Source organism: Elephas maximus, chromosome 13, assembly GCF_024166365.1.
Source record: "Elephas maximus indicus isolate mEleMax1 chromosome 13, mEleMax1 primary haplotype, whole genome shotgun sequence".
NCBI lineage: Eukaryota > Metazoa > Chordata > Mammalia > Proboscidea > Elephantidae > Elephas > Elephas maximus.
The window spans coordinates 38908548-39144833 of NC_064831.1; the positions used below are offsets into that span (position 1 = coordinate 38908548).

The window sequence follows — 236286 nt, forward strand, 5'->3', positions numbered from 1 at the left end:
TTTTCTTTCTAGGTGGTGGTGAGATCCTCTCCTCCCACCTCTAGGATGGCTTATCTTAAGCCTGGCGAGATGGCAAAACTAACCAACCCCTTCATTAGGGTTCCATATGCCTTATTTGTATAGTCCCACTCAATCTTTGTGTGCTAGTCACAAAGAGTATGGGTAGAAGGGCCATATTAAGTAAAGCATTGCACCGTACCATTCCCACCCCAGCCCCTGTTGTACATTTAGACACGCTATCAATTATAAACTAATCGTGAATTTAAATGAGTTAAGTATTTAAATAGCTTTCAGTAAGATGCAAGCTCTTGACCAAGGAATCTGAAATAGGAGAATGTTAACATATTTATCATTTTTTCAAGTATTCACATGTTTATTTTGTTTTGTTCATTATTAGACAAAAGTAACTGGGTAAAGTCTAAGGTGTCACCATTAGAGCCTTTTAAGAAAATGATCAGGACTTGTTGCTATGATATTTGTTCCATGAGGGCAAGGGCCTTCATTCTTCTTTCATACTGTAGACCCAAAGCATAGTTGGCATAGCATAATATCAGCCATTGCTATGCATGTAATGTTAGTATTATTATTACTATTGTTAAGTGTTGAGTAAATTTTGTGGTGAGTTGAATGCAGATGACCTACACGGTAACTAAAAGGGCGACAAAGACATTCAAAATCGCAAGCGATTGAAAGCATTCATACAAAGCACAACGAGACAGCTAGACTTGTCTTATGACTTTAATCCTTTCAAGGTAAGATTTCAAACCAAGATTTTTTTAAACATTATCAAAATTTGTATACATGAGTGTTGTTCTGTTTGGGTTTTTGGTGTGAACGCATTGCTTTCTGAATTCAAAGAAAGTCCTGGTTTATAAAATAAATTTTGTTTTTGATGTTATTCTTACTTTTTTGCCTCTGTTTTAGACAGTGATAGAGCAGTGTTAAAAGCTAAGGGGTGTTTCTCATTCAAAACTGTACTTTTCCTTAGGCCCATAATGTAGACTTGAAAGTAGTCCAGCGTGGGTTACGATTTATGCCAAACAATTCTGGGCCATTTATTTTGTTTCAGGCACAACAATAGAGAAGCGGAAGGGAGAATAGGTTGGTTTAAAACAAATCAAATCACAAAAACCTCAATAAATGTTTTGCAACTGAAATTTATAACTGAATGAATGCCGCGATGTCTAAAATTTCTGCTATTAAAGTCACTGCTCTGGGATAAAGCATGGGAAATCCAGACAGCATAGATATTATATTCAAATAGCTAATGTTGCTCCAACTTTTCCTCTAGTAACCAAAGAAAATGAAAACATATCCCATGAGAATCTGGAGATAGAGTCTGAGGAAGTTTCTGGGCAAAATTTCTTTGAGACCTTGCGTTTAGATTTAAAACCAATGCAAAGCTTGGCCCTCATGGCATATTCGATACTGCCATCAGGAGAAGCAGCATAATAGTTATCGTGCTGAGGGCTTTACCTACAGGATTCATTTAAATTCCACACCAGTCTCATGAGCTGAGTACAATACTGGCATTATCCCCATTTTAGATGAAAAACGCCAAGGCACATGGTATATCTATACATATCTTAATGAAAACATGTTTCAAATGATTTGAAAATTAAATTATTTAACTTTCCCCCCAAAATATTTGAGTGAAAGGAACATTCCAGAAAGATAGCCATCTTTATTCTGTGACGTCTTATATTTTCTTGGTACTTTATATATATCCGTATTTGAAAAAATATGACAGCAAGCTGTCTGTACTGCTGAAGATATTTGCATTTAGTGGTTAATTTACTTCCTGTCGTTGTTTAAAAAAAAAAAAATTTAATTATAACAACAATGCATGCGTCCCTGTTGAAAACTTGGAACATAGAAGAGAAACAATGAACAACATTCATTATTTCATTGGCTACCTCTTTGGGGGAATAAAAGCACGCGGAGGCCATGGAAATGGAAAAAAAGAACAGTTACATTTTGAATGAAGAAAGAGTGTAGGGCCCCATTCATCAGGAGAGAATCAGTTTGGGTGGGGAACCACAGTGGATATTTCTGGATGCTAACGGGAGCAGTACTGCTGAGAGTGAGAACCAGCACCAAACGTGCTGGGAGTGGTGTTAGCAGAAAGAATACGGAAGATGGCAAGAAAGGGGTCCTAGAGAGAAACGCTACCCATTTAGCATTTTTGCTTAGGTCATCCCTAATTAGTTCAGAGCATGGAACTAAGATGATCCTAGGTCCTGGGGGACCAAGACTTTCCTTTAGGCAAGTGATTTTGCTTTACCTTTTTTTTTTTAAATTGTACTTTAGATGACGGTTCACCAAACAAACTAGTTTCTCATTAAACAGTTATTATACATACTGCTTTATGACGTTAGTTAACAGCCCCACAACATGTCAACACTCTCCCTTCTCGACCTTGGGTTCCCTTTTACCAGCTTTCCTGTTCCCTCTGCCTTCTAGTCCTTGCCCCTGTGCTGGTGAGCCATTTTAGTCTTGTTTTGTTTTATGGGCTTGTCTAATTTTTGGCTGAAGGAAGAACTGCGGGAGTAACTCCATTACTGAGCTAAAAGTGTATCTGGGGGCCATACTCTTGGGGTTTCTCCAGTATCTGTCAGACCAGTAAGTCTGGTCTTTTTTTGTGAATTAGAATTTTATTCTACATTTTTCTCCAGCTCTGTCTGGGACTCTCTATTGTGATCCATGTCGGAACAGTCGGTGATGGTAGCTGGGCACCATCAAGTTGTACTGGACTCAGTCTTGTGCAGGCCGTGGTAGATGGGGTCTGTTAGTCCTTTGAGCTAATCTTTCCCTTGTATCTTTAGTTTTCTTCATTCTTCCTTGCTCCCAAAGAGGTGAGACTAGTGTTGTATCTTAGATGGCTGCTCACAGGCTTTTTAAGACTCCAGATGCTACTCACCAAAGTAGACTATAGAGCATTTTCTTTATAAACTATGTTTTGCCAATTGAGCTAGATGTTCCCCAAGACCATGGTCCCCACAGCCCTCAGCCCAGCAATTCAGTCCCTCAGGGAGTTTGGATGTGTCTATGGAGCTTCCATGACCTTGTCTTGTGCAACTGTGTTGGCTTCTCCAGTATTGTGTACTGTCTTACCCTTCCCCAAAGTTACCACTTATCTATTATTCATTTAGTGTTTTTCCACCCCCATCCCTGCCCTCCCTCGTAACCATCAAAGATTGTTTCTTTCTGTTTGGGAAACCCTGGTGGTGTAGTGGTTAAGTGCTAGAGCTGCTAACCAAGAGGTCGGCAGTTCGAATCCGCCAGGCGCTCCTTGGAAACTCTACAGGGCAGCTCCACTCTGTCCTACAGGGTCGCTATGAGTCGGAATCGACAGCAGTGAGTGGGTTCATAAACCTTTTCATGAGTATGTACAGTAGTGGTCTCATGCAATGTTTGTCATTTTGTGATTGACTTATTTCTCTCAGCATAATGCCCTCCAGGTTCCTCCATGTTATGAGATGCTTCACGGGTTCATCATTGTCCTTTATCGTTGTGTAATACTCCATTGTGTGTAGGCACCATAGTTTGCTTATCGATTCATCTGTTGATGAGCATCTAGGTTGTTTCCATCTTTTTGCTATTGTGAACAATGCTGCAATGATCATGGGTGTGCATGTGTTTATTCCTGTGACGGCTCTTATTTCTCTATGATATATTCCTAAAAGTGGGATTGCTGGATGTATGGTATTTCTATTTCTAGCTTTCTAAGGAAGCACCATATCATTTTCCAAAATGGTTATACCATTTTGCGTTCCCACCAGCAGTGCATAAGAGTTCCAATTTCCTCGCAGCCTCTCCAACATTTGTTATTTCCTGTTTTTTTGATTCATGCCAGTAATGCTGGGGTGAGATGGCATCTCATTGTGGTTTTAATTTGCATTTCTCCAGGGGCTAGTGATCGTTAGCATTCCCTCATGTGTCTGTTGGCCACTTGAATGTCTTCTTTGGTGAAGTGTCTGTTCATTTCCTGTGCCCATTTTCTAATTGGATTATTTGTCTTTTTGTTGTAGAGGTATTGGATTTTCTTGTAGATTTTAGAGATCAGAACTTTGTCTGATTTGTAATAGCCAAAATTTTTTTCCCAGTCTGTAGGTTCGCTTTTTACTGTGTTGGTGAAGTCTTTTGATGAGCATAAGTGTTTAATTTTTGGAAGATCCCAGTTATCTAGCTTATCTTCTGGAGTTTGTGTATTATTGGTTTGTATCCTGTTAATGCCGTGTATTAGAGTCTCTAGCATTGACTCTATTTTTTCTTCCATGAACTTTATACCTTTTGGCTTTATATTTAGGTCTTTGATCCATTTTGAGATAGTTTTTGTATATGGTGTAAGGTGTGGATCTTGTTTCCTTTTTTGCAGATGGACATCCAGTTTTGCCAGTACCAACTGTTAAAAAGACAGTCTTTTCCTCATTTGATGGACTTTGGGCCCTTGTCTAAGATCAGGTGACTGTAGATGGATGGAATTTACATCTGGGTTCTCAATTCTGTTCCATTGGTCAATGTATCTGTCATTGTTCCAGTACCAGTCTATTTTGACTACTGTAGCTGTATAGTACATCCCGAGGTTAGGTAGTGTGAGTCCTCCTACTTTATTCTTCTTCTTCAGTAGTGCTTTACTTATCCAGGGCTCCTTCTCCTTCCATATAAAGTCAATGATTAGTTTTTCCATCTCTTTAAAGAATGTTGTTGGTATTTGGATGGGGATTGCATAGTATTTGTAAATCACATTGGGCAGAATTGTCATTTTCACAATGTTGACTCTACCTATCCATGAGCATGGTATGTTTTTCCATTTATATAGTGCTCTTTTGATTTCCTGCAGTAGTGTTTTGTAGTTTTCTTTGTATAGATCTTTTATATCCCTGGTTAGACTTATTCCTTAGTATTTTAATTTTTAGGGGTTATTATAAATGGTATTGTTTTCCTGATTTCCTTTTCATTCTTCTTTTTATTGGTGTATAGGAAGCCAACTGATTTTTGTATGTTTATCTTGTATGTGTATGTGTATCTACTACTCACACTCTGTTGAATCCTTCTATTAGCTCCAGTAGTTTTCTCGTGGAGTCTTTTGGGTTTTCTATGTATAGTATCATATCATTTGCAAACAGGGACAATTTGGATGCCCTTTATTTCTTTTTTTGCCTTATTGCTCTAGCTAGTTTTTTTTTTTTAGGACTTCTAGCACAATGTTGAATAGGAGTTGTGATAAAGGGCATCCTTGTATTGTTCCTGTTCTCAAGGGGAATGTTTTCAGCCTCTCTCCATTAAGAATGATGTTGGCTGCTGGTTTTGCATAGATGCCCTTTATTACGTTGAGAAATTTCCCTTCTATACCTATTTTATTGAGAGTTTTTATCAGGAATCGGTGTTGGACTTTGTCGAATGCCTTTTCTGCATTGATTGAGATGATTATGAGATTCTTTTCTTTCCTTTTATTTATGTGGTGGATTATGTTGACTGATTTTCTAATGTTGAACCATCCTTGCATACCTGGTATGAATCCCACTTGGTAGTGGTGTATTATTTTTTTCATATGATGCTGAATTCTATTGGCTAGAATTTTGTCGAGAGTTTTTGCATCTAGATTCATGAGAGATACTGGTCTATAGTTTTCTTTTTTTCTGGTATCGTTGCCTGGTTTTGGTATCAGGGTTATGCTGGCTTCAAAGAATGAATTTGGAAGCATCGCTTCCTTTTCTATGTTCTGAAATAGTTTGCGTAGTACTGATGTAAGCTTTTCTCTGAATGTTTGGTAGAATTCTCCAGTGAAGCCATCTGGGTCAGGGGGTTTTTTTGTTGGGAGTTTTTTTTTTTTTTTTTTTTAACTTTTTCAATCTTCTCTCTTGTTATAGGTCTGTTCAAATTTTCAACATCATTTTGTGCTAGCTTGGGTAGGTAGTGTGTTTCTAGAAATTTCTCAATTTCCTCTAGGTTTTCAAATTTGTTGGAGTATAGTTTTTCATAATACTCTGTTATGATCCTTTTTATTTCAGTTGGGTCTGTTGTAATATCCCCCATTTCATTTCTTATTTGGGTTATTTGTGTCCTCTCCTGCTTTTCTTTTTTCAGGTTGGCCAGTGTTTTGTTGGTTTTGTTTTTCGTTTCAAAGAACCAACTTTTGGTTTTGTTGATTCTTTCTATTGTTTTTCTGTTCTCTATTTCATTTATTTCTGCTCTGATCTTTACTATTTCTTCTGGTGGTTGTGGGCTTTTGTTTGTTTTTGGTGTTCTCTTTCTATTTGTTTGAATTGTGTAGCTAATGTTTTGATTTTTTCCCTTTTTTTTGATGTGTGCATCTATCGCTATAAATTGACCTCTGAGGACTGCTTTTGCTGTGTCCCAAAGGGTTTAGTATGATGTATTTTCATTCTCATTTGATTCTAGGAATTTTTTTATTCCATATCTGGTTTCTTCTATTACCCAGTGGTTTATTCAGTTTCAGGGTGTTATTCAGTTTCCATGCAATTGATTTTTTTTCCTTATTCTTCTTGTTCTTAATTTCTACCTTGATGGCATTGTGGTCAGAGAAGATACTTTGTATTATTTCAATGATTTGGATTTTGTTGAGGTTTGCTCTGTGACCTAAGATGTGGTCTATTCTGGAGAACATTCTATGTGCATTGGAAAAGAATGTATACTTTGCAGGTGTTGGGTGGAGTGTTCTATATACATCTATGAGGTCAAGTTGACTGATTGTACCCTTTAGCTCTTCCGTATCTTTGTTGAGTTTCTTTCTAGATGTTCTGTTCTTTACTGAGAGTGGTGTATTGAAGTCCCCTACTATTTTTGTGGATCTGTCAACTTCTCTTTTCAGTGCTGTTAGAATTTGTTTTATGTATTTTGAAGCCCTGTCCTTGGGTGCATAATGTTTATTATGGTTATGTCTTCATGATGAATTGTCCTTTTAATCATTATATAGTGCCCTTCTTTTTCTTTTATGGTGGATTTTTTTTTTTAGGTCCATTTTATCTGAGGTTAGTATTGCCACTCCTGTTCTTTTTTGGTAGCTGTTTGCTTGATGTATTTTTTTCCATCCTTTGATTTTTAATATATTTACATCTTTGTTTCTAAGGTATGTCTCTTGGAGACAGCATACTGATGGATCCTATTTTTTTAAATCCATTCTGTTGCTCTCTGTTTCTTTATGAGCGCATTTAGGCCATTTACATTCAGTATAATTATTGATAGGTGTGAGTTTACTGCTGTCATTTTGTAATGCTTTCTTTTGTGGTGCCGACGTTTTCTTTGTTCCTGTAACTTTTCTGTGCTGGATTCCTTTTGTTTGTGGATTTTTTTTTTCTTTTGTTTTTGTAGATTTTGTTTTTATTGAGACTTTATTTTTCTTCTATATTTTGGTGAGTAGGTTTGTTAACTTTCTTTGTGGTTACCTTGAAATTTACCCTTTCTTCCCAGGCTTGAACCAGTCTATTATTACTTGGTATAGCCTTGCCTTCCTCTCCATTGGAAAGTTCTATACCTATACCATTTATTCCCTCTTTTATTGTTCTGACATTGTTATCATGTGCCTATTAACCTCTCTAGTTCCCTATTGTAATTCTTTTAGATAGTCCTTGAGAGTTAATTTCCTAGGTTGGTACCTGGCTGGTGCAATCTTGCATCGTAGCCTTAGGCTGTGGTCTGATGTTGCTTGTTCTCTCACCAAAGGACTCCCTTTAATAATTCTTGTAAGTGTGGCTTGGTTTTTACATCTTCCTTTAATTTCTGTTTGTCTGGAAATGTCCTAATTTCACCAACACATTTGAACAAGAGTTTTGCAGGATATATTATTCTTGGTTGGCAATATTTTTTCTTTCAAGGTTTTGTATATGTCATCCCATTGCCTTCTTGCCTGTATGATTTCTGCCGAATAATCAGAGCTTAATCTTATTGTTTCTCCTCTGTACATGACTTTTTGTTTTTCTCAAGCTGTTCTCGGGTTTTTTTTTTTTGTCTTTGGTTTTAGCGAGTGTGAGTATGACATGCCTTGGTGTTCTTCTTTTGGGGTCTATCCTATATGGGGTTTGTTGAACTTCTTGGATGGTCAGCTTTTCATCTTTCATGATATTAAGGAAAACTTCTGTCAGCAATTCTTCAATGATCCACTCTGTGTTTTCTGTTTTCTCCCCTTGTTCTGGAACTCCAATCACTCACAAATTTTTACTTTTGATTGTATCCCACATAATTCTCAGCATTTGTTCATTCTTCTTCATTCTTTTTTCTGATTTTTCCTCAGAGTTGTATCCAAGTTTTTGTCTTCAGTTTCACTGATTCTGTCTTCCATCATTTCAAACCTGCTCCTCAGCCCTTCTATGACACTGTCCATTTCTGAAATCTTGTTGTTTATCTTTTGGATTTCTAGTTGTTGTTTTTGTATGATTTCTAGTAGTAAATTTATTTTGGCATTTTGTTCCTGAATTCTTCCATTTTTTTCTGTATGTTTCATGAATTTGCCTTTTCCAAGAATTTGTCTATTTTTTCCTCATTTTTGACTGCTTTTTGCTTCAACTTTTGGAGAGCTCTGAATATTAGCGATTTGAATTCCCTATCACGTAGTTCTAGTGCCTTTTCTTCTAATGGAAAGTCACCTGGTGTTTTATTTTGGATGCCTACTGGAACCATCCTGTCCTTTTTCTTTTTATGTTTTGATATTGTATGCTGTCTTCAGGGCACTCAGCAGTTATTTGCTTCATTTATTGATTGTAGATTTGTTTGTTTCATCTTACTTTTTTTATTTATTTGGTTATGTCTGAGCAGGCAGGCCGTACATTCTTTGTTTTTGCTGTGGGCACAATACTTTTCACCTCCTTGTCCAATGGGCAGGGCTAGTTGTTCAGCTATGGTGCAGCAGGGCAGTTCCAGCTGAAAGGGAGGGGCTGGGATAGGTTGTTTGTGGCATGTACTGAGGCCAACAGTGAGGGCTATGAATCAATGCAGGGCAGGTTCTGGTAGGCCCTGCCAGTGCTGCTCTTGGGTGTGATGTTCAGTGCATGGTGCAGATAGGCAGGTAGGAGTGGGAAGGTTGTGATGTGTGGAGCTAGAATGGGTATGGGAAAGAGGAGAGAGAAACAGGAGGCAAAAACAAACAACAAAAAAGTGCTTAGGAGCTTGCTGTTGGAGTGGAGAGGTGAGAAACCGAGAAATGGACACAAACAAAAGGGAAAAACATAAAGTAAATAAATAGAAATTAGAAAAGAAAAGCCTGCATGGATCCCACCAGTGCAGCTGCGAGACTGGGAAAGTGGCTCCCAGGCTGCGCAGTACAGCCCAGCTAGAAGGGGTAGGAGATGTCATACAGTGCCAGGTATTCAAGAGACAGGGAAAGAAGGTAAGTATAGAGAGATAAGAAACTGAGAAATGAAGAAAGACAAAAAGGAAAACAGAAAAAGAAGAAAAAGAAAAGAAAAATACATGCCCCCAGGGATCCCACCAGTGCAGCTCCGGAGCCCCGAGAAGTGGCTCCCAAGCCACACAGTACAGCCTGTCTAGAAGGGTTTCCCAAGCCTTGAAAACAAACAAAAAAAGTTAAAAAATAAATAAGCCCTGGGGATCCCACCAGCGTGATGGTGGGCTGGGGAAGCTGTTCCCCAGTCAAGTGGTGCTTCACAGCCTTTCAAGAAGAAGCAAAGATGGCACGCATAGCCAAGTGTTTGAGAGAAAGGAGGGAGAGGTGTTGAGAGGCACCGAAGAAACCAAAAGAAGCGGAAAAAAAGCAACAGCGGCAACAAACAGATGGCACTCCAGGAGCTGGCCAGTGTGGGTGGGGTGAATCCATGCTGCAAGGGGCCGAAGCCACTGCCTCTCAACCAAGAGATAGAGGGTGGTGGGAAGCAGAGGAGGCTGACCAGTGCGGGGAGAAGGATGAAGGGTGTGAAAGCATATATTGCTGGTTACCAGGTGCTCTGTCTCCTGCTGGAAGCTCTTGGAAGTTGCTTTCCTGTACTCTGTATCCACCGGTCTCTGACAGGGGTCCAAGAGGGCGAATCTTTGCTGTGTTAACTGATATGGGGCCACTGCACGTATGTCTCCTTGCTCTCTTTTCTCTGTCAGTTTCTGATTCCATTTGGTGCTTGGCTGAGTTCTTTATCTCTTCATTTGATGCTTAGGGTTCAAGGACTGACGTTTGTCTCTGTTTTACTTAGTTTTTCAGGTCTTTGCTGTGGAGGGATGGCGTGGTACTTCTGTCTATAGTGCCATGATGGCCAGAACCCTGGTTAACCATGTTTTAATGTTATTATGTGTTTAGTATTGGGCTGTGGCCTATTATTACCTCTCACATAGCCTCATTCCCTGTTCTCAGAGCAGACTGCCACATCTTTCTCCCACAGAGCAGCTGGTGAGTTCAAATTGCTGACCTTTGGGTTAGCAGCCAAGTGCTTTAACATATACATACATATATATATATATATGTTTCAAGACTGAACATATATATATATATCAATTTTATCAGAAATAAAGAAGGACTAACTAAAATAAACCATGGAGTTCTGTAAATGATGAGGTCAGGGGTAATCTCTCTATTTGTTCACCATGGTATTCCCGGTGCTTGTACAGTGCCTGGCACATAGTAGATCCTCATTAAATATTTGGTGAATGAATGAATGAAAAGAGCTTGTATTAGTCTGGGCCCAGGCAGGGAACAAAATTAACTCCTAGATGATTCAAATGAAGAGCCTTTAGGGAAGGGACTACTTACAGGGACATGGGTAAAGTTGAGGGAACATATGAGAACTAGTGAGATGTCAGGGACTAGCAAATGTGAGAAGCCATTACCACCGCTTGGGCTGAAGGAATGGAGGAAATGATGTATCTAAAGTCCAACGAAGACTGAGCCATGCTCAGAAGCTGTAGTTACGGAGGGACAGAATTACAGCCCCAGATAAGGCATCAAAACAGGGAGGGAGAAAAGAAATATCTGCCCCTTCTTCCCTTCCACCCTTTGATCTCTTAATGACTATTGGCTGAACCCCACTGAATGGTCAAGATAACAAGGAAGCTTGGGTGATGCAGTCAATCAAGGCCAGCTCTAGGACACAGAACAGGCAGAGTAGGGAGAAGAACTGGGGAGGCAAATGTAGAAGAACAATCACAGTGCTACCTCCCTAGAGCTTAGGGGAAGCAACGTCCATTTCTGTATGTTACACTCTCATTACTTTTAGAGATTACTTTACTCTCTTTAATAACATAATAATTCGTATCAACGTGGGAGCTCAGACTTGTCTTTCAGGGATCTGGAAACAGCATTTCCCGAGAAGAGCACCTGGTATGTGGGTTTACGCCTTCCCTATTAGACATAACCCGGAATGTCTTGTCCCCTAGGGCATGATGTGTTGCCCATCTGTTTGTCGGGCTTTCTGCTTGATTGATGTAGGGACATCACTGGCCTGATGTAAAATATTAGTCATCTAAATGAATGTCTATAGCCCCAAGTGAACGTGTTCTAATTACAAGGCCTTGAGCGATTCCTCTCCTGAGCCGTGCCTCGGTTTCCCTAACCTAAAGTGAAGAAAGAAATGTCCAGAGAGCTATTGTGAAGACGAATTAGATAGTTCTTGCTGATATAATATGATCTTTATTCTTTTTTTTTTTTTGCTATGTGTAACTGTGTTGACAGACACAAATATTGCTGAACAAAACATGCTTATATTATGCAAAAGTCACAACAAAGCTTCCCATGGGTACCCTACTAGGAAGCAAACTCTCAGAGGAGTTGGAATATGTAAAAAAAGCAGTCAGTAACCCAACCTTTCTCTTAAACAACAAACAACCTGGCACAAATGGAGCTTGAACCCCCTGGGGTGCAGATTTCTAGAGGCATGACCTTTGGAAATTACATAATTCTTGTGATGCCTGTTGTCTTTTTCAGGACACTTTTAATAAGAACTATATGGCAGGTGTGCATCAGGGTTGTATCCTTTCACCATACTTATTCAATTTGTATGCTGAGCAAATAATTAGAGAAGTTGGACTATATGAAGAAGAACATGGCATCAGGATTGGAGGAAGACTCATGAATAACCTGCAACACACAGATGACACAGCTTTGCTGTTGAAAGCGAAGAGGACTTGAAGCACTCATGAAGATCAAAGACGACTGCCTTCAGTATGGAGTACACCTCAATGTAAAGAAAACAGAAATCCTCCCAACTGTACCAATAGGCAACATCATGATAAACTGAGAAAATATTGAAGTTGTCAAAAATTTCATTTTACTTGAATCCACAATCAATGCCCATGGAAGCAGCAGTCAAGAAATCAAACTACATATTGCATTGGGCAAATCTGCTACAAAGACCTCTTTAAAGTGCTAAAAAAGCAAAGATGTCACTTTGAGGACTATGATGCACCAGTCCCAAGCCATATGGTATTTTCAATAGCCTCATATACATGCGAAAGCTGGTCAGTGAATAAGAAAGCCCAAAGAAGAATGGATGCCTTTGAATTATGGTGTTGGCAAAGAACATTGAATATATGATGGACTGCCAGAAGAACGAACAAATCTGTCTTGGAAGAAGAAAGGCCGGAATGCTCCTTAGAAGTAAGGATAGTGAGATTTCACATCATGTACTTTGGACATGTTATCAGGAGGGACCAGTACCTGGAGAAGGACTTCATGCTTGGTAAAGTAGAGGGTCAGTGAAAAAGAGCAAGACCCTCAATGAGATGGATTGACACAGTGGGTGCAACAATGGGCTCAAACCTAGCAAGGATTGTGAGGATGGCGGAAGACAGGGCAGTGTTTTGCTCTGTTGTACATGAGGTCGTTACGAGTCAGAACCAACTTGACGGTACCTAGCAACAACATATGGCAGCCAGTCCTCTGTACTCTATGGGAAAAAGACAAGAGCCAAAGAAGCCTCCACCTGTGAGGCTTTTGGACAATAAAATTTCCATTATGCAACTCCTCGATCATACCGTAACTCCACACTAACTTGTTAATCCATTCACCAGGGTCTGTTTACTGAAAGGACACTTGCTGAACCAGTTGTGCTTCAGATCCCAGGATAAGTATGTGTACTGTACTTTGACTATTCTGTTCCTTTCTGTTTTTTTCGAGCAATTTGTAGGAATTGTTTTTTGTCTCAAACATTTTGGGAATTTCGCCCTTTTCCCCCATTGTGCCTCAGATATGGACTCCCAAATGCATCGTGGAAGGAGGATGAATCTTCTGAAGCCTGCTGCTGTCAGAGAGTCTGTCCTTCCGTTGTGACAACCCCCTTGCTGAACTGCCTCAGGGAACTGGGCTGGAGGACTTAAGCTTAATGGATCTGCATTGATACATTGATGTCTTTCCCAGACTACCTGTGAGCCCCATTGAAAGAATTTATAAGACAATGGCCAAGGCTAAGTGTACTGTTGGCTAACATTAAAATGGGATCTGAACCTTGGCTTCATAAGCACTTTTTTACGTGTAGGTATAAACATTTTATTTTGAAGTGTTTGCAGGGTTTCTACTCAGAGGATGTTACACTCCCCTCCCCTGCCTAATTTCTTAAGGGTTACCAGTTTTTAATCAAGAGTACCTATGTTCTCAACAGAGTTTATTTCCATGGTGTGTGAAATAAGCATTTTTGTTTGTTTTTTGTTAAAGTTTCTAGCCCTCATAGCTACACTTCATTCACATTTAAAAGAACCTTCTGGAAGGTAACCAAACAATATAAAACCCATACTAAATTTTCCATGTATAATATTTAAAAGCACTCAGTTCCATTATTTTATATGTTGCTACGTCAAATGCTTCTAAGTTCTGCATTGCAAAATTCGTTTGCTTAAATCCATCAAGAATGCACAAATATGCCTTCCCATTACCCTGTTTTAGCTCTAATTTTCTGGAATAGTGGAGGACTCACTAGTCAGAGCTCAGCCAGGAATATCACTCAACGTTTCTGTCTCTCCAGTTTCTCATCTGTGAAATACCAGGGCTTAGCAAAGTCACCTGCAAAACATCTTCTGGCCTTAAAGTTCTGTGATTTTAATTTTCCTCCTTATTAAAAAATTAAAGTATAAGATTAAACGATGAAGAGAGGGAACATAGCTAACCCCCATGTAGAAGGCATTACCAGTTGCTGTTTGATATGAAAGGACATTAAATCCAAAAAATGATACAGCCAATCTCCCAACAACCAAAAAGACACAGTTGGAGTTCAAGGTAAGTTGGTCCGACTTCTCATGAAATACCCAACTACATAAAATCTGGCATAAATATGGACAGAGGCAGCTGTGGAATTCCAGGGATGGAGGTAGACTAGTGTGACTAGAGACAGCAGAGAGAGGTATCATCGAGGGGAGAGTAACAGGAAAATCCACAGGGAGCTTTTTGGTTGATTCCTGCTGTTATTTTATTTGGGGATCACCAAAAATCACAAGGTGGCATTAACGCTTCAGTGGTATAATTCTTGCCTTCCATGAGGAGACCCAAGTTCAATTTCCAGCCAATGTACTTTATGCATAGCCACCACCCATCTGTCAGTGAAAGCTTGTTGTACTGTTATGATGCTGAACAGGCTTCAGTGGAGTTTACAGACTAAGATAGCCTAGGAAGGAAGGCCTGGCAACCTACTTTCAAAAAATCAGCCAATGAAACCCTATGGCTCACAATAGGCTGATCCTGTTGTACGTGGGGTTGCCATGAGTCAGGGCAGCAGCTAACAACAAAAATCCTGAGTCTGGGTGTGTGATGACTTTGTCATTTGTTACTCTGATAGCATTGTGCCATATAGCACTTTTTCCAAGAAGGAGGTTGCTTGACACGGAGGTTGCATCAACAACCTTAACAAGATGCCCCGGGTGTAGGAACCACAGTTCTGGGGAGCAGACTCGACAAAGGAAAAGAGAGATGTCACAGAGAAGCTGAATCAGAGCTGATTGCAGCCAGAGAAAGGGGCTGAGAGAAGCTATAATGCACACAGGGACCGGCAAGGAGACGGCAGTATGATTTGAGGCAGGTCAGAGGGTGACCGGGTCAGGCAGGAAAATAGTACAGAAAGTGATCAGACGAATCAGTTTGGAAATGCATGTAAGTGGGGAGCAGCTGCTCAGGGGAGATCTTAACCACGTGGATAATAAACAAATAAACAAAACCACCCAAAGAAACTGGTAGATGCTAAGAATCCTGGCAAATAATGATCAAGAGGCAAGAGCTTCATGCCCATTTGGATTGGAGTCAGGTGCAAACACGAAGGATTGAATGATCCAAGCATGAGAGCTAGATATACCAGGTGAGGGGCGCATAGGCCACAGAGATCCAGGATTCTCCTAGTCTAAATATTACATTGTATTCAGAGTGTTCACGGGGGGCTAAGCGGAAGAACTACTGGGGAGATGTTTAGGAGAAAGTTTTCTAGAGCACAAAAATGCCCAGAAGCGGTTCCTTTGCCAGGTAGTCTGCCAGGTCATGTATTTGTGTATCAACTGCTCTTGAAAGCATGGTTTGTCCAAATTGTGACAAAGCTTGCTGATCCCAACCAGGCTCCAGCCTCCTAAGAACGCAAGTACAGATCACAGCAAAAGCCTCCCCCTCTGAGAAGTACGGCTGGTCATCGTCACCAGATACTGATTTATAACACGTGAGGTCCGGGCCAGGAGAGACGCCAGACCCCTATCTGTGCTTTGGGACGAGCACTCATCATTTAAAATGTCAAGCTTGGAGCACTTTGGGGCTAAAGAGTGTCCCTGCCTTAACTCTTGAGGCAGACAGCTCAGGCCCTGGGAAAGAGGGAGGGATTCTCACTGGTTTTACTTTCCTGGAGAACTAGAGGCCAGAAGAGACTTGGGCTCTCTGTTCAGAGTAACCAGCCTCTCTGTGTGGCTGAGCAACCTGTTCCAAAACTGAATAGACACCCATTTCTCCCTGCATCTCATAAGAGGTCTCATCCAGGAAGTGCGGCTGGGGGCATATGGGTCCAACTCTCAGTTCCAAGGGCTTCATTTTATGGGCAGGGGTAAGCTTCTGTACAACCCGATTCTGAGACCTCTAGTAAAAGATCCCTAGAAGCTCTTTTTTCTCTTTAACTGCATCTTAATTTCTAGGGCAGTGGTTCTAAGACTTTTTGAAATCAGGACTCCTTAACACTCTTAAAATTTATTGAGGACTCCAAGGGTCTCTTGCTTATGTGGGTTATGTCTATTGATATTGACATTAAAACTGTGGAATTAAAAAAGTTTTTTTATTCATTTATAAATAGCAACAATAAACTCAATGTTGTTAGTTTTTGTAGAGTCAGCTCCAACTCGTGGTGACCTTATGTATAACAACAAGACATTGCCCGGTACTGCACCATCTTCATCATCATTGGTATGTTTGAGTCCATTGTTGAGACTATTATGTCAATCCATCAATAAACTCAATACAAGTAACATATTTTATGAAAAATAACTATATTTTTCAAAACAAAAAATGTAGTGAGAGGAGTAGCATTGTTTTATATTTCTGCAAATGTCTCTGAAGTCTGGCTTAATAGAAGACAGCTGCATTCTTGTATCTGCTTCCACATTCAATATGTTGGGACATGTTGCTTTGGTTGAATATGTACATGAAGAAAGTTGAGCCTCACACGTATGTAATCAGAAGAGGGAGGAGTATTTTAATAGCCTTTTCAGATAATTGTGGATATTTTTCGCTGGTACTATACGAAAACTTGATGAGCGGTAGTTTCTTAAAAGTTACTTGCTGCACACCCATGTTTATTGCAGCTCTGTTTACAATAGCAAAAAGCTGGAAGCAACCAAGGTGTCCATCAACGGATGAATGGGTAAATAAATTGTGGTATATTCACACAATGGAATACTACGCATCGATAAAGAACAGTGACGAATCTGTGAAACATTTCATAACATGGAGGAATCTGGAAGGCATTATGCTGAGCAAAATGAGTCAGAGGCAAAAGGACAAATATTGTATAAGAGCACTATTATAAGATCTTGAGAAATAGAAAAAACGGAGAAGAACACATACTTTTGTGGTTACAAAGGGGGGAGGGAGGGAGGGAGGGAGAGGGCTTTTTATTGATCAATCAGTAGATAAGAACTGCTTTGGGTGAAGGGAAAGACAACACTCAATACAAGGAAGGTCAGCCTAATTGGACTGGACTAAAAGCAAAGAGGTTTCCGGGATAAAATGAAAGCTTCAAAGGTCAGCGGAGCAGGGGCTGGGGTCGGGGGAACTTGGTTTGAGGGGACTTCTAAGTCAATGGGCAAAATAATTCTATTATGAAAACGTTCTGCATCCCACTTTGAATTGTGGTGCCTGGGGTCCTAAATGCCAACAAGCGGCCATCTAAGATACATCAATTGGTCTCAACCCACCTGGAGCAAAGGCAAAGGAAGAACACCAAGGTCACACGACAACTAAGAACCCAAGAGACAGAAAGGGCCACATGAACCAGAGACCTACATTATCCTGAGACCAGAAGAACTAGTTGGTGCCCGGCCACAATCGATGTCTGCCCTGTCAGGGAGCACAACAGACAACTCCTGAGGGAGCAGGAGATCAATGGGATACAGACCCCAAATTCTCATAAAAAGACCATACCTAATGGTATGACTGCGCCTAGAGGAATCCCAGAGACAATGCTCCCCAGAACTTCTGATGGCACAGGACAGGAACCATCCCCGAAGACAACTCATCAGGCATGAAAAGGACTGGTCAGTGGGGGGGAGAGAGATGCTGATGAAGAGTGAGCTAATTAAATCAGGTGGACACTGGAGAGTGTGTTGGCAACTCTTGACTGGAGGGGGGATGGGAAGACAGAGAGAGAGGGAAGATGGCAAAATTGGCACGAAACGAGAGACTGAAAGGGCTGACTCAATAGGGGGAGAGCAAGTGGGAGAAGGGAGTAAGATGTATGTAAACCTACATGTGACAGACTGATTGGAATGGTAAATGTTCACTTGAAGCTTAATAAAAATTAATTAAAAAAAAAAAGTTACTTGCAATGTGGAATCTGAAATCATATCAATGAGCTTTTCATACTCTCCCATTAAAATCCATTGGCCTATTTTGTACTTTAAATGGATTTTTGACTATAGCATGATTTTGCAGCACCAAGCATTGGCCATTTGGAAAATACTGGTTCACTGAGTTATGCAGATCTTCTAAAATGTTAACACAGTATTAAAAAGTCACATTTTTTAATATCACCACCAATATCATCAACAAAATCTCTAAGTATCAGGAAGCTGTTAAACTCACAGTAATGGAATAAGTTACCGAAAATTCTAATTTTCACTTGAAAGAACGAATATCATTGTCAAAAAGTACTATCCATTGCTTTACAGACTTACTTCATTCGTTTTTTGAGAAATACATGAAAAAAGAGGCTATTTCAAACAATCTCAGCAGTGATTTTCCTTGAGACAACTGATGTGCTTTGGTATGCAGCAAAATACTTTATATGTACCAACCATTTGGTCACAGAGAATATTCAAAAGTCTTGTACACAAGGGTAGAGATTGAATAAGATTAATAATTTTTACTGCTTCATCAAGGACATTCGTAAATAAACCTCCCCCTCCCCCAAGGCTGGTGAAAAACGCAATGACTATCGATATACATTTTGGTGCCACTGCCTTGATTGTGCTAAGGTACCAACAGGTTTACCTACCATTGATTTTGCATCATCAGTGCCAAAGTGAAGACGGAGAAAAAGGCAAATAATGTCTTAGTATTATTATAAAGACAGTTTTGACTGCATGGACATCTCTTCAGACCACAGTTGGATGAATGCTATTCTAGGGGAAGTGTTCCCACTGTTTTCCCCCTCTTAGCAATACTTGGGCTAGGCTAGAATTTACTCCTGTGGGAGTGGGTGTTTATGAAGCATCTTTTTAGAATGAACACTTTTGAGAAAATCTATTTTAATCTCACATTTGAGAGGTGATGGAGGTGGGGGAGGAAGGAGTACTATAATTATTAAGATAAAATATGCTTTTAAAAGCTTGATCCATGAGGGTGAGTCAAATTGAGAATTCCAATCTGATGACTGTGATCAATAATAATCCAAACTAATGGTTCGTGTGTACGTGTATCCAAAATGCATATGTTCCTGAAATTATTAATTTGATTTTGAAATCCACTGGAGTAATCTCCAGCTATTTCTCTTCCTGATAGTTGAGATTAGTCTAATGTTAAAATGAGTTTGTGTTTCCTGAGCATTCAGCAATTGTGGATGCGAGAAAGTGCCCTTGAAGAGTGCTTTGTAGCGGACAGATACCAACCTGAGATTTAAACAGGAACTAGTTGTCCTTATTTCCATTTTCTATGCCGCATACTATTTCAAGTTATTTCTGGAAAGAGGTGGAGGTATGAACAAGTTCGTTCAAAAAGAAATACTCTCTGCTGTTGGTAGATCACATATACAATTAAAAGTTGACAGATTTGTCCGCATGCACTTAAAAGGCCCCAGGAAATGTACTCTGCTTTGAGGAAAGGCCTAAAGTGTGTTTTCAATTATAGTTGCAGTGATTAAGTGCTCAGCTGCTAACTGAAAGATCAGCAGGTTGGCAGTTTGAACCCACTAGCGACTCCACGAAAGAAAGATGTGGCAGTCTGCTTCTATAAAGATTACAGCCTTGGAAACCCTGTGGGGCAGTTCTTCTCTGTCCTAGAGGGTCACTGTGATTCAGGACTGACTTGATGGTAATGGGTTTGGCTTTTTTCTTCTTTTTTTTAAAGCATTTTAGAGGGTTATAGCGATTCAGGAAAATGTGGTGGTGTGTCTATGCAGAATAATAAGCCTGAACATTCCAGGCAAAGGCTCCAAGGAAGCAGTGGGGGACTGCTACACCATTCTGTTCACCCCACGCTAATTTTAAAGATCCTGCTCACGCAGGGCAATGAGTCTATTTGGAATGAATGGGCTCTGATAAGAACCCACCCGGAGGCACCTTGGAAGACAGGCCTGGAGATCTGCTTTCTAAGGGTCACAGCCTTGAAAACCCTATGGAGCAGTTCTACCCTGCACACATGAAGTCGTCATCAGTCAAAATCAACCCGAATGGCAACTAACAACAACAACGACAACTTTAATTTCAAGTCCAAAGCTATTGAGAATATTTGAAGGCATGGCAAGATGAGTTTGATCTAATGTGAAAGATAGTCCTATTTCAAATTATAATGCAGGGACACTTAACTATCAATTTTCTTAGACCAACATTTGAGGAAGAATTGGTTTAGATGACATCCATTTTCAATTTGACTACCCTCCACTCTGGGTTTTGATTGGAATCAAGCATGTGTTTCAAAACCCGCTTCAGATAACATTAGTTGTGATGGGTAAGCTAGAGCTTCTGGGAAGTTGGCAGGGAGGGGTTTATCCTGAGATTCATTATCAATGAAAAAACATCTTTTGGGAGATACAGCACACTTTAAGCTTTTCTAATAAAGCATTCAATATAAAGTCTTATTGTTATTTTTTACGAGGTGTGTAGGAACATAACCCCCACCGCCCTTGTTAACACACCACTGGAGTTGTGAGAATTATGTCAGAGCATCAAAGAGCCATTAGTTATCTATGTAAGTGAATATAGTGTCATTGTCATGTTCTATATCTTCACTGTGCCTCCACCTACTTTGGTGAAAAAATCTATTTTAGAATTGATAGGAAAATATTTAACATAATAAGATGATGAGTCAGGGGTTTTTTTTTTTTAAACTGAAAAGGGAAGATGTACTTAAATAATGCACCTTTTTTTTTTTTTTTAGCCACATCTGACTCATGACATATAATGTATTCTGCTAAGTTCAAAGTTTCCTCTTACAAAGAGAGTTTTATGAAACAACTCTTCTTCAGACCATTTTTTGCTTCAATTATAGTAGCAGGTTTTGGAGTTTAAATCATTAACAACCTCTGAGTGAACTTTTATCCAAATGACTGCAAGTCACAAAGAGAACAGTCCTCTTTCACCAAGTGCCTTTTGTGCTAGAGTGAGACCCGTCCTTTTCTATTTTTCCCCTTTATGTGTCTCTTTGAAGAAAGATGTGTGATTTGTAAAGTAATGAAAGTATGTATCAGTTAATGAAAACTGCTATATTGGGCTCATAAGGCACACTGGAATGGCTTCAGGGTAAGCTTCATATACCTGCATTATAGCCGGAAAAAAAAAGTAAATTTCAGAAGTCAAGATTGCTGTGTGCACTGTAGGAGTATCCTGTAGCAGTTAAATCAACCATCAGGGGTGACCTAATCTTATTTTCCCCCTTTTGTCAAGGAGCTGTAATTTTCATTTAGGCAGTATTTTTCAGTTTTAACTCCATTGGGCACGCCAAACAGGGCACTTACGCCATCAACCTAGTTATTGATTTCACCATATGTTATCTTTTTTATTTTTAACATTATTTTTATTGGAATGTCTTTGGAGAGTGTGTGGGAGACTGCAACTACCAGAAACTAAAGGTGATGGGGTGAGAGAGTAATTCTTTTGATGACAAAAGCCCGACAAATTTTATACAGAACAAAGTGTAGTTTAATAAACAAAAGAAAGTTAAGAGACAAATCTATTTACTTTTGAAAACCAGTAAGAATAATGAACTAACCGTTGTTTGAAGAGTGGGAAAAACTTTTTCCCCCCTCGATTCGGCGACTAGCGGGATAAATTCGAAGAACTCCATCCCACCCCCGCGCGCGCGCCCCCCATTCTTTCCCGACTGAGCAGTTGCAAATCCGAGGCTGAGTCCGCCCTGGGAGCCTTAGGGCACCTTCCTCTTTGCTCTCTGTGTGTGTATGTGTGTGTCTAGCTCTCGCTCTTTCCCTCAGTCTGTGCTTCTGTGTGTGTGTGAGTGTGTGTGTGACAGAGAGAGAGAGCGCGAGAGGAGAGCGAGCGAGCGAGCGAGAGAGAGAGCAAGAGAGCGAGCTGTGAGCTGTGCTGCCGCCGCCGCTGCCCTTTGATCCCGACATTAGTGTTAGGGGCTCGGAGACACAGAGCGCGGCCATAGACACCGCCGCACCGGCACTCATTTATTTATACCTCCCATCACACACGCGAGCATAGGACACACACACACTCACACCTATTAGATCCGTTTCCATTGAAGAATATTACGCTCGGGGACAAGCCAGGTGCACGACCAAAAATTAAAAAAAAAAAGAAAAAGAAAAAAAAAAAAAAAAGAAAGGAAAGAAAAGAAGAAAACCCCTCTTCTGGCTCCAGGAAACAAGCTTCAACCCATTGCACACACCGGAGAGAAGGGGTTTCCCCCTGCCCGCCCGCCCGCCCGCCCCCCAACTACCTCCCCGCTCCTGCCAGTGTCTGCCTCTGCCCCCACGGGGGTTTATTTGATCTCACATTAACCAAGGAGGAGAATGTGAGAAAAGGGGGAAAATGCCCAGGAGGAAGCAGGAGCAGCCCAAGCGCCTTCCCTCACGTAAGTCATCCCTTCTCCACCTCCTCTCGTGCCATTTTCTCGCCCTCCCTCTCCTCTCTCTCCCTTCCGCAGCCTCCTCCGTTGTTTTCTGCATTAGTTTAGGGTTACAGAGGTGAAACTGACAAAGACACAGCCCGGGTTACTCCTCGTTTAGGTCTATGCTGAGGCAGCCATGTTGGTGATGATCAGCCCCGTGCCCTTTCTATTCTCTCTCTCTTTTTCTTTCTTTCTCTCACCCCCCCTCTTTTTTCCTTGAGATCGGGCTTTTTTCCCTTTTCCTCCCCCTTCCACCTTCTCACTCCGGTTGCTGGGGGTAGGGGGCGCGAGAAGAGAGGTGGGGAGTAGTGTGGATGCCGGGGTTTTTATCGCGGGGTGGGGGGAGAGGTTGGAATCTTAAAAAAAAAAATTCCTTGTGGTTCCCAGTGCTGGAGGGTCGGGCCGCGCGGAGGGCTGGGGGCCGTGACATGGCGTTTGGGGGTGTCGGGGCGAGGGCGCGCGGCCGCCCGCCGGGGACGGGATCCAGGGAGAGGTCCGTCTCCGGCTAAAGGTTGCGCCGGGGTTGGTCGGCCCCGGAGCCCGCGGCGGCGGCGGCGGCAGGAGCAGGAGGAGGCGGAGGTGGAGGCGGCGGCGGAGGAGGGGAGTCGGGGGCGGGCGAGGCGGGAGAGGCTGGGGAGGGTGTGGGGGCACCGCATACAAACACACGGGGACACACGCGCCGCCGGGCGGCTGCTCCCGCGGCGCCCGGGCAGGGTGCGCGCCCGGGCGCAGGGGGCGCGGGGCGCCCGGGCGGGGGGCGAGGCCGGGCAGCGGCGGGCGGATGTGGGGTGCGGGAGCTGCGCTGAGGCGGAGGCAGGAGGCAGGGCGGCTCGCGGCGCGCGAGGTCCCTGCAGAGCCGAGGGGAGGGAGGAGCAGGGCTCCTGGCCGCAATAAAATGCGGGGTCAGTCGGATCAGACGGAGCCGGGCGAGACTCGGGCTCTCAGACCTCCCTGGCCGGCGAGCCTGAGCAGAGTCCAGGACTAAAGTGCATCACAAGCCTCCCCGGCTGCAGCCACACACACCAACTGGAGACTCATACCCGCCAGCACGGCCCGGTCCCCTTCCCCTCCTCCACCCGCGCCCCCGGTCGCTCTCTGCCCTCCCTCCTGCTTTTCTTTGCGAGACTCTTAACTTTTCCCCCCACTCCCTCTCCAGCTCACCCCCCCCCCCAATCTTTCTCCGCTTTGAGTGTTCCGAGATGCTGCTAAAGCTAAAAGTGAAGGAGAAAGAAGCAACTAAAAATATCCCCCGGGGCCGCCCGGCTCCTTGAATGCACAGAGGAGGGGGCAGGGGAGAAGGCATGGGGCGGGGTGACCGGGAGGAGGGGACGCCGGAGGCGCCGGAGGGAGGGGTCGGGGGAGACGGAGGGTCAATTTTTCTCCCCCCCCCCCCACTGCTCCCCTCTCCCGGCGGTTTGGCCCTGCTCTGCGCCCGATCCTGCAAAACCCGGGCTGGGGGCGGGAGCGGAGCCGGAGCGCCCGCCCGCCCGCCCGCGTGTCAGGCCGACGTGGTCGGTCACCTGAAGTTCACGGAGGGTGGGGGAAGGGTTAAGGTTATGGTGTCTCGGGCTCGGGTTGTGTGTGAGCGTGTGCGTTTCCGCTGCAGACAGGCAGCGCAATCGATCTCCCCCTCGCGAAATATCCGCGGCGGTGCCCGCCCGGGGGACAGGGAGGGGGCGCAGGCTGCTCGGGCCGGGCGCCCCCGCCGCTCCGTGTCACCCGGGCCGTGGCCGAAGTGGCCAGCAAGGGCACTTGCAGGCAGCCCGCTCCGCAAACATTCCTCTTTCTTTCTCCTTCCCGGTACGCAGGAGTCGACGCACAGGGCTTGGGTTGTGTGTGTGGTTTTTTTCCTTTCCTTTAAAAAAAAAAAAAAAAAAAATGCCCCTGTGCAGTCCTTTCTTCGTCTGCCCGCTAGAGGTTCTGAGGATAATATCACATATGTAATATATATGCACATAAAATCACTCTCAGGCGGCTGAGTGTGTAGGGAAATTCTGTGTGAGGAAGGAGAAGGAGGTGGAGTTGGGAAGGGCGAGTTGGGAGGCTCCGCGCTGCGATTCACAGAAAACTCGCAGCAGTTGGTGGAAGAGTGTGTGTGTGCACATGGCCGGCCGGCCACAGTTCCCAGCTCCTTTCGGGGGTGTGTGGGAGGAGGGAGAGGAGGCAGGAATCCTGGGGGGGCCGGGGGAGGCTTCCCCTGCTCAGACAAAATGGGCTTCAGTGTTCTTTGCGAACTTGCCCTTAGATGGCAACTTTGGGAGCTGATGAGCTTGTATGTGAAAACCAGGGCGGTGAGGTTATTTGGTCATTTTCCTTTCTTCTCCATCTGCTTTGAAAAAAAAAAAAAAAAACAAACTGTTGGCGGGGTTAGAGGGAGGGTGGGAGAGGAGAAGGGATTTTTCTGTTTCGGCTGTGACGGAGATGGAACGCTTTCCCTCCCGTGGTGTGTAGCGCTTTCGGGCAGCTGCAGCCTGCCCTGCTGGTGACCTTGACCCTGACCTGGTGCGACTACCCTCTCTGTCTGAGAGGAAATTCAGGCTCCATTTTAGCTCGAGTGCTTGATGGGCCTCTCCTGCACGTTGGTGCCTGATGATTAAGTTATATTTTGAGAGTGGGTTCTCCCATCCTGTTCTCTGATACTGTTAGCCACTCACTTAAAAAAAAACTCCTTCTCCCAGTCGCATAAAGGCACTTTCACTGAAGTAAGAAGCAATTGCCTCTTGGAAACAGTGTAAACGTCCCTCCAGTTTTGAAAGGGGAAGCCTTAATTTGCGAAGCTTTTCCACTTACCTTTGCGTTGAATGGATTTTTGTGGACATGCGCTGCGTTTTCTTCCCGTGGTTTACACGTGTTTTGTAGGCAATTTCATTTGGGCTAAAAGTAGCTTCTGGGCAAATGGTGTATTTTGCAATTCAGTCACAGTAACACAAAGCTTACTAAATGCTTAGTGAATCCTGAAGAAATTTTTAGTGGTGTGGAGATTTAATAAATACCGTCTTTTATAAAATTAGTGTTAATTTGTATTTAATGCAGAATAGAATTGTGGGCCTTAGTCCCAGTTCTAACGCTAACTCTGTTTTTGTTTGGGGAGGATTTTTCTTTTCCTAGAGAACTGTTCTGTATTAAAGTTAAAATACACTAAATCTAGGGATTCAAATCTGGGTAGGGATTCAAATTGCTGTAATGGAAGTCATCGCAGGATTTTAAGAAGTTATATTGGGGCAGAGTTAAGATTTGACCCTGAAAGAAAGAAGCGATGTGTATAATGTGGGGGTGTGGGGGGCTCTCTGAAACCCTGTTGGTGTGGTGGTTAAGAGCTATGGCTGTTAACCAAAAGGTCGGCAGTTCACGTTCACCAGGTGCTTCTTGGAAACTCTATGGGGCAGTATCTACTCTGTCCTGTAGGGTCGCTATGAGTCAGAATTGACTCTACAGTAACAGGTTTGTTTTTTTTTTTTTTTTTTTTTTGTGTGTGTGGGGGTACTCAGAATGAGATGGGTAAATTGTTCTTGAAGCCAAAGAGCCCTTCTAAATAAGTACAAAAGTTGTGAACAGCCACTGTTGATACATGGTTTTAAGAATCTGAGGAACCTGTAAACACACATTTAAAAAGTTAAGGTTAAAATACAAAAAGAGAAGCTTGTAAAACGTGAATCTGTAGAAAATTTGGGATGCTTTCCCCTCTTGCTTCTGCATCCCCCCAACAATACAACTAAAGATATCTAAGCATAAACCACTGTGACCTGTGCACTGTTTCCATTTGTTGAATCTATTTATCTGTTATTAAATATGATACTAGCCAGGCACAGACTGGATCTACAAAGCCCACTGCCCTCCCGCTCTGTGGCACAGAACACCAAGGAACCTGGAAGTTCCACCCTAGAGTGGATTAGTCCTGGAAATCCAGTCTAGCACTTGGTATTATCTGATACCAAGTCTGGGGTGAGCCTCAGCCCCTGGCACGGTGTCCCAGCAATTCCCTAGGCTGGGCTTCGGCCTGCTAAGGTTTCCTAGCTCCTTCTGTTCAACTAGACACCCATGGGACTGTTCAGAACCGAATTAGCTTTGGGGATGGGCAAGCCTTTAACCTGACACTACTAACCTAAGCTTTAGGTTTCTGATTTAAAATTCTACACAGTCATTTCCTCCTGGGCCTCTGAAGTTTTTGTTCTGTTTTGTTTGGTTTTTGTTATATGGGCCTAATTCATATGCAGAAAAAAAAAAAGTGTCCTCCACAGTTGAGTGGTGGTCCTACTGTCTACAAAGCAAAAAGAAGTTTTTCATTAGCTCTTGGAGGTGATCTCCCAAAAGGGTGTTAAACCTATATTCTTTTTGAGGATTGGCTTTAAAAATTATTACCGAAAACCTTTATTGCTTGGCTTGGTGGAAGCTCTTTGGGGCAGTTCTACTCTGTCCTATAGGGCCCCTATGAGTTGGAATCGAGGGCAACAGGTTTTTTTTTTTTTTTTTTTTTTGGTGTAGCAATTATCATTTTAGGATTTAAGTATGACTCTGCTGCTTTTGATGGCTTTTTTACAAAGTTCTTTCTGCTAGCAAGGTCAAATGCCATGTTCAAAAAGTGTCCTAGAGGCTGTTTGAGCTATACCATGAAATTTTCTTTAGCAGAGCCCTAAACTTGATCCTTAAAATTGTTTGTCAGCAAGCAAGAGGAAAACTAAGACTGCTGCCGTTTGCTAGGCATGGGACTGGGCACTTTATGAACATTATTTTATTTGGGATCACAAACTGAAGAGGGGCAGGAAAAGGAAGGGCTTTCTCCTCTGTCTGTTGCGTTTTAATTCCTTCCATCATTGGTGCCATCAGAGCCTTTAAGATTTTTCTCGTTAGCTTCAATTTACCCATAAATGTGTATGAGTTTAGATGCTATTATGTTTATCTTTGGCAACTTGCCTGCTGCCTATTCCCAAGGGAGGGGGCACAAAGGAAAAGCTAATAAAACAGTTGTTTTGCTCTTCCAGTATTTTCATTGTTAACTCAGTTGTGGGTCAAGACCAGAACAGATGATTACGTTCTTCATTCATAAAACTTAAAAAAATTCTCTTTCTGTCTAGTAAAATAGAGAAGCAAAATGACTGAAAAGCAGCAGAATCCATTATTTTTAGACTTTTAATTATCAGTCTTCATGTCTGATGGGAGCCTGGATGGCACAAGTGGTTTGTGATCAGCTGCTAACTTAAAGGTTGGTAGTTTGAACCTGCCTAGCAACTGTGTGGAAGAAAGGCCTGGCAAACTGCTTCAGTAAAGATTACAGCCAAGAAAACTCTCTGGAACAGTTCTACTCTGTAACACATAGGGTCCCCATGAGTCGGGGGGCCAACTGGAAAGCAGCTAACAACCACAGGAACACATGTCTGAGGAAAGAGAAACTGTAGAAGATTTAACTATCTCTCCGTATTTATGCTTATTAATTTTTGCAGTGACCAGACAATACCTGACTAACCATGGCAGAAACTATGTGGGAAAAATTTTGAGTCTGAAATAGCAAAATATTTTATTGTTCCTGTCAGCCAGAGAGAGGAGTGGTTAAAATGCTCGGTTACTAACTGAAAGGTTGACTGTTTGAACCCACCAGCTGCTCTGCCAGAGAAAGGTGTGGCAGACTGTTTTCTGCAGATTTCAGCCTTGGGAACCCTATGGGGCAGTTATACTCTGTCCTATAGAGTCGCTGTGAGTAGGAATTGACTTGACAGCAGTGGATTTGGGTCAGTCAGAGCTAATGATTCTGAGGTATTGAGCAGCAGTCTGGATTAATACTTGGTAATAATGCATATCTATTCTCCTAAACTACCACTTGTCTGTCAGTTTGTCATATAGTGGTGGCTTGCATGTTGCTGTGATGCTATAAGCTGTGCCACCAGTACTTCAAATACTGAAACTTGCTCTTGAATGTAGAGTAGCTAAAGCGAATGGAAGAAATGATGATGTAAAAGAAGTAAACAGAAAGTTTCAAAGGGTGGCTCGAGAAGACAAAGCAAAGTGTTAATAATGAAACGTGCAAAGACTTGGCATTAGAAAACCAAAAAGGAATAACTCGTTTGGCATTTCTCAGGCTGAAAGAACTGAAGAAGAAATTCAGGCCTTGAGTTGCAATATTGAAGGATTCTATGGCCAAAAAATTGAATGAAGCGGGAAGCATCAAAAAAAGATGAAAAGAACAAACAGTCATTCTACAAAAAAGAATTGGTCGATGTTCAGAAGGTAGCACATGATCAAGAACTGACAGCCCTGAAGGACAAAGTCCAAGCTGCAAAAAACAAGACTCTGGGAGATGAATGGAATGGACAAAGTCCAAGCTGCAAAAAACAAGACTCTGGGAGATGAATGGAATACCAATTGAGATGTTTCGACAAACAGATGCAACACTAGAAGTGCTCACTTGTCTATACCATGAAATTTGGAAGACAGCTACCTGGCCAACTGACTGGAAGAGATTAATACACGTGTCCATTCCAAAGAAAGGTGATTGAGTGCAATGTGGAAATTATTTAACAATATCGTTACTATCACACGCAAGTAAAATTATACTGAAGATAATTCAAAAAGGGTTGCAGCAGTAAATTGACAGGGACCTGCCAGAAAGTCAAGCTGGATTCAGAGGATGGTGTTGAATGAGGGATATCATTGCTGATGTCAGATGGATCTTGGCTGAAAGCAAAGAATACCAGAAAGATGTTGACCTGTGTTTTATTGACTATGCAAAGGCACCTGACGGTGTGGATAACAAATTATGGATAAAATTTCGAAGAATGGGATTTCCACAACACTTAATTGTGCTCATGTGGTACCTGTACATAGGCCAAGAGGCAGTCATTGGAACAGAACAAGGAGATACTGTGTGGCTTAAAATCAGGAAAGGTGTGTGTCAGGATTTTATCCTTCCACCATACTTACTCAATCTGTATGCTGAGCATATAATCTGAGAAGCTGGACTATATGAAGAAGAACACAGCATCAGGATTGGAGAAGGACTAGTTAACAACCTGTGATATGCAGATGAGACAACCTTGCTTTCTGAAAACAGAGAGAACTTGAAGCACTTATTGATGAAGATCAAAGTCTATACATCCTTCAGTGTGGGTTATACCTCCAACATAAAGAAAACAAAAATCCTTACAAGTAACATTATGATACACGGAGAAAAGATTGAAGTTGTCAAGGATTTCATCTTACTTGGATCCACAATAAATGTCCATGAAAGCAGCAGTCAGGAAATCAATTGACGTATTAACATTGGGTAAAACTACTGTGCAAGGCCCTTAACAAGATGTATTGACACAGTGCCTGCAACTATGGGCCCAAACACAGCAACGATTGTGAGGATGGTGCAGGACCAGGTAGCGTTTTCATTCTTTTGTATGTTGGGTCGCTATGAGTCGGAACCAACTCAGCTACACCTGACAACAACAACATTCTCCTAAAAGAACACCGTGCATGTGTTCCTTATGGTAAGTTAGGTAGCACTGAGCTTTCGCATTAAAATGAGGACGATAGTCAAAACCACATTCCTTGTAATGCTTCAAAGTAATTTCTGATTAAAAAAAAAAGTTGATTTTTAATTTATCTGCGTGCTGCCATCTCACTTTGGCGTTGACACAGCTGGTGTGAGCTGACAAGTCTCTCTGCACAAAGTGTTAATAAATCATGCTGGAGAAGTATGAATTGGACAGCTTTCAGCCAGTTGTTAGAGCTCACTATGCACTTGAGATTTTAGAATCTTTGAATGGCATCTAGTAGGATAGTTCCTAGGGAGGTGTGGAAAGTCCCTGTCTTGTGAGACATGTAGAATTAGATGGCCAAAGGCTGCCGCAACACCCATGGGAGAGTGTTGTATTGGTAGAGTAACCAGGCAAGCTTCTCCTGGGGTCACAGTTTGGTTTAAAGTACACCTAGTCCTATTAATGCCAAGATGCTTTTGTAGAAAAGACCAGAATAGAAATGCACAGTGCCTGCTGGATTGGTAAACCAGCTTACTTAGTAATCATAACAGTTTGGGTTTAAATTGTATCTGGCTAGTGAGTTTCATGAAAGAGGAAGCTCTCATCCAGTATTACTAACCCTGGTCACCTCATATGCAAATTGGTATCCTGAGACTCAAAGATGACAAGGTACTCGATTAACAGTGGTGGAGCCCAAATTGCTGCTCCATAAAAAGTTTCCCTGGTTTCTGTGGCTGGTCAGTAATGCCCATCTGTGAAAGCTGAAGGGCATCAAACTCCTGAGAGTAGGTTAATTTATTCTTGAGCCTTCCTCATTTAAAGTTGCCATGTCCTCCTCCATTCTTTCTTTTTAAGTATCTGCTGGAGTGTTAGGATAGAAGGAAGGAAAAATGAACAGAACAGGTGGGAGCTCATCTCTCTGTTCTGAGTGATGTATTAGTAATTTTCTGTAATTTAATCAGACTCATCCTAGAACAAGACAATGAGAGCATGACCTGCAAAATAGGATTTTGGGGGCGTTAAAGGATTTCTAGCATAAGATTTTACAGGACCGTGGGCTTTGTGGTGAAGGAATAGATTTTGGGTTTTCTCTTATTGAAAAGAAATCCAGATGAGGCCTAGTTATTAAGATGTGTGTTTTTTCTCCCCCATAAGATTTCATCACTATTTTGCCTTTATTAACATACCCCAAGCATCCCGTTTTAGAGGTATAGATCGTAAGTGACAGTGCTGGGTCCTGTCTCTGACGTGCTCTCCTTGGTCGCCTGCTGTGCGAGGTGTAGCTCAGTAATTCATACCATCTAGGGATAAGTGTACAGAACACTTTATGGTTCATGGTAGCTCAGATGTCTTTTGTCATATTTTATAAGGAAATAATGTGTGAAGCACAGACCTTAGAAAGAGCTAAGACTACTCGATGGGCTGAAGTTTCTAGCTGCTTTCCCCCTTCTGTTTATGAGCAAGTTTTGTATTTCCATCCTCTGTCTGTAAATTACATTTTTATGATATTAGTGGATAGTCTAGGACTAGGTGCTGAAGCAAGAACCCTCTCAGATGACTCTTACCATTCTCCAAGGACCCACCTTGGGATAGCATTGCTGTAGTTACAAGGTAGTTTCCTACATTAAAATCAAACTTTGACTTGATAACCGTCTTAAGCTGCATGGGTGCATATTGCTGTTTATTTTATAAAAGCCGGCTTCACTGTGGGTAGGTACACACACACACTACACTGTAGCTAATTTTATAAAATATAGAGTGATACACGCCCACAGCCTGAGACCAGAACCTGGCTGTTAGCGACTCTGCTTTGCACAGACTGGCCCAGGGTTGAAGTAGACTGAGCAGATAGTCTGTGTGCCTAAAAAGGGTCTTGTTTTCATTATCCATTTAGCCTCCACTACTACGACCACCGAAGTTCCGTCTCTAGAGGTCTTACGTGACCAAGCCTTAGGTACTCTTGGCTTCTGTTTTTAACAAAATCCAAATTCAGTAAAGTTTTACCTGTTGGCAAGGAAGAAACGCACGGACCTTCTCTGTGGCTTGGGCCTGAAAAAGCAGACCGTAAAATAACCTCACTCACTCTCTCTGGTAATTTCTAGATGGATCAGAAAAGCGATTAACCCTGTTAGAGCTGTGGTGTGGAGGAAAAAGGAAAGGGAAGGGAGAGATGCAGATCTCAGGGTGAAATGTTCTGAGTGCTCTGAAGAAGTTGGCCTTCAGAGGGGCCTGGACAAGGCCAGAAGAAATGATCTTTTATAGGATTGATTGGCAGAACTTTGTTTATCTGAGCTTTTGAAACCAGCTACTGTATTTGTGGAGGGTGAGAGATTTTTCTGAAGTTTTATAGTGGTAGTATCTTTTGTTGCCTGGTGGTATATCTTAAGAAGCTCTTTTGTTTGTTTTGTTTTGTAATGACAGGGAGGAAATGTCATCTATGACTCTACCCTCTTTTCACTATGTCTATTGTATATGGTCTGACTAATGTAAAAACAGAGAACATGTGCTTTTTAAGTTTATAATGTAGCTTTTAAGAGTACAAACATGTGCCAGGTTGTTCATATCCCAGCCTTGCCACTAACTAGCTGTGTGACTTTGGGCAAGTTACTTAACTTCTCTGTGCCCTAGATCCCTCATCATTAAATAGTGATAATAGTGCCTGTACAGAAGGGTTATTTTAAGGATGAAGTGAGTGCATATATAAATAGAAATATTACACACACACGTGCATGCCTGAGTAGTACCTGGTGCATAGAAAGAGCTTAGTAAGTATTACCTGTTATTAAGTATATGATACACATTTCAGTTTGTTTACATTGCGATTATTGTTGTTAGGTGCTGTTGAGTTGATTTTGACTCATAGAGACCCCATGTGTTGGAGTAGAACTGCCCCAGAGGGTTTTCTAAGGCTGTAATCTTAACAGATGCAAATCTCCAGGTCTTTCTCCCGCGAAGCTGTTGGTTGGGCTTGAACCACCAAACTTTTGGTTAGCAGCCGGATGCTTAACCATTGCACCATTTCTAACCTAGAAGTTCATGTTAGTTTAGATGTTTTTTGTTTTTCTTTTTCTGTATATCTCATTAGAATGATGAGTAATAGTATGATAGAGTAAAATTCTTTTATAAAGCTATTATTGCAGGGCTTGACTAATGCATGTTTCATAGGCCAACAATATTACGTTAGACTTTCATTGTAGGGATGAGTTCCTTTGTTTATATGATTTGAATTGTGTAATAATCTTAAGAATTATGACCAGGTTTTACCATAAAGTGAGGATAGTAAATCCGCCTTCACAGACTTGTAGTGAGATTCAAATGAGAGAATAGGTATTTAATAAATGTTTATTTATTCATTCATGTATTCAATAGGCCGTCCGCTGATTAAAATTACCTGGGGGAAATTTATACTGGGCTTTCTATGTGTTACGTAGGTTAATAGTTGAAAAATTTTGCACAGCAAGAAGGAAAACAGGGTCTGCAGTTTCTAATCCCAGAGAACGAATTCAAGAGAGCACGGTGGGGTGACTGCTCGCTCGCTGGCCATCTACCTTAAGTGAGGGATTGAGCGAGGGGATGAGGTCAATAGGTCATATCTGAGGTCACAAGCTGCTGGCCTACTGTGGTATTTTGACCCACACCGTATGTTTGAAAAACCAAGATAACATTTGGAAAAGGGAGCTTTTACATAAAAGTCCACATTTTTAGCTTTTTTTGAAAACTTGGAGGAGCTGGAAGCACTGGGCCCACCTCCCCACATGGCAGCAATCTGCTGTAGTCGTTGGCGGCTGTCTCCCTTACTCCAGGCATGTGCTCGTCAGTCTGCCACTGTTCCTACCACTCGGCTGCCATGTTCCCATATGGGTGTACACCTGCCTACCTCCCTCATGTATCTTCCCTCACGGCCCCTGCAGGCATTTGGATTATTCAACATTCTCCAGCGTTCTTTGATCTTTTAATTCATCACCTAGGTGAAGGTATTGCAAACCACCTTCTAGGGAACTATCAAGAAGTAGGGAGTCCCTTGGGTGTCATAAACAGTTATGGGCTTGGCTACTAACCCAAAGGTTGATGGGCTGAACCCACCTAGAGCCACACCCCCAAAGAAAGACCTGGCAATCTGCTTCTGAAAAGTCACAGGTGTGAAAACCCTATGGAGCTCGGTTCTACTCTGCAACACGTGGGGTCCCTATGAATCGGAATTGATTCCACAGCAACTGGTTTTATTTTCATCAAGAATCAACACGGGGGCACCGGATCAGTGCGTTTGCATCCTGCCCCCCACGTTCCAGCCATGATCATAGCAAGTTAGTACAGTCCTCTACCTCCGTTTTCTCCTGTGTAAAATGGGGGAGACAGTTTAGGTCCTGTGGGAACTGAGGAAGTTTATACATGTAGATGGTTAGACCTGTGTCTGGCCCCTAGTAAGTGCACAGTAAATGCTGATGTTAGTACACTGAGGTTTGAATTCATTTGCAACCAAGGATCCCGGGTAGGATTCTTGTAACTCTACGGTGTAGTTAAGCAAACGTAGCTATTTCAAACATAGCAGTTTCTGATCACCATCAGCCAACCCAGTGATTCTAACCCTGGCTGCACATTAGAATCACCCGGGAGATTTTAAAAATACATACACCCCCAGAGATTCTAACTGGCCCAGAGTGGAACCTAGGCATGGACGTTTTTTAAAAGGCTCCCTGGGTGATTCTAATGTGTAGCCAGTGTCGAGGACCCCTGAGCTAACCAGAGCTCCCACACTCAGGTGATGTCATTTCAGCCAAAAACAAAGACATGTGATGCTGAGCCTGGACAGCTTATTGACGATAATTTGTTAGAGTCTTAAACCCTAAAAATAACTCAGACTTGACTCTGACTTTTTCAGGTTTGAAACCAGAGGCTCAGGGACCAGGCAGGAGACACAGACTCCAACCTTCTCTGTCACGCTCTCCCACCACTGTCACCAGGGTTCCTTACTAGCTTTGTGACCTTGGCAGGTCACTTAACCTCTCCAGGATTTAATAGCTTCATCTTGTAAAATGGATAATAATGCATTAACCAAACCTTCTATTTAGATGTTGCTTTATTGTTTACAAAGCACTTTCACTTGTATCATCTGCTTATGAGGCAGGCAGGGAAGGGCTCCTTCCTTCCCCAATTGGACAGAAGTGGAAACTGAGCCACAGGGAAAGGAATACACTAGATTGAGGTCACTGTTATCAGGTACTGCCATTTTTGCTCTGAGGTCTGTGAAATCTTAATGGAATCTCACAACTAGAAGACACGCCTTTGTCACCTGAAACTGTTCTCAACAACCTCCTCTGTATAGGAGGACCCCTTGGGTGCCGATGGAACGTGTCAGCTCTGTGATCCATGGAAATGGATGTTGCCAATAACACTTCTTTCCTCAAAGATTTAAGATTCCGATTTTAGACTTCAGACCAAGCAGAGGATAATAGAGTCACGTGCAGTGGCATTTTCTGGGGTTCGGGTTAGGCACTCCATATGGAGAACACTGCCTTGGTGTAATGGCTTAGAATTATGAGTTGTTTTCTAATCTCTGCTTGTTTGGCCCAACTTGTTAACCCAACAGTCCTCTGTGGAGCACGAAACACAGCTGTATTTGGGAGGAAACAAAGTGTGGGAGACCCTACGCTCCAGGAAACATTCCTGAAATGTGCTAGTGTAATTTCTCCCTTTTAGGGGAAAGCAAACTTCAAATCATTACTTAATGGGTTCTAATCTGAACTTAAGAAAGAGCGAAATCAAATTATAGTGAGCTGCTTTCTGACATTTATAGGAAGAGAGACATTTCACAACGCAGAAGTAGGGTTTAGGTTGGCTAGACCAGTAGATCGTAGTTAGAGACAAGTGCTGTGCACCAGTGGCTACTCAATACTTGCTGATAGGTGAAACATTTGTACAAAACAGGAGGGGTGAAAAAAGAAAAGCCCAGGTGTTTTCATTATGACTTGGTGTACCCCCTAAGGCTAGAACCACAGAGTCATAGAAATTACAGATACATACTAATTTATCTTTTTAAATCTGTGTTGGTTTTTAATGACAAAAGTGGTGCATGCTTACCATAAATAATTAAGACTGTGTAGAAATGTTTAAAGAAAAATGTGAAGTAACCCCAGAGATAACCACTGCGAACCAACAAGCGGTATTTAAAATTCAGCCTTCATTTGAAAAATGGATGCACTTCAGCAGAGTTAGCTGAGTTAATTTGAGTACCACATTCAGGATAAGGGCGGCAACATTGTTCTTGTAAACTGATTAGATCACATCTGTAGTACTGAATCCTAGATTGGGTGCCCCAATTTAATGGGGGAAAATTGATAAACTACTTACCAGAAGGGAGGCAACTAGACTGTTGTAGGCTCTTGAAATCATGAGGAATTAATTATTCAGGCAATTGGGAGTGCTTAATTTGAAGAAAGGAGTAGGGGTGGATGAAAATCACACATGGTAGCTACATTCAAGTTCCAAAGGCCTGTTGAGTGATAAAGGGAGTACACTCACTCTGAACTGTCATTCATCCAAAATTCTCAGCTCCTATCTGAAAACTGATACTTTATTTATTCATTCAGCAAAAAGTAACAGAGTTTTTGTGTGCCAGCAATTAGGCATATGTACAGCTGAATAAAGTATGGTCCCTGTCTTCAGGAAGTTCAAAGCCAAATGAGAGAAGCAAGAGAGAAACATAAAGATAAGCAGATAAAGTATTTTCATAAGTTTATGAACTGCTGAGCATTAAACAGAGACTGGGACCAGTAGGGTAGAAGTTACAGGGATGATAACTTTGATTTGATTAAGGACCTATTGAATAATGAAAACTGCAAAAACGAAACAGAATGTCTTATGTTTATGAAGAAGGTAGTTCAGCCATCTGTTAGGGGTAGTTTTCTAAGGACTCCAAGTCATGTGCAGTGGGTTGAAGAGGAGAAAGATCGAACTCTAAAATCATTTGGTACCATAAAAAAGAATTCTGTAAAGCAAATACTGCTTTGCTTGGGTTCCATTTTAAAACAGGAAATCCGCTCCTACAGTGGGGAGAAGCATCTTTCGATATATTGACTTGAAAACCTTTTGGGAGGAAGAATATATGGCAGCATACCTGGTGTCATGTTAGAACAAGTAATAAGGATTTGATAGCTGAGAGTTGTGTTCCCCACTTGGTGCTTATTCACTAAGGAAAAGTTTTGAGCATTGACCTGGCTCACAAAAGTGGTATAGAATGCACTCTCCACTGACAGTTGTTTTAAATGTTGACACAAAACCATCACAGAGGATAAAGTACAAATCAATATGCTAACAAGTACCAGCCAATATAATATGAATTAGATGTGTAAATGGTTGAGGAAAGGCGGAGGAAAACGGATGGGGTAAAGATTCTTGGAGATTCCGGAACCTGTTGCCTTTCAGTCGATTTCAACTCATAGCAACCCTATAGGACAGAGTAGCACTGCCCCGTAGGGTTTCCAAGAGGTGGCTGGTGGATGGGAATTGCTGACCTTTTGGTTAGCAGCTGAACGCCTAACCACTGTGCCAGATCAGTGATGTTTAAAGCATCCTAATGGAGCCCTGGTGGCGCAGTGGTTAAGAGCGACGGTGAGCTGTGTCTGCTAACCAAAAGGTCGGCAGTTCAAATCCACCAGCTGCCCTTGGAAACCCTTTGAGGCAGTTCTACTCTGTCCTATAGGGTTGCTTTGAGTTGGAATCGACTTGAAGGGAAAGGGTTAAAGGAAGAAATGGAACCCTGGTGGTGAAATGACAAAGTGGATTTAGACCTGGAGAGGAGAGGAAAGGAGAGAACATTCCAAGCTGAAGAAGTGACATTAGCCAAAAGAGGTTGAAATAAAAAGTATGCAGGAGGCACTAAGAGAAGGGACCTCACTGAGTTGGAGGGGCCAAATTGGTGGTGTAAGCGTTGTTGTTGTTGTTGTTAGTTGCCATTGAGTCGGCTCTGACGCATAGCAACCCCATGTGCAACAGAACAAAATACCATCTGGTCCAGTATGCTCAACTCCATTGCTGCACCACTGTGTATTTTGAGTGCCTTCCAACCTAGGAGGTTCGTCTTCCAGCATTATATTGGACGATGTTCTGCTGTGAACCATAAGGTTTTCATTAGCTAATTTTCAGAAATAGATTGCTAGGCCCTTCTTCCTGGTCTCTTTTAGCCTGGAAGCTGTACTGAAACCTGTCCACCATGGGTGACCCTGCTGGTATTTGAAATACTGGTGGCATAGCTTCCCGCATCATAGCAACACAAAGCCACCTCAGTATGACAAACTGACAGACAGGTGGTGGTGTATAAGGATAAAAACAAAAAACGAAACCCGTTGCTGTCGAGTCAGTTCTGACTCATAGCGACCCTGTAGGACATAGAGTAGAACTGCACCATAGAGTTTTCAAGGAGCGCCTAGTGCATTCGAACTGCCGACTTTTTAGTTAGCAGCTGTAGCACTTAACCACTACGCAACCAGGGTTTCCTTGCATAAGGATAGGAGGTAGGAAGAATACAGTACGGAGATTATGATTGCTAAGTTTGGTGGTTTGGCTATAATGCAAAAAGCAACTGTGAAATGTGACAGTTTCTTTCACTGGGGTAATAGAGATGGAGGATGATAGCCTGAAGGAGGAAAGGACCTTTTTTTTTGGCTGGAATATGATTTTTTTTTTTTTTTTTGTACTTTAGATGAAGGTTTACAGGACAAACTAGCTTCTTATTTAACAGTTAGTACACATAATGTTTTATGACGTTGGTTGCCAACCCCACGACATGTCAACACTTTCCCTTCTAAACCTTGGGTTCCTTATTACCAGCTTTCCTGTCCCCTCCTGCCTTCTAGTCCTTGCCCCTGGGCTAGCATGCCCCTTTAGTCTTGTTTTATGGCGCTTGTCTAATCTTTGGCTGAATGGTGAACCTCAGGAGTGACTTCATTACTGAGCTAACAGGGTGTCCAGGGGCCTTACTCCCGGGGTTTCTCCAGTCTTTGTCAGGCCAGTAAGCCTGGGGTTTTTTTTGAGTTAGAATTTTGATCTACATTTTCTCCTGCTCTGTCCGGGACCCTCTATTGTGATCCCTGTCAGTCAGTGGTGGTAGCCGGACACCACCTAGTTGTGCTGGACTCAGTCTTGTGGAGGCTGTGGTAGCTGTGGTCCATTAGTCTGGAAAGGACCTTTTCAGATAGGGAGACCTGTTGAGAAGCCTAATTTGGATGGCTGGCAGTGGGATGAGACCCCTGAAGGTGCCAATGGAAGAGGTGCACCCACTTATTATGGCTTCTTTGGGCTGGTGCTAGAGCCCTCAGCCAGGGTTCCCTCCCCTCGCCACTTCTCCTTCCTTCCCTCTTTGGTTCCTGACTATGGCAAGGAAAGCTCTGCTGCAGCACCTCCCTTTGAAGGTTATTAATCGCTGCTGTTTACAAAAAACAATACATTTAACATATGTGCATATAAAATGAAAAATAATCATAAAGTAAGTATCTGTAAATCTATCTCCCGAATCGAACAAGTTTCAAAACTGTTAAACCTCTCCATGTACTGTGGGTTCCCATCATCCTAAATTTTGTTTATCCTTTCCTGTGTTTGTTCTTTATACTTTTATCATGTTATTTAGTTTTGCTTGATTTTGGAATTTATAAAAATCCTAGCATACTACGTGCATTCTGCACCGTGGTTTTGCACTGTACCACTGTCTTCTAAGTTTATCCACATTGGTCCCTGTAGCTGTGGTTCGCTCATTTTCACTGTTTTCTGTTACACTGTAGAAACAGAACACGAGTGTTTGGTTTGTGTCCGCTTTTTGCTGTTATGAACAGTGTTTCTGTGAATATCATGTACTTTGGTTTGAGTGTTTTTTTTTTTTAAACCAGTTGCCATTGGGTTGAGTCCAACTCATGGTGACCCCATGTGTGTCAGAGTAGAACTATGCTCCAAAGGTTTTTCGTGGCTGTGACCTTTCAGAAGCAGATCACTAGGCCTTTCTTACGAGACACCGCTGGGTGGGTTCTAACTGCCAGCCTTTTGATTAGTAGCCTTGCCTCGCACTAAACCGTTTGAGCCACCCGGGGACTCCTTTGGTTTGAGTGTAAATTTATCTAAGTGGCTCGTTCTCAAACACGTTGGTTTCAGGACCCCTTTACCACTCCTAAAAGTTATTGATGACTTCAAAAAAATTTTTGCTTACATACATTATATCTATTGATACCATATTAGAAATTAAAACTGAGAAATTAAATATTTTATTGTTAAAAATCATGACTACAACCCATTACATGTTAACTATAAATAGCATATTGTAAATGAAAAATATATCTAAAAAAATTTAGTGAGAAGACTGATATTTTAAGTTTTTGCAAATTTTTTTAATGGCTGGTTCGATAGAAGACAACTAAATTCTCATATCTACTTCTGCCTTTTATCAATCGCAATATGCTATCTTGGATGAGTTAATCAAGAAGATCTGACCTCACACAGATATGTCATAGCCTCTTCAGATAATTATGGTTATTCTTCTTTGACACTACATCAAAAGTTAGAAAGAGCTAACTTCTTAAAAAGGTTGCAGTGTAGAATCTGAAAAGTACATTTCAGTGTACTTTTCATGTTCTGTTACATTAAAATTCATCGGTATGAGTCGGCAATGGATTTAGTTTTTTATCTTTCACTTTGAATAGATCACTGTGCATGTAACATCACACATTGGTCATGTGAAAAATATTGGCTCACTGAGTTATGTAGATCTTTAAAAAAATACCTTTGTTAATATCACCACTGATTGTATCTGAAAACTCTTTAAATACTATCAAGTTTAGTGTAGGGTACATGTTTCCCAAAACTTTAATTCTTTCTCGAAAACTCAAATATTATCACTGGCAACAAATACTATCAGTTTTTCCTCAAGTGTGAGCCCTACTTCATTCATCTTCAAAAAAAAGTCTGCCAAATGCCCAAATATGAATGACTATAGTTTAAGTTGGTTACTTTTCAAGTAAAAATGATGTTCCATGAAAAAAAAAGTTGGCTGCTTCAGCTCCCACCTCAAACAGTCACGTATGTCCTCTTCCTTGAGGCAGCTACCTTCCTTCCTTGATGGCAGAAATGCTTTTTGCATACTTGCCATTTCATGACAGACAGTACTAAAAGGATGTTTTCTCAAAGATCAATACTTCATAAAATCGATAATTTTAACTGCTTCATCAAAGACATTCTTCAGTGAAACGGTCACAATTTTTGTTGGTTTCTGTGTTTCGTTTCTTTTCACCGTGAGCGTGTGGCAGCGCAGAGTCCAACGTGTACAGCTTGGCGCCACTGCCTTGACTGTGCTAAGGCACCAGCGGTTTTACCCACCGTTGCTTTTGCATCATCAGCGTAAGTGTTAACACGGTGAAAAGGGCAAATAACATCTTATTGTTATGAAAACAGCTTTGATCTTGAGGGCTCCCGAAAGTGTCTCAGAGACCCCTACGGGTCCATGGAGCACACTTTGAGAACCACTGCTCTGAAGCAGGCAGCCACATGGTCACAGAAATGCTGAGCCTTGGAGCTTGAGCTTCTTTAGCTGTATTAGATAATGCTAGAATGAACACCTTAAGGTATATTTTCACTGAAGTACCCCAAAGGCAGAGAACCCTGAAGAAAGGGAACCCTTAGGGCCCCATAAACTAATCTGAACAGCTTCTGTGACATTTCTTTGCAGTACTTTTGAAGTCTCTTGTTCTTTCTACAAATTTGGATGAAACTATGCACTGTATTCTATTATGTATATGCGTATGTTTTAAGATAAAAGTCATGGTCTCAATAAACTTCAATAAATTTTCTTTCCCACAAATATGTACGTAAAATTGTTGCCCTGTGAAGATGCTCTGTATTTGCTTGTGGCTTTCTGTCCCCCCAGCATCCCTGTTGGAGAAGGACAGCTCCAGTGGGTTGATTTACCTTGGAGGGTGCATAGATGCATACAGAGATGCTGAGGTTTTCCAGTCTGGGGAACTGAGGGCATTTCTGGTCTTCTTGTGTTCACTTTCTGGGTTGCCATTCTCACTACCCATTAACCCACTCTCCCAACAGAGAAAAGTCTGGGTATAAATGCTAGGTGCCACCCTTTCCTCCCCGGTTGAAATGATTACTAAGTCTTGTTGATTCTGCTTCCCTCTGGCACTGCTTTAGTTTACACTGTTATTTTCTGTCTCACTAAAAACTCAAACCCGTTGTTGTCCAGTTGATTCCGATTCTTAGTGGCCCTGTAGGACAGAGTAGAACTGCCCCATACACTTGCCAAGGAGCACCTGGTGGATTCAAACTGCCAGCCTTTTGGTTGGCAGCCGTAGCTCTTAACTGTAGCCGAACTACATCTTTTTTTTCCTTCTTGTCCCGATCTCACCCCCACCCCTCCTCGGCCTCTAATCCAGTTTTCACACTGCTACAGTAGTCTTTCAAAAACATCCGTGTAACCCAGATAATCTCTTATTTAGAATCTTCTAGGCATTCACTATAAGGATGAAGTTTGCACTTCTAGACTGTACCCATTAGCAAAGCATAGAAGGCACTTTATTATCTGCCCCCCCGCCCCCTTACCTTTGCTTCATTCATGTTGAGTTATTTGTTCTGCAAGCCACCATGCCTATACCTCCTTGCCTTGGTATACTCTTTTCCCCTTTTCCCTATTTCTGGAATGTCTTCAACCATGTGCGCTGCCTGATAACCTCCTACTCAGTCTTCTCCCCTCAGTTCTCTGGGAAGCCTTTCTTGTGTCCCCTCCTCTTCCACCATTGTTCCGTCTACTGGGCAGAATTAGGCTTCCTCTCCTCTGGTTCCCATAGCACCTGGTGCACAGCTCTAAGGCAGTATCTCCCATACTGTGTTACAGTTGTTTGCTTGTCTTTGTCCTTATTGACTCTGAGCTTTTTAAGGGCATTGGCTACCTCATTTGTTTTTGTATATTCTTGTACATAACAGTACCTGGGTATATATAGCTGTTGTGTGCCGTTAAGTCTATTCCTACTCATAGTGACCCTGTAGGACAGAGTAGAACTGCCCCATAGTGTGTCCAAGGATGTAATCTTTATGGAAGCAGACTGCCACATCTTTTTCCTGTGGAGTGGCCAGTGAGTTCTGACTGCCGACCTTTCGGTTAGCAGCTAAGCACTTAACAACTGTGCTGCCAAGGCTGTTTGGTATATATAGTCGGTGGTCAATAACTACTGTTGAATAAATGAATAAAGGGAGAAGTTAGGACAGGTCACAAAATTAAAGCGATAGGTATTCCACAAACATTGTTGAATAAATGAATGAAATTAAGAATGGGTCACAGAGTTGAAGAGATAGTGTTCCATAAATATTGCTGAATGAATGAATGAAGTTAAGGATGGGTCACAGAATCAAAGGATTTTAGAGGTGGAAAGGACTTTGGAGAACATCTGCCATCTTGCTCTTTCAGAAATGAGAACACAATTTGCCCAAGCTATACAACCAGGGACGAGGGTGGGAGGTGATGAGCAGCACCGTGGACATTCATGTGAATGTGGCCTAGGGATGGCTGGACACAGTTTACGGACACCAGTGTTGGAGTTTTCTGTATTTAAAGGATATTTTTGATCAGAGGAAAGCCTGATGGCATAGTGGTTAAGTGCTACGGCTGGTAACCAAAGGGTCAGCAGTTCGAATCCACCAGGCGCTCCTTGGAATCTCTTTGGGGCAGTTCTCCTCTGTCCTATAGGGTCGCTATGAGTCAGAATCGACTCGACGGCACTGGGTTTGGTTTTTTTTTGGTTTTGATCAGAGGGAGCCCTGGTAGCACAGTGGTTAAGAGCCATGGGGAGCTACTGACCAAAAAGGTCTGCAGTTCGAATCCATCAGCCGCTTCTTGGAAACCCTATGAGGCAATTCTGCTCTGTCCTGTAGGGTCGCTATGAGTTGGAATCGACTCGACGGCAATGGGTTTCTTTGGCTTGCTCAGGGATATCATGTGCTTCCGCAGGATACTTACCGAGAAGAGCAGAAGGCCATGGCCTGCGCCACAGGGGGATACCACAGTCTGAGAGCAAGAGAGAATTTTTGTGGTTGGAAGTCTGTGGCACATTCCAGACTGTAGAGTCTTCCCTCAGCTATTGGCCGTTGTTCTCTTTCTGTCCTCAAACTGCCAAGACTGTAAGATTTTCCTGATGACTGGGCGTATTCTGTATCTGGAGTCCATGGTCTTAGCAACCAGCAGTTTCCTGTCGTCTTTGGTTGAGGTGGTTGTGATATAGAGCTGGGTAGCAATACCAACAGTTCTGAAGCAGGCCCTACTATTTAAAACATAATGTTTTCACATCTGAGATTTCTAGGTGCTTGGGAGGGAGGAAAAGGGAAAAATTATTTGTTAAGTGCCAACTCTGTGCCAGGTGGTTTACTTACATAACTCTGATTTACCTTCACAAGGGCTTTGCAAAGTTGCGGGCATTAGTACCTATTCTACAAAGGAGAGAAGAGGCTTGGAGGTGTCCTGCCAGAATGTAGCAGGGCAGGATTTGAGTAGGAGTGTCTTGTTCCAAAGCTTGTCCCTTTTTATTTTGCCATGCTGCCTCATGCTCTATGAACAATTTCCTGCTATGCAAACCAAATTGTTGCCTTATTTTTATCAGTTTGGTACATTCTTGGAAAGAAGCCTTGGTGGTATGGTGGTTAAAGTGCTTTGCTCCTAATTGAAAGGTTGGCGGTTTGAACCCACCAGCCACTCCGCAGGAGAAAGAGGTGGCTGTCTGCTTCGGTAAAGATTAAAGAAAAAAAAAATTTGCTGTCGAGTCTATTCTGACTCGTAGTAACTCCATAGGACAGGGTAGAGCTTCCCGATAGGCTTCCAACTGGTGGATCTGAACTGCCAACTTTTTGATTAGCAGCCGAGTTCTTAACCACTGTGCCATCAAGGCTCCCTGTAAAGATATGTTGTTGTTAGGTGCTTTTGAATGACCTTCATCAAAATTTTATTTGAGTGTGATATCAATGATGTTATTTGATAATTTCCACATTCTGTTGGATCATCTTTCTTTGGAGTGGGCACAAATACGGATCTCTTCCAGTCAGTTGGCCAGGTAACTGTCTTCCAAATTTCTTGGCATAGATGAGTGAGCACTTCCAGTGCTGCATCTGTTTGTTGAAACATCTCAGTTGATATTCCGTCAGTTCCTGGACCCTTGTTTTTCGCCAGTGTCTTCAGTGCAGCTTGGACTTCTTCCTTCAATAGCATCAGTTCCTGATCGTATGCTACCTCCTGAAATGACTGAACATCAACCAATTCTTTTTGGTACAGTGACTCTGTGTATTCCTTCCATCTTCTTTTGATGCTTTCTGCGATATTTAATATTTTCCCCATAGAATCCTTCAATATTGCAACCTGAGGCTTGAATTTTCTCTTTAGTTCTTTCAGTTTGAGAAATGGCGCTATGAGTCAGAATCGACTCAACGGCAATGGGTTTTTTTTTTTTTGATTTTGGTACATTCTTGAAGTTCTGTATATTTTATTTACTTAAAGGAGAAGAATCTGTAGTTTCCTAGTTTAATGCTGTCAGTTTGCAAATGTTTTGCCACAGCTACAGGACCACCCTGTATGGGAGGGAGAGCAGGTGCTGTTACCCTTTTTCATGGATGTGGGATCTGAGTGATGGGGGGCAGAGTGTACCACTTCTGTTTGGTTCATCACTGTGTCACCAAAACCCAGTCTACAGGTTAGTACATAGTAGGCTTTCCAATTTTTGTTAAACACCAGGAGTTATACCCCAAAACAGAAAACCCAAGCCCATTGCTGTCAAGTCGATTCTAGGACAGAGTGAAACCGCCCCATTGGGTTTCCAAGGCTATAATCTTTATGGAAGCACACTGCCACATCTTTTTTCCACTGAGTGACTGCTGGGTTCAAACTGCCAGCCTTATGATGAGCAGCTAAGGTCTTGTCCACTGTGCTACCAGGCCACCTTATTATATAACTAAAAAAGCAAACCTGTTGCCGTTAAGTCGATTCCGACTCATACCGACCCTGTAGACAGTGTAGAACTGCCCCATAGGGTTTCTAAGGAGTGCCTGGTAGATTCCAACCGCCAGCGTTTTGGTTAGCAGCCATAGCACTTAACCACTACGCCACCAGGGTTCTGTTATACAACTCAGTATATCCCCAATTCAGAGTGGAACCCAAGTCTCTGAGTCTCAGCTTTGTGCTCCTTCCACCATGAAACCATCCTGCTTTTTTTCCAGAGCCCTAAGCAGAGCAATGTGAGAATTAACTGTCTTATTAGCCTGTATGGGACTTGGGAACCCTCAGATGGGGCTATCTCGTAGATTTCCACACATCTAAATAAGGACAAGGTAGCACCTCAGAATAAAACCTTTCTTGCTTTCGCTTCTCTCCATTTAAGTACTTTAATATAGGATTTACAACATTTTTTGTCTGCCTGACCCTTGTTGTTGTTAGCTGCCATTGAGTAGGGTCCCGACTAATGTACAGCGGAACAAAACTTTACCTTGTCCCGAGCCATTGTCATGACTGGTTGTGGACCGGACCATTGTGCTCCATAGGGTTTACCTTGGCTGGTTTTTGGAAGTAGATTGCCAAGCCTTTCTTCCTAGTTCCTCTTAGTCCGAAAGCTCCTCCGAATCCTGCTCAGCACCAAAGCAACATGCACGCCTCCACTGACAGACAGGTGTGGTGACTGCACATGAAGTGCATTGGCTGGGAATTGAACCTGGGTCTCCTGCATGGGAGAGGAGAATTCTACCATTGAACCATCGATGCCTGACATTTACGTCCCAATAAAATGATTGAAAAAGGATTGATGATCCTTTTTATGAATTTGTAGAGTTTAGCACCAAGGAGAATTCCTGAGATCATCTAGTAAAGTGTATTTAAAACTTAAAAAAAAAAAAAAATCAGTGGATCCCTTGCTTTTTATAGAGATCTCTGGTTTGTAGAAAAGATGAAAGCAGGGTTGTGCTGGTTAGATGTTTGCTAGGTGGAGGGAGAAATAGGTAGAGGATCATGCCTCCCTTAGGATCTAGGGTTCCCTGAGGTGTGTGGTTTATAAGTCAGTGATCTTTCCTAATAGCTCATTTTAGAGATGAGGAAGCCGAGGCGCAAAGGTGGTTAATACCTCACACAAGTGGCTACTTTAAAAAGAGGATGATGGAACTTGTCACCATATAACTGAATTTTAATACTGCTTTAAAGCATTGTTCTGCTTTGATTATAAAGAAAAAGAATCTGTTTTTGTGCAGCCCCTTGAGCTAAGAATGGTATTTACAGTTTTAAAGGTTGTTAGAAAAACAAACAACAACAAAAAGCAAACAAGAATATGGGACAGAGACTGTATGGTTCTCACAAAGCCTCAAATATTTACTATCTGGCCGTTTACAGAAAAAGATTGCTAACCTTCGCTTTAGAGGTTTTAGTACTGTTTAATACTGACAATTGAATTACCCCAAAAATTTGACTTTCCCTAAGTAACTTCAAAACATATAGATTAAAATTTTAAAAAGCCTGATTAGCCGAGCATATTCACATCAAAAATCTTCTCAGACTTGTATTCCTTAAATGAACCTTAAATTACCCGATACATTTTCACCCCTCCTTTCAAATTTTTTCAAATACCTCTTTTGTGGTGGAAGCTAAACTAGTTAACTGTTGTTAGGTGCCGTCAAGTTGATTTCGACTCATGGTGACCCCATTTGACAGAGTAGAACTGCCCCTTAGGGTTTTCTAGGCTGTAATCTTTACGGGAGGAGACCAGGTGGCAGAGTTGTTAAGCGCTCACCTGCTAACTGAAAGGTCGGCAGTTCTAATCCACCTACGGCTGTGCAGGAGAAAGATGGAGCAGTCTGCTTCTGTAACGATTACAGCCTTGAAAACCCTACGGGGAGGTTCTACTCTGTCCTATACGGTCGCTATGAGTTGGAATTGACTCCACCGCACACAACAATAGCCACAATCTTTTCGGAAGACAATGGCCAGGTTTTTCTACAGCAGAGCCACTAGGTAGGTGCCAACCGCCAACTTTTCGGTTACCAGCCGTTATGCTTAACTGTTGCACCACCAGGTCTCCTAAGCTAGTTAATTAAGTTCTTACAATACGTGAAAGAATTTGCAGCTGGGGAACTACAGATAGTTCTAGAAGGTGAGTAATAACTGATGTGCTTATTCAAATACAAACATGAGGCAGTTTATAGCCTCCTGCAAGGCTAAAAACGAGGAATAGCGAATGGCTGCGGCCACTTGGGCCATATGTATGCATGCCAGATGATTTCTTTTCCTGGAGTGTCTATTGGGGTGCAGTGGTGGTTCAGCAATAGAATTCTCACCATTTATTGGGGAGACCTGGATTCAGTGCCCAGTCAGTACACCTCAAGTGCAGCCACCACTCGTCTCTCGTTGGAGATTTGTGTGTTGCTAAAACTACAGGATTCAGTGGAGCTTCCAGACTAAGACAGACTAGGAAAAAAGGCCTGGCAATCTACTTCCACAATTCAGCCAATGAAAACCCTATGAGTGACTAAGATCCAATGCCCAGGTGATCATGGGGATGGCACAGGACTTGGCGGCATTTCATTTCCTCATGCATGGGGCCTCAGGGGCCTCCCAGAGGGTAGCTAAGAACAACCACCTTGGGGTGGAGCCTTCATCTAAAACAGCAGTAGATGGTGTTCCTTAAACTCATCATCATCACTTGCTGCATTTCTAGAAGCCTCTCTAAATGTAATTCTCCATGAATTTTCTTAGCAGTTTCCTTGCTTCTTCAGAGATGTGTTTAGTGAAGGGAACTTTACCCAGAGAATGCCTCTCTTTCTCTTCTGGGCTCTGCAGTCCTGTGTCCCAGCCCGATTATTGTTGGGGAATGGAATGAATGTCTTCCCTAGGGTGTTGCTGATAGAGGACCAAACTCAAAACCAGACTCGTTCCCATTGAGTTAATTCTGACTAATAGTGACACTATAGGACCGAGTAGAACTGCCCGCATAGGGTTTCCAAGGAGCAGCTGGTGGATTCGAACTGCTGACCTTTTGGTTCAAAGCCCGTAGCTCTTAACCATTGCACCGCCAGGCCTCTGATGGAGGACAGACAGCTAGAAAACTATGCCAGATTTCTCTCAGGTGAAAGACCTAGCAAAGGTTCCTTCGTGAAACCCCCGAGTAGGATGCCCAAGAAGAAAGGAATCACCAACAGGGTTCTTCAGAGAGAATGTAGTGGATACACACTGGACGCTGAGTTCTTCGGGGACGTTAATCCAGCTGTGGTGTGTCCTGGCCCTTGGAGTTGTCTTAGTTTGTTGGTCGGTTGTTGTTTTGTGTTGTTTCCATTGTGTTTTGGCTTTCTGTCATTCACTTCTGTGTCTGTGCCAGAAGGTGGCGGGGAAAATAAAAGGAACTAACAAATAAGTAATACATTTGACCACTTGATAGCAGTCCTGGCACAAAGCCTGGTAGGAGTAAAGGTTAAAATTGTTGGCCTAAATCAGTGTTTAAAGTTAACTTTGAGTTAGGATTGTCTTTGTAATCGGTTGTCCTTTGGTGTCATAGACGCTTGTGCACACTCAGTGGATAATCACAAAATTCAGTAGCGCTAACCTTTTGTGAGTACGTGGGGGCTTGGGAGTGCCTCCTTTGCAGCTTTTGTTTTATACATATTTAAGCACTAAATACAAAGCAGTTTCATTTCCTCTCCCTGAATCTCTTATCCCCCAAGGCCCTTTTCTTTTGGGATATACATATATTTTTAGTAAATAAAGGGCTTACTGTGTGCAATTTTCCTTTGGCAGGCAGAATGCTTATGACCATAATATGTTTCATTTCAAGATGCATGATGTCAGTACTTCTTACATGCCCCACAAAGAAACGTATCATTTTATGTAAGCTAAGATTTGGATAGATAGCCATTCATCTGTCTGTCGGTGTTATTTCTTAGACTACCAGGTAAGGTATTATGTTATTAGGGCTTTTTGTTTTGTTTTAGATCTTTTTTTGATCTATTAAGAATTTCCTATTGATTTCAGGAGTTTGATAATTTATCGTTCATCTTATAACAGGTATTGGTAATGTTAGGATGAAAAACATTTATACAAGAGGAAATAAAAGTCAAGGAAGCAGATAATCGACTGATTTATCAGCCTTAGCAGATAATTTTTCTGATAACAATGTGGTAGCCATGCTAAATTTACTTCTGATTGCTTGAGGGGACAGATTGTCTATGCTTGTGTAACACAGAGGGGCATGAAAGGGTGAAGGAGCAAGTAGTCAATCCGTGGACTAACCAGTACATTTTTGGTACTGAGATTAGCATTTTGGCGAGTGGATTCCAGTGCTACTTGGAACCCTCCCCTTCTTACTAATACTACAGCTATGATGAATATATTTTTTCCTTACAGAGATTTCCAAGTAGCTCTAGGAAGAGAAGGCCTCTGTTGCTTAATGTCTTTCTTAGAATCTTTCATTTGAAAGAAATTTGGCTAAAGTTTAAAAAAAAAAAAAAAAAAACCCGTTGCGGTCAAGTTGATTCCGACTCATAGTGACTGTACAGGACAGAATACAACTGCCCCATAGGATTTCCAAGGAGCGGCTGGTGGATTTGAACTGCTGACCTTTGGGTTAGCAGCTGAGCTCTTAACCACTGTGCCACCAGGGCTAAAGTGTAGAGATAGGCAAAAATAACCTACGCGTCTGCTCATAGTCCTTCCAATATAGGTGACCTTAACACTGACCAGCAGTGCAGTCAGTTTTGTGCAATAATAATACCCAGCTTATACACAAGCAGTAACACCACTGTTTAGAATTCAGAGGTGAAGCAATCTAGAAAAAAGGTCTTTATGCCTTCATTTAAGCCTACTTATCTATTCCTAGTTTGCACACAGTTGTAGTAAGCCTGGTTATCGTTAGCTTGTGGAGACAAGAAGCCACAAATATAGAGGGAAAGGGTTCTACTGAGGCATAATAGACAAAGAAAATCTTTGGAAGGGCTATTAAGGTAGGAATAATAACGTAAAAAGCCCTGTTGCTTAGGCCATTTAATATGGGTGTAAGCTGCTAAAAAGTCCCAGTAGCTCCCAAGGCACATCTGTGTATCACACCACAATAGTAGTATTCAACAGACCATGTTTAAGTGTGTATGCAGTATAAAATCCCATCAAAATTGATAAAATAAAAATTTAAAATGTTGGGCACCAGGTGGTACTTCGGTACTTTTTGGTTACCTGAAATTTTTTTTTTTGTCTGGTTGCTTATGTTCTGTTAGATGTTCTGAAGACTTGGGTTTGGACATGACTTTGTCATTCAGTGAGCATGTGTGTTGGGTAAGCCATTTAGCTTCACGGAACCTTGGTTTCCAGTCTGTAAAATGAAGAGAGTATAGTCTACAACATAAAATTACTGCAAGGATCAAATTTGCTGATGAATATTCTATTCGTCTAACATGTTGTTGTTAGTTGCTGATAGTACTCGGTATATATTTAGTTCCCTATATGTTTTTCATTCATTCAGTATATGTCTTTTGGGAGCCTATTATTTGCCATTCACTTAATGATCATTGAAAGGCACGTGATTTAGTAGTAGACTCACTGGCCTTGGGATCAGACCTTCTCAAGCTCAAGTCCTGTCTGTTTGTAAATCGACTATAGGTCCCTGCCTAGAAATTAACTGTATGGGCTATAAGACTTTTCCATCTCTAAAATAATTTATATTAACAAAATTCAAGTTCAGCAAATAGGATTTTAGTTCTTGATATGCTTCCAGTCCATTGTATAATTCTGCAAAGTTACTTTATCCTCTGTGCTTTAGCTCTTCTTTCTGCTGATGAGGGGACAGGACTAGTACTGTTTTGTGATTTCACACAGGTCGTAATAAGATAACAGTGATAGCTGCTGTTTGTTGAGCTCTAACCACTGTGCTAGGTACTTTTCATACATGCTTGCTTTTCCAACTCAGGTACCTGTATCTCCAAACCAAGTGGGTATCCAGAGAAACACGGTGCATCCTCTTGGAGAATATACTTTCCTTGATGATTTGTGGGAAACATCCTTGTATTATTAAGTAAAGACAAGCACAGATACAGTGTAAACTAGAGTGTAGAATTTGCTTGAAATGTTAAGCTCAGACTCAAGGAAATTTGGGGCTTTCTGGAGGGAGCTTCAGCTTCAGTCCCGAGTTTCCCCAAGGGTACTGTTCTCTTGCCTTGGGTATTAGGGGAACTTTGGTGAAAAAATTTGTGAAAGAGGCTCTTTTCCCCTGTTTCATGTTTGACTCACATGTGAAAAATAGCATTGTGATTTATAATTTTGAAAATAGTACTCATTTCCAGTGCTGACAGGTGTTATTTGATGGGTAAACCCATTATGCTTTTCCATTTGTGCACTCAGTAAACAATAACTGAGTGCCCACTCTGTGCTTGGTACCATTCTAGGTGCTGAGGATACAGCAGTGAACAAAACAGTCTCTCCTCTCATGGAGCTTCTATTCTAGTAAGAGGACACGGACCGTAAAGAGTGACCTTTGAGGTGAGAGCTGAGGAGCTAAGGGAATGAGCCATGTGGCTATTTGGGGGAAAAGATTCTAGACAAATGGAACAAGTACAAAGGCCCTGAGGTAGGGCATTACTAACAAGAGGGAGTGGTAGGAGATGAAGTCAGAGGGGTACAGATTATATAGGGTCTTAGGTTAGGGTTTTGGATTTTATTCTGAGAAAGATGGGAAACTATTGTAGAAGTTTTGGAAACGAGGAATGAAATCAGACATAACATTTTTTTTTTAAAGTTTACCCTGGCTGGTGGTTGAGAATAGTGGGGTAAGAATTAAAAGTAAGGACATCAGCCAGAAGGCTACTTCCATACTCAGGCAAGGGGTGGCAGGGTTGTATACCAGGATGGTAGCAGTAGAAATGGTGGAAAGTTGTCAGATTTGGGATGTATGCTGAAAGTAGAACCAAAAGAATTTGCAAATGAATTAGTTGTAGGATATGAGAGAAAGAGAGGAGTCAAGGGTGTTTGTGTTGTTGGTTGCCTTCCGTCCACTCTGACTCAAGGTGACCCCATGTGTGCAGAGTAGAACTGCTTCATAGAGTTTTCAAGGCTGTGACCTTTAAGAAGCAGATTTCCAGGCCTGTCTTCCAAGTCGCCTCTGAGTGGGTTTGAACTGCCAGCCTTCTGGTTAGTAGTTGAGCGCTTCACGATTTGCACCACCCAGGGGATTTTGATCTGAACAACTGGAAGAATGAAGGAGTTGCCGTTTATGTCGAGATGGGAAATTTGATGAAGGCACTTGGGGAGTTCCTTGGTCAGTAGAAGATCTGGTTAAGCACTTCCTGTAAGAATATTGAAACTGGCTCAAGTACTGTTTGGAACTCACTTTGAAGATAAGAAGTGACGTGTAAGTTTTTGTTACCTTTGTTTTATTCATGGACTTTTAAAATAATAATTTGAAAATAACTGCTGTGTGCAGAGTACTCCTCTTGACCCAGGAGCCCTTCCTGCTATCTCAGCCTGTGGACTCTTACCCTCTCCAGACTTCCTCTCACTTCCCTGTGCCTTCATGGCACCTTTTCCCCAGCTGCACTGATGACAGGAATCTGGTTGTCTTCTCTACCCTGGCAGTTTTAAATAACTAGCAGTTCTTCACTTTTCTTATGGGCCACACTGGGAGCACTTGAGTTCCCTGGGCATTGATGTTTCCATGACTGTAATCTCTGTGGTTTTGTCCTGTAGAGTTGATTGTGCTCACAAGCATTTACTTCAGACAGTGGACCTGGAGCCCTGAAGACCCGAGAGGTCGCATAACTTCAGGCAGAGCTGATGTGGGAGATGTGTTTAGGCTTTCAGACTACAGAGGGACGATTTAAAAATTGGCAGATAAAACTGGCCTAAATCCAGATATGTTTTATATGTAAAATAATAAAGCTGGCCCAGAACAGCCTTATATGCGGTACAATCAACCTTTATTAAACATTACAGAGGTCATTGCTTTTGTCTTCCTGATACCTCTTCGCTCTTCCTTCCTCCGTGATCCAGATTGAGCCAACTGTAGAACCTGCCCTCTGGCTTCTGTGATAGGTCCAGGGAGGGGAACATGACCTTCAACAGGCCAATCACAGGGGAAAGGTCTCTCCCTCTCTTACTCTCCTCTTCTCCCTCCTCTTCCCCCCACCCCCGTATTACTCTCTCCCTTTCCCCCTCTCTCCCTTTCTCTCTCTCTCCTTCTTCCCTTCTCTTCCTCCCTCCCTCCCTTCATCTCTCTCTCCCTCCATTGAGACTGAAAACTGAGAACCAGTTGTAGCCAGGTTTTCAGACTCCTGGGAAAGGTGGCCTGAGAGGATGAGGCTAACCTTTAAGAGAAGAGACTGGAAGCAAATGAGAGAGAGCCCTGATGGTGCTGTAGACATCATATCTGACTTTGGCCCCACTGTGCCCGTTCCGCTGTTTGGTAGGAGAAAATTACCTGTTGCTTTATGCAGTCCTGGTGGTTTTCTGCCATTTACAGCTACAGGAGCCCTGACAAATATCCCTACTATGTGCAAGGCATTGAGCAAGAATACAACAATCACTAACCCATGGTGCTGCCTCAAGGAATTTATAATCTAATGGCTTGATTTAAAAACTAGTGAACCATGGTAAGATAATTGGCAAAATCTACCTTTAATGAATTAACAGATGGTGTGTTTTGAAAAGGAGCCCTGTGGCTCAGTGGTTAAAGCGGTTGACTACTAACCAAAAGGTAGGCCGTTCGAAACCACCAGCAGCTCCTCTGGAGGAAGATGTGGCAGTCTGCTTCCCTAGAGATTTACAGCTTGGAAACCCTAGGGGCCGCTGTGAGTTGGAAACAAGGTGATGTCAGTGGGTTTGGTTTGGGTTTGGGTGTTTTAAAAAGGAGCCTTGGTGGTACAGTGGTTAAGAACTTGGCTGCTTACTAAAAGGTCAGCAGTTTGAATTCACCAGCCACTCCTTGAAAACCCTATGGGGCAGTTCTTCTCTGTCCTATGGGGTCGCTATGAGTCAGAATCTACTCAGTGGCAGTGGGTTTGGTTTTGGGGTTTTTGGTGTTTTAAAAGTGTGAATGATTAAAAATATAAAATTAAAAATATGAAAATATTAATTTTTAATTTATCTAACATATATCACCTGAATATTAGCTTTTTCATGCTTGGGATACTTCCTTTTTGATAGTTTGCAGAGGAGCAAGCTGACATAAATGAATTAAAAAATTTTTTTGTTAAAATCTTCCTTATCCTTCAAGGTCCATTTCAAAAGCCGCGCCACTGTTGGAATTAATCATTCCCTCTTTTGTGCTCACGTAACCTTTGCTCTGTTCCTTTGTTGTGACACCGGTCATTGTGCTTGGTGTGTTTTTGCAACTCTGGCTCCTCTGTTGATTATAAACTGTTGGGGCCAGAGACTGCCCCATCTCTGAGCCTCCCTATTGCAGAGAACAGTTCCTTGAACATAGTAAATGCTCATTAAATGTTTATTGAATTAAATCAATTATTAGCACTGGTTTTGGCAGTATCTTTTGTATTGAAACAAAACAAAACTGTTGCTGTCTAGTTGATTCCGACTCATAGTGACCCTATAGGACAGAGTAGAGCTGCCCCATAGGATTTCCAAGGAGCAGCTGGTAGATTCGTACTGCAGACCTTTTGGTTAACAGCCAGGCTCTTAACCACTGCGCCACCAGGGCACCATTACAACTCCTTAAATTTTATAAAATTGTATGAAAAAGTTGATGGTGTGATTTGAGGTAAGTATTACAGGCATAAAGGAGCCCTGGTGGTGCAGTGGTTAAGTGCTTGGCTGCTAACCAAAAGGCCGGTGGTTTGATCCAATCAATTGCTCCATGGGAGAAGGATGTGGCAGTCAGCTTCCATAAAGATTATAGCCTTAGAAATCCTCTGGGGTGGCTGTACTCTGTCCTACAGGGTTCCTGTGAGTCTGAGTCAACTCTACGGCAATGGGTTTTGGTTTTTATTGCAGACATAACTGATAATACTGATAAAGATTTGTGGCATTGGAAGATAGGTATGTATATAGTTACAGATTTGTTTTAAGCGGAAAGCAAAACACAGAAGAGTTTTTTTTAGAGGAAAATGAACCAGAATGTTAGTTGGTAGGTATCAGGTGAACAAACCAGTAATCACAGGAGGGTGTTAGAAGCACTGACTGTTAGAAGGTTGGCCGTCTGAGTCAACCACAACCCAGTTATTCCTAGAATTTTGAGTCTTGTTCTCTTCAAATCCTGGCTAGATTCATGTGAGTCTGCTGGTAGGAATGGTTTGTGGGTAGATTTAGAGATGAGACTAGGATTCCATCTCTACTTGGTTCAATCTCAGCCAAAAGGCATAAAAATTAACGGGTGTCTGTATTAGTTTCTGGAAACCCTGGTGGCGTGGTGGTTAAGTGCTTCAGCTGCTAACCAAAAGGTCAGCAGTTTGAACCCACCAGGCGCTCCTTGGAAGCTCTATGGGGCAGTTCTACTCTGCTCTATGGGGCAGTTCTACTCTGTCCTGTAGGGTCGCTATGAGTCGGAATCGAGTCGATGGCAGTGGGTTTGGTTTGGTTTTTTTGGTATTAGTTTCCTAGGCTGCTGTAACAAAGTACCACAAAGTGGGTGGCTTAAAACAACAGAAATTTATTCACTTACGGTTCTGGAGGCTAGAAGCCCGAAATCTTGGTGTAGGCAGGACTGTGCTTTCTCTGAAGGCTCTGGGCAAAGACGGTTCCTTGCCTCTCCTAGCATCTGGAGGCTCCTGGCAACCCTTAGTGTTCTTGTAGAAGCCTCACTCCAAGCTCCGCCTCCATCTTCACATGGTGTTCTGCCCTCCGTGTCTGTGTCTTCTCTTTTTTATAACTACATCGGTCGTGTTGGATTGGGCCCACCCTGCTCCAGTATGACCTCAGGTTAATTTAACTAATTATATCTTCAGAGACCCTATTTCCAAACAAGGTCATATTCACAGGCAGGACTTCAACATATCTTTTTGGGGGTCACAATTCAACCCCTGACAGTGTCTCTTATGTATTTTTTCTCTATCCTGATCTTTCTGAAGGAGAATGGTCTAAATTGAGTATCAGTCCTGTTAAATACAGCTGATTAAAACTGTCAAAGCAGAAAGGATGTGAGCTGAAAAGACATTCTCTTCGGAGAATGCAGCAAGAGTTGAGGTTCTCAAGTTACTGAGTTGCTGCTTGAGAACTCAGTTATAAATAAATGTGTTAGGTAGTGGAATTTTGTTTTGTTTTCCCCAAAGAGAAGTTTTCGCCACATTGAAGCAAAATTTATTCTGCATATTTTCATTCTGTAATTGCACCATTTCTATTCTTAATTCTTTGAGTTTCTGATGAAAACAAAACAAAACAGACTGTTGTGTAAAATTTGACGGGAGCACGTGTGAACCCGCCAGTCAGGCGACATAGGTTGTAAAATTAGCGGTGGAAGTCTTTTCCTTTTCTGGAGGTTAAAAATAATGTGTTTACAAGGCAGTTATTTACATTGGCCATTTCGAGGCTTCCCCGGGAAGCCTTCTTTAGGAAAGCTGTGAAATCCACGGGGGCTGTGCGGTGGGAAGCATTTCTGGGAGCTTCACGTGCGGGGCTGGGATTCCACAAGGATTCCTCGCTGGTTGACAGGAAAATGGAGGTGTCTCGCCTCCCGGGGGCTTTTCAAATTGTGCAAGAGAGGCAGAAGTCAAGCCTTGCTTGTTTCAAAGTTTGTGGTGTCAAGCAAACGAATCCTCTGGCTTGCAGGAGGGCTTTGTTTTGAGCTTCCTGTTGAGAGAACCTTTTCTCATAATGTAGTGCGAAAGTGAATTCCTTGCAAGGGAAGGTGCTGGAAGGCCCAGCGGATGGACACTGCTGTAAGGCGAGCTCGCAGTACCTGCAGGTACATGAAGGTACCTGCTTTCAAGGAACAGCTCCTTGATGAAATGTAATGTGGAAATAGGAGCACGGCAGGCAAGAAATGAATATTTGTGTGGAAAAACCTTGTGGCCTCCGTTTTGTGAACTGAAAGCCTATTTGCATGAGCCTCTTAGGATTTTCCTCTCACCTCTGCACACCCCCACTCATCTTGTATTTTTTTCTCTGAAAGCTTCCCCACCTTTCATTTGACCTCAGGTGATGCCAGAATAATTGCACATATGTTTCTTCTCAAGTTTCTGGTCTTGCTCTTTCTAGGCCATGCGTTACAATTATTTGGGGGTTTATTATTTGAATAACCTCAATTTCAGTAGCAGCATCTTCGGAAAAGCTATTAGTAGAGTGTTAGGAGTTAAAAAAAAAAAAAAGTCTTTATGTATTTGAGTTTCCTTGCAATCCAGAAGAGAGCATAACTCAGTGGTTGCACCTGCAAAGAGATGAGGAATGGCTAGTTGAGAAATATCTGGGAAAATATTTTAGACTCAGAGAAATGCTTTGTTTGCTTGTTTGTTTTGGGCTCCTTTTTTGGCAAGATTGGGAAAGTTGCTCTAGGTGTAGATAGTAGCTTTCTGTATTATTCAACGATGTTTGGATCTTCATATCACTGCTTGATAGGACTAGAATTGACCCAGCAGGTTTGGAGGGACAATATCCTTGCCCACATGAGCATAAAAAACCAGTTACCTTCTAGTCGGTTCCAACTTATGGCAACCCTATGTGTGCAGAGGAGACCTGTGCTCCATAGGGTTTTAAATGGCTGATTTTTTGGAAGTAGATCACCAGGCCTTTCTTCTGAGGTGCCTCTGGGTAGACTTGAATCTCCAACTTTTTGGTTAACAGCTGAAGTCATTAACTGTTCACACCACCATGAGCATAGAAACCAGAACCAAAAACCATTTACGGTGGAGTTGATTCCGACTCATGGTGACCCCATGTGTGTCAGGGTAGAATTGTGCTCCACAGGGTTTTCAAAGCTGTGACCTTTTTGAAGCAGATGGTCAGGGCTTTCTTCAGAGATACCTCTGGGTGGGTTCAAACTGCCAGCCTTTTAGTTAACAGTGGAGCACTTAACCTTTGCGCCCATGAGCACAGGAAGGGGTAGGAAATTAAGCTTTGCCTTTGGGGCTTTGCCAATAGAAGTGTTTAATTCTTTAGGCATTTGAATCAGTTTTTGACCAGATTATGACAGAGAAAAGGGGCTGGAGAGGTTAGAGAATAGGAATAATGGATACTCACCTCATAGTCATTTAGCTCAAGATAAAGAGTGAGTCCTGTCCTCATCTGAGAGAACCCCCTTGCTAATTTCCAATTCAAGAAGGTGGAGGGATGCATGCCTGGACCAGGGCCAGCTGCTGAAAGCTCACTGGAAGTAGTGGTTCAGAGGCCTCTCTGCCAACTGGGCAGTGGGCTGTGCAGAGAACCACAGGAGCTGAGAGATTCGGGTTCTGGTTCCAGCATTAGCAGTAGGTGGCTCTGTGTCTTTGATTCAACCACATAACCATTAGAGTATTTAATATTCTCAATCAAATAAAACTGGCCAACTGGCTCTACTTTTTTGTGGTTCTCAAAACCCTGATTTTGTATACCTTATTTCTGGTATTAGTTGTTTCAAACCCTGGTGGCGTTGTGGTTAAGTGCTACAGCTGCTAACCAAAGGGTCGGCAGTTCGAATCCCCAGGCACTCCTTGGAAACTCTATGGGGCAGTTTTACTCTGTCCTGTAGGGTCGCTGTGAGTCTCAATGGACTCGACAGCACTGGGTTTTTTTTGGAGGGGGGGGATTAGTTGTTTCTGCATTGATTCTGGACCCAGCTTGACAATCTACAGCTACTCTACTGTCTTAGTTACCTAGTGCTGCCATAACAAAAGAATACCAGAAGTGAGTGCCTTTGAAGAACAGAAATTTATTGTCTTACAGTTCAGGAGGCTAGAAGTCCAAATTCAAGGCGTGGCTCTCCCTGGAGGTCCTTCCTTGTCTATTTCAGCTTCTAGTAGCTGTCCTCAATCCTTGGGTTCTTGGGCCTGCCTCAGTCTTCCACTTTCCTCTTCCTCCTGTGTGTCTCTGTGTCTATTCTGCTCCTTTTATAATTCAGAAGTGATTAGGTTCCGGACCCACCCTAGTCTGATATGACCTAATTAACATGAAAGGAAAACCCATATTTCCAAACAGGGTCATATGTATGGCACAGTGATTAGGATTTCAACACACATTTTGGGGGGACACAATTTAATCCATAACATCTGGTATGATAAAAGTATAGTCTAAAAGTCCTTTAAAAAACTATTGTTCTAAACAATATGTAGGGAGCCCTGGTGGCACAACTGTTAAGTTCTAGGCTGCTAAATGAAAGGTTGGCAGTTTGAACCCACCCAACAGCTTCACGGGAGAAAGACCTGGTAATCTGCTCTTGTAAAGATTACAGCCAAGAATACCCTATGGGATCACCATGAATCAGAATCAACTTGACCGCACCCAACAACAAATAATATTTAACATAAAATTTGCCATTTTAACCATTTCTAAGTGTACAGTCAATTCTGTGGCATTAATTATATCCACAGTGCTGTGCAACTGTCAAATACTATTTATTTCTAAAACTTTTTCATCACCCTAAACAGCATAAAAGTATTTCATTTTGAATCATATGTTTTCCTAAGTTAATTCATTCCATAAGGGTCCATAAATGATCAGAGAAGAGATTCTTGGAGGAGATAGTCAACTAATTCTTAATGTAATGATTTTGAAATCTTTTATTTCTCTTACTATTTATAGGATAGTTCCCTTGTGGTTCTCCTGAGGAATAAGATATTTAAGCTGAAATCAAGAAAGATGGTTTGCTAAAGTAAGATAAAATTAGTGCTGTTGTTGAAATTGATGTTGACTGCTTGGCGTTTGGTAAAAAGCATCTCTGTGAGAAGACACCAGGGAGATGAGTAGCTCAGGGTCGCCACCGACTTCAGGAAAGATGCAGAATGTTGAAATGAAGTGGGAAGAAGGCAATGTGGCAAATCATAAGGAACCAGAGTTTTGGGTTTGTTTTTTTTTTTAACAGAAAATTCAATTTTGTCTGCTTTTTTCAGCCAATTTCATTTGCTATTTTACATTTTCTTTGTAACTCAATAAAGAAGCTCACAAAGAGTTGTATAACTTTAGCTTAGTGAAAGAGAATTTGTCGTTTGTGACATTTCCTCTCTAAATAGCATGGGAAGATCAATGTATTAGCTTGTAGTTCATGCACTACTAACTCCAGCTATTCAGAAAAGTACCAGCATGTTATGTGGCAAAATTTGGCACAACGGGGACCTTTGACTCAATTCCTAAACATTTATTAAATGCTGCTAGGCATGATATGGGAAATGTAGATAATAAAATACAGTCCCTATCCACAAGGAGCAGCCTTTTAGAGGATAAGCCCACAGTGGACATAATTTAGAGTGATACAAAATCAATATAAACAAAGCATAGGAATGTTGGTCCTGCATTCATACTCTGCACAGAGTGAGCTGCCTTCTCACCACCTGCACTCACCTGGAGATGATCACCCTCATTCCTCACCTGGCTTCCAGCCTTATAGCTGGTCTCCCTCCTCCTACCCTTGTGTCTGCAGTTTGTTTTCCACTCAGTAGCCAGGATAATCCTTTAAAAATGTAAGCCACACTGTATCACTCTCTTGCTCAGAACCCTCCAGTCCTTCCCTATTTCACCAGATACAAAAGACCTATCAGTAGTTTACAATGTCTTACTGGTCTGCACAGCCCTCCTCCTCCATCTCTCACACACACACATACTCATGTTACTTCTCTGACCTCTCCTACTGCTGTGACCCTCATTCACTCCATTCTACCCACACTGGCTTCCTTGATGTTTCATGGATGTGCCAGGCATGTTTTCACAGCAGGGCCATTATAGCAGCTTTCCCGCTGCAGGGAACACTTCCCATAATAGCTGCATGGCCAACTCCTTCACTTCTTGCAAGTCTTTGCTCAAATGCCACTACCTCAGTGAAGCCCACCCTGACCATCCTATTTAAAATTGCATCTCATCTCCTACTCATTACCCACAATCTTCCTCGTCCTGCTTTGCTTTTTTTTCCCATAGCATTTATCACCCTTTGGCATCCTAAAACTAAAACCAAACCCGTTACCATCGAGTTGATTCCAACTCATAGCAGCTCTATAGGACAGAGTAGAACTGCCCCATAGGGTTTCCAAGGAGTGCCTGGTGGATTTGAACTGTCAACCTTTTGGTCAGCAGCTGAGCTTTTAACCACTGTGCCACCGGGGCTCCTCTGGCATACTACATGTTATATTTATAAATTTATTCTTTTCGTTTGTTTGTTTAACACTTCTTCCTCTTCTGGGATGTAAGCTCCAAGAGAGCAGAGATCTTTGTTTTGGTTTTGTATTCCCAGCACCTGGAACAATGCCCGGCATTCGGCAGGCACTACAAAATTATTTGTTGAATGAGTGAATGAATGAATAAACCCATTGGCATTGAGTGGATTCCGACTCATAGTGACCCTATAGGGCAGAGTGGGACTGCCCTATAGGGTTCGCAAGACTGTAATCTTTATAGAAGCAGGCCGCCATGTCTTTCTTCCACAGAGCAGCTGGTGAATCTGAACTGCCAGCCTTTCGATTAGCAGTCAAGTGCTTAGCCACTGTGCCACCAGGGCGCCTTCAAATGAATGAACAAGGAGGGATTAGTTCTGACTTCGAGTTCTAGGGAGAGTCATGAGGAGGAGAACTTTGAGCTGGGTCTTGAAGGATGGGTAGGATTGGACAGGCGGGTTTTCTGGGGAAAGACTTTCCAAACAGAAGGAATATCATGAGCAAAGGTAGAAAAGTAACCAACTTCCCAAGTGTTCCTAGAATGGCGAGGAGCCCTGACTGACTGTTGCTTTGACGGCGTTGGGTGGGGTAGTGGTAGTGGTGGGTCATTGAGTTCAGGGATAGAGAATAAAGGGTGTACTCCTAGTGGAGTGGAAACCCTCATGGCATAGTGGTTGAGAGTTCGGCTGCTAACCAAAAGTTTGGGAGTTGAAATTCACCAGGTGCTCCGTAGAAATTCTATGGGGCAGTTCTATTCTGTCCTATAGGGTTGCTATGAGTCAGAATCTATTTGACATTAATGGGTTTCTTAGTGGAATGAGGGAGAAAATTCCTAATCACTGCCTGTGATAAGATGGCAGGCATGTTGGTGACTGGAGTCGGGAGTCACGTGGGAGATACTGAAGAGCATGGGAGGTATCGTCACTTTAGGGAATCAGTGATATGATGGTTTGCTACTGACATCTGACTTGTGTAGTACTCGACTTTCCAAAACACGATCACATGCTTATTCTGATTTAAGCTTCATAACAACTGAGTGAAGTAAGTTTGGCAGGTATTTTTTTTTTACATTTTCTGATAAATTTGTTTTTCATTAATTGTATCTCATATTGGAGGAAATGGCTTCTCAAGCTAGCTGATTGACTTGCCTTAGGTCATGGAGTTAGAAAGCGGGGAAGTGGGTTCCCACAGTCTTGGGTCTCACAGACAGTGTGTGTTTGCCTACCACGCTGGGCTGCCTTTCTGATTCTGACATTCTAAGGGTATTGTGCTGATTCTTTACAAGTGTGCATACCAACTTCTTTCCATTTCCCCAGTCACTGAAAATAGCAGGTTCTTCCTCCAGTTGCTTCCTTAACAGATGCATTTTTCTCTCTCTCTTTCCCATTTCAATTTATCCTAAAGTAATTACCAGAAACATTAATGTACATAGTAGGTGAGTATGTTTTACCTTTGACTCCTTAGCATTTTTACGTTATTCTGGCTTATGTTAAAACTGATTCAGCACCTGACTTTCTCTTCCTAGACATTGCTATCTTTTATTCGGTTCTTGGGTGGAAGGGAAGAGAAAGCATGTTAACAGTTCCCTTTGAATGTCATAAGACTTGCTTGCTGCTGACACTGGGAGTAAACCCAATCTTCTTAATTCCCCCAGATGTTAGTAGGCAGGAAGAAGCGGAGGGTGAACTCAGTGAAGGAGAACACTGGTATGGGAACTCTTCAGAGACGCCATCAGAAGCATCCTATGGAGAAGTCCAGGAGAACTATAAATTGTCTCTGGAGGACCGGATCCAAGAGCAGTCCACCTCCCCTGACACCTCCTTGGGAAGTGCGACCCCCAGTAGTCACACCTTGGAGCTGGTAGCACTGGACGGTGAGGTTCTCCGAGACTCGCTGCAGTGTCAAGATCACCTTTCCCCTGGTGTGTCTTCTTTTTGTGAAGATGATCCCCCAGGTTCCAACAAGCCCTTGAGTAGCAACTTGAGGCGGCTGCTGGAGGCAGGTTCTCTCAAACTCGATGCCACAGCCACGGCCAATGGCAGAGTAGAGTCCCCAGTAAATACTGGCTCAAATCTCTCCTTTTCGCCGCCATCCCACCATGCCCAACAGCTCAGTGTTCTTGCCAGGAAGTTGGCTGAGAAGCAGGAACAGAATGACCAGTACACTCCAAATAATCGTTTTATATGGAATCAAGGTAAGTGGTTGCCGAACTCAGCCACCACCTGCGGCTTGTCCCCGGATTCAGCCATCCTAAAACTGAAAGCTGCAGCCAATGCTGTTCTTCAGGACAAATCTCTCACCAGGACTGAGGAGACCATGCGATTTGAGTCCTTCTCCTCCCCTTTTAGTTCCCAGTCTGCCAGTTCCACCTTGGCAGCTTTGTCCAAGAAAGTCAGTGAGAGAAGTTTGACTCCTGGTCAGGAACACCCACCTCCAGCTAGCTCCTTTCTGTCCCTGGCTTCTATGACCTCTTCTGCGGCTCTTCTGAAAGAGGTAGCCGCAAGGGCTGCTGGGAGCCTTCTGGCCGAGAAATCGTCACTGGTGCCTGAGGATCCTCTACCACCACCGCCTTCAGAGAAAAAGCAAGAAAAAGTCACCCCACCACCTGCACCACCACCACCACCACCTCCTCCACCGCCGCCGCCACAATCCTTGGAATTATTACTACTCCCAGTTCCTAAAGGAAGAGTTTCTAAACCCTCCAATTCAGGTAAGGAATCTTTTATTTTCAACCATCACGTCAAATCTTTTTGACTGTAAATTGCGATGTCTGATTCATTGCCTTATTCGGTTGGGTTCCTCATCCTATCTGAGGCAGGAATAAAAAAGCAAAAAGCACAACGGAAGGCTGTGAGTGAGCAGCGTAGTCGTCTTTCATGTATGTATTACACAAAGACTTCACAAATAGCTCCGGTTTTGAAAGGTAATGAATAATCTTGGAGACATACGGTACTCCTCCCTTTCACATAACTGATTTTTTTTTCCTTACCAAGTTCAGGCTAGGTCCGTGCAAGATATATTTAATGGGGGAAGATCAAAGAATCTTTGTCAGGGAGTGCATGGCATTGCTGAACGTGGGCAAAAACACTGCTTTTGAAACAGTGGACAAGGGAGAGCCCACCCCCCTGCTGCCTCCATCACAAATGGACTTTTGTAAAATTGGTAACGACTCTCCCCTAATTTATCCCAGCACATACTTTTACGTTAGCATCGTTATTACTTTTTTGTGGGATTTAAGCCTTTCTCACTTCTCCCATTCTTCTGTCATTTCTTGTCACTCAAGAACTCTAGAAAAAAACATTGTCACTCAAACATAATCAAAACATTTCCTCCAAATGCTTTATTTTCTTCAAATCCAGTCAGATTCTGAAGGAACTTATGGACCATTTGAAGCCCAAGTTTTCTCTTGTGGGGGCAGTCTTTCCAAAGGAGAAGCCGGTTTCATAGAGAGCCCTGGAGTTCACAGTTAGTTATCAAGGTAGAAATCTAGTCACTTGAGTTCTCAGGATGAAAACATCATTTCTTGTGCTGGTTTGGTTGTAAGTTGTGTGCATGATAAATTCGTGTTCCTGGGATGTATGTATGGAGTTTCAGATGTCTTTTAAGGATATCCTGCCAGACTGGAACAGGAAGTAGGCTCTGTGTGTCTTCCTCAGCATAAACACTGCCATCCTGTGTGTCTCACCAACGTTGGATCATTTGCAGCAGCATCGATGAGGAGTGCTTGGAAAGGCAAACAATTGACTGAATGATCACAGCTAACATCAATTTGATGCGTTTATGAGAAATTTCCATTTAAATTGCTGAGCGAGCTATATTCACTAATTATAATTACTTTAAAACTTGTGTTAACAGCAGAATAGAATCAAGGAAACGGATGCCTGGGACTTTGATGACTTTAAGTGATCCCAACTGTTCATTCCAGAGTTTCTAAAGTGTCAATAAGATCCTAAAAAGTTTACCAATTCTGAGTTTCATTTCTCCTCACTCTTTACCTGCCATCTGGTAAAATAAGGAGAGGAACGGCTAAAATTACAAAACAAGGAGAAGAGCAGAGGAAGCTGGATAATTTTGCAGTGCAATAAATCAGTCTTGACTTTTAAAAATTTAATTTAGGGGTAGCAGCAGGAGAGGGGTCTGGCTGTATATAATTTTGTGAATATCTTTTTTATCTGGTTCTTGCATAAATGCACAAATGGGGTTTATAATATGAATTTGTTTGGCCATTAGTTCCTTGGAAATGATCATGCAAAATTAATAATAAAATTTAGTTTACCGAAGGCTTGGAAAGAATACTGTGACTATAAAACTATGTCCCATCAAGGCCGAGCTGTTTGGGGTTTTGCTGTTTTAAAATGGTCTCAGGTATAATCGACAGTGATGAAGTATAATTTTTTCACTCAGATGACGAGATGCATGTAAAAACGAGAAAGGTCTGTGCTTCCATTGTAGGGTGGATTTTTCTGTTTGGTTCGCTCTAGGATATACACCTGAGAGAAAAGATGTGTTCCCTTTTTGGTTTAAATACACTTGAGCCATACCAACGTCTCAACAGGCTTCTCAGCAGAATTTAGTATGCGAGATCTCTAAGAAATCTTTTTTTTTTTTCTCCTTTTTTACTGAATTTATTCTATTGCTGAAACTCTTAATATTTTAATCAGTGAATGTTCAAAATGTTCAAATAGAAAGGAGAGGGAAAGGAATTGCTAGGTTTGGTCTATACAACCTCCTGCTGATTTCTGTTTCATGGTCCGTGCTACAGCTGCTAACCAAAAGGTCGGCAGTTCAGATCCACCCAGCGCTCCTTGGAAACTCTGGGGGGCAGTTCTCCTCTGTCCTAAGGGGTTGCTATGAGCCGGAACCTACTCGACAGCAACGGGTTTGGTTTTTTTGGTTTGCTGTACATCCTTCTGTCCACAACCTAAAACTTAGTGAAGCAGCTCCATTGGCAGAGCAATTGTATAAAAACTCACGCAAGAGGAAAGATTGCTGCAAAGGAAAACACGAGGGCTTTGAAATCATCACTTGAAAAATGTTCCATGTACCTGCGTGCGTGCATCCTAAATTCAAGTTCTGTTTATTATGGTATGGAACGGAAATGGGCGGGGAGACTTGTGCTCTCTTCACTTAAAGTGAATGCCATTGCTTCCCAGCATCCTAGCTAGATCTTTGGTCAAGAAGCAGTTGATATAATATCTGATTTCGGTATTTATCTTTGTGTCATGGGGAGATGATTTGGTGTTAATAGGATCACTAAGTTTTTTTTTAATCTTTTTATTAAAATTTTTTCTTTATTGTGGTAAGTATATATATATATAGTAAACATTTGCCATTTCAACATTTTTAGTTATGTTAAATTCTGTTCCTCATGTTGTACAGCCATCACGTCACCACTGTATTCCAACTGTTACATCACCCTTAACAAGAGCTCAGTTTCTCCTAAGCAGTGAGTCCCTCTTTTCCCCTTCCTTCTGCTCCTGGTGACCACCAGTTAACTTTGGTCTCTGTATATTTGCCTATTCTAGATATCTGGTGTAAGTGGGATCCATGCAATGTGCGTCCTTTTTGTAACTGAATTCTTTCACTCAGCATAACATTTTCAATGTTCATAGGAGCACTGGTGTTTGAATCTGAGGAGTGGAAAGGAAGGTGGGTCTTCTCCATCAGCCCCTTCCTGTTGTCTCTCCACACACTGTACTGTTGGTTTCAGGGAAGATTGGGGGCCTGGATTAAGGTGTAACTCGGCTTCACTAAAGAGCATTTTGGTGATGGGGTGAGAGCTGTCACCATGCTCCTAGGCATTTCTCACTCTTACTCTTTCGCTTTACCTTAGAAAGAAATCTTAGTTTAATTCAAAATAGGTATGTAGGTAGGCAGCTCTCAGTAGGGAACTGGTGGTATAGTGGTTAAGAGCTATGGCTGCTAACCAAAAGGTTGGCAGTTAGACTCAACCAGGTGCTCCTTGGAAACCCTATGGAGCAGTTCTGCTCTGCCCTATAGGGTTGCTATGAGTCAGAATTAACTAGACAACAACGGGTTTTCTTTTTGGTTTTTAATGGCTTAAAAAAAGAAATAACCAAAAAGGCCATGAAGATAAACTACACACCATCCCGATATCAAGCACAGCTTCAATTTTAAAGCTATTTCTCAAAATGTTGCAAAAGGCGGCGGGTGGGGAAGGGGGGAGGCCTATACAGTTGATTCTAGAGTTACAAAGAGATATGTGCTAGAAAAGCTGACCGTGTATTTAGTAATTTAGACACCAGCATTTCTCTGACCTTCTTTAGGTCAAGCGGAGTCTAAACCATGAAAAAATAAAGTATCTTTCAGGTCTGGTCTTAGTCTTCCTTTTTTGAACAGGATTCAGTTGTTACCAGGTCTTGATATATTTAATTCCTTAGAGAGTCCACCACTCAGTGACCTTTCACCCCACAGGAGAGACGTGACACTTGAGGAGGAGGTTTCTTTCATGTGACCCTGTGCCCCCAGCACATGCTACACGGTCCTCTAGACGTAGACGTGGTAGAGGGAAGATGATGTCCATTTGCTATAAAGATAAATGTCACACATTGACTCAATTCTCTTTGAACCTGCTGTGCTGTTGAAGCTAAGAAGAAAATAAATGGCTTTTATTTTAAAGACAAAGTTTCAGGTGCCTTGCAGAAGGCCAACAAGATTCCCAGGATGCCAGGCTCCTAGTTAAAAGAAATACAAAGGAGGACTTCAGAGGGAGCATCTCCAAAACATCTTATTTTGCTGAATAAAATTTAAATCTACTTAGAAGCAAGCTGGTTTCTCATGCAGCTGAGGGCTAAGAATATTTTCTGGGTAAATATGGGTTTTCTGGCTGCTGTTTTCTTTCATATTTATGCAGTATTATTTAAAATTATTGCAAAAGCATTGAAAGTCCAGAAACCCAGGCAACCTCTCCAGATACTCCTTTTAGGCCCATGATGATTATAACCATAATCTGGGAATGATCGCATACGTGAACTTGTTTAGAAAATTTTCTTTCTTAAAAAATTGTGGTAAACAAATACACACACACACACATATATAAAACAAAACATTTGCTATTTCAAGATTTTTTTACATGTACAATTCAATTACACTAATTACGTTTGTCATGTCATGTATCCATCACCACTTTCTGTTTCCAGATCTGTCACCCTTAACAGAAGCACAGCGCCCCCGGAAAATTCACCGTTTAATCCAGATTAAGAACTATCTGTGCTGATCTCAGTTATGATTTCCCAATGATTTGAATTTAGGCTGGCTATAGATATCAGACTTCTCTCTTAGTTTTATTGAATACTTACTAGTTAATAAAATACGCGTTGGTAATGTCAGAGTCAATAACGGTCTTGCAGATAAACCTAATGATATCCATTGCTAACATAGTGTTCTGTTGTCCTGAAGTAGCATTTGCAAGACATGTGCGGAACATTCCATTAAAATATATTAAATTTATGTATATTATTAGGGGGGAGGATGGATCATTCTACTAAATGTGCACCATTAGTCTTAGGAGGTCTGTAGTGGAGATGGTGATGATGCCTGGAGTGTGCACACCATGGGAGCCTGGCGTCTTGAAGTCCTTCTGTGTGCACAGTAAGGTCTGTATGCAGAAACTATCCCCTTGCAAATTATCTTGGTTTTCTGAAAATTGCCATGTAAGATCTAACAAGAGAAGGCTTGATTTCAAAGCCTACAAAACAATTAGATTTGTTTTAAAAATAACTACCTTGAGTTAAGGAGTCCCTGGGTAGTACAGATGGTTAACACACTCTGCCGCTAACTGAAAGGTTGGAGGTTTGGTCCACCCAGAGGTGCCTTGGAAGAAAGGCCTGGAAATCTACTTTGAAAAAATCAGCCATTGAAAATCCTGCGGAGCACAGTTCTACTCTGACACATGGGGGCGCCATGAGTTGGAATCGACTTGGGGACAACGGGTAGTAGTGGACCTTCAGTAAAGCACATCAGTTATTAAAACCCTCCATGATGGTTTCGTTACTGTTGTTTTTAACCCAATGAAGTTGTGTTGCTTTGTAAATGTGTGTACATACAACAGGGTAAAGCACAAAACCGGAATTTAGGAGGCTGGCTCTAATCTCAACCCCTCCACTAGCCATGGGACTTTAAGCATATTACCTCAAACTTTTCATCTGTAAACGAGGCCATTGGGGGATGGTAAATGAGGCCAGTGGGGGATGGTAAATGAGGCCAGTGGGGGATGATTTCCAAGATTCTTTCTGGTTCTGAGTTTTTTTGCTTTTACTTAACTGCCTGTTCCTGAACGCTTATTTGTCTGTTAACTCAAAACAAATGTTAAAATATGTCTATTTTGAGCTAAATATGTTGCTTTGAAAAATTGCTTTCATACCTACCATAAGTTTGTCTCCGCTTTGGGCAGATCTTGTCTGTTGTAGTTAGTTTGCCATATATCATTGTTTTTTATTAAGGATGTAGTCACACTGTATACATTTTTACTATAAACTGCTACAGATTCCTTTTTGGAAATAGGTGAGGTCTAAGTCCATGAATAGCAATTGAGATGTTTCAACAAACTGATGGAACACTGGAAGCATTCACTTGCCTAGGCTGAGAAATTTGGAAGACAGCTACCTGGTCAACCAACTGGAAGCGATCCATATTTGTGCCCATTGCAAAGTAATCCAACAGAATGCAGAAATTATGGAGCAATATCGTTAATATCACATGCAAGCCAAATTTTGCTGAAGGTCATTCAAAAATGGTTGCAGCAGGACGTCGAGAGGGAACTGCCAGAAATTTTAAGCCTGATTCAGAAGAGGATGTGGAATGAGGGTTATCATTGCTGATGTCAGATGGATCTTGGGTGAAAACAGAGAATGCCAGAAAGACGTTGACCTGTGTTTTATTAACTATGCAAATTATGGATAATATTGTGAAGAATAGGAATTCCAGAACACTTAATTGTGCTCATGAGGAACCTGTACATAGAAAAAGAGGCAGTTGTTCGGACAGAACAGGGGGATACTATGTCGTTTAAAATCAGGAAGGGTGTGTATCAGAGTTGTATCCTTCTGTTATACTTATTCAGTCTGTATGCTGAGCAAATAATGCAAGAAATGACTGTATGAAGAAGGACGTGGTGTCAGGATTGGAGGAAGACTCATTAACAACCTGTGATATGCAAATAACACAGCCTTGCTTGATGAAAGTGAAGAGGACTTGAAGCACTTCCTGATGAAGATCTAAGACTACAGACTTCAGTATGGATTACATCTCAACATAAACAAAACAAAAATCCTCACAATTGGATCATGATAAACAAAGAAAACATTGAAGTCGTCGAAGATTTCATTTTACTTGGATCCACAATCAACACCCGTGGAAGCAGCAGTTGAGAAATCAAATAACGTATTGGGCAAATCTGCCGGAAAAGACCTCTTTAAAGTGTTAAAAAGCAACGATATCACCTTTAGGACTAAGGTGCGCCTGACCCAAGCCATGGTATTTTCATTCGCCACATATGCTTGGGAAAGCTGGATGATGAAAAAGGATGACCAAAGGAGAACTGATGCCTTTGAATTATGGTGCTGGAGAAGAATCTTAAAAATACCATGGACTTCCAGAAGAATGAACAAATCTGTCTTGAATGAAGTAAACCCAGAATGCTCCTTTGAAATGAGGGTGATGAGACGTCATCTCACATAGTGTGGATATGTTATCCAGAGGGACCAATTCATAGAGAGGGGTATCTTGGTTGGTAGAGGGTCAGCGAAAAAGAGGAAGACCCTCAATGAGATGGATGGACACAGTGGCTGCAACAGTGGGTTCACCATAGCAACGATTGTGAGGATGGCGCAGAACCAGGCAGCATTCCATTCTTTTGTACATAGGGTCGCTATGAGTCAGAACCAACTCAAGGGCACCTGATAACAACAACAGTGAACGTCTCTCTGTTCATACATTCATTCATTCAATATATGTGCATTGATGCACTATGAAAGGCGTGCCCTCTTGGGCTAGCACTTGTTCCATTAGGACTTCCTGGAGCCTCCTGCATCTTTTTCTTCCACTCCCAGCACTTGTTTCATTCTTGACTACTGTCTTGACCCAGCCCTTTCCACTTAATCTCATTACAGTCCAGCATTTATTGAATTGTACTTTGTACCTGGCACTATTTTGGGTGCTAGAGACACAAAGGTAAGGACTTGCATGCCCTGCCCAGCCAACTCCTCCCCCACCTTCTTCTTCCTCTCCTCTTCTGTCATTTCCCTGCTGAGATGAATTCTGCATCATGGTTCCATCTCAGCTGAGCCAGGCCCTACCTGAGCAGCACATGAACTGCTGCTCCTTCATTTCCCCTTGGCTTCAGCAACAAACTACTGTGTAGGGCCAGGCCTTGAGCTGTGTGTTTATTGTGTCGTCAGTTATATGGAGCCCCCTGGGTGCCGCAAACAGTTAAAACACCTGGCTACCAACGGTAAGGTTGGCAGTTGGAATCCACACAGAGGTGCCTTGGAGGAAAGGCTTGGTGATCTACTTTTTTTTTTTTTTTAGTACGCATATTGTTTTATGACATTGGTTAACAACCCCATGATGTGTCAACACTGTCCCTTCTTGACCTTGGGTTCCCTATTACCAGCTTTCCTGTCTCCTTATGTTTTCTAGTCCTTGCCCCTGGGCTGGTGTGCCCCTTTAGTCTCATTTTGTTTTATGGGCCTGTCTAATCTTGGCTGAAGGGCGAACCTCAGGAGTGACTTCATTACTGAGCTAAAAGGGTATCTGGGGGCCATACTCTTGTAGTTCCTCTAGTCTTTGTCAGGCCAGTAAGTCTGGTTTCCTTCTGTGAGTTAGAATTTTGTTCTACATTTTTCTGCAGTTCTGTCTGGGACCCTCTAGTGTGAGCCCTGTCAGCAGTCAGTGGTGGTAGTTGGGCACCATCTAGTTGTACTGGACTCATTCTGGTGGAGGCTGTGGTAATTGTGGTCCCTTAGTCCTTTGGACTAATCTTTCACTTTTGTCTTTAGTTTTCTTCATTATTCCTTGCTCCCAAAAGGATGAGACCAGCGGGGTATCTTAGATGGCTGCTCACAGGCTTTTACTCCAGACGCTACTCTCGGTGATCAATTTCTAAAAGATAGCAGCCGTTGAAAACCTTAGGGAGCATAGTTCTCCGACACACATGGAGTTGCCATGAGCTGGAATCAATTTGACCCCAGCTGGTTTGGGTTTTTTGTTTTTTGACTGGTTGTTTAAATTTACATCTGCTCTGATGTTGAACTTTCTGATTTGGAGGGTATGACTAGAGTTGATCGTCACTACTGTTATAGAACAACCACTGTTACAATTACTTTTATTTGCCCAGTGCCTGTGTGCCATGCATTGCACACGCATTAGTATGTCTTTTATGCTAATAATATTATTGCCTAATAATATTGTTTTCTCCAGAGAAGCAAATTAGCAGCTGTCTATCCCATCGATTCTGTTAGCAGTTGGTGCAATTTAGTTTTCATTGCTTTGATACTAACTAGCTGGTGATACATGTAGGGGAAGCTGTTTATCAGGCATTTGTAAACTAGGTAAAATTATGAACTTCTCTATCCGACTGCCTCAAGAATGTGTGGTTCATTTTAGGAAAGTGGTCAGAATTCCTTCGGTTCTAGATTTGAGTAAAATTTACATCTGTCAGTTCTTTGAATGTAGTTTGGCATAGGAAATAGAATACATCCTTACTTCCTCCCTACTCTAACCAAATTAACAACATCCTATACATTTTTTTTTTTTTATATACATGTAGTATAGGAGCCCTAGTGGCACAGCAGTTAAGAGCTCGGCTGCAAACCTTAGGGTGGGCAGCTCGAATCTACCAGCCGCTCTGTGGGAGAAAGATGTGACAGTCTGCTTCTGAAAAGATTACCCATTGCCATCGAGTCAGTTCCAACTCATGAGGACCCTACAGGACAGAGTAGAACTGCTCCACAGGGTTTGCAGGGAGTGGCTGGTGAATTCAAACTGCCCACCCTTAGGTTAGCAGTTGAGCTCTTAACCACTGTGCTGCCAGGGTTCCCTGTAAAGATTACAGCCTTGAAAACTCTATGGGGCAGTTCTGCTCTGCCCTATTGTGTGGCTATGAGTTGGAATCGACTCTGCGGCAGTGGACTTATACATTTAGAGAGGGCAGTGGTGGTCCAGTGGTAGAATTCCACCTTCTACGCAGTAGACCTGGGTTTGATTCCTTGCCAGGGCACCTCAAGCACGCCACTTTTTGTCTCTAAGTGGAGGCTTGTGTGTTGCTATGATGCTGAACAGGTTTCAAGGGAACTTCCAGACTAACATGGGCTAGGAAGAAAAGCCTGGAAATCTAGTTCTGAAAATCAGCCAGTAAAAACCCTACAAATCACAACAAAACCCAGAAACCAAACCCATTGCCATCGAGTAGATTCCGACTCATAGTGACCCTATAGGACAGAGTAGAACTGCCCCATAGGGCTTCCAAGGAGCAGCTGGTAGATTCAAACTGCCAGCCTTTTAGTTAGCAGCCTGTAGCTCTTAACCACTGCTCCCCCAGAACCACTGCATCACAACGGTCCCATCTGTAGGGGTCACCATGAGTCATAGGCCAACTTGACAGCAGCTAAAAATAATATCATACTTACAGAGGAAATCCTACTAAAATATGAAATTTTTTTCTTGAACAAATAAAAACGTAAATGCTACCTAGGAAGATTACTGGCCAAATTTGAAAACTGATCACTGTATTTTGGTGAGATTTATCATTTAGCTTCAGCTTTCTTCCTTTCCTGGTATGATCAGTTACAAATTTCAAAGCGCTGTAGTCATGTAGCTATTTGGCCATGTTTCTTGAAGTGAGTATCTTGTCATTGTGAGTTTCTTATCATTTTGTGCGTCTGAAAGAATAGGAAGCACATTGGTGGAATTAGGTGAGGCAAGGGGGCTGGGGAGACGGACAAGGTTCGTGTTTTTGGTTAATGCCTTTTTATTGCCCTCCTGTGATGTGCCATGAAACCTCAGGTCAATGAGGACATCTCGGCTTTTCTCTCTTCTCCCAGACACTTCTGTAAAATTAGGCAGTTTAGGGTTTAGTTAGTGGAAAGTAGCTTCTGAAAATGGGGATCAGCGGCAGCCTGCTTGTGTATCCCTTATCAATTTGATGTTCTTACAACCACGAATAGACATCATTATCATTTTTTTCCTCTAGTTTATGGCAATAATCACACCTAGAGCCCTGATTTAGTTCTTTCTCTCAAATATGGCATTCAACTTGTAGTCTTAGTGATCATAGTATCAGGGTGGTGGAAATGACAATGAAGGATAGAAAATAGGAGGCAAAATTAGGGATCAGACTTTAAATCAGCAGAGGTAATCAACAAGAAAACCAGACAGCAGGAAAGCCATGGTGAGTTAATAAAGATGCTTGTTTATAGGATTTACACAGTAAAAGGCAGCTCTCAATCCCTACCCCCAATCAAAAGAAGAAATACTTGGGACACATCACAAGTAGAAATTCCAGACTTGAGTATATTTTTAGATAGAGCATTCTTTCTCAAGTTACCTGGTTAAATTAACCATGATTGCTTATACCCAGGAATGGATTATCCAGTAAGCAAGGTACACGCGTGCTTAATTTGATTGCATCTGAAAACCAGGTGAAATTGTGCACTGCAGATTAGTAAGTAAACACAATTAAGCCTGTGCGTATCTTGCTTACTGTAAGCCAGGCAGGCACAGTCCATGCTTCTTGGTTAATCTGTCCTTGCTTATACCTGTATGAATAAAACTACGTTTTGGAATACCTTAACTTTTTTCCAGGAGTTCTTGATTAGTGCAGGTGGTTAAGTGCCCGACTGCTAGCTGAAAGGTTGGCAGTTTGAACACAGCAGCGGTGACTCAGAAGACAGGCCTGGAGATGTGCTCCCTGAAAGGTCACAGCCTTCAAAACCCTGTAGAGCAGTTCTACTCTGCACACAGGGGGTCACTGTGAGTCAGAATCGACTTAATGGCAACAATTAACTAACAACAACTTTATTCCTGAACCCTGCCTGTTTCCATTTATTTTAAGTGGTCCTTTGCATGTGCAGACTCAGTTGACTCAATGAATAGATGTGATGATTTTAAGTTATACGCTTGGAAATATTTTCTTTTAAAAGTATAAAAGTAATTTGTGTGCTTGAAAAATTCAAATAGTACCAAACAAAACTTAGACCAGTTGATGCCAAGTCAGTTCTGATTCATGGCGACCCTGTGTGTTTCAGAGTAGAACTGTGCTCCCCAGGGTTTTAAATGGCTGTGATTTTTTGGAAATAGATCACCAGGCCTTTCTTGTGATTCAAACCACCAGCCTTTGGGTTAATAGCTGAGTACTTAACAATTTGTGCCACCAATAAAAGTTTCCCTTCCTGGCCCCTTCCTTTTTATTTTTATTGTACTTTAGATGAAGTTTACAGAACTACCTTCTCATTAAACAATTAGTACACATATTGTTTTGTGACATTGGTTACCCACCCCAGGACATGTCAACACTCCTTCTCAACCTTAGGTTCCCTATTACCGGCTTTCCTGTCCTCTCTTGCCTTCCAGTTCCTGCTCCTAGGCTGGTGTGTCCCTTTAGCCTTGTTTTGTTTCATGGGCCTGTCTAATCTTTGGCTTCATTACTGAACCAAAAGGGTGTCCTGGGGCCATACTCTTGGGGTTTCTTCAGTTTCTGTCAGACCAGTAAGTCTGGTCTTTTTTTGTGAGTTGAAATTTTGTTCTACATTTTTCTCCATCTCTGTCCAGGACCCTCTATTGTGATCCCTGTCAGAGCAGTTGGTGGTGGTAGCTGGGCACCATCTAGTTGTACTGGACTCAGTCTGGTGGAAGCCGTGGTAGTTGTGGTTTATTAGTCCTCCGGACTAATCTTCCCCTTGTATCTTTAGTTTGCTGCATACGACGGCCCCTTCCTTTTAATCCCCAGTCCTTCATGGTTCCAGAAAAATTTCATGCTAATAAAAGGGTGTCATTTTTTGTTTCATTTATCCATCCTTCTGTCCCTGCCTGCCTCCCCCCCTTTTTTTTTTGCTGAAGCATTTTAAAGCAAATCCCCAAACAGTGTATCTGTATCCGTTTGCTTGTAAATACGTCCACAATATATCTTCAACAGATAAGGACTTAGAAAAAACAAACAAAAAACCACAATGTCATTATCACCTCTAACAGGATTAACAGTTGTTAATATTCATAATATTGTGAAACACCCAGGCTATACTTGGTATACTCGTTAATTCCTTAATTATCTCAAAAGTGCCTTTTTACAGATTTTTTTTTTTTTACTTTGCTTTCTTCAAATTTGGATTCAAATAAGGGTCACACCTGGCATTTGTTTTTATATGTCTTAAGTCTCTTTTTATCCATAAGGCTTGCCCTTTTTAAACTGCCACTTGTGGAAGAAGCTGGGTCATTGCCAGTCAGGTCATTGTCCTGTAGAAATTCCCACATTCTGGATTTGGCTGATTCCGTTCCCTTGGTGTGTTTTACATGTTTCTTTATCACCTGTATTTCCTCTAAACTGCTGGTTATATAAAGGCTTGATTAAATTCAGGTTTAAGATTGTTTTTCCTAAGTACACTTCATAGATGGCGTGCTGAAAGGCACATGATGCTGTCCCGTTTGTAGTGATGGAAGATGGATCAGTGGTTTTAGGTGTTACCAGCTAGACCCACCCTTTACAAGGTTCCACATCAACCTTCCACCTAATGGTTTCAGCAGCAATTGAGTCCCATTTCTTAAAAAGCAAAAATAGAACCACCCCAGACATAGAGTTTTGTGTCTTGCTTTTATCCACGGACTCTAATATCTCGAATATGTTTTTATATCCGCACCTGTACATCTAGCTTGTTTTTTAAAATGGCTTCATATATTTAATTTTATGAGTGTATGACAGTGTATTTACCCAGTCTGGAAATCTTTCTGATTCCTCCTAATTAAGAAAGGGAAGTCTGAGCCCTCAACTCGACTTGTTCTTTCCAATATTCCCAAATGGCAGAGGTCAGTGTGGCACTGAGCAATGAAAGTTGGTAGTCTAGAAGTTTAGCAATACAGTGTCACAACAGAGACCCTGCTCTTTAGGGGTGGTGGAGGAGAGCGTGATCTTAGCTTTAGTTGAGGGCCATCGTTGGTCTGTTTGCTTTCCTGAAAAATTGAAGCATTTGTAGATGCCTGGTCGTAGCTTTTCCCAAAGTGAGCAGCAAGGCTCAGTCACAGTGCAGAGGAAAGCAGCAGTATCTTTACTGGCAACCAGAGGGACAGAAATAAGAGGGTGAAAAACCCTGACCTTGAGACCCCCTGATGGCTAAATTGGCAGCAGCATCTCCTGGAGCCCTAACTGAACAAGTCAGCACTAGGGAGTCTGAAAGTTTTCTCCATTGGAGTTCAGTTTGGGAGGTTTATAATGGCTGTTTGGTTTTTCGGTGTAGAGCAATATGCTATTTTCTGTCTCATTTGATTTGTCTATAGTTCCCTCCATCTTCCAAGTTCCAGGAATTCAGATCTGGACTCGGATCTGGCGTTTTCCTTCAGGAATCAAAGCTCCTGAGCTCAGGCTTCTCTGACTTTGTACAGTACCTTCGCCAGGACAGGCCATGTGACGTCTGTCATGGCCTCCTGAAGTAAGACTTTCACAAAGGCGGGATGACCGGATGGAAATAATTAAATGAATGTGGGTTTTTACCTGAAGAAACACGTAATAAAACTTCCTTAGGGGTAAAGTCCTGGAGTTGCCAAGAAAGAAGCAAATATTTTTAGTGTTGTTTATATACCAATGAGTGTGAATTAGTGCTGGATGCCATGTACCTTTTTGTTTTCCTCAATTTTTCTTTCTTTCTCCTTTTTCCAAGCCTCGGAAGAGGAAAGCGGAAAGCCTTTTCAGTGTCCGATATGTGGTCTGGTTATAAAAAGGAAGAGTTACTGGAAGCGGCACATGGTGATTCACACAGGTTTAAAAAGTCACCAGTGTCCGCTCTGTCCATTCCGGTGTGCTCGCAAGGACAATCTCAAATCCCACATGAAGGTAAGGCATCTGCAGACGACCTCACCAAGAGGCAAACATAGAGCACGCAAGAGGCTTTCAGGCAGGTAGAGGGACATCGGTAGAGCAGGTGGACTGCGTTGCTTAATGTAGCAAGGGAGAATAGATGCAAAGAAAGAGTGGAAGTGGGTCTCTTTGTGAAGGTATTCATATCCATTTTGCAACCAAGAACATAAAAGGCAGAGAGAATCTTTAATATCCAAATAATGTCTATAGTGTAATTAAAAAAAAAAAAAGGAAACCAAACCGGTTGCCGTTGAACCGGTTCTGACTCATGGCATCCCACATGTTTCAGAGTAGAACTGTGCTCCACAGTGTTTTCAAAGGCTGTGGCCTTTTAGAAGGGGATCACAAGGTCTTTTTTTCCGAGGTGCCTCTGGGTACATTTGAACCATCAGCCTTTCAGTTAGTAGCCAGGCACTTAACTGTTTGCGCCACCCAGGGACTCTGTATGTAGTATACAGCCAGCATTTCCTATATAGGAGCAACAGCCTAACCTTGCCTTGCATTTTCTGGGGCACTTTATGAGGAAGAGCTTGGGAAGAGCAAGAAGCAGGGAAAGTCAAGTATAAAAAAACCAAAAACCAAACCCATTGCCGTTGAGTTGATCTCAACCCATAGCAACCCTGAAGGACAGAGTAGAACTGCCCCATAGAGTTTCCAAGGAGTGTCTGGTGGATTTGAACTGCCAAACATTTGGTTAGCAGCCATGGCACTTAACCAGTACACCAACAGGGTTTCCAAGTCAAGTATAGACCCAAGTAAAGTAGGACTAGAGAGCTGCTTGACCTGAGCACCAAGGAGAGGGCTTTTGGACTTCTTCTCCTTCCTAGAGAAATTGACCCCTTCTGCTATTTTGTGAAGTCCCTGGCTGCTGGAAACAATTTATGTGCTCAGCTACAAACTCAAAGATTGGAAGTTCGAGTCCACCCAGAGGTGCCTCAGAAGAAAGGCCTGGCAACCTACTTCCATAAGGTCACAGCCATTGAAAACTCTATGGAGCACAGTTCTACTCATGACACACATGGGTAGCCATGAGCAGTGGGTGGTGGTGGTGCTATTGCTTTGCTCTTCTGCTTGCAAATCCAGAAGAACACTTAGAGTTGCCTTATTAGAGGTGTAAGGACATTGAAAGGCTTTTTGGCTTTCACTTAGCCCCATGAGAGGCTTGGGAACCATTCTTGACAAGACTGATAGTTCTCCTGCAGGTTGTCAGTGCTTAAGCTATCATAATTCCCAGGATTACACTTACCAAACGTCAAAGGACGTTGTTTTCAGTGTTCAATTAAAAACATATGACCTGGGGGCTTGTGTCTGTAATGCACGTGTAGAGAATTCACTGGAATCTATGTGCTACTGTTAGTGAGATGTGGGAGAACGTCTTTTTCTTTTTTTTTTTGATTGTGCTTTAGGTGAAAGTTTACAGGGCAAATTTGTTTCTCGTTAAATAATTAATACACAAATTGTTTTGTGACATAGGTTGAGAAGAAAAACTCTTAAGTCATACAGAAATCTTTTACAGCAGACCTCTTTAATACTAAGGATTTTGTCTAAAATTCAAGGAGAAAACTGATGAGATAAAAAGCATAGGCTTTTGAATTCGATAGACCTGACTTTAAATCTTACTATTCAACTTACTAGCTAAGTGACCTTGAGCAAGTTAGCCTTTAGACACTGAATTTTCTTATCTGCTAAATGGGAATGATAATGCTTGCCTGGAGAGTTGTCATTAGTACTTAAGAAGATCATGTCAGCAAAGTGTGTGATACAGAAAATCTTCAGTGGTAGTTAACTTCTTTCTACAAACTGCCATTGAACATCTTAATAATATTAACAACTGTCATTCTTGCTGAGTTTTAAATATGGTTTTGCTGTCAACGTTGTTTATAAAGTGTCTACTCTTCTGCCATAAAAAGTATAGTACATAATTAAGGCATTTGCTTATTTAAAAATCTTGTAGTCTAATCCTTACATAATCACTGTTCAGAATAGTAGCTCAGAAAAGATATAGTCAGCCAGAACCTCAACTGACTTTAGGAAATAGCTTAGAAGATTAAAAAAAGAAAAAATTAAATCCATGATGTAGTTTGTTTTCTATCTTTTGCCTTTTTCTAAGATTTCCCATTGCCTGGGAGTAGCCTGCCCTTCACCTTGGGAATCCACTTAACCAGGAGCCTGGTTGGTTGAATTTTATTGAACCCTGGTGGCGTGGTGGTTAAGTGCTATGGCTGCTAACCAAAGGGTCGGCAGTTTGAATCCGCCAGGTGCCCCTTGGAAACTCTATGGGGCAGTTCTACTCTGTCCTATAGGGTCAGTATGAGTCGGAATCGACTTGATAGCACTGGGTTTGGTTTGTTTGGTTTACTTTTAAGTCTTTAACCCTGATCTTCTATCAGCACTCCCCAAAGTAAACTCTTATATTTAAAACCTGCGAGGTGGATTTCATTAGCAGGATTAGACTTAAAAAAGCAATGCCTTTAAAACTAAAATTCATTTCAGCTCCTCTATGTTCAGCTATGTTCAGCTTAGGAGCTTAGAAATCAGGTCTACTGAATTTAAAGCTTCAGTGAGCAGAAAACTTGCATCCAGCCTGACACCTTGTAAGCTAGGTTTCAGCTCAGGGTCACTTAAAACAATCTATTTATAAACCCACGGAAAAAAAAAGAGCTGGGTTTTCAATAGCAGGAACTACTGACCCCGAAACTACGGGAGACGAGTTGGGTGCCTTGATGATACAGATGGCAGCCATGACGGTGTTACAGATGAGAGCCACGAGAGCTCTGTGGGTCGTAGGGTCTTAGAATGCTTTCAGAACAAATCAATAACCAGTACAATAAAGCAGTTGTGTGAAATTACTACTTTATTCAAACTCATGGTGTCCTAACCTGTTGAGCTACGACTCTGGCTTTTGATAAGGGAAGTGTGAGATAACTCATGCAAGTTTAATTTTATCAAATGGGGCACTCTTTCTTCTGCCTGCTCTCCACCTCACCTGTAGGACTTTTCTCTTTTTTATCAAAGAATTCGTGGTTTTATTTTCTAACTAGATGTACTTTCATTTTATAAATATTGGCTACACATAAATATAATGGGTGTGGTCTTATGCATGAATATCCTCTGCTATGTTCACCACAGGAAACCCTGGTGGCATAATGGCTTAAGAGTTCAGCTGCTAACCAAAAGGTCAGCAGTTTGAATCCACCAGGTGCTCCTTGGAAACCCTATGGGGCAGTTCTACTCTATCCTACAGGGAGGGTCGCTATGAGTTGGAATCGACTCGACGGCAGAGGGTTTGGTTTTTTTGGGTTATGTTCACCACTAAAAAAAACCCCACACCAGTTCCTCATAGCAACCCTGTAGGGCAGAGTAGAACTGCGCCGTAGGGTTTCCTAGGCTATAAATCTTTATGGAAGCAGACTGCCACATCTGTCTCCTGAGGATCTGCTGGGGGATTTCGAATTGCCCACCTTTGAGTTAGCATCCGAGTGCTTAACTGCTGTGCTACTGGGGCTCCTTATGGTCATCAGTAGACTACAAAAATTGATAGATTTCCTAAAAAGAAGTTTGCCTAAGAAGTGAGGGGAGTATAGCCTATAGATGATGATCTTTAACTGTATAGTCAGAAAAACTTTAATAAGAATTTCAGTTCCACAGTTTAGTGGCAATGGATGAATGAATCATTTAACCTCTTTCAGCCTCTGTTTCCATTAATAATGATCATACTACCTGTCTTAGGGGTTGTTCTATGAATTAAATGAGTTAATGCATATAAAGCACTTAATTCAATGCCCAACATGGAGAAACACTCATAAATATATCTTCTATAGTAATTATTATCTGAAAGCCATCTGGATACACATTAATGTTTATATTTAGAAATAAATCAATGCAATGGTATAAAAAATTACTCTAAAATAACTTCCGCTTTTTTCTTCTTCTGATGTCACTTTACTGTTGAGATTTTAGAAAAACTGATAAAAAGAATGTAAAATTGACCCTTAATCCCATCACCTAGAAATAATGATTATTATTATTTTGATGTATCTTTCCATATTGATTATATATATTTATTTAAGAAAAAAGGGATTATATTTTATACAGTCAACAAATGCAGGATCTCTACTGTATTCTTAGAAGGTGTTTGGTGTGGTCAGTTTTGTTAAGCCTGCCTTTTCCTCCTTAATATATTGTGTGAATGTTTTTATGGCCAGCTTTGGAAGGAGCTTGTTCATGCCTCCAGCTTCCTCAGGATTTCTTAGATTTCCATTAAGTCTTTTACAGCTTCGCTGGATGAGTCAGCTTATAGGAATTACCTATGAAATTCATAAAGCAAAACGGACCAGAAAAGGTGAGGAAGACTGCGAAGGCAAAGAGCAATGGTGAAGTAATGGCAAGAAACTGGCCTAGGCGTTCAGGAGGCTGAGGCGTCCTAGTCTTAGCTATGCCATGTAAGAAGCTGCAACTCCTCAGTAAGCCCTTTAGCCTGCCTGGTCTGTTCCCTATAACTGGAGTGGAGTAGATGTTTCCCAGAGTTTCTTCGTGCTCTGAAATACCACATGCCAAGCATAATAATAATAATGATAATGATAAAATACCAGTTTTAAAAAAAGAAAAACAGTTGCCATCAAGTCAATTCTGACTCATGGTGACCCGTGTGTGTCAGAGTAAAACTGTATAGGGTTTTCAGTGGCTGATTTTTCAGAAGCAGATTGCCAGGCCTTTGCTCCTAGGCACCTCTGGAAGATCAGAACCGCCAACCTTTCGGTTAGCAACTAAGCCCAATAATGGTTTGCACCGCTCAGGGTGCCTATTTCCTACCCCTTAGGGTGGGTGATATGTTCTGTTGGTGGGAAGTGGCCAGTAGGTAAGTGAGTCTCTAAACGTTTGTCTGGAGAGAATGAAATCCTTTATGTAAGTTTTTCTTCACATTAGAGGACTAAGAGAAGTTTTAAAGCAGGTATTAGGCTAAAGAGAATAAAAATTATAAAAGTGTTTTAATGTCAGGAGAGAAGGGGAGAAACTGCAACTGGAGGATAGAGCTAATACTTCTCTCAAAAATCAAATGTGATATGTCGTGCCTTTGGGAAGGTGTAGCTCAAATGAAATTATATGAGTAAAAGTCAACACAGCATCCCCTTTAATCTTTCAGTGATTTTTCCATAACTAAATATAGGCAGACCAGGATCTGGTAGAAAAGAAACCACATAAAATATTTGCACACAGTCCCTTTTTAATCCAAGGCTCCCTTTTGATTTTAGAACTTAGGCTTCTCTCTCTGCCCTTTGCCTTCTTCCAGAAGCTGCTTCCGGAGCTTCTGTTCTTGGATTAATTCCCCTCCTCTTTGGGGTTAATAGATTTAAGGACGCTGCTGAAATGGAATCAGCCCCACTGTACTGCTCTGAGGGACGGAAGCTTTCTGCCTCTTGACCTTTACCACCTGGTTCCCAGGCACGCTTTTGGCAGCACCTGTCAGCGTCCCATGGTGCTGTGACCCGAGGCCTCCAAGGTGTCTGCTTCTGAGAGAGCTTGGAATCTTCATGATTCTGTGAGAAGGCAAATGAAATGATCAGCTTCCACCTTAATCCCTTTGTAGTAAAAAGAACAGAGAAGGGTGATCTTAAAAAAAAAAAGAGAGAGAAGGGTGATCTTAAAAGCCAGTGACAAATGGTGTGTTTCCCTACCCTCAGTTCTTCTCACCCCCAGCAGAGAGGAAGCCATTTAATGAAGAACACTTTGCTGCAACTAAATTTAAGTTTATATGGTTATTTCTGATGAGTAAGTCATGCTTTGGGGGACCCAGAATGTTTTCTGTTGTTTTTTTCAAAAAGCCACAGTGGGGTGCTGTAGCGACAGAATCTCACCATTAACTTTTAATTTCTTTGCTTTTGTTGGTCACTTAACATTATTTAAAAGTATGTTTTGGCTGGCGAATAATGCTTTTGGATTGCATTCAGAATGCATAAACAGCTGTAGTAAAACTTGCTCTCTTGGAAAGGAAACTTGTGCCTGGGGGCCAGGTAGTACAGTGGGTTAACGAACATGCCCTTAACCTTGATTAGACCTGGGTTCAAATCCCACTGAAATCACAGCTGATAGATGAGCTATCAGTTCTGTTTTGGGGTTGAACTCCAGTCACTTGCGTGTTTGTCCAGATCACACAACTGCCCAGATAATTTGGCCCAAATCGACACAATTGGCAGTTTCTACTCCAGGGAAGGCCGGTACTGAAATAGCAGGGGTGTCACAGGTCAGGACTGAAGTGTATTGGCAGAGATGAATGGGGAAGTTAAAAGCTTACAGAGCACCTGCCAGCTCGGAGCCGAGCTCAGGCCGGTGCAATTATTTCCTCACTTTGTCAAGCACTAAATTTGGTAGTGGCAGGAAGAAAAAGTTTTTTGCACTCTTTACAGGTCATGTGCGTGGAAGACTGGAACTGGGGTTAAAAGTCTCCCTTCTTGCATTGCAAACATTGGAATCTAGAAGGTGAAATAACCACGTTGGGAAAAGTTAGTTTTATCTTGCTCAGAATACTTGGTGGGGGTCAGAGCCTGGTTTTTCTCCCACTCTACTTGGCTTTCTTCACATGTGATTTTGCTCAGGCCACTTATTCTGGGGTCTCAATTTGCCTGCCTGTGAACTGGGTATCCCCTGGAGACATTATTTTCCAGGTTCTTAATTACCTAAGAGAAGCATCTTGAAAATGGAAATGATGTTTGCGAAACATAACTAATTCTCTGGGTGACAATAATTGTGCTTTTGCAAAATTATTATTGTGAGAGGAATTATTTGACAGGTTACCTCTTTTGACCCTCAACTCGTAATTATGTAAGTTTGCATTGTGCTAGGTTTATATTTTCTCTGAAGACATCAACTGAGATTGCATGACTAGACTATTAGGAGGATTCTACCCGTAACAGCGTCCATTGGCGGCTGTGAGCGTGGCTCTAATAACGGGCTTTTAACCTCTGTGGACCCACTTTACGTTTAGGGATTAACCTCATTGCCTGGAGCACAGTAATGAAATGCTCCTCTGGTTCTTTTACTTCCTAGGCCAACCCTTTGTACTGTGAGGAGATTATTGATGAATAGTCCAGATATGCAACAAGGCGTTTTCCATACGTGCACGGTAGATAGCTCATTCTTCTTGCTTCTCCGTCAGGTTCATCAGCACCAGGACCGAGGAGAGACCTTTCAGTGCCAGCTATGCCCTTTCACTTCCTCACGCCACTTCAGCCTGAAACTCCACATGCGCTGCCATCAGCACTTCCTGAGGACAGAAGCCAAGGTGAAGGAGGAGATCCCAGACACAGATGTCAAGGGATCTCCCCACCTCAGTGACAGTGCCTGCCTGGGGCAGCAAAGGGAAGGAGGAGGGACAGAGCTAGTGGGGACCATGATGACGTCTAACACTCCAGAGAGGACTAGCCAGGGTGGGGCTGGCGTCTCGCCTTTGCTGGTGAAGGAGGAACCCAAGGAAGATAACGGCCTGTCCACCTCCTTTACCCTGAATGCTGCCGACAGGCCCACCAACCACACAAAGCTGAAAGACCCCTCCGAGTATGTGGCCAACAGTGCGTCAGCATTGTTCAGCCAGGACATCTCTGTTAAGATGGCGTCTGATTTTCTCATGAAGCTGTCAGGTACTTGAATAGGGTTGTATTCTCTCTCTCTTTCTCTCCCAGTTTTCTCATCTATAAAATGAGCTGGTAGGACTAGATGATCTCAAGGCTCCTTTAAATTCTAATAGTCTACGCTTTCATGACTTTTCTCCTTGACTTTCCTTTTTTTCCCCCCCTCAATCCTTTGGAAGTAAGCATTACTTTTGTTGGGTCTAGAAACAATAGAGACTGCTGATTTCCTTCTGATTCTTCCCCCCTTTATGGGTTCTTGTTGAGGGGGAAAGGTCACATGGTAAGCCAGATTTTTGTCAGTCAGTTGTTTTGTGTGACCTTGGACCCTGTTTAACTTGTCTCTGACCTGGGTTGTTTTTTAAAGTACTTGTATGGAATATGTCATGTTGCACACTATTCAAGTTCTTCACCGTCTTAATTTGAAAGATTTCCGAAGGACATATATACAGACAGTACTATTAGCAAGCATTAAAAAAAAAAAAAAACCAAACCCAGTGTCGTTGAGTCGATTCTGACTCGTAGCAACCCTACAGGACAGAGTAGAACGGCCCCATAGAGTCTTCCAGGAGCGCCTGGAGGATTTGAACTGCCGACCTTTTGGTTAGCAGCTGTAGCATTTAACCACTACGCCACCAGGGTTTCCCCATTAGCAAGCATAGACTTTTAAAATTCAAGTAAATGATACCTAGAACCTAGTGCCATCGAATCGATTGCGACTCATAGCGACCCTATAGGACAGAGTAGGACTGCCCCACAGGGTTTCCAAGGAGCGCCTGGTGGATTTGAACTGCCGACCCTTGAAACATTTTTAGAAAAAAAACATTCTTTTCTAACTACCTGTATGCCTCCTGGATTGTAAAGAATTATTCTTATTCATCGATATATCTTTCATCATGAAATTAAATGTGCTGCTTCTTTATGTCTATTTTCCCTTCAGTTTCTGTGCTATAGTTGTACTGTTGAGCAGGGGGTGGGGAGCTGCAGAAGGAGCACACTGTTTTTCCTGACTCTCTTTTGGAATGACAAGACATGTTGCGGGATTGTGCTACTACTCATTATGTTTTTAAAAGTATGGTTTTAAATTTTAAAGGAGTTGTGGAGGGTGGGGAAAGGTCGGTTGAGAATTGGTTCTGTCTTTCAGTGAAGGTGGCGGTCCCCACAATGATTTCCAAGTGCCATTTCAGCTCTTTGGAGATTGACAATACCCTTTTAAATTGAGAATAATTGGTCACCACCTTCCTTTAAATGGACCGAGAGCCGCATTTCACTAAATGCCATTGCCAGGTGAATTAGAGGTTCAGCATCACTCTGAAGTCCTGCTCAAGTGACACTTCACTTCCGTCTTTTGGAATATCCTTGTCTCCCCAGATCTTGGCCCTTAGGAACGGGAGAAATTGGCCTGGGAGAAACAAGGAAAGATAAAGGATGGAAAACAAGGTTTCACAGAAATGAACTGAGGAGGAAAATCGAGCAGCAGGGACTAACACAGTGAAGCACAGATGGCCTGTAATGGTAGTGAGCAAGTGACTAAGTCGCAGGACTTAAAGCATATCTGTCTGGGGCATTGAAGAACAGTGGGGTTCCTTATACCCCTTCCCTCTCCTTTCCCCCACCTTTCCATCCCAATCTAGGGGAAAATAGCTTTTTAGAAACATTGAGTTTTATGTTTTAAAATCTATGAAAAATATGAGAGGAAATGTATGTTTCCAGTTTTCTTTTTGTTACCCTGATTCTTTAGGATTTTGCCTCGAGGAAAACTGCAGTTCTTCCTTGATGGTCTCTCAGGCTGATGTCATAGCAAAGGGCCTGCTTTTCTGGGCTCCTATAGTGTAATCCTGGTGGCGTAGTGGTTAAGTGCTGCAGCTGCTAACCAAAATGTCAGCAGTTCAAGTCCACCGGTTGCTCCTTGGACCCTGTGCGGCAGCCCTCCTCTGTCCTATAGAGTTGCTATGAGTTGGAATCGACTCGCAGCAATAGGTTCGTTTTGGTTATAGTGTAATCAAGGTCCCTGGGTGGTACAAATGGTTTGTGCTTGGCCACTAACTGGGAGGTTGGGGTTTGAACTCACCCAACAGCACTGAGGACTAAAAACCTGGTGACCTGCTTCCGTAAAGATTACAGCCCAGAAAACCCTGTGGAGCTCAGTTCTACTCTGTAACACAGAGGGTTGCCGGGAGTCAGAGCAGACTCCACGGCAGTGGGTTTTTGGTTTGTTTGTTTGTTTAATGGCGTAATCCCAAAAGAAAGAATGCAAATGACACATTCATTTGGCGTAGTTCAGGAAAGAGGGTATTTCCTTACCTAACAGGCAGAGAAACCTTCTTAAAGGTTATTCCCTTTAATCCATGAGTTCAGGAATTTTTTAAACCTGGGAGAGAGTGTGGTGGGAGGGAAGGTGAGGAGAGGTTTACTTTTTGGATCACACACTGGTGTATGATACACCTTGCCTGCCGGGCCCAGCCCTGAGCACCCCACATCAGGCTGTGATTAGCATCAGGCTTGTGGCTGCTGAGAGCCAGGATTGCAGACATACAGGGAGAAATGGGGTGGTAGGTTGGGGTGAAGGATTGTGCACCCAAGCTTCATATTGTGATCTGTTTTTCAGATCTCTGTTGATGGGGAGTTGTTTATGGTTTGACAGTCAGAGTTTTTACTGACTGACCAATTGGCATATGAAAACAGATAACAAATGAACACTATTTATGCAAAAGGCCCATGCAGCTATTTTATGGCGGCTTCCTAGAGGTCCTGAAACCTGACTTGTATGCAGTGTTACCTAGCAACCTGTTATAAAGTCACCGGGGAGTGAGATGCATCAGTAATTTTTTTGTGTGTGCGTATTTGGATGTAAATGTAAACTTGGTGGCTGTGGCAGCCCAGCCCACAGGAGGAGAAGATATGTTAAAAAGAAAAGAAGGCATTTTCAGGAGAGATTTCTTTTTTTCCACTAGCTGTGGTTGGCCGGGCCCTGCAGTAGTAGCTGCTACCTGGCTGTCTCTGTGGATGTGATCCATGGACAAGAAGGCCAAATTCCTCTGCGCTGTGGCTGAGTTTCAGCCCTTCCCATCATCAAGGGTAGTGAAGTAGTGGTTCGTGTCGGGCCTTGTCCTTTGGCGTCATAACGGCGCCATTGTTCTTGAGCCGAATTTTGAGCTGGGCTCTGCCGTGCACCTGCTGGTACTATCGGGTGCAGCTGTTGGTGGTTGCCGAGTCTGTGAGTGTCTGTGCCAGCCAGATCGCTGTCTGCAAACCCGGAGCACGGTGACAAATGCTAGCGTGTAGATACGTACTTGTTACAAATAGAGAGATGGAAAACACTTGATTCTTTCTTGCCGACTTATTAAGGGGAGTTTCTCTTGCTCCTTTGACTAAAACTTAGCATAAAATGACTAAATGAAATCCAGAGGGGTTAAAATCCCTGGGTGGGATGTGACTCTGAGTTGAACCAGAATCCCCCTTTTTGAGGTTTCCTAACACATGATGGGGCCCTGGTGGCGCAGGTTGAGAGCTCAGCTGCTAACCCAAAGATTGGCAGTTCGACTCTTGACAGTGGGTCCTTGGAAACCCTATGGGGCAGTTATACTCTGTTTTATAGGATCACTATGAATCAGAATCGACTCGACAGCAGTGGGTTTGGTTTTTGGAACATATGTGATTGTGAAATAAAACCCTTTCTGAACCATCAGCTATTCTTCTGACTGAACCCACACTTAGCAGTCCTTGGTCCTCCAAGATTAATGTTGCTTCCTAAAACCAAGGCTTCCCAGGCTCAGCACCATGATCGATTTAGAGAAGAGTATGGAGCAGCCCCTATTGTTGGCTTTCTGGGCCTAGAGAAAAAAGAATTTTGTAGACTTCCCTCAGGGTTTGGGCCTAGGAGGCAGGTCTTTGATTGCCAGCCAAAAAAAAACACAAAAAACAAAAAACCCATGGCCATCCAGTCGGTTCTGACTCACGGAGACCCCGTGTGTTTCCAGAGTAGACCTGTTCCACAGGAACCTCGTTGGGTGCCATAGTTCTACACACTCGCTTTTGTGGCTCTTTCTTAGAAGTAAGATGTATGCAGGTTATTACATGTGGGGCAAGTGGTCCAGTGGTCATGTGACGGGGGGTGTCCGGGGAAGGGATCCTCCCCGCTATGGTACGATCACCAAATCAGTTGTCTTTGAGTCACCTCTGACTCATGACGACCCCATGTGTACTCCGTGGGGTTTTCAGTGGCTGATTTTTTAGAAGTAGATCTCCAGGCCTTTCTTTCAAGACCCTCGTAGGTGGATTTGAACCTCTAACTTTTCGCTTAGCAGTTGAGCATGTTAACCATTTGCAGTACCCAAGGACCCGTTGGTAGGCTTAAGTTCCTGCTAACGCTGTGCGTTCTGTTCTGTGTCCAGTAATAGTTCTTAACCTTGGCTGCACATTAGACTTACCTGGGGGGCTTTTTAAACATTGCTGGGGCCTCTCCCACTCCTAAAGAAGCGTTCGTGGCAGAGTGGCTAAGCACTCGGCTGCTAACTGAAAGGTCGGAGGTTCGAACCCACCAGCCACTCTGTGGAAGAAGATGTGGCAGTCAGCTTCTATAAAGTAGTTCTATAACCTACTTCTATAAAGCAGTTCTACTCTGTCATATAGGATCACTATGAGTCGGAATCAGCTGGACAGCAATGGGGGCTATGCAACTCCCTGTAATATTATTTAATTGGTCTGGGATAGGGCCTGGACATTGGTATTTTCTTTAAAATCCTTAAATGATACTAATGTGTAGCCAGGACTGAGGACCAGTGTAGCTATGGTTTTTCTTCAGTACGGTTCTCTTCCTTGCTTTCCATCTCAAACCATGAAAGGGAGCCTGGCGATGTGAGAGGAGTCTCAGGAGTTTCACCACAGGTTAGAGTGGACATGGAGGAGAGGTCTGGGTGAGTCACATTTGTGGAGTCCCGTGGTTTTCCTTGGGGGACCTCATGACAGGAGAATTAAAAGAAGCATGTTCCCAAGTTAGAAAGTCTCAAAACTCAACCAAAGCTGGCTGGATCATTGCATGCTTGATTAAAAGTTGCCTGTGATGGCCTTACATTATTTCTCTTTCTGCAGACTACACTTTTCAAGATAGAAAATTTTATTCTAGCTCTCCAAATTATACCCAAGCAGTTGGCAGAAACTTGGCACCTCAGCTGTTGGCTGGGAATATCTTTTTGTCCCCCGGTTTTCCAAAATAAAAGATAGAAGTCATTTCAACTATTTCTAATCTGGAAACTGGCAAAATTTTTTTTATACTGTCTTCCACGTTATATTAATTTCATAAAATTGACACCAAAATAATTTTAACTAGGAGAGGTGGATCTTTTAAAGCAGCAACTCACTTTTAGCCTCACGGAGACATTTTAAGAACAAATGGGAATGAGCTAAATTGTTTCTGATTTATTAGGAGCTTTTTTTTTTTTTTTAGCCATGAAGTGGCAAAGGTTTTCACTTACAAATGAAAGAGCGTGGGTTAATGTGTTTGGGTTGTACAGGAATCTTGCAGTTTTCCATGGGCCTCTGATCTGCAACTACCAACTATTTTACACGATTTTATGCATCTGGAGTTACTGTATAGCGTTTCTATAAGTGGCAGCTCCCCTATCTTGTTATTACCTTTGTGCTGTTGGGGAAGGAGAGATGGAAGATGCTGTTGAGCCAAGTTGTCCTCATTGCCTGGCTCTGATTGGCTTTCTGTAAAACATCTTAACAAATGAGCCTTCTTCCAAGTAAATGATCTCCTTGTGTGATTCACTCCCTAAGACTTCAGTGCTAATAGCCGGGGGGCTGTCCCACTCCCCACCCTGGAGCACGTTCCCCAGTAGGCTTATTTCTGACTGCCTCCCTTTGCAGCCCCAGCCTGGCCCCTGTTTTTAACCCTGCCTGGCTTTCTCATGGTGGGCACTCACTGATCATGTGACGAAAATTCCTTGTGTAAGAAGCTGTATTGAAGGACCTTATCCACACAGGCAGCCTGAATGCCCTTTTGAAATCTAGGATTGTATTGAATTGAGCGATACATACGAGAAGGGAGCATGTGACTTTTTCCCGGGTTTTCAGTGACTCGCTGCTCCATGAGATGAGATGAGAAGCAATCTGAGTCACAATAGGGGACAGGTGGGATGACAAGAAAGTGGAGCCTGGAGTGACACATACTGGTGCTGAAACTTGCATGGATGGAGACTTTGTGACATTTACTCACTGCTTGTTATTTTTACTTATCAACCACTTATATAGTGCTTAACCAAAAGACAAAACCAAACCTGCTCCCTGCAGGTTGATTGCCCTCATGGCAATGCCATGTGTTACAGAATAGAACTGCTCCACAGGGGTTTTTTGGCTGTGGTCTTTATGGAAACAGATTGCCAGGACTTTGTTCTTCAGCACCACTTGATAGGTTCAAACCGCCAAGCTTTAGATTAGTTGTTTTTGTTGTTGTTGTTAGGTGCCGTTGAGTTGGTTCTAATTCATAGTGAACCTATGCACAACAGAACGAAACATTGCCCGGTCCTGCACCATCCTCACAATTGTTGCTATGCTTGAGCCCATTGTTGCCACTGCGTCAGTCCACCTTGTTGAGGGTCTTCCTCTTTTTTGCTGACCCTCTACTTTACCAAGCATGATGTCCTTCTCCAGGAACTGATCCCTCCTGATAACATGTCCAAAGTATGTGAGGTGTAGTCTTGCCATTTTTGCTTCTAAGGAGCGTTCTGGTTGTATTTCTTCCAAGACAGATTTGTTTGTTCTTTTGGCAGTCCGTGGTATATTCGGTATTATTCGCCAACACCACAATTAGGTTACAGGTCCAAATCGTTTGCACCACCCAGGGACTTTATGTAGTGCTTACCATACCCATTGCCGTTGAGTCGATTCTGATTCATAGCGACCCTATTGGACGGAGTAGAACTGCTCCATAGAGTTTGCAAGGAGCAGCTGGTGGATTCCAACTGCTGACCTTTTGGTTAGCAGCCAAGATCTTCACCACTGAGCCACCAAGGCTCCATATAGTGCTTACTCTGTGCCATTTCACTAATTTGAACCTCATAACAAACCTATAGAGGTAGTATTAGTATTCCCACTTTACAAATGAAGAAACTAAGAAACAGAGGGTAAGAGATTTACCCAAGTTCACACAGTAAGCAGCAGCAGAGCTGGGATTCTAATCCAGGCAGCCTGGCTCCAGCACGCCACCCCCCAGGCTGCCTGTACCCCAAATCACGGAGTAAAGAAGGAACAAGACAGGGACTTGGCTCTGTTCTCGGCCCTTTTTGTTTATCTTAAAGTTAGAGTACCCAGCATGGGAGCCTGAATGTTCCATGTGAGATACCTTTGGAAGTTGTATTAATACGTTTAGGCTTTTCAGGAATTGTTTAGTGCTAACAGATGCCATTTACATTTCTGTAGCATTTTATAGGGTATATTCTCTTATAACCAGTGTGTACATAAGGAAAACAAGACTCGGGGTAAAATAACTGTACAGAAGTCACAACTGGGATCCAGATCTTTCTTTCTTCACTATGCTAGAGTCTACCTAGTTCTAGAATAGCCATCAGGATAATTTTTTATCTTAATGGACCCTTAGAAAAATTTATGAAGGGCTATGTTTCTGCAAAACCGAATCCAGGTCATTCTCTTCCTCGCCATAGAAGTACATTTTCTCCAAGCCCTGGTGGCACAGTGGTTAAATGCTCAGCTGCTAACCAAAAGACCAGTGGTTCAAACCCACCAGCCGCTCTGTGGCAGAAAGATGTGGCATTCTGCTTCCGTAAAGATTATAGTCTTGGAAACCCCATGGGGCAGTTCTACTCTGTCCTATAGGGTTGCTATGAGTCAGAATTGACTCAAAGGCAATGGGTTTTCACTGCGGTTATTATTGTAACTAGTTCTACTATTGTTATCAGAGCTATTATTAACCTAGTGTGTTTTCAGTGAGCCAGGCAATATGCCAACAACTTCATGAAATCCCTCATTTAACCTATGGGGTCAATAACATTAAACCTATTTTATAGACGAGGAAGCTGAGGCTCCAAAGGTTTCAACTCTGAGGGACGGAGCAAAGATCCAGCTCTGCCTAACTGCAAAGTCTTGGCTCATGACCACTTAATTAGCTATTACTTAATTTTTCTCTCAGTTGAGCGAACTATGTTTTGACCTCCGTCTGCTTCAGTGTTTATTTTCCTTGGCTTTAGACCGTGGCATTATTTCTAATGCATGATCTTTCGGTCACTAGTCTAGTTAAATTTTTTGTGTCTTCAAAATGTATCTAAGATCCGTCCCTTCATCTAGTCTATCCTGGCCATCACCTTGCACCAAGACAGCTTGCCCTCCTCACTCCCTCCCTAATGCCTTCTCCGCTGCTCCAGGCCCTCCAACACATCTCTGACAGACTCTTCTTCCATTACCTCCTGCCTCAGGTTCTGCCCCTGCCTGGCTCCTTTCTACTGAACCACTGTATTCCACTCCTCTTAGAAAGAGATTGGCAGTCTTCACTGGCTTATTGACACACTGGTCTTTTTTCCATTTCCCTGTCTTCACTCATGTTGTTCCTTGAATGTTTCCAGGGGTAAGGTGATTTGAGCCAGGGAGTGACATGTATTTTCCTTCTGTTAAGTAAAACGGAAAAAAAAAAACAAAAAACTGTTTCTACAAAAAATCATGTTACTAAAGCTAAAAGAACTATTTTAAAGCATCCCATATCCCTTACGCTCCGGGGTTCTGTATCTTTGTGGAGAGTTTCCAGCAGTGTTGTGCTCCATTCCTGTGCTGCCCTCCCCCTACTCTCTGGCCTATGCAGATGCTTGCCATCCTTCAAGGAATGCTGTAGTTCCCACTTCTTCAGTGAGGCCTTCTCCTGTTGTTCTGTCACAGTCTTTACCACTCAAGTTGGTGCTTGTCTTACTGCATAGCTCATTCCATTGCTTGAGTATTAGTCTTGCCTCTTCGACTGTGTAACAGGTTGTTAGAGGGGGGATATAACACTACTTTTATCACACCTTTGTGCCTGCCAGGGTGCATTCCTTAATAGATTATAAAAAAAGGTATTCCACTAGTCATATTCTGGAAGTCAGAAGTTTAGAAGTTGTGGTATGACTTCACTTTTTAAAAAAATTTACATATTCAAGACCAGCTCCATAATACTGGAAGAGAGAAGATGGAAGAGTGTTAAGGTCTGTGGAGGCCAGCCAGCTGTTCAAATGGTGTCTCAAGGGCTGTGAGTGTCTTAGGACTATTGTATGTCCCACATTACAGGGCCTTAGCTTATAGGTCCAAGTCTCAGAACTGGAGTCTGTCACACAGTTAGCTAGGTAACAACCTGTTCCACAACTTAGTGGCTCAAAACAATAACCATTTACTTAGCCTATGATTTTGTGGACTAGCAATTTGGGCATGGTTCAACAGTGTGCTTCTTCTGGTCTCGGCTGGGCTGACTCATCCATCTGCAGTCCGTTGTTGGGTCAGCTAGGGGCTGAATGGTTTAGGATGGCCTCAGCTGGGGTGGCTTGCTCTGCTCCACATGGTCTCTCATCCTTCAGCAGGCTAGCCTGGGCTTGTTCGTGTGGTAGCTGGGCAGGGTTCCAGAAGAGAAAGGCACAAACTCAGAAGTGACCCAACATCACTTCCACCACCATTCTGTTAATCAGAGCAAGTCACAAGGCCAGCCTGCCCTCAAAAAATGGAAAAACAGACTCCACCTTTGGATGGGAGGAGCCGCAAAGTCACATTGCAAAGCGGTAGACATTCAGGGAGGGGAGTTGTCATAGCCATTTTACAAACTGACACAACCTAGAGTTCATCAGGCTCTCTGGGTGATCCACAGTGACAAAGACCATAGAAAACTGATCTGTAAACCCAAATAACCTGTATATTAATATAAAATGACAAGTGTAACAGTCACAAGGAGGATCACTGGGACAGCGCTTCCCTAAAGAATGTTGGAAATATATTACCTAATCTTTGTTGTCACTATGAGTCTGAACCGACTTGACAGCACCTAACAACAACAATAGTCTTTGTCGTTGTTGTTAGATGCTGTCAAGTTGCCCCGACTCATGGCAACCCCATCTTGAGTGGACTGAAATGCTGCCTGGTCCTGTGCCATCTCATTGAGTGGTTGCAGATCTAACTGTTGTGATCCATAGGGTTTTCATTGTCTGATTCTCAGAAACAGATTGCCAGGCCTTTCTTACTAGTCTGTGTTAGCCTGGAACCTCGTGGACACCTGTTCAGCATCATAGCAACACGCAAGCCTCCACTGACAGACGTGTGATGGCTGCACATGAGGTACATAGTCGGGAATGAAATCTGGGTCTCCTGCATGCAAGGAAGGCCAGAATTCTATCCCTGACCCACCACTGTCTTCTACCCACTCCTCCCTTTTCTAGTTTCCATGCAGACCACTCCCCTAGTGTTCATATATTTCATTCTTTGGCTGTGGTGATAGTATGAATTCAAAATTCAGCGTTCTTTCACATTTACTCAAGGAAGGCTTGGTTGGTTTTCTCAGACTTGTCCTTCCTGCTTTTGACGAGGGAGAGGTCCTGTCTGTTAAGCTGATCGCTGCAGGTGCTACTTTTGTACATTATGCGTTGGTTTTTATAGTATCCTTTGCAGAGAAAAGCCTTATTTATTTATTTTGGAGTTCTTGCAACACAGCTCACTGTTGTTACCCTTGACCCTTCTCCAGAGGCTGTTGTCTTTCCCTTTGGCACTCTGTCTGTAATCCTAGTAGCTGTCATAGGGGACATGTGTGGTCTTGGCCTGGGTACATAGATCCTCAAGTGTGGCGAGGGATTAGCTCAGGTGGGGATTCACAAGGAAAATGAGATGGTTAAAATGTAAGTCAATGCTAATTCTAAAACGAAGGCACATTGGAGAGCAAGATTTAAAAATATTCAGCTAATGTTTTAAACATTCTATTTGAATAGAATATGCTTAATAGCTAAAAGTCATGCTCAGGCGTTGTTATTTAATTAAACCTTGGCTTTTCTTGTGATTTCCGAAGGCAGTGTATTTTTTTGTCACCCAAAGTACATCGAATTGCTGGAAAACCTCAGCTCCCCAACCTGTGCATACATACCTACATAAGTGCTTACAAGGGAACTTGGGTGGTCATAACAGCTCTAGCTTGGTAATAGGGACAGCTGAGCTCTGATTCTGGTTCTGTCATTAATGAGCTGTAATTTTCAAAAGGTCATACCATTCTCTGGGCTTATGCTCCCTCATGTAAAATAAGGAAGTAGAAAACATGAATGGTTTTCTTTTGTTTGTTTTTTAAACAGAGAAGCCATTTTTTCAAAGAAAATCTCAGATGCAAACATAATACATCAGACTCATAGAAAGTGCTTTTTTATTAAGTATAACTTTATTTTTAAGCTCCTACTCATTAATTTATTTTAAAAAGTCAAGCAATTAGAAAAAAGTTGCTATGTGATGAGCACAAAATATGACAGTAAGTGTGTTATGAGGGGGTGCAGTCGTATAGCAGTATTAGCGCCTAGTGTATTTCTAAGTATATTTTGGTGATTGCAAGAAATACTGGTTCACATAAGGAAGTGGTGGCAAGTGGAGCAGATTTTTTACAGCTCAGCTTGTCATCTCAGGATCCTGTCAATTAAATTTATTCAGATGCTTGCAAGAAGAGTAGAGTAATATAAAATTTGTGCTTCAGAGTTGACAACGTGTAGCATCGGCCCTCATTCCTTATTGTAATAAATGTCTGACAAGAAAGATAGGAAACTTTAAATTTGCACTACAGCCATTTATAATTCTATATTAACACCACTTGGTTACTACTCCGTTAATTGTTATTTGGGGAATTCACTCAATCCCTCTAGGTCTCAGCTTTCTTATCTGTAAACTGGGATAATAGTAGGGCCTACCTCAGAGGCTTGTTGTGAAGGTCAAATAAATTAATCTAGATAAACTCTTAACACCCTCCCTAGCCCATGCTAAACAAAATAACAAAATAAAACCTGTTGCTGTCGAGTCGATTCCGACTCATAATGACCCTGTAGGAGAGAGTAGAACTGCCCCATAGGGTTTCCAAGGAGCGGCTGGTGGATTTGAACTGCAGACCTTTTGTTAGGTGCTCAAGAAATGATAGATCCAGCTCTGTCTGTATATTTACATATCTCTGTCTGTCAGCTGTGATCAAAGGCTGTACCAAAACAGAAACATTTGAACCTCCCCTAGCATTTAATTTAAGGCAATTGTTCTCCCCTGGGAAATTTTGCCCCCCTCCTTCCCCAAGTGGACATTTGGCAGTGTCTAGAGACATTTTTGTTTTTCATAACTGGATGGTGCTAGTAGAATCTAGTAGGCAAAGGACAGGGATGCTGCTAAACATCCTACAATGCACAAGACAACCCCCTACAACAAAGGAATATCCAGCCCAGGATAGCAATTTAAGGCATGCATATAGGCTCTGGTAGTACTGTAATTGTGTAGTTACACATGGATACACACGCACAGGCCACTTCCTTATTAATAAGGCCAAAACCAAACCAAACCAAACCAAACCCACTGCAGTCGTGTTGCTTCTAGCACATAGTGACCCTATAGGACAGAGCAGAACTGCCCTGTAGGGTGTCCAAGGCTATGTCTTTACTGAAGCAGACTGCCACATCTTTTTCCCTAGGAGTGGCTGTTGGGTTTGAACCACTGACCTTTCAGTTAGCAGCCAAGTGTTTAACCACTGTGCCACCAGGGCTCCTACTTATTAATGACATATTACTAGAACGCTGACACTCCTGTGATGGCAGGAGAACCTGTGTTAAAACACAGGTTGTGTTAAAACAGGGCGATGCAAAACAATTAACTTGTCAGCACAAGTTAGCATCTTCGTGGTCTCCAGTGAGTTCATGTTCTAGAAATAATACAGCCAAAGGCGCACATTGTAAAATAATTGTAAAAAGTTAAACTTGAAGTAAACATTTGTTGGAACCCCTGAAGGATTCCCTAGGGTTCCTTGGAACACCGTTTGAAAACTACTGATCCGGAGTCCCTTCCAGGTCCAAGAGTCTTGGCTCTGGTTCAAAATGAAGTAGTACGTGAAATTCTCAGTGGCCTAACTTTTTCACAGAGCAGTTCAGCATTCACAAAACTGCCAGACTCTGAATTGGAAGGGAGCTCTGTCTTTTTAACCTCAAGGAAGGTGTGGTTTTCCTTCACCAGAGGGAGCAGGCTGAACAGAAGCAGGATTAGTCCTGTCACAGTTCATTTCTTGTCTTTTGCCCTGTTGGTCAGATTTTCTCAAGGTTCCTTCCTACTGCAGAGCTTTGCCTTACCTTCAGGTCACACTCCCCCCTTCCCTTTCTCGTGACCAGTGTTTAGTTTACTCTATGTCACTTATGTTGCAAAACCCATGGTTCAACTACTTAAGCCAGTGTCCTTCTTAAAGGCCCCTGGCCTGTCTTGGAGAGAAAGGAAAGAGCCAGGGCTTTGCAGCCAGGAGCCCTGGAATCTGGCTTCTTTGTGTATATATCTGTGATTGGGGCATCAGACTCTTAACCTCTTAGGACCTTACTTTCTTCACCTGAAATATGAAGATAGTACTAACATTAGTTTCCTGTGGTTGATGAAAGGATCAATCTGTGTGTGCACTATTCAAATGCTAATTGTATGTGTTATTAAAACAAAGAGTGGTCTTTAAGGAAGTTATACAGAATTTTCCTGGGGATGGGGGGAGCTTGGAAGATATCTAGATGTGAGCTGATAACATCTTACTATATAGAGTGGTTTCTTTTATAACTCATTAATGCCCACCTAGTAGAAATGGTGGAAACCCTAGTGGCGTAATGGTTAAGAATTTGGCTGCTAACCAAATGGTCGGCAGTTCAAATCCACCAGACACTCTTTGGAAACCCTATGGGGCAGTTCTACTCTGTCCTGTACGGTTGCAGTGAGTTTGAATCGACTGGCTGGCAATGGGTTTGGTTTGGTTTTGGTTTAGTAGAAATGGAAAACGGAATCATTTTATCCCAGTGGCTTTCTCATTTCTTTCTCACATTAGTTTTTACTGGAGTCCTCGAAAAAGGTAGATTCATTTCCTTTAAACGGCAGCCCAACTCTACTAAGATCATGAACTTAACGATATAGTCAATTTATAATCAGAGTGGCTTGGGTCCTGAAAAGTTTGGAACATTAAGTGAGAGAAGGGGCCTCTTGCTTTAGTGAGACTTCCTCACTGTTTCCAAAATTGAGTGTCCACAAAACTTCACCGTACATAAAACGAGATCAAGGCAAGTGCTGTGAAAGCCCTTTGCAAGTTGAGTTCCAGATATGTCCAGATCTTTTTGTGTTAGTAGTAAAAATGAAGTAAAGAAGACTGCAATGAGCCATAAATTTGTTGTGTTTCTCTTAGCAATTTTCCCAGAGATAAAAGAAAACATCTTTGATTCTACCTGTCTCTGTGCATGTTTTTTTTTAAGTAGAATAATAAAAAACGACAGCAATTATCCAGTCATATTAATTTTAAAATATAGGTTTTATGTACTCTTTTCGGTGTAAATATTTCTGGTAATTGAGAGAAAGCAGGGTAGCCTTCGTATTTCTATTGTTATATTTTCTATTTAGAAATAGTGTTTGGGAAATTAAAATTCTGGCAAAGGCATGTTCCCCACATGTTTTTCTGGTAGGTCATTAGCTATATTTACATAAAACCAGCACATTACTAGTTTTATGTCATTCTTCACATTGTTAGGATGAAAACCAGGTATGTGGTGCCTTACCCATTTATAATTGAGCAACGGAGGCTTGCCTTTATTTTATTATTATTTTTATTTATTATTATTGATTGTCTTATTGAAATGAAATTCTGTCAAATCCAGGTTGTGTCTAACAGTGATAAATATCTTTTTTTGTTGTTGTTGTTCTCCCCTTAAGTCTTATAGAACATTTTTTTCTGACTAATGCTTCTAAAAGCCACTTATATGTTCAGATAGTATCTGCTTAATGGTTGCCCTTTCTAGAAATTGGGAATTGTTTCTAAGGCCTTCATCTCTTTCATAGTCTTACCTGAGAATATAAAATTTTGAAATAAAAGATGCAGTACTAAAGCATTTAAAAATGTATAACCATTCATTTTACATTATTCCTTCCCAAAGACATGGAAATCTCAGACTGTATAAACACACACTATTTAACTACTCTTCCCTGACTAAGGATGCTTTGGGAAAGGACTTATGAAGGATTCTGGAGGAAAGGCTTAGGTAGAGAGCAGACCTTAGGAGCTGGCCGGCAGAAGTTTCCAGGAAGAGGTTAAAAGGCGCAAAGAGGAGAAGTGTGCTAAATAAACAAAGTCCTCTCGGGAGCAGCCTTCCTGGTCGAGGTCTGAAATATATACCGAGGACTGAGCTATAGAGTGTCATTATCCCCTTTGGTTCAGACTCTGATAGCATTGTCCCCGAAGGGCTAGATTTTAAGCACCTTTCTTTGAGATCTCCTGGTACTTCCTTTAGTAATGCCAGAGCCCAAGTGATTATTCAGAGACATCTAAGTAAAGGCTAAGGGGCCCGAGGTGTGCAAACAGTTAAGTGTTCAGCCACTAACAGAAAGGTTGGTGGTTCAAACCCAACCATCCTCTCCAAGGGGAAAAGACCTGGTGTAAAGATTACTGCCAAGAAAATCCTGTGGGGCAGTTCTACTCTGTCACATGGGGCTGTTATGAGTTGAAATCAACTCGAGAGCACCTAACAACAACAAGTAAACGCTGTGGTCTAGGTAACAAAGCTTTTATCTCAGAGGACTTACCCCAATCCAACGATTAGATCCAGGGAAAACACTTTTGATTGCCTTCGGTGGGACACTAAGGAGTTTTTAGTTCTGTTAAGGTGGAGTTTCTGGGTGGTGCAGTTGCCAACAACCAACAACACAACAAAGTTCTTGTTAAGGAGTCCCTGGGTAGTGCAGGCAAGGAGCCCTAGCGGCACAGTGGTTAAAGTGCTTGGCTGCTAACTGAAAGATCAGCGGTTCAAACCGACCAGCAGCTTCTTGGAAGAAAGATGTGACAGTCTGCTTCCATAAAGATTTACAGTCTTAGAAACCCTATGGGGGCAGTTCTGCTCTGTCCTGTAGGGTTGCTATGAGTTGGAATCGACTTGACAGCAGTGGGTTCAGATTTTTTTTGGGTGGTGCAAATGGTTAACCAAAGTTGGTGGTTTGAGTCCAGCAAGAGGCTCTTGGAAGAAAGGTGATCTACGTGCAAAAACTCAGTCATTGAAAACTCTGTGGAGTGCAGTTCTACTCTGACACATGTGGGGCCGCCATGAGTCAGAATTGACTTGACAGCAACTGTTTTTTTTTTTTTAAATTTCTGGTAACTGCAGATACTATTGGAGCATCAACAGATGTCACTAATTTGTGTGCCAACGTATTATATTCATTCAACAAATATACATTTTGCACCTATATGTGCCAGGCACTGTTCTAGACACTCAGGGTACATCAGTGTTAAACGAAGCCTACCTTTGAGTTGGAGGAACAGACCATAAATTGTGAACATAATTAATTATAGTCTGTTAGGAGATGATTCACCACTTGTCTGTCAGTTTGTCGTACTGTGGTGGCTTGCATATTGCTGTGATGTGGGAAAATATTCCTCAACAAGATGAATGGACACAGTGGCTGCAACAGCGGGCTCAAACATAGCGATGATTATAGAATGGCGCGGGACCCAGCAATGTTTTGTACTGTTGTACTCTAGGTCGGAACCGACTCAGCGGTACTTAGCAACAACATTAGATGATAATTATTTGGGGAAAATTAGAGCAGGGTGAGGGAAATTGTGAGTTCTGTGGGGGCGGGGGCTGTAATCTTGAACAGGATGGTCAGGGTAGAGAAAGTGATGTTTGAGCAAAGGCTTGTTGAAGGTCAAGTTAGATTGACATTCTGTTCAGCACAAGGAGCAGAGGTGGATCACAGTGTGGGGAAGGCAGCTAAAAGACACAGGGCAGGCCACTCATGGACTTGGGTTCTAGTCTCAGCTCTGCGTCTTTCTGGTAGTAAAACTTCCCCACATTACTTTAGCCCTGTAGAGTCTCCTTTTCAAATATTCTGGTCTGTGTGAATTTGCGAGTCCTTACAAGAAAGGACTTTGCATTTGTGTATTGGCTTGGAGGTAGGTGGTAGGAGGAGGTGGTAGGGGTTTGTCTGGGAATTTATTTTCATCTTGAATTTTTTTTGTTGTTGTTGTTAAGCTGGACTGGGTGTGAGGCTCATTCTGATAATCATTACTAAAACTCCGTATTAGGATAAGATCCTGTTAAAAGATAAACACACCCAATATAACCAACCTAAAGTTCCTATTAAAAAAAACAGTTCCTACTGCGTAGATGGACCTTTAAAGGTGGAGCAAGATGTCTGTGAGAGTGGGAGGTGGTAGGAAAGAGATGCTTGTCTCTCCTTTTTTGGTTGTTCCTAGTTAGTGGCTAGCTCAGTGGGTGAAGGCAGCCAGGATAGTGTGGCTGCACCACAGAATCCATCCCATAATGGGCCAGTTAGCATCTGCCCTGACCACACACTCTACACCAACCGATTGTGCTAAAAATGGGAAAAGGACATCAGTGGGAAAACTGGTGAAATCTGAATAAAATCTGGAGTTGAGTTCATAGCAATGTGGATTTCTTCGTTCTGCCAGATGTACCGTGGTTTTATAAAATGTTAACATTGGGAGATGTAGATGGGTGTGTGGAAACGCTTTGAACTGTCTTTGCAACTTTCCTGTAAGTCTAAAATTATTCCAAATTAATAAGTTTTCTTTAAAAAATAATGCCTATTGTGGACCCAGAGGTGACTTGGGCTAGAGTGGATCCTGTCACTATGACCAGAAAAACACTGCAAACCATGCTTGATTGTTTGTGGGTCAGTGGTGTCAGCTTATGGTGAAGGCAAGACTGGGATAGCTCTAGTCTGAGGTTTCCTCTTTGGCAAATTTTCCATCCTCACCTTACCCACCACACCCCAGTTTTTTGCTTTGGGCATTGCTTTTGACTCATGTTTATATTCAGTATTTTATGAGAGAATAATTGGTTGAAAGCATTCTTTTATAATAGGATTAGGTAGGGAGACCTATCCTACCTATTAGCACTTATTGGTAAGGGGGTCAGCAGCATAAACAGGAAAGAGGGCATTTAGGGAAACCAAAGAGAAAATGTCTGAAGACTTTGTAGAGGCAACGCTTCTTAAAAGCTTTTAGGTTCAACAGATTGAGAAGCCCACACTCTGGAGAGTCCTACACTCGTGGAGTGATTTGCATTTTGTGCCTGATGCCAAGCCTGTTTTGGTCAGTTGTGGTCCCTTCCTGCTGTTTAGCGTGTGATTGTGCATTGCATACTTCATTAAGTCCGGGGCAGCTTAGAGGGGGAGTGGCCTTTTATATATATATATAATCCCTTTTCTCTTTTGACAGCTGCAAATCAGAAGGAGCCCATGAATCTTAATTTTAAAGTGAAAGAGGAGCCTAAGGAAGAGGAAGCCTTAAGTGCGACCTTGCCTCCGTCCAGCTATGTGTTCAGCCCGGAATCTCAAGTGTCAGCCCCAAGCATTCCTGAGGACACACTTCAGCCGCAGGAAGGGAAGGGGAATGTGCTAAGGCGGGACATGTCAGTCAAAGCAGCATCTGAACTTCTCATGAAACTATCAGGTACTTGATATTATTCTAAAATATTCACATCCTGATCATTTCCCTAGCCAGCCAGCTGCATGGCTGCTTCTGGCTTGAGTTATAATTAATCCAGTGGCGGCAATGTCACGTTATTGCAGTGAATTTGGGAACAATCCGATTGCTTGGCTTCAATCCCTGTGTTGTAGGTGTGTGTTTGTGTGCATTAGCTGTGTACCTGTCTTATTAAATGTAGCCTTCTTTTCCTGGGTAATACTGCGTATTACTTGGAGACACTGCTCCTGTCTAAGATGTTGTAGGTCATAGTTTTAGATGGGTTCTAATGACATTCTAAGGCACTTTTGCTAATTGATCAAAATATCTATTCTTTCCTAATAGAGACCCTTGCATTTTTGATGTATTTATACTGTATTCTTAAGGACCATTGAAATAATTTTTTAATTTAATAAGCACGTCAGATGATGCTTGAAGTAATTGCCAAGAGAGTAGCAACGCAACATTTTATGAATAGGAAATTTCATAATAGACTATTATAATGATTAATTTGTGTTCTTAAGGTGAATGAATAATTCTCTACTAGTATTTAACCATAATCCTAGCCATACTCTCAAATATCAGAAAAATGGCTTAAAATATGAAATTCATGTATATTGGATTCTTATCTACCTAGTCTCCTACCTGCTCCTCTCCCCTAAGGAGCAGGTAAAAATATAGTGTCTTTTTTATGCAAAGGTATGACTTCCAGAACATGGGATGAAAAGTTTTATCAATAATAATACTTGTAAAGTCATATCAGTAGTTCACTGCTGCTTAAAGGCAGCATTTGGAAACTCTATTTAAAATGCTAATACAAATCCAAAGCTGTTCTCAGTTTGTAACTTGCTGCGTGTGGAGAATGATAGCAAGAAATGCATTAGGGAAATGCCTTCCCTCTGATCTGTAATTTCATCAGCAATTCTGACCCTGTTTCTGGTTGACCAGTAGGTTGGAAAATAAGAAATTAATAGTGACTTACTTTGTATCAAAACAGTTGAAATTCCTGTATTTGCCAGTGGGTGGGGTTAAGAATGCTTTTCTTTGGTGTTAATTCAAAATACACGAACTTCAGTGGATCATGCTTTGATATAGATAAAATGTAATATAACTGTTAAGTCCTTACTGTAGCCCCATTTTTCTAAACTTTGCAGTGTTAGTGCAGCTTCTCCTTTACAGATGGGAGGTCTCGCAGGATTGCTGAAAGCTGAAATTTTAGATTATTCAAGCCAACACATTTTAGTATGTTTGAATCCTCCCTCCTACCACAAAAGATCTCAGTAACCTAGAGTAAGCCATCTGTTGTTTTTCTGTTCAGTCTAAAGGGGTCACACAGCCTCTCTGAGTCTTCTACCATAGCACAGACTTGCATATCACAACGACTTTAACTTCTGATGGTAAAATTCTAGTGCATAATATTTCTGTCTCAGAGTTTGCCGGGCAGCCAGTACGGCGAGGGGTGGTATCGCACAAAGAGATAATATGCGAACATGAGGTGAACCCATTGCTGTGGGGTAGATTCTGACCCAAGGCAAGCCCATGTGCGTCAAAGGCATCACTGGGTGGATTTGAACCTCTGACCTTTTAGTTAGCATCTGAGCGTGTTAACCATTTGCACTACCCAGGGACTCCAAACATGAAGTAACAGCAACCCCCCAACCCCCCAAGAAAAAAAGGAAAGCATTTAACTTACTCCTTTTGGATGGCATGATTTACAACACTGAAATATACAATAATTTCATAAAAAAAAAAAATAGTGATAAATCCCTCAAATATAGAATAAGGTTCTGCAGCCATGCATGTTTAATGACATTCATGGCCAGCAATGGCCCTCCTAAATGTTTCATGTTGACTTTTATTGAGCACATGTAGTGTAGGGTTCAGTAGTAGTTGAATGGATGACATGGTCATATTTTCAAAGGGATAATGGAATGCCTCCACTTTGTAATGTGGAAATGAAAACAGGTTTGAGGACTAAGGCAACTATTTTTGTTATCCTGAAAACTTACCCCAGCATTTTATGTGCAAGGAAGTCAAGTAATACAAAGAAATATACATTGCAACCCTGCCCCCTAGGTACTTTCACAGTCTTTTCAGAAATAATCTAGGGCAGTGGAATCCACTCATTAAGTGGCATGAGCTTGGAACTCAGTCCTGCTACGCTAGCCGAACTTAGTCCTGCTATGCTGGCTGAACTTAGTTCTGCTATGTTAGCTTACTGTGCTCAAGTAAACCGGAAGGGACTGTTGTTAGGTGCTGTTGAGTTGGTCCGACTCATAGCAACCCTATAGGACAGGGTAGAACTGCCCCATAGGGTTTCCAGGGAACGGCTGGTGGATTTGAACTGCTGACCTTTTGGTTAGCAGCCGAGCTCTTAACCACTACACCACTAGAGCTCTGCAAGGGACTACTAGTTTCTGTGTTAGTCCTAAGAACAGGCGTGTGCCTTAAAATCAGAGCCACAACATAAAGAGGACTCACTCATCATTAGGTTTAAAGGAAATATTAGTGTTTCTGATAGGTCAGTGCTCTTGCAAACAAGGAGACGTTAGGAAAAAACTTCCTGGGTTTTTTTCCCTCAGGTTGTGTTTTTAGCAATTTTAATGTCCATGCCCCAGAAGACATCCAAGTAAAAGACTCGTCAGTGTCTTCAGACCCCCTTTGCCACTATCGTTCCTGCCCCACTACATTTGAGAGTAGTGGTCTGTTTCCCAAAGCAGCTGTGCAGGTTACCCAGGGCTGCTCCTTGCTCGCCTCGTCTGCTGCCCCCAAAGCCTTGCTGCAGGCATTCTTGTAAATTTGAGTCCCTGTCGCCCCCTGCCTTGTTAATTCCCCTTTATGATCTTTTGTCATGCTTGGAAGAATCCTTTTGGTCAGGAGGAGTTGGGTGAGAAAAGTACATCCCATGCATTATAGTGCATTTCTTTCCTTCTTTCACTTTTGACCCAAGGAATAGCCAAGATGAGGAATAAAAAGATTTTTCCTTTCTCTTACTTATTTCTTTGGGATTGGAAGCTGTAGCCAAGAGCTTAAGTCCTTTCAGTCTTTTCATTGAATTAATAAGAGAAAACTAGTCAACAATTTTGGCTGCTTCATTTCCAGTTTTAAATTAATTTGTGTTAACTTCTTAAAGGGTGGATGTTTGGCACGTGGCCCAGTCAACTATCACGTGAAAGTTTTCTATGTGGAGAAATCTCTGTAGGTATATTGTTTTCCAAATTTACATGTAGGTTTTATGGAAAAAACACAGATGAGTTAAAGAGTAGGCTAGATGTTTTCATTGTTTGTTTTGTTTGGGAAAATCTGAGTTTTTTTCCTTCCTGTGGCCCAAGTTCTATTTCTAGTTGTTAATTGGGAAGTCGAGTGCTTGACAGCTGGGCCAAATAAATTGATTGCCATAAAGAAAGCAACCGACTCTAAGGGAACTGCTGGATGTCTGTGACGACCTGTTGTTACGTGACACAAGGTAGCCAAAATAATCAGACTTTTCTGCTAAGCGTATAGTTGCCAAAGATAATTCCAGAAGGCTTGAATTAAGGAGGCCAAAATCCTGAAGCTAGCTCAAGACAGAGGATATATAACACTAGACAGCGTAAGATAATCAAGGCACTTATAACACACAACTGTGGTTTTCCAATGCCTAGTCACCTCACAAACTTATGGAATAGAAGTGCTATCTCAAGATGTGATGTAATGCTGAAAAGTGACATAAATTTTCATCTGCTTTGTTTCTATTGTACTTTAAGAGAAATAGCTAGAAGCAAAGAGATAGATAAAGATAAGCACTCTTGTCCCTTTTGGAGCAACACTTCTACATGGGAACACAGATATAAAATGTACCATGCATATGCTTGGGCCAGCCTCAAAGTAGCAGATAAAGTGTGTCATTTAAAACTGTGAGTTTCACACACACACACACACGAAAGTAGCTGGAAAGCTGGAGTCACTCAGAAACATTAATGAAAAGTTAACCATGTAAATATATCTAACACTATCTAACACGGTAAATAAAACGGAAACTCTGGTGGCATAGTGGTTAAGAGCTACGGCTGCTAACTAAAAGGTTGGCAGTTCAAATCCACCAGGTGCTCCTTAGAAACTCTATGGGGCATTTCTGTCTGCCCTGTCATATAGGGTCACTATGAGTTGGAATTGACTCAGTGGCAACAGGTTTGGGTTTTTTTGCTGTTATTGTTTTGGTTGTAAGGAGCCCTGGTGGTGCAGTGGTTAAGAGCTCAACTGCTAACCAAAAGGTTAGAAGTTCGAATCTATCAGCTGCTCCTTGGAAACCCTATGGGGCAGTTCTACTCTGTCCTGTAGGGTTGCTATGAGTTGGAATTGACTTGACAGCAATGAGTTTGATTTGGTTTTGGTTGTAAATAACAGAAACCCTCTTTAGCTGGCTTAGGCAAGAAAGGGGAATTTAATAGAATATGTGGGTTTGGGGTTGGTTATTGGAAACCAAGGGCAGGGATGCAGCAGGCCTCAGGCCCCCACTGGAACCAGGATGGGAGGACCACATGGAACCCAGGAAGTCTGCGCTCTCCACCCCATGCCTGCTTCACCCTGGGCTTCTACCTCATTAGCCTACCTTGATATCAATGGACTTTTTCTGTTACCCCATCCACATGGTGGAAAATGGCAATTGCTAACAGCTTCTGCATTTATATCTTGTTTAAAAGAGCAGTTAAACAGAAATTTCTTAGTCCTAGCTCCAAATTGCAGCTGATTGCTTCAGCACTGTTTGGGAACGGCCAGTGGAGGCATCAACTGTATCTAGGAAGAGGGGCTGTCAGGTAGCCAGGTAGGGTTGCTTAGAGGGAGAAGAATCCCCAGAAACATATCTTGGGGTGGGCAGAAATGGTAGTGGTACAAAACTAGAAAGATATAACACTATGTATGACCCACAGAAGTTCAACGAACAGATTATGGTAATTGCTGTTATTTAAATATTGAGTATAACGAGTGTGTTTTGACTTTTGGGTGCTGCCTACCTTTTATTGCTGGTAGAGTATTGCATAGAAGACCTGCCCAGCCAAGACTTTGCCTAGCCAGCCCCATTCTCTCTGTGCTAAGGCAGTGCAGAGTCAGCATGGTAGGGAGAGGAGTGTAAGAAACGCACATTCCTGAGCCTTCCTCCACACCTAGCTGAAACTCGGGGTGGGGCCCAGCTACCTGCGCTGTAACAAGACTTCCAAGCGATTTGGACAGCTAAGGTTGGAAAATCAATGTACTAGGAAATAGGATTCCTGGGTGGTGAAAACAGTTAATGTGCTAGGCTACTAGCTGAAAGGCTGGAAGTTTGAGTCTACCCAGAGGTACATTGGAGGAAAGGCCTGGGAATCTACTTCTGAAAAATCAACCTTTGAAAAACCCTATGGAGCACAGTTCTGCTCTGATGCATGAGTTGCCATGAGTTGTAATTGACGCAGTAGTAACTGGTGGTGGGGATAGTGGTACTGCAAACAAAACCAGCCAGTGGCCAGTGAGTTGATTCTGGCTTATTGCAGCCCCATGTGTGTCGGAGGAGAACTGCACATAGGGTTTTCAATGGCTGTGGCCCTTTCAGAAGCAGGTCACCAGGCCTTTTTTTACAAGGCACTTCTGGGTGGATTTGGCCTTCCAACCTTTCAGTTAGTAACAGAGCACTTAAGCATTCGTGCCACCCAGGGATGCCGGCGGTGGGAGTACTAGGCAATGGTGAACGGGGGAAATAAGTTTTGTCCATCTGAAAAGACTGCCTTAGGTTGAAGCTGACGGAGAACAAAGCTCTATTAAATGTACATTTTACTTTTTAAAAAGAACCATCTCTCTTCCAATGGAGATTTCTTTTTAATTTATTATGAAATGATGGTATCTGGGAACCTTTTTTAGAAGGGCACATGTACCTAATAAATCAAGATAGCGTTGGTTGTAAGCCTCAGATAATACTGCCTTTTTTTCAATGTTCTTTGGCTGTGCAGTTAAATTTCATAATTATTCCTGTGCAGTGTTGGCAGTCTTGTAGAAGAAAAAGCTCTTTTTCCCCCTAGCAAACCAAAAACCATGTTTTATATCCTAAAGAATTTCTTGAGCTAAATTAGAGTTTTTAGCTAAATAATTTCTCAGGGCAAAAAGTTATTTGCTATTCTATTGGATATTTCTCCCTTGGAAAATTGTAATCTATCAAACTTGAAAAGCAGTGTGACTTCAGTAATAATCTTTAAGAAAGGAAAATGTGTATTTTTGTTTTACATTAATATTATTTTATATTTGCCTCCTTCAAACTCATAGTCTATTTAAACAGAGGAGAGAAGATGTCAGGTCTAGTTGTACCTCGTTCCTTGTGATTCGCCTTGCTTACCTACAGCTGAAAGTAGAACGCCCTCCTAAATGAATGACCACAGGCAGGTGGACATGTTAGCAAAGCAATGGAGAGAGAGTTAAGAGTAATTCAGAAACATCATTAGAAAAGTATTTCATTCATTTATTTTTACTCATATGATCTATTTATCTTGTCAGACACATGGTGTTGAAGAATTTGGCAGCATAAAGATGTCAATGGCACAGTCTAATATTTCTGAAACTGAACACTACTTTTTTTCGTTTTGACTTTTTTTTTTGAGAGTATCTGGAGAAATTTATTCATTCCAGTACTGTACTTTTCTAAGAATTTATATATTTCAGAGCGTTGTGTTTTAGAATGGACTTCTAAATTAGTTTTTGTAAGCACCATCACATTTTTAAAAAACATTTTTATTTTGAGATGAAATTCATGTACCATACAATTTATTCATTTAAAGTGCACAACCCAGTAATTTTTGATAGATTCACAGAGCTGTGCAACCATCACCACAATCTAATTCCGGAGCATTTTTATCACCCCCCTGAAGAGACTTCAGACCCATTAGCAGTCACTCCTTGTCCCCCTGACTCCAGCCGTAGACAACCACTAATCTACTCCCTGTTTCTATAGATTTGCCTGTCCTGGGCATTCCATGTCAATGAAATCATACGCTGTGTGGTCTTTTGTGACTGGCTTCTTTCACTTAATGTTTTCAAGGTTTGCCTATGTTGTAACATGTCAGTACTTCATTTAGTTTCATTACCAAATAACATTCTGTTGTACGGATATAATAGCACATACATTATTCATTTATCAGTTGATGAACAGTTGGGTTATTTCCCAATTTTTGCTACTATGAACATTTGTGTAAAGGTTTTTGTGTAGACTTTCGCTTTTAATTATCTTGGATATACACCTAGGAGTGGAATTGCTGAGTCGAGTGGTAACTCTGTGTTCAACTTTTGAAGAACTGCCAAGTTGTTTCCCAAAGTAGGTGTACCATTTTACATTCCCACCAGCCATGTATGAGGTCTCCAGTTTCTCCACATCCTTGCCACCAACACTTGTTTTTTTCTCATTATAGTCATCCTCGTGGATGTAAGGTAGTATTTCATTGTGGTTTTGATTTGCATTTCCCTAATAACTAATGAGAGGAGCCCTGGTGGCACATTGGTTAAAGTGCCAAGCTGCTAACCACAAGGTCGGCAATTCAAACCCACCAGCTGCTCCATGGAAGAAATATGTGGCAATGTGCTTCCGTAAAGATTTACAGCTTTGGAACGGTTCTACTCTGTCCTATAGGGTCATTATGAGTCAGAATCAATGTGATAGTAGTGGGGTTTTTAAGGGTTTTTTTTTTTTAGTGACTAATGACGTTGAACTTCCCTTCATGTGATTATTGGCCATTTGTATATCTTCTTTGGAGAAATGTCTATCCATATTCAGAGCAGGAGTGCCCACTTTTTAATTGGTTTATTTATCTTTTTATTCTTGAGTTATAAAAGTTCTTTATATACCCTGGATAGAAATCTGTTACCAGATACATGACCTGTAAACATTTTCCCATTCTGAGGGCTGTCTTTTCACTTTCTCAATGGTGTCATTTGCAGCACCAATTGTAGTCGAATTTATGTTTTTCCCTTTTGCCACCTGTGAGCATCATCATCACATTTTCCATAATTCCAAAAATTTAAGTAAAAATGTGGATGTGTTTAATATGAAAACTAAAGCCTGTCTTTACCTGTATTAGAAAAGTGTAATTTAATTTTCTGGGTTATAAAGCTTGTGAAACCTTTTTTATTGAGTAATTCTGCCATAGTGGAGTTGACCCTTCTGATTTCTGGAAATCTGTGCTACAGTATTCTGCACTTTACCTGATAGCAAAACTATTTGTACATAAACTTTTTAAATGACTCTGAATGAATGTGACAAGAAATGGGCTTACAACTAATTGGCTGGATTATTTTCCTCATTGCTATCTCTATATGTTTATATAGACATACAGGAGCCCTGGTGGCACAGTGGTCAAGAGCTATGGCTGCTAGCCAAAAGATCGGCAGTTCATTTCCACCAGCCCTTCAGCCCCCATGACAGCCCTGCAGGGCTGAAGAGTCAGCAGCCCCTGGACAGTCACCTCCTGTTAAGGGCAGTTTCACCCATTGACCCCAGGTTCCTTTACAAATATGACCATTTTCCACATGTGCCATGACTTGAACTAGGTTGGGAAGCACCTGGGCAATTTAACTGGCAATCGTCCCATTTGCCCAGAACTGTCCTGGCTTTGGAGCCTTGGCAGTGCGGTGGTTACGTGTTGGCCTGCTAACTGAAAGGTCAGCAGTTCGAAACCACAAGCCGCTCCGAAACCACAAGCCGCTCCGTGGGAGAAAGATGTGGTAGTCTGCTTCTGTAAAGATTTACAGCCTTGGAAACCCTATGGGACAGTTCTCTATCCTGTAGGGTCGCTATGAGTGGGAATTGACTCTATGGCAATGGGTTTTGGTTTTATATAGGTATATACCATACTATATCATATCTGTTGCCATCAAGTTGATTCTGATTCATTGTAACTTCGTGTGCTACAGAGTGGGATTGAGCTCCGTAGGGTTTTTTTGTCTGTGATCTTTATGGATGCAGATTGCCTTTCTTCAGTGGTGCTGCTGGGTGGGTTTGAACAACCAACCTTTTGGTTAGTAGCCAAGCACAAACTTACCAGAACCAAACCCAAACTCATTGCCATTAAGTTGATTCTGACTCATAGTGACCCTACAGTGCAGAGCAGAACTGCCCCATAGGGTTTCCAAGGCTGTAGATCTTAACAGAAGTAGACTGCCTCATCTTTCTCCTGAAGAGTGGCTGGTGGGTTTGAACTGCCAACCGTTTGGTTAGCAGCCGAGCACTTACCCACTATGTCACCAGGGCTCCTTAGCACAAATTGAGGGAGAGTTAAATTTAAACAAGGAATTATATGCTTCTTATTTATTTATTTATATTTATTTTTAAAATTATTTTATTATTATTATTTTTTTGTTGTATTTATTTATTTAGCACTTGAAAACTCAGTGACAATTGCAGATATTTGGCAAGCTAACACTGTATCTTACACAAATATACAAAACAGGGAATAGGTCACTTTAATAAAATAAAATTTTGGATGTTTATATACCCAGAAAAGTATTATTATTATTTTTTTAAGTCTGTATCTGGTTAAGCTCGGAGAATATACAGGGTATTATGGACCTGAACTTTTAAGCAGGACAAAGTAAGAAATAGCCGTATACAGCTGTGGAAAGGCTGTCCTTTTCCCAGCCAGAAGAGAGAACTGGCTTATACATAACGGACTCTGGTGGTGCGATGGTTAAGTGCTTGACTGCCAACTGAAAGACTGGCAGTTCAAACCCACCTAGTGGCTCCACGGGAGAAAGACCTGGTGATCTTCTTTTGTAAAGATTACCCCAAAACCCAAACTCATTGTCGTTAAGCTGATTCTGACTCACAGTGACCCTATAGCACAGAGTAGAACTGCCCCATAGAGTTTCTAAGGCTGTAAATCTTCATGAAAGCAGACTGCCTCATCTTTCTCCCACGGGGCAGCTGGTGGGTTTGAACTGCCAACCTTTCAGTTAGCTGCTGAGCTCTTAATTGCTGCACCACCAGGGCTCCTTCTGTAAACATTACAGCCTAGAAAACCCTAAGGCAGTTCTGTTCTGTCACATGGAGTCACTACGAATGGGAATCAACAACCACCGCAGTAACTGGTGTTACACTCAGTCTTTGGATAGTAAAAGAATTATTTCACAGTTCCACACAGGGTTTACAAATCCTTGAACCTATACATCTGAGCGGCTATTGCTGCCCCCACCCCCCCCACCCCCACCTCATATGGAAGCTATTGCAGCTCACGCCCCCAGGGCCAGCACCTCCGCCTTCTTCTTCCCCTTAGAGCCCTTACTCCTTGTGGGTACCCTTTTTGCTTTCTTGACCTGGCTTCCTCCGCCTCCCACACTGAGGCCTGAGCCTCTGAAAGACTGGCGCTCAAAAGGGCTCTTGTTGTATTATCATCTCCCTGTTGCATAGCTGCATATGTTAATATAGCCACGAAAATTTGTATTGGCTTGTGTTCCCAGAAACCGGGCAAGAACTCTGAAAGGAATTTATGCTCCACCTTTTTTTTTTTCATTATAGATTCCTTTTCTGTTTGGCTGTCTCAGGACTGGGGGAGGGAGGGGTTTGAGCACAGCAGGGTGGGGGTAGGGCTGGGGTGGGAGGAGAAGGGTTCCAGGTCCTTCTTTATAATAATGAGTGGAAAAATTAAGAATACCCTCACCCCAAAAAGCCAAACCCATTGCTGTCAGTGGATTCGTAGGATTAATAGCCACCCTATAGAACAAAGTAGAACTGCCCATAGGGTTGCTAAGGATCCGCTGCTAGATTCTAACTGTCATCCTTTTGGTTAGCAGCCAAGCTCTTAACCACTGGGCCACCGTAGGAAATGTGTGTGCAGGCTGGGATAGCATGTCTTCCCCCTATTTTTCTGTGTTGTTTTCTGTTTTGGGGTGTGAAGGGTTATCTACAACACAAACTGTGGTACAAACAGAGGCTTCTAGTAAATACTGTTTGATGGTGACAACTCTAAGAAGAAGCTTTATTCCCTGAGAGATCCAGTTGCAGTGTGGATGCAAATATTTGAGTAACCAGTCAGACATTCTGTTCAATTTTTCACTCCGGGGACAAATTTCCCTGCTAGGTAGAGGCTGTGTACTTTATCACTGCATTAGGATTTCTTACACTGTTCTAGTTGTTTATAGTCCCTCCCCACCCCCGCCGCCAGCGTTTTGGGCTATATCTTACCACAGTTACGGTCTTATGAGGGAGAGAGATACCATTATTTTCCTCAACATGAGATCTAAACCATTCTCATTCTGCCGTAGTTTTTTCTTTTCATCACCATATTAACTTTTCACCTTTAACTTAGTTATGTCAAAGAAGGGGACCATTAGCATGTATAATTAAGCCCCGTGGATTCCGTGTCCATCTGGGTACATGCTGGTCCCACAGACCTACCTCTGGAGAGAGGAAATCTGTTCCTCAGTGTTAGGCAGCCTTTCCGCTGCTGAGCTGCCATGGCGCCCCCTGGGCGGAGGCTCGACTGGGTGGTGAGGCCGGGGCAGCCCAACACACAGGAGCTCTAGGAAGTGCACAGTCTGAGAGCGACAGGGCAAGGGAGTGTCTGTAGCAAGCCCAAGAGTGGAAAATGTTCACGAAGAGAGTTATTTTCCCTCGCACTCTTGGCTTCTGTTATTCTTATGGGAGGACAAATGATTGGGAAGTGATGTTTATTCCTTGTCAAAGTGTGAGGACCCATGAAGGAATATCGGTCTTCACTCCTAATAGTTCTTCTGTTTACTCTATCAATGTATATATTTTTCCACATTTAAGCCAGCCTGAGTTTCTGCTGTGATTGGATTTACTTCCTTTTTTCTAAATGCGGGATGGCCGCTGGATTCAAGTGCGTTTCCTGGTTTCCTGTGGCTGGCCATATGCTTAGTGTTGCTTATCTCCACAGCTGGAGAAGCAGGGGAGGTGAGAGATTAGCTGTGTGACCCACCACATTTTATCTGAGGTCCAGAATCGAGTGATAAGGGCCACTGTTTAAAGAATGAATGGTGAATTTGTTTCCTTACTTGCCACTACCATCCTTATCCCCATGAGCCCACCCTTCCCTCAGCATATACCACACCCTTCCCCCACAGTTGCAACCAGAAATTCTTCCTGCTATTTTGGGATGAAGGGGGCATTCATGGGGACAACCTTACCGGTGACTTCCTGTGGTCCACGTTCATGTTGCCAAAAAGTATACTTAACAGCCTTCTTAATGGAAAGGAAAAGAGGCCCTCAGCTGAGCTGAAGGATTAATGAGGACTTAAGGTGAAATTGCAGTGATTTGTGGAATTTATTCTGAGAGCTGAATTGCCCTGCCTTGCTCTGTGCGTTTGAGTATTGGTGAGGACCTTCACTTGGTCATCATTGCTTATTTAGCCAATTTTTTATTGGGAAATACGTAAACCAAGCCTGTTGCTGTCAGGTTGATTCTGACTCATGGCGACCCCATGTGTTACAGAGTAGAATTGCACCATAGGATTTGACTGTAATCTTTAGGAATATCATTACTGATGTTAGATGGATCTTGGCTCAAAGCAGAGTATACCAGAAAGATGTTGACCTGTGTTTTACTGACTGCACAAAGGCTTTGGACTGTGTGGATCATAACAAATTATGGATAACATTGTGAAGAATGGGAATTCCAGAACACTTAATTGTGCTCATCAGGAGCCTGTACGTAGAATAAGAGTCAGTTGTTCCAGTAGAACAAGGGGATACTGCGTGGTTTAAAGTCAGGAAAGATGTGTGTTGTATCTGTCCTTTTTACCGAGTCAATCTGTATGCTGAGCAGATAATCCAAGAAGCTGCACTGCATGAAAATGAACATGGCATCAGGATTGGAGGAAGACTCATTAACAACTTGCCATATGCAGATGACACAGCCTTGCTTGCTGAAAGTGAAGAGGACTTGAAGCACTTATGACAAAGACCACAGCCTTCAGTGTGGATCACACCTCAACATAAAGAAAACAAAAATCCTCACAACTGAACCAATAAACAACATCATGGTAAATGGAGAAAAAATTGAAGTTGTCAAGGATTTCATTTTACTTGGATCCACAATCAGCGCCTGTGGAAGCAGCAGTCAAGAAATCAAACAATGTATTGCATTGGGCAAAGATGTCACTTTGAGGACTAAGGTACACCTCACCCAAGCCATGTTATTTACCTCATATGCATGTGAAAGCTGGGCAATGAGTTAAGGAAGACTGAAAAAAAATTGATGCCTTTAAATTATGGTGTTGGCAAAGAATATTGAATATACCATGGACTGCCAGAAGAAGGAACAAGCCTGTCTTGGAAGAAGGACAGACAGAATGTTCCTTAGGAGCAAGGATGGGGAGGCTTTGTCACGCATACGTTGCACATATTATCAGGAGGAACCAGTCCCTGGAGAAGGACATCATGCTTGGTAAGGTAGAGTGTCAGTGAAAAAGAGGAAGACCCTCAATGGAGTGGATTGACAAAGTGGCTATATCAGTGGGCTCAAACATAGCAACAACTGTGAAGATGGGGCAGGACTGGGCAGTTTTGTTCTGTTGTACGTAGGGTCTCTATGAGTCAGAAGGGACTCGGTGGCACCTAACAACAACAGCAACAATCTTTATGGAAGCAGATTGCCAAGCTTTTCTTCCGAACAGCTGGGTGAGTTCAAACCACTAACCTTTAAGGTAGCAGTCTAGCTCAAATCATTTGCATGACCCAGGAACAGGAAATATATAAGGAGTACTTTTTTTTTTAAGAGTTGCAGGGAATAAGGAAGACAGCCGGGGACTAGGAGGATAACTTGATTGGGACAAATGCTTGTCTCCTTCTAATCACTGTGCTATCCTCACTTCCTTTTGCACCCTGTTTATCTCATCCTGATGCTGTTTAAAATTATTTTCTGCTAAAATTATTCACATTAGAAAGCTTTTCCTACCTGTTTCTCAGCTCTCTTACAGATACCCAGAGCTAAAGTCAATCCTGCCTGTAACAGTTTTCATTTACTTAGGGCTTGTTTTCCAGGTTATTGGCTACCACTCCTCTTCCCCACTGCCAGTGCCTTGGCTGTCTCATTGCTGTTTAGCACCTGCATCAGAGAGGATACAGGAAGAGAGAAAGGAAGCAAAATTAAAATGAGTCACTTATGCTACTTATAAGTATTTTGATTTAAAAAACATTTGGAAAAGAAGGTTGAAACATGGTCAGAACATTTCATGAGGATATCCGTGCTCTCCCTGTTGGAGAGTCCAGAGGGAACATTATCCAGCATCAGAAGGCCCCACCCCGGAGTCTAAAGAGTCTCACAGGCATGGTACCGGGGATAGTGCCCTGTCAATTGTTACTGGCTTTTGGCAAAAGTATGTAATGATTTCTTGGGACCCAAGGAACTCTATACTTAAGCTTTCCTCTACTTCTCATCCTGTCTTTCCAGTTCTTCCTGCTTTTTTGTTTTATTTCACTCATTCATGCAATCAACAAATATTGGTTGAACTCCTGTTGTTGTTGTTGTTGTTGTTGCTAGCTGTTTACGTCAGCCCCCGACTCATCACGACTCCATGCACAATGGGATCTGTCCGTTATGATCCATAGGGTTTTCATGGCTGATTTTTGGAAGTAGATGACCAGGCCTTTCTTCCTAGTCTGTTTTAGTCTGGAAGCCAAAACCAAAAACAGACCCATTGCCATCAAGTTGATTCCCACTCATAGCAACCTTGTAGGTCAGAGTAGAACTGCCCTATACGATTTCCAAGGAGCATCTGGTGGATTCCAACTGCTGATCTTTCAGTTAGCAGCTGTAGCTCTTAACCATTACGCCGCCAGGGTTTCTGCGAGCTCCACTGAAACCTGTTCAGCATCATAGCAACATGCAGACTGCCACTGACAGCAGAGTGGTGACTGCACATGAGGTGCACTGGCCAGGAACCTAACCTAGGTCTCACCTGTGGAAGGTGAGAATTCTACCACTGAGCCATCATTTCCCCCAAGTGAGCTCCTATTATGTTCCAAGTCCTTTGTAATCCCAGGCTCTAGGGGTTACCAAGGGGAGCAAGATGACGCCTTTGGCAGCATGGAGCCTACAGTCTCTTCCCACCCCCTCTACTGATACGCATACCTCATCCTTGTTAGTGCCTGGGCCCTCATCTTAATTGCTCTATGATGTTGTGCTCTCTTCACCATGCTTCCCAGCTTTTCTCTACCTGATGGACACATTGGCCAGTGGGAGCAAAATAATCAGGGCCTCTCCACAGAGATGGCCTTGTGACATGATACAGTGATCAGTGATATTTAGTATCACCTGAGAAAAGCATGTTAAACTTGTCTGCATATTGTAAAGCCTTTTATTACCTGGCAGTGGAAAATACTTAGAAGTTCAGTAAAACTGTCAGTTTTTGAAATAAAACTCATTATTGTGTTCCCCCCTCTCTTTGGGCATTCAGGAATCCCTCTGTCTTCCTCCTAAATCTTTGTACCTAAAGAAAGCACTGGCCAACCCATCACCTGACAAGAGATGGCCCTTGCTTTTTGGTAATTTTTTATGGCAACAAGAATTCTATTGAATCTGTCAGGAATTCTGTTTTAGAACCACACATACATGCGCGCGCACACACACACACACACACACACACACACACCCAGCATACAGGTTCATGGAAGAATATATAAACACCTATTAATCACAACAGATGAGGGTAGACAGGGCTGAGATTTATTTGGATGGCAAAGGATAATTATGTTAAATAGCTTAAGGTTAGATCAGATACTTTAATTGACCCTTTTCCTCCCCACCCGGCCTTTTCAATGTGAGGCAAGAAAATTATATTCTGGACGTTAAGTAAAAAATAGATTAATTTTTTTAAAATGAGATCATTTGGAATGTTACCAGATGGCATACATGCCGTTTAAATGCACCTTTTTAGTTAATTTCTAGGGAAATCGTTAAATAAAAAGAAAACAAGATCATCAGGAGAGGTTTTACGTTAACACTGACCGGGACACTCAGAGTTCAGCTGATAATGTCTGAGCTGCCCCACGTCATTTGCTGGGCTGGTGGAGCTCATCTCCCCGAGTACCGGTGACTGGGATTTCCATTTGTATTTTTATTTGGACAAAAGTGAAAATGAATGCAGAATTTGTTACGTGTGAAGGGCAATTACTGACTCATGGTCATCCTTCCCAGATTCCACTCCAGACAACCTTCCTTTACGACATGGGGAACTCCTGCTGTGTAGTTTAACACTAGATAGGGCCGTACCCAGGATCTAGTTGAAACACATAACTGCAATTGTGGACCTCGTTTTTTTTTTTAATTGTGCTTTAAATGAAGGCTTACAGAGCAAATTAGTTTCTCGTTAAACAGTTGATACACATATTGTTTTGTGACATTGGTTGCCAACCCCATGACATGTCAATACCCACCATGTCTCGACGTTGGGTTCCCCATTACCAGCTTTCCTACCTCCTCCTGCCTTCTTGTCCTTGCCCCTGGGCAGGTGTGCCCATATAGTCCAGTTTTGGTTTATGAGCCCGTCTAATCTTTGGCTGAAGGATGAACGTTAGGAGTGACTTTTTTTCAGTATGTGGACCCAGTTTGGTGGGCAGTCTGAAAGCATTAACAAATACCCAACTGAATGATTTCCTATAAGGACCTATTTATTGCATTGATTACTTGTATTGGGGACACTGAGGCTAATTTAAAAATCGACATGAGAATAAAACATCAAGTGCTTTGCTCCAGGGGGAAATGATAGGTTTCTTATACCCATGAAAGAGAATTTCTAGGTCTCACTAATTCTTCATTATGTTTGAAGTTCGAGTTAAGCTTTATCTCGGGGTATTTGTGTTTTTTGCAAATCCACAATACCTGGTGCTCCTCATAGTGTGTGTGCTTTTTTAATTGATCCCTTGCTTACCTGTGTCTACATCATTGTGAAATCTAACATGCAAAGCCAGCTGTTCAGATATTATTAATTCCTAGACACTGGTAATTCATGGTTTCGATGGTAGATTCATAAAGTCAGTTCTGATCATTTATCTTTGAAATTGTTTTAGGAATCAAAATGGGGTGTGTGTGTGTGTGTGTGTGTAAGGGGATGCCTTAGTCATCTAGTGCTGCTATTACAGAGATAACACAAGTGGGTGGTTTTAACAAACAGCAATTTATTCTCTCACAGTCTAGGAGGCTAGAAGTCCAAATTCAGGGTGGTGGCTCCAGGGGAAGGCTTTCTCTCTGTGTCGGCTCTGGGGGAAGGTCCTTGTCATCATCCTGGTTTATTAGCTTCTCAGTGCAGGGACCCCAGGTCCAAAGGATGCACTCTGCTCTTCATTCTTAGTGGCATGAGGTCCACCTCCTCTCTGCTCCATTCTCTTATATCTCAAAAGAGACTGACCTAATCTTGTAGATTGCATCCTGCCTCATTAACGGAACTGCCTCTAATCCTGCCTCATTATCATAGAGGTTTGGATTTACAGCACATAGGATAATTACATCATATCGCAGAATGGTGGACAACCACACAATACTTGGAATCATGGCCTAGCCAAGTTGATACACATTTTGGGGGGACACAATTCAATCCATAACAAGGGGGAAGGAACATATTTAAAAAAGCTAACCCCATCATTTTAAACAAAAATTCTCCTCATGTTTCGATTATTGTGAAACTAATTTCACTACCTAGAAGAGACTGTTTATCAAATTAATTAATTTTGCACCGGCTTTTTTGATTATCTTCCTCAAGAACATTGGCTTGGTCTCATGATTTGCTCAGTTACTTCTGAGCAGTTTGCAGTGAAATGTATGGCGATTGTGTGTCTGTGTACTGGAGGTCATTTTAGGGCTCTTCTGTTGGAAAGCACAGTTTTTCAAGATTTTGTATATTAGGGGAAGTAGAGAAAAGTCAGCTGTACCACTACCATTCCCTTTCATGGAGAGAGGCTCCTCTCTTTCCTCCCAGGAACAGATTACCAGCTGTCCTGTAGCAAAAACCAAGCCTGTTGCCGTCGAGTCGATTCTGACTCATAGCAACCCTGTAGGACAGAGTAAAACTGGTGGATTCAAACTGTTGACCTTTTGATTAGCAACGAGCTTTTAACCACTGCATGACCAGGGCTCCAGTAGGAAAAGTAGCAAACTCACCAGAGCTTGTATTGCCCCTCTCTGGGGTGTGGCAGCACCTGTGGACATACCCTCAGCCTCAGATTTCATGCCTAAGAGCAGGAATGGGAAGACTTTCCCCGTTGAGGGGCACTGCCCTCTGGGCATTGTGGGAATGAATCCAGGGCCACAGCATAGAGAAAAATGAGATTTCCTATGTGCCTTCCCACAGAGAAGAAGCATAGAATAATCTAATCCTTTAAAGGACATGAAACTTGTCTCCATACGCATGTGTTTCTGTTTCATATTATATCTCCTTAAGAGGGAGAAACGGGGTAAGGTAAAAAAAAGAGAAAAGGGAGATTAACATTTGGCATCTGAGCATCAGTTTTTAATTCTCATAAGAAAATGGAGGTCAGGGGGCTTCTGGGTACCTAGCTCAAGTTATGGGAGTCCCTAGTGGTGCAAACTGTTAAGTGCTTGGCTGCTTGCTGAACGGTTGGCGATTTGAACCCCCCAGAGGCACCTTGGAAGAAAGGCCTAGTTATCTGCTTCCAAAAGGTCACAGCCATGGAAAGCCTATGAAGCAGTCCTACTCTGCACACATGGGGCCGCCATGAGTCAGAGCAGACTTCAGTTCCTTGGCGACTGACTAGTTAGCCCAAGCTATGGGATGAGGGAGGGACCCAAGGGTGTTTTACTCCCACATTCCTTCTCTGTAAGAAGGGAAAGTTGGACATATAGTGTCTTAGTTTCCTGGTGCTGCTGTTACAAAAGAAAAAATATATATATACACACACACACATACACACACACACATATATATATATATACATATATACACACCACAAGTGAGTAACTCTACAGAACAGAAATTTATTTTCTCACAGGTTAGGAGACTAGAAGTCTGAATTCAGAGCATCAGCCGAAGGGGAAGGTCCTTCTTTGTCTCTTTCAGTGTCTGCTAAACCCTTTGCTGTTGAGTTAATTCTGACTCATAGCAACCCTATAGGACAGAGTAGAACTTACCCATAAGGTTTCCAGGGAGTGGCTGGTGGACTCAAGCTGCCAGCCTTTTGGTTAGCAGCTGAGCTCTTAATCACTGTGCCACCAGGGCTCCTCAGTGTTGACTAGCTGCTGGCAGTCATTAGTGGGCTTATAGATACCTGTCTCCACTGTGACGTGGCCTCTGTCTTCCACCACGTGTGTCTCCCTGTCTGTACTGCTCTTTTTTATAAGACTCCACTCTGAAGTGATTAGTTTTGGACTCACCCTACTGCAGTATGGCCTCATTAACATAAAAACCAAAGACCTCTGTTTCCAAACAGGTCATATTTACAGGTACAGGGGTTAGGACTTCAGCATAACTTTTGGGGGGACACAGTTTAATCCATAACACATGGTGGCACACTTTAGTGAAATAACATTTCCACTTCTGCCTCTATCCTTGATCTCTGCTTGCTTAGGTCTGGGGCTTGAGCCTCGTTCTCTGTGTGATCAAGGAAACCTAGCCCAGTTCTTCATTCCGTTTTGGTTTTAGCAAGGGCTCTAAGGGAAGGCAACGGAAGAAGCAGCTCACCTGTATGGGATACCAGTTGGGCGCTAGCACTGCGATAGGACAGTACCACGCAATCTCGTTTCTGCTTTCCTGGTCATTTGTTTTTCGTCACTCTGTCCTTTCCACCTGCATTGTTGTTCAGAAAGTGGTAAAACAAACCCTACACTTCCTGGAATCAAATTTCACACCTGGAAGCTGTCTCTATGACCAACCAGAACTTTGTCTCTTTGGGACTGCCAGGTTGGAGATTGAAGATTTTTAATTACCTGATTGAAAGGCATTATCATGCTAGAAAGTGCATTGCTTCAGCATGGCATAGTTGGAGTTGCTTTTACAGGCTCTTTTAAGCTTCTTGTTATTCTAAAATACTAGTTCAGTATCTATTTGAAATCAAATTGACAACAGCCACTCCAAAAGTTAGATAGGAAGCTTATGGGACGGTGAGTTTATGTTAATGGTGGAGGAATAATTCGGAAAAGGAGATGTGAATGGTTACACACCTTGAAGAATGTCATCAGTGTCACTGAATTATACATGTAGAAACTGTCGAATTGGTGTCTGTTCTGCTGTGTGTGTTCTCAACAATAAAGTAAATCAGTTATTAAAGTAAATAAATGCTGATAATAGTATTTTAAAAAGTGAATAAAGTCTTATGGTCCAAGAAGGAAAAAATGCAGGTAAATGTCTTACGTAACACAGATTAACCCACCCGCTGCCATTCTAAAAATGAAAAGGTAATATACCAAAAACAAAACAGAACAAAATTAAAAGGCTAGTTCAGGATCATGGTACTGTGCAGTCTCAAGAAAAAAAAAAACAAAAAACCCATTACCATTGAGTCGATTCCAACTCATACCAATGCTAAAGGACAGGGTAGAACTGCCCTGTAGGGTTTTTCCAAGGAGCGGCTAGTGGATTTGAACTGCTGACCTTTTGGTTAGCAGACGTAGCTCTTCACTACTACGCCGCCGGGGTCTCCGCAGTCTTGGGAGGCAGTGGTCAATTCTCATTGTTTATTTGATTGCTGTTGCCCATGTTTCATTCTTTTTTTGTTTGAAGTTCATTGCCTCTGTGTATGGCTATTTATCAATGGGAGAGTGAGGAGTCAGGGAAGAGAGAATAATTCTGCACACATGTGGGGTGCTATGCTCAGGTGATCATGGTGACAATCATACAGTAAATGATGGTGAGAAAAGTATAAACACCCCTCTAATACAGGAAATGGAGTTCGTGGGTCGTGCACACAGTTAATGCACTCGGCTGCTAACAAAAAGATAGGAGGTTTGAGTCCACCTAGAGGTGCATTGGAAAAAAGGCCTGGCGATCTCCTTGCAAAAAATCAGCCATTGAAAACCCTGTGGAGCACAGTTCCAGACCCTGTGGAGCACAGTTCCAGGCCCTGTGCTAAGTTTGAGGATGAGAGATAAATAGGAATCAAGCACTACCCCAGAGAGTTCAGCCCAGGGAGGGCAACAACTTTGTAAAACATTATTGCAAAGCAATCTAAGGGTAGTTCAGAGGAGGGAGAGAATGACCCTGCAGGAAGATAAAGGAAGCCTGCTTACAGAGGAGACATCTAAAGAGAGTTTTGAATCTGAAGAGGACCTTATCAGGGCATTTAAGAAGGGAAGATAAAAGATATGTAAGGTGAGGAACAGCACAGGCCTGTTGAGGCTAGTAGGATATTTCAGTATGGTGGGAGCGTGAAGATAAGTGAAGACAGGCAAGAGATGGTGCAAGGGAGGGGCATTGGGTTTAGGGCTTTTTATGAGACAGAACCACCACCTATCTGTCAGTTTGTCGTACTCTGGTGGCTTGTGTGTTGGCTATGATGCTGGAAGCAATGCCACCAGTATTTCAAATACCAGCAGGGTCACCCATGGTTGGGTAGGTTTCAGCAAAGCTTCCAGACTAAGATAGACTAGGCAGAAAGGCCTGGCGATCTACTTCTTAAAATTAGCCAATGAAAACCCTATGGATCACAATGGAATATTGTCTCATGTGGTGCTGGAAGATGAGCCCCCTAGGTTGGAAGGCGTTCACAGTAACACAGTGGCTGCAGCAATGGAATTGAGCATACCAGCGATTGTGAAGGTGGTGCAGGACTGGGCAATGTTATTCATAACGTCACCATGAGACAGAGCCAACTTGACAAAAACTAAAAACAACATGGGACAGAAACAGAATCAAGAAGAAGAACCGTTATAAGGGTGGAGGAACCCAAGGGCAGTAATGCAGAGGGGCCTCAGACAGGCCTGGAAGCAGGAAGCTCTTTGGGCACTGTGATGGTTAAAGTTGTGTATCAACTTGGCTAGGCTGTGATTCTTAGTGGTTTGGCAGATATCATGTAGTCATCTTCCATTTTGTGATCTGATGTGAGCAGCCAGTCAGTTGAAAGGGGAGTTCCCTTGGGGGGAATATATATATGGATGTTCTGGCAAAGCACGCTTCTTCTTGATCCTGCATCCAGCTTGTCATTCTCTGGCCTCCAGTTCTTGGCCAGTGAGCCAGCAGCCTGCTGTCTAACCTGCCAATTTTGAGTGTCCAGAGAAGCCTCCAGCTTGACACCTGATCCATGGATTTGGGACTTGCCAGCCTCCACAACTGTGTGAGCCATTTCTTTGAAATACATCTCTCTATATACATGTTTGTATGTATATGCTTCACTAGTTTTGCTTTTCTAGAGCACCCAGCTTAAAACGAGCGCCCTGGAAGTCTCTCAAGGCACTCCATTACACACTTCTTCTGCTCTCTTGGTTTCTGTGGCACAGCACCGTGCTGGGTTTTCCTTCCTTTCTGACCACTACTTCTTTACCTCTTTACCTTGCTTCTTTTCTTCCTCCTCTTCGTACGAGTTGGTAATTAACAGTTCTTCCCTATCCTCTCCTCTGTCCTCACTCTCCCTGGCTCAGGCCATGCAATCCCCTGGGTTCAGATTCCAATCTGTGTGTCACTAGCAAATGTTCTCTTACTGCCCATTAGATATTACTGTGTCAGTTTATCCAAAAAAGAACTGAAGATCTTCCTGCATATTTCTCTCCAACCCAGATTTTCTCTTTTCTCTACTCCTATTAATAGCATCATCCAAATCTCAGAGGTTCAAAAGTAGTAGAATTCATTGTTTTGTTATGTTTTTTGTTTTGCCTTTAATCACCTCTCCCTCATCCATGTGGCGTATTAGTCTTCTCCATGATTTTTTTTACATTGATCTTTCATTTATTTTTTACAGAGACTTTCATTCAGCCAGCCAGCAGTCTTCTCCTTCCGGCCTCTGGAATGTCGAGTGAATCTTTTGTATCCTCGTGGCCTCTGCTTTAGCTCAGGCCCCATAGTCTCTTGCTTCGGTTATTACAATCAACCCCTCTAACAACTCTTCTATTTCTGTTTCCTGTCGCTTCTAAATGCCACTGCCAGGTTGGTCTTCTGAAATGAAGCTTTGATTGTGCTGGTCCCTTGTGCAAAACCCTCAATGGCCGGTCCTCATTGATGCCCCATTCCACACAGGCTTCCTGGCCCGGCAGTGAAGGCTCTGTATTCTGTCCCTACCTACCTCTCCAGTTTTGTATCTCTGAAATATAACCCGACATTCTTTGTTAAACAATATGTTAACCAGAAGATTTGGCTTGGGCATCAAGGTTACAGCATGAAGAATTGAAACTATAAAAGTGAGGGAGTACCAAATTCTGGGAAGAGAGCAGAACTTTGGAGAAGATTTCTTGGGAGAGAGCTGTATCGTGATTTCCCCCTCATCGGGGTAGAGGGGACAGGGAAGAATATTGGCCTCTTACCCAGAGTCTAGAGAACTGAACTTAAGGAACGAGTCTGGGAAGTTTGGTGTTATCTTTTCCTCAGTTGAGGTGCATCGTACCAGACTGGTGTCAGACTTCTGTCCAGGAAATCTAGCGAGTGAAATGGGTTGGCAGCTGTTTCAGTGGCCGAGTAGAAGAGAGTTGCTGCTGGGCCTGAACTTGACCTCGTTACCTGATCACGTAAAGAGGTGACAGTTTCCCTCAACCCAGACGCAGGCCAAATGCCCACAATATGGCTGGCCTAGGTGGTGTTCTAAATGCTGTCCAGTAAGAATGCCTAGAAAAGTGATGGCACCTCGGCATAAAGGAAGATGGAAGCTGGATTCCCAGGGGTAGTGAAGAAGGAAGTGACCCCAGGCTAGAGTGAGTTCACGCAGGTGAAAGGGACTGCGAGGGAGAGATCACTGAGAAGTTAGAGGTCTCTGAGACCCCACAGGCAATTCCCCCGAGAGAAACATCTGCTGGCCTAGAGGCACAAACTCACTGAACCACAGGTCAGTAAAGACCATTCTCATGCCCTCACCTCTCCTCTTCCTCACGTCTCCTTTTCTAGTGGGGTTTGAAAGGCAAACCAGTGTGTTGGGGAAAAGGCAAACCAGAATGCAGGAAGGAACCCATCACACCTTGTTTCCACACAGCAGGCAACCAGTGGCCTTTACCTGGGAGGAGCAAGAGCTTACCCTCCAAGGAAGTTTAAACTGTGAATTAACACATGGGATTGGACATTCTGGTTTCTGAATCTAGACTGTTTTGTTCTTGCAAGGGGCTGTAAGGTGTCATATCATCTAAGAATTATCAGGAGCTTGTGTGCCTGCCTGAGTTTTCATCCAGGGGCAGGGGAAGAACTACCCCCACCAGACAGTGGAAGACAAAAATAGAGTTGTTTTTATGTTTATACCCTATGAGTCTGTTTATTCAAGGTACCAGTTCTGCGTCTTAATATTGGTCCTTCATCCATCTAGACAACATGGTATTCCCTGAACACTCCAGGTAGGATACAGTTTCACCTTTGTGGTGTGCTTCATGGCTCCCTGAACTCCTCTTCCCACACTGTATTTTAATTTTACTTCCTGTGTTACCAGTTGCCTTCGAGGTCAGCTCTAACTCATGTTGACCCAACATGTGCCAGAGTAGAACCATGCTCCACAGGGTTTCCAATGGTCGATTTTTCAGAAGTAGATCACCAGACCCTTCTTCTGAGCACCGGAGTGGACTCAAATCTCCAGCCTTTCTATTAGCCGTAGATCATGTAAACTGTTTGCACCACCTAGGAACTCCATTTCCTGTATTAGCGAGATGTTTATACTTTCCTCACCATTCATATAGATTTAAACTCCTTGAGGAAAAGAACCATTTCTTAGCTATCTACGTATCCCGCAATATCGTCTCTCATAGTACTTAGTAGACGTTGAAAGAAGATTGTAGAATGACTGATGAATGAAAGATATAGTTTGATAAGTAATGTGTATTATGAAAGTATAAAAGAGTATTATTGCATTCTTATTGCTTTTTTCTTTTTCTGTTGCCAAACAGGGTTGGAATAAGGCTCATCTGATTCACAAATCCATTCTTCCAAGGCCACTAGGTGTACATGGCATTCTGAACACTTCCAACAAGGAAATACCATTCCACACCACTCTGTCATAACTGGATTTTGTCATCTTGTTATGGGCACATGTAATTGTATTTCATTTTTTTTAAATTTAGATAATTGCCCAAATATTCACATTTATTATAGAAAAAATAGAAGATACAAAGAAACATTGCAATAAACAATCACCCACAACCTACCTCCCAGCCATAACCTGCTGTAACATTTTGTCCACTTCTTTCCAGGTGCCATGTCTTCTTTGGAATAGCAGTGTAGACCACTTGGGATAAAATGAATATTTGTCCTGTGATTTTAGGAAGAGATTCTAAAATGATTCAAATTGCGTGTGTAGGTAGAAGGCAATAGGAAAGAGTATAATCCTGGTTATGTAGATATGTCCCTGGGTGTGGGAGTCAAAGCTGAAAGTGAGTGGAAGTGATTAATTCTACCATTGTTATGTTCCAGTGCCCCAGGCAGGAGAGAGAGAGCTGCCCTGGGGACCGAGTGGGGGACACAGCAAAAACCAGTGTTCCAAGGTCAGCCTGACTTCTGACTCCTGGGCCTCTGAGACTGTGATTGGTACTAGGTTGAGTCTAGGCTAGAACATAAGAGGCTTTTTTTTCCTTCTTTGCCTTGGGTAAAAATTAGAGTGTGGCAAAGACAGTAAAGCAGTGGACAAGATCCTCCAGGGGACATTTGGCAATGTTTGGAGTCATTTCTGGACAGCTAGGAAGGTACTGAATAAGGAAGACCAAAGAAGAATTGATGCCTTTGAATTATGGTGTTGGCAAAGAATATCGAATATATCATGGACTGCCAGAAGAACGAGCAAGTCTGTCTTGGAAGAAGTACAGCCAGAATGCTCCTTAGAAGCGAGGTTGGTGAAACTTCGTCTCACATGCTTTGGACGTGTTATTAGGAGGGGTCAGTCCCTGGAGAAGGACATCATGCTTGGTAAAGTAGAGGGTCAGTGAAAAAGAGGAAGATCCTTAACAAGATGGACTGACACAGTGGTTGCAGCAATGGGCTCAAGCATAACAACGATTGTGAGGATGGCTCAGGACCAGGCAGTGTTTTGTTCTGTGAGTTAACCCAATTGACAGCATCTAACAACAACAGGAAGGTGCTGCTGGTATCTGGTGGGTGGAGGCTGGAGATCCTGCTGAATAGTCCCCACAATAAAGAACCATCTGACCCAGAATGTCAATCATACCGTTGTTGAGAAACCATGCTATTTTTTAAAAAAGGCAAGAGAACACTTGGCAATACTGCCATTTACCTGTAAGAGGAAGGACTGGAAGAAAGTACTTCATTGTTTTAGGCCTCATTTGCCCATTGAGATGTCAATTTGAAAACTCTTATCTGCAAGCCTGGAATTTATCAGGTAGATTAAGAACGATAAAGGTATTTATCAGTGTCTTGTGAGTTTTTTAAAGGTCAACAGTTGTCATAAGAAAGGGCAGAAAGCACTTCATGTGAATCATACTTGAAATTATCCCAGGTAGCTTTTTAAGACTAATTTCATTCAATTCAATGGTGTAAATAACCAGGTGGTTTTTAACCCTGGGGCAAAGCTGGGGAAACGGGGGAGGAAAAAAGATAAATAATGAAGCCTCTTTCTAGCTTTGCTTTTCATGTTGCCAAGTTTTTGGTTTTTTAAACTAAATGAGCTCCTTTCTAGTATTCCTTTGTATTTGTCCTCAGGCAGTGGAATGATTTACCCATGAAGGGCTCAGAGGCATCATTGTGTACCCTTGACATTGACCTCACTGTTTATTTTCTAAATATTAAGTACGTTGGGGGAACACAAAGAGGGAAAACATGTGTTGTGACTGTACCTGTGGGTGATCTAGCTGGAGGTAAGGGTGGCTGGCAGATCACCTAGTCCCTGGGTGGGGGGCCGGTGCTCAAGAAAAAATCAGATGAACTGCAAGTAAAGGCAAAGAAGCTAAGCATGTAACTTGGAAAGCTTTTTATTAGGTGTCTTGTTTTGTTGTTTCGCCATGGCTGAGTTGATGAACTTAGTCTGGGTGAGCTACTTCAGAGACCTGCAGAGAAAGAACCACTTGGTGGGAATGGGGTGGGGGATCTAAGTGAAATGAGACATTTGCCTGCAGTTTAGTTGCTAAGAAGCAGGCAGCTTTCCCTCGGAAACATGTGTAATATGTCAAGAAGAAAAAGAACAATTAGCGTGTTTCTTACATAAGATCTTATTTACAGCACGATGTAAATTTTAATCATTTACTTAAATATGCTCTTCTGCCTTCTTTACTGATAGTCTATAAGCCATACATGTCTGACTTTCACTAGTCTCATACTAAGGAGCTCTGGTGACGTGATGCTTCCGAGCTACGGCTGCCGATCAAAAGGCCGGCAATACGAATCCACCATCCACTCCTTTGGGAACCTTACGGGGCAGTTTTACTCTGTCACGTAGGGTCACTATGGGTCAGAATCAACTCGATGGCGATGGGTATCATTTTTTTGTTGTTGTTTTGTTTTAGTCTCATATTAAGGATCCCTGGTGGTACAGTGTTTAAGCACTTGGCTGCTAACTGAAAGATAGGTGGTTTGAACCCACCAGCAACTCTATGGGAGAGAAGTCCTGGCAATCTGCTTCTGTAAAGATTACAGCCTAGGAAACCCTCTGGGGCAGGTCTGCTCTGTCTTGTCGGGTCACTGTGAGTCGGAATCAATTCGACAGCACACAACAAGTGTCATATTTTGCAAGGAAAAGTGTAGTTTTCTGTGACCACCTACCTCACAGCAGTGAGGTTTCATCTTTCAGAATTCCTGACTGTCTGAGAGATCAGCATCTGTTTTATACTGGCTCTTATTCTGTCCGTCCATCTATCCGTCCATCTATGATCTGTTTCACTATCAGTTTCTTAGGTCTACTACAACAAGATGCCACAAACTTGGTTTTTTCAAACAACAGAAACTGTTCTCTCGTGGTTCTGGTGCCCAGAACTCCAAAATCAAGGTGTCAGCAGAGCCATGCTGCCTCCGGAATCTCCAGGGGAGAATCCTTCCGTGCCTTTTCCACCTTTTGGAAGCCTGGCTCATTAATGCATAACTCTAGTCTCTGTCTCTGTTTTACATGGCCTTCTCCACTGTGTCTGTATCTTCTGTCTTTTATAAAAACACTTTTTATTGGACTTCAGGCTTGCCTGAATAATCCAGGATGATTTTCTCTTGAGATCCTTAATTTAGTTACATCTACCAAGACCCTTTTTCTAAATAGTCACATTTACAGGTTCTAGTGGTTAGAATATGGAAATGTATTTTTGAACCTGTAAATGTGACTATTTAGAAAAAGGGTCTTGGTACAAAAAATATATATATATATTTTTGGGGGAGCCCTCATTCAACCCAGGATGTCTATCTGTCTACCAATCTACCTACCTGTCTATCTAGAGGAGTCCCTGGGTGGTACAAATGGTTAACGTGCTCGGCTGCTAACCAAAAGGTTGGAAGTTTGAGTCTATGCAGAGTGGGTAGGAAGAAAGGCCTGGAGATCTACTTCTGAAAAATTAGCCATTGAAAACCCTGTGGAGCACAGTCCTACTGTGACACACATGGGGGTCACCATGAGCCAGAACTGACTTGAGGGCAACTGGTTTTATCTATCTAGAGGAGTCCTCTTTTTTTTTTTCTTTCACTTAAGTGCTTATTGGTTTGGAAGCGTGGCCTTATTTAAAGCAATCCAAATTAATGACTGGGCTAATTGTCCCACCTTGTTGCAAAGATATTCTATCATTTAACTCCAAGGAAAGTGTGGACGTAAAGATGCGCCAACCTTGCCGAGCAAACGTATGTTTCAGGCTAGAGACCAGACATCTAATAACCAAAACCAACCAACCCACTGCTGTCAAGCGATTCCAACTCATAGAGTGACCCTACAGGACAGAGTAGAACTCCATAGAGTTTCCAAGGAGCGCCTGGTGGATTTGAACTGCCGACCTCTTGGGTAGCAGCCATAGCACTTAACCACTACACCACCAGGGTTTCCAGACATCTAGTAGTCACCCCTAAAGGAAAAACAGTCAGCAAATTGAACTGTTACTATAAGCTGTAAAATTGCTGTTTTTTCTAGCTATTAATGCCTGGGCTGCAATTAATTTTACTTCCTGGGTGGTCTTGAGTATTACTAGCTCCCAGCAAGGTGTAAAGGTTTCAGTTGAAACTGACCCTATTTACCCTTGCTTAATTTAAGTGCCGTAGAAGAAAAAAAAAATTGATCAAAGCTTTAAAAATAGAGGGAGAAAGTGTTATTAATATGCATGCTCTTATTTGGTTCACTGAAATTGAGTAAGTTAAAAAACGAGGACAGGGATTTATCATGCTACCGCTGCTAACCAAAAGGTCGGCAGTTTGAATCCACCAGCCACTCTTTGGAAACTCTCTGGGGCAGTTCTACCGTGTCCTGTAGGGTCGCTATGAGTCAGAATCGACTTGATGGCAGTGCGTTTGGATTTGGGTTTGGTGCTAACCAAAACGTCAGAGGTTCAAGTCCACCCAGAGGTGCCTCAAAAGAAAGGCCTAGAGATCTGCTTCCAAAATATCAGTCATTGAAAACCCTATGGAGCACAGTTCTAGCCTGACACATAGGGTTGCCGTGAGTCGGAATCGACTGGATGGCAGCTGGTAGTGGCGTTAGTTCTAGAAGCAATGTGGTAGAGGAAGGAGCCCACAGAAGTGGTCAGCAGACACTGGTCAGGAAACCTGCGTTCTAGATCTGCATGCCCAGGCTCTAGGCCTGGTTCAGCTGCCGTATGTGTGACGTTGGACTAAAAAAAAATTTGCTGTCAAGTCACCTCTGACTCAGGGTGACCCCGTGAGTGTCTCAGTAGAACTGTGCTTCATGTGGTTTCCAGTGGTTGACTTTTTGAAGGTAGATTGCCAGACCTTTCTTCTGAGGTGCCTCTGGGTGGACTTGAACTTCCAACAGCCAAGCACGCTACTTGTTTGCAGCTTGGGCAAGTCACTTAATTTCTTACCTCCCCTCTCCCCCCACCCCGACCTTCAATTTCCTTCCTTTTCAGGAAATCAAATGGATTAGATTAGTAGTTTTTCAAACTATGTTCCATGTGGCAAGTTGTTCTTTTTGAAACTGCGTCCTAACACAATCCTTATAAGTTGTTTCTGTGATTAGAAGCTGGGTTTGGTTCAAAATTAAGGAACTGTGCTGTTCTTGTTTCTCTTAACTCACCCATGTGCAGCGGAAAGCTACAAGGAAACCCAGATGGTGAAGATTAAAGAGGAACCCATGGAGGTTGACATCCAGGACCCACACGTCTCGATGTCACCCAGCCGGAATGTTGGCTACAGCACTTTAATCGGGCGAGAGAAGACCGAGCCCTTGCAGAAGATACCAGAGGGCCGAGTACCCCCAGAGAGAAACCTTTTCAGTCAGGACATATCTGTGAAGATGGCCTCCGAGCTTCTCTTTCAACTGTCAGGTAAACTTATGTGCAGAAAATTACAGTAATTGGAAGCAATTGGAAGGAAAGCCATTCTAACAAAGAAAAACAAAAACAAAAAACTGCATTATAGGATTTTTTAGACAGAAATCAATTTTATCACTTTAAAATGCATATTGCCACTCGAACTAATAGTTAATAAAGTGTTGCCAGTAGAGTCCCTGCCAAACTTTAATAAATAGTTAAGAATCATTTGAAATTAGAACTCTATTCAATTCTGTGCAAATGATCCCTGCTGAATGGGCTAAACGTCTCACCTCTAATTTTGTTTAGGCAGTTGATCTGATTAACAATCTTTTTTTCCTAATGTGCAAAAGATAAACTTCAATTTACTCCCACAGCGAGTGAATTACCATGAATTCCAAATTAGTTGTGGTCTGAATTAATGAGATTTTACTGTATCTTGCCAGAAAAAAAAAAAAAACAAGGGAAAGCAAAAGACTAAAGTATGGGGAATGTATCCAACTATAGCCTAGTGGAACATTTTCTGTGAACCAACTTTTCTACTCTGAATACTTGGAGTTTGAAAGTTCAGTAATCACCAGATAAGTGTCTTGCTAGAAAAGTCGAGGATCCTAATACCTAAGGTATTATTCCCTTTGTTAACTCTATCAAGCCCTGCACTGTTGGTTCCTAACACATTTAATATGCTGCTGTTCTTTGAACCTGATTGAGACCGATGATACCGTCACATACAGATTCAGTTGTAGATAAAAACACCTATCACTTGTCCATAGTCAAGCATCAGTCTACATACTGGAGTTCATGCAGCAGTAAAGTTTCTTACTAATGTTTGATCCTCTGTGTTTTGTTATGGATAATAAATTTGAAACACCCATTAAATGCCTCATTCTTTAAATATTCATTTGTCCTCCCCTCTCTTACACCTAAGAGAAATACCAGCAAAGAGAAAAGAAGAAGCTGGAGTCTGTGTGCCGTCGGCAGAGTTCACCTTCTCACTGGCCTGTTGGCCTGACAGCGCACACCAGAGCCTTGTAACTAACAGCTGGCTTTGGAAACAGTGTCATCAATCAGTGTTTTTTCAAACAAGGGCTGCACTTGCGAAGAACAGGGCAATACTGGAAAGAGTTAAGTCAGTAAATTTAATAGGACACGTAGATCTTTGCAAGCTCCAAAACACACAAGATTTTCTTTTTTAAACAGGCTGAAAGCATATCTAAAAACGATGCAACTTTTTAAAATGTTAATATTTGCCGAAGTGAGACCTTTGGGGTTTGTTACAGTCCCTATCTGGAGCAGTAGGTTATCACCATCTCCATCGGCTAAAAACTGTGTGTCTGAGTGTTCTCACCCTGGCATTGTCACTAACTGCCTGGGTGACCTCAGGCAGGTCACTGAGCCTGGATTTCCTGCTCTCTGAGAGAACACTGGCTGTGAATCTCAGTCCACCCTCATTGTCATTGTTGAGCGGACAGGAGGGGATTGTATGAGCAAGCATGCATACGGCGGCCGCAAATTAGTGTTACAGAGTGCAGCAGATGTTGTAGGTCTGTGTTTAAACTTTTCCAAAAAATCCCCAAGATTAGGAGCTTTTTACTTGCCCTGCAGTTGAAACGTGAAATGCTCGTAGAGTTGGCCAGGTTTTCTATAGATACTTAAAAGAAGCCATTCAAACCTGAGGCAGTCAGGGCCAGGCCCTAGCATTTGAACTGGATTGGGAAGGCCAGAGTTCAACTTTGGTTTTCTTAAAAGCTAATTAAATAATTTCTGACAGCTGGTAGACACAGTCCTCAAGACAGAGTAAGGGGAGGGTTTGCCTTTTCTTGTCTAATGATATTTTTTGTCCCCGGTGACATTTATCAGAATAAGTGCTCGGTGACTGCTGCACCAAGAGGTCTTAGGGCTGTTTTTATGTCTCCTCTCACCGAGGGGCCTAACAATACAGAATACTTCAAGGTTGTCATCAAAGGCAGAAGCAGAACAGTTGCAACAACTGCAGTTTTCATGCTGAATCAGAGGAAAGCAGAAGTTTTCGGCTGGCGAAAGATAGAGTAGAGATAGCTGTCTTTGGGCACACAGCTGTATGGGTGTGTGTTGACAGATACTTACTAAACCAAAAAAAACCAAACCCAGTGCCGCTGAGTCGATTCCGACTCATAGCGACCCTACAGGACAGAGTAGAAACCGCCCCATAGAGTTTTCAAGGAGCACCTGGCGAATTCGAACTGCCGACCCTTTGGTTCGCAGCCGTAGCACTTAACCACTACACCACCAGGGTTTCCGTATACTTACTAAGCCCTGATTAAAATTGGACAACGCACTTGAAATTTGTAATTAACTGTTCCCCTTCAATTGGTTTGTAATAAAATGTTTTTTTGTGGATGCTATCTATCTGCTTTTAGCGATTAGCTTTACCACTCAGGCAAGGGAGGGTGTGGATTTTTAAAAAAAGAAACCAAAAATTGACTTTCTTCAGCCCGCAAGAGAAGTGTTGGCTGGTGTTTCTGCTTACACCCTCATTGCCTAAAAGGTGTATGTTTTATTCTTTCTTGTTGCAGAAAAAGTGAGCAAAGAGCACAATCACACAAAAGAAAACACCATCCGGACCACCACCAGGTAGGCTATTTGGGAGCCCCCTCCGGTCGCACCCTGTGTGGGATATCAGGCCCGCATCATGTGTTGAACATCCTACCCAAACTGTGTTCTCACACTGGTTTCAAAGGGGTCACACCCCTCACCACCTTATGTAGTAGAACTTTGGTTGGTGGAAACAATACAGAAAGCAAAGACGCCAAGAGGGAAGACCGTAAATATTAATTAAACACCTATCAGGTGTCCCTTTGATGGGGAATTTTCAATACGTTATTGTTTTGCGTTCCTTATGGTGTTTACTGAATTAGACTTTATTATTACTATCCTTTTTTGTAGAGTGTCTTGACCTAGGAGTTTAAGTAGGTGGCACTGCTGTGGTTGGGACCTGGGTTCCTGTCTCAGGAAGGCTTCACCCAGTCAATAAACCAGGGTTCGCAGTTGCGCTCCTCACTAACTCTGCAGCCGTGGGCTGATCATTTGGCACGAAGGGTATCCCACCTTTTCATCTCACAGCGTGGTTAGGAGGGCAAAAAAAAAAAAGCAGAAGAAAGAATGCTTTAGAAAATTGCCAGAAAATCAATATCATTAACAACTGTGGGCAAGAGAGTTTTCCGTTTGCCAAAAGCAGTTTGAGGTGGTCAGCCTAGGTGGGGTGCCCATTAATCAGTCCTTATGAAGGGAGAAGGGCCCACCCGTGCTGCTCACACTCAGCCTTGAAGGCCACCCAAACCTGAGCAAGAGCCAAGGAGTGAAAATCCCACCACCCTAGAAAGGAAGCCCGAGGAAGATGCAGCCGTCACCTTTGAAGGACCCTCCTCTACCCTCAGCCCACCTTTCCACAAGATGTGAGATCACTTTGCAGGATGAATACCTAGAAGCTGGAAGAGCTAGCTGTGAGCTACCACGATGTCTGAGTCAAGGAAGTGGTCAATTGGTTTTGTATTTTTAATTCTTGCAACAAAAGATAAATGATGGTTTTCTTCTTGATACGTTATGAATTGACCTTGGAGCGGCTAATCCTCATTTGAGCCTGAATCCAGGTTTTATTTTTTTTAATTCTATTAATTGGTATATAAGGATATCCAATAATAGTAATTAAAACAGATCCAGCTTGCCTCACACAGGATTTACATAGTACCAGGGAAAGGCACCCCACTCTAATAGAAAAGAAGAGAAGGTTCAGCCTTATCACCAGATACAGTGAAACCTGTGAGAGCCGGAACTCGACGGGAATGCCTTGTTTTTCCGGGTCTCCCAAGTTTTCCACCTTTGACAGGGTGCCATCTTAACACTTTTGTGTCACTCATTTTAGTGGAAAATATTTGCATTTTCCTTCTCTGACAGGTTTCCACCTTACTCAGGTTTTGGGTTTTACAGGTTTTATTGTGTAAGTACGCAAATGGAAAACAAGTTTTGTACAGATGGTCTGTGAAATGAATTGGAAAGTGGGTCTGGGGGCTAAAAAGCTATTTTGACTATTAAGTTGGATATCCAAGTAGGAGATGTGAGTCTCATAAATTCTAGCTTACTCCCTTCTACATGTAAATCCTAAGGCTGCTTAGTAAATATGCGTGTGCCCCTGTAAACACTGATGAAATTGGCCAAATTCGTAGATATTTAAGGACTTCAGACTAGAAATAATAAATGTTGATTTTCATTTGCCTCCACAGGATTCTAGAAGTGCCATAGGCCAGGTTCCCCAGAAGCAGAGGCCGAAGTGGGCATTGGTATAGAAGTGCTTTATTGAGGGGGTGTTCCCTGAGCCTGCAGGGAGGTGATGGAGGCAGTAGCAAAACCAAACCAGTTACCGTTAAGTTGATTACGATTCATGTTGACCCCATGTGTGTCAGAGAGTAGAACTGTGCTTCATAGGGTTTTCGTTACTGTGTCCCTTGGAAAGCAGATCACCAGGCTTTTTATCTGAGCCACCTCTGGGTGAGTTTGAACCACCACCTTCCAGGGCACTGAACTATGGGTACCATGCAGGGACTCTGTGATGGAGACAGTGGAGGGAGAGAGAAGGAACTAAGCAAGGATATGGTTTTAGCTGGATCTAGCTTGAGCCTGATCCCACCAGGAGCTCTGGGGCATGAATGGCACCACAGGGTAGATCCTGCCTTGAGGGCACCAGCTTTTTGTACCCCCTTACCAGTCACTGGCTTCAGGTCACCCCCAGCAGGGGGATGTATGACCTCCCAGGTAAGCGGGCTGCAATTGGTGAGGGCATTTCTCACTGACCGTTGGCACCCAGTGTTCACAGCAACACGGGGGGAGGGTGCACTGGTGTGCTAAAGGGAGCCTGGGCGGGGCCCAGCAACATCTCCTGTGGAGGTTTTCTACTGGCTTTTTAATATTACATAATAATATTTATATCCAGGAAGGTAGGCTGTGAGTCCACATTATTGAATGTTTTGTAGGTATTCTCAGGAAAGAGGTAAGAAGAGGCTTGAACTAGCTTTAAACGAGTGAAATATGCCTCATCTTGCCTTGGCTGGAGCTACAGTGTGATTATAGAAGAGAATTTTTTTTTTTCCTGGAACCATTTGGCAAAAATGAAGCAATCCTTAAATTCTCTTCTTGCTGGGAGATTATGAGTAAGAAGAAATCCAAATCATATCTTTTGCCCAAAGCAAAGGAAAAGGTGCTTCCTGCAAGCCACTGGCACACTATGTAGCATTCAGAAATCTGCTACAAGATTCTTGGTTTACAGTTCTCCTACAAAAATCCTCGGCACGTTTTTATTCTTCCTTTGGGTATGCAACTTGCTCAATTAGCCTATCCCCAGGTGTATCTCTTTTTTACCTTCTCACTTCATCACTTCAGGTGGAATAGAATCAAGCTGCTTTGTGCCAAAAAACCCTCTTTCACTTGAATTAACAGATATCAGGGACAGAAAAAAATGCCAACTCTCTCTTCTGATTCCTGTTTTAGAAAGAGCACTTATTTTGTATGTACAAGGTCAGCTTGCGGATTATGTTTTAAGGTATGATTTATCAAGCTCTCTGGAAAGATTTACATCCAGCCTTAAAATTTCTGTACCTGCAGATTCTTAACAGGAGCCCTGGTAGCTCAGTGATTAAACACCCAGCTGCTAACTGAAAGGTTGGCGGTTCAAAGCCACCAGCTGCCCCTTGGGAGAACGATGTGGCGTCTCCTCCCGTAAGGATTTACAGCCTTGGAAACAATGTAGGGTAGCTCTACTCTGTCCCGTAGAGTTGCTATTAGTCAGAATCCACTCGACAGTAATGGGTATAGATTCTTAAGATGTTTGGTTCATTATCAAATTTTATGTGCTTGAATTCGTGGAAGAAGCTGACTGTTAAGAACAATAGCTCATGATGGGAATTATGTTCAGAATTTTCCTTGTTTGAGAGTTTACGAGGCACATTTACGATAGTTTAATTACGAAGGGCAGCCTTGGAATGCTGGCCTCAGCATAGTATTGAAGGCCTTTCCAAATGTTGATCCCTGAGTTCTTCCACTCACAAAGCTCTCTTCCAAGGCCCTCTATACGCAGGGGGGTGACAGAGAAGAAAAGACGTGCACTACTGAAGAAAAGATGATTCTTTCCATGTCCTTTATAAACCCACGACTTCCCCCACAGTTGTTTATCATTAGTGATCTCCACTCTCTTTCCAACCACAAGAACTAAGGAAAATGTAGCAACCCAAGATGAAACACTGTGGAGCTTGGCATTCCAATGCTATAAGCTTTCCAGTGAGACATGGGGGTGCTGATTTCCATACTTAGGCACCCAGAGAACATGAAACCCGTTGATGTATACAGTTAATGCTCCGTCTGTTAAGTGCTCTTCATTAAATCTTCCCTCCTCTCATCTGTCGGCCGGCAAGTTTGCTGTTCGTTAATATCTGTTACAAGATGGGCAGGGAAAATGATGTTAGACAGCATTCCTTGTTAGCATTTTTTTTTTTAAAGTTAGGTGAAGCTAAAGGTCGAAAGTAATAACTAGCGAGTTTCTGGATCATTGGCTCCCTACCTGTTTTTTTTTTTTTTTTTTTTAAGTCTTATAATGGAAAATTTCAAACATAGAAGTAGAGAGTGTGAACCCATCACCCAGTTTTAACAATTATCAATTCATGACCAGTGTTGTTTTACCTATTCCTTTGTTCGACTTTCTCCCTCCCCCTAGATAATTTTAAAGCAAATCCCAGGCATCATTTTAAGAACTGACTTGAGAAAACCTATGTTGTTGTTATTTTCTTAATCCTAAGAAATTAGGCTCAGCTGCTTAAATTAGAATCATCTTCCCAAAAATAAAGGAGAAAAACAGTCCGCCAAAGTACACCACATAACCAGGCAGAAAAATCAATCTACTTAGCAGCTGGGATGGTTAGACCATGAGGTCCCTGGTCACTAATGCTGGAGCCTCAGCCCTTCTGCCCTTGTTTGTGCCCTCAGAGGGAGCACCTCTACTGAACCAGTCCCTTAGGTGGAACTTCACTGTAATTGCTAAAACAGTAGTTCTTTTACCGGTTTAACCTTAGAGTCCAGAAAATTCCATCTAAGTATCCAGAAGGCTATGAGTCTCCGTTGAGATAGTGTATGGACTGAGTGTTCTTAATGCCATTCTGTCTGACAAATGAGATGGAGCGAGAATCCTGGCCAAACCTGAGAGAATGGAAGGACTGAATACTTAGAAGACTGATAAGATCCTGATTTTTTATATTCCCTTCCCAGTACAAGCCTTGGTTCTGCAGGGAGCAGAGAGCCAGCTAATACGATCATTTGTAGATGAAAGTATATGGGGCATGATATCATAACAAGATCCCAAGGTTTAATGGAATAAAAAGAAGATCTACATCTTTTGACATGGACCATCACCCAGCCAGATGCTGGATAAGATCGAAATAGGAAAATGGAACTCTAGAGTAAGAATCGAATAGCTCCTGGCAGGTGAATTGGACAAGCTCAATGTTGTGTAACACCATGAACGTCAAACAGTGGCTGCCAAGAACACTCTCTTGGTTATTTGTTCTCTCTTTTCCCCATTAATAATTCAGTGCCAATGGGGTATAAGATTGCAGGCCTATAAGAAAAACTTCTCACACCTGGCTTGCTTTATTCCAAAAGCAAGGAAGCATTTGCCTGGATTCTCCTTGTCTCCATTACTAGAGCAAAAGCAGAAGTGGGAAAATCCGAGAAAGGTAGACTCGTGTCATGCTGTTCAGACCAACATTTAATTTGCCCAATTTTCAGAATCCGAAAAGCGAGCTATTTTTCTGTGATTTGGATAATGGCACTTGCAGTGTTTACTAAAAGATATATTCACTTTGAAGTGTCCAATATATTTCCTGTGCGATGGTTTGGATGCATGTCCTTAAATATTTATGATTCAGTAATAGAAATTGCACAAATTTGTAAAAGCATGATGCGCTGCTTCAGCTCATGCAATTTCCCCTTTACGTTTCTTTGGATGGCATACGAAAATAATGCTCTATTACTTTACTTAGAACACCGGATTAAACCCAAACCAAACCCATTGCCGTCCAGTCCATTCCGACTCAGGGCGACCCTATAGGACAGAGTAGAGCTGCCCCATAGGGCTTCCAAGGCTGTAGATCTGTATGAAAGCAGACTGCCACGTTTTTCTCCTGCAGAGCAGCAAGTGGGTTCAAACCACCAGCCTATCGGTTAGCAGCCTAGCGCTTAAGTCCTGACAGAAGCAACTAAGAAAAGAAACGGGAGAGCAAAGGAAATTGGGGATTTTGGAGCAGATCCACATATATTCTCTTTACCCTTTAGATTTACACACTGAGAGTTCTATTTCCAAAGAACAGAAGCTGCTACTTATTTTAAGGAGTCCCTTCAGTTAGGACATACAATTATTTTTTGGTGAAGTCAAGGCTGCTGGTGGTCCATATGGTGCCGTTGCAAATTTTTAAAAGATGCCCTTCTTCAGGACACTGCCATCTGCTGGGATACTGTCATAATAAATGTATAAATCTTTGATGTTTGTGATATAAATCATGCTCACTTAGGTAAGGTGCCTTTGTACAGTACACAGTCTGCACAACTGTCTGCAGCTGCCGTGACACAAATATTGACTTGAGAATAATTTCATTAGAAATGTATCTTTTTCAGCTTATCTTTGAGTTTTCATTTTTCAAAGAAATGAAAACTTATTCTTAAAAACATCCCTCAGATTATGAACAAGTTCTGTTCCAAAGTCTGTCTTTAAGCCGAATTTATACGTAAATCGGAACAGCTAGGTACGGTTCCTATCTAACATCAGTCAGATGTTTGTCTTAGCATATAGTATATAATATAAAGTACCTTTCTAGCATAAAAACATTAAAGAGACACTTCCAGATACACTAAAACATGTTTAACAAAATAATATAGTAATAATAATAATGTTTTGATATGTGTTGCAAAGTAGTGTCCCTTTGTTATTACGAACCACAGTATGTCTCTCACATTTTTCATATAATAGGCTTATGGGGTGTTGGTTTGGAATTACGGCATGTGTGTAAGTCGGTCATTCATAACCCAGGATTTCCTGTAGATAATTTTTTATACGTATAGGTTGAAACTGCTTTGTACGTTATTGCCATTTGACGTTTTTTTTTTTTTTTCCCTCCCCTTCTCAATTCACCAAGCCTTTCTCAGTACTTTTATCTAGTATATACTCCATTGTCCTGTAGATATTACCCTCTGCTATTTTTACTCCCATTCGTGACCGCCACACTGAACCATTATAGTTGAAACAATATGCCGCTAGAACTGCTTAGGGTCATGTCACTCTGAAGAGGCAAGTTTAAATGGCCTTTACAGAATCTGCAGAGAGCTGGGCCTTTCTTTTCTTCACTTCCCATGGGTACTCCCACCTTTATTTCTACTGGCTTGCCACAGTATTCGCAATGAATGAAGTGTAAATTTGTAAGTCGACTTCCAGAACCTATATTCTCCCTGGGGCAGCTTTGACAGATTACGTGGGGCGACATGGCCGGGAGGGCTGTGTGGTTAAGGTGCTGGCTTCAATCCTGTTCTTATTTGGAATTTTCTCTCAAGAGTATCTCCATGATTGTTACTAAGAATGTATCAAATATTCACGCCTTGACCTCTGTTTAAGGAGGAAACAGCCTCCCAGTTAACATTGCAGGCAAAGGGAATGTTACAAAGGACTGCCCCCTATTTCATTGGCATTCTCTACAACTTCCATATGATGTAGACTCTTGTGTTGCTGCAGAGCAATACTAAGTTAATCTGTCCTCTGCTCACCTCATCAGAATACCCGTTGTCTTTGTTTATGTAGAAAGTCAGGTCCCACCGGGAGATCCAGGTCCCTGCACAAGCTGACATTTTGCCTATCTGGACGTGCAGGACTGACTTCCTTGGTCTGAGGTTGGCCCAGGCTCCCTAGCCTGGCCTCCCCAGAGTGGAAGCCCTTGACAAGGCCTGGCATTGTGCTCTTGTCCTGAGAAGTTTCCTGGCTCCACAATAGATGAATGCTAGAGCTGCAGCAACAGGAACTTGTTCCTTGAAAACCTGGTGTTAGGTTGTACGCATTGGCCTGCCTTTAAGGCAACCTCAGATATAAGGCACTTGTACTTTTCAAAGGAGGAAATGAAAAACATGACATATGTATATATATAAAAAATTTTTTTTTTCCTGAGATGCTCTTATTTTTCTTCTACCATAGTTGGAGCAGCTCCTTTCTTCCATAACTTTCTGCCTTCTGAGGCTGGAGCTGACAGATACACTGGTAGGATCGTAATTTAGATACGGTCGTTCCTGCCCTGTGTCTTTACAACCATCTTCAATTATATAGTCCCTCAAGCTTACTCCTTAAAAAGATAAGAATCTCTTCAGAAATAAAGGATCCTGAACAGTAAAACTTAATCATTTTCTTTAAGTTTCAAAAATAACTTTATTTCCAGACAAAAAAAAAAAATTGTCATTGAGTCGATTCCGACTTACAGCAGAATAGAACTGTCCCATAGGGCTTCCAAGGAGTGCCTGGTGGATTTGAACTCCTGACCTTTTGATTAGCAGCCAAGCTCTTGACCACTTTACCACCAGGGCTCCCCCAGACAAGATAAACTAAAAAACCAAACCCATTGCCTTCAAGTTGATGCTGACTCCTAGTGACCTGTAGGAGAGAGTAGAACTACCCCATAGTTTCTAGGGAACGCCTGGTGGATTCAAGCTGCCGACCTTTTGGTTAGCAGCTGACCTCTTAACCACTATGCCAACAGGGTTTCCTCCCCCAGACAATACAGGAGAGCATAAAAAAAGCGGGGGAGGAACAACCATTTTTATAATCCTGCTGTGGAGCCCTGGTGGTGCAGTGGTCAAGAGCTCGGCTGCTAACCAAAAGGCTGGTAGTTCAAATCCACCATCTGCTCCTTGGAAACCCTATAGGGCCGTTCTGCTCTGTTCTGTGAGGTCACTATGAGTCAGAACCTACTCAACCTCACCTAACAACAACAACATAGGCCTGCTACCCAGAGAGAGCCACTGCTAAGGTGGTAGTGTGGATCCTTGCTGAATTTTTTTTGTCTATTTATATAGGTATACGTTTTTATAAAAATTTGGATCCTACTATAAATAGTTTTGTCATCTTCTCTTTTCAGTATATTTAAGAACATCTTTTCATGTCAGTAAACATAACCCACTATTATTCTTAAGGTTTGCTTAGTATTCAGTGTTTGCTTGTATCATTATTTATCTAATCAGTCCCTTATTAAAATTATTGGATATCAAAGGAGGTTTTTACACAAGTTGTTGCTATTAACATAAACAGTGCTGGGATAAAATGTTCTACACCTATCTTTGGATGCTTGGTGAATTTTTTTTTTCCTATAGAATAAATTCTAGAAGGGAACTGATGACTCAAAAAAGCACTCACATTTTTTCACTTTTGCTATGAATTGTCAAATTGATTTCCAAAAGGGTTGAATCTACAATTCTACCAAAAGCTAATGAGAGAGAAAAAAACAAAACCCATCGACATCAGATTGATTCTGACTCATAGTGAATCTATAGGACAGAACAGAGCTGCCCCATAGGGTTTCCAAGGTAGATCTGTACAGAAGCAGACTGCCATATCTCTCTCCTGCAGAGCAGCTGGTGGGCTCAAACCACTGACCTTTCAGTTAGCAGACGACCACTTTAATTGCTTTTCCACCAGGGCTCCTGGTGAGGGAGAAAGGGAGGACATATTTCTAAGGTCTGATGAATTTTACGCTTTATTATTTATTTTGGAGCCCTGTCGTTGGGTGCGTAAATATTTATTATGGTTATGTTTGTTTTTTTTATGTCCTCCTGGTGTACTGACCCTTTAATCACTATATAGTGTCCTTCCTTATCCTTTGTGGTGAATTTTTCTTTAAACTCTATTTTGTCAGGGATTAATATTGCCACTCCTGCTCTTTTTTGTTTGCTTGATATGTTTTTTTCCATCCTTTGAGTTTTAGTTTGTTTGTGTCTTTAAGTCTACGGTGTATCTCTTGTAGGCAGCATATAGACAGATCGTGTTTTTTTAATCCATCCTGCCACTCTCTGTCTCTCTGTTAGTGCATTTAGTCTGTTTACATTCAGCATAATTATTGATAGGTAGAAGTTTAGTGCTAACATTTTGATTTCTTTTTGTGTGTGTATGTTATTGATGGTTTCTTTGTTCCACTTAATTTTCTGTGCTGAGTCATTTTTCTTTCCGTATTTTCTTTTCATCTTTTTCATTGTCATTGGTTTTGTATTTGCTGAGTCTTTATGTTTTTCTTGTTTTTTATTTTGATGTGTAGGACTGTTAGTTTCCTTTGTGGTTACCTTAATATTTATCCCTATTTTTATAAGTTAAAAAAAAAAAAAAGTTTAAACCAATCTTTAATTCTTTATATCACCTTGACTTCTGTCTGTGAGGAAGATCTATGACTACATTATTTAGTCCCTCTTTTTTGTTTTAATGTTGTCATCTTTTACATATTGACATCTGTGTTTCCCTAATCCAGTGTTTTTGCTTTGTTTTATTTTTGTGACTTCCCTATCTGGGTTGATATCTGGTTGCTCTGCCCTGTGTCCTAGTCTTGGGTCGTTGTCTGATGTTATTGATTTTCTAACCAGACAACTCCCTTTAGTATTTCTTGTAATTTTGGTTTGGTTTTTACAAATTCTCTAAACTTCTGTTTGCCTGGAAATGCCCTAGTTTTGCCATCATATTTGGGAGGCAGTTTTGCTGGATATATAATTCTCGACTGGCAGTTTTTTTCCTTCAAGGTTTTATATATGTCATCCTATTGCCTTGTTGCCTGCGTGGTTTCTCTTGAGTAGTCTGAGCATAGTCTTATTGACTCTCCTTTGTAGGTGACTTTTTGTTTATCCCTAGCCGCTCTTAAAATGTTCTCTTCATGTTTGGTTTTGGCAAGTTTGATTATAATATGCCTTGGTGACTTTATTTTGGGACCTACCTTGTGTGGGGTTCAGTCGGCTTCTTGGATAGATATCTTCTCATCATTTATGATATCAGGGAAGTTTTCTGCCAACAAATCTTCAACAATACTTTGTATTTGCCATTATCCCCACCGTGTTCTGGTACTCCAGTCACTCATAGGTTATTCCTCTTGATAGACTCCCACATAATTCTTAGGGTTTCCTCAGTTTTTAAAAATTTTTTATCTGATTTTTCCTCAAATAAGTTGGTGTCAAGTGCTTTATCTTCAGTCTCACTAATTCTGCCTTCCATTGCCTCAATTCTGCTCTTCTGACTTTCTATTGAGTTGTCTAATTCTGAAATTTTATTGTTAGTCTTCTTGGTTTCTGTTTGCTTTCTCTATGGATTCTTGCAGTCTGTTAAATTTGTCATTTTTGCTCTTGTATAATCTTCTCAAGTTCCTCTATTGCTTTGTGTGTTCCTTGGCTTGTTCTGGATTTTGCCTGATCTTCCTGATCTCTTAAAGAGTTGTGTATGTTGATTTTTTTAATTCTGCCTCCTGTGATTCCAAGAAATTCTCTTCCTCCGGAAGGGTTCTTGATTCTTTGTTTTGATGGCTTGCTGAATCCATCATGGTCTGCTTCTTTATGTGATTTGATATTGACATTGTCTCTGAATCATCAATAAGTTATTATATTTATTTATTTTATGTTTGCTTACTGCATCCTAGCTTCTTGTTTTGATATGCCCATATAGGCTTGTTGTGTGAGCTAGTTTGATTATTGGCATATTTAAAGCCCTCACATCGTGTCTCTAGGTAGCTAGAGCTGTTACTAGGTATGTGAGCCCAGGAGTTCATTTACTTTTCTAGTGTGGATTCAGCTCAGGTGTCCAGGTCATCAGACACCAAGTGTGTGGTACAGCACTCACCTACAGTCCTAGACAGGCAGGGGTGATTGGAGTAGGTACATGTATCTGGCTGCAGAAGGGGGTCATGACCTGATGAAGGCAAGGGGCTGACTGCTGCCCCTGAGTATCTAGGTAGAAGGCATGTCACTGTTCCCTAGAGCACGCAGGTAGGTGGGTTTTGCAGCCAGACTATGGGCACCAAATAGTATTTGCTGTAAGGACTGGGAGTCAGCACTTATTCTTGGTCCCTTATTTCGGGTGGCTTGATGGATTGGGTGGAGCTACCAATCCTCAGGCCCCTTATGTAGGTTGGTGAGGACCCTGCCTAATGGGCAAGGCAGTGTCAAATGTCACAGATCTGCCACTCCCCCTTAAAGCAGATAGGCTTCAAGTATACACCCTGTCATACTCTGCTAATGAGGGCCTACACTGTTGAAATGGGCCCACACAGGTCTGTGTAGGGGTGAAAGGTAATTCAAAGTCCGTGGACCTCTTATGCCAGTGCCTAGACAGAGGGGCTGTGACTGCTCTGAGTTCCCAGCTTAGGGGAGCTGACAGATTATTTTTTTCCTGTTTGTTAATTTGTTCCCTTTCTGAAGCTGAAAGAATGGCTCAGGGCATGCGACAGATTCTAGTTCCAGCCTAGGGAGCACAGCAATCTCTGAAGCCAGACCGGGACCCAGAGCAGAGTGAGGAGGGGGCAGGTAAATAGGAGAGAGGTACTTCCCAAAAGGGTTGTTTTTTTTTTTTTTTTTGATCCGTGTGGTAGGTTAGATGCTTGTATTTGTCTTTCACTGATTGAATGTCGTTTCTTGCTGCTTCTGGAGGCTTGAGCAGACTCTCCATTCTCAACTTTGTCTGTGATGTTCAGGGCTCCTAGATTGTCATATATAATCGATGCATTTGTTTTTTCGGGTCTTTTTTGTAAGAGGGACCACAGGAAGCATCTGACTACTCCGCCATCTTGGCCCCGCCTCCTGTGCTTTATTATTTTTAAAAAACTTCTTAATTTAAAAATCGCATCTTATGATTAAAACCTTTGCATTTATTGATTCCTAATGGTTTTAAGCATTTTGTTCATGGGGAGGCATTTGTATTTCTCTTTTCATATATTATCCTTTACTGTCATTTATTATTTTGTTTGGTGGTTGGTCTGGGCTGGATTTTTTGCTTGGGTGTGGCACTTTGTTTTTATGAAAGATTTCAAAACAGTAGAAAGAATAATATAATAAATCATCCTACCCTTATCACCCACATTGAACAGTTACCAACATTTTGCCACACTCGCTTTACCAATCTTTTTTTTATTTTTTCTGTACTTAAAGCAAATCCCAAACCAGTCAAACCAAACCTGTTGCCGTCAAGTCGATTCTGACTCGTAATGACCCTATAGGACAGAGTAGAACTGCCCCATAGGATTTCCAAGGAGCAGCAAGTGGATTCAAACTGCTGACCTTTTGGTTAGGAGCAGAGCTCTTTAGCCCCTGAGCCCCCTGGGCCTGTTTTTGGTGTATACATCTCTAAAAAAAATAAGGATATGTTCCACATTACCATTTAAGACCTTACAAAATTAACAACATGTTTATTGGTTTTTAATTGCTAAGAAGATTGTCAACCGGCAAGTGCGTGGCCACATCAGTGTAATAGGAGATGAAGGAGACAAAGCTTATCTTTCTTGCCAGTTTTTTCAAGCCACTTCCAGAAATTAAGGAAGCCTGGTACCTGAATGGGAAGTGAAACAATGGAGCGACCTTGGTTCTCCCTGTGCCCACAAGCCCCATTTAGAAACTGACTGACTCTCCAATGCCAGCCTCAAATTTTAGATAAATACTTCAGCTGAACTTTGCCAGTTTGTCAAGATTAATTGAACTTTTATTCACTACAGTCCCACTTTCTTTGAAAATGTTTGAGTCCAACATGATCAATGACTAGGTTTCCAGGCCTAGTCCACTGGGGTTACAGGAGGTCTTTTTCTGTGATGCCTTTTTTAAGTTCAAATAAGGACCTTGCCGTTTTGGATGGCCAGGGTTGTCTTCATGGCAGGGACTGGCAGTTGTTTTTAATCGAGAACATTCCTCTTCATCCCAAGTGCCCTAAGCTGCCACCCAGGGGTCTTTTATAAAACAAAGAAAGAAAATCACCTAGGACCAACCCAACACCAAACCTGTTGCCATCGAGTCCATTCCGACTCATAGCAACCCTATAGGACAGAATAGAAGTGCCCCCATAGAGTTTCCAAGGATCAGCTGGTGGATTTGAACTGCCAGCCTTTTGGTTGGGAGTTGAGCTCTTAACCACTGCACCATTAGGGCTCCTCATCCAAGACAGGAGTCCTCATTTCTGTGATATTGAAGAGGGAATAATAGTATTCATGAGTACCACTGAAAATGTGTTTTCTTACTTTCTAGATTACCTTTTTCACTGACTACAGGAAAGTTAGTGAGAAAACTGGCCCTGATTTTTATGCCTTAAATATTAATATCTTGGCACATTTGGAGAAAAAGCAGCTATACCAGCTCTCATTCAAAAAGAAATTGAGGGCTCTAGCTGGAAGTTAGGAGGACCACATATAGTCCAAGGTCACATATACTGATTGCTATCAGGAACCCTGGTGGCACAGTGGTTTAACACTCAGCTCCTAACTAAAAGGTCAGTGACGGGAACTCACCCAGTGGTCCCACATGAGAAAAGACCCTAGCGATCCATTCCCATAAAGATGACAGCTTAGAAAATCCTATGGGGCAGCTCTACTCTGTTACATAGGGGTCGCTATGAGTCAGAAATGACTAAACAGCGCACAGCAACAACATACCAGAACAAATTGATATTCCCAGTGTTTTCTTCTTTATTTCAGTATTCATCATAATACTGATACACCTATATCGAATCCTGGTATTTATTTTTAAAAGTGTTCAAATTTAATTTACATAAAATCTATGAAACTAATTAATGCATTTTAAATGCAGTCAATGTTACAAAGCATAGATATGTAAATATATAAAAAGAAATATTAAATCTCTGTTATTCTATAATTAGCAAATTTATACTAATCAATAAAATATTTGAAAAAAATAATCACTACATAAAAATGAAGAAAATTTCAGTAATCCTGAAAATTGAAAATGAAATACTATTGAAGTTTTTTAAAACTGGATCCTTTAAAAAGAAAGTGTGGCAGTGTTTTTGTTGTTGAGTTCTAAGCATATATTCATGCAAGCTACTGGAAAGTACTTGAGGAAATTAGTAAGAAGACAGTTATAACTGATCCAAATATTTTCCACATTTTTCATCTTCAAATAATCCCATTTTAATTATTTGATATATTTGAGAAGCTTAAAAAAAAACTCCCCATGTTTGCTAGCAAGGACTGTAATCTGTTGATGTTAGCAAGCTCTAGTTTTTGTTCAGAGAAAACATGTCTGTGTTGTTCTCACTTCCCTTGGTTTCGATTATGCATACATGGAGATTCCTCATGGAAGCTACCCATGTCCACGTCAGTTCCATCATGTTCATATTCTACATGTTCAAAAAGTCTTCAAACAAGACTAGGACTTGATGTTGGAATCACTTGACTCTATTGACTCTCTTCTTGAGGGTTTTGGAGGCATGGAAGACTGCTTTCTCAACTAGTACATCTCGTTCACTTCAGAATATTTACACACTGTGTAACTCTTGTCACTGGGTTTTTAAAAAATATTGTCATGTTTCAAGGTCTGAATGACTCAGAGGTCAGATTTTTAAAAATACCAGTATGCTAGTTTTGGACAATCAAATATGTGGTGTTTCACTTCTGAAAAAAATAACGTTGTATTAAAATGCTGAAAACCAGTACTGCAGTGACTTAAACTGACAGTTAGGACTAAGTAGAGCTGAGGGAACATAGCCCTAAGGGTTCCATGGCCCCGGAGCTGAGGTCTGCTGGAGAGCAGGTTGTGGAGAAGAAGAGTATCAGCTCCACAGAACTTTTCCACCCCAGAGTGCTCTCCTTTTCAATCTGTAGGTTCTCAGATGGATCTAAGTCAGGAAATTTGTTCTTAAAATTTCCGTAAATTAAAATAAAAACTAACCCAAGAGCTTTGGGACATATATTACTCAGTTCTTGGAGAAGGTATGAAAGTCCTGTTCTATTGTATAATATATAGCTGAATAAGATAGCCAAATACTTCCACCATATATGTGTGTGTGTATATATATATATTTTTTTTTTTAATTCACTAAGGAAAAATTTGTCTAAGTTTGGATTGAAGTCAGACTATCACTTCAGGTTCATTTGGCTGAAACTGTTACATTTAACTGAATTTCATTCAACTCTGATCTATGAAGATCCTTATGGGTTCTGAGTAAAACCTCATTACAAAGCAGAGTCTTGGTTTTCTTTGTTTAGTTTGTATCTTTCTTTTCTATTTGCCATTCCCAAGTTTAGTCCTGCGAGTTACCTTAACTGTCTTTTTGAAGGAAAAAAAATTATTTCCCTCTGTTGCTCCTCTAAAACTATTGTGTCATTACTAAACATAACATTTTTTTTCCCTTAACTTTCTCTTATATGCTGTATCCTCTCCTCCTTTTTCATTTTCTTTTTGTTCTGTGTTGGTTTTTGCCATCAAAATGTGAATTCCCGTAACTTTTTGGGTTTTATGGTGACACACAGGGTGGGGTGGCTTTTAAATAGCTGGGCCTTCAGTTCTGCATGAAGTAGAGCTTCCTGTTGGCAATCAGATGTTAAAGGTGGAAATATTTGTGCCACAATCTGCACTTAGCAAAATGTATCACTAGTTAGGGCCATAATCTTTTATGAACTGTTTTATTATTTATTGTAAATCTTTTTTTTTTTTCCCGCGGCATTGTGCTACTAACCTCCAGTCTGCGCTGTCTGATGACTGGAATTGTCCAGTCACAGTGACGGCACTGTCCCTTCAGATTTCAGCCCTTAGATTTTCTGCAGGAGAAAAATAAAAATACCCATTTGGTGTCCATTTCACTTTTATCCAGGAAAGAAACTCGAATAGATAAAAGCTTGCAAGATCGATTCTAAATAACAAAAAACAGGAAAAGTAACAGAGGAATTGGGCGGTTCTAAGTCTATTGCAACAGCTTCCAGACTCTGCAGCTGAAAGTTTATGGACTATTTATAGGAATTAGCTCGGTCTTACAGGTTACCGGGGCCAGAGAGAATAGTTTGTCGTAGGTGGCGATTTTGTTCAGTGGAAATAAGTGATGGTTCTCTCCCCCATTTAGCTATCTGTTTCAGCCTCCTCCTGTACCAACTTTTTGCCAAAAACATTGACTAGAAATAAATCCGTTTCTTTGACAATTTAACTTTTGCCTTTTTCCATTTCCTTTGCTTACTTTCTAATGGCGAGGCCTTTTCATAGTAAGATGACTAACGTTTAGGCAGCTGGAGAGTCAGGAAACAAGGGCCATGGGCCATTCACAGACTGGCTCCTTTTCTGGAAGAATCAGTACCCGACTAAGTTACCAGTTGAAGGGCCCTGGACACTGCTTCAAAGAAGCATACATCGTTGAGTCTGATTTATTTTGTTTGCTCTCCTCCCTGGGAAGATGCAGACCGGGTCCATCCTGTTATCAGGCACCTCTGGAACTTCCTGCCCCACCACTGTCTCCCAACAATGATAGCCACTGTTCAGCATAAATGGGGGGCTGGACCCACCGCCACTTACCCTAGTGCTTTATCTGCAGCAGAGCTGGGCGTCAGCCAAGATCAAATGTGCCTCTGTGCCTTAAATCACCGTAAAACACAGGAGGAGAAAAAAAGCTTCAGGAGCACTGTCTCGACATTGCTGCTTGGCCCTGCCAGCCCAGTCTCTAAGTTACAGGTTCAGTGTCTTCTGTCCTCTCAGAACATGGGCGGAGAGAAAGATGGCCAACGTGTTTGAAGATCCAATCCCATCAAGCAAGCACATGCTATATAGGGTATGTTCCAAATTTGGTTTCTCTCCTCTCTCTCTTCCTGGAATGTAGATGTCAATTGGGTGGTAGAAAGAAAGATGCCTACATAGCATAGTGTCATGATGAGCTTCCTGTCTGCTCTGAAATAAAGGTTTATGAACATCTAATGACACCTTTCCTCTTCATTTAGGTTTAATAACAGGGAAATGCCTGTTCTCTGAAGCAGTGGTTACAGGCAATGGAGATTGTGATCTCACACCAAAGTTTAGGATCGCAAATTGACCAGGCCCATGGGTTACAGGAGCTTCGGGAAATTGGAGTATAGGTAGACTTTCAGACAGAAGTAAAAACTAAAATCATTCTCACTTTGTGTGTCTGTTGAAAATGTCTTCCTTCAGCTACGCGGGATTCTGCATACTGAAATGGCTGTTTCCCAAACCCTTTCATCCCTTCATCCTCAATCTCTTCCTTTTGCTCTGTCCATTCCGAGAAGGCTACATGGGTTTGTGTTATTGTTGTTAGGTGCCCTTGAGTTGGTACCAACTCACGGTGACCCTGTGTAGAACAGAATGAAACACTGCCTGGTCCTGCTGCACCATCCTCACAATCCTTGCTATGTTTGAGCCCATTATTGCAGCCACTGTGTCAGTCCACCTTGTTGAGGGTCTTCCTCTTTTTCGCTGACCCTCTATTATATTGTCTATCAATTCTGTGCCTCTGTTTATATTGTCTATGAATTCCCCATTACAGGCAGTGTAGCCTAGCGGGGTAGGGTGTGGACTGTGACACCAGCCTGCCTAAATTCAAATCCTGGCTCAGCTCTCTGGATGTGAGCAGGTTACTTAACTTCTCTGTGCTTCAGTCTCTTCATCTGTAAAATGGCTATAATACTAATGGTGACTTCCCCATAAGGTTGTTCTGAGGATTAAATGAAGTTAGTACTCACAAAGCATGTAAGAACAGTGCCAGATTTCTGGTAAGCAATATGTGTGTTATTTTTGTTGTTTTTTTATTGAGCATGTACTATGGTATGTATTAAGAACTTTAACATAAAATATCTCACTTAACCCTCCACCTCTTTTCCAATGATGAGACTGAGGCTAGAGAAGCTATTGACTTGCCAAAGGCCACTAAACTATGAAGTCACCAGTATGAAATTTAGAGTCAGATCCCCTGATCCCCAAGACTGCTAACGCTGAGGCACTCCCCCATCCCCGGCAAGAATGAATATAAAGTAGAGCAAGGTAGTGTGTGTCCGGCCTGAGCTTTGGTGCTCTGTTAATCTAATATGTTCTCTTTACAGATAAGACCTTACACCAGGCCTAAGCTGCCTTGACGTCTGAAAGTTTCTCCATTCATTCTTTGCCCCACAGAAGCATTGCTGGTCTTTTGTAGGTTTTAGTATTCACCATGGCTCCCTTCTAATTCTCTGTTCCGTCTAAAGAAATCTTTTCTTTTTTATACAGGATAAAGCTGGCATCCAGGGTAGAAAATTATTTGGAATGTTGTTTCCCTCAGTGATTGTCTCCTTTTCAACTCAATTTATTCTGAGCGTCTAGGTGATAATAGGGCTTCAGTCCTCACTGGGTGGAAATCTTCCTGCTGAAGAGAACATATGAAGAAGCAGAGCTAGCCTGTTTCCACCACTCGGTGAAACCTGGGAGACTTTCCCACGATATAGCATGGCTGCCTCGGCCTTGTTCACCTAGAAACTGTAGAGTTGGTTTTAAAGGTACCAGTGGGCTTTACCACAGGAGCCACACTGGTGCCAGCTGTGCTTGACTTCTAACTTAAAGACTGGTGATTCTAACTCACTCAGTGGTGCTGTGGAAGAAAAGCCTGGCAGTCTGCATACGTAAAGATTGTTGCGTTATATGCTGTCAATTTTGACTCAAAGCAACCCTATTGGACAGAGTAAAACTGCCCCACAGGGTTTTGAAGGCTGTAAATCTTTACATAAGCAGACTGCCACATCTTTCTCCCGCAAAGTGGCTGGTGGGTTTGAACCTTTTGGTTAACAGCCGAGTGCTTAACCATTGTGCCACCAGGGCTCCTTTGCTTGCTATAAAGTTTACAACCAAGGACATCTGATAGAGTAATTCTACTCTGTAACACCTGGGGTCTCTACAAGTTGAGACTGACTGTATGGCAACAAGTTTGTTTTTTTTTTAAATGTTCTTTTATGAGTTTTTCCTACTTTGTCTTTTAAACAACAACAGCATATATATATATGTGTGTGTGTGTGTGTGTGTATAGAGAGAGAGAGACTTAAGGAACTGGCTCACACAATGGTGGTGAGCTGGCACGTCTAAAATCCGTAGATGACAGGCTGGAGATTCCTTCCGTGTTGTGTCCTAAAATCCGTACGTCAGACAACAGGAAGAGTGGAGGCAAGATGTCTATTTATAATCTGCAGGCCTCATACACCCTAGGGAAGACGTCCTTTTTGCTCTTAAGGCCTTCAACTGATTGAACGAGGCCTCTTAAGACAACTGATTTTATCACATGTAGCTATGTCATAACAGCATCTAGACTAGCGTTTGACCAGACAAATGGGCGCCATAGCCCAGCCAAGTTGACTCATAAAATTAACCATCTCAGAGCCAGAGCCAGCTTTGCTGGCCATTATGTTCCCAGCGCCTCCCATTGGCCAAACCTTCCCAGAAGTCCAGGAAATACTCCTCATTTATGGAGGCCAACAAGCATTTGCTGTAGGAATAAGGGAATAATGGCAGTGCACACCTTCCTTTAGGGGTCCCCTTTCTAACCTCTTGGTGTCCCCAAAAGGGAGTCTCTAAATCTCAGGCAAAACAGTTCCAAGGGCTCCCCTGAACTCTGATTTGAGGGTAATTTCCCTAGTTAGAGTCACGGTGACGTGAGGGTGCGCTGTCTGACCTTCACTGTGTACCCATGAGCCAATCCATTGTGCTTCCCATGTGAACGTCCCCTCAGACACTCAGGGTGCCTCTGTCACCTTATTTATAAGCTTCAGAGCTGATGAGGTGGGAGTCGAGAAATCTCACACTCTGGGTTTTGCCGGGAATCCTCTAAGGCTTCTATCTCGTTGAAAGTTCTTTGATTCTAAGCAGGTGTTCCTGGTTTTGTTTTTAAAGGAACAAGTTGGGATTAACCTTATCACCCCAGCAGTCATCTAGCCAGGGCTGACCTTTTCATCATTTTGCAATGGATTCAACACAAAGAACCTCCAGTTTTTGTCAGCTTATGAGGAAAAGTTGATTAATTTATGCTCCAGAGATATAAACAAAACATAAGTAAAAGTAGCTCACATTTACTGAGCATTTACTATGTGCCCAGCCCTCTGTAAAGCTTGTTACATGGACTATCTTATTCCATCCTCACAGCTCCCCTGTGAGGTGTGGATGCTGTTATCATCCCATTTCATAGACAGGAAATGAAGGCTCAGAGATGCTAAGTAACTTGTGCAAGGTCACACAGCTGCTAAGTAGTGGAGCTGGGATTTAAACCCAGAGCTGCCCATTCTCGAGGGAACACATGGTCTTAGCCATCAGACATACCTCTCCCCTCCAGTTCTCCACTCCAGTCATCTACTTACCAATTCAGTGTTTAAGGCTATTTAAATTGTTTGGTGCTTAAGATATAAATAAAAACCATGCTATACAAAGTGACATTAATTCTAGCCTAACAGTCATGTAAAACCATATTGTTTATCAATCCGTTTTACTTCATTTTTTTTATGCATCTTCCATTTTCACTGTAATATTTCCTTTTTAATATTTAATAATAGTAATCATAGCCTGTTCAGAAAAGGCAGGCTTAGAAAAGCAGCACCAATCGTGGGAGCCCTAGGCTCGTGTGCCTTTACATCTGTTCCTTTCCCTGATCTGTTCCTTGTTGCAGGGGGCTGACCTCTGCAGCCTGTGTTGCCTGGACTCTGGGGAAGGTTTGGCCAAGGGGAGGCCCTGGTGGGAAATGGTGGGGGCGGGGGGAGGTTGAAGGAGGAGCTCGGGTATTTCTGGCCTTTCTCTCTGTCTCCTGCAGCAGCTGTATCCCCCACAGGGCTCTGCTGACCACCTCCTTTTGTCCCTCCAGCCTCAGGGTGGTGGTGGCTTCCTGCTGTTCCTGAGCTGCATTACTGTCCCCAAGGACCTTCTATGGCCTGTGTCCCCAGTTCCCTTGATTAAATTCCTTCTTTTATTTGATTTTTTTTTATTATGCTTTAGGTAAAAGTTTACAAACCAAATTAGTTTCTCATTAAACAATTGATACGCATATTGTTTTGTGACATTGGTTGCCAGCCCCACAATGTGTTAACACTCTTCCCTTCTGGACCTTGGGTTCCCCGTTTCCATTCATTCAGCTTTCCTGTCCCCTCCTGCCTTCTCATCCCTGCCCCTGGGCTGGCATGCCCATTTGGTCTCATATACATAGGTTGAGCTATGCGTATTATTGTTTGTTTTATGGGTCTGTCTAATCTTTGGCTGAAGGGTGAACCTCAGGAGTGACTTCAGTACTGAGTTAAAAGGGCGTCTGGGGGCTATATTCTTGGGGTTTCTCCAGTCTGTCAGACCAGTAAGTCTGGTCTTTCTGTGTGTGTGTGTGTGTGTGAGTTTAGATATTGTTCTACGTTTTTCTCCAGCTCTGTCCTGGACCCTCTGTTGTGATCCCTGACAGCAGTCGGTGGTGGTAGCCGGGCACCATCTAGTTGTGCTGGGCTCAGTCTCGTGGAGGCTCTGGTAGTTGCGGTCCATTAGTCCTTTGGACTTACCTTTCCCTTGTGTCTTTGGTTTTCTTCATTCTGCCTTGCTCCAGACGGGGTGGGGATTGAATTCCTTCTGTTGTAAATAAATAAAACCAGTTGCCGTTGAGCTGGCTCCAACTCATGGCAACCCCATGTGTGTAAGAGTAAAGCTATCACCTACAGGGTTTTCAGTGGCTGATTTTTTTGGAAATAGATCACCAGGCCTTTCTTCTGAGGCACTTCTGGGTGGACTCAATCTGCAATCTTTTGGTTAGCAGCTGAGCACGTTAACTGTTCACACCACCCAGGGACACCTGGTAAATAAATCGGACTGTCCATTATTCCAGGTTGGGCTCAGATGGGTACCTGAGTATTTTCAAATTCCCAGTACTTATTTCCAGTTTCCTTCAGAGGCATGGAAGATATGCTGTGATTGGGTTAACACCCTCTCATTAAAAGCATCTGAGTCCTTTGTGTTCCCTGTGGCAGTGGTACTAGCTGATATCCTCAACTAGGGTGTCTAGGATCCCTGGTGCTAATCTTGCTGAGTGTCACTAGGGGAGCTTAGGCTCACTGAAGTCAGGGCCTCAGTTTCATGTAAAACAAAGGTGCTCCCCGGGGTCCTTTCTGGTAGCCCCATTTTCTGACATTAGCTCCTTCAGAACTGAGACAATTCTAGAGTGCACTTTCCGTTCCCGTGGGGACAGTGAGTTGTTGCCTTCGGTTTCATGGCCCCTGACTCCAGCCAGCTGCCCTTCTGATGTGGTCTGTGGGTCCCTGAGGGCTCAGGTGACAAAATGTGGGTGAACTGGGGCAAATCCACCCACACTGGGAAAACCCGCGGGCAGGCCCTTTGCCATTCAGACCCCCACGGTCAGTCTTCAACTGGGCTTAGCATATATTCACAGGAAGTATAGAGAAAGAGGAAAATGTATCGCTCTGCTGTCCTGGTCTCTGGATTTAACAGTGTTTCAAAGATGGTATTTCATATATTCACCCTAAGTATAACACCAATAGGCAAAACGTACAGATGGCACTTGTCCGATGTAATATATTTTCTTTCTCCATTTTAAGCGCTATCATCTTAGACTCTCTAAACATCGTTTTCTTAAAATACCTTATCCAGCATTTGTGTGTGTATGTATATTTGGGGCCAGATGCTCTGGGTATCTTAAATAACTTGCATTTACTAAACCTCGCTCCTCCTCCCCCACCCCCAGCCCTTTCTTTTCAGAAGATACCTTTAGACAATCACCATTCACCTCCAATTCAAAAGACCTGCTGCCTGTCCAGTCTGTGCTTCACGGAAGAATGTCAGCTCCAGGTATGGACACGTTCTTGACTGCGCTTCTGCTATCAGGGGCTTAAAAACCGCTTTTCTGAAATGTGTGAATTTTCAGATGTTTGCAGCCTGTGTATTGTAGTTCTCCATGCAAAGCTAGGGTTTTAAAAAAAAAAGAGGGAGAAAACTCAATTTAACCAGCCACAAAAGTTTATGGAAATAAAATGTAGACAGTAATAAACCTCTTCATCTTTGCTTTAGGAGCTTATTGTTCTTCCCCTGCTGATAGTTCCTCTGTAGGGTGAATTTCTTTTTTCTTTCAAACAGCGAAGTAGAACCAGGAGATAGTTCGCTGCACGTGTTGTCAGTATTTCAGGCAGGCAGCCAGGAAGGTATGGGAGAGAAGTTGGGAGAGCAGGAGTCCCCAGCAGGGAAGGCGGTGATCCCAGTTGGGTGTGGGCCGCCACAAAGACCATGCTGGTTTCCATGGAAGCAACACAGCTCATGAGGACAATCTTGCCACCTAGATTTCATCCCTCTTCTTAGCCTTAGTACCTGGTTTGTATCCATCTAACACTCCTTTTTTTGCCATCTCAACCACCAATGCAGAGTTTCTTATCCATTCTTCCTTTTTCACTTCTCCTTTCGAGGGTTAAAGCAAAGATGTGCTTATTTTCCCCTTATCAACATCATGGGCATCCCTCAGAGTTAATTGTGAAATGGGAACATGTGAGAACCACCACTGCACTGCAGCTCACACTCCATTCCCTCCTCACCGCCATCCAGCAGCTAGAGAACCTCCTGCTAGCTGTTCCCTTTGTTCCCAGCTATTGACCAGATTTTAGAAGCACTCAGTGGCCTCCATATCCATGCACTTGTCCTGGAGAGCAGAGCGAGAGACCCAGGCTACATGCTACAGGTGGGGCCCTTACTAGGTTGTTGCCCTGTAGCCCCTTCAAGAATAAAGCCCAAGAGTCCTCCGTGGACCCAAGGAGCCTTGGATCCCAGATGGCTGTAGATCTGATTATCTTGCAATTAAGAAAGAGTCAAGTATCACTTTCTGAAATATTGTCTTGGAGTGCTAGAGGTCATTAGAGGTGGCGTATGACAAGCAGACGGGAAAAGCAGCTCTTTGTTTGTTGTTTAATCTTCGGATGGTATATCCCTCTCTTCTCATCTCCACACATCCAGGCCAAGAGTCCGGGTACCTGCATGCTTTTCAGCTTTGCAGGGCTCTTCTGTTCAAACACCAGAAATAACATGCTTACACAAAAACACACTGCATAATAGCTGGTTCTAGAAGTGTAAAGACACCGCCTAGTTTATGTCTTCGCTCTCAAACTGGGGCTGTTTGAACTACCGTTTACTCCCACAGTGTTGTTTTCAATAGCCATCTCCCGAGTCTCAGAATTATTGCCCTGCTGTTAAGTTGACGGATGGTGACTTTCTAATGTCAAAATAACTGTCTAGGAATTGCTTGTCGGAGTGCTGTGACCCATACGGCCAGCATCCCATGATGTATGTGCAAACCTTGAGTTGGTGGCTTCATGTTTGGTTTGGCTGTATTTAAAGAAAGGGCTTTATTGGTCAAGTTAACTTGACTGCAAAGAGTGATACAGTGTATGTTTTACTGTGCATAGGGGAATTTTCTATGATTTGCTTGATAGGCTGATACTACAAATTAGATAAACTCACAAGAGCTTAAATGCTAAACTGTTGTATTTTTGAGGGGTCAGCAATAACTGGGATTTGTGCAATGTAAATCCACCATTCTAAAAGATAACCAATCTCCTGAACATCCATAAAGCCTGTCTGTAGGCAGAGGATAAGCAAAATGACTCTATTTACATTTTGCAAAAGTAGATAGCTGAAGAAAGACTTTTTCAAGAAAAATAAGCAAGCTGAAAATACTTTGGAAATGGAGTTAAAAATCAGAAAAAATGGAAAATGATAGGGACAGCCTTATGATCGTGAAGGTCCCCGTAATCTGAAGAGATATTCTGTAAGGAAAGCCTCAATAATTTGGACTAATTGTAGAGAAGACCAGTCTGAATTAACAAAAGTTTCCAGTTGCAAAGCTTTGAAGGAAAACAGTTCTTTCACGTATAGGGCCATGATAAATGTCTTATTTTAAACCCTCTACGGGACCCCAGTCGCTTATCCACGGTTCTGAAATCCACAGAGCTCTACAAACCAAATTCTTAAATTACTTGGTGGCAAAACCTAATGAGGAAGCTCTTCATAGGCTTTATTTATTACACCAAGAGGGAAATACATACATGTTGTGGCAGAAATATCAGTGTGCTTGATTCTGAGTGCTGCCCCGGGCCTCTAGGAGTGTTACGGAAAATACGTTTTATGCACCATATTATTTTTCTAACATTAGAAAAATTATGAATCCCAAAACACATCTTGTCCCACAGGTCTCAGATCGATAAAGTGGACCTACACTGACTCTCAAGGAGCCCTGGTGGTGCAGTGGTTAAGCGCTCAGCTACTAACAAAAAGGTCAGCAGTTAGAACCCAACAGCTACTCCATGAGAGAAAGATGTGGCAGTCTGCTTCCGTAAAGATTTACAGCCTTGGAAAGCCTATGGGGGCAGCTCTGCCCTGTCCTGTAGGGTTGCTATGAGTCAGAATCAACTCCACGGCAACGGGTTTGGTTTGGTTTATTGACTCTGCTAAAAGCTGTGCTGGGAGCAAGGAAGTTGAAGCTAGAGTTGAGGATCTTGACATTCTGGGGTAAAAGAGTCATGGATTCTAAGAAAAAATTTTGGAAGCAGATTGCTGAATTCTTGAAGAGGACCAGGACAAGAAACTAGAGCCCAACAGGGATGGTCTAATTCTGGGGTGGCATTGTTAAGGAGGGCCTGGGTAGCTAGGAAAGGAGGGCATGACTGGAAGAAGCAAAGGGCCAGTTGAATGGCTTAGGGTGGGGGTGGAGGTGGGGGGACTCGTTAGCTTTGCTGTAAAACTAACCTAACCATTTGCCGTCCAGTCAGTTCTAACTCATGGTGACCCCATGTGAGTCAGAGTGGAGCTGTGCTCCACAGGGTCTTCAATGGCTGATTTTTCAGGTCACTAGGCTTTTCTTCTGAAGTGCCTCTGGTTGGGCTTGAACCTCCAGCCTTTCAGTTAGCAGCCAAATGTGCCCCCCAGACACTCCAGCTTTGCTATAAGCTGGTTGAATTAGGGAATGACATTGCCTCTGCAGGAATGGGAAAGCCTGGAAGGTGACACCTGGCTTTAGTGACCAGGTCAGAAATAATTTGCAGTCAACATGACAGTTGTTAGTATGTAAACAAAAGCCTCAGAGTCCTTAGAAATCTTCTCTTAGTTTAAACATTACTTCCATAATATTATTCATACTCTTCTGTGTACTTAGCAAACCTTGTCTTTCCGCAGATAATGCAAAGATAAATGTCGGTCCAGATAATTATCTCAGATTCCCGATTAGTGGAGACCAAATTAGTAAGTTCAGCGTACCTAGTTCCAGTCTAAGAAATCCCTGGCAAATGCTAAAATCTCATTGCACTATTTCAGGGGTGTGTGTGTGTGTATATATGTGTATCTACCTGCATATCTTCTATCAGTGGGATGAAATTTCTTCCGCATGCCATAGAGCAGGGGAGATGTACCGGATGAGAGTACCAGTTGAAGCCTAACAGCTCCCGGGCCAGGAGGGCTCATGGTAGATTCCATGTGGTAGATTGTGTTTCAGGCCTGTTGGAGAGTGAAGTAAGCAGTAAGGAGGCTAGCAAAGTGGGGAGAGATTAGTAGAAACGTGGACTGTGAAGAAATCTAGAATAGCACAGTTAACGAGGCATTTGCCTTTCGGCAGATGGTATCTGAGACACACAGCTGCCACCCTCCCAGGGAAACAGAATAAACACAGTTGCCAGTGTTTCTAGATGACTTTTCTGAGAACCAGAGAATGCTCATGAGCAAAGACGTAACATTTTTACCTGCTGCTATTGTCTTAGGGATAACATCAGGGATCCTTAATAAAATGATGACTTAAAAGCTACTGTCACCTTCTGTCGGAGGGATGTGGGCGAAGCATATCCTTAAAGCCATGAATAGATTAGTGAGTGCACCCTGGGTAGTGGTGTTGCCAATGGTGATTTCGCAAAAGAAATCGAAGTACCTTCCTGTTACAGAGGAGATAGAAATTATGGACCTGGTATAACTTAATGTGCTTTGTTTAATTTGTTGTTGTCACCCTGTAGAAGATTTACCTTAATAGAAGAAGGACTCCGAGGTCAGATGTGTTTTAGGGCAGGTCGGGTGATTCTGTATTGAGTAGAGCCATGACCATCTTACCTGCAGCGGTGTATGTTTTCTCCTGGTCTTCCTGTAAGCAAAGGCTTTTAATAGAATATAATACAATTTTAATAGAATTGTTTGTAAACAATGTGGAGCTTCAATTCTGTTTTGCTACAATTTTGAAGTCACAGTATGTTTGTTCTGTATTAAACCAAAAAACAAAAATGCAGCTAGGGCGCCTGTGAAGGAAAATGTGGGTCTCCGTGGAATTCTTCCATAGTGTTTGGAGTCACCAATGTTTCTGTTTTATTTTAGATTGAGCTTGGAGTTAGAAGACATAAAACCTGTCAACAATTTTATTTGTTAATTCTTATCCCCATTATTTGCTAACTTGTTTTTAAAAAAAATTTTTTTTTTCTTCTTTTTGTTTACAATAAACAAGGGGAAAAAATACAAGCGTTCCTCACAAAGACAAGCTACTTTTGGCCAGCATGGGGATAATTTAGTTCCTTTTAGGACTCAGTACGACAATCAGGATTTGATGTCAAATAAAAGACTGGTTTGGAATCGTCTACTTTGTCCCCAGGCCAATTCTTGATCCATTTTCCCCTCTCTGTTTCTGCCCTTCAATCTAATATAAGTGGTACCATGTCATATACTTTTCTGAAATCTAAACAAATGACACCCTGCATTAGGGTGCTGCCAGTAGCTAACTCTTAGCCTGCCGTGCTATGGGCCAGATATGAATTGCCCTTTTAAGACAGCTGGCTTAAAAGATATGTCCTAATGGGTACATATCACCTTCATTTATGTTAAGACTTCGCAACTTAGGCCTTGAGAAAGAAACATAAAGCTATCCCGGATTACAGCAAAGTGTTTTCTTCAATCCTTTCTCAAACACAACAGATTCTTTTTAAACTCAGACTAAGCCGTAGATAAACAGTAGAACACTGGGTGTTGGTATGTGTCATTTTGTCAGTTAAACTCCTTCTTGATGAAATCACTTCACTGTCTACAGAGGAGGAAGCTAACAGTTATCACACCAGTTGCTGTACAGTTGATTCTGACTCATACAACCCCATATGTATTAGAGTAGAGCTGCGCTCCTTAGGGTTTTCAGTGGCTGATTTTTCAGAAGTAGAATGGGAGGCCTTTTTTCCAAGGTGCCTCTGGGTAGAATCAAACCTCCAGCCTTTCGGTTAGCAGTTGAACACGTTAACCATTTGTACCACCCAGTTGTATATGTTGGTACAGGGAGCAGTTAGAGTCTGGTGTAGGGGCTCCACTTGTAAAATTCTGTCAGCCCCACTGAGATGAGGAAGGGACAAATCGCCATATATAATTCTTGAGACACACAGTGTTAGAAGGTGGCAGTAACTGGCCAGGGTCCTGGGTGGTGCAAATGGTTAACACACTGTGCTGATAAGCTCCCATTCAAGTCTGTCTGAAGGTGCCTCAGAAGAAAGCCCTAGCAATCTACTTCTGAAAAATCAGCCATTGAGAACCCTGTGGAGCACAGTTCTTCTCTGGCACACACGGGGTCATCATGAGTAGAGTCAACTCCATGGCACCTGGTTTCGTCACTGGCAGGGGCATCTTAATGAGGGGCTTCTAGGAAACCAGAATGTTCTGTTTCTTTATCTGGGTGCAGACCACATGTGTATGTAACTTTGTAAAAATTGGTCAAGCTGTAGACATAGTATTTCTGCATTTTTCAGGGCCAGTAGGTAGGTCTTGTCCCAAGTAGTCACCTCCAGGCCATCACTATGAGTATACATTCCCTCCGGACCATGACAGTGATGATGATGACAGTGGGCTTTCAATTATATGATGTTTAGTTTGCAGAAACGTCCATTTGTTGTGCAAACATCTTGCCCTGAACTACGTGACGTGTTGGTTGGTACATCTTCTGCCTGTCGTGTTTCAAATTTGAGAACTGTTCTACTCTGCCTATGGTATTACTTTATGTACTTGCTGTAGATCAGTTATGGTCTGTCCAGCTGATTACTAGGGAGAGGAAGTTTCATCTTTATGGATTTTCCTGATCCAGATAATGTTATTGGAGACTGAACATTGTGTACTCACGGCTAGCCCCATCTGTCCCTCACCAACCTCGTCTGGCCTTAGAGTGTAGGTGTATTCCAAAGGGAAGCTGTTTACTCTGTTTAAAAATCTTTGTAGAGAAAGTTCTTGCATTACATGCTGTCAGTTTTGTATTCAGTTTAGCCCTTCTCAAAAATATAACTAACTGGGTCTCTGCAGGGCAGCCGTACTGGAGTTCACACACTGAATCTTTATAAATTAAATCCAGGCACACTTTTCTTAAGAGTGGTAACCCTTGCAAGGAGGTAATGATGGTTCAGTGGTAGAATTCCATGTAGGAGCCCCAGGGTAGATTCCCAGCCAATCCACCTCAAGTCTAGCCACCACCCACCTGTCAGTGGAGGCTTGTGTGTTGTTGCTACAATGCTGAACAGGCTTCAGCAGAGCTTCCAGACTAAGACGGACCAGGAAGAAAGACCTGGCTATCTACTTCCAAAAGTCAGCCCATGTAAACCCTGTGGATCACAACAGTCTGATCTGGCCATGCATGTGGTCACCATGAGTTGGGGGCCAATTGGACGGCAGCTGACAACAGCAACAACCCTCGCAAAGCAGGAGTGTACACCTGTTTAGATGCTTCACCTGAAATATCTATAGAAAGCCACGAGACAGAAAGTAGACGGATTTTTGGCCAGGCTTCTCTTATCTGCCCATATGGCACATGGGTTGAATCACTTGGGATTAAAGATCATCATCAACACTTTCATGTTTGTACTTTGTAGGAAATGGTAAAATCCAAAAGCCGTTTTTAAAACCCAGTTCAAGGAATTTGTTTCTCAGGCAGAGGCTACCCCTTGGGGCTGCGGCCACTTTTTGGCCTTGGGCTGACTGGTACCCTCTGAGCAGAGCAAATGTGGACAGACTCACATAAAACATGCTGAACACCCTTGTATAAGGCCTCAGCAATGCCTGCGGTTGTGTTTTTACTTTTACAAAGACTATTTAGATGCCTTGAGAATGAGCGGTGCCATAAAAGGCCAAAGTCTTGAGCGTGTGTGTAATAGATGATGGAGAGTGTTTGAAAATTACAATGTAGTGACCCTGGCTTCAGTTTGGGACTGGCTAATTCAATTCACAAGGCCTTTTCTGTATATACAATATGTTCTTCCATTCCTTTGCTATCAAAAATACATATTCTCATTTCGTGCAATTTCTTCTTTGTGTTTATTCCTTCTCAGGGCAGCAACTGCCCTGGGGTAACCAGGGTAGAAAAAAAGGGAAAGTCATTCCACTAGCAAACTAGACCATCTATTTTCATTCAAACAAATCCATTTTGTATTCCCATATGTAGGCCAAATGAGCACCTCTCCCAGTTAAGAAAGACATCCCCCACATCACATGCCAGCACTTTCTTGATGTAGTTGTGGGAATATATATAGAGGCTTCGTTTTGTGCTTCCTTTGGCAAAACACTTACTTTTCTGTTATTAATTTATCAACCAGAAAAGAAAGATTTTAACTAGCAGCACAAAAGGATGGCCAATCTTTGTGTTTACAAAATAGTTTCCGGTGTTCTGCTAAGACGTCCCCACACAGAAGCCCCTCGAATTCCTTCAATTGGACAGGTCCCACACTGAATACTTCTTTTTCCTCACCTCCCACTTTCCCCACGTTGCTGTTAGCTGCCTCCCAGTCGGCTCCCATTGTATAAGAGAATGAAATGTTGCCCAGTCCTGCGCTATCTTATTGGACAATATGAATATTCTCTTGTGATCCTTAAGATTTTCCTTGGCCAATCTTTGGAAATAGATCACCAGGCCTTTCTTCCTAGTCTGACTTAATCTGGAAACTGCTGAAACTTGTTCACCATGGGTCATCTGCTGGTATTTGAAAGATTGGTGGCATGGCTTTCAACATCATAGGAACATGTAAGTCACTAGAGTACGACCAACCAATGGATGGGTGGTGTGGACTTTTCCTGCACCTTTCTCAAAAAAAAAAAAAAAAAATTAAAGCCCTCCTCTCTATCCTGTTTTTTCCATCTTAGTGAATAGCTCTATCATAATCTTCCCATCATTGAACAAGCCAGAAGTTCAGAGACTGTTTGGGGTCCCCAGAAGCAGATTCTGAGACAAGGATTTGAGTGCAGTTAGTTTTTTTTTTTTTTTTTTTAGGAGGCAAGACCTGCAAACACTGATGGGATTGGGGAAGTGAGGCAGGAAAAAGAAGGTGGCTAATAAGGATACATTATCAAACAAGTCACCACTAATTTCATGGGGGAACTCAGGGAAACAACATAGGATGCGCGCCTGAGAGTTACCCTACCTGAAGGGTGAGAAACAAAACAAACAAAAAACAGTTGCCATGGAGTCAGTTTTAACTCCTGGCAATCCCACGTGTGCAGAGTAGAACTGTTCCATAGGGTTTTCAAGGCTTTGACCTTTCAAAAGCAGATCACCAAGCCTTTCTCCCAAGGTGCCTCTGAGTGGGTTCCAAACCACCAACATTTCGGTTAGTAGCTGAGCATTTAAACATATCCGCCACTCAGAGACGTGAAGGGTGAGAGAGCTGGGGTGTTCATGCAGTCAGTCATTTGGTTAAGGTTACTCCCAGGAGAGTTCATTTCTCAGTACTCTGTTCTGTCACACAAGTCAGCAAAACAGGCTTCAGTGGCCAGAGAAAGCCCTTGGCAAATATATGCAGATGCTGACAGTTGGAAGTCAGACATGGAAGTAGTAGAGGCAAGGTTATAATGTGGGGCAAGGGAAGGGCAGGAGCTGACTATGTACTGTGTCATCTTTCATCATTACCTCTACTTCACCCATGCTTCCAGTGACCATGTCACTTGATTTAACCTACAAATAGACTTGAGCAAGCATGCTAAGGTATGTGGACAGAGATGTGCTTTGCAGCATAAAGAGCTGAAGACAAGCTCGACGTCCACAGATGGAGAGCTGGTGAAATAAACTGTGGGAGGACAGATGACGAAAATGCCACGGACATTAAAAAGAATAAAGGAGACCTGTAGGAATTTATTTGAAAAGATGTCCAAGAAATATTGTTAGGTTAAAAAATAAAATAAAAAACAATTGGCCCCAGACAACTTGTATGACATGATCCCATTTATGTTTTAAAAAAAGAGGGTGTTTATTTTATGTGCACGTAACATGCTTGAATATGCATAGATAATTTCTCAACAGATCTGTAAGGAACAGTTAATAGTGATTACCACAGAAGAGTGGGAGGGACTTGGGGGTTAGGAGAAGAGTAATAGATGCGGAAAAAATAGTATTTTTCAATTGATAGCAGTTGTTTTATTTTTTTCCAACCGTTATTTTGCATTACTTTTATAATTTTTAAAGGTACACTGGAGAGACCTATGCGTTTAAATCACTTATTTTTTTTTTAAGAATCTGGTATTTGCCCATATAATGGTTTGAAACCTTAATGAGTAATCTCTGGATTAAGTGAACTGTTAAACACATAGACGAAGCAATGACTCTTAGCCATCTTTCTTCAGTGAGCTCCCCTGGCTAGAACCCGAAGTTACATGAGTTTTTCATACACTTCAAGAGAATATACAGCAGGTGACAACCCCTGCAGGAATGGTGTGATCCCACGATTTGTAACAGAAAGTGTCTGCGTAGGAAAAGACTCAGGATAGACGTAGAGATGCCAAAGCTGTCATCTCAGTGTTGTTGGGATTGCGAGTGATTTTTACTTACATTTCATGGATTTCTATTTTTACAAGAAGTATATATTACTTTTATAACCAGAAATCATCAAAGAGCTATTTTCTTTTGGACAAAGGAGAAACTATCTTGTATATTCTTGAGACTGAATACTTGACTCTCTGGAAGTTTTTGTCATGAGTGTGATGAACCTGGAGCTTTGGACAAGGAAATCAACTTCACAGAATCACATTTACATGACCACAGAAAATAAAACCAAATCAAACCATTGCCGTCGAGTCGATTCCAACTCAGAGCGGCCCTCTAGGACAGAGTAGAACTGTCACATAGGGTTTCAAGGCTGTAATCTTCATGGAAACCAACTGATACATCTTTCTCCCTCAGAGCCACTGGTGGATTTGAACCACTGGCCTTTCATCTAGCAGCCAAGCACTTAACCACTGTGCTACCAGAGCTCCTTCACACAGAAAATGGTAGGCCTAAGAGCTGGAAGTGATGAAAATATTGGAGAAAATAACTCGTAGGAGATATTTGAAAAAAAAAAAAAAAAACAGCCAGCCAGTTGCCGTGGAGCCCGTTTCGACTCAGCGATCCCATGTTGTGTCAGAGTAGAACTGTGCTCCGTAGGGGCTTCAATGGCTGCCTTTGGGAAGTAGATCACCAGGCCTTTCTTCCGCCTCTGGATGGACTTGAACTTCCAAACTTTTGTTCAGCAGCTAGGTGTGTTAACTGCAGTACTGAGGGACTCCATTTGAAAAACAGAACCTATTTTAGAGATTTGTCTTTAAGATGTTATATTAAAAGAACCTCAGTCTAGGAATACTGTTTTAATGTCTTGTGTTTACTGGCACCTACTACCTTTGTGATGTCCCCATCTTCTGTTGCATGTACCTTCAGGTACCTTTTTCCCATTGTGGGCTTTCCAATCAAATGACTCATCCAACTGCAGAATCGAGTTTCCTGCCATAAGTTATCCAGGAATGTGTCACTCAGATCAGTTGCTTCTCTTTTAACTTGAATGGAATTAGGCTCAGGGACATTCAGTTGAAAGATTCATGAATGGATGGGTCCCAGGAAAGGGGGTAGTGAGCTTATCAGGGAAGTGAGCTGTATTTTGGGAATGGGAAAGAGATAGGAAAGCTGGGTAATTAGGGAGTGGGATCACCCCAACAGAGGAGATATAATGATTTACAAAAAAACATTAGGTCTAAATTCTGGCTATTAGTTTTTGCTAGAGTATGGATGGAGGCAGGAGTTAACTGATGATGTGGATTTTAGGTGACCATTTTGGTCCCAAAAGTCACGATGACTCACACAAATGATTTGTTTGCTGACTAATTTTGTTATCCAATGTGTAAGTACTTGCCAGCAGAAAAGCAGGAGAAATTTTTGCTCAGAAAAAGAAAATGCGTACCCTTGCAAATGCTTTTAACGTGTAGGCATGCTTTCAGTATCTGAAAGTTATTTTTGACACTATTTCTAGCCAAATTGCTTTTCAGTTTTATGAAAAATGTTAATTTTCAAAGCCCTCTCCCAACTGTTACTTTTATCACTCAAAAATGTGATATTTTAAAAATACCACCATTGGTATCATATTAAGACTTGCTTTGGATTACATACCTTTCATAGTACTTAATATTTTTTTCAAAAGGCATTTGGACATGAGAAAAGGATAAAATGAAAGTTCACCAAAATGTTCATAGCAGTGGTCTTTGAGTGATGTTGTTCTTTTTTCCACTTGTCTCCATTGTCCTAGTGTCCTATGATAAGCATGGAATGATTTATAAAGAAAAACTGAATTTATTAGAGGGAGTAAGAAGATATTAAGGAGCAAAGTTAAGCTTCATGGTGCTTCGAGCTATAGGACATAAATATGATGATTGTGGTCACAACACAAGACAGCTCTTTTTCAGAGGCTCTTAAACTTCTTGTGCAATGGCAAACAAGTTGTTGGCAGAGTCTTTTTTTAAAAAAATGTTAAGGTTGTACATCCTGTAAGTTATTAATAAAGAACTGTGAAATCATGTGAACTATAAATATGACCACCGTTATTTAAATACGTATTTCAATTTGGGTACTTACTAAACTCACTCGAGGAATGATTGAAGTTTGAGAATGGTTACTTATTTTTAACCTTACAAGGGAGATTAATGAATTAAATTTATCTTAGGGCACCGGCTGTTAATGGAAGAATTACACACCGTGTTATTTAACTTGGTTACCCAGCGTTTATGGGACAGTCCGCTGTACTGTTGCATTGCACTGTTGGTCTCATTAGTATCATTGACTTAGGTATAATTAATAAAATAATAGGTGCTGATGGAGGGTATTTTCAGGAGTTATATCAAGAAATACAACGAGCATTTCTGTTGCATCTATTTAATCTCCTAATGGAAGAGATCAGTTAGAAAAATGGTCTCAGTGGCTACAGACAAGTTCACTGACTTTCCCCTTAGGTTTTTTTCGCATTCTTCTCCATCAGTGTTAGAGGATACTGATGTGTTATGAAATGAGAATTAAATATGAAAGGGTCTGAGCATCATTATTTGCTGAGCAGTTTGAGAAGCTTTTGTGAGATGTATGTGCCCCTGGAATGAGTAGAAAGTTCATTAGTTCATTCAACAAATAATAAGAATTGCACAGCTAGTACCATATTTTTCACAAATAACACATGCATTATACATTTTTTGCCAACAGCGCACTCCCCCCACCCCCAGCACATTATCTTCGCAAGCACGCTATGCCAGTTTCTTTCCTTTTTCTTTTTTTTTACAGCTTGCTGACTTCAGTTGACACTAAGAAGACATAATAAAACTATGAAATAAGCAGGCCTAACATACCCTGGGAAACCCTGGTGGCGTAGTGGTTAAGAGCCACGGCTGCTAACCAAAAGATTGGCAGTTTGAGTCCACCAGGTGCTCCTTGGAAACTCTATGGGGCAGCTCTATTCTGCCCTGTAGGGTTGCTATGAATCGGAATCAACTCGACGGCAACAGATTTTGGTTTGGTTTAACTTGAGATGATCTTATAAAATTTTCACATTCAAAGGTCGAGCTAATGTGCTGTAATTATCAACGAAGTAATAGAAGCAGACACACAGTTTCGCTTGTTTATTTTCTGATTACTAGAGGGGCTACCAAGCTCAATCTGTGACTTCTTGACCATGTTATACATTATACAATTGATCAAAAGTAACATTTTTGGACTATTTTTGGACATAAACAGGAGATTAAAGAAAATGAACAGATCAATATGATTTCCCTGTAATATGGGAGGACGAGTGACTGAGGCCAAAATTCACTTCTGAAAGCCTCACTGGACGGGTGTGGTATATGCATGGGCTCACTATGCCAGCACAGTTTTACTTTGATTATTTCTGCGCGTTATACGTGTGGACCTGTTATTTACATAGGTGCGTGCATTGTTTGCGAAAAATATGGTACGTGCTAGATACTTTTTAGGTTGTGGGGAACAGCAGTGAACAAAACAAGGTCCCTGCCCTCATGGGGTTGACACCCTGGAGGAGGAGGCAGACAATAAACAAAAAATAGTTGGGTATGGTCTGTGTAAGGTAGAATGGTCCTAGAAAGTCTCCTCAAGAAGATGCAATTTGAACAGAAACCTGAAGCAAATGTGGAGCAGGCCATGAGATTATGTGTGGGGCATGTTTCAGGTAAAGGGAGCAGTGACTGCAAGGCTCTGAGGTGGGGTGAGCTTGGCTCGGGGAAGGGATAGCAGGTAGGGAGACAGGCTGGAGGGGAGGAGGAGAAGAGCAGTGATTATCAGGCCATAGCATGCAGGGCCTTGTAGTGAATAGCAGGAGTCCCTGGGTGTCACAAACGGTTAAGCACTCACTACTGGCTGAAAGATTGGTGGTTCGAACCCACCCAGAGGCACCTCAGTAAACAGGCTTAGTGATCTGCCTCTGGAAGATACCAGTCTTGAAAACCCTATGGAGCAAGCAGTTCTGCTCCAAACACATGGCATCGCCTTGAGTCAGAACTGACTCCACGGCAGCTAACACCAACTGGGTGGTGTAAACAATTAAGGCGGGGGGGCTCAGTTCTACCCTGATACATAGGGGTCACCGGGAGTCAGTTAACTGGACGGCAGCTGGCTAGTGAATAGCAGGGACTTTGAGTTTTATTGCAGATGTGCCAGGAACCACTGGAATGTTTTAAGCAGAGAAGCGACATGGTCTTACTTTCATTTTAAAAAGTTAATCTGACTCTTTCTTATTTCATCTTTAAAGCCCTGATAATGTCTCCTAAAGGCTTAATGTTAACAGAGAGGCCCTGCGTAAAGATAATAGAGGCAAAGAAAGTTAATTTAACTTACTGAGTATTAGTTTCCTAGTAGGTGGAGTCAGTGCATATTTCCTTAATAATTAGTTATTGATGATGAATTGTGTCCAGTATTTACCTTAGTTTTTCTTACTATTAAAGTTGTAAGGGAGGGATTATATTTTATTATGTTGGGTTGAAATTTTTTTTCTTAATCAGCTAAAAATGACTATCCAGATATTTAAATGAATACTTAGAGGAAAAATGTCTACAAATCTCATTCTACTAACAAAAAGGCTCACAAAGTTAAGAACATGAAATCAGAATGTAAAAAAAAGAACAGGAAAATTCATTATTTAGAATTTCTTGTAGAAAAGAGAATGCCTTCATAAGAGAGGTAAATTTAGCTTCACAGAAGAATTGCTCCAGCATTATTTATAAAGAGCTATGTCAGGGAACTATGAATTCACCAATAAAACTGCAAAGTACTCTAACATTCTTCTAAAATGTGCCTAGAGGCTGTTGGATATGTGTTTATTTTGCCAGTCCTGCCACTGAAGAGGTGATTTAGAGTTCTGAAACTGCTAATGATGGCATTTTGCAAATGTTATACCAAATTATGTTGTGTAAGACACTAACATCGGTTATTTACAACAGAATTCTTAAATATTTGTTGTATATACGGACCGCTGACGATCAAGAGAGCCCATATTTGCTAATAAGTGAATCGTCTGGGAAAGATGGGAAATTGGCCTTTGCCCCATTCGTGAAGACAGTACTTAATAAGGAATCTCTTTGCCTCCCATACTTGGAAACAGCAAATACCAAATCATCAGAAAACTAGTTATTAAATAAAATAACCACAACCACTGATGGGCTATGGTTCAAATATTTTTGGTTAAATATACCACTTCTCTCCCATCTTCAGTAATTCCCAGATATTGCAAGCACTTTTCTAAAATATTTTGTTATCCAGAATATCTGAGAAACTGCATATTCTTCATAGAGTTTTCAATATTTGCGTTATCTAAATGGATCATTTGGTTAAACTTTTGTTTTAAATGTTTTAATTTTGTTTTGGGTTTTTTTTTTTTGCCACCAGAATATAGAGTAGGCTGTTATCTAGTCTAGACCTGTTACTGTACCATTCTTCAGCCAAGTGGTTCAAGCATTCAGAGGCTGTTTGTGGAGATAGAGAATGAGATAATATGTCTCCGTGATAAAATAGTCCACTCCTTGCTGGCAGGCTGTAAGGTACAGAGTGAGTCTGAATGGCAGTTGCCTCTGGGATGATGCAAGCGCGAAGACTTCACTGGGTGAGGGGTAGACAGTGGAGGAGAGTGGAGAAAGCTCTGCAAGTGATCCAATTATATACATAGTGTTCGTTTCCTTTTGGCATCTGAGAGCAGATTGGTCAAAATCTTTGCTATTTTAAACAGAAACTTCCACTTAAAAGATTTTACAGTTACTAAAAAAATTTCTTGGTTGACTGAAATGAGCAGATTGTTCCCTCGCCATCATGGCCCCTCTTCAGGGTTGTCAAAGCATATATTAGAACAAGTTTATAACAAAGAGAAAGGAGTTCAAGCAAGCCGGCATCTACTTTTGAGAGTCTGAATTTTTTTTTAAGCATAAATAACCCAACCGGGATGCTCCTGGGTGCTTAGTACACTGTGAGCACATTTAAGTCATTTTTGTTTTGTGGGAGAACTGGGATAGACCAGCAGTTACACCTTTGGGAAATCATTACTGGCTGAACCTAAATGATATTGCTAGCTGTATTGCATCCCTGGAGTCTGGGGCAGTCATATACACCGATTCATAAGGAATCCTTTGATCAATTGGAAAAGCTCTTCTCTGCTCAGAATGAAGGCAGAGTGACGTCTCACTGGTCAGATTGTAGAGTTGATGTGCTCAAGATGACAACTCAGTGCTTCTCAGACCATCTCCATTGGCACTTTCTAATTCCTTTTGCAAACAGCTGAATGCCAACATGACTGCCTTTATGTGTGCAACTGAAGAACAAGGAGTGAGCCCGATGCACTATTTGCTAGCAGAGAAGTGATTTTCTTATCCTCTTGATAGTGCTTACCTGCTTGGGCTTATTTTTATTTTTTTCAAATTGTTGAGGTGATGGGAATTAAGAGATTTCTAAAAGAAGGAATTTCAGATTTGCACCAGCAAAAGGATATTTGTTGTTTCATGTTTTGTTTTTCATAGACTTGGGCTCCAAAAAGACTTTATCATAACAAGGTAGGTGGAATGATATACTGACTTGGAGTCTTTCAAACTCTTCTGGACAAAAGCCCAGAGTAAATTTGTTTATGTGTGTGTGCGCGCGCGTGTGTGTTAACGTCATGATGTAAAATATAGAGAGAGATAGGTAGGTAGAGGGATGTAACTAAAACAAGTTTCACACAACACTCACCCTTAGACATGTGCTCTGCGTGATATTTTCTATTTTATTTCATCCTTTTTCTTTAAAAGAAAAATGCTGATTGAGACTCAGCTAACTATTTCATGATCTTACAGTGGGTCCCAACCAAAAATTGGAAAACCACCAGGCTAAGCAAAGAGACAGGAAGCCTGGAGTCTCCATCTTTGAGTTCCCTTTGGCAAATCAGAGAGCTACCTTATGCATCCCAGCTACCCCCTTCACACCAACTGCTTTGGTTTTGACTGAATGTGCTGGCTTATGCCAGACACCTTGAGGATCCAAACTCCCCATCTTTATTGAGATGATTAGGTCACTCCTGAACCAGACCTTTGAAGCTGTGCCCATCTGTGCTAAAAATCAACAAAATAAAAGAAAGCAAACCCCTTGTAGCATGGCTTGATAATGTTCTGCTTTGTATCTCAGTGGGAAGAGAAAGTGATGATGTTTAACATTTGAGTGAGTATCAATGAAGAACAAATGCCTCTGAATTTCTTTTCAAGATCTTAAAAGTAATGATAAAATGAACTTAAGTGGGAGGAAAAAGAAGAAATATTTCCAATTCTGCATTTAGCCACTAATTGAACTCTTGGAGCCCTTGTTGTTGTTGGTTGCCCTTTAGTTGATTATAACTCATGGTGACCCCGTGTGTGCAGAGTAGAACCGCTTCATAGCGTTTACAAGGCTGTGATCTTTCCAAAGCAGATCACCAGGCCTGTCTTCTGAGGTACCTCTGGTTGGGTTTGAACCGCCAACCTGCTTAACTATTTGCTCTATCCAGGGGCTCCTGGAGCCCTAAGTATCTGAAAGTAGTCTTTGGTTATGCACCTTCTTGGATAGAGGTAACTGACAATGCCCAGCCTTCTTCCTGATTCAGTGCATTAGATAAGGGGCAAGAAAGCCCCTCCCCAGTATGTTGCCTTTGAGCTTCATTGTTCTAAAATGATCTCAGTCTATGAATAGCAGATTGCCCTTCCCGCCCCTCACTACCCCCACCAGTGGCAGAATGCTCAGATTGAAGTAATGGATTTTTTTTTTTTTTGGTTGCTGGAAATGATGAATTGCAGCAATCAGCTGAACTTCTAAAAGCATATGTATTGAAAGGGAAAAGAAGATATGGATTCCACCCACTCCAGAAATCAGCAAAGTGAGACCTCTCTCAATTAAAACATAATGTAATTTCCATCCCACCCTTGGTGCATTACTTCTGCTATGTTGGTAAAAATGCACATCAAATTGATTGGCTTCCCACGCCCTGACAATCATTAATTATGGCAAAGGTGCTGGGGACCTTCCCGATGAGTGTAGTCATCTGAAAGACATTCAAGCTGACAGCTTCCTCACCTCACCCCCGGAGTCCCATCTCAGGACAGGTGATGGGCCTGATGGATCTTTTTACAGATGCTTCTTCGCCACTCTTTCTAATAGGAAAGAGATTTTGAAGATAGTATTTGCTTTCAATTAGCTGATCCCATGAAATATAGAAAGATCTCCATTCGTCAAAATAGATTCATTGCTAAGCAGCATGAATGGGGGCTGTCAAGGTAGAAGAGCTTGACTTGTGAGGCAAAAAGCTTACATATTTGAAGATATCTGCAAATAACTCCCACTTACAAATACATATGCAGTATCTGAATGTCTAAAAATATGTAAATGCTAAAGGAACTGGAAGTTTTACAGGGCAGTGATCTCAATTCTGAAAGGGTCAAATTTCTCTACTATCATTAGAGTTTCTATAAAAGAATCCTGTTCATACATAGTGGATTTTTTTTTTTTTTTTTTTACTTAGGCAATTATTTCCATTTTAACCTTGGATAGAGGAAGCTGGGCATATAGTTAAATGTGCTTAGAATTATGCTATGACTTTTTTAGTACCCCGTGAATTTTCTTATTGAAAGCTCAGTGAACTTCTTCATTTAAAAAATAAGGATCAGCTCATGCTCCTTGCCCCTGGTAATCACCAGGGTCACCACTCTCATCGAAAATACATTAAGGACCTACCTGTCTATATCCCTGCTAGAAGTTAAATAGTCACAGCTTCTGCATTTGCAAAATCTGCAACATTAGATGCGTGGTTCTTAACTGGGGGTAATTTGGTCCCCCAGCAAACATTTGATAATGTCTAGAGATGGATTATTTTGATTGTCACAACTGGGGGCAGGTGCAACTGGTCTCAAGTGGGTAGAGGTCAGGGATATTGTTAAACATCCTACAGTACACAGGACAGCCCCCCACAGTACAGAAATTGTTGTTAGCTGCCATCCACTGGGGCCGCTAATCATTGGGACCCTATGCAAATGAAACAAAATGCTGGCCATCCCCATGATTGGTTGAAGATCTGACCATGGTGATCCATAAGGTTTTTATTGGCCAATTTTCAGAAGTAGATCACCAGGCCTTTCTTCCTAGTTCATGTTAGTCTGGAAGCTCTGTTCAACATTATAGCAATGCTCAAGTCTCCACTGACAGATGGTGGCTGCCACTGAGGTGCATTGGCTGGGAATTGAATCCGGGTCTCCCACATGGAAGGCAAGAATTCTACCACCGACCCACAGTGCTTCCCAATACAGACTTACCTAGTCCAAAGTGTCAGTAGTGCCAAGGTTGAGGAACCCTGCATTACATGCTGGCAGATGCACGTGAAGGGCATCTTGTCATGGATTGAATTGTGCCCCCCTAAAATACCTGTCAACGTGGCTAGGTCATGATTTCCAGTATAGTATGATCATCTACCATTTTGTCATCTAATGTGATTTCCCTATGTGTCGTAAATCCTATCACTATGATGTAATGAGATGGATTAGTGGCAGTTACATTGGTGAGATCTATAAGATTAGATAGTGTCTTAAGCTAATCTCTTTTGAGATATAAAAGAGCGAAATGAGCAGAGAGACACGGGGACCTCATACCACCGAGAAAGCAGTGCCGGGAGCAGAGCATATCCTTTGGACCTGAGGTTCCTGCGCTGAAATTCTCCCAGACCAAGGGCAGACTGATGACAAGGACCTTCCTCCAGAACCCCCAGAGAGAAAAAGCCTTCCCCTGGAGCTGGCACCCTGAATTTGGACTTGTAACCTACTAGACTGTGAGAGAATAAATTTCTCTTTTTAAAAGCCATCTGCTTGTGGTATTTCTGTTATAGCTGCACTAAATGATCAACACACATATTGAAAACTCATGAAGGAAATACAAATAAAATCATATTGCTCAAATTGTGTACAAACTTCTGGGAAATTTTCAACTTTCTAAGCTGTATTTGGTGATTTAATATCTCTGTTAACACTTGTACTAGTTTCATAATTAACAATTACACAATTGTGGCACCATTTCAATGTTTAACAGTGGCTTGGAAAAGCAAGCTTCAAACATGGCAGAAACTTGCTCAAGAATTATCAAGAAAATCTCAAAAAGCAGGGGATAGGCATTATTACTGTAGAGTGGGGATCCTACTCCCTATAAACTAACTTTAAAGGTTAATAAAAAAAAAAGTGTCATCATGTATTAGTTAGTGTCTTAGTTATCTAGTGCTGCTATAACAGAAACACCACAAGTAGGTGGCTTTAACACACAGAAATATATTTTCTCACAGTTTAAGAGGCTAGAAGTCTGAATTCAGGGTGCTGTCTCTAGGGGAAGGCTTTCTCTCTCCGTGGACTCAGGAGGAAGGTCTTTATCTCTTCAGCTTTTGCTTCCTTTTTCCTTGGAGATCTCTGTGTGGCTTGGCATCTGTCTTACCCCATCTGTCCTCTGCTAGCTTGTTTAATCTCTTTTATGCCTCAAAAGAGATTGACTCAAGATGCACCCTACACTAATCCTGCCTCATTAACATAACAGGCAGCAATGGGATTATAACCACAGGCATAGGGGTTAGGATTTACAGCAAATATTTTGGAGGGACATAATTCAACCCATAACAGGATAAAGGTTTGCTGTAAAAAAAGGCCAAAGTAACGGTGGTTTACGTAAAATAGAAGCTTATCTCTCTCTTCTGTAGCAGCAGAGTACAAACAGTCCAGGGCTGATATGGTGCCTCCAGGGTGTAGGGAACCCAGGCTACTTCTCTCTTATTGTTCTGCCATTCTTGCTATGCAACTTCCATTTCATGGTCTAATATGGCTACTGCAGCTCCCATCATCACATGCACATTCCAACCAGCAGGAAGGCAAAAAGGAAGTAGAGGGCACGGCCTTCCTTTCAAGGTGTATTCTAGGGGTCACACAACCCATTGTCTAGAACTTGGTCATATGGACCATACCTAGCTGTGAAGAAGGCTAACAAAACAGTATTTGTGCCCACCTAAAACTTAGAGGTGCCCTTTTTTTTTACTCTTTAAGTGAAAGTTTACAAATCAAGTCAGTTTCTCATACAAAAGCTCATATATACCCTGCTATGTACTCCTAGTTGCTCTCCCCCTAATGTGACAGCGCACTCCTTTTCTCCACCCTGTATTCCCAGTGTTCGTTCAGCCAGCCTGTCTCCCCCTCTGCCTTCTCATCTCCCCTCCAGGCATGAGCTTCCCACATAGTCTCATGTGTCTACTTGAGCCAAGAAGCTCCTCACCAGTATCATTTTCTGTCTTGTAGTCCAGTCCAGTCCCTGTCTGAAGATTTGGCTTTGAGAGGTGCCCTTCTTAAAGGAGGAAGGAAAGCTTGAATGTTGGAGGACAGCTGGCAGTCTCTGATGCAAACACCTTGTTTCAGGCTAATCCAAGGTCAGGAGGAATTCAAAGATTGTTTAATAAGTCCAAATGGCTTTGGGTCAGGATAGAGGTCATAGACTGTGACAGATCTACAAAGACCTGTTATTTCATTCTGTTGGGTGAATTGTGAATCACATGAGAGGCAGTGCTAGCTTGGAAACTCAACAGCCAGGGTTCAGCTCTTCGCACCGCCACATGCTAGCTGAGTCGAGTTCAGCGAGTTACTTCAACTCTCAGGGCCTGGATTTCCTCAACTGTAAATTGCTGATGACAATAATGCCTAATTCATGGGGTTGTGATGCAGATTAATGAAGTAATACCAGTAAAACCCTCAGACTATGCCTAACACATAGTGAGCACCGTTAAGAGCCGTAAATATTGTTATTATTGTTGGAGAGTCATGAGCCTGAATGACTAATATTAATTAATTTGAGCCTTAGCTTATTAAGCACATAAATGCCTGTTAATTTGATTTGGCTTTAAAATCTGAAAAAATATTTGTTGATTTGATCCAATTTTGAGTTGTGGGCCTCTGCACCCTATCAAGTATCAAAACATGAGATTAAATTTGGAATTATAAAGATAAGGTAAAGTTGGATTGATGTGGGCCTGAGCCAACTCATGAACTAGTGGATTGCCAGGTTCTTACATCAAAGCCCTCTCTGTGAACAAGCTGGAAATTCACTGTGGACAACTGATGCTCCAGCTGCTTTGTCAACTTTAGATAACATCACCTCACGTTTGTTTCTCCGCAGGTGTCAGGTGTATCTGGCTTGATTCAACAAAATTCATTAAGCTCGCAGTAATTCTTTCTTTACCCCTCAGTAGAGACATTGAAGAATTCATAGTGGAAAAAAAAATTCCAGCTCAGTAGATCTACAAATGACAGCAGTTGTCTTACCTCTTTTGATATTTCAGATTTCAGCACCTCCTAACATATGTCCTTTCCTGATACTGTGCCTCACCCATTCTAATAAGCAACATTACAAAAATATAAGATCAGAACGTCATTAAAGCTGCCAGTCTACATATATACATATGTGCTGCGTGTGTAACTTACAATCACGGAGAAAGCCCTGTTGTTGATCCTATAGTTTGGTCCCTAAAACCCACATGTTGGTTGCTAGGTCATTTCCTACTTTTTTAACCAGTGTAAATTATTAAAGCAGGTCATTATTTTACCTTCCTGGTGACAGAAATGCAAATTCATGTACTTTGCTTGAGTGGGAGACAGGGTGTATGTTCTGTAGATTATTACATACTGTGATGTGGACATGGAGTTAGTGGAGGCAGTCATACTCAGATATGCAAACTTTTATCTTGATTTCTTTCTCAGAGTCTCTCAAAGTCCCTTCGGTCCTCACAGTGTACAATTTAGTAGGGTGATTGTGCGACAACTTAATCTTACATTCAGTGAGGGAGAATAATAGTGATGTATTATACCATTTCTTACTAGTGGATCAACAGAAAATTACACAGAAAAAGTCCACAGAATCAGATATAAGTGAAATCATTTAGCCTGGGTTGTGTCAGAGGGGGAAACCCTGGTGGTGTAGTGGTTAAGTGCTACGGCTGCTAAAGAAAAGGGTCAGCAGTTCGAATCCGCCAGGTGCTCCTCAGAAACTCTATGGGGCAGTTCTACTCTGTCCTATAGGGTTGGTATGAGTCGGAATCGACTCAACGGCACTGGGTTTTGGGTTTTGTGTCAGAGGGAGTGTGAATTTAACAACAATCCATGAGAATTTCTGGAATAAATCATTTTGATTTTTACCACAGAAGATTGTTTCTTAAAGCTCAGCATGTTACAATGTAGCTCTTAACAATTATTCAGGGATCTTTAAGAAACAAGCCTTAGAGTGTTAGTGCTGCCAAAAGAAGAATTCCATTTTCTCTCTGTCTCTCTCTCTCTTTTTAAAATAAATGTGTATAGGAAATAGAAAAGCCTAGAAGGAGCAGATGGGAACGGGACTGATACACTTACACTGGTGAGCAAGCTCACCATGATGAAGGGGACGAAATCCTTTTCCTGTAAGGCAGGATTCGTGAGAAGGAGGACTATGAATAATCTCTTAAAGTTCAGAGAATATATATTTTTAAAACTTTCACAAACTTTTCCTTGTCCAACTTGAATGGAGCATGAGACACACGCGAGTAGCCAGGTGAACAGTTGTAACTTGAGAGGAAGATAATCCTCTGGCTATTATTATATGAGAGCCATAGAAGGAATGTCTCTAAAGGTCAACGTGAAGCTTTCTGAAGTAATTTTACCTAAGAGTTTATCTTTCAGAGCCATAGCTGTCTTTGTGTCATGTAGAGTCTCTTTTCTCCAACACAGAGACATTCCGACTCTGACTTGAGCCAGTTAGGATTTGTTCATGGGAAACTCTTCAAAACTTGTAATTTTCGTTTTGGGATATTAGATTATACTAGACTCCATTGATCGGACCGCCGTTGTGGAAACCTTTTGGTTAATAATTACTGCAAATGTCACTTCAGGGTTTTGAAACTCAAGACCACTGAGGGATCAAAATTCTTTATAAGCATATTATCTCACAATGCATCTGGTCTTGCCTCAGACCTGGCACTACCCTTGAGAGGAGCCCCACAGTGTATGCACCTCTGGTCAGCGTATGGGCCTCTGTTCAGTACCTATGAAATGTGGCAGCACCAACCACTTATGGCTGTGAAGGGGAGAACATGGTATCATTTACGTCAGATACTTAGCAGAGTGTCTGGTACATAGCTCTCAGGAGATTTTATTATTGCTCCTGTCTTCATATTTCCTGTATAGGCATGAAGATGGTTGAGAGGAATGATACCAAATTTGCAGAGTTGATAAGAAATTCAATTTGCCAATAACCAAAGAAAGCCTCCCTCTCACCCTTCTTCCCTGACTACGAGTTCATTGCTTCCTGTTCCCAAACCGTCACCCTCCTGGCCCCGTGTAGCCAGTGTAACCAGTTACATGTGTATCCTTCCAGAGATATTTTATGCATATATAAATGAAAAATGTATGTGTGGTTGGTAGGTAGATAGGTAGACAGACAGACAGATTAGAGAGAGAAGTAGATAGAGATATTTTCATTTTGGGCTCCCTGGGTGGTGCAAACAGTTAATACGCTCAGCTACTGACAGATTGGAAGTTCAGGTCCACTCAGAGTTGCCTTGGAAAAAAGGCCTGGTGAACCACTTCCAAAAATCAGCCATTGAGAACACTTTGGGACACAGTTCTACTCCGATACACATGGGGCCACCATGAGTCTGGGTCACCTTGACGGCAACTGGATTTTATTCTTGAGCAGCACTCCACTGAAGCAGTGGAGAACCTTGTGAGCCAAGAATTGAAATGGGGAAATGAAGTAAGAGTCTCTTTCCTCCATGGTTCTAAATGGCAAATTATTTACCCTGTGGAATCAAATGGTTACATCCTTCTCAACTTAACAGGCTATAGAAGACACGTGTGTATCTTTGCTTGGGTAGACACTGAGGCCAAACAAGTGGTTCAGTGGGATCACATTGGAGTTTATTAACTGCATCCAACAGACTGTTTATCTCAGTAGAGGCACAGTCATTTAACTACTTGGGCCGTATCTATATGTACGCAGAATCAACAACCAATTCTCTTTTACATATTTTTTTTCATGTAACTAAGATTTATTAAGAAGCTCCGGTGACGCAGTGGTTAAGTGTTCGGCTGCTAACCAAAAGGTTTGCAGTTTGAACTCACTAGCTAGCCACCCTCCGGGAGAAAGATGTGGCCGTCTGCTTCGGTAAAGATTTATAGCCTTGGAAGCCCTATGGGACGGTTCTGCTCTGTCTTACAGGGTTGCTGTGAGTCAGAATTGACTCAACAGCAGTGGGTTTGGTTTTTTGGTTAAAATTTATTAGCTGACTGATCCCTGGTAGCACAGTGGTTAAGAGTTACAGCTGCTCACCAAAAGGTCAGAGTTTAAATCCATCAGCTGTTCCCTGGAAACCTTATTGAGGCAGTTCTCCTCTGTCCTGTAGGGTCGCTATGAGTGGGCACTGACTCAACAGCAACGGGTTTGGTAGGGTTTAGTCTCCAAATTAAATTCAAAGGGGATTAGGAGCCTTGGAGCCCTGGTGGCACAGTGGCTAAGAGTTCAGCTGCTACCCAAAAGGCCGGCAGTTCAAATTCACTAACTGCTCTTTGGAAACCCTATTGAGGCAGTTCTACCCTGTCCTGTAGGGTTGCCGTGAGTCGGAACTGACTTGACAACAACGGGTTTGGGTTTTTTGGGGGGTTTTAGAAGCCTTAGTTGAGGAGCCCGCTAGTAAGAGACCCTACCGTAGCTGAGCAGATATATGAAAGAATTTTTTTAAAAAATTACTGCTGTTTCCACTTCCCCTCTTTAAATTTCCCCTTTACTCCACACATGTAAACCAAATCAAAATATGGCTCAGCTCGTCTGCATCTAGCACAAAAAGATTGGATTAAATGGGCATACTTATTATAGTGCCGTAGAATGTGGTGATAGCTCTTATAAATAAATACAGTCAGGGAAAGAGCACTTCAGTCACTCTGTAGATGGCTGACGATTCTCATGTGGTTTGGCAGACAAACACGGTTGATAGACCTAGGCTACATATCATACATAGTTTGCCGTTTTGATTAAACCTTCATCTTGGAAGAGCCACAAGTGGTTTGCACTTGACTGCTAACCAAAAGGTTGACAGTTCAAACCCACCCAGTGGCACCACAGAAGAAAGGCCTGGCAATCTGCTTTGGTAAAGATAACAGCCAAGAAAACCCTAGGGAGTTCAGTTCTACTCTGTAACACATGGGATCGCTGTTAGTTGGAGTCAACTCCAATGGCAACAGATCTGGTTTTTTGAAGAGGAAATAAATGTGCCCAGTCCTTTGAAAACTCGCTTTTTACTCATATGTTACATGGTTACCTGACAGACCAGTATTTGAGGTTTGGTGTTATTCAGTGTTCTGTTCTGCTGTAGAAGTTACTCCTTTCCCTGACACAGTAGAAACAGCTCTGTGTGTTGGCCTTTATAGGTATTGGGTGTGTGTGTGCTTTTTCAATGAAAACTATAGGTATCTCTAGGAGTTTTACCTGACATTATCTCCCACAAGTTCAGAGTGTGACCACACTGTCAGCCCAGGAGACACCAAAAGGATCTTGAAGCAAATTCATACACTGGAAAAGCAGCTGTACTCTGTGGAAATCAGAATGTGGCAGCATTCCAACTCGAGAAGGAGTATTTGTGAGTTCCCATATTAATATTCAACGCAAAGAGCTTTGTTCATGCAACATTAAGGTTACAGATGTGCACATGCCAAAATCGAGAAGCAGCAGAAAATAAGATTCTCATGGTGACATCTGTTCTCCACTATAGAGTATGTTTTATAATACCGTGGACAGTTTGGAGAGTGTTATGCAAAGCCCTTGGTATGTACTGCAATTAGGAACCTGAGCTTGAGTGTGAGGGGAGGCAGGGGGATGAGGTAAAGAGGCCACTGAGCTAAGACTGTTCCACCCCTGGTCTGGATTTCACTTTATCACCTTTGGCCAGCAATTAGCTCAGGCACACCTGAAGTTCTCTATAGATCAGATGCAATAATGCTGCCTTTTCCCTAGTTCACAGAAGGTAAGGCAAAGATTATGCTGTGGTGAACACATCCAAGAATACTGAACCTTCCCCAACAAAGTTGGAGGAAGTGGCTTTCCATGGTGGGGCGGGAGGTGTTGCAACACAGGGAGAATCTAGGACTTCTCCATCTTGTTTATTTGCAAGTTACTTACGATGATTTCCATATATGTGCGTCAGTGCGGGTTTTCTGTTTTGAGCTTATAATTAGTGTAATTTTAATCAAATCAACAAATATTTATTGTCTAGCAACTCGACGGCAGTGGTTTTTTTTTTTTTTTTTTCTATTTAAGATTGATACAAAGAGACAGGATGGGAACAGATGCTTTTAAAGATGGCCAAGTCAGATGCATGAGAAAAATACATGCATACAGTCTATAATAATTCTGGGTATATCACTGGAATATTTTGTTGCATTTCCACAGTGGAGTAATGTTAAACCAAAAACCAAACCCATTGCTGTCAAGCCAGTTCCAACTCCTAGCCACCCTACAGAACAGAGTAGAACTGCCCCATAGGATTTCCAAGGCTGCCACATCTTTCTCCCGCAGAGCGGCTGGTGGGGTCTGAATTGCTGACCTTTTGGTTGGCAGCCGAGTGCTTAACCACTGTACCACCAGGGCTCCTTATGGAGTAATACACACACACACAAAAAAGCCATTGCTGTTGGGTCAATTCCAACTCATAGTGACCCTATAGTTCAGAGTAAAACTACCCCATAGGGTTTCTAAGGAGCAGCTGGTGGATTTGAACTGCTGACCTTTTGGTTAGCAGCCGTATCTCTTAACTGCTGCACCACCAGGGTTCCATGGTCAGCAGTTCAGACCCCTCCAAATTTATTACTTGATTATCTAGTTTGATTTGTAGCCAAAATATTTCATGACATTTTTTGTATTCCCCTTTCCATTTGAAAAGTGAAATGGAAAGAAGACACATTTCTTATAGATTTCTCCCCCATTTGCTCAGCTACTATGGAATTGCATCGTGGAGTGTTATCTGTCGCTTAAAAATATCCATAGGTGCTAGATATTTACATTTCTGGTTCATATGCTGAAAAACCCCCATTCCTTACTCTTTCAATCCTGAAATGATTGAATAGAAACGAGAGAACTAGGAATATCCCTACTCTCCCTTACGAGTGCAGTTTTTTTGACCCCTTGTCAATAGGATACGTATTTGGAGGAGGATTAAATTTACATCAGACCTCCCACACTCGAACTTCATTCCGTTGTTCAGCAGAGACATTTGTGTTCAAGACAGCAGGTCAGGTTGTATTTTTACCTGAGCCATGAAATGCAGTGGCACTGGCCCCCTAGGAAAGAGAATGATTAAACATATGACCTTCATCCCCTTAGTACCATGCCATAACCAAGGTCACCAGCCTATAAAATATATCAGGGCCAGCAGCTCTCACGCTGTTTTGTTTTGGTTTTTTTTGCCTGGATGCAGAGATTAAAGGCCCTTCACCCAGAGGGGGTACACGCCCCATGGACACACCTAGAATTAGGTACAGGATAAGGGACGTTATGGCGTGCCTACTCTTCCTAGTTTAAGTCCTAGTTCTACCCCTTACCAACATGTGACAAACAGGCAAGTTCCTTAACATGCTGAACTTTCTCTCATCTGTAAGATGGAGATAATGGGCCAACCTTAATGTGTTGCTGTGAGGATTCAATGGAATAATATATGTAAAGGACTCAACTTTAGCACAATGCCAGGAACAAAGTAAGTGCTGAAGATATCTTAGCTGGTTGTATATGTAATTCCTCTTTCAGCTACATCTAAATCCACTGTTCCCTCCCCCATTAAAGAAAGCATAAAAGCCAGTTGCTGTCGAGTTGATTCCAGCTCACGGTGACCCCATGTGTGTCAGAGTAAAATTGTGCTCCACAGGATTTTCAATGGCTGTGATCTTTCAGAAGTGGATTGCCAGGCCTTTCTTCCAAGGTGCCTTTAGGAGGATTCAGACCTCCCACTTCTTGGTTCAGAGTCAAGTGCTTAACCATTAGTGCCACCCAGGAACTCCTAAAGAAAGCATGTGGGTATTCAAATTACTGATGTTATTACAGAGGCCTATTTTATTTATCAAAAAGTAAAATATTTGTCAACTGTGGCATTTAAGTATTATTGGTAATAAATTACCAATGCTGCACAGTTTGCCATACTTAATAGGAAAACACAACCCCTTCCCTCCTATCCCAGCTAATGAGGTATTTCCCAGTCCTATACATGTTGACCCCACCTGGGGGAAAATAATTAAATAAACCAACAAACAGAAATCTCCACCATATGAAACATACAACTCTGCTTCATCAATAGGTAGGATTTCTGGGTCAAAGAGAAAACTATTTATGATCAGTGTTACCCTAAAAATGTTAAGCCCACTACCAACTAAGATCACTTTTAGAACGTGCTAAAACCCAAGGTCGGGGAAAGGCAAAATAGAGCAGTTATATTTTATATTAATGCAGAATTCAATAGGTGAGGAGCAGATAGAGAGAAGACTGAAAATTTGAAACTGGTTGTGGCCACACAAGAATATTGCAGTGTCTGGGAGCTGATAAGGGCTTTAAGGAAATTTAGAAATCTTTAAAGAAATGGATCAAGGCTTGTCGGTAAAGAAAGAGGCCAAGAATAATTGAGAATACTGGTGGATTCCAGTCTTAGTGAAAAGAATCACAGAATCCCTAGGGGCTTATTACTTGAATAATATTTGGACTTGACTTAAAAATGGAGCGTATTAAATATTGTTAAAATAGTCTTGAGGTGTGATGCATAGCACATCATATAATTTGAAGGGTAGATAAATATTCAAATTTTAGTATTTTAGAGTGTCAAAATTTTCAGATTTTAGAAAGGTTAACTTCTTCAACGATGGTGGTCTGCTGTTTTCTTTCAGTTTATTCGATAAATATATATTAAGCACCTAGTTCAACAATAAGCCAGAGAAAGTAGAGGTAATTACCCTATTTGTCCAAAAAATGGTAATGTTTTTCCTTAAGATGTTCTCGTATGTGCCCATACTTTAATTTGTAGAAGAAAATTCTTTTGCATTTAAAGACCACTGTCACCTGGTACAGCCTTTGGGTAGTTCTTCACTGGAATGCCTGTTACTTTTCTTTAGTGGGAAAAGTTGAAAGAACAATCATGGGGTTTAATTCTGGGACAGATGAAAGCTGGCCTAAAAAGAGTTTTATAATTAAAATGTACATAATTTGTACATAGATTTTTTTTCAATATGCAGCAACACAGCAGAGGTAAAGATACAAGAGGAGGCCAGAGAGGAGTCAGGTGACAGAGCTGAGACAGAGGCTCAAGTTCCCCCGTTTACTTCTCCATTCGGGTTGTTCCCATCAGGCCCCCTTTAATTTTATGTGATCGCAAATGCTTCTTCTTTATGGTTGGTGAATACAGGAAAATTTTAAGTAGAACAAATCGAGATTGTGACAGATGGAAGATTTGTTTCTGGTGAAATAAATTAGAACCCTGAAATTTTCTTTTATCTGGCAGTATAATGGCATGAATGGCTAAAAAATATGGGCTTTGGAAACAGTCGTGGGTTTGAGATAGGATGTCACTTACTACTTGTGTGACCTTGAGTTCCCTGTTATCTTCTCTGAGCCGGATTTTCCTTTTTTTGTAAAATGGGCAGGGTAAGCAGTGCTGGGTAGTCCTGTTATAAATTTAAATACAGTATGTGTATAACCCATAGTACCATCTCTGACCCAATCAATGGTAGACCCTCCATAAAGGTAAGCCGTAGTTTTAGCTTTAATTAGGCATTGTCTCCTTAATACACTTTTAATAAACTCTGATACTGTTTCTCCTAATGAAGATAAGCTGCCAGAATAGAGTGCATCAAATTCTACACTCTCAGCCTTTATCCATTAGAATTATGTTCAGCTTAACTACAGGGCCTTAACCAAAGGGGCATTCGTTTTTCTCACATAATAAGGAATTTAGAAATAGGCAGAATAGGGCTGGTGCAGCTGCATGCGGAAGACATCAAGGACCCACCACCTTTATCACATGGCTTTCTTCTTCATGGTTGAAAGGGGGCTGCTCTATCTACCTCCAGGCACCCAAGGAAGAAGAGCCAGAGTGAAATGCAAAAGCCTTTTTACAAGACTCAGTCTTTATTTATTTATTCATCTGGTAGGTTGAGTGGCTCAGAGAATCCCACCCCAGGAACTTCAACCCATATTTCATTGGCCAGAACTGTGTCTCCTGGCCAGGCCCTCACGCAGTGGAAGCTGGGAAGGAAGGTGCGTGTTTCACTAGGCACGTTGCCACCCTGTTGGATGCTGAGTCAGCAGTCAGCAGTGTCTGCCACAAAGCTACAAGCATAACACAACTCCCAGGCCTGATGGGTTTCTAACAAACATCTATAAATGTCCTTAACACTGGGACATTTGAGGGGGTTTGCTACAGCCATCTTTAAGAAGAGAGGCAGTCGGTCACAGGTGACACTGGCAAGATAAAAACCAGTGTTCCTTAGGCCTGATTCCCAAATCAATATCTGTTTTCTTCCATGTTGTAGGGCAATGGTAGGTTGCCATTTAGTACAGCAGTCCTGATCTTGGCAATTTGACTGTATCGTTCATTTATTTAATAAGCATTTATTGAGGATCCACTGATCTTGGAAATACAAGTAGAGGAAAAATGTAGAAGCAACATCCAAATTTTCATACATGGAGTTTCTTTTTACAGTTAAGCTTTACAGTGATGGCAGAGATCAGTTGGCCTAGATTCTGGAGTGAGTCTAGGATGCTAAATTGGATGCTCAGAGCAGTGTTCCCTAAGATGCTTGTGTTCTGTGTGATTGATCAGCCTCATTGGAATTAGGGTCACCAGGTCCTAGCCATAAGAATCACAGTCTAGTTTTCACCTATTCATTTAAAATGGCCTGCGTAAAGAACTAGGCATGAAAACACTTGGATTTCCAAAGGACACGTTTCCAGCCCGAGAGGTTACAGGTCAATCAGTAAGTATTTATTGGGGCCAACTCTTGCCCAGCATTGGGCACAACTGTCATCCAGCTTTCCTGGAATGATCCTTCAGAAGCAGCTATTTACAAAATATCAATCCCAGAAACCTGACCAAAGGCAGTAATGCAAAACTACAGTTTGCTATGTTTGTTAAGAATTAAAATTGGCACCCCAAGAGTATGGCCCCTGGACACCCTTTTAGCTCAGTTCTGAAGTCACTCCTGAGGTTCACCATTCCTTGAAAGATTAGACAGGCCCCTAAAACAAAACGAGACTAAATGGGCACACTAGCCCAAGGGCAAGGACGAGAAGGCAGAAGGGGATAGAAAAGCAGGTAATGGGGAACCCAAGATCGAGAGGGGAGAGTATTGACATGTGGGATTGGCAGCCAGTGTCACAAAACAATGTGTGTATTAATTATTTAATGAGAAACTAGTTGACTGTGTAAACCTTCATCTAAAGTACGATGGAAAAAAAAAAAGAATTAAAATTGGAAATGAGTTCAGAGAAGCTCAAGGCTGTGAACTCTTTTATATCTAAGAATCTTCACCCAATGTTTTAAATTGGGCACAGATTACCAAAAACTATTGTTAAATTCTGCTGTTTTAGCAGTTCATTGAATTTGACATCTTGACCAACAGAAAATCTTGTCCTTTGGGAGAGTGTTTGGAAATGGCCCTTATAGGGGAATTTGGTTACACCAAGACCTGCAGAGAGGTGTTTACAGGGACCCTAATAGGTCTGTCGGGACCTGCCCCATGCAGCATCTCTGGCATCTTGTGCAGGGTCCCTGGTGATAAATGAGAAGGTGGACACGTCACCAGTGCCAGCCATCTGCAGTGTGTTCGCTGACTTAGGACAGCCCTGGTGCTGGCTACAAAATAGATCCTCTGAGCTGGAAATACTAAAAGGTAGATGTTGTGAAGTTGAAATGACCTTTAAAACGAAAAAAAAAAAAAAAAAAAAAATGGGTTGGGGGGAATGTATAAGAACTGCAAGCACTAGAGCAAAGATTGTTGTTGTTAGTTGCCCATCAAGTTGATTCTGAGTCATGGTGGCCCCATGTGTGCAAAGTAGAACTGCACCATAGGATTTTCAAGGCTGTGACCTTTTGGAAGCAGACCTGTTTCCAAGGTACTTATGGGTGGGTTCCAACCGCCAGTCTTTCAGCTAGTAGTCGAGCACTTAACCATTTGCGTCACCGAGGGATGCCTAAAGCAAAGATACCAATCCCTAAATAGTCATACACCATAGCAGACTTCTCACCTTCATAAGCAGCTAATTGCAGAACCCATGAAATCGAAGACTAGAGCCAGTAGGGATAAGATCTAGCCAGAGAATCACATGCCCTTCCTGGAAAGAGCTGGAAGTGACCTAATAGGTTTTACTCTATCCAGGAGTACAGACTCCAAAAGCAGAGTTCAGAATCTCAGATGAGTTATGCTGTGAAACTTTCCAGGCTTGATGATGAAAGAAAGAAATGATCAAAATACTGTACGTCATAATGTAAAACCCAAGCAACCCAAGAGCCTTGTCTTTACTGACAGGGCGATGCTGATTTAGTATATCTGAACAGTTCTTTATACGTTGAGGTCACATTTTGACCCATCTTTTGCTTACAGCTTTAACCAAATAAAGCCTTCTCTCTCAGCATTTCCCTTGCCAAAGTCATGATGAGAGCTGGTTCTTTGGGAGGATTGTTTTGGCAGAAGATGCAGGCATCTTCTCATACTGCAAAATGCACCAAGTCCAAGTTGAACCATATACCAGTCAGAAGCTAAAAGATGTTAAAACTGAAAAGAAGCAAAACTGTCTTTTCCTTTGTCCCTCTTTCTCTTTGAGTTATTTACCCAAAATGACTCCCAAATGGCAGTGAAAGGCCCAAGGGAACTTTCTTCAGTAATGACTAATTCACTTCAGAGGGAATTGGCTTTTGGGACCTTCCCGTTTGCTCTTTCTCTCACTTCTCCTTTATTCTAATCTTTGACTTGCTGCAGCTTCTGGCTTCTCTGTTGCTAGAGATATACTAGGCTGACACCTTCAAAAGAGGGATAGAATTGAAACTCCAGTGTCTGTGAACTGTTGCTAAATCTGCACACGTCCACTTGTAACCAAGAACATTAAACCCAGAGCCAAAGAAGAAAAATTGCTTCCTTGTTAAAGATGTGGATTTTGGCATTGATTTTATATGGCTGAGAGGAGCCTGAATAAGACTGTGAGCCTAGTCTCTGCTCTACAAGAGTCAGTAAGCAGGTTATGTGGGGCCACTACTTGAGTTCTAAATGTGAGAAGACAGCATTAAACAAGATGATCCTTGAGGTTCCTTCCTGAACTAAATTTTGGGGCAGGATGGAGATTTAATTTTTGTAGAAACCTTGATCCTGTTACTCAGCCAACCCTGTGTAAGCTGTAGGGTGCACTGGAATGGGAGAAGCCCTGGAATTTTTGCCTCAGTTTCATCCTCATGAAAACAAAGAAGTTTGGATTCTAAGATATCTGAGGCCTCTACTCGATCCAGTGTTCTGTCAAGTAGAGTCCGGTAGAGCTTCCTCCCAAATTGTGCCTGATGTGTTTATTTCATGAAAACATTTTGGAGAAACACTGATGGATTTCATTTTTCCAGGACTTGGTATGGATCACTAGGCCGTAAGCAGCGTAGTTTGTTTGTCATATTGAGTTTTAGCCATGTAGGCCTCATCATTACGAATTAGGAGCCTCAATTTACCGTTAACAAAATGGGCTAAGACTCTTGGATTGAGACTGCCAAGCTGGGGTTATTCTTCCACGCTGTTCCTGTTTTCTCAGTTGTACTACAGGGATACAAGTACCTGCTGCTGTCTTACCTACTGACTTTGTTAAAAAATAATAATAATAAAATTAAAGCATCTATTTAAGGAAGAGCAAAAGCCCCAAATGACATCAAGGGAAAGACTATAGGTGGGAAAGTAGAGAGAAAAGCATTTGATCACATTCTACTGAGTAGCCTGGAATTTATGGATGTTGTAGGGATTGGAATATGAGAGTATGAAGAGAAATAAAATACTGTGTAGGAGGCAAAATCCTATGAGACTCTGTATATAAAAAAAAAGAGCCTCGTTTAACAGGTCATCCTTAAACATGTTTTTATTTGCACTAAAAAAAAATGAAGAAAATCTTAATTATAAATTCTTATCTACTTAGATTAAGAAAGCAGATACTAACGAATGTGGGAATAAAGATGAAGAAGAGTGAAAATTTTAAATAATCCCAGGTTGTTTTCTGGCTTTGGAACTGATTTATGAGCAGTTACTAACATGTGTGCTTTTCTGTTATTGTTTAAACAATAAAAAGTTTTTAAAGTTTTAAAAAGCTTTTAAGTTATTTTTTAAGTAGAACGAAAAACGATAACCAAGATGAAAATGTGTTCAGCTGGCTGACAATAAACATGGAGAATCCTTTGCATGGTGCTGGAGTTTTAGAATAAAGCTTTTCCAAAAAAAAAAAAAACAAAAACTTAAGATCCAAAATCTAAGAGTAAGAGTAATAAATGGAGGCGCTATCAGGTAAGAATGTTTCCAGCCATAAGTAACAGACAACCCAACTAACAGTGGCTGAAACAAACAGGGGCTTATTTTCCTCATAAAACCATAAGTCCAGAGGTAGGTGGTTGCTGGCAGTTATTCAGATACTAAAAGATGCCATCAAAGACCCCAGACTTTCTCCATCTTTCCCTCCTCCATCCTTAGCAAGCTGGCTTTCGTCCTGATGCCTCATATTCACAAAATGGCTGCCACCCTCCCAGGCATTTCCTCTGTGATCAAGATAGGAAAAAGATGGAAGAGAGCCAATGTCCAACCATATCTTTTGTCATATAAAGAAAGCAAAAACCTCTCACTGGCCAGAAATTTAGCACATAGCCATCCCAGCTACCTCCATAGTGGGAGTGGACAAGGAAGAAGGAAAGTTGAAAACAATTGTTGGGTTAGCCAATGAACAGTGTCTGCCAGAAAACTTGTCTTGGTGGAAAGAATCATCTGTAGCTTGGTGCTGCTGGGAGAATATAAGGCTATAGAACCATTAGGTAGGGGTGTGGCTCAGGACTGCAGACATGTCCACTAGTAAAATCATTAAAGTTCTTCACTTGAGTTAAAACACCTATGCAGAAGGTAGGTAGTCTTATTTTTCACTCCTAATAGGCCATAAACCATTTGCAGTGGAGTAGATTCAAACTCATGGCAAACCCATGTGTTGAAGAGGTGAACTGTGCTCCATCGGTTTTTCAAGGCTGTGACTTTCCAGAAGCAGATCACTAGGCTTTTCTCCCAAGGCACCACTGGGTGGATCTGAACCACCAGCCTTTCTGTTAGCACTGGATGGCTTAACCATTTGCACCACCCAGGAACTCCTTCTAATGGATCATAGACCTTAACTAATTATTTCCAGGCCTCAAATCTTTTCCACCCTAAAATAGGAATACTGCTTATTCCCTGCCCCACTTGGAACCTTTTATTGAGTTATTCACTTACTCAGCAAGTAAGTACTAAGTACCTACTATGTACCAGGCACTGTGCTAATGCCAAGGATAAACAAATAAATAATGCAGTACCCCCTCCTCCCAGCAATTCACATTCTAACAGGGAAGGGAGACCAAGGACCATATATGTTACGCACTGCACATAATAGAACATGTTGGCTGCTTTGTATAAAAAGACAGATATGTAAACAAATAACGTATACTAGGTAAAGTGGTGTAATAGAAGTGTTCATACGGTGCAGTGCATTGGGACCAAACCAAAACCAAACTCATTGCCATCAAGTCGATTCGGACTCATAGTGACCGTATAGGACAGAGTAGAACTGGCCCATTGGGTTTCCAGGGGGCGCCTGGTGGATTCGAACTGCCGACCTTTTGGTTAGCGGGGTAGCTCTTAACCACTATGCCACCAGGGTTTCCCGTGCATTGGGACAGAGAAGGGGAAATGACTAATCCCTGGGAAAGTGGGGAAGGCTTTACCAAGGAGGTGAAATCAGAGATGTGTCTTGAAAATGAGTCTGAGTTTGCTATGCAAAATCAGTGCTGGGGTGGGGAGTGGCTTCTGGTGGAGGCATATTTGATTCAAAAGCTTTGACAGCTTAAAAGAGAATAGCATGTGCCAGAAAGAGAGAGTGGCTCACTCTGCCTAGCCCTCGGGTGGTAGAAGGCGATGCTGGCTAGGTGGTAGGAGCCAGGCTGTGAAAGCGCTTAGAAGCCACATGAAGGAGTTCAGCCTTGGGGAGCTGCTGGAATACAGGGAAAGACAGGATGGGATTTATGCCTCGGGAAGATCATTCTGGTACTTGTGAGGTGGAGAGAGGCTGCCAGCAGATAGGGCTGCTGAGAGGTGTTGTTAGCAATCCCAGTGAGAAATGATGACTCACTGAAGGCAGTGAGATTGGGGATGGAATTCCAGAAAGATCTGTGAGGTAAAATCAACAGCTTTTGGTGACTTGATGCATTGAAAGACAAGGAAAAATTAAGCCAAAAAAAAAAAAAAATCTGGTGTTTCTGATGCAGCACTTGGGTGGCATCGTGGGCACAAAGTGCGGAAGGAGCAAGTTATTGGTTAGAGAATATGGCATCTGCCGAGCTTCATTTCAGCTCTGTGGAAAGAGGAGCTTCTACTCGTTGGTGGTTTTGTTAAAAGACTACTCTTCCCACTGCCCCTTCGCTCCCCAGCCTCACCTACCTGTGATTTGGAGGACATTTGCAGGGATAAGCCTCAAAATGGCCTGTAGCTGCGTTGTTCCCGTGTGTGAAATGAAAGCAGAAGGCAGTAGTAAACGCAAACACCAAGGCGAGAGGAGCCTGTCGCGGGGCGAGATTTGGGGCGGCCTGTTGCGCAGGGATACGGCTGACCTGTAGCGAACACCGTCCTCATTGGCTCTGGTATTTCAGCACGGCTGGTGTTCTTTCTGCTTCCGCTGCAGGGCAGTCTTAATACTTTTAAATCTTTTTCTAAGGCGAGTGAAGGGAATTGGCCTTTGAGGATGCTTCAGCTTCTCGAGTGCATGACTAATACTTGAAAAAATGATTAAGAGACTTCTTTACCCTTAATTGCATCTGCTGTTTAGTATGTGACGCAATTAATTCATTCTTGTTGGCAATCTGCTGGAAGACCCTGTACCCTGTTGACCTCTTATCATTATTATTGTCATCATTCTTTGAAGCACTGTTTGGATTACACACTTAAAGGGAACCACTAAACAACCCTGTTGTTGCTGTGTGGCTGAAATGTCCACTGCTTGGACTAAAGGACAGTCATCTGAAAGAGTGGTTCCTGCCCTCAGAAGTTCACCTGGCCTGTACCGCCCTTTCCACTATCCCACCTCCATATCCCCGCCCCTTCCCCTGTAGGCACAAATGCCTACTTTATAAGACAACAGTTCCTTTACCCTGACACCTGAAGAGCAATGTTTTAACAAACAGATAAATCAATAAACGTGCTTTATCAGTGTTGGAATTGCTGACAGGTGTCTCAAAGCAGACATTATTGTAATTTCACCACTGTTTTCTCCACCCCAAATGTGCATGCTATTTGTTTCTTCAGTGCTTAGGTTATATACTACCTGGCAAGTCTTTATTCAAATGAAAATTGATCCACTTGGCTCTCTCATATACAGATGAAAGCCTAATTGTACAGTTTTCACAAAATCTTGTGAAATAAAGTTCTTCCTTCTGAGGCTGTCTTGGTGGCCTGAGCATTTCCATCTGCTTGGGTCTTATGAAAAATTCTTCGCACCATTTAATTATCCCACATGGTATCCAGTTTGACAATATAATATGCTTTAAGAAAATTCACAATAACTTACTGTGGTAAAGGACTCTGTAAATAATTTGTCTTGTTCTTCAAATTGTGGCCTAAAAGCTTATTAATGGCCCAAACAAATGTCTTTATGAAAGTGTCCCTGTATGAGATCCCCAGGGCTGCTGTAACAAAATACTACAAAGTGGGTGGCTTACAACAACAGCTATTTATTGTCTTGTAGTTCTGGAAGCTAGAAGTCCGAATTCAAGGTGTCAGTGGGCCCATGTTCTCATTGAAGGCTCTAAGGGAAGGTCCTTCCTTGTATCTTGCTAGCTTCTGGTAGTTTCTGTTGATCTTTGGCATTCTTGGCTTGTAGATGCATCATCGCTCCAGTCTCTGCCTCCGTCTTCACAATGGCCATCTTCCCTCTGCCTGTCTCTTCTTCCCTTTTATAAGGATACCACTCATAATTGGGTGAGAACCCATCCTACACCAGTATGACCTCATATTAAATTAACAGCATCTTCAAAGACCCTATTTTCATACAAGGTTACATTCACAGTACCGGGGTTTAGGACTTCATCATAGCTTTTGGGGGATATAATTCAATCCAAAATAGTCCCTTTCCCTCTTTTTTGTACTGTCTCTGTCATGGATCTACTTACACTATGGTAGAAGGAGTGTTTGTATAATCCATTACACTTCAGTGAGAAAAAATACATATGAGAAAATTAAAGGTAATCTTATTGACAATAATGAGAGAATAGAAATATTTTAAATTGACAAGAGAATGTATTAACGTCCCTTTATTTCATCCATGGCTATGAATTATGTACAGTTAATTTGTGGCATTCACTGCTTTCTCAAATATGGTGAGACTGAGGAAATTTTAGTTGTGCACTGTTGCATTAGGGACTTATATGTGGAGCAGTATGCAGGGGCCATCACTGAGTTCGCTTAACAGAAGTTCCTCATTAAGCATTTTGCATGACCTAAAACATGGGGCAAAGCTTTTCTTTACAAAGGGTATTGAAAGCGTATTTCCTTTTGATGACTTGAACCATTTAGTTCCACATCAGAGTCTGAGAGTCACCATTCTTCATCAACTGTCTTGTGGCAAGATCTACATTTCTGGAACTTAAACATGCAGCTCAACCATTCACCCTATTTAGCACAGTGCTAAACCATACTACCAGCCTAGCAGAGGGCCAAGTCTACTGATCTCTAGTGATGAAAGTGAGAAAAAAACCGTAGACGTAACTGGAATTGGAATTGGTTTGCCACCCCAAACTTTCAAGAATGGCCTTCTTAGAGACAGGAAATGAGAATGAAGACCAGAGGTGCCTGGGACTTATTGGCAGTACTGGTTACTAGCCACATTCTTCAGAAAGAAGCCTCTGCTGAAGTCCTGAATTTTCACTTAAATGATATTTGTGCATGTTCCCCTGTTTAGTCCTCATAATGTTTTGTTCTTTTGGCCCAGAAACAGAAAAGATAGTACTAGAGGCAGGAAACGGATTGCCATCCTGGAAATTCAATGACCAGCTTTTTCCCTGTGATGTGTGTGGGAAAGTGTTTGGCCGGCAGCAGACATTGTCCCGACATCTCTCACTGCACACAGGTGAGTGAGGTCCTCAGCTGCTCTGCCTTCCTCCCTCCGGACCACGTATGCATCATTACCTAGAGGCTGAGTTTCTCTAAGAGAATTACAAATGGAAGTGGTGCGAGCATTCTTATCCTGACCTTTTCAAGCCATCTTACCTGGCGTGTACAGATAAGTCCCGGGAAGGACTTTTTTATTTATACGGAAAGCACTCACTGAGTGCTAAGTTGGGTTGATGAGAAAAGGTACACATTAATATATATCCAGAACTCTAAGCAATGTATCGCTCTCATCTTGAAGGGTTTATCTTATTGTTGTGGGTGGGAGCAGTGAGGGAAAAGAGCACCTTGGAGGAGAGACAGTCGGTATCTTTATTTGTGATAGTAGAGAGAAATATGTTTGATTCTGAGTGCTGGGGAAGGGAAGGCAGCCGAGTTACAAAGGGGTAGAAAGGAGACATAGAGTCTCAGGGTGGTGCAGTCAGTTAAACGCTCGACTACCAGGCCGAAAGCCTGGCAATTCGAACCCACCCAGAGGTGTCTCAGGAGACAGGCCTGGTGATCTGCCTCTAGATGGTCACAGCCTTGAAAACCCTATGAAGCAGTTCTACTCTGCAGACATGGGGTCGCTACAAGTCGGAATCAACTCAACGGCAACTAACGGCAACTAAAGGAGAAATAGTAACTTAATCAGTGCGTGTGGAGTATGCGAAGACAAAAAGAAATAGGTAGAATTGATAGTAAACGTAAAACAAGATGGAAATAATCCAAATCAAATATTCCAAGTTTTACACAGAAGATCTACCTAGTAAAATCAAAGGGAAAAAGAAGAGAATCAGAGCTCAAATTACGAACATCTGGAAGGAGGGAACAATCGACCACTTCATGCCTAAACCTGGAACAGACACCTACCACTCTAGTCAGAGGGAAATGTATACACTCAAATGTTTTAAATAGAAGATAAGAAAGATTAAAATAAAGGAATTTAGCACTCACCTTAAGGAATTAGTAAAAGAATCTAGGAAGAAGGAATATTATAAAATAGACTACTCCCCTTTAGGCCTGATTTACTGGGGAAGAGAGGAAAAGGAAGCAAAAATATTCACATTAGGAATGTGAAAGGGAACCTAATCATCAATAAACTAAAAAACCAAACCAAACTCATGGCCACTGAGCCGATTCTGACTCATAGGCTCCGTATAGGACACAGCAGAACTGCCCCATAGGGTTTCTGAGGCTGTGATCTTTACGGAAGCAGACTGCCACATCTTTCTCCGTGGAGCAGCTGGTGGGTTGTAACCGCCAACCTTTCAGTCAGCAGCCAAGCGCTTCACCTCTGCGCCAGCAAGGCTCCTCTAAAGAACTATAGGAGAATAAGGAGAACTCTCCAAGGACAACTCTATGGCAAAAAAAATCTGAAGATTTAGATAAATAAGATAATCTAAGCAAAATTACCAAAATTGACCCAAGAGGGAAAAAATTTTTTTTTAATAAATCAGTCACCAAGGGAAAATTGGAAACATGATGAAAGAAACACTGTTAATAAAGGCATTAGATTCAGTAACTTTCGCAGGTGAATTCTTTCTGACCTTTTGAGAATAAAAACCAAACCCACTGCTGTCGAGTCAATTCCAACTCATAGTGACCCTATAGGACAGAGTAGAACCGCCCCGTAGAGTTTCCAAGGAGCGCCTGGCGGATTTCAACTGCCGACCTCTTGGTTAGCAGCCGTAGCACTTAACCACTATGCCATCGGGGTTTCCCTTTTGAGAATGGGTAACTTAAATGTTATTTAAACCTTTCTAAATGATAGAAAAAATGAAAAGCTCAACAATTCACTTTATGAAGAAAGCATAAGCTTAACACCAAAACTTAACTACCTCAATTATTGATAAACCAAACACCAGTTACCGTCGAGCCAGTCCTGACTCCCGTCAACCCTGGGTGTGTCAGAGTAGAACTGTTCCATAGGGTTTTCAGTGGCTGATTTTTAGGCCGTAGATCACCAGTTCTTTTTTCCGAGACACCTCTGGATAATTTGAGCTTCTGACCTTCTGGTTAGCAGCCACGCACTTTAACTGATTGTACCACGTGGCTGCTCAATTATTAATACAGATGCAAAAATTCTAAATAAAGTACTGTTTTACCTGCACTGTAAGGGCTCCTCTCTTGGCCTCGTGGAGCTGCAGACCCCAGCATTTCAGACACTGGGGACCAGTGTTTCTGTTAGAAACTTTCATGTGTTCTTCATGATACCCTGTGAAGTAGATCAGACAGGTACTTTCTTTAACCCAAGCAATACAAAGTAAGAAATAAGGATAGAAAATGGAGTTGTTTTTTCTTCATCTACCACTGTTACCCTTTATCTGTGCATTGAAAGCAAAGCCTGCTCCTTAATTCGCTTGATTAATCAAATGAATTCAGAATGCTACTCTGGAAACGGGCCTGCAGCATTCATCAGTTTTACGAGAAGGTTTCCATTAAGAAATTAATTGGAATTTTTTAGTTTATTTATTTAAAATGAAAATTTTCAATTAAATTATTTCACATGAGTCATTTTTTTTTTCCCCCTCTAATTTCATTAGTTTTTAATTTCTTGGCTGACCTAGGCCTGGAGCTTAGGGAAAATGTGAGCCCTCTCTGACGTTCCAGTGCTGTGAATGCTGGGTTTCAGTCCCCCTCTATGTGTTCAGGAGCCCCACCACAACTGACACACTGCACACACGCACACAGAGTATTCATTTTAACGTCTATAGAGTTCATCTTATCGGGAAGAGGGGCCTGTAGGTGTCCAGGAAAAAGCTGATGGTGTAGTTGCCTTGGGACTGTTTCTCATCTTTCTAAGTATTAATACAGGAGTGACCTGCTGGGTAAAGACTTGGGTTGTTTTTGTTGTCAGCTGCCTTTGAGTCAGCCCTGGCTCATGGTGACTCCCTTGTGATCCATAGGGTTTTCATTGGCTGATGTTCAAAAGTAGATTGCCAGTCCTTTCTTCCTAGTCCATCTTCGTCTGGAAGCTCTGCTGAAGCCTTTTGAGCATCATAGCAACATGTGAGCCTCCACTGACAGACGGGTGCTGACTGTACAAGAGGTGCATTGACGGGGCTCAAACCGGATCTTCCAGGTGGAAGGCGAGAATTCTACCACTGAACCACACTGCCCCCCCCACAAAGACTTTTAGATACTTAAAATTCCAAGGCGTTAGTTACCTTTTTCCCCTTTCGGAATGAGACTTGAAACCATTCTTTTAATACCATTAAGTGATCTCTTGCAAGGTGTGGGATTCATTTTTAAGAATGGTTTGGGTTTTTTCCTGTTCTTCTTTCCCCCCAGAAGAAAGAAAATACAAATGCCATTTGTGCCCCTATGCTGCTAAGTGCCGTGCGAACCTGAACCAGCACCTGACGGTCCATTCTGTGAAGCTGGTGAGTACAGACACTGAGGACATTGTCAGCGCTGTCACCTCCGAAGGCAGTGACGGGAAGAAACACCCTTACTATTACAGGTGAGTTGCCAATGCAACAGTAGCCCACATTTTTCAAACTCCTTGCTTGAAAATCCTCTGCCTGTTTGCCAGGGGCATACGTTACAAGGCCCTTTTCTCAATCGTAATGCCGGACTTCCTTTTTAATATTTTCTTTGCTTATGTTGAACCCTGTGGTTGCACTGACTCGTCCCTTGGTTTGGGTGGCTCCAGGAGAGTTAAGTGAAAGTGAAACGGTCTTGGAGGTGGCTCTGGGGTGGAGCTCCAGAGAGTGGCAGGGCCCTGGAGATGGTTAGCTTTAGGTCTGTGCACCTGGAAAGCTCCCTAGCATTGTAACTGAGCACCTGTCTGCTTCCTGGGAATAATAGGGGGAGGGGGGAGCTAGGAAAAATAAATCGTAAAACCCTGAGGCAATCACATGTGTACCCTTGGTTGTGTTGTCCTTCTAGACCTGGAATCTTAAGTTTTTCTATCATTTACCAACTGCCATCAAGTCCATTCTGACTCATGGCTACCCCATGTGTGTCAGAGTAGAACTGTGTTCCATAGGATTTCCAATGGCTGATCTTTCAGCCGTAGATCACCAGGCCTTTCTTCTGAAGCACCTCTTAGTGGACTCAAGCCTCCAGCCTTTCAGTTAGCAACTGGGCACGTTAACCATTTGTACCACCTGGGGACTCCATAACCAAACCAAAGCAAACCTGTTGCTGTCGAGTCAACTCTAACTCATAGCGACTCTGTAGGACAGAGCAGAAACCCCCCAGAGGGTTTCCAAGGCCATAATCTTTATGGGAGCAGGCTGCCTCATCTTTCTCCTGCAGAGACGCTGATGGGTTCAAACTGCCAACCTTTCAGTTAGCAGCAGAGCATTTAACCATTGCACTACCAGTACTCCTTAAAAAAAAAAAAAAAAAAGCCAAACCTGTTGCCATCGAGTCAATTTCAACTGATAACAACCCTGTAGGACAGAGTAGAACTGCCCCGTAAAGTTTCCAAGGAATGCCTAGTGGATTCAAATTCTTGACCGTTTGGTTAGCAGCTGAACGCTTAACCGTTGTACCACCAGGGCTCCAAGGACTCCATTAAAAAAAAAAAAACGTTGTCATCGAGTCGATCCCGACTCATAGTGACCCTATAGAAAAGAGTAGAAGTGCCCCATAGGGTTTCCAGGGAGTACCTGGTGGATTCGAACTGCTTACCTTTTGGTTAGCAGCCATAGCACTTAACCAGTATGCCACCAGGGTTTCCCAGGGACTCCATAATCAACTATAAATCAGTATTTGATTTGGTCATTAGAAAATCCCAAGTTTCAGTCTGTCTCCTGATTCTTGCCCTGGAGATAAGCCGTATAAATTGAAGGAAACTTGCTTTTGCACAAAATGTCTCTGTGGAAGGGTGGCTTCTATCAGGAATTGTCACAGGTGCGTCTGGCTCTTGCTCAGAGTGCCAGGCAATGACCTTGTGTGCTTCCATTCCCATACGGGAAGGATTCCAGAGCCAGACAGAGGCTCCCGGGCTGTGCAGAGCGCTCGGGGTGTATCTGTGTACCAGCACTGCTAAATATCTTGGCAAGGCTGCACTGCATCTCTTTGCCCAAAGGAATCAGTTGGGTGATGTGCAGCATCTGGATTCTGTAGTTTTTAATTAACTTTATGATTATTTTGCATCATTATAGCATGTATGGGATTGTTACATTATGCCGGCGCTTAATCTCTTTGGCATGGTGACCACTTCTGAGGCATACCAGCAAGCAGAAGAATTTTCTAGTGCAAAGCCTTTTGGGCGGAGAGAAGAATGTTTACACAGCTCCCATTTTCTGAGTGTTCTACATAAGAATGGGTAGTCTATGTTTGAAGTACATGTGACTCTTCTCTGCCCCCCCTTCTTTCATTCTCTCCTGTAGTTGTCATGTGTGTGGATTTGAGACTGAACTCAATGTCCAGTTCGTCAGCCACATGTCACTGCACGTGGACAAGGAGCAGTGGATGTTTTCTATCTGCTGCACCACCTGCGACTTCGTCACCATGGAAGAAGCGGAGATAAAGGCTCACATCAGCACCAAGCACACAGGTGACCATTCCTGCCCATTCTCCTCACCCTTCTCTCCTCCATCCCCTGCCATCCTAGAGTGCCTGCCCACTTGGCAGAAGCCTCCCCACCTCCATGAGACATCAGCGTTTCCTTCCTCAGAAGGAAGGACATTCCGAGGGTAGCAGCACCATGTTTCACTCTAGCTGCAGGGCCATTGTCAGGTACGGCTTGAGCCTTGCTGATCTGAAGGCCTGTAGGCTCAGGTGCAATTGAGAGGTACTGGGCTGTTTGCTTGTTCTTCGTCCTGGTTCTCTTCTTCATCGTCATAGGTAGCACCCATTAAGCTTGTGCATTTACATGCCATATCTCATATAAGCCACGTAACAACTCTCTGAGGTAAAGACTATTACTACCCACTGTGTTGTTGTCAGTTGCCGTCAAGTGGTCTCCAACTCATGGCGACCTTGTGTATAACAACAAAACATTGCCCGGTCCTGCACCATCTTCATGATTGTTGATATGTTTGAGTCCATTGTTGTGACTATTATGTCAATCCATCTCATTGAGGGTTTCCCTCCTTTTCACTGACTCTGCTTTACCAACTGTGGTGTTCCTTTCTGGCAGTTGGTCTTTCTTGATGACGTGTCCAAAGTAAACGAGCTGAAGTCTCAACATCCTCCCTTCTAAGGAGCATCTGGTTGTATTCTAAGAATACAGTGTTCGTTTTTCTGGTAATCCACAGTATATCCAATGTTCTTTGCCATCCACTCTTCTGCTTCCTTTTTCATTGTCAAGCTTTTGCATGCGTATGAGGCAATTGAAAAGACCGTATCCATATCTTGAATCAGTCAACCGTAGTCATTCAAATGACATGTAGCATGTCATTTGATCTCTTGATTGCTACTTGCATAGATGTTGATTGTTGACCCAAGTAGAATGAGATCATTGACAACATCAATCTTTTCTTCATTTGTTGTAATGTTGTTTATTGGCCCATATCCCACTATTTAGGTGGAGAAACTGAGGCTTAACAGGTGAGGCAATCTGTCCAAGGTTACACAACTAAGGCATGAGTACAGAAGCTCACAGCAGATCCATTTTAATTCCAGAGCCTTCTCACTGTATCATTGTTGTTCTGAGAGCTTCATGTGACGCTGACCACTTGGCAGAGGTTTGAACCTTCCTGTGTTGCTCTTCCCAGGCTCTGAGCGCCCATTTCTAGAGGTTCTTTTCCTCTCTCATGAATCTGCATCCTTGACATTCTCTGTAATGACATGTGCCATGTCTGTTCATGGGGTTAAAAAAAGATTCTCCTTAAACAGTTCAGTCACTCTCTAGGCCATGGCCAAGTCTTTGCCGAGGCTCCCCTTTCCTTTAAGCCTCTTACCATTCTGGATAACTCCTTCCATTTAGTGATGTTAACATTTTGACTTCACATTGCAATTATACTCTCACAAGTGATGGTTACAAATGACATGGCGTGGAGTCATGAAGTGAGGACGAGGGTGCCTCCCCCTGAGTTTGCAGGGCTTACACATTAAGAGCTGATGCCGCTAACGGCCAGTGCTCAGTGTTGGGTCAGCCCCTCACATCATCGGCACTTGGAGGCCTCTGGACGGGGAATTTCTCTGACAGTTGTGCTGACAACGCACAGGCCGAGGAGGATCTGAGCTTCTCTAGCCGCTCTGGCTTCAAGGTGCCAACAGCAATAAAAGCTTGTTTTAGTCAGTAAATTGAGCAGGTATGACTTGGAGGTCTGCAGAGAGCCGTTAGCTGAGTGAGAAGGTGCCATCTTTACAGTCGGTTGTCTGACCGTAACCATATTAGCTCTGTGGGCAGCAGGTGAGTTGGGAAGCCCACGCTGAGGACAAATTAAATTTAGCATTTCTGGAGTGGCTAATGGAGGAAAAGGCCAGGTTCTCTTCCATTTCCACTGGCTCTTCAGATTCTCTTTTCATCTCTTTTCTGGTACACCCCACTTTTTCCAACCTTTGCCGCCCCAAAGGGTGCGTGAACCCAGCAGAACACCTTCCTTCCTCCCGCCCTGCTCCACAGGTCCCCACCATTCACCTCAGAGAAACCGTAGAAGCCATAATGACTGGAAAGCCTTTGGATGTCTAATCATTTGATTACTTGTCATCAGTGGAAACTTCACATTCACAAACAGCCATTGCAAACTGATTCACCTCCTGATTGTCACAGGAAACACAGCAGAGATATCATGAAGTGGCAGGGCTCCTTGTCGAGCTGGGAAGAATGGTCTCATTTGTTAGTACAGACAGCCAAGAGTCAAATATATTAAGAAGTTTCTTTAATGTGGTAGAAGGCATTCCTACAACTATTAGAGAATAAGGTTATAGCTTACCTTATAAGGATTGGCAAATGACTTTTTTTTAAATAAGTTATTTTATTTTTGTTGTTGTTGAGAGTATATACAGCAGAACGTACACCAATTCAACAGTTTCTACATGTACAATTCAGTGTCATCGATTACATTTTTGAGTTGCGCAACCATTCTTACCCTCCTTTTCCGAGTTGTTCCTCCCCCCTTAAAATAAACTCACTGCCCCCTAGGGTTCCTATCTAATCTTCCCAGTTGCTGCTGTCAGTCTGATCCCATATAGAGAGATCTTAAAAGAGCACAGTGCTCAAGGCAGACATTCTTTATTAGTTAAGCTAAACTGGCATTTGATTTTCAAAAGACTTCGGGGGATATATATGGTTTCAGATTTAAAAGTTTATCTCAGGGCAATAGTTTTAGGGGCAGGAATTTCTTTTTGAAAGGGCCAGGTAATAAATATTTTGGAGTCTCTGGGTGGAGCAAACAATTAAGCACTCAACTACTAGCCAAAAGGTTGGCAGTTCAGACCTACTCATAGGCGCCTAAGAAGACAGGCCTGGTGATTTGCTTCTGAAAGATCACAGCTTTGAAAACTCCATGGAGCAGTTCTACCCTGCACACATGGGGTCGCCTCGAGTCAGAATCGACTTGATGACAACTAACAACAACAAAATAAATATTCCAGGCTTACAGTCTATCCAGTCTGTATCACTACTACTCAATCTGCCCTTGGGCACACAGACAACATGTAAATTAATGGGTATGCCAGTATTCTAATAAAACTTTATTTACAAAAATAGAAGGCCAGATTTGGCCCTAGCGTGTAATTTGCTGACCCCTGTTGTAAGTTAATGGTCTCAAAGCCAGGGTTTCCTGTATTTAGTTGATATTTTGAGGTGTTTGAATTTGACACCAAATATATCAATCTAAACTTGTAAATTAATGAGCTGTATCATTTCAAAGTTATGACATAAACAGCAATTAGTATGCTGTACAACATATAACAAAAAAAAAAAACCCATTGCCATCAAGTCAGTTCCGACTCATAGAGAACGCTATAGGACAGAGTAAAACTGCCCCATAGGGTTTCCAAGGAACGGCTAGTGGATTCAAATTGCTGACCTCTTGGTTAGCAGCTGTAGCTTTTAACCACTGTGCCACCAGGGCTCCATAACCACTTATATTCCTGAGCATAGGGAGCTTGACTGTGGAGGCCACTGCTGTGTGGCCAGCGCCTAGAACAGCCCCTGTACAGGGTGGACAGGGAGTAAATGTTCACTCAGCGAATGAATGTATGTGTGCAAGCACATCTCCTTACACGTGTGCGTGCTCAGGAAGAAAATTGCTCAGACATGGTCATAGCCTCGAAGCTGACGGTGTATTGACTTATTTGTATAACCATTTGGAAGAAACTAAGTGGAGGAAATAATAATAATCCATTGCTGTCAAGTCAATTCTGACTCATAGCGACCCTATAGGACAGAATAGAACGGCCCCATAGGGTTTCCAAGGAGCGCCTGGTGGATTTGAACTGCCGACCTTTCTGGTTAGCAACTGTAGCACTTAACCACTATGCCACCAGGGTTTCCATGTGGAGGAAAAGACACGTTGAATTCTAGACCGGGGTTCTAGACCCAGTGTTACCGTAAATAATACTGTGAATCTCAGAACTCTTAACTTCTCTGAACCTCCATCCTGGTTTTTTCAAAATGAGCAAGAGACGCCCTAGAGGCCTAAGATTCTCTAATTCAATGAGCCTGGTTCTTTAATTCGATTTACCTGTTTCGGGAAAATGCACGTTGTTGTTTTCAACCTTTTATCCCACTACCCTAGGAAATACGCAATGCTTTCTTATTACCTAAGTGACATTGGGATCTACAGACTGGGCTTTATTCAGCACAGCAAATTTTTACTTAACTTCCCACAGAACTCACGTGGTTTCTCACACTTGCTTACCGGTTATTCTAACCCAGGACCTGCTTGTGAATGTGGTGCTTAGGCGGTATCTGAGAACTGTCTGCTGTCTGGGTGTTTCTTCATGGTGACCTCTCTTTATCCCGTTTCTCCCACTTCCCAACTCCTTGTCCCTGCAGAGAACATCAGCAAAGGAAAAATATTCCCTTGGGTGCTTGTGACTTCTGCAATGCAAATTTTGCTGCAAATTTTAAGCATTGCAATGAATGGCACCAAGGAATCTGATAGCTATTTGGGAAATAAATCATCGATGCCTCACTTCACGCCAACGCCAAAATAAGTTCCCAATGAAATAAGAAGTCCCTGTAAGCAAATCAGGCCTAGAAAAGCTAGAACAAAATAGAATATTTCTCAAACTTAGAGTGATGAGGATTTGTAAAAGTGTGAGACAAGAAATCACCAAGGAAAAGATGGAGCAATGTGACACATTCTTCTATTTGCACAAGAAGAAAGAGAGAAGAAAACTAAACCAAAAACAAAAACCACAGTTGGAAAAAATGTTTGTAAAAATGGCAAAAGGTTAATAACATTTAATAGAAACTTCGTATCAACTGGTAAGAAGAACTTGAGGCTTCTAATTGCAGAATTTGCAAAGAATAACAGTCAATTTACAATAAAAGAAATAAAATTAACACTGAACATAAGGAAAAGATGTTTAACCTTGTTAGCAATCCAATTAAAACTCAGGAATGGCCTATGTTTCACCTGTTACCTTAGGAGACTATTCTGTTGTATTACCCACGGTTGCCAGGATGGTACTGATAATCATATGTTGCTGTGGCCCTGCAAAAGGAAAATACTCTTTGGAAGCTAATGAAGCAATGTATATACCTAAAGGCTTAAAAATGAATGCCCTTTGACTCAGTAATCCCACTTCCAGGAATTTATCGGTAGGGAAAAAATTCAACCAGTGGAATGCTAATTTTAACTTAAATTTTAATTTCAAGGAAATATTTGAGTATGATAAATCCACTCAACATAAATAATTCCAACATTTAACATGATTAATTCATAAATATTTGTAAAAATTCTTTTTGAGAGCCAACCGTGTGCCGTCCAGTTGCTGTCAAGTTGGTTCCGACTCATAGTGACCCTATAGGACAGAGTAGAACTCCCCTGTAGAGTTTCCAAGGAGTGCCTGGTACATTTGAACGGCCAACCTTTTGCTTAGCAGCTGTAGCTCTTAACCACTATGCCACCAGGGTTTCCACGTAGTATATAAAACAGCATGGGAAAATGTTAGTAGTAATAATAATGATGGTATCATTAGGACGCTTACCCCGAGCCAGGCATCATTCTCAATGCTTTATGTGTAAAAACTCATTTAGTCAGCACAACGGTCATATGAGGCAGGCGCTGACGTTATCCCCATTTTATAGTTCACATAATTGAGGCACTGAGTTAAGTGCCTCATCCAAGGTCACACAACTACTAAGCAGCACAGGTAAGATTCAAACCCAGGTATTCTGGATCTGAAGTCCTCATTCTTAAAAAAAAAAAAAAAAAATACCACTATGCAATTCATGGCAACAATTAAAGAATAGATGCTTACTTCTTAAAAAAAAAAAAACACCAAAAATGTATTGGTGTTTATATTGAGACAGCAAAATGATCATACTTTGTGGTCTCAATTTTTTGTTCTGTTTTTTAATTTATGAACTATTTAAGGTTTTCTTTTAGGTTTTCCTCACTTGGCTGTCTTGATGCGTGAAGTGACAGTACCTATGCACAGGCGTCCTTCACCAGGAATCTTAGTGATGTTGAAAATAATTGGCCACTGGGATTATAGTTAGACATGGATTTAGTTGGTAAGAGCCCCCTGGCTCACTCCCTACAGAAAGAGCGAAGGAAGATGAGGACTGAAAGCAGAGGAGGCTGTTTGGGCTCAGGATTACAGATAGGCAAGCCGGACTGTTTTCCCATACTGTTTCACAAAATGGCTGATTCAGTACCCTGTATATTTATAAATTTATTAATTTAAGTAGCTCTGCCCAGTGCCTTAAGCCTGAGGGCACTTAAATCTGTTTTTAAAGACAGTGATTAAAACTAATATGTTTTAATACTAAAAACTAATTTAAAGTAATCACTTGTAATGTCCTGTTGCTAAGACCAGTCTTAGAAGATGGATTTGGGGAAGCAAGCAATATCAGGGATTGAGGGCCCCACTAAAAGTGGTTCATTTGTCTGCAGTTGGTTAAGTGTTTAGATAAGGGGCTGACAGCAGCAGTGCTAACCTTCACAAAGCTGCCTTGTGTCAAGGGAGGACTGTGCTATTAGAAAGGCATGTTCCATCCCTCCCGTCTCCGAAAATGGGGTCGCATGCTGTTTGTCCAGGAACCTAACTTGGTTCTGATAGGAACAAAATTTGAAAAATTATAAAGCAAAGTAAGAGTTGTCTGCCCTGGACATAAATGTCTCTCTGATAGGAATGAGATTTGAAAACTTTATAAGTGGGTATATGTCTTTTTCCTTTTTCTTTTTAAAGACAGTTTTAATTGTGCAAGTAGTTCTTGGTCCCTGTAGAAAAATGTGAAAACCAAATAAAAGAAAACAGACAAACAAATATAATGCAGATAATTCCACACTCGAGGTGTAACTCTATTATAACTTTGTTTTGTTGTTGTTATTGGTTGCCAGCAAGGTGATTCCAACTCACAGCGACCCCAGGCATGCAGAGTAGAACTGGTCCATACAGTTTTCAAGGCTGTGACTTTTCAGAAAGACATTTTATGCCTACATATAATCTATGATTTACTTTTTAATCTTCTAAAAAGAAAAAAGACGTTCCTAGGGTTTACAATCAGTAGCTTGCTTAATTGATTTAAAGGAAATTGAAAGAACAGTTTCCCTATATTTTTTATTCTAACCTAAAACCGTGGGATTGCATTGAATCTATAGATCAGTTTGGGGAGAATGAACATCTTAACAACATTGAGTCACCTGACTGGTGAACAAGGTATAGCTGTCCAGTTATTTAAGGTTTATAATACTCATCTTTAACGTATCACAGCGTACCTTCGGTGTACTTCACACGTAGCATAAGAACCTTACTTCCATTTCTCCCGTTCCTGCCTTGATGGTAATGTTGTCATACATTTTACTTATACATATGTTGTAAACCCTACAATACATTATTATTGATTTTGTTTAAAAGAAATCATTTTTATAACCTTTTAAAGAGATTTAAATATTAGGAAAAAATCATATATTTACCCATGTAGTAATTACCTTTCCTGGTGCTCTTCATTCTTTTCTGTAGATCCATATTTACATCTGGCATCATTTTCCTTTCTTCCTGAAGGGTTTCTTTTAACATTTCTTATAATGTGGGTCTGCTGGTGATAAATACTTTTGGCTTTTTTATGTCAGATTAGATTTTCAGATTGACAGTTTTTTTTCTTTCAGTGCTTTAAAAATGTCACTCCACTGTCTTCTCACTTACATTGCTTCCAATGGGAAATCTGTTGCCATCCTTCTCTACAGAAACGTCTTTTCCTCTGACAACTTTTTTTTTTTAATAATTTTTATTGTGCTTTAAGTGAAAGTTTACAAATCAAGTCAGCCTCTCACACAAAAACCCATATACACCTTGCTACACACTCCCAGTTACTCTGCCCCTAATGAGACAACCCGCTGTCTCCCTCCACTCTCTCTTTTCTTGTCCATTTCGCCAGCTTTAACCCCCTCCACCCTCTCATCTCCCCTCCAGGCAGGAGATGCCAACATAGTCTCAAGTGTCCACCTGATCCAAGAAGCTCACTCCTCACCAGCATCCTTCTCCAAACCATTGTCCAGTCCAATCCATGTCTGAAGAGTTGGCTTCAGGCATGGTTCCTGTCCTGGGCCAACAGAAGGTCTGGGGGCCGTGACCACCGGGGTCCTTCTAGCCTCAGTCAGACCATTAAGTCTGGTCTTACAAGAATTTGGGGTCTGCATCCTACTGCTCTCCTGCTCCCTCAGGGATTCTTGTTGTGTTCCATGTCAGGGCAGTCATCGGTTGTAGCTGGGCACCATCTAGTTCTTCTGGACCTCTGACAGCTTTTAAGATTTTCTCTTTATTAGCAGTTTTGAGCATTTTGATTATGAGAGCCCTTGGTGTCATTTTCTTTGTGTTTCTTGTGCTTGGTGTTCCTTGAGCTTCTTGGATCTATGAGTTTATGATTTTCCTCAAATTTGGAAAATTTGGGGCCATTTTAATTTTTTTTTTTTTCTCCCCTTTCTCCAGCCAGGGCTCCAATAAAACTCATGTTAAGCTGACTGAAGGCATCCTACAGCTCACTGATAGTCTCTTCATTTTTAGTAATTCTTTTTTCTCTGTGTGTTTCCTTTTGGATACTGTGTATTGCTGTTATTTTCAAGTTCACTAATCTCTGCTTTTGCCATGTCTAAACTGCCAGTAATCCCACCCAGTGTGTTTTTCATCTCAGTCGTTGTAGTTCTCATCTCTAGAACTTTGCTTTGGGTCTTTTTTTTTTTTTGTATTTTCCTTTTCTCTGCTTTACCTCTTGAACATATGACTTCTTTAATGTCCTTGTCTACAAATTCTCACGTCTCTGTCAGTTCTGGGTCAGTTTTCATTGGCTGATTATTCTCCACATTTTGGGTTGTGTTTTCTTCTTTCATGCATGATAATTTTTATTTTCTGCCAGTCATTGTGATTTTACCTTGTCTGGTGCTGGAGATTGTATATTTCTATAAATATTCTTGATCTTTGTTCTAGGATGCAGTTACTTGGCAACTTTGATCCTTTTGGGTCTTGCTTTTATAGTTCGTTAGGCAGATCTAGAGCAGTGCTCCATGTAGGGGTAATTATTTCCCACTATTAAAAGACTTTCCTGAGTTTTCTACCCAATGGCCCTGAATTATGAGTTTTTCCAGTCTGGCTGGTGGAAGCTGGCACTACTTGTGGCCTTGTATATATGTGCCAGGCACGTATATACAGGGCCTTTGAAATAATTTTTTCTTCAGCCTTGGGTAGTTTCTTCACACACATGTTCTGATTCATATTCTGCTGAATACCCAAGAGGGACCTTCTGCAGGTCTTTGGAGGTCTTTCTGTGTGCTGCTGTCTCCTTTCCAGCACTCTGTCCTGCAAAGTCTAGCCATGTCGAAGCCCTTATACCTTCAGCTGTTTCCTCAACTTACGGAATCCATCAGGCTCCTCTCTGCACTGCAGGCTGGAGGCTTTTTCAAGGCAGTTTTTTTTTAAGCTGGGCAATCAGAAGGCTCACCTCTTGATCCCCATCCCTCAGGGGTCACTCTTCTTCATTGCCTAATATCCGGTGCTGTGACAAACACTGATATAGTTTTTCTGGCTTTTTAGTTGTTTCAGTAAGAAGGGTAAATCCAGCCCCTGATACTCCACTTGAGTGGAAACAGAAATCTCCCGACACTAGATTTTAATGGCCCATTGACGTGTTTACTGCACTTTGAGGTAGTCCAGTGCACTGTGGAGAATATGGGCTGTGGACTCAGACCACCTGAGCTCAGATCTCTGCCTTACCACTCCCTCAGCCAGGTTAACCTGTCTGTGGCTCCATTATCGCACCTGTATGATGTTGTTTTGTACTGTTGAGTTGATTCCAACTCAAAGCGACCCTATAGAACAGGGTAGAACTGCCCACGCCCCCCCTCCCCGCCATGGGGTTTTCAAGGCTGTATTCTTTTTTTTTAATAACTGTTATTGTGCTTTAAGTGAAAGTTTACAAATCAACTCAGTCTCTCACATAAAAACCCACATATACCTTGCTACACACTCCCAATTACTCTCCCCCTAATGAGACAGCCTGCTCTCTCCCTCCACCCTCTGTTCTCCTGTCCATTGTCTCAAGAGTCCACCTCACGAGCATTCCTCTCCAAACCATTGTCCAGTCCAATCCATGTCTGAAGAGTTGGCTTCAGGAATGGTTCCTATCCTGGGCCAACAGAAGGTCTGGGAACCATGACCACCGGGGTCCTTCTAGTCTCAGTGAGACCATTAAGTCTGGTCTTATGAGAATTTGGGGTCTGCATCCCACTGCTCTCCTGCTCCCTCAGGGGATCTCTGTTGTGTTCCCTGTCAGGGTAGTCATCGGTTTTGCCGGGCACCATCTAGTTCTTCTGGCCTCAGGATAATGTAGTCACTGGTTCATGTGGCCCTTTCTGTCTCTTGGGCTCGTAATCGCTCAAGGCTGTATTCTTTACAAAAGCAGACTATCATATCTTTCTCCCATGAGGTGGCTAGTGGGTTTGAACCGCTGACCTTTCGGTTAGCAGCAAAGCACTTAACCACTGCGCCACCAGGGCTCCTTTCCCCTGTATAATGGGGGTGATAATAGTTGCACCTCACAGAATAAAATGAGATAATGAAGTTAAAGTATAACAGTTCCTGGAACTTGGTTACGTGCTCATTACGTTTTAGCTATCGTCATTTTACTGTAATTATTATGAGGCCTCAGTAAACATTTGTTGAGTAAAAGCACGCCTGCTCTTGGCCTCAAGTACCACCAGTATTATCACCGTAGGTGCACCGGCACCTGGAATTCCAGTGGGTGCACTGGGGGGAGTTGGAAAACAGCCTTTTGCTCCCTGAATTACAGCACACCAATGATACATATACCCCTTCCCCACAATCACTGTCACTCTGAGGGCTCTCACCCCCTGAATAAGCAGACCTGGATGATTTTTGTTTTTCAGGGGAAGACAGGAAGACCCCCAGTGAATCAAACAGCCCCTCTTCATCCTCCCTCTCAGCTCTGAGTGATTCAGCCAACAGCAAAGATGACTCAGATGGCTCTCAGAAAAACAAGGGTGGGAACAACCTGCTGGTCATATCGGTGGTGCCTGGGGGCCAGTCTTCACTGAATAGTGAGGAGAAGCCAGAGAAAGGTAAGGTAGGAGGTGGGTGTGGCCTCCTCAGCCCTCCTCACTCTAGGGTGACCCAGTCTTGAGAATAGCCCTACAGGAGAAGTGGTGTTGGGAAGCAAATCTTCAGCCCAGGATGCAGTGTAATATGCATCACCCAAAATTTGAATTTCCTCTGGCTTGGTTTGCATCCAGATGTGGGTGGAAGGATGGAGAGCCTGGTGCTTACTCTGAAGCTGCACATTTAGTGCCTTTCACCACAGAGGTGCAGGAAGCAGTGGTTGGAGGGGTCAGCCGCACGGGGCAGGAGGACGGGGGAACTTGGCCCGGCTCCGGCCCTCCTGGCTCTCTGCCCCCTGCACCTGTACACCCAGCTTCGGTCCTTTCAGGGTTCGAATGCGTTTTTTGCAACTTTGTCTGCAAGACGAAGAACATGTTTGAGCGCCATCTGCAGATACACCTCATCACCCGGATGTTTGAGTGTGACGTGTGCCACAAGTTCATGAAGACCCCCGAACAGCTGCTGGAGCATAAGAAATGCCACACTGTCCCCACCGGTGGGCTCAAGTAAGGAAAGCAAGTACAGAACCTTTTACTGCGTTGTTACTAAACACCCCTTCCCCTTCCCTGCCCCATCCTGCCCCTGAAGGTTTTGGGGTCTTAGAGAGGGGGAGCTTGGTATGTGGGGAGTTGAGCATCTCTGTGGCCTTTAGACCTGTCCCCCAGGGGTCATCAGAAGTTCTCAGCAGGAGAATCCATTTCACAGATGTCCTGGGATTCAGGGTGGGGAAGAAGACATGTTGGATGAGCCAGCCTGCAAGGGTACAGTCATCCCACACCATTGAGTTTTGTTCAGACTTTTGATGTTAATAATGGATTCGGGTTAGTGTCTGCCAAGTGTAAATCATTACATTATCACTTCAGTTCACCATCTCTAGTTTTAGGTGATTTGCCATGTATCTTTTAAACAATCATGACAACCACCCCGCCCCCACTCCACCCCTTAAAATTGGAACCTTGGCTGTTTGAATAGGCAGGAGGCAACGTTTCTCACGCAAAGATCACGTGCCTCATGTATTCCTGCAAACATACCTTATACCCTTCCAGGAACCAGCACTGGAATCTCCTTGGTTGAGCCTTCCTGAGATCTGACATGGTCAGTCACATGTTATTCCCAGATGCCCAAAGACCTAGACAACCTGTTGCATCATTAACCAGCATTTGCAAGAAGCCAGCTGGTCCCAGCTGAGACCAGTCAGTTATTATCATACATACTATGTGTCTGGCTTGATAATAGGTGCTAAAGGGCAAGCAAGAAATAAGCTAAAATTTCCACACTCAGGAAATGTATGTTCTAGCACTATCAGAATTTCATCTTCCCAGTGATTCTGAATTCAGAATCCCTGTCCATAAGGCACTTAGGGTCTAGTAAAGAGAAAGAAGCATATCTAGTCAGGCAGACAGAAAGATACACAATGCTACTTTCAAAGCTTTACTGTTAATTTTCAGTTAAAATGATAATGTAATTAAAAGAATGGAAAATTACATGTAATTTAATACAGAAAAAAAATAAAAAACTTTTGGTTTAAAATGCTTTCATCTTTGAAACCCACAACCTGCCAGAGAGGTGGCGTAACCCTCCTGAGTAGGTGAGGGATGGAAAGACCAGAAGGAATCTGAGGGCCCAGTGTCAGGGCAGTGCCAGGATCGGCTCCCCTGCCTGGCCAGGGGGATGACCTTCCTGGCCAAATAGAAGAGTCAGAAAGCAGCAGCTGCTATTGACTTCCATTTTGTGTCACTCAGGTGGGAGAAGGGGCGGGGCTAAAGGAAATTGAGGGAAGGAGGCCGTTATAATTCAAAAAAAACACAATAGAAGGGAAATGCCTGGCCATAGCTTATTTGAGAATTTGATTTGGCTTGTCCCCCCTCCTCCCCTCCCCGTCCCTTTCTAAATATGTATGTACTCTTAAAAAAAAAAAAATTTTTTTTTTTTCCCCTGTGATCGGACTAGGGCTCATTGCCCTAACTAGTAGCCCAGTCACACCTGTTAACTTTGCGGCACCTGCCGGTCATGGCTTTGCCAGTCAGCCTTTCCTCAGGACCCTGAGAAATCCCGAGCCTCTGAACCTGTTGGGGAGAATGCACAGTGAAATCTGATGCTTTTGCCGGTCCAGCCACTTCCCGTGCGGTGCTAACGGTCCCCTGTGTAATAGTTTATGTTCTAGGATGACCAAGTAGAAGAATACTTTGAAAAAATTCATAATGCCTTCTGGCTATACAGTGAGTCTTTGTTCCGTTTTGTTTTGTTTTCCTTTGCCATATCTGAGAATTAATTTGCCTGAGAGAATGTCTTTAAGATAAATCCCGGGAGCACAGAAAATCCTTAGCACTTTGCCTGAGCAGTGAAAGAAAGATGGAGCTGTGGGTCACAGAAATGTCCTTAAAGTGAAACAGACTGCAGATGTCTCAATTGCTTTTCTGTGATGGAACTGCTTGTACTCTATATCCTGTTCATAATGCAGATCAAATAAGATTATACTATTATTTTTCTTTTGCCGTAGCTCAGGACAGTGGTGAGTGTCACACTCCTCTAGGTAAGGCCCAGCTTGGCGTAGGGGTTGTGTGTGCACCTGACCTGGGAATGGGCTTTATATTTCTCTCGTGTGCACTCTTCTGTGAGCTGAGGTTCAAAGGCTAACGGCGAGCTTGGCGCTGAGGAGGCAGCGCACGGTGCATTTGGTTGTGTTGGGCTCTGCTGAACACCTCTCCAAACCCTCAGAGGACAATTCACTTTTGGCCCTTGCCCTGCGGCTGCCGAAGAAGAGTCGAGGCAGCCACTTTTGCATTAGCATTCTTGTTGTAAAGAGAGCAAACACTACAGCCATCATATAAACCACTGACTCACGCATGGCGGCTTCTGAGAGAGAAGCTCAGCAGATTTTGTAAACATGCCCCCACCGCTCCTCCCGATCCCTCTGGGCAGCCTGAGGGTTGGTGGTAGTGTATCCTCGCTGCAAGGAATAGAGAAACCGAGGCACTGAGAGGCCCGGGCTTTGTCCCAGGGCTTCCAGCCAGAGCCCAACGAGGAGATGGAGCTGGGACTAAAATCTGCCCTTCCAGCATCTGCCTAAACTCTGTGTAGAGATGACTCAGATACTGAATCGGTGTTTCCTGGGTGCTCCCCATGTGCTGAGTACTCTACCAAGCACTGTAGAGAATCCACAAGAAGTGTAAGATATGGTCCTGCCCTCTGCGAATTTATGATCCAGTCGGATTATTATTATTTCTTTGACACAGTAGTGTCCTAATGTCTTCAAGCTCCCTTCCTTCTTATCCCTCAGTAGTAGTTGGGATGGTGGGTGGGCTGCCTCCCCTGCCCCCGACATAGTCCGCACCTTCCTTTCCTGGTAGAGACCAAGGATGCTTTACATGTGTACACACACTCATGCTCACACACAGAGAGAGACACACAGAGGCCTTCTCATCCTAACCACCCTTTAATAAGCACGATTCTGACCCCTGTGACTTTCTGTTTGCTGGAGGTAGCCCTCCCCCTATGAGCTGTTCTTTAAAACCTCTTAGCCTTTCTGCGTGTGCTTGGTGTGGTGCATGAAAAGTCGATTCTTTGTGTTGCTCCCATGTAGAGGGGAGGTCGTGAGGTGGTTTAGACCTCTGCTATGTCTGGTGGGGTGTGGGGAGGGCTCATAGGGGACGGGAGGAGGGGGAGGGGAGCGACAGCTTATTTACTCCTCACACTTTCTCTGCTCCCTCTCAAGAGGGCTGGCGTTTGCTGTCCCAGCCAGTAGACCCAGAGTAGGCTGAGTGCACCTCATCAGAGCTCCTTGTTAGCTGGGAAGAGCCACAGGGGGTCTCTTAGCCCCTGAGAGGCAGCAGGGCTGGGCTGGGCAGGGCAGGCCAGGCCTTGGATTTTGGAGGGTGGGTTGGGGACAGGTTGGTGAGGAGGGGTAGCAGCATACCAGCCACAGAACCTCCCTGGCTGAAACCATCCTTCCGTTGCTTCCCCCCGCAGGTGCCCATTCTGCATTTATTCCACCAACCGCCCCGCCGCCATGGAGTGCCACCTCAAGACCCACTACAAGATGGAGTACAAGTGCCGGATCTGCCAGACGGTGAAGGCCAACCAGCTGGAGCTGGAGACGCACACCCGGGAGCATCGCCTCGGCAACCACTACAAGTGCGAGCAGTGCGGCTACCTGTCCAAGACCGCCAACAAGCTCATCGAGCACGTGCGCGTGCACACTGGGGAGCGGCCCTTCCACTGTGACCAGTGCAGCTACAGCTGCAAGCGCAAGGACAATCTCAACCTGCACAAGAAGCTGAAGCATGCCCCACGCCAGACCTTCAGCTGCGAAGAGTGCCTGTTCAAGACCACACACCCTTTCGTCTTCAGCCGCCACCTCAAGAAGCACCAGAGTGGGGACTGCCCTGAGGAGGACAAGAAGGGCCTGTGTCCAACCCCCAAGGAGCCAGCTGGTCCTGGGGCCCCGCTCCTCGTCGTGGGGAGCTCCCGTAATCTCTTGTCTCCCCTGTCGGTCATGTCCGCCTCCCAGGCTCTGCAGACCGTGGCCCTGTCGGCAGTCCACGGCAGCAGCTCAGAGCCAAACCTGGCACTCAAGGCTCTGGCCTTCAACGGCTCCCCTTTGCGCTTTGACAAGTATCGGAACTCGGATTTTGCCCATCTCATTCCCTTGACAATGCTGTACCCCAAGAACCACTTGGATCTCACATTCCACCCTCCCAGACCTCAGACTGCACCTCCTAGCATCCCTTCACCCAAACACTCCTTCCTTGCCTATCTCGGACTAAGAGAAAGAGCAGAGACTGTCTGAGAGCAGCCATGCTCTGTACCAAAAACAAAGAGACAAAGACAAAAAAAAAAAAACCCACTAAACTTACACACAACCCCAGCAGGTGTATGTTGCTGCAAAATCCACAGATCCCCTGGGTCTGAACCATGTGTACTGTATATCTTTAGTAAGGAATAGAAAATTGGCTCTGTGTGTATACCTATTGCATTGACATGAAAGCTGCTTTAGTCAGTCTTCAGAGAGGTGACCTACTGCATACTTCTACCTTCAGAGGCATGCCTTCCTCCCCACCTCCCACTCTTACCCCTTCTCCGTACTTTTCAAGGAATTTTGTCTTGTTTAATCCTCAAGAGAGTGTCCTTAATAGCAATCAGCACTTGTAAGATTATCTACCGGTGCATTTTGTTTTCTGTTGGGTGAATGGGGTGTGTGGGCGTTTGTAGATTCTGAAAGAGAAGGTCACGCGTGTGTTGTGTGCCATGACGTTTCCACCGCACCTTCTTGGTACTGGCTCACTTAACAGCGATGAACGTCCTTTGCCCTCCTGGGTTGTTCATCCACCCCAGTCTCCTCGAGTCCTTCAAAACCTTTCCCTCTCAATTTTATGGCTACAGAGCGGTAGGGCCTGGTGCTTAGTTGGTGAAGGCGTGGTAGATATCGACAGTGCTGCTGGAGATTTCCAGCAGAGCGCAGGTGACCTTGCGCTTCCATCTTCTTTGGTTGTGAAGATTCGAGGAATCAAGCGACCGATCTCAGAAGAAATATCTCGCAGCACTGCAGCTAACAAAACAAAACTTAAAAGTTTGTGTGTCCATACGTATACAATGTGTATGGTTACACACACACAGTGCATCATTTTTTAAGGGCAGATTATATATATATATACACATATATATACATATATATGATGTATTAATTCAGTGGTTACCATTCATTTGCAGGAAAAAAAAAGTGTGAGTGAAAAATTTTATGGTTGAGAAATCCAGCCAAGGAGATTAAAAGGGGTTTGGATAACTTCTGGGTATAAATGCTCAGACTAAAAAAAAAAAAGGCAGTTTTGCACAGTGCTTTGGTCTTGCACTAATTTTTGTTTCTCATCTGCAGCAAAAAAAAAAAGTAAAAAGGAAGAAAATCTACCTTGTATATGGAATGAGTAGACAGTATGTTTCAAAATTGAGTCCCAACCTCTTTGACACAACAAAAAGGTGCTGTTTCCTTCTACAGTTTGGTTTATGCCCCTGAGAAGTTTCCATTGTGTTTGCAGACCATCTGGCTATCGCGGTGTCTGTCCATGTTGTTAGTCCTTCTGTATTCCATTTTGTTCACGCCTGGTAGATGTAACCTGCTAGGAGACTAACTTTATACTTATTTAAAGTTCTTATTTTGTGGTCATTAAAATGGCAACTCATGTGCAGCACTTTATGGCAGCAGGAAGCAGACGTGGATCAGTGGTGAGGCCCTTTGCTAAGCTGAAAAGGCAATGGGTGATTTAAAAAGGAAAAAAAAAAAAATCTCGGGCTGAATACATTAATTGCTTTGTATTTTTAAGACAACAGAATTTCCAGTATGAAGCAGGCTGCAAGAGCAGGAAGACATGTGTTTTGTATAATAATGGGAAGTTTGGAATATAAAAGTTTATATATTATTTATCTATCAAAGAACTGGTGTACAGGAGGAACGCTTTCTTACTGTGTTGCTGTTTTCCATCATGTGTTATCCTCGAGTTGGGATTTTTTTTTTTCCATCTGTTCCACCAGGGAAAAATAAAGGTGTCCCACGTTTTCTCCCTCTAGTCAGTTTGCATTACTGAAAGCCTCCCCTAAGTTAGCACAGCTCCCCCAGAAACCAGAGACTACTGGCATCCGTCCTTTGTTCCTCCGTCTCTCCTCCGCACCCAGCCCCTTCCCCCAGACCTAGCAGAAGTGCAGCACTCCTCTGCCAAGTCACCCAGCCACCGAGGGGGGCTGCTCGGTGCCCTGGCAGACCTGTTTACGCTAAGGAGATGGCCCTGGAGCCGGAGCTGGAGTCCGAGCCAGCTAGGCAGGGAGCCTCCACCCCACAGTTGTTCTCCAGTGGGGTCGTTCGTTCTGGGCCACGTTTGAAGCGCCGTTCAACCTCGCCACGTCAACGTCTCAGTAAAAGACACTATAGACAGTTATGGACGATACACTCCAAGAATACCGGACCTATGGGTGGGCTACGTTTTTAAAAGTAATGTCTTTATCCCCATATAATGGAGAATGTGCCACTTGGCTAGTAATGTGCTTTCAAAATGACAAGCTCAGTGATGACAGGAAAGGGGGCCGCGGGGATTCCCCAGAGGCTGGCAGAAAAGGCGAATCCTGCTGAAGCACCAGCAGGTTGAAAACCTGCAAAGGTGGCCCTGACAGTCAGGACTGTAGGTTTCCCACATGCCACTTGTGCAATATGAGGTCCTAGAGTGGAGACTTGGAAGAGCGAGAGGGGCGACGGACAGAGACGTTGAGGGCTCAGATGCCACGCGTTTCACTGCTTGCCACTGAACCTGTATGTGAATGACTTCATCATGCTTAATGTAATTGGGCAACTTTTTTAGCACTTTGGAAAGAGTCATCCATCTTTCTGGTAAATTATAAAAAAAAAAAAAAAAAAGTTTTCTGAGTGAGAAAAGGTGTGTTTGGAGTTTGACTTTTTATATTATTATTATTGTTATTAATAAAGACAAATATACAGCATTTTTCAGATTCCATCTAGATAAATATGGACCCCTGAATTTGGTTTGCAGTTTGATACTCAGGGAAGGATGTATTCCATAGATATCCTTTCCGTGTAAAACACTAACGTCTTTGAGAAATTCACCTACCACCTAGCTCCAATTCTGTTTCCACTATGCATTCTTCAATGAAAGCTAGCTTATTTTTCCATATCGGAGTACAGTTAAAGTTCTCAGCACTTTCTCTCTTCTGTCCTTTTTTAACTCCTCATACTACATTCAGATGATCATACTGTCAAGGTTTGTGTACATTTCTGAAAATTTGTATTGTATAAAGCTTTTTGCATTACAAGGCTGTACAGGGTCATTTTGACAGTAACTGGTATATTCCTTTGCATCTTATGTTGCATTGCCAATTTCTAGTGTATCCAGTTTGGAAGTATAATATACTCTAATTAAAAAAAAAAAAAAGGTTGGCTATACTCTTGTTTCTTTTTCTTTCTTGGTTGCCATCCTTGACTACTAGTCAGTCTCAGGGTTTTATTTGTCTTGCTTTTTTTTTTTTTTTACATTTTGGTGTGTTTTAATCAGGCTGAGGACATGGTGTACTTAAGTTTTAACTGTCCTGGGTGGCGCAAACAGTTCACAGGCTCGGCTGCTAACGGAAAAGTTAGAGGTTCACGTCCACCCAGGGGTGCCCTGGAAAAAAGGCCTGGCGATCTACTTCCCAAAAATCAGCCACTGAAAGTCCTATGGAGCGTAGTTCTACTCTGACACACAGGGGTCGCCGTGAGTCGGAATTGATAGTAACTGTTTTGGTTTAGTTATAACTATTACAGAGTGAACATTTTGGAGAGTCATGGTTATAACGCAAGCTGTGATTGTGTAAGTCATTAATAGCCATTAAGGTCGAGAGCATATCCATCATCCAGCACAATTGCAGACTGACTCCTTCCTGAAATTACTTAGTGACATTTAAAAGTGTTCTCAGCCTTACCCTCTCCTGCTTGACATCATTTTATTGACCCCATAGCCGGGACGGGGGGGTGGGCAGCGAGGAGACAAATGACAGATCCCATTTATCTTAATGAAGTTGGGCAATGATGAGATTTTAACAAGGGGAAAAGTCGTTTACTTCGCAAGCGAAGTAATAACCTATTCAAATGCAAGTAATAGTTCACCATTCAGGGAAAAGGTACCAGGGAAAGAAATGGAGGCCAGAAAAGGAGGTAAAAAGCACACTGATAAAAACGTCTTTTTTAAAAATTGATGTAGAAGTAAGTTCTCCCCATCTGAAATCTTCCACATGAACCTGTGATGGTTAATAAAAAATATATAAAGCAGCAGAAGAGAATGTTTTGCCTGGTTCACAACTTGCATACTTGGGAATATAATGTCCTGTGCTTATTTCAAGAAATTGTAAACCACTTACTTCGCTCACGTTAAAAAGGATTAAATTTACTTTTTATAACCTGAGATCAGGTAGGAGAAGCCACTTTGAAAATAATCAGCTGGTAATCAGAGACTTCTTCCTCCCCTTCCTGTTTTCATCTAGCAGCTATTTTGTAGATGATTGAATCAAGTTCCTCCACTTGCTACAAATACCGATTTTGTTTTGGGGTGGCTGGTATTTATTGAAAATATTCAAAGAAGTCAGATTTCTTTTATTTTTGCTAGTATTACAGGAAGGGGTGCCTTCTAATTTTATATACTTTTTTTTTTCTTAGACTCCACAGCTACCTCACATTTTCCCTGTGGTTGAGAATAGCCAGAAATACAAATAAAAGTTTCCCCTGGAATGGGCTTCCATCGACTTCAAGAAATGGTCTGGATGAGAGCCATCCTCACTTACATAGAGAATCCTGCACGTGGACATGGGTGCATGCAAGCCACTAATGCAGACCCTGTTTGAATTTTAATCCAAGGTCATGCATACTTTTCCTTGTGTCACGCCACATCGACATATTTTAAACTAAGACTCAGGGCCATGTTTTCTATACTGTGTCTGCGGCTAATTGGCTCCATTTGGTGACACCATTAAGTTCTGCCCGGCTACTTAACAGAGAAGCAGCACTGGTCACAAAGGCGGACAAAGAGAATTACCAAGACTTGATCTCCTCATCCACAGTCAAAAGCATCATTTGAGAACCCTTTCCTGCCTAAGGTCATATGGGACTTTGGGACAATTTGAAGGGAAAGGCACATCTCATTAGCTGCAGAAACACAGAAATCAATCGCCTTGGTGCTTTCAGCCCATGGAGAGGGAGGCGAACCAAAAGGAAGGATCTCAGTGCACACAAGTGGGTAGGGAAGAGAGTTCAGTGATTTCATCCATGTCTGCAGAAGACAGAGGATGTGAAGCTGCAATCCTTCCCCCAAGCAGCTTAGAACCTGTGGGCAAAATCTCAGGATAAAACAGTACCCTGGAGGATTCAGACTCCATTCTAAGGAGCCATGGATCACCAGTGTTCAAGATACTCCAGTCAGCAGTCTTTCTTACACCACTCACTCAAAACAGAAGAGCCCCACACAAAGTGCAATATATTTTGTGGGCAACCACAATTAACTAAGCAAGCAAATGCCCATGAAGCAGCCCTGGAAGAAATGAAGGGTGGCGACTGGGTATGGGGAGGCCCATTCCGCCCGTCAAAGGTATTCATGGTCTCAGGTTGTTAATCAAGACCTCTTCTTTTATATGAAGTAGTAGATCTCTAGGTCATAATTCTTTCTTGACAGCTGTATCTGTAAAACAGGCAAATGAAAATCCTGTTCAGAGTGGTAGGAGCTGCAGAAGGGAGAAGGAAAACCAATTGCCGTATCCCTTTGAGATTCCTTTTTGATACAGTTAAATATTAGTTAATTCTTGGTTTTCAATAGCATAGACCTGGAACAAAGAATCTTCCTCAATTCACACTTCAAAATTAATTTCCCTTAAGTCAGTCCCTATAGGTGGCTTTCTACCTTGTTTAATGAGAACATCTGGATTACCATAGTATTTTCCAACCACGAGGGACATAACCATGGAGGCAGACTACCTGGATTTGAAGCCTACTTCTGATACAAAAGAAGGGGTGATCATGACATACAATTAAGTATCTTCATCTCACATACTTTGCACATGTTATCAGGAGGGACCAGTCCCTGGAGGAGGGTATCATGCCTGGTAAAGTACAGGGTCAGCTAAAAAGAGGAAGACCCTCAACATGTGGATCGACACAGTGAGTACAACAATGGCCTCAAACATATCAACAATTGTGAAAACAGCACAGGACTGGACAGCGTTTCCTTCTGTTGTGCAAGGGGTCGATATGAGTCAGAACCAACTTGACAGCACCTAACAACAATATTAAAGCCAAAAAACCCATTGCTGTTGAGTCGATTCCAACTCATAGTGACCCTATAGGGCAGAGTGAAACTGCCCCATAGGGTTTTCAAGGAGCACCTGGTGGATTTGAACTGCTGACCTTTGGTTAGCAGCCATAGCTCTTAACACTGCACCACCAGAGTTTCCAACACTTAACCACAGGGCTACCAGGGCTCGAACATTAAGCATCTTATAAAAAGACTGATTGAGCACCTGAAAAGACGCTCAATGTCGTTATCATTAAAAAGCAACCCTATAGGATGGAGTAGAACTGCCCCATAGAGTTTCCAAGGATCAGCTGGTGAATTCGAACTGCCAACTTTCTGGTTAGCAACTCTTAGCCACTACCCCACCAGGGTTTCCTCATTATCACTAAACCCAGTGCCGTCGAGTCATTATCACGGGGAATGTGGAAATCAAAACCACACTGAGATACAACTTCATACCCATTAGGATGGCTAATATCAGAAAAATGGAAAATAACAAGTGCTAACAAGAATGTGGAGAAATCAGAACCCTGCTGGTGGGAATATATAATGGTACAGCCACTGTGGAAAACAGTTTAGCAATACTTCAAATAGCTAAACATAGAATTACCATATGACTGAGCAATTTCACTCCTGAGTATATACCCAAGAGACTTGAAAGCAGAAACTCACGGAGATACTTGTACACGAATGTTCATTGCAGTATTATTCTCAACAGCCAAAACGTGAAAACCACCCAAGGGTCTACCAACAGATGAATGGATTAAAAAATGTGGTATATACATACCATGAAATACTACTCAGCCTAAAGAAAAATGAAGCCCTGACACACGCCACAACATGGGTGAATCTTGAAAACTTATGCTGAGTAAAATGAGTCAGACACAAAAAGACAAATACTGTATGATCCCACTTTTATGAAATACTTAAAACAGGTAGGTGTGTAGAGACAAAATGTTTATTATTGGTTACCAGGGGCTGGGGGGAGGGGGAGATACGGAGTTACTACTTAAGAGGTACTAAGTTTCTGCTTCTTATTGTTGTGTTTCATCAAGTCCATTCCAACTCATAGCGACCCTAAAGGACAGAGCAGAACTGCCCCATAGGGTTTCCAAGGAGTGGCTGGTAGATTTGAACTCCTGACCTTTTGGTTAGCAGCTTGAGCTCTTAACCACTATGCCACCAGGGCTCCTGTTTAGGGGGATGAAAACGTTTGCAAATGGATAGTGGTGATGGTTGGACAACAAGGTAACTGTAATTAATGTCACTGAATCGTGCACTTTAAAACATGGGTAAAACAGCAAATGTTTTGTTACACGTATTTTATCACACACACACACACACCCCCAAAAAAACAGGTTGATCTAGATAGTCTCTAAGACCCCTTCCGAACCGAAGACACTGATTCTATGGCTCTTTCTAAACAAGAAAAAGTCAGCCTTTTGAAGCAGAAGCAGTTGCAAGACAAAATCCTTGCAAGGTCGTTATGACAAAAACGGCACCTCAAAGTTTTCAATCCACAACAGGCTCAGGGGAGGAAAAAAAAAAAGACTAAAATTATTTTTCTGCACATGTCAGGGTTTTGGAGGTCTAAAAGTTTCCTGTTTAAAAGCCATAGTACTATGCTTGGACTGTCTGCGGTCATCTTGAGAGTGGCTTAAATATATTTTACCAACTGTGGGTACTTCACCTGTTTAAATGAGTGAGGGGTACTGTGGGTACTTCATCTGCTTAAATGAGTGAGGGGTTAGAAAGGTTTCATCCCGTCTGTCTGCATCTCTCCAATGCCGTCCCTCCCTTCTCCCACCACCCGACTGCTCCCAGCCTCCTGTGGGCATTCGTGCTATTGTGAAGCGCACAGCTCTCTGCCCACAACCTTCTAATGTTCAGGTTTCTGTAGAAGAGCAAATGGTTCCTCTTGACAGACATAATGAAAGAAGTTTTAGTTGTACTATGATGAAAGCATGTACTAGATATTCTTATTTTACCACTTGTTTAGAAAGATTCTGACCCCAAGGACTCTAAGCGCGTTGTGAAAGTGATCTCCCAGGCACATGCATTCAATGGAAGGCTCCACGTGTTTACAGTTTATCCATGTGATGTCCATGTCATCACACAAGTAGAGCAGACAGGGGACCCTGAGCTTCTGTTAAGGGCGAAGGGAAAATTCAGGAGCAGTTCATGGTGATGGTTGGACGTGATGAGCATAATTAATGCTGCTGAACTCTACCTGTCAAGATTGGAGAAATGGCAGATGTTTTCTTACCTGTGTATTTACCACAATTAAAAAAACAAAAAAACTTTAAAAAAAAAATTTAAAAACAAGTAAAGCAGAGAGAGTGTACCGGAGGCCAGGAGCAGGGATCGTTATTTAGCCATCCTTGGGCTTGAGCAGGAGTCCCCGGATAGCGCAAATGGTTAAGCACTCAACTACTAGCTGGAAGGTTGGCAGTTCGAACCTACCTAGTGACACCTTGGAAGACAAGGTTGGTGATCTTCCAGAAGGTCACAGTCTTGGAAACCCTACGGAGCGGTTGTACCCCAAACACATGAGGTTGCCTTGAGTCAGAACTGACTCCACAACAAATAACAACAACAAAGGCTTGAATGTTGGGCTCCATCCAAACCATCCCAGAAAGGTATCACTCAGATCTTAAATATTTCTAGATAGGAAGACACCATTACCTGGCTTCAGGCTCTGGCTCTTATTTTTATTATAATTGCAATTGCTAGTCAGCGGTCCACAAACTTTTCAGTGTTATGTCATAAAGGACTACCAAACCCGTTCCCTTCACACACATTTCAAAGCAGAATGTTTGTTAGAACATTTTCCATGAGATGTGTTTGATCAGCAGTTGCAGATAGCAAATCTCTCTCCTTTCTTTCTCAATCCTTCTCTCTCTCTTCTTCCCTATGTACATCATTTCTATATATCTATCCATCTGTCTATTTTCTAGGCTCCCCCAAAAAGCAAAGCCTCAGAGAAGGGTTTGTGTGCAGCCATGTATTTCGGGGAGTGAGTCCAAGAACAAAAGGGGAGAACTAGACAGAGTAAAACGGGTAAGAGTGGAAAGCCAATCCCAGGGTGCATTAGCAAGCTAGTCATTGCTGTGGACACCAGTATGAAATCCCTCTGGGGACCCTCAGGAGGAGCTGTGTAAAGGTGTATCTCAGAACTGACAAGGGATAGAAGGAGGAAAAGGCTATGTAGCCCCAGAGGATGTTAGCTCCCCTGCATTTCCCGGTTTGTTCATGACCTAGAATGGCTACGTAGGTACCCACAGATAGTCACAGAGGTGGCAAAGAAGTCCTGGGGCAGGAAGCAAGAGCTACTTGGTGAATCTGAGGTGAGATGCTGTCAGCTATACCTGATCATAGCTGGATGCTGTAGCAAAGGCTGGAGTAAGAAGGTGACCTATGAGTTTGTGAGGTAGGGAACTACAGATGTTTGATAAAATGATCATACATGGTGTAATGTTGCCGTCTCTTTAGCCTCTAACCCAATGATGGCTACACACCTGACCTACTGGGTTAAATTGAAGCTCTTAATCCTTCCACCCCCCATCAACTCCCAAAAAAGACTGATTCAAGTTTGGCAGAGCCAAGGACAGCGCTGATCATGATACTAAGGAATGGAAGAGATGGCATATGACAAGCAGGTAAAGGCTCTCTCATCGGTATCACAGGATCTCTTTTAGAGTCCTCTCTTCCTTGGGGTTTGTGTTTTAATTTCTCTAATATTCTAGAGCTCTTCTAGGACTCCAATGGGGGGAGCTATCTGACAGGGACGTGGACAGCCTCCCACCTTAGAGAACCTCCTTAGCCTAGGAAAGCCACCAAAAAAAAAAAAAAAAAATGCTGTCAAGTCGATTCTCACTCATGGAGACCCCATGTGCGCCAAGTAGAACTGTGCTCCCTAAGGTTTCATAGTTGATTTTTTGGAAGTAGATTGCCAGGCCTTTCTTCCAAGGCACCTCTGTGTGAACTCAAACTACCAACTTTTGGGTTAACAGCCAAGAATGTAACCATTTGCATCACTCAGCCAAGAGAGCCCAAATCAGGCCAAGGAAGACTAGTCTCGAGCCCAAGGAGAAGGATTTCTGGTGGTTCTCCCATGTCCCAACTTACCAGGACCGATGCTCAAACAAAGGGGTTAGGGGCCAGAGCCCCAGCTAGGAATAAAAAGATTACATTTGCCTGTCATTTTCTCTGTATATATGTCTCCCTTGGACTGGATGGGGAGGTAGCTGTCCTCATGGAAAGCAGCTGACTGAAATCGAAATATTCATCTCTGTTTTTTTTCCTCCTCTAACAGTCCTTTACTAATGGAAGACTGGACTTAGCATGGGCTGATGGCTGAATAGTAACAGAGAGACGCGGAACATATATAAAGAGTGCATAGAGTATATACATAACACGGGTATGAACATAACAAACATGTAAATGTGTGCATAAACAGCCACAAGGAAGGCCATGAATTTTATTATTTTTGGGATTCATAGTATTGAAAGGCAGTATTTTTCATTTTTCCTTTGTGAGTCTGAAAAGAAACACAAGTTGATGAAACAGTCTAACATGTGAAAAGAATAATTAAGGATCATTAAATCTCATTAATCAGAATACTCCCTTGCCCATCTTATCTGCACTTAAATAAATGGGACTAGTAACTGAACCAATAAGCAACATCATGATAAATGGAAAAAATATTAAAGTTGTCAAAGATTTCATTTTACTTGGATCCACAATCAACACCCATGGAAGCAGCAGTCAAGAAATCAAATGACACATTACATTGGACAAATCTGCTGCAAAAGACCTCTTTGAAGTGTTGAAAAGCAAAGATGTCACTTTGAGGACTAAGTTAGGCCTGACCCAAGCCGTGGTGTTTTCAATAGCCTCATATGCTCTTATACTGTGGTGGCTTGTGTGTTGCTGTGATGCTGGAAGCTATGCCACCGGTATTCAGATACCAGCAGGGTCACCCATGGAGGACAGGTTTCAGCTGAGCTTCCAGATGAAGACAGACTAGGAAGAAGAACCCGGCAGTCTACTTCTGAAAAGTATTAGCCAGTGAAAACCTTATGAATAGCAGCAGAACGTTGTCTGACACAGTGCTGGAAGATAAGCCCCCCAGGTTGGAAGGCACTCAAAAGATGACTGGGGAAAAGCTGCCTCCTCAAAGTAGAGTCGACCTTAATGACATGGATGGAGTGAAGTTTTGGAACCTTCATTTGCTGATGTGACATGACCCAAAATGAGAAGAAATAGCTGCAAACATCCATTAATAATCAGAACCTGGAATGTACGAAGTATGAATCTAGAAAAATTGGAAATCGTCAAAAACGAAATGGAAAGCATAAACATCGATATCCTAGGCATTAGTGGACTGAAACGGACTGGTATTGGCCATTTTGAATCAGACAATCATATAGTCTACTATGTTGGGAATGGCAACTTGAAAAGGAATGGTGTTGCATTCATTGTCAAAAAGAACATGTCGAGATCTGTCCTGAAGTACAATGCTGTCAGTGACAGGATAATATCCATAAGCCTACAAGGAAGACCAGTTAACGACTATTATTCAAATACATGCACCAACCACGAGGGCCAAAGGTGAGGAAACAAAAGATTTTTATCAACTGCTGCAGTCTGAAATTGACCGAACATGCAATCAAGATGCATTGATAATTACTGGTGATTTTAATGTGAAAGGTGAAAACAAAGAAGAAGGATCAGTAGTTGGAAAATATGGCCTTGGTGATAGAAACAATGTCGGAGATCGAATGATAGAATTTTGCAAGACCAACGACTTCTTCATTGCAAATACCTTCTTTCACCAACATAAACGCGACTATACACACGGACCTCACCAGATGAAACACACAGAAATCAAATTGACCACATCTGTGGAAAGAGATGATGGAAAAGCTCAATATCATCAGTCAAAACAAGGCCAGGGGCCGACTGTGGAACAGACCATCAATTGCTCATATGCAAGTTCAAGCTGAAACTGAAGAAAATCAGAGCAAGTCCATGAGAGCCACAATATGACCTTGAGTATATCCCACCTGAATTTAAAGACCATCAGAAGAATAGATTTGATGCATTGAACACTGGTGACCCAAGACTGGACGAGTTGTGGAATGACATCAAGGACATCATCCATGAAGAAAGCAAGAGGTCATTGAAAAGACAGGAAAGAAAGAAAATTCCAAGATGGATGTCAGAGGAGACTCTGAAACTTGCCCTCGGACGTCGAGCAGCTAAAGCAGAAGGAAGAATTGATGAAGTAAAAGAACTGAACAGAAGATTTCAAAGAGCGGCTCAAGAAGAAAAAGTAAGGTATTATAATAACATGTGCAAAGAGCTGGAGATGGAAAACCAAAAGGGAAAAACACGCTCGGCGTTTCTCGAGCTGAAAGAACTGAAGAAAAAATTCAAGCCTCGAGTTGCAATAGTGAAGGATTCTATGGGGGAAATATTAAATAACACAGGAAGCATCAAAAGAAGATGGAAGGAATACACAGAGTCATTATACCAAAAAGAATTAGTTGATATTCAACCATTTCAAGAGGTAGCATGTGACCAGGAA

General features: G+C 42.3%; 1 protein-coding gene and 1 long non-coding RNA gene across 9 annotated transcripts; one reads left to right on the forward strand and one right to left on the reverse strand.

Annotated features, from left to right (window-relative positions):
- Positions 1-21848: 21848 nt before the first annotated feature.
- ZNF827 (zinc finger protein 827) lies at positions 21849-226815 on the forward strand. Of its 8 annotated transcripts, none has more exons than XM_049905426.1 (14): positions 21849-22378; positions 63770-64825; positions 78999-79171; positions 86349-86829; positions 105242-105475; positions 135733-135972; positions 138513-138570; positions 161696-161799; positions 202031-202168; positions 205483-205654; positions 207537-207703; positions 218655-218846; positions 219212-219389; positions 222853-226815. In XM_049905426.1, exons 1-14 carry the CDS (start codon positions 22336-22338, stop codon positions 223670-223672), a joined length of 4056 nt encoding a protein of 1351 aa, XP_049761383.1. In that variant the 5' UTR covers positions 21849-22335; the 3' UTR covers positions 223673-226815. The 8 variants fall into 8 exon arrangements, with proteins under 8 accessions (XP_049761383.1, XP_049761384.1, XP_049761382.1 ...); XM_049905427.1 differs by lacking the exon at positions 21849-22378 and adding an exon at positions 62795-63550; XM_049905428.1 differs by lacking the exon at positions 21849-22378 and adding an exon at positions 221389-221416 and having other exon boundaries at positions 63592-64825; positions 222853-222940.
- On the reverse strand, positions 160059-166196 carry LOC126087746 (uncharacterized). The gene is made up of 3 exons (XR_007519837.1): positions 165333-166196; positions 161738-161913; positions 160059-160569 (listed from the first exon to the last, which is right to left on the reverse strand). It is a non-coding gene; the product is annotated as an uncharacterized LOC126087746 (long non-coding RNA).
- Positions 226816-236286: the final 9471 nt, after the last annotated feature.

Bases quoted from the DNA above. Each gene is read 5' to 3' on its own strand.
- ZNF827 (XM_049905425.1), top strand. From the start codon at position 63,688: ATGTTAACAGTTCCCTTTGAATGTCATAAGACTTGCTTGCTGCTGACA. The intron at 161,800-202,030 runs GTATGGACACGT...CTTTTGGCCCAG, and splicing joins CGGAAGAATGTCAGCTCCAG to AAACAGAAAAGATAGTACTA. The intron at 219,390-222,852 runs GTAAGGAAAGCA...TTCCCCCCGCAG, and splicing joins GTCCCCACCGGTGGGCTCAA to GTGCCCATTCTGCATTTATT.